This window comes from Barbus barbus (assembly GCF_936440315.1).
Source record: "Barbus barbus genome assembly, chromosome: 9".
NCBI classification, from domain to species: Eukaryota; Metazoa; Chordata; class Actinopteri; order Cypriniformes; family Cyprinidae; genus Barbus; species Barbus barbus.
The window spans coordinates 21,632,646-21,891,347 of record NC_136737.1 but is presented as its reverse complement, the minus strand read 5'-3'; the positions used below and the strand labels follow the sequence as shown (position 1 = coordinate 21,891,347).

The window sequence follows — 258,702 nt, the reverse complement described above, 5'->3', positions numbered from 1 at the left end:
AGCTGCTGATGAAGGTGACAGTGGGGTTAAAGATCTGTAAAGATGAGTAGTTTTGATCTAGTTTTGAGTACATATACTAGATCAAAACTATACACACACACATATATATATACACATATATATATATATATATATGTGTGTGTGTGTGTATACTGTACACATTATTGTCTGGCTGCATGGATCAGTACATCCAGTACATAACTTTAAATATACATTATTGATGTTGACCGAGGAAATATGTATATATATTTTTATTTATTTATTTATTTATTTTTATTTTTTCTCGGTCAACATCAATAATGTATATATAAAGTTATGTACTGGATGTACTGATCCATGCATTTCCTCGGTCAAAATCCTGGAACAACATCCCTATTGACCAATCAGATTTCAAGTTTGGGGTTAATAATGTTAGGTTAGGCTTGGGTTAGATTTACAGGTTTGCATTTTTAGAATGGAAGTTTACAATTTGTGCAAAAAATAAAGTAAGACATTTGAAGTCTTTTTGACACTATCATGTATTGTCCTACAGTAAGTTACAATTTTGATGTGAATTGTTAAGGTAAGTTAAGGATATGGATAAAGACACCAACTACTCATTTTTGTGGCGTGGTTAGGCCCAAATAGGCATAATCTATCAAGGGCACCGGTGGCCACCAGGGGGACCTCAAGAGTACATGAAATTACAGCTTAATTTACAGTGACCTCCAAAAATATTGGAACAGTAAAGACACAATTTCTCTGTTGGCTGTGGAGTCAAGACATATACAAATATGAATAAAAGATGAATATGAGACAAAACTACAGAATGTCATATTTTATTATTGAGTGATTCAACAGATAGATGTTTTACCAGCTAAGAACTTCAGCACTTTTAGAGTTTCATCCGTCTATCTGATGTGAGCATAAGTATTGGAACAGTTGCCTCACAGGTCTTTCTAAGTGATCAGCTGTGTCCTGTTGCATTAATTCTTCAGATATTAAAATCAGGGAATGTGCCGTATCAGTTATATCCATTACTTCTGTATTCTGAATCCTGCAATCGATGATGACACACACAAACCAGGATGAAGATGAGAGAGCTGACTTTGAGAGAAAAGCAAGCAATTTGGATGCTAAAAGAAAGGAGGAAGTCAATTATAGCTATAGCAAAAATAAAGGGCATGGAGAAATCAAGAGTTTGGAAACCAACAACGACCTGATCGGCTGAGAAAACAACAGTAGTTGATGACAGACATATCATAAAAGCTGTGAAAACGAATCCTAAAAGACGAGTCTGTAAAATCACCAACAACTTCCGGAAAGCTGGGGTGATGCTCTGACAATCTACTGTCCTCAGGAGACTTTGACACAGAATTACAGATGTTACACAGCAAGATACAAACCTCTGACCAGCACCAAAAATAGAAAGGCAAGATTAGAGTTTGCAAAAAAGCACAAAGGTGAGCCAGAAGAGTTTTGGAACTGTGTTTATGGACCGATGAGACAAAGATGAACACCTTTATCTAAGTGATGGGAAAGCAAAAATATGGAGAAAAAAAGGGAACTGCAATGATCCCAAGCATACAGCCTCATCTGTAAAGCATGGTGGAGGTGGTGTCATGGCATGGGCATGCATGGCTGTCTCTGGAAACTTTACCGATGACTTTATGTATGATGACAGTAGCAGAATGAATTTGGAAGGGTACAAAACCATCTTGCCTACCAATATTGAAGAAAATGCCACCAGATTCATTGGGAAGTGCTTCATATTGCATCAGGACAATGACCCAAAACACCCTGCCAGTTCAGTCAAGGAATTTATAAGGGCAAAGAAATTGAAAGTCTTAGACTGCCCGAGTCAATCTCCAGATTTAAATCGGATTGAACATGAATTTCACCAGCTGGAGAGGAGAGTAAAGGCAGAAACTCCCCAAAACAAGCAACAATTGGAATTGGCTGCATTAAAGGCTGGGAAAAGTATTTCAAAGGATGAGACCAAGAGTCTGGTGATGTCTATGGGTCACAGACTCACTGCTGTGATTGTGTGCAAGGGATCTGCAACTAAATAATAGCTTTTAATCTTTTATATCTGCCTTATGTTCAACTGTCCCAATACTTATGCTCACATCAATGAGTGGGATAAACTCTAAAAGTGCTGTTCGTTTTATTTGGTAAAACATGTATGTGTTGAAACGGCTAATAATAAAATGTTGCATTCTGTAGTTTTGTCTCATATTCATCTTTTAATCATATTTGTAAATGTCTTGACTCCACAGCCAACACTGCAATTTTGTCTTTACTGTTCCAATACTTATGGAGGGCACTGTATATAAATATATATATATATATATGTGTGTGTGTGTGTGTGTGTGTGTATATATAGTGGGGGAAAAAAGACAAAGAAATAATCAGTCTATAATTTTAATGGTAGGTTTATTTGAACAGTGAGAGATAGAATAACAACAACAACAAAAAAAATCTGAAAAACACATTTAAAAAAAGTTATAAATTGATTTGCATTTTAATGAGTGAAATAAGTATTTGATGCCCTACCAATCAGCAAGATTTCTGGCTCCCATGTGTCTTTTCTACATGTAAGGAGCCTTTAAGAGAGTGCTCCTAATCTCAGTTTTGTTACCTGTATTAAAGTATAAGATTCCAAACTCTCCACCATGGCCAAGACCAAAGAGCTGTCCAAGGATGTCAGGGATAAGATTGTAGACCTACACACGGCTGGAATGGGCTACAAGACCATCGCCAAGCATCTTGGTGAGAAGGTGACAACAGTTGGTGCGATTATTCGCAAATGGAAGAAACACAAAATAACTGTCAATCTCCCTCGGACTGGGGCTCCATGCAAGATCTCACCTCGTGGCGTTTCAATGATCATGAGAACGGTGAGGAATAGGCCCAGAACTACACGGGAGGATCTTGTCAATGATCTCAATGCAGCTAGGACCATAGTCACCAAGAAAACAACTGGTAACACACTACGCCGTGAAGGACTGAAATCCTGCAGCACCCTCAAGGTCCAAGAAAGCACATGTACAGGCCCGTCTGAAGTTTGCTAATGATTAAGAGGAGAACTGGGAAAAAGTGTTGTGGTCAGATGACACCAAAATCCAGCTCTTTGGCATCAACTCAACTCGCCGTGTTTGGAGGAGGAGGAATGCTGCCTATGACCCCAAGAACACCATCCCCACCGTCAAACATGGAGGTGGAAACATCATGCTTTGGGGTGTTTTTCTGCTAAGGGGACAGGACAACTGCTCCACATCAAAGGGACGATGGACGGAGCTGTGTACTGTCAGGGCCAGGGCATTGAAAATGGTTCATGGATGGGTATTGCAGCATGACAATGACCCAAAACACATGGCCAAGGCAACAAAGGAGTGGCTCAAGAATAAGCACATTAAGGTCCTGGAGTGGCCTAGCCAATCTCCAGACCTTAATCCCATAGAAAATCTGTGGAGGGAGCTGAAGGTTCGAGTTGCCAAACGTCAGCCTCAAAACCTTAATTACTTGGAGGATCTGCAAAGAGGAGTGGGACAAAATCCCTTCTGAGATGTGTGCAAACCTGGTGGCCAACTACAAGAAACCTCTGATCTCTGTGATTGCCAACAAGGGTTTTGCCACCAAGTACTAAGTCATGTTTTACGAAGGGGTCAAATACTTATTTGACTCATTAAAATGCAAATCAATTTATAACTTTAAAATAATTTTTATTCTGGATTTTTTGTTGTTATTCTGTCTCTCACTGTTAAAATAAACCTAGCATTAAAATTATAGACTGATCATTTCTTTGTCAGTGGGTAAACGTACAACATCACCAGGGGATCATTTTTTAATTTTTTTTCCTCACTGTGTATATATATATATATTCAATATGTTAACTGCAGGATGTGACAGGATGTCACAAAAAGGACATATCCTTCTGGTGCAGAGAAAATAAAAAAAGAAGAAAAAAAACATAGGAAGAGCAAACTATGTAAACTAAATTCATGTAAACTAAACTAGGCTATGTTGTGAGCTAGTGTTAGCTGGCTAGTTAATTAACATAGGTAGTGTATAGGAACCATGTTTGATTAAACATCTGTAAATAACCTTGACTTAATATATTATAATTTAAAATATTACTTAGCTAGTTTTAGATTATTTTATATGTGTTTTTTTTTATAAAAATATGCTTCTGTTTCATAAACCTGGTACTCATAACAATACTGAGAGGTTGGGCTCAACCAACACCACCTGCAGTGCCAGTGCTACAGCCGATGATGAAACAGCAGGTGAATTTTTAACAATCCCAGATATATTTATATGGATAATCCATTTGATAATGGGTGTGTTAGATTTGTAGTGTGCAAATAATCACGCATTGATAGCAGTCAATCGTATTGGCGGTACCGAAATAAAATTCTGCTTAGGGCCCCATAAAGACTTGGGCCGGCCTTGGATTAGTGTGTAACTAACAGTTTGTGCTCTTCCAACATTAGTATTCAGAGCTGTATAGCAGATCTGAACCCTGACCACATTGATTTATACACATTTTTATCTGTTTTATGTTTTTGCGCACTCTGCACACAGACATTGTTTTAATTTATGTTATTATAAATGTGATGTTACATTGAATACACAATACTGGCAAACATAACGTGAGAAAAAACACTTGTGGTAGAGACAGCAACATGTTGGCAAACTCATTTCCTTCAGAAACAGCAAAACATGATCCTTATTCTGTGTTTCGAGAGCTGGTTACACAATGCACTTCTGTGGCAAGAGGAGATCAGCACAAAATGGTGTCCTTTTCACCAGAGAACCAATGAAAGATGTAACAATTCAAATGACAAAAAAAGTTATAGAAAGTAAAAATAAAAATAAAAAAGTGAATGACATCATTTATGTCACTGTCGTTTGTTATTCAGTCGATACAGAGACTAATGAATCAGATTGAGTTCTTATTCTCTGGGAAAATATAAAGAAACAATGTCTATTGTAAATAAATGTAAACTTGCATTTAAAAACAAACAAACTAAAATCACGTTTGCATCCATATCTTCTGGTTGGTTTATTGATTGATTGATTGATTTTATTTTAATATATGTATCAGAAAATGTACTGGTAACCATTTAACAGGTTTTTGCTATAGAATTTTTACAGTATTTTACAATTAAAATGACAATGAATTTTAACTGCATGGTTTGGTAAGTTTGTACACTTTTAATTAGTGAGTTCTGACTCACAAGTGTTCACTCACAAGGTTTCACTATATTAGTAAGGCCATTTTTAAATAGTGAGGACATTTTGGACCTCACAAGAATGTGCATGCACACTATTAAGCATCTATTTTGTAAACAAATATATAAACACAAAAATAAAGTTATATAGTGTCATGCACTTGGACAAATTTTAGTTATTCATCAATATTCAACTAAATTGTTTTCAAGTAAATTATTACATATATCTATTTATTTCCAATAATGATATATTGCAGGGATACTCAAATCTGGCTCGCGAGATCCACCCTTCTGCAGAGTTTAGCTCTAACCCTAATCAAACACACCTGAGCATGTCTGCAGGATCATTAGAAAATCACAGGTAGGTGAGTTTGATCAGGGTTGGAGCTAAACTCCGCAGGAATGTGGATCTCGCCAGCCAGATTTGAGTATCACTGATATATTGGATGATATGTCCAAGCTGAACAAGCAAATCAATATCTTCAAGATCACTAGAAAGCTACAGGCAGGTCTTATTCTTGAAGACATTGATTAGCTTGTTCAGGTGTATTTGATTAGGATTGGAGCTAAACTCTGCAGGACAGTGGCACTCCAGGACCAAAGTTGCCCAGCCCCGCTGTATATGCTTAATTGTAGGCAGATAACTAGGGGGTGCTGTTGGGGGTATGTGTAGAAGGGGCGATTTTTCTACTTCTCTCCTGGATTGTATAATCTAGAGAAAGCAATAAGTTGTACCTGTCCAATGCAATTGATCACCTTACCTGTGTGTATATATATATATATATATGTGTGTGTGTGTGTGTGTGTGTATGTAAATAAAGGTGTGTGCAGCAGATAAACTTATAATCACTAATTAACCAATTAATGTTTAATGTTCCAATGGTTTCCCATTTAATTCTTGTTAAATAAAGCATAAGCAGACCAAAACACAGCAGAATGCCAGCAACACATTACATTAGGCTTTTATAGTCCAACATGTTTGTCCAAATAAAATTTAATTCAGAATTCATCAAACCTACCTGATCATCATGGTCACATGTAACTGGGGCTTATTCAGATGGCCAACATGAAACCCATGAACAAACCCATACGGGACTCATAAATCAAGCCCATATTATGTCTACACTGACCTCACCATGCAATGTTGACTGTGGGAGCACCATGTTGTCAATATATGCTTCATCTGACTATATTTGGACTATATTAACCATCAGATATTCATTGATCGTTCTCAGATATACTTCAGTATATTCAAGACTCTTGCTGAATTTTCACCCTTATTAATACAATAAAAAATAGTTTGATATGTAATAATACAAATAAGATGGTCTTTTCAGCAGACATATGATACCCTTATGTATGATGTGGCGTTTGATCAAATAATGAAATGAACAGCAGTAAATTAAATAAATGAGTAAAGCCTCTATATAAACCTCTCCAAGAAAACACTGTATTTTGGATCCTGTTCCTCAAGTGAAACATCTACAGAACATCATCTGCATAACATCAAATACAGTTTAGAAATAAAGGAAATACAGTCTGGCTTTTTAACTAATTTGCCTTTCAAATGGTTTAAAAAAATTAATGATTACCTGATTTCTTTTTTATGGCTGGCCTCAATCCATAAAGATCTGCCTCATAGTTCTTCTCTCGTGTTTTGATCCTAACAGATTATTTAGTTGCTGTGAGACTCAAAGGTAATATTTACAGATGGTCTGATGGGAGGAGGAACTCGTCTGAATTCAGGATAGCTGTCAGACTAGATGAGCAGACAAGTGGGCAAGTATAGTGTGACTTGTGGTTTTGTTTCAAATTCAGAACATCCTCATTCGGACCTACAGAGAAACTAAAAGTCAGAGACAGCAAAAGTCTCAAACTCACATACTTGTCATGAAATTGCCTTTCAAATTTTGCTTCTTTTTAGACATACTAAAATATCAGCATGTAGGTTTGGTTGCTAGTTTTAATTATTTTTTATTTTTTTTGTCTTTAAGGGAACATTTCATATCACCCTTCTTCAAACATAATGGGAATTTTACTTCTGAAACAAGTAGTAAAATTTGAACATCCAACATGACCATCCAACTAAATGTTTCAGGTATATATTTTAACATTTGATAATGGGTGTGTTAGATTTGTAGTATGCAAATAATCACGCATTGATAGCAGTCAATCGTATTGGTGGTACCGAAATAAAATTCTGCTTAGGGCCCCATAAAGACTTGGGCCGGCCTTGGATTAGTGTGTAACTAACAGTTTGTGCTCTTCCAACATTAGTATTCAGAGCTGTATAGCAGATCTGAACCCTGACCACATTGATTTATACACATTTTCAGTTTTATGTTTTTGCACACAGACATTGTTTTAATTTATGTTATTATAAATGTGATGTTACATTGAATACACAATACTGGCAAACATAACGTGAGAAAAAACACTTGTGGTAGAGACAGCATCATGTTGGCAAACTCATTTCCTTCAGCAACAGCAAATCAGCAAAACATGTTCCTTATTCTGTGTTTCAAGAGCTGGTTACACAATGCACTTCATGTGGCAAGAGGAGACTTTGTGCATTTTTAGATTAAAAAAAAAAACACAATTTAGTATGTTTTTTAAGCCTTTTGAATTACGGGGACATAGGCAGTGTCCTCATAAACCACCTTCATATTGTAATACCTCTATCATACCCATGTCATTATACAAATTTGTGTCCTCATAAACCACATAAACATGCACACACACACACACAAACGTTTGTTTTTGTGAATTGTGGGGACATTCCATAGGCATAATGCTTTTTATACTGTACAAACTGTATTTTCTATCGCCCTACACCTAAACCTACCCCTTACAGGAAACTTTGTGCATTTTTGCTTTCTCAAAAAAACATTCTGTATGATTTATAAACCTTTTAAAATATGGGGACATGGGGTAATGTCCTCATAAGTCACCTTCTCCTTGTAATACCTGTGTCATACCCATGTCATTATACAAATTTGTGTCCTCATATGTCACAAACACACACACACACACAGTGCTGCTAGAATATTCATAGATTCTCATCCTGTTTGTGCCAAACATTTGTTTTTATTCAGTATATCAGTCGATTTGAATCAATCTGACACTTTGGATTTACACTCACTTCAATGCTCTTTATTAACAGAGCTGAAAGTATATAATATAAAATATAATCAAGTGAAAACTCTGATCGAACAAAAGCTAAAAACATGAACTCACTGAATCATGAATACAAACTGCTTTTGTTTTTTTTATGCTTAAAGGGATAGTTCACCCAAAAATTTAAATTATGTCATTAATTACTCACCCTCATGCCATTCCAAACCCGTAATACCTTCATTCATCTTTGGAACATAATTTAAGATACTTTTGATGAAATCTGAGAGCTTTCTGACCCTGCATAGGCAGCAATGCAAATGAAATGTTCCCAGACCCAGAAACGTAGCAAGGCCATCGATAAAATATCCATGTATCCATGTGACATCAGTGGTTCAACCATAACCATTATCGAGAGTACCTCTGAACATAAACAATGCATGCATGTGATGATGTTATGTGCAGAGGAAAGCAATGTGCATGCGTTGTGGTATTCTCCATAATGGTGCAATATCTTAATTTGTGTTGCGAAGATGAACGAATGTCTTACAGGTTTGGAACAGCATGAGTGAGAGTAACTAATGACATAAGTAATTAATTAATTTTCATTGTTGGGTGTACTATCCCTTTAACATCTCACTGTTCTTGCAGCTTCAGAATGAGCTGATCAGATGAAATGCAGGTCATGTTGGGGCTAAATAATTGCATTTGTTTCACGTCGTTGTGTTTCTGAAATCCTCATGACATTTACTGTAACTGCAGGAATGGTGTTATCTTAAGGATCCCTCCCATTCCTCTAGATGGCAAAGTCGACATCTAGCAGTGATATGGAATGTGAGCCATGTGGAACTGCTCAACTGTAATTTTCTGCTTTCCTGTAGCTCAAATAGTAGAGGATGGCGCTAGCAACGCCAAGGTCATGGGTTCGATTCCCAGGGAAAGCAAGAGCTGATAAAATGTCAAAACTGTAACTTGAATGTAATGTAAGTCGCTTTGGATAAAAGCGTCTGCTAAATATAAATGTAAATGTCTCATGACGTCTTGGAACTCTGTAAGGTATCAGTCTCCCAACTAAGAAAAATATGTTCTATCTAAAAAGTTCCCATTAAGTTATGAAAACATTTCTTAATGTTCTCTTAATTTTGAAAATTGCTGATCGCTGCAACACTGCTGTATTTCATGCTGCAATATCACAGGGTTTGTAGTGCAAAATTTAAATGTCTTAATTGAACAACACACTTGTGGTTAGGCTTCAGATGAGATCAGTGAATTAGACCTCTTCATGATCCTATTACCGTCAATAATTAGTCATCATCATCTGATGACATTTTGTCTTGGCTTTCTTTGATACTGCAAATGAGAAGGTGAATGCTGAACATTAAACATTAATCACCATAATAGTGACTATTCAAATGAAACTATTGTCTTCAATAAAGCATTCTCATTAACAACTTTTAGACATATGGTGTGTAATGAGTGGGTCTTTTCTCTTTTATCTGCTCTTGTTGTTCCTGTTTCCATCAGTCATTCTGCTTGTTAAGGCTGAGATGACTCTATATACCAGGGATGGGCAAACTCGGTCTTCCTGTAATCCTGAAGTAATACTGACATTAATTATCCCGTTCAGGTGTGTTTGTTTAGGGTTGGATCTAAATTCCTCAGGAGAGTGGCCCTCTCCATAGGGTGGCTATATATGCCGTTCATACGGGACACGTTCTGGGGTGCGTTTCCCAAATAACAACGTAACTCGCCGATTAACCACCATAGTACGATGCATTATTTTGGAAATTAACTAGCTAGTCATGACTGTTTCCCAAAGACGGTTGCATCTCCGTCGTTTGAACCACGTTGGTTCAACAACATAGGGCCATTGTTAATGACGTCGCACGCGTGTTGTGGAGAAATAACTTATGCTATTTAACTGATTAGAGGTCTCTAAAATGCTACTGTATTGAACATGGCACCTACTGACTAATTTACTATTGTTGTTCCCTGTCGTTGTGCTTTATTTGATGTTTGATTCATCGCGGGTTCCCTCTTACGTCATACTCCAGGGTTCCCGTTGGCATTTATGCACATGCGCACTCTTCAAAAACAGCGCTTACAATGGAAGCAAAAATACATAGTTAAAATGCATTTTATATTTAGATAGAATGGAAGATATAGATAGTACTGCATGTTAGCTTCCTTGTTGTGGCCAAGAGCATATTTATTTAAGCCAATATGTCTTATTAAAAATAAACTATGCTTCTAACCACAGGTCGAGAGCTGTAGTTCAAACCACGTAAGTTTGTGACGCTGATTGCGAACGTTAGTTTGAACTATGGTTTCGGGAAACACCGAATCGTTGAACTATGCTGGCATCGACGGAACTTGCGACCATTGTTGGCTAACGATGCTTTTGGGAAATGCACCCCTGGCCAGGATTTTAATATTGCCTAAATCATCCAAAGTAGTTTGACCAATAACTTGCAGGTATCGTTTATAATCGACCAATTGTTGCGCTGCACGTGAGAAGGTGACACTACAGAGAACGATCAAAGCAACGTAAATACGATGTGGATGTGCAAATGTTTGTTCGTTCGTATGACTTGAAGCGTCGCTGCGCACCGATCAAAAAAGAAACCAAGGTAGGCGTGAGAGCGATTCGAAAGCATAATCTGCTCTGCTCTCTATAGCTCTCATGAATGTCAAACAATGATCTACCTGCTGCTGCTCAGTGCAAACAGCCAAAACCTGGATATTTTAGGCAATATAGAAATATAGTATGTTCATCCTACCTCTCCAGGACCATGTTCGCCCATCCCTGCTATATATTACTTTGGCCTGCTTGTGGTTCAGATCTGGCAAACGGTAGCAGAGGGCACAAGTGCCATCATTACATGCGGTATGTGTGCCAGATCTGAGAACAAACAATGTTGCTATCTGGGATTATTTCTATTCTTTCCGCCAAGAAAGCATGTGAACATGACAAGTTGGTTAGCATGGCTTCAGACGAGGGAAGTAGGACATTTCTGATAGCATACACACACTTGTTAGTCTGGAAATCTAACATAGCCACCATATGCAACTACCACATTTTAAATATGTGTTTACTGAAAAAAATGAATAAATAAATAAACAAATAAATAAATAATTGTTGTAATTGTTATTAAGACATACTGGCTCCCTTAAGAGTAGGTGACGTGAACCTTTCATATTACTTTCTATAAAAATATTTAATCTTTAGCAAAAAATCAGTCCATTCTTGGAAATGTGTTGAGTTTAAGATGATTTATGGCATCAGTAATGTTCTCCAAACATGGACAGATCATATATGCGTGTCTGATCCACTAACTGCACAACTAGGTACCAAATTAAAAGAGGAACTATGACTTGTGGAAAGTAACTTCGTATAAAGAGATAATAGTAGATTAAAAACTTTAGTTTAAAGCATTAAAAGTGAGGGTGGGACAACCTTTTCACTCACATGAGATTTACCAATAGCAATTCATTCATTCATATACACATTTGCATTTTATTGTTTCTTACGAGAGAATTCGCCAGAAAGAGGTGTTCAGTCAGCGAGCGAGTGAAGAAAACACAGGCATTTTAGCGATGACTCATCTGAACACCTATGATTGGTCATTGCATTAATGAGCTCAACAGAATCATGTGTGATTGGTTGTAATGTGCAGTGCTGTAAAAACTTAGCAGCTGATGATATGATGCACCAAACGATTGAATCACGCTGGTATGATTGTATCAAATATATATATATATAAAAAAAATAATCGTCTATTTTTGTCTTTTGGAAGCTGGATTCAAAATTCACTTGGCTCAAAAATCTGAGGGTGCACATGCCCTCTCACTTTGAATGGGCATGACGCCTCTGATCCAGTCAATTCCAGATGGACAAAATTTGATAGATCACATATGGATAGTACCGCTCTAAAGAAATTTCTTGTTTGAGAAACCTCAACAATAAGGATGTATGTCACAATAGGGAAGAAAAGTCTATCACAACCTCTGTTTTATGCCAGGTTTAAACTTTGATATATGCTTAATGGAACTCTATTATTTCTCTGTGTAAAGCTTGTTTGTGGGGATTACCTATCTGAGTATCCTTACAGATAACCTGATTTGGGTTGTAAGACTCACTTCTTGGTCTCTTGGCTTTCAGTGTTGTAATTCTGTGCCACCATATTGAGAAGGGAGATCGCCATTTGAGACTGGTGAACAAGTAAAGGTAATGTTTCTGTGGGTAGAAGACTCTATATTCAGACTATTTAGACCTTTAGATTGGAGCAAAGATTACCATGTAGATTAGGGAAAGTTTTTGAAGCCCTGATTCAACTGAATCAGTCAATTGAAGAGCTTGAAACACCACAGGCTAGTGGTACCTACTGGTCAAAATAAAGCAAATTCACAGCTGATTCCATCACACGCCTTGCATAAGCATGGACTTCCTCGTTCCTCGTTCAGATCAGTATTGTTCTATTGTTCTATTGTTCAGTTAACACTCTCCTAGTGTTAACTGCCTTACCGGGCCATTCTGGGTTTCTGTCTAGTCTCTAGTATTGTTCTGCGTTTATCACTCTCCTAGTGTTAACTGGCTTACTGTGCCAGCTGCTTGTGTATCTTGGATTAACCCTTGTCTTGCCGTCCGGACTCTGTTTGTACCTCGTTTGGACTATTGCTCATGTTATTGGACTACCCCTCTTCTCAAGCCCTCTGGATATTGTTCGCTGATCAAAGACCCACGCTTGCCCTAGGATTACTCTGTCTTGCCTGTGTTATACCTGTTTACTGATGTTTTAACCCTGCCTGTGTTTTTGACCACGTCTTGGAATAAAGCTTGCAAATGGATCTGCACGTCTTATATCTTGACTCTCTATGTCTAATGAATTTGTATTCATTTTGACAGACTTTGTTAATGGACCAATGCACACACTGATATATTGTGCCTATATTGTGCTGTTTTTTTATTATTATTTATTTATTATAATTTGAAACCTGCTACTGAGCTGGTTTCAGAATTAGTTTACTGCCTTGTTAATGAGGCTCCAGTGTACACACACACACACACACACATCCCACTCCCATTGCATTCCCCCAAGTCTTTATGCCTGTGTGCTTTCTGTAAAGCATAACAAAGATGCCTCACGGAATTCATTACAGTAACTTGTGGAGATCTTACTTTGTTGTGGTTACTGAAGATAAGGGATGGCAGGGGCGGCTGATTAAATCTTCTTCTGCTTCTTCTTTTCTTGCATTTTAATCATGTCATCTCTTTTGGTATGTTAGACCACTATCAAGCTCATCTTCTCTTTCAGTAAAAAAAATTAAAAAGCATCACAGGAATTCCATTTTGAAGATTCATTTTGGGAACAAATTGTTTCTCAAGTATCTCATAGTGACCTACAAAGATTTTAAATTATAGAAAAATTGGAGAGAGAGAAAAAAAGAGGAAAAAATAAAGAAGTTAATACACAGGGGTTTTATTACCAGCATAAACACAGATGATACCAGCAGAAATACAAAAATACCAAATGAATTGCTGTTCCCTGCCAAGAAAAATAAAATAAAAACAGCTAAATGTGACTTACTTTAAGGTAATTCATTTTTTGCTTTTTCCACAATCCAAAAAGATTAGCCTCAAACAGACCTGTCTCTTTCTTTCTCATTTTCTCTGTTAAAGAGATGTTTACTCCTGCCAGAAGTTTGAAAGACTGAACAGCTGATGAGGAAACACATAGCTTTGTTGAGATGGGAGGAGCAGAATCCACCTGTGACCTAATTCATCGATGCAAGACTTCAAAGATGATGCTGCAACAAACATGGCACCTGATGACTACTTTATTAATATTTTTTCCTTGTCAAACCTTTCTAAGTGTACTGTGTTAGGCTAACCAAGACTTGTTACAGCACTTGCATGTTGCTGCTCTTTTGTTGGTTTTGATTGCCTCTAATGTCCTCATTTGTAAGGTGCTTTGGATAAAAGCATCTGCTATATGACTAAATGTAAATGTGTTGAAAAATGAAATTACATTGAGGACGGAGATCAGGTGGAGTGTTATAAAACAATAAAGCACATTTGATAAGCGAGAACAGCCACTCATCCTCACGGTGTTATTTGTTTTTTGTGTTATTTTGGGACTTTTGCTGTACTTCTTGTTTCTTGTGGCATGTTTATAGTTCATTGTAGCTCCCCAGCTAACTAGTCTTTATTGTTCACAGGTTCTAGTTAACCTGTTACAACCTTGTATTTATATAGCCCTTATGTTTCCCTTGTTCTTTTTCAGTCATTATTTGCTGTCTTTGCATTTTTACAAAATAAGAAAAGACTATGACAAAACCTGTTTTTTTTGTTGTTGTTTTTTTAAAGGGTGATCAGTATTGACTTAATTTAGTTAATAGGTTAATAAAAGAAAATAAAAAAAAGTTGTGGCATTGTTTTTCACTTTACCGCATTTTTCACAAATGTCTAAAACTTTTCAAAGTATACTGTAGATTTGCAGGTAGGTCTTGCCACAGTCTTTATAGATGCACATATTTAAACAGTGTCATGATGAACTCTCAGACATTCCTGCTGTCACTGCGTCAATACATTGTATAGTTCATCATCACTGCGTCAAGCACTGTCAAGAATGCAGATCTTCCAGTGACGTCTTCATTCTGTCCTGAAAGAGAGAATCAAAGGTCAAACTTGCAGCCTTCATAGATTTGTCAAGTTTCATTCATGTTTGTAGGCATATGGGCATATAGGTTTATTTTTGTGTTTCCTTTATAGCTATTTTAAATTAATTTAACTCTTTGGCTCACATTTGTTTTATCTATTTATTTTCTTTGTTGTCATGTTAATAATCATCTTCAGTTTGACATATTCATCCAACAAATTCCTGGCATGCAAAAACAGAGCATTTTGCATTGTGCGTATTATATCATTGTGGTATTGTGTTTCTGTATTATATGTACATAACGACACTAAAGTTTGTTCTGATAGTGATCAGACTGGTTCTCAAATACATAGATACGTGTCATTTAGTTTTCATGTCAGCTGATGTTTTATATTCACAGGCGTGGAGTTACTGTGGTGACACTCAGCTCCAGGATGTTGGTGATATAAACACTGCTATAAGTCAATATATCCCAGACTCATTTGCAGAGATGGGCAGTAGAGTCGCTACAAGTAGTTGACCAAAATGCTGTACAGGAAATTGAAAACACAACAGCAATCAAAATATAACATAAACAATATTACACAAGAAATATTTTTTAACCCATCATACATTTTTCAAATAAATAAGATTTAAGCATAGGTCTAAAAGTATGTAAAGAATGTGCTGTTCGGATAGCTACAGGGAGACTGTTCCAGAGAGTTAACCCCAACAGGGCATTCCTAGCCATGAGAGCTGAGTGACAAATCTATCACATCTGTAATCCAATGGGACAGTCTTTGCTTAGAGACAGACAGTCCTTTTGAGCAGCCAATGAAGGACAAAAAGCTGATCACATGTAACGCCTCTGGTTGTACTCCCCTCACTCACTCCGAGCGGGATTCAAATCAGTGATTCCGAGCAAGAGTGCTTTGTAATTCAGCTGTCATTAGTGGCTCAAATGGAGGCTCTGCCAGAGCTTCAAGTCCCAAGTGAGCAATGTGGAGGGGAGAGGGGTTTAACTGGCTCACTCCCCTCAGAAAGCTTATAAACAGCTCATTGATGTGGGAATGAAAATAATAATAGCAGCCACATACACTACAAGTGTAGAGGGCACACGACTACCATTTAATCGCTTCTGTAAAAATGATAGTATGACACAGGACAATTCAATGGGTCTTCACCCTGCGTTTTACACCAGTCCACAAACAATTTCCACTAATGGGTGTAGAGGCACCCACACGCTTAAGCACCTAGACGGCCATCGGGAACCAGATAAGACCTCTGCACAATCTGTCTTTGTTTCAGCCTAGAATTAAACTGCTAGTTTTGTCTGGCCAGAGGAGAATGGCACACTATTTTGACACACTATTTCCCAGTTTAATACCGTAAAGCTTCTTTGACATAATCTGCATTGTAAAAAGTGCTATATAAATAATGGTGACTTGAGCCTCAGTGATTGTGTTTAACTCTCGCTGTGGCACAATCTCTGGTGGTTACTGGCTCAACTGACCAGCCAGATGTACAGTTTTCACCAGTTCTGGGATGGGATGCCAGACTGTGTCCCTTGGGTCAGGAAGTCCCTTCTCAGTAGTACGGTCCAAGAGCTTATTTAGCAATATGCCTTTTTGCATATTTAATGAAAGTCCCGAGCACAGCAAGTGATCAATCAAACTTGCAAAGCTGTGTGCGACCCTTTTGTTTTTTGCTTTAAACGACATGTTTCTCTAGCCAAAGTTACCTAAGGAGGAAAAATTTATGTAAGATGGGTCTTTGTAAATAATAATAATAAAATGTTTTTCACAATTAAAATAAAAGTTTGCCAAACTCAGTTTGCTATATATTATAACATTATAGTTTGCATTACAATACATTGACATGAAATCACAATAAATAAATAAATAACACTCCTGCAAGAGTGTTTCTAACAAGGAGCTCTAAAAGACATTTTTATTTCATCAGAAATCATGTCTACTTTACTTTTGCCACGATATGTGGAAATAAAAATGGCGTTTGTGTGCTTGCATTTATGTTTGTCAAGGGACCTGGCTTGTTTTGGTCCTCACTTAAACAAGTATTGACAATCAAACAAACTATTTCACCGATGCATCAATTATGGTTTGATTAATTAGTGAGTCACAGCTTATTACATATTTAGTATTAGCATGTTATATTGGCTTTTTGTGTCCCTGTGCATGTGCAGTTATTATTATTATTATTTTTTTGATAGTTACATAGAAACCACTTTAAAGGGTGGAACTTGGTTTCTAAACCTGAGAGACTTTCATCTGTTTTATTCTACTTCTTCTTATGGCGATGCTCAGACTTTCATATCTATTGAAGAGAATGCTGGCTTCTGTGTCAGCAGCATCACACACATGCTTTGTTGTACTCTCGTGAATGTGCATCGAAGACTGAAACAGAAGAGAGGAAATTGTTGAATGAAGTTGTTATTTTTGTTTTCTTTGCACACAAAAAGTATTCTCGTAGCTTCATAAAATTAAGGTTGAACCACTGATGTCACATGAACTATTGTGCCCACCACACACCAGCTTATTTGAGAGGAGACAGAGTGATGAAACCAATTAATAGATACGGGGAAGTTTAGGAGGCCATTACATTTACATTTATTCATTTAGCTGACGCTTTTATCCAAAGCGACTTACGATTGCTATATATGTCAGAGGTTGCACGCCTCTGGAGCAACTAGGGGTTAAGTGTCTTGCTCAGGGACACATTGGTGTCTCACAGTGGATTCGAACCCGGGTCTCTCACACCAAAGGCATGTGTCTTATCCACTGCGCCATCAACACCCCCTTAGGCCATGATGGACAGTGGCTGAATTTGGCCTGCTGTAACTGATTGTCGTAAAACTTTACATATACATACAAAATGTGCAGAGAGGTACAGAGAATAGAACGACAGCATTTAATGAATTTACTTTAAAAAAGTAACATATTAATACATATATGTTTGGTTCAAATATTTGTATTGTGTGGTAACCTTTTCATAAAAGAAATAAGGTATGTTGAGTGCTGTATTGTGAATACTCCACTTCGCATCGTGCCAAACAATGCACTTCAGCCACAACTTATTCACAATACATCGCAGCCTCTCGCGCCTTATTGCTTACATATATTCTTGCAGTCATTATGCCTTTAAAACATTACTTGACTTCAGTTTGTCATGTGAGCGTCACAAGACTGCAGATCTTCCTACATCCTCATTTATGAGCTGCAGAGAAACTGAAATGGAGATATAAAGAACTGAAAACAACAGGGATACAGTCAAGATTCAAGATTTTTATTTGTCACATACACAATTATAACCAGCAGTGAAATGTAGGTGGATTTCAGTCTGGATTTCAGTCTGGATTTCCACTGACCTTTCAAAATTAGTTTATTAACTTTAGTTTATTAACAGAAAAACAGTGGAACAGGAAAATCTGTACTGAAAAATACTACAAAATATACAATAAAATATTTATTTGATGAGTATCTGCAGCTGTATATATATATAAAAAAAAACAGGCTTAAAAACAGAACTATAATGCATTTATTTGTATATACACAAACACATGCACATACACACATTTATAGTCTATGCAATGTATATAAGAAAGAGAGTTGGTTACTATTCTTCTTTTAAATTACTTGTTTTGTCATTTAAAAGAAGAAATGCTGGAAACTCATTTATTAGGTATTAAACATATACTAGACAAGCTGTCAGTCTTTTTCCATGAATTCAGTGCAGGTTACATTGTTACACCAGAAGGTGGCGGCAAGGGATTTTATTTTATGAGTGAGTCAGTCAGTGGCTGACAGTTTAAAGGGGTCATATGACGTTTCTAAAAAGAACATTATTTTGTGTATTTGGTGTAATGCAATGTGTTCATGCGGTTTAAGGTTTAAAAAACTAATTATTTTCCACATGCTGTGCATTATTGTTGCTCCTCTATGCCTTCAGACAGGAGAGTCAGGATCTAAATACAACCCTTCAAACACACACAACACATACATGAGTGTCTGGAAAATATAAGAATTTGAGAATTTCAGTCATGATCTGAGATCTATACCAAAGTGACTAGAAAATCTATAACATGATCAAATATCAAATGTGTTAAACTTAATGAAGTGATGATGGTGAGGTGAATTAGGTGTTGAGATCAGAGCAGATTTGACTTTGACTTCCTCTGCTTGATGTGGGAAGGTTTCTTTTTGTCTTCCTGTCTTTGTTTCAGAGCTGCAGTAGATTCATCTTCAGTGTTTTTTGGAGGGAAACCGATTTTATTCTGAAGTGTCTTAATCCATGACAACAAGATGAAGATCATTGAGCTTCAGCTCTGTGAGTTTTTACATTTTATATATATATATATATATATATATATATATATATATATTTATAAAAATGCATATGCTTTGTACCTTAATTTAAATATTGTTATGCTATGCATGACACAGGGGGTTATTTATTTATTTATTTATTTATTTTTTAGATGTATTAATCTGTTGTCAAGCTGCAGCAGCAGATCTTCTAACTGATTTGGGATCAAATGTGATCATAAACTGTGATCTTGATGAAAATGATGTTTATTGGATTTTACTGAAAACAGCAGATCCTGCAACAGTGATTCTACAATCATGCTCAACTTCATCTTTTTACCATAATAAATCATTCAGAAAGAAATATTCAGTGCAGTTTAAACATCGTCTGGTTATTAATAATGTGACTGATGATGAATTAGGAGTTTATTACTGTATGAACACACGCACACCTCCAAAACTCAGCAACACCACCAGAATATACTTCACTGGTGAGTTAATTTGTTCCTTCAGTGATCAACACATATTGATGATCACTGCTTACGTACACACTAGTCAGTAACTACTTACATTTTTTAAATAATCATGAAAAACAATTATATTTATAAATTCTATGATAAATGATAATTGTCTTAAGTGCTACAAATCTGTACTCAATAACATTTTTTTTACAGTAACAGACTGTGGACACTTTTATTACAGAACCAACTCAACCAACTGTGTTAACTGAGTGTCACAATCATACAGTGACTGAATATACTGATCAGACACATTGGCAGATTATTAGCATCATATCTGCTCTGATGAACGGACTTCTGATCATTCTGCTGATCGGTGAGTTAATTTTCAGCCATCTGTAAAAATATTTGTATCATGAATTTCTTTTTTGGCTTTTGACTACATTATTATTGTAGAACTGTTTGTAAATTCTGAATCAAAGAAACTGTTCAATTTCTAGGACTATTAAATGTTTTTGTTGGAAACAGAAGGTCAGCAGAACAATCAGAACTCAACACTGATCTACAGCAGACGCAAGTTACAGAACAACATCAGGACCATTTACACTTAAACTGTGAATCCATCCTTATTACTAAAATTCATTTCTGTCTTGATAATTATTCAGGATTCTTGCTGACCTGTAGAATAACTTTCTATATCATTTCATTTTGGTTCGTTTTGTTTGATTGCACCTAAAAATTATAATATTGATTTTCAGTATGCCACAGTGGACGTTTCCAAACTGCATTAAAATATTGAGTCCAACCAATCCAGCAGCACTTATACTGCTCTAAACCTGCTGAAGATATTAACACATGACTGTTTTTATATTTATTTTGCTTACTTTTTCTAGATGTTTAACTCAGATCAGGGGTTTTACAAAACTGGTATTTATGGGAAAGTTCCAAAATAAATAAATAAACTAACTTAAAAATAAAAATAAATACATATACAAATAAGTTAAAAATGTACTTGATATTGTTCATATTTCATTTTCCTTTCTAAAGACGTGATCATAATTATTTTATTGAACCAATGGCTTTTATATTTCTCTTTAGGATGAACATATAACAGTACTCTGATAATGTGTAAAAAAATATTGCATTGAAAATATTTAAGTGGAAACTTGTTGTTTATTGTATAAATATTGTATTAATGTTTTACACATGGAAATATGTACCTGTCTTTGTATTTTAGTGGGTCCTGAAGAGAATTATCATATTTTGATGTTGGTGGCGTTTGAAAACTCCTGCTTCAGATCAGATGTTTGTTTAGGAGCTTTATCAGTATCTGCTGAAATCTGTTTATCTGTGAGTGGTTGATCGACGTGGATATTACCTTTTCTACTTTGACCTTAGAATGGAGTGTGTGCACATTATTCATTATTTGTGTGACGCCTGATCGGTTGTGTTTTCAATGCTGTTGGACCAAGAAGAGGTTACATTTGATACAATACAGATGACTGTTTATTTTGGCAAGAGGGTTTAATTGATGCCTATAAATGAAATCTGTATTAAAAAAAAAAAAAAAGAATGTAAAAAAAAAAAAAGTTGTGGCTTGTATTTTTCTCAGCCCTTAGTTTTTTTTTTGTTTCTTTTTTCAAGCTGTTTAAAATGTGTATAGTTTGTCTGCTGAGGTTTTTAAAATATGTTTTATTTTGAGAAAACATCTCTGTGTATACTTAATCATCATTCAAAAAGGAATCAGGAATAATGATTAAAAAAAACTCTCATACTTGTCCTGACTAGACATTTATGAAAAACACCTTTATTCTAAGAACACATTTCAGTTGTTACAACCTGGAATTCATAATTAAGAGTGTTTGCTAAATATGTTTATTATAAAGTTGCTTCATTATTTTCATGTGTGTGTTTTTGTGTGTGTTTGAATATGTTACTCTTGATAATCTACTGGAAAGATATTTAGCTGATTATGACTATAGTCCCTCTATAATGGCTATAAACAGCATTTTACTTCAAATAAAATAATTTCAACACCATATTAAATAATGTCAGTATTGAAGAATTTGGAATTTATGACTGTATGAACACAGACAAACCTTGAGCACTATTTATAGATTTGTTGTAAATAAATAATATTATATATATATATATATATATATATATATATATATATATATATATATATATATATATATATATATATAATAATATAAAATAATAATAACATTACACAGTAACTAAACTGCTGAAGTGCTAAACCAGAAACATGTTCCACTGGCTTTGACACTTGACAACCAACGACTCTCACCTTTGTCTAGAGTGGAGGTTTAACTGAGAAACGAGAGCAGAGTTAATACCTTTATTTTAATAAAGTTCTCACAGTCTTAACCACCAATGGAAAAAGAGCAGCACTGCAGTACATCTGCTAAAAATCTCCTTTACTGTTCTACTGAAGAAAAAAAGCCACCTATATCTTGGATGGTCCGAGGGTGAATAAATTAACAGCAAACTTTAATTTGTGGGTGAACTAGGCCTTTAACATTTTCTTTAATTGACTTATAATTATAGTCAATTTTAAAACTTGTTTAAAACACAAAGAACAATTCAGCATGTGATTGTTTCCAGCTGTTTAGTTTTATTTTATTTATTTATTTAACATAATATGTGTTAAAATACGCCATGTTTATTGTTAGTCCTTATAGGGATAGTTCACCCAAAAATAAAAATGCTGTCATTAATTATACTCACCAAAATGGAGCTATACAGTGACACGGATGAGACAAATTATTGAATAAAGTTGTTATTTTTGTGTTATTGTTTTATTTTTGTTTTATACTGCACACAAAACATATTCTCATAGCTTCGTAAAATTACGGTTGAACCACTGATGTCACATGGACCATTTTAATGATCTCTTTGCTACGTTTCTGAGCCTTGATCGTGTTCGGATCCTTGCTGTCTATGAGAGGGTCAGAGAGCTCTCTTTATTCATCAAAAATATCTTAATTTGTGTTCCGAAGATGAACGAAGGTCTTACGGGTTTAGAACGACATGAGGGTGAGTAATTAATTACAGGGTTTTCATTTTTGGGTGAACTATCCGTTTAATGTCACCATGATTAGTTCAAAATCATTGAACTAGTCATAAATTAAATTATTTTAATTATTAACACAAAGAAAAGAAGTTGGTAGTCTGTAGTTTACCCTACACTATTTCTTCACTGTCTGATTGTCTCACAACAAAGATGTTCACCTCAGAGAAGACGGTATGCATATATACTGCTAAGGTTTGTGTTTTGTATCATTATTCATCTTGATTTCTCAAAATAATTAGTTTTGTGTGATTTTCCTGTGCATGCAGACACAAACTGATAGTTAGTGAAGATCATTTAGAACAACCTCAGGTTGACTAATTATTTACTGAATTCACACTCTCCCATAAACAGGTTGTGAAGGGGTAAAACAACAATACTGTAGAGAGAGTAAAAGTAAAAGTACAAAAGTAAAAGAGCACATAGTTGGTGTGTTGGGGCCCCGTAACTGGAATTTGTACACATTTAATGAAATGATGAGGCTCTTTGTTTTTGAGGTCATGGATCGTTGTGTGTTGAAAAATGTGTACAATGTGGTGAAACTTGACTTCCTCTTCTTCATGTGTATTTGTTTCTTGTCTTCTCCTGCAGTGACTTCATCACACATTGTGAAGGGAAACAGATTTTATATTGAAGTGATCAAGAAACATGAAGATCATTCAGCTTCAGCTCTGTGAGTTTACATATTATGAATATTTAACATTCTTTGCCGACTTTAAACTTTTATCATATTTGTTTCATTCTCCTCACAGTGGTATTAATCTGTTGTCAAGCTGCAGTGTCAGTTATACTGACTGATTTGGGATCAAATGTGACGATAAACTGTGATCTCGATGAAAAGGAAGTTCATTGGATTTGACTGAAAACAGCAGATCCTCCAACAGTGATTCTACGATCATTCTCAACACCAAAATCACCTTTTTACTATAATAAAACATTCAGAAAGAAATATTCAGTGCAGTTTAAACATCGTCTGGTTATTAATAATGTGACTGCTGATGAATTAGGAGTTTATTACTGTATGAACACACGCACACCTCCAAAACTCAGCAACAGCACCAGACTATACTTCACTGGTGAGTTCATATAATGCTGTAGTAATTAAAACAGTCTGATAATCAGGTTGATTTATTTTTTCCATGTTATTTTTAGAGAAACATAAGGCCTCTCATTGGTCACTCCACATAGAGATTATCAATAGATATTAAGTTATCAATATTTAATTCAGTTCTACAAAACTGCGTTGTCATAATGCTCCAGTAAAAGTCTGACAGTAACAGACCGTGAACTCTTTCTTTACAGAATCTCAACTAACTGAGTGTGACAATCATACAGTGGTGCAGTTTATTGATCAGAATAAAGCACAATGGCAGCTTATTATCATCATATCTGCTCTGATGAATGGTCTTCTGCTGCTTCTGCTGATTGGTGAGTTATTCTTCTTAAATTTAAATGAGCAAATTAAATAAACACTAGCGGTGCTGTCTGTGAAAATATTAATATGATGCTCTTCTGCAGTAAGCAGGTGAAGGGGTTTTTCATTTATTATTCTTCCGTCTATAGTTTGGCATGTTTGTGTCTCCATATATTACTACAGTTTAAAAAATACTGAATCTGAATTCTCTGTTTCTTAGTTTCTGCTTTTGGAAAAACAGAACGGATGGAAAAACGCGTTCATACTGATCTGCAGACAAAAGTTACATATCAGCTTCAAGACGCAAAACTATTACAAGTACAATAAAGTAAATGTGTGAAACCGTTTCAAATCTTCAAATCATTACTAAACATCTTTACTGTTATTTTATAAAGGTTTTTATTTCTATAAGTATACAACAAACTATAGTAGTTTTTGTTTGTTTGTTTTTTTAGATTAATTGTGGCTTAAGTGCAGCTGAAATGCTAATTGTTTTCCTCATTACTCTTTCAGTTCGCCGAGGGGACTTTTCTATTAAAAAATAGTCATAAAGTCAACAGCATTTGATTATATAACATGTTCTTGGATATGATGTGGCTTTTCCTGAAGAATAAATAGTTTTGCAAAATCAAGAGTATTGGGGGAAACTGGGGCTAGTTGTCACACTTTTCCAGTAAAATATATTATTTAGAACATTCTGTTTAGACCTAAAACTTTATGACTTTCATATAAAAACTATTAAACTAAATATTGAATATGTGAATAAAACTGAATATTTCCACCATTAGCAGCCGGAGAAAAGATACTGTTTAGGGGTTTACACAGATACGCATTAAGCATCATTGTTGGACTAACTGGTTCATATTACTTTAGTTGACAAGCCTGATGTATGTTTTATTTATTTATTTATTTTTTTGGATCAAGTTCATTTGCATTTAGCCTTTCAAATGTTTTTGTATGTAACAACAAATTAACAATAAATGAAAGCGGTCAAAGGCTGCTAGATGTTGTAATAGTAATGGACAATTCTTACTATTATGTGTTGGATGTTGCTATTTGTTAAAGGGGAAACATTTTCTTTTGTGGGAAACATTTTTATTTATTTATTTATTTTTGTAGCAAAGAATGCTCTCATGCATGAAATTGTATCTCATAAACATATACTTCTCCTTCATATTACTTTGCTTTCCTAACTGTTTTGGATATTAAAACATATTTTTGTTGTTTATAATTTTGTGTTCAGAAGAAGAAGAAAAATATTGTTACAGATTTAACAAATATTCAGGGCTCAGTGCTAAGGAGTTCTTCCCAGTCGGGCCAATGTCTAAAATTTAGATTTGCCCTGCCAACATTTCCACTGGCCCTTGCACTAAATAAACTAATACATAGTTGTTTTCATTGTTTTTATTACAGGGATATGACACCAACATTTTAGAGACCATTTAAATTTGACAAACATTATTAAAGACAAGTGAACAGTCAGTTAAAAATAAGAACAAATGTACAAATTACAAGCAATATTACAAATAATGAACTAGAACAAAGACACAAATTAAACAATGCTTTATGTTTTTCAGTTTTGTTCAGATGAAGAAATTGAATAAGATTACAGATAAACTGAACTGAAGTGCTAAACCAAAACCATAAATGTGTTGCACTGCTTTGATCACTTGATCGTTTAACAGCGTCTGTCACCTTTGTCTCGAGTGGAGGTTTTCTAAAACATTCATACTTGTATTTCGGTTTATGAAGCTCAAATAGAAACTGCAGCATTGCTGTATAAACACTGCTGTACTTCATGATATGATGCTTATTGTTTGTATATAGATACATCTTTAACAATATATAAATCAACTTCTTACTTGATACTGAAGTTGATATTTCTGTGAATGTGCAACAGTTAAAATACTGTTTAAATAACCATTACATGTTGTGTATCACATTTTCTTTCATTTATAATTAATTTATAATAAAAAAAGTTCAAACGTATTACATATTTTTAATCTAAAGGTAAGAAACAAGGAAATATCTAAATGTTCAGTGCAAAACATCCAATTAAACAGCCTTTGAATATTAATGCCCACTGTTTCCTTTTATTGATCTTTGAGTTAAGTTTTTGAATAAAGCTCTGTCTGTCAGTCTTGGGTCTGGTCTCTTGTCTCAGAAAGTGATTTTACAGGAATTATTTAATCATATGGTTTATTTAGATCTAAAGTGCTGCACAAAAATTATTCAGATTCTTTGACTGAATATTATTAATGTGGTGACCAAACAGAGAAACATGCAAGGTTTTTTTTTAAATACTGCCGTCTCAAAATGTATTTGATTTCTCTGTATTTTAACAAGTTTGGATAACAATTATAAGTTAGATAATAAACCATGTCAGCGAGTTCCCTATTTCAGTTGAGAATGGTGAAATTAGACAACATTTATTCATTTTCAATTCCATCCATGATTATTTCTGTCATTTCAAATTTATATCGTAAAGCAGCTGTCAAAAAAATATGTTTAGTTTAGTTTATCTCACACTACAGCGTTATGCAATATTCTTCTAGCACCAAAGAAGCATTAATATTATGCAGTTATTTTCATCATTTATTACCTGGGACCTGGTGGATACACTGCCCTCCAAAAGTTTGGAAACGCCCAAGAAAAGTGGGGTTTTGGACAATCTAGGCATGAATCCTTTTTAATTTGTGATAATTTAGCACTGATAAGGGACAACACAAACACAAAAACATATTTTATTACATAAACAGTTTATACATAGAAAAAACTTAAATTTCCGATTCATCAGAATATCCACCATTAGCAGCTATTACAGCTCTGTATAATCTGGGCATCCGAGCTGTCAGTTTATTCAAACATTGACTTGATACTGTATATTACTCCAAGCCTCCTGAAGGATTGCCCAAAGATGATTCAAACTGCTTAGACACATCTTACAGACATCACGGTCCAGTTCCTCCCATAGTTCAATTGGGTTGAGGTCGGGTGATTGGGGAGGCCCTTCCATGACAGACATGATGCCAGCTGACTGTTTCCTCTCCAAATAGGATTTGCACAGCTTGGAAGTGTGCTTGGGGTCATTGTCTTGTTGGAAGGTTTAGGAAGGTTGGGGTGTTTCCAAACTTTTGGAGGGCAGTGTATATATTATTTAAAAAAACAAATACAGTATAACCAATACAATTATGACAAAGCTAGAATCCCCTTTCACTTTTGTTAATATCAGCGTTTTTTATTGATGCTTTGTATAAATGTAAATACTACTGACACAAGGCGGCAATATTCAGCACATCAGCTGCTTCTGCTCATTTGCGATTAATAAACTCTGTATATGGATGCTGCTTATTTTCATTACACTGACAGATCAAATGACTTCTGTAAAGACAGTTAATGTGATATTTTTGGACTCTTGAAAATCTATTCTGTTTGTATCAGTTCTCCTTTGCTGCCCTCTGCAGGTCATTCATGATAAACTAATGGGTTAACTGGATAACTTGGTTGACCAACATTTCCTTGATCATCCAGAATGTCGAGAAAGATAATAGTCAGTGACTAAGTCAAGTCCACCAGCTAAACAAAGACTATACCAGTATAAAATAACTAAAAAGGCTTGGCCAACTTGTTTGTCTAGTCTTTTTCAGCAGGATCCTACTATAGTATTATATCTAATATTATTATATCTAATATTATCTAATATTCTTTCATATTAAAATAAGGTTAATCACATTATTTCACATTTGTTTGTACAATAAATGCCTTTTGAGCACGAGCTGAGCCTTTTGTATTGTATGTGTGTTTGTTGTGTGCTATTATGAGGCTGGTTCTTAACCACAGATTCAGTTTTCAGAGGTGGAACCTGATGGCATTATATGATGTTTTATATTTACTATAAGGAGTGGTATTGCTGTGGTGACACCCAGCACCAGGACACCACTGGATTTATATAAACAACATGATATTCTGCTGCTGAGATTCAGCTGAGGCCCTTAGAGGCCATGACCCTCATTGTGTCCCTGGGCCCATTGGGCCCTTAAAATATACCAAGACAAAAGACCCACACCCAGGTTTTGCTTTCATGTATTTTGCATAATTTGTCTTGTTTTTTTGTTTGTTTTTTTTCAAATTAAAAATAAAATTTAAATCTATTTTAAATTTCGCGGCAAATGCTTATGCTTCATTTGCATAGCCTTCCTTATATGGTATTAGCCCATATATGGTCTCATTTGAAAGCTTAGACTCTCTCCTTTACAAGGAATAAAATGTTTTATGATACATAAAGCAGTAAAACTAAGTTTAGAAATGTATTTGTCCCACACACGAATTTTCACCTAACGATTGCGAACTGTTTTTCCTAAGAATGTGTATTTTTTGTATATTTTCACAATACAGTCAAGTCATATATCACAAGAAAGCTCTCATTCTCAGGAATCTGACTATATCAATTATTTATAATTTAAATTTAATAATTTAAATTAAAATTATTTAATTGTGTGATAATCACAGCTCGAATGATCTTCAATAGAATTGTGAGTGTTTTTGTTCGCTTTGAGCGAGAATAACTTACACTTTGAAACGCAAAAACTAACGCTCTCAGAGATAACGCTCTGTGGCACTCTATATGCATGAATATACAGTAAATATACATAGATTATTACAGTGCAGTGTGGATGAACATGTATTTGTTTGTTTGGCGCTCTGAAGAGAAGAGAGCCATGACAGACCGCAGAGTTAAAGCGGAGGAGCTACAAGCGTGTGGCCGGGACAGCAAACAGACAGCTATATTGTGTCCCGGATGCTGCAGATGATGGAGGCAGGTGATGCAGTGATACAGATGAAGAGGTGAGCTGATGCTCCAATCAGTATACCAATGCAGAATGCACATAAATGGAATGATATAAAGCTGGAGGATGTGGATTCTATTTAAGGTTGTGATAGACTAGAGATATTTTACCATTTATACAGTCTTGTGTCTCCTGAAAGAATAAAACTGATAATATAAAACACAAAATGAGAAATTTGCTCCAATCTGCTTATGCAATTTTGTATTTTACTACTTAGAAAAACATAAAAATGACACATAATTCAACCAATAAACAATATAAGTGATTATGGCACATATTAAAATAGGATTCTGGGTGTGATTTGTTTTATATAGCCTGTTTTTGCAAAGGAAACTCAAAATGACACTTGTGTGTGCAAAATATGACCATTTCACTTGCTTCATTTATGATGCAGTGACTCCTGTTTGGAAGCTGTTATTTGAAAGATATTTTTTTTTCTGGTACATTTTGACATCTAGTGCCATCAAACTAAGTAAGTTGATAAGAGCAAGCCCTAATAGAACCTGAATTACAGATTTTCAACAAAAAAAAAGCGCCTATGTTTTTTTTAGTGTTTATTACAATATTTGAAACACATATAATGTTATTTATAAAACAAAAATACACCCATATGTTATAATTCAAAGGGTTTTCTTTACAATGAAACCATTTGTTTTAATTTCCTCCTTTGTATGTGTGTAGGGTAAACATTTGAATTTGAGTGTGAAAATTTAGACGAAAATCCCCAAAATCCCCCCAGAGCTTAAGTGGTTAAACCAGAAACCATGTAAAAGTAAATATACCTATACACGATTTGCTTGGCTAAGAAAACCACCGATACCATTATTTAACATAAAGCATTATTCTTCCAAGAAATACCTTGCATGCAGAATCAGAACATTTGTATTGCATGCATTATCTCATTGTTGTATTGTGTTTCTGTGTTATATGTACATAATGACACTGAATCCTGTTCTGATAGTGATCAGACTGGTTGTTAAATACATAGATACGTGTCATTTAGTTTGCGTGTCAGTTGATGTTTGATGTTTTACATTCACTGAGGCGTGGAGTTACTGTGGTGACACTTGGCACCAGGATGCTGGAGATATAAACTATACTGTACTGCAGGGGTCGCAAACTCTGATCCTGGAGAGCTGCAGCTCTGCAGGGTTCAGCTCCAACCCTAATTAAAACTCACCTGCCTGTAGCTTCCTAGTAACCATTCAGACCTTGATTAGTTTGTCCAGGTGTGTTTGATTAGGGTTGAAGCCGTATCCATTCAGTCCATATCCAGATCAGATGGTGGATCAGCACCTACATGACCTCTACAGCCCTGAACGTCAGCGGAGACCTGGACAACTAGATGAGCCCCAGAGACTTTCTGAAGATGACAATGTCTTGCAAAAGACATGAAAACAACTAATGTTTCACAAAAAAACTTAATAGATATCATTGGTTTATGATGACTCGCAACACAGAATAACTTGGTCAGACATATTACGAAAACTTTCTGTCAGACAAATCAATGGTGTTGAAAGGGTAGATACATAAAAGCCACAGTTGAGCAGCAAACCGGTATTTGCTGCAGGTGTCTGGAGTCTCAAGAGCCTCCTGATGTAAGATCCACCAGAAGCTGATAGTTGTGCATAAAACTGAATTTAAGACCCCTCAACCAAACAACAGAAACGTTGTCAGAGGGCTCAGAAATACTGCTTTTCAAACAGTTTTATTCACAGATGAATGCTGTGCTCTGATGGTCCAGATGGATGTAGTTCTGGATGGTTGGTGAATCAGCAGGCAGCGGGTGATGATTTGGGCTGGACATTGCAATTTGATTGTTGAGAATTAACAATAAACAATCCTATGTTTCAGTGTTTGTTTGTTTTTGCCAGAAACCATGTGACAGTCATATGGAAAAGAAATAAACACAATGGAATTGTTTGCTTGAGACATTTGAGAAATGTTGCTTTGCATACAAATGTCTACTAAATTAATAAATAAATGTAATATATGATTTTAGTAAAAAGTGTAACAGAACAAAAAAATAACACTGAAAGATGCTGAAAGATGCAATTTCATTTAAATAGTTTACAGTGTCTTAAAGTTTACATCAGTATACAATAAAAAAACAATGCTCTGTAAATACCTGAGAATGTTGAAATACGTTTTAACAAAATAAAACACTTTTAGTATGAATATGTTGACTAACATATGGTCCAATGCAAAATATGTCTCATTGAAATGCACAAACACTTGTAGTGCAGAACTGTTAAGGCAGCAAGATATTGACCGGCTCAGTTTACTTTAACCTCAGGCAAACATTTCCTCGTTTCCATATTTCACGATCTCATCAGTTATTCAATAAGAATGAAGTGCACAAGACAAGAATATAACAGCACAAGTACATTTTGCATCAGAAAGTTGTAAAAAATCAGTTAAAAGCAACTTTCCAAAGTGAAGAGGCAAGGCAACATTTATTAATATAGCACATTTCATATACACTGGTGTTTAAAAGCACTTTACAAAAACGTGATGAAAAGCAATCAAACAGCACAAAATATGAAAATAGTTATTAAAACTGCAATATGTAACTTGATAAGAATTTGCAGCACTTGCAGAGGAAGATTAAGTTTTGGTAATTATGTGTGTTGTAATTTGGTTCCGTTATTATGTGCAGATGAATGGTTTGAGCTGCATCACTGAGCTACAGAAGCCCATTTACACCATGCATTAAAAAAATAAAAATATATCATATCACAATTATGACAAAGTCAAAATTATGACATAAAAGGGTAAAAAAGTATGGCATATTAAGTCAAAATTGTTATTAAACTATTAAGTTTTTTTTCAGTATTTGGACTTGGTCAGTTCTTCTTACATCTTAATTTCTATTCTCTCTAATTTCTTCATTTTGACTATAACGATCTTAATTTAGGGGTTCTCTGTCATTATTGCACTAATTTTACGTTTTTATGGGTTGAACAAGAAACAGTCAGCCTAGGTTTGTTAGGGCAGAACCAGGACGATAGATAGAGTGATAGAGTGGCTTTTAACACCTGACTGATTTAAATTGCATAAAATATATTAATTCTGTATTCTTCATGACCATAATCTGCATCCCATAATCCTAAATTTAACAACTACAATGACTACTTTACAATATATTAATAAGCATAGACCACTAGTTCACTAGTTAATATCACTCTAGCTGTATCATGTTTAGTCTCTATCAATTCGTCTTCAGATGATCTAATTGAGAGTGAATATTACATGTTGATTCCTATGCAACATATTAGTGTCTTAAGAATCTTTAGAAGTTTGTGCATTAACCCAGTTGAATTACCTAAGCAAATTACCATGTTCCGAGACAAAGAATCGTAAAACGTTCCCTCCAAAAATCCAGGACTCCATTGGCTCTTTGACACCCCAGAGATGTGACCTCTATAGCAGATAAGCTCTCACTTCAGAGATGCCCAGGCAGTCTCTGAAGTGAGCATATTAAGCATATTAAGCAAAAAGGTATGATTAATAATAAAACCTGTCAATTAGACAAGGGTTAACTGAAAAAAAAAAACAACAACGGGTATAACACTAGACATTCCGTCCCCCCCACTTTTGAAATGATGGCTACGCCCCTGCTGTTTGGTCTGGTTTCTTCTTGGTTTTCTGTTGTTGGTTCTGCAACAAAAAAGGTTTGAGAGAAAACAACATTACTGCACTGTGATGAAGACAACAGATCTGTATATTTTATATACAGCAGCTTTTAGACTGAAAAATCACTTGTGAGCTTATATTATCTTATATATCAATCATTTAGTTTATTTACATTTTAAAGCATGCCACTTTAGATTAAAAACATCATGCACTACAGCCATTTTCACACACCGATTATCAGCAGTACAGTCTCCTGTTCATCTGAGGGCGTGATGTAGCAGATGTATTTTCCTGCATCAGCGTGAATGAGACTGTTGAGTTTGATGGAGAAATTTCCTCTCAAATACTCCTCAGGGAAAGTTTCAGCTCTGTTCTTGTATTGTGGCTCCTGCAATGTTACTGATTCTTCACCCTTAACTATATCATACACAATATTTCTGCCATTGTGTCTCCAGTGCACATTAGTGTCTAGAAGTTTAAGATCATGATCAGCTGAAGAACACGGCAGGACAACAGAACTACCGATAACAGCCTCTACTGTGACCTGCAGACACACTGAAATTACAGAAAGTATAACTGTAAACACACAATCTGGTATGTATACATGTGGCATGAGTTTAACTGTCAGATGTAGTTTTTGTTCTCACCTTTGTTTAACAGCACTGCAAACACACAGATGAAGCAGCAACTGCAGAAAGAGAGAGAAAAAAATAAATTAATTAAAAACAAAACAGTAATCATGACACGGTAGGAAATTTATAAAACAACTTCATGGAATATGATCTTTACTTAATATCCTAATGATTTTGATAATTTTGACCCAAACAATGTATTATTGGCTATTGCTACAAATATACTGTAATTTATGACTGGTTTTGTGGTCCAGGGTCACATTTATCAGAATTTATAGACAGATTAAGTTGAATCATTTAATCTGAATACTGTTTATAGCTATATTGATAAGGTTGTCGAATAAACAAATAAAATATATAATCCTTATAGTGTAATAATAATACAATGTAACAATATAATTATATAATATAATTCATATGTATCACTTTGACAATATTCTGTAATTTAGTAGTTGTCATAGTTTAACTAAATTGTGACAATACACCCAGTCACAACTAAATTAAAAACATATCTATTAATTTTCCTTAATAATAAAGTGAATTTTGTATCATCATCCTGTACATGCTGCAGTTAAATGTCTATAAGGGGGTGTCTTCAGAAAACATTACCTTGAACAGACCATATAACTACAAAGCAAATTACTCTCAAATAAAACTGCACAAACAATGAAATTCAAGCTATATAAATATCTTGATTGTTTATTAATTATAAATTAATAATTAATTAATTGTGCTTAAAAGGTTTCCCTCTTCATTCTAGTTAAACAATGCGTTGGAAAACAAAACATGACTAGCCTAGCCAGACAAAAACAGAAGCATGCTTCTCAAGCCCTCATGTAAACGTGTTTGTACAAATAGCATTTCACTCAGAATTTATCAAACGTACCTGATCATCGTGGTTCTCATCATGTTTTTTTTATTTTTTTATTATTATTATATTGATATAAATATGTATAAAATCAAGATCGATAGTTCTTTTTCAAACGACGGTACCATTTCCGCATTCGTATGCCATGCGTGCCATGAAGTCAATGGTAAACATGTGAAAGATCAGAAATGCGCAGCAGTTATTTGTTAATCGTACTCAAATTTACTTTATTATATTCAAGACAGCTGAGACAGAAGTTGACTTTCACAAGCATTTCACTTGTACTCTTGATCTTCTACTCAATCTTCACCATTATAAATACTGGTACTTCATTTTATAAATACTGAACATGTCTCTGCAGTCAGTCACTGTCTCCAATCATCTGTCTGTAGTTTCTGGACTTCAGTTCATCAAAAAGTTGTTTTTATTTTAAATTAATTTACATATAGTATAGTAATGTACATATATAACACTATAGTATACTATACTTTCCCTATTCTTTTTTTATTATTAATTACTTTGGAATTACATTTCAGAAAAATATAGTTAACACTGCTGTGTGGGAGTTCCTAATACAACAGCTGGGGAAATTTGACATTTTTCTCTCTTCTGACCAGCATAATCAGTCTCTGGCTCCATTAGTTACAGGTGGATCTTTTCAGCAGCTACAGTAGCTCTAGGCATCCTTACATGTTTTTTATACTGGTGAAATAAAAAGGATTAAAAAATGTTACTTACACGAGTGTGCGAGTTGAGCTGGATCCTCAAGGGAATCATTCTTCTTCTTTTTCAACTGGTTAGCTGTCAGATGGGCGGTTGAGAGAGATCATGTGTTTAGTGAGTAAGCAGGTTATTTTGAGTGCATCGAGCTCCCTTTGAGAATTAACAAAATATAAATAATACTATTACACATTCTGGTTCTTTAGAATGTGAAGTTTTCTGAGTTGTGTCTCCCTCACATTCTGGCTGTCATTGTGTTTATAATATAATGTCATGAGCTGACTTCAGTTTTATAAGAATGCAGAACTTCCCATTATACATATCCTCAATTATGACTCAGAGAAACTGAAATTAGGAACTCATGAGAAACTTAAACTAAAAACAATAGGGACATACACTCTGAAAACAAACGGTTGACAACAAGAGTTTTATATATATATATATATATATATATATATATCTTTGATAAATTCAACAAGATCAGCCTCATAAACACTTTCTCTCTCTCAATTTTATTCTGACTGTCAGACAGACAAACAGACAAAGCAATTGTAATATTCTCAATCTGATGAGAGGAGAGACTCAGGATGATTGTTATCAGTTTGTTATGATTGTTATTATGGACAGTACATGCTTATATACTGATATTATGTGTGTGTGCTGGTTTAGGTGGTTTATGAGAACACAAATTTATATGATGACAAATTACATGGTAATGTGAATATGGTTTATGAGGACACTTCCCGTGTCCCTGTAATTCAAAAGGTTCAAAAAACATTCTAAATGTTTTTTTGTTTTTTTTGAAAATGTAAAAATGCTGAATGTTTCCTGTAAGGGTTAGTGATGCAAATTAGATCCAAGTCATACGTGATGGTACAGAAAAGTTATCAATTTATTTTAAAGTTTCAAATATGTGAATGAGTAATACAATAACCATAACTGAAGCTGAAAAAAAAATGTTTTTATGAATATACATAGTCAATCTTTCCTAAGAATAGAGAAATAAACAGCTAACAACAAACAGGTGCCTGACTGAAGCCAGAAGTAGAAGTGAGGGGAAGTAGAATCGCAGAGAAGTGAGAATATATAAAAAGCCTCTGAGTGAGCAAGTCCACATACTTATGCAACCCCAAATCCAGAAAAATTGGGATGGTTTATAAAATTAAATAAAATCAAGAATCTGTGATTTTACCTTGTCTTTAACCTTCATTTCAGTCACAAATGTTTAATTAATCAATGTTTTGACTGACAAACTTAAATGTATTTTGTAAATATAAATAAATTTAAATTTTGATGGCTGCAACACACTCCACAAATTTGGGACATAGCTAATAAAAGTGAAACGGTTACAGAATATCCAAGTTAAACTGTTTTGAAACAGTTCACAATAAGCAGGTGAATTGGTAATAGGTGAGGGGATCATGTTTGGGTTTATACGGAGCAGCCTGTCTTTGCCAGCTAACCTGGATCATGGCTTGTTGACATTTTAGGCCCTATGAAAAAAAAAAAAAAACAGTAAAAAGACAGTAAAAATGTGTGCTGTGGTCAGATGAGTCCATGTTTCAGCTTGTTTTTGGGGAAAACGGACATCCAATTGTCAGTCCCAAAGACCAAAGGGACCATTCAGATTTCAAAACAGATGCAAAAGCAAATGTCTGTCATGGTATGGGGGTGCATCAGCGCAAACGGTATGGGTGACTGCCCTATACCACTGACATGGAGGCATATATTGGGATTGTACAGAGACATATACTGCCATAAAGATGGGAAGTCCATGGTTATTAGATTAATACAATGCCAGCTCTCATTCTGCATGTGCTACAACAGCTTGGTTTCGTAGACACAGAGTGAATGTGATAGACTGGCCAGCAGATCCTTCTCTGATTGAAAATGTATGGCCCATCATGAAGAGAAGAAATCATACAACAGCGACTACCAGTGTTGGGGGTAACGCATTACAAGTAACGCGAGTTACGTAATAATATTACTTTTTTCAAGTAACTAGTAAAGTAACGCATTACTTTTTAATTTACAAGAACATATCTGAGTTACTTTTTCAAAAAAGTAACGCCAGTTACTTTTTTCCCATTTATTGACTGACAGTGTGCTGTGAACATGTTACTGTAGTTCTAGACTAAATGTGAATGTGCATTAATTCATCCCACTAGCAAAAAACAGATTTAGTATTCATCCAAATGAATTAAAACAGTGAAATGCAAACTCAGAATATGACGCAAACTGCAATAATTAAATATGTTAAACAACACAAATGTATCTAATCCAATTTTATTAACCAATGTCTTTGCTGCTGACCTTTGATGATCCAGTTCAACCATACTAATAAGCAAAAATTACTTTAGATAAACTAACAATTGTGCTTCATTGTTTTTTTTATTGCTGAAGAGTGTTAAACCTTCTTATCCTGAGTTTTACTTTACAGACGTGAATTTACTTTTCCTTCACAAGATACAGGGCTTTTACATTTGTATTAATGTAATTTCTTGTATTAAAAACAATCAAGCCCTGCTCATATTTAAAAAGTAACGCAAAAGTAACGCAAAAGTAACGTAACGCATTACTTTCCATAAAAAGTAGCTAAGTAACGTAATTAGTTACTTTTTTAGGAAGTAACGCAATATTGTAATGCATTACTTTTAAAAGTAACTTTCCCCAACACTGGCGACTACAGACTGATGAGCAGCTGAAGTCTTGTTAAGCAAGACTGGACAAAACTTTTGCTTGCAAAACTTTAATAATTAGCATCCTTAATTCCCAGATGAATGTGTAGTTAATAGGATGTGACACAGCAGTAAACATGCCTCTGTCCCAAACTTTTTGGAGTGTGCTGTACACGCTTAAAAATGCTGGGTTGTTTCTGTAAACAGATTGTTGGGTTATATGTGCTGGGTCATAATTCGGGGTTGTTTGAGGTACTGTAAACACAGTTGGGTTGCTCATGCTGGGTCAAATGGCCTGCACGGGGTTCTTTCACCACTGAACACCTGGGTTGGGTTATTTTGACCCAACCGGTTTCTTTATTTTTCCTCTTCATCGAATTTTCTGGATTCTTCACTCGTCTCGTCGTCAGATGGTCAAGCAACTCGCAGCAAGCAGGATTATAAGGTAAATTAATATGATGATATGATTATTTGCTTCTATTTTTAATCAGCTGTGGTAAGAGCAGATTTGTGATATTTGATCTGTCGTTGTGCGGGTTAATGTTAGCGTTATTCTGTGAATGAAGTAGCCAGCCTACATTTTTTTGTTGACAATATATATATATATATATATATATATGTATATAGAAAATGTATTTCACGGTGTCCATGCCACTCTTGATCACAACCCTGTTAAAATGTAGTGGCAGTGTGTGCTCAGTGGCGCCCCTCCAGCTGGTGGCGCTCTAGGCGACCGCCTAGCTTGCCTATGCCTGGAAATGGTACTTTCTTGTTACGTCCCTATGTGACCTTGAGTTGTCGTCTGAGTATTTTCTGTTCTTTGCTTGAGTGTTTTTTTTTTTTGTTTTGTTTTTGTTTTCTCCTTCCGCTCTCTCGTGTTCTCTCGCTTTCTCCCTCTTACTTTCACTTTCACATGGATCATGCGGATTGGTCGCCTCACTTGTCAATCATTCGGGACGAGCTGGTTGGGTGTGATGACGGAAGGGAAGTTCTTCCGTCGCGCTCGATGATGACGTCCAACATTGCCAGGGAAACGCCAGTGTATTAAAACAGCCGGCTTTGTGAACTTGAGTTGTGATTTTATTTTTTTCTCTACACATTTACATTTAGTCATTTAGCAGACGCTTTTATCCAAAGCGACTTACAAATGTGCACAATAGAAGCAATCAAAACCATCAAAAGAGCAAAGACAAGCAAGTGTTTTTTTTTTTTTTTAAGAAAACAAGTAGATAGAATATATATAAAAAAGAAACCTAGTGTTTTTTTTAAGAAACAAGTAAATAGAAAAGAGAAAAGAAAGAAAGCCAGTGTTAGTTTTTCAAGAAAAACTGGCAGTTAGAGAATGCAATTGATAGAGGGTCAAGTGTGTGTGTGTGTTTATTTTATTTTTTTAAATAAAAACAAGACAGATAGATAAAATAAAATTAGAATAGAGAGTGCTAGAGTTAGTGGGTCAAATAAAGATGGAAGAGATGTGTTTTTAGCCGTTTCTTGAAGATGGGTAAGGATTCGGCTACTCGGATTGAGTTGGGCAGGTCATTCCACCAGATGGGAACAGTTAATGAAAAAGTCTGTGAAAGTGATTTTGTGCTTTGGTATGGCACAATAAAGTAATGTTCACTTGCAGAACGCAAGCTTCTAGAGGGCACATAAGTCTGAAGTAATGAATTTAGGTAGAGGTGTGCAGAGCCAGTAGTGGTTTAAATATTAATCTTGCAGCTGCATTTTGGATTGTGTTTTGTTTGTTTGGTTTAGTTTGTGATGTGCTTTGATTGCTATATAAAATATCTTGTGTCTGGTGTAATCAAGTGTCACAGTCTTTAATAATAAAGTTCACTTGATTTTGTCTCTGGTCTTAGTTACTTTCATTCACACACAGAGTGTTAAGCTGGTAATGGCTTGACCTGGTCCAGTGTTCCCCTTCTTAATCGCTAGATGCTTAACAAAAGAAGGGTCGTAACAGTATGCATGAAAATTTACTATAGACCCCTTAAAATGCCATCATCATATCTTGATAATAACTACAGTTTGCTGGGACTTTTCACACGAGTACACACAAAAGATCCAGCAGAATCAGAAAAATCAGGATCAAGAGATGAAAGAAGAGGTCGACCATCTAAGAAACAGAGTCTGATTTCACCACTACTGCTAATGCAGGTTTGGACATTAGAGAAATAGGAAGTTAGGATTGTTAGGATTGTTTTTGGGTCTTGGCATTTTTCTTAATACATTTTATATAGGTTAGACCAGGGGTCCTCAAATCTGGACCATTCCTGCAAAGTTTAGCTATAACCCTAATCAAACACACCTGAACATGCTAATCAGTCTTCAGGATCATTAGAAAATCACAGGAAGGTGAGTTTGATCAGGGTTGGAGCTAAACTGTGCAGCAGATTGGACCTCCAGGCTAACCCTGGGTTAGACTGAATGATACTGTTACTGTTAAGGCTAATCTACAGTACAACTTACATTGTGCACATGCTGTATCTCTTTAATATAAATGCCATTTGATTTGAAATTTTAAGTTTGTCTCATGTGTCACTGTTAATCTCAGGTTTTTATCCAGTAGATGGCGCCACACAACAGAGAGTCAAAGGCCTATTCAAACAACTCAGAAAGAGACTGTTACTATATTAGAGCAGTTATTACATAAATGTTTTAAGTTGTCAGCATACACATCACTATATTTAGTTATTTATGCTTAAGAACAATATGCTTGGCTAATGACTTAATTCAAATATGCTCTCTGAAAACAAGCCTTAACATCTTAATTTATTTTTAAATTGAATTTATCTTGTTTTAGGAATGTTTTGGCACTTTGACTTTAAACAAATTGCCAAACTGTATGGCATCTTTGACATGCAAGGGCAAAGAGCTCATTTGGGACTTTCTCAAAAGAATATTTCCTTAGAAAGTAAATGTGATTTTGCCAAGTAGGATGTTGTCGGGTCTCGGGTCTGATCACCTGTCTTTGCTGTCTCTGTGTTCATGTGTTGTGCACGTGGCGTTGTTTTGACAGCTCGCCATGTGCGCATTGTCAGCGTGATTGTTTCCCCGCCCTCCTTGTTTCTCTGCTCGTTAGCTCATCTTGCATTCACACCAGGTTCTAGTCATCTCATTAGCTTCCCCTTTATAGCTCCCCTTGTTACTCTGTCTTTTGTCAGACTGTTATGGTATTTCCCATTGCTCTGACTGTCTTTAGTGTGTATCGCTTACCTGTCTTGTCTTGTCCCGCTCAGGCTCCAGTGCTCGTATGTTATCCTGCTTCTGTCTGTGTGCATTCAAGTTATCCGTGGACTCTCTCCGGCTGCCGCCGTACCTGGGTCTCTGCCAGCTCAGTTGAGGCACGCTCCAGCCGCCGCTATCCAACCTTCTGTGCGGTAGGAATTCCTGATCCACGCAAGCTGTCTCCGGAAGCGCTCCACGCTCGTTATTTTCTGTTCAATAAAGCCTCTGTTGTACCCGCATCTGAATCCAGCCTATTCCCTGACAGAACAGTCTGACCAACGATGGATTCAGCGGGATCGGATCCGCTTCGTTCCGCCCTCGTGCAGCAAGGGGTTTTACTGGGGCAACATGATACACAGCTCAACGCCACAGCGCAGGAGGTTGACGCGCTGTTACTCTTCTGGAGCCTGAACCCCATGCCAATAATCCACCGGTTTACGATGGCGTTCCCAACGCCTGTCAAGCCTTTCTCTCCCAGTGTTCACTGGTATTTTCACTGCAGCCTCGCCGTTACGCCACTGAAGAGGCGAAGGTCGCTTACGTCCTCACTCTCCTCTCGGGTCGCGCCCGCGAATGGGGAATTGCTGTGTGGAGATCGCATGCTTCCTGCTGTGCTTCGTTTGTGGAGTTTCGTCAGGAGATGGCGAAGCTATTCGACCGATCAGCCCAGGGAGATGAGGCGGCGGCTCAGCTATCTTCATTGTCCCAGAGGAAATGCTCTGTCACCGACTATGCCATACAGTTTCAGACTCTAGCGGCAGCGTGCGGCTGGAATGAGGGCGCGCTGCGCGCGCGTTTTCTCGAGGGTCTGAATTTTGCCATCGCCGACGAACTAGCTGCTGTGGATCTCCCTCGAGGGCTGGATAACGTGATTAATCTCGCGCTCCGGGTGGAGTCCCGTCTCGACCGTCGCCGCCAACGTCGTCAACCCACCACACCGTGGCGCCACCTGGAGTCCTCTTCGTTCGATGCAGCGAGTCCTCAGTCAGCTGAGGTTGAGCCCATGCAACTAGGTCGCCTCCGGCTTACGCCGCAGCAGAGACAGGAGCGTCTTGCTCAAGGATTATGCCTGTACTGCGGCAAGGGTGGCCACTTCGTACTTCAATGCCCGTTAAAAGCCAAGGCCCACCAGTGAAGCGGAGAGTCCTGGTGGGCGCCTTTCCCTGTTCAAAATCTCCCCTTCTCTCCAATTACACACTCAGCACGTTAGACGGGTCCTCCAGCGTCTGTTAGAAAACCAGTTGTTCGTCAAGGCGGAGAAGTGCGAATTCCACGCCGAGTCCGTTACGTTCCTTGGCCATATCATTTCTACCAGGGGGATCAAACCTGATCCTGCTAAGATAGAGGCTGTCGCCAAGTGGCCAGTCCCCGACTCCCGTAAGGCTCTGCAGCGTTTCTTGGGTTTTGCGAACTTCTATCGGCGCTACATCAGGAACTTTGGGCAGATTGCTTCACCTCTCACAGCCTTGACCTCCACCAAGGCTTCCTTCAGGTGGAACCAGGATGCGCAGGTAGCCTTTGACACATTAAAGTCCCGCTTTATCTCTGCACCTGTTCTGTTGGTTCCAGATCCTGAATCCCAGTTCATTGTCGAGGTTGACGCGTCGGATGTCGGGGTTGGCGCAGTTCTATCTCAGCGCTCCCTCCGTGACGGGAAGGTGCACCCGTGTGCATTTTTCTCTCGCCGCCTCAGCCCTGCAGAACGTAACTACGACATCGGCAATAGAGAACTGCTGGCGGTGCGATTGGCCTTGGGTGAGTGGCGTCACTGGTTGGAGGGGTCGGCGCAGCCCTTCTTGGTCTGGACGGATCATAAGAATCTTGAATACATCCGTTCGGCCAAGAGGCTGAGCTCGCGTCAGGCCCGCTGGGCGCTCTTCTTTGGCCGATTTAACTTCACCCTCTCATACCGGCCGGGGTCCAAGAATGTCAAGCCCGACGCTCTCTCGCGCCTGTTCGGGCCCCCAGAGGGGGAGCTTACGGCCGAGGCCATCCTTCCGGATAGGGTGGTGGTCGGGGCTCTTTCTTGGGGTATCGAGCGGCGAGTAGAGGAGGCCGGTCGAGGGGTGCAAGTGCCAGGAGGGTGCCCGGCGGGTAGGTTGCCGGTGCCGGCTGCGCTACGCCCTGAGGTCCTTCAGTGGGGTCATACGTCCAGGCTGGTCTGCCATCCAGGGATTCGGAGAACGTTGTTTGCCATCCGTCAACGCTTCTGGTGGCCCACACTGGCCGCAGATGTCAGACAGTTTGTGTTGGCCTGCCCCACATGCGCCCAATGTAAGCCGGTGAATCGCCCTCCTGATGGTCTGCTCCATCCCCTTCCCGTCCCTTCCCGCCCATGGTCACACATAGCCCTTGATTTTGTCTCTGGGCTTCCCCCATCGAAGGGTAACACTGTGATTCTCACTGTGGTGGATCGCTTTTCCAAGGCGGTTCATTTCATTCCCCTGCCCAAATTGCCCTCCGCCCGGGAGACCGCCCAACTGATCGTGGACCACGTCTTCCGTCTCCACGGATTGCCGGTTGACGTGGTCTCAGATAGGGGTCCTCAGTTCGCCTCCCGGTTTTGGAGAGAGTTTTGTAGACAGATCGGGGCCTCTGCGAGTCTGTCTTCTGGTTTCCATCCTCAGACCAATGGGCAATGCGAGCGGGCCAACCAGGATCTCGAAAGAATGCTCCGCTGTCTGACATCCAACAATCCGAGTTCCTGGTGCCAACAGCTCTCCTGGATAGAATATGCTCGTAACTCCCTTCCAGTGGCGGCTTCAGGTATGTCCCCTTTTGAGTGCTCTGTGGGTTATAAACCGCCTCTGTTCCCATCACAGGAACCCGATGCTGCGGTTCCGTCCGCTCTGGCTTTCGTTCAGTGCTGCCGCCGCACCTGGGAGAAAGTCAGAAGGGTTTTGGTCCGAACCTCTGGACGAACCAAGGCAGCAGCCGATCGCCGCCGGTCCTCTCCTCCTACCTATGTGTGCGGTCAACGGGTATGGCTTTCTACCAAGGATCTGCCTCTCTGGGCGCCTTCTCGCAAGCTGGCACCCAGATTCATTGGGCCGTACCGAATCACCAAGGTGGTTAATCCGGTGGCTATCAGGCTCAAGCTCCCTCCCTCTTGGTCGGGTTCACCCTGTGTTTCATGTCTCTAGGGTTAAACCTGTGTTTTCTTCCCCCCTTAACCCTGATGGCGATCGCCCCACCCCCCCCGCCCCCTCGTCTTGTGGATGGCTCCCCTACCTATACGGTTAGGAGATTACTAGACGAGCGGCGCCACGGAAGAGGGTTTCAGTATCTCGTGGACTGGGAGGGTTATGGTCCAGAGGAGAGATGCTGGGTGCCGTCCCGGGATGTTTTGGACCGTTCGTTGATCGAGGACTTCCGTCGGCGACGAGGTAGGCCTCCTCCTGGGGCGCCTGGTGGCGCTCCTGGGAGGGGGGGGTACTGTCGGGTCTCGGGTCTGATCACCTGTCTTTGCTGTCTCTGTGTTCATGTGTTGTGCACGTGGCGTTGTTTTGACAGCTCGCCATGTGCGCATTGTCAGCGTGATTGTTTCCCCGCCCTCCTTGTTTCTCTGCTCGTTAGCTCATCTTGCATTCACACCAGGTTCTAGTCATCTCATTAGCTTCCCCTTTATAGCTCCCCTTGTTTCTCTGTCTTTTGTCAGACTGTAATGGTATTTCCCATTGCTCTGACTGTCTTTAGTGTGTATCGCTTACCTGACTTGTCTTGTCCCGCTCAGGCTCCAGTGCTCGTAGCTGCTCGTGTGTTATCCTGCTTCTGTCTGTGTGCATTCAAGTTATCCGTGGACTCTCTCCGGCTGCCGCCGTACCTGGGTCTCTGCCAGCTCAGTTGAGGCACGCTCCAGCCGCCGCTATCCAACCTTCTGTGCGGTAGGAATTCCTGATCCACGCAAGCTGTCTCCGGAAGCGCTCCACGCTCGTTATTTTCTGTTCAATAAAGCCTCTGTTGTACCCGCATCTGAATCCAGCCTATTCCCTGACAGGATGTGAATTCTGGATAAACATCCTCATTGGATAAACACTGGGTTTAATCATTTTTCTCTCTCTCAGGTTTATTCTGACACACTGTAATATTATCAGTCTGCAGTGAATCAGGAGGATTGTTATCAGACCAGATGAGTGAGTGAGTGGGCTGCATGATGTGTACACATTGTCATAATGTTGGTTTTGTTTACCATGAAAGCACATGACAAGAACACGGAAATTCCACTCAGATCCTGTCATCCTCATTCATGCAGAGAAACTTGGAAGAGCAATCTTTTTAAAGAGATAAAAAAAAGTCCCAAATATACAGCCTTGTCATGAATTTGCCTTTCAAACTTTACTTGTTTATAAGTAAATAGGTTTGTTGCATGTTGCTTGTCTAATTCAGTTTAATACTCTGGTCCTTTTTTATTTTTTTTGCTTGTATCAGTTCTTTTTTTTTAATTCTCATTATTGTGTTAATATTTGTCTTCAGTTTGACATTTCATTCATGCTAGAATTATCTTAAATTCAAAAGCACAGCCTTTTGTATTGTATGCATTATTGCTGTAGTTTGTAGTATTGTGTTGTTGGACTGATGTTAATTAATACTTCTGATGTCTATTCTCATCACATTGGTTCTTAAATAAAGAATGACCTGACATCTTTATCTTATGTTTTTCATTTACTATTAAGAAGTGGTGCTTGATGTGGCAACATTCAGAACCAGGATGTTTGTCATCCTGGTGCCACAAATGGGAAGGGCCTCATGTGTTTTTACAGTATGTGCTAGAACTAAAGTTATTAAACATTATTTGTGAAACCCAAGTGAAGCCCTCACTACTCAGGTGTTACCTCTTAATCTGGACCATTATTTAAAGTAGAAATACAAATTTCAGAGGTCAGATCACTAGTAGTTCAAACATGGTTCATAGGAATATCAGCACATGTTTGGTGTATTGCTTGTTTTAATAAATACTTGTAAATGCAAAACATTTGGTTTTAATAATAAGCAGTGTTGGGGGTAACGCATTACAAGTAACGCGAGTTACGTAATAATATTACTTTTTTCAAGTAACTAGTAAAGTAACGCATTACTTTTTAATTTACAAGAAAATATCTGAGTTACTTTTTCAAAAAAGTAACGCCAGTTACTTTTTGGCAGCGGCTATTTACACTAAGTGCAAATAGCTATAGATTCTATTTACACTGTTAAAATAGCAAGATTGTCTGCTATTTATAATACTTATTGCAAATAGTGGCAATTATCTGCACCTCAGTATTGTAGTACATTATAAAACAGTACGCAATAATAACGTACTGAGTGTAAATTATCATTTTAATTCAAATTTATTAATTGGATGTCACCTTATTGGGACAATAAAGCCCTCCCTACACCTACCCTAACCCTACCCGATACTTTATTTTCAACTTTTTGATTATTTCCTTAATTTTTATTGAAAATAAATGCCTTTCTGATGCGATATGAGATTTGAAAAGGGAGAAAAAATTTTTTGGCAAAAGGTGGGATCGAACTCGGGTCGATCGCGTCAAAAAGCATGTGCCTTACTATCTACGCCACTGAAACTTATGTTGAACTAACTTCTTTTTTTATTGTTTACTAACCCAATCACACGTTAGTGGGCGGAGTTAGTGTAAATAGCCTTTGCCAACAAGATGGGCTATTTGCACTTAGTATAAATAGACACTCCGTTACTTTTTCCCCATTTATTGACTGACAGTGCGCTGTGTGAGCATGCTGTTACTATAGATCTAAATGTGAATGTGCATGAATTCATCCCACTCGCAAAAAACAGATTTAGTATTCATCAAAATGAATTAAAACAGTGAAATGCAAACTCAGAATATGACGCAAACTGCAATAATTAAATATGTTAAACAACACAAATGTATCTAATCCCATTTTATTAAGCAATGTCTTTGCTGCTGACCTTTGATGATCCAGTTCAAACATACTAATAAGCAAAAATGACTTTAGATAAACTAACAATTGTACTTCATTGTTTTTTTATTGCCGAAGAGTGTTGAACCTTCTTATCCTGAGTTTTACTTTGCAGACGTGAATTTACTTTTCCTTCACAAGATACAGGGCTTTTACATTTGTTTTCATGTAATTTCTTGTATTAAAAACAATCAAGCCCTGCTCATATTTAAAAAGTAACGCAAAAGTAACGTAACGCATTACTTTCCATAAAAAGTAACTAAGTAACGCAATTAGTTACTTTTTTAGGGAGTAACGCAATATTGTAATGCATTACTTTTAAAAGTAACTTTCCCCAACACTGATAATAAGTATGTGACTTCAGGTTGATTGGGACACATTTCCCAGTCATCTCAATGGCTAAAAAGTGTCCAAATAAACCTCAATTCACATTTGATTAGAAATATCAAAACAACTTTGACACATTCAGTTTTATTAAATTAGTTTACTGTCTTGAACATAAAGAGCTTATTTACATATGAAACACAGTGATCCTTGTTTTCATTATATATACCTGAGCACACTGAAGTGCATTTAAATAAATATACAAATGTTTCCTAATATAGAATTATTAAGGCAGCAACATATTGATAGCTTATCCGTTTATAATTTCAGCCAAAAATGTACCTGTTTCAAGATCACAGTAAAAATTCAGTGCATAAGGCAATGATGTAACAGTATAAAACATCAGGAAGCTGTAAAAATTCATCTAAAAAAACGTTTTAACTTACAAAGTCAAGAGACAAGGCAGGTATTTAATAATTATAATAATTCATTACATTTATATAGCGCTTTTCTGCTTCTCTAAGCACTCAAAGCGCTCTACATTGTGAGGGGTGGTGTCTCCTCGTCCACCACCAGTGTGCAGCATCCACCTAGATGATGCGACGGCAGCCATAGTGCGCCAGAACGCCCACCACACACCAGCTTACTGGTGGAGAGGAGACAGAGTGATGAAGCCAATCAGTGTAAGGGGATGATTAGGAGGCCATGATGGTCAGAGACCAATGGGAAATTTGGCCAGGATGCCGAGGTCACACCTCTACTCTTTTCGAAGGACATCCTGGGATTTTTAATGACCACAGAGAGTCAGGACCTCGGTTTAACGTCTCATCCAAAAGAAGTGTGCTATTTAAATAGCACACTTTGTATACACTAGTAATTAAAAGCACTTGACAAAAAAAAAAAAAAAAAAGAAATGACAAAGGATACTATATAAAAGTAAAATAGTTTAAATTTTTAACATTGTACCTTCTTTCTTATAAGGCAGAAACCGAACCCGTGGTTACAGGTGATGTTGCAAACAACATCAAAACATACAACACGTCTAAAAAATAATTTATAAATAACAAAATAAAGATGGATATTCACAAAATGTCTTGTGACCAGATGAGTAGTTTATAAGGCACTGTTGTTTTAAAGATATTTCGGAAATGTTACTCACACAAACATTGTTTTGTGAACCTCAATGTTCAGCAAATGTGATGCTATGCAAACCTACCACTGACCTTCTCTCTTCTATTTACAGATATGACATGCATGGAAGAATGACAGAAGTGTGCCTCTCCCGCAAAAATAACTGTACAATATAATTATTATAACCAATATAAGTAACACAGGTAATATAATGTATAGGATAGGCAAAGGCAGCGATGGCTCCATTCCCTCATGGTCTGTTTCTCCTTGGTTTCCTTGTTCAGTGGACACTGAGTTTGAAATAAAAGTTTTACAGAAAACATCACCTCACTTTGGTAAAGGCAACACAGATTGATCTACAATTCATAGCATTCAGACTGGAATATCACTAGTGAACCTCAAATATTGGATCAATCACTTGCAGTAATTATATATATATATATATATTACACTTTAAATTAAAAACTTCATGCACTAATTAACTATTTTTACATACTGTTGATGATCAGCTGTACAGTCTGATATTGAGATGAATGTACGATGTAACAGTTGTATTCTCCTGCATCAGAGTGTTGAAGATTTTTGAGTTTGATGGAGAAATTTCCTCTCAGATACTCTTCAGGGAAAGTTTCAGTTCTGTTCTCATATTCTGGATCCTGTGTCACTGGTGAAGTACTGTGTGGAATTATATCAACTACAAGTATGCTACCATTATGTGTCCAGCTCACATCAATGTCCTGACGTTTATAATCATCTTTGGTGAAAGAACACAGCAGGTCAACAGAACCACCAATAACAGCCTCTACTGTGACCTGCAGACACACTGAAATCACAAAATCTTTATGTAAACACAAAGTCTGGCATTTTATGTGGTATGAATTTAACTCTCAATTGTAGTTTTTGTTCTTACCTTTTTTCATCAGCACTGCAAAATACACAGATGAAGCAGCAACTGCAGAAACAGAAAAAGTTTCTTAAGCTTCCTCAACTTAAATAGCATGGTTAAAGCAACAATATGGATAAAACAAAATACTATTTTTTTTTTATCAACTGGTTTATAATAATTTATGTTTGATGTATTAATGATGCTTAAAAGTTTTCCCTTTTGAAAAGGAATCATTTGAAAAGTTGTAATTAGGCTACTTTGCACTCACAGTTTGTGTATATGTTATACAGTCAGAAAATGTAAATAATATTTACAATAATAAACCCTTTATAGGACTCACAGAATTCACAGTTTGGAAAAATAATTGACTTTATATTTTACATATATTTAGGAGTAAAATCATTTTCCAAAATTAGTTTTCTATGTATGAACTTTGACCTTTTTTTAGGGTTCCAACATTTACAACTGACTTTGTCCCATTAGGGTAAATAACTTTTGGCAAATTATCTGAAACTTCACACGCATATTTTCTTTATTTACTTTTCATAGTGTGTTTTTTGGTGACTTGTAGGCATAATAATAAACTAGGGTAAGTTTGATCCTCAAAGATTATTGTAATTATTAATTATGATATTAATATCCTATCCTTCAAGATGGCCCTGAACACGGCTGCAATGGTGCTTTGCTCTCGTGTTGTTTTATTGTTTTTGATCGTTTTTCCTGTCTATTATTTATAAAATACAATCAGTTTAACCAGGGATGAATGCTGCTCCATCTCAAAGCATGTGATGGAGATTTACTACTGATTACAGAACTGGCTTTACTGACAAGATGCACATGACAATCTCATTCAATTAATCAAGCAGCCCTACTGTATCTGTCAATGGCTCACCAGCTTTCTGTCAGATAGGCCACAGCTAGTGAGATTGGGCAAATTCATATCTAACAACCGCACCATCAGCACTGGCAACCCTCAGGGTTGCTTCCTCTCCCCACTGCTCTTCTCCCTGTACACAAATGACTGCACCTCTGTTGTCTGCAAACTTCAGGCGCTTGACATAGGGGTCGTCAAGCTCCTGAAGTTTGCAGACAACACCACACTTATCGGCCTCATCCAGGATGGTGACGAGTCTGCTTAAAGACAAGAGGTTGAGCGGCTAGCTGTCTGGTGTAGTCTTAACACCCTGGAGCTGAACATGCTCAAAACTGTGGAGATGATTGTGGACTTCAGGAGAAATCCCCCTGCACTGCCCCCACTCACCATCATGAACAGCACTGTGGCTGTGGTGGAATCATTCAGGTTCCTGGGCACCACCATCTCTCAGGACCTGAAGTGGGACAATCACAATGACTCGACTGTCAAAAAGGCCCAGCAGAGGCAGTTCCACCTCCCACAGTAGCTGCTGAAACAGTTCTACTCGTCCATCGCTGAATCGTTCTCTGCACTTAAATAACTGTCTGGTTCAGCTCGGCTACCAAAATTGACCTTAGAATATCGCAGCTGATTGTCCGGACTGCTAAGCGAATCACTGGTACAACCCTCCCCACCCTCCAAGAACTGTAAACATCAAGAGTGTGCAAAAGGGCTTACAAAATCATTCTGAACCCCTCATACCCAACACACTTCCTCTTTGAACTGCTGCCATCTGGTCGGCACTACAGAGCACTGAGCACCAGAACAGCCATACATAGGAAAAGTGGTGAATTGTGTTTCTATTAGGGGTGGCTCGATACCACTTTTTCAGAACCAATCCTGATTCGATACCAAAAAATTCTGAGTATCTGCCGATACCGATATCGATCCGATATCTGGGCATTTTTTTTTAAAGGGGTCATCGGATGCCCATTTTCCACAAGCTGATATTCTTTATGATCTTAATGAAAAGTTTATAACATACAGGTGCGTCTCAATAAATTAGTTGTTGTGAAATGTTGTGAAAAAAAAATTTCTTGCAAGTTATTTCAAAAAGTTAAACTTTTATATATTTTAGATTCATTGCATGTAAAGTAAAACATTTCAAAAGTTATTTTGTTTTAATTTTGATGATTAGAGCTTACAGCTCATAAAAGTCAAAAATCAGTATCTCAAAATATTATAATATTTACATTTGAGTTTCAATTAATGACCATCCCTACAGAATAAATTCCGGGTATCTCTTGTTCTTTGAAACCACAATAATGAAGAATAATGCTGACTTGGCAATGATCCAGAAGACGAACATTGATGCCCTCCACAAAGAGGGTAAGTCACAGAGGGTCATTACTGAAAGGTGTGGCTGTTTACAGACTTTATGCTTCCTTCTGCTGACAAGCTTTATGGAGATGCTGATTTCATTTTCCAGCAGAACTTGGCACCTGCCCACACTGCCAAAGGTACCAAAAGCTGGTTAAATGACCATGGTGTTACTGTGCTTGATTGGCCAGCAAACTCGCCTGACCTGAACCCCATAGAGAATCTATGGGGTATTGTCAAGAGGAAGATGACAGACATGCAGAGAGAGATGCAGATGACCTGAAGACCGCTATCAAAGCAACCTGGGCTTCCATTACACCTCAGCAGTGCCACAAACTGGCTCTCAGTTTAACGCATTAATTTAATTAATTAGCAATAAAAAATAATGCAATTAAAATATTTTACCTCAGTTAAGGCTCTGGCCCCACCCCCAGACCTGTACATCCTCTTACATTTCATACAGTTGACTGTTGGCAAATATGATGCAGGGCAACAACTCCATAAATGCAGTTATGCCCTAACATTCAAAATATTGGTAATATTGGTAAAATGCCCCTGTATGTTTTTTTGTCTCATATTTACAGTATATCATACGATATCACACGAGCAGGGACAGCAGTAGACTACACGAGTGCTGATTTTGTCCCGAATATCACAAGTTTAAATGCCGTGATGTTAGTGGCCAGAAGCGCTTTGCAGCGCGTGAGCAGGACGAGAGACGAGCGAGGTGAGCTTAAGCTCTGTTTTTCAGTTTTCAACTTCAGCACACTTTTCAGTTGTGCATCTGGTTTTAACAGGCCGATTTGGGATCCGCCCATGGGCGCCTGATCCAATCGGATTCTTCATGTGGGGCGTTTGATCCAATCACAAGTGTTTCTGTGGGGCGGAGCTCCGCCCTGCACGGCTGCGTGTTTTTCTATGCATACATTGTCCATTTATTTATGTTATCACATTAAGAACTTATCGACAGCAGATTCCTATTCATATTATGATTATACCTTGCAGAGAAAGGATCATTCTCATTCACCATAATATTATTCATGAAATCAGCTTTCATCCGAAACCAAACACTTATATTTTTGATATGCACAAAAATACATATATCCTTTGTATTCATTACGTGGTTAAAGCCATAGATGAAACAATCCTTAATTCTCAATAACCACATCAATCATGTGAAAATGAACAACTAGTGATCAGTTACAGTTATACATTCTGGAAAAAGATTACCATAATACCATAAGTGTTACATTCCAGAGGGTTATTGGATGGTTGTTTGTCTGCTGCTCTTTTTTTCAGGTCCTTAGTGGTTCCATCCATTGCTTGCCGCTCTTGATTGGTTGGCTCATGTTCCATTGTGTCAACCTATCCCGTCACTCCATTCTCCTGATTGGCTGCTGCACATCTCAGTACTTCAACCAATCCTGTTACTCCATTCTTCTTATTGGACAATAATCTGTTTCAGTGCACCGTCCTCAACCAATCCCCATTCTCCAGCTGGCTTTTAAGAAGCTGTTTCAGGAATTAGAGTCAGTCTTGAGACTCACTTTGCTCTGGCTACACTTTGCTTTTGTCAGTCAACATGTTGGTGATATTCATGACTGGTGTAGGGAAGTAAGCCACGTGGTATACATATCAACATGTAGGTAACTTGCTGTCTAGAGATACACTAGGTAAGATGATGCGTGCCAACCTATGTATCCCTTTCGATTTAGATAGTGTAGCCAGTTAGGGTGTTGTGCTCAGATTTATTTCTCCCCCTTTTATTTTTTTAGATCAGACTAGATTGGGGGGGGGGTTAGTATTGTGATTAGTTAGACTGGGTTGTTTTTTTTTTGGTTTATTTTCAGCCGCACCCATAGTCAGTCTTTCTATTAGTGCCTGACTTTAAACAATTATTTTCACTTGTAAATATTCCATTTGATACCACTTCTTTTTGTAAATAAACACATCTTGCTGAAAGTATTTAGTAGTCATCACTTTGGTTGCAATCAGTGCTGAGAAGTCAACTTGCCAATATCTTACAAATTCAAGTGTGCGACCCGTATACCCCTAGACCATCAAGGGTCGTAACATTTTTGGGGGCTCGTCCGGGATCTTAAAGGTCCCGATATTTTTTTTTTTTGGACATTGGTATCGTTGTGCTCAGCACGATTGGCAAAGTGATTTCATTGGTAGTGGACGTTGTCTATTGCTTAAGGCAAATTAGTTCTGTATGTTGGTTTTGGATCAGGTATGGCATTATTCAATTTGGACTCATTTATCCAGAACCCAACTCCTGGGGAATTTGATAAATATCGCAAAGATGATTTAATTCAAATTACTGAACATTTTCAGATTCTAGTGAATAAGCAAAATGTTAAGAGAGAAATCCGGCAAGTTATTTATGATCGGTTGGTCGAATTGGGGATTTTTGCTGTGGATAGTTTAGCTCCAGAAGTATTGAATCCTCTCGGTGTGACTGAAAGGCCGTGCGGTCCTGGATGGGCAGGGCTGAATGGTGATGTAGCTGAGGGGGAGACGGAGGTTGAACCCAAGGTTGTGTTACCTCGACTGTTTCAATGGGAGATGGCAGACTTAAGTTACGTCTAGCCAAATTACAGTATGAGGCTCAGGAAAAAGCACGTGCCCACCAAGCTGAGTTGGAGTTGCGATTTAAGATTCGACAACTGGAGATAGAGGCGGATAAGCAGGTCAAGCTGCGACAGCTAGACATAGAGGCTGCTAAAGCTGCACGCCTGGCTTCTACTATCCCTGATACAGGTACATCCACAGCTGCACCAGTGAGTGCACCAGTTGCGTCGCCCAATTCGCACCATACTAACATAAGTAAGTACATTTCACTTGTTCCAAATTTTCGTGAAGACGAAGTTGACTCCTACTTTCAAGTATTCGAACGTATTGCGTCGACCCTCCATTGGCCATCCGAAATATGGACATTGCTATTGCAGTGTAAGCTGTCTGGCAAGACCCAGGAGATCTGTTCTGCACTTTCAGTTGAGGAAAGCTTAGATTATGATACTGTGAAGTCAGCAATAAAAGGGGGAGAAATAAATCTGAGCACAACACCCTAACTGGCTACACTATCTAAATCGAAAGGGATACATAGGTTGGCACGCACCATCTTACCTAGTGTATCTCTAGACAGCAAGTTACCTACATGTTGATATGTATACCACGTGGCTTACTTCCCTACACCAGTCTCTCAGTCATGAATATCACCAACATGTTGACTGACAAAAGCAAAGTGTAGCCAGAGCAAAGTGAGTCTCAAGACTGACTCTAATTCCTGAAACAGCTTCTTAAAAGCCAGCTGGAGAATGGGGATTGGTTGAGGACGGTGCACTGAAACAGATTATTGTCCAATAAGAAGAATGGAGTAACAGGATTGGTTGAAGTACTGAGATGTGCAGCAGCCAATCAGGAGAATGGAGTGACGGGATAGGTTGACACAATGGAACATGAGCCAACCAATCAAGAGCGGCAAGCAATGGATGGAACCACTAAGGACCTGAAAGAAATAGATAAAGTGGCATAAGGCGCAATGCAGATAGTGCAAACCAGTTAAATAAAAACAAAACTGTGCAGATATATTTGTAGTGCAAAAAGAGCTTGTCAATCTGAGGACATTGTAGAAAAATAAAAATAAAAAAAGATAGATAAAGTGACATAAGGCACATGGCAGCATAGATGGAGTGCAAACCAGTTAAATAAAACAAAAACTGTGCAGATATATTTGTAGTGCAAAAAGAGCTTGTCAGTCTGTTAAATTGACAGGAGAACAGTCTTTTTTATGAGACTATCCGAGGAGGTAATTTGCAGTCAATGCTGGATGAGGTAGTGATCAGTCCAATGCTGCACAAGTGAGGAATGCAACCCTCTGGAATGTAACAATAAGTTCAAAATAACACAACAAGATTATAAATGTCACAAACAAAAACATCCTTTAATATATATGTTGTAAATATATGGTATATAGTGTTTTTGTTTTCGAGTATAATTTCAATCGCAGAAACCAGTATAACTTTGTCCTCTTTAAAAATCCTTGAGCAAAGCATTTTGCTCTGTGTCTATTAGATAGCAACAAGGACAAGGCACATTCCTTTCTTGGGCGAAGCGCGAAGTCGTAAACGTCTTCTTCAGCGATTACTTTTCCTAAGTGATTGCAATCTTTAACGGGAAGAGACTAGGGAGTGTTTCTGTTTTTGTTTTCAAAGTCAACCAAGGGAGTTTATATCCCGGGGTTTTATGGTCCCAGGAGATAAAGATGTTCATTCCAGATGACGCGAGGCTGTCTGTTGAGTTAGGTGTGTGCGTTTAGAAATAAGACCAGTTCTTCTTACAATATATATTTTTTTATTTTATTTTATTTTTCTTAAAACTTGTATCTCAATGGTAAATCAATTGCTGTTTTGTGGTCTACAACATGAAAGAATAAAAGTGTCTGCTAAATTAATAAATGTAACTGTAAATGAAAGAATTCCTTTATAACATGTACATGAAAAATGTAGAAACATTGGACACGACTATGGGGCACTATTGGGCAGCAGCAAGCATCAAAACAAAAAAGAAACCTCAAGGTTGATCTAGGTAAATGTGTGCAAATGTATAGACCCTTTTTGAGTCGACGTCACGATTACGTCACAGCACAAGCTGGAGGCAAAACAGAAAGAGAACTGGAGGCGGCCCATTCAAACCAGCGCAGATTCAGCAACATAAGGAGCTTTAAATATAGTCTTGTTGTGATGTTGGGTGCCAGAATCGACATAGTACAGGCTCTGATTTGAAATTTTATCGCTTACCTGCTGCCACTGCCAGACAAAAACGGACGACTGTGATTAAAACGCGATAAAACCAGAGGACTGGACAGAAACGACCGTCAAAATGCTCGCGTTTGCAACGCACACTTCTTGTCAGAAAAGGTTCAATAAAGTAGTGTCTTCTGTTGTTATGAGTGCGTCTATAGATTTCTTATGCATCTCACGATTATGTTGTGTATGAAATAATGTCTGTGCGCATGTGTGTAAAACAACAAACTTATAAGCTTAATCATTTGTAATTGTATTGTTATGAGTAATTGTGGCTTTGAATAATAATGTTTCTGTAAAAATAGTTGCCTGCTGAAATTGAAAATACATCTTCATGACTAGATAGACACTGTGAGTCTGTCTTAACTACACAGGTTAGATGTGAGTCAGTCAACCGGAGGGAATCCTGTCAGATCGTCCATGCTTCGAGGAAAAGCGTGCGCGGGTCGGCCGATCTGGTTTCGTCCATTAAAGTTAACCTTTTCAAATAACAATCGCGTTCCTGGACAGTGCGTAACCTTACATATGTGGGTGAAATCGGATTTTCTCCAGTTATTGTTAAAAAACAAGCTAACAAACTTCATAGCTAGCGTTAGTGAAGCGGTCAGTGGAATCTTTCTGCCTCCAGCTAAGCTCCGCCCACAGAAAAACGTCACAATGTTTACTAACAGAAAAAGGGTCTATAGGGCCCCATTCCTATATGTATCTGGGGCCCCCAATTCACTAAATCCGCCGCTGTCCATTACCATCATTAATATTTTGTGTGACTTGTGCTACAGTAGACCTTCTGTTGGCTCAGACTAGATAGCTTTAGTTGCCCTCATGCACCGATGAGTCTTAAGAGCCCAATACTCTGTTGTTGGTTTGTCTCACCTCGGACCACCATTCTCACCACTGCTGACCTGGAGCAACCCACAAGACTTACTGTTTCAGAGATATTAAGACCCAGATGCCTCGCCATAACAGTTTGGCTTCTGTCAATACATTTTATATAGATTAGACTGAATGATACCATTACTGTTAAGGTGAATCTACAGTACAACTTACATTGTGCTAATGCTATATTTCTTTAATATAAATATCATTTGGTTTGAAATTTTAAGTTTGTCTCATGTGTCACTGAAAATCTCAGAGAGATGGTTTAGATTTTATCCAGTAGAGGGTGCCACACAACAGAGTCAAATATACAAACAACTCAGAAAGAGAGACTGTTACTATATTAAAGCAGGTATTATAAATGTTTTCAGTTTTCAGCATAAACATCAGCATAAACATCATATTTTGTTGTTTATGCTTAAGAACAATTTGATTTGCTAATGACTTAATTCAAGTAGTATGCTCTCTGAAAACAAGGCTTAACATCTTAAACAATTTTGTTTTTCAAGTGAATTTATCTTGTTTTAGGGATATTTAGACACTTTTATAAAAAAACACATGGCATGAATGTTTGACACAAGGGCAAAGAGTACATTTGGGACTTTCTCAGAATAATATTTCCTTAGAAGTAAATGTGATTTTGCCAAGTAGGATGTGATTCCTTGAAAAACATCCTTGTTGGATAAATATTGGTTGTCCCTGTCAACCAATCGGATTTCAAGATTGGGTTTCAGACTAATGTTAGTGTTTGGTTAAGGCAAGCTCACACTTCTTCTTTTTTTTCCAGCTTATACTGCACATGAGTGTTTCTAACACATTGTGAGGAAGTGACAGCAAATTTGACATCTTGCTCTTTTCTGACCACCATAACCAATCAATATTTATTTTCCCTGTTTTGTAAAGTATATCGAAAATGCTATCAGTTTTATTTTCTTTTGCTATTGGAGCAATAAAATTGCTGTTGCTATAAAATTAGAAGCACACAATTCTGTAGAATATAATTATATGCTTTAACATTAAGATTTGTACTCATAGAGATTACTAAAGTAGTCAAACATGTTCATTAGAAAGGGGTGACCCAATACTTTTGGCAATATAGTGTATATTAAAAACAGCCTTTTTTTTTTTTATTCAGTGTTGAGTGGACCATTTTCTTTGTCTCAAAGCCAGACTGTATGGAATATTAAAATAATAATAGATTTGTAATTGGTAATACATTTTGTAATGTTAATACGTTTTTTTATTATTCCCTAGCCCTCTGCCACAGCTGCTGATATCCAGAAAGAGATCCTACCCAGCACACCTTGCTTAATTGTGCAAGGTGTGTTCTTCCCTAATTTAATTAAGGTTTATTACAGGGCTTAAGGTTTTTCGGCACTGTGCCGGAATTCTGGTACATGGCCGTTGTAGATTAAAAAAAATATAATTATGAGATGAAATCAAAGTATTGAGACTGTGACTTGTAAAAGCTTAAATATACCTGATTTAATTTTGGCCACTATCCCCTTTTAAGTAGTCTCCTTGTCCAGTGATACACAGCTCCCAGTGCTTCTGCTTCGGTTGAAACTTTCTCTGGAACATGTGCTATTTAAGAGGATCTAGGCATATCCAGCGTGCTCCAATTTGACAATGCTCACAGCGTTTTCATAAATTAAAACTGGGTCAACAAAACGTAAGGGGCAACTTAAAACACCTGATAGAATTGCAACAAATGAGAATGTATGCGAATACATCCGTTCAACAAAATATCTAGTCAATCCACATAAAAGTTTTTTATGTTAATTTTAACCATTTTCAGTCAGGATTTTTACTTTTTTTTTTTTAAATGGTTAATATGTGCATTAAAAAGCTGTTAAGTGTCTGTTCTACCTAGAGTTGGTATTCCCCTGCAGGACATTTATGTAAAGACAGATGAGCCTGACAGACAGCAGTTTAACATTACGACTTTCATTAATTAATTAATGAAGTCAATTTTTTTTTTAAGTATGGTTAAAGTATTTTGCAGAAGCTTTTGTCCAAAGTGACATACAATATCGCACATACATACCATGATGTTATATATTTAAGAAAAACAATGTAATTCTAAATGTTGTTAATGTTAAATAAATACATCAAGGTCATTTTCTTCTACGAGCAAGTAGGAAGGTAGGTTCATTCTTCCAAGTAGGGCTAGTAAGAGGTGGTGTTGCACATTGTGATAATAAAAAAAGAAAAAGAAAAGTTGCTATTGTTTTGGTTTTAATTGTGGAAAATTACAGTATTTCATTGTAACATTTACAAATAACAGGATACACAGTATATTTAATATTACAATATTGTAATTCTCTCCTGTAAAATTACAGGAAATTCCTGGTAACTGAGTTGCAGTAAATAATACTAAATTACAGCATTTTACTGTAATAATTCTACTATAAATCACAGTAGCACGGCTGTATAAATACAATACTTAATTGTATTAAAATACAGGACATTACCTGTATATTACTTGCTGTAAATTCATGGCAATTAGTTGCCAGGAATTTCCTGTAAAATTACAATAAACTTTTAAAAGTGTAATGTTCAAAGGCTCACAAACTCATGAGTGGCCAAACCTATGCCATTTCAAACTGCCCCATGGCTGCTTGAGCACTTTTGTCTCCAGAAAACTACACTGAAAAATATAAGCAATATAAATAACACAGGTAATATAATGTAAACCAAGAGCAAAGGCAGTGATGCCCCCATTCCCTCATGGTTGGTTTCTCCTTGGTTTCCTTGGAGAAAAAGAAAAAGTTAGACAGAAAACATTACCTCACTGTGATAAAGGCAACAGATGGATCTATAATTTACATACAGCAGTATTAAGACTATAACATCACTGGTGAACTTCAGATATTGGATAAATCACTTCAGTATTTAGATTTTAAAGAAAACAACTTTAAATTAAAAACTTCATGCACTAATCAACTAATTTCACATACCATTAATGAGCAGCTGTACAGTCTGATATTCATCTGAGTTTTTGATGTAGCAAATGTATTTTCCTGCATCAGAGTGTTGAAGATTGTTGAGTTTGATGGAGAAATTTCCTTTCAGATACTCCTGAGGGAAAGTGTTAGTTCTGTTCTCATATTCTGGGTCCTGTGTCAATGGTGAAGTACTGTGTGGAATTATATCAAACACAATCTTGCTGCCATTGTGTCTCCAGCTCACATTAATGTCTTGAAGTTTAAGATCATGTTCAGGTAAAGAACACAGCAGGATAACAGAACCACCAATAACAGCCTCTACTGTGACCTGCAGAGAGACTGAAATCACACAAACTTTAACTGTAAATACACAGTCTGGTATTTATAGGGGAAGATAGGGGAAGAAGCCTCTTTTAAGAATAATGTCCTTATAAATGTCGAACGGTAACACATTTACATGAGTTTAGCATGTAGACTAGAGGATGGTTATGCATCACCCAACATACTATTATGGGAATAACATGGAAAAAAAATTACATTTTAGTTGTAATGGCATAAAATGTCCCCCTACCTGGGGCAAGAAGCACCTGGGGGCATCTGACCTTTATTTTTATCTAAAGGCCAAATTAATACTAATAATTTTATTTTTGTAGAAAAAGCCATTACTTAAACTAAACTGGTACAATTTTGCATCTTGGCAATGTAGCTTACTTTACTGAAATGTAATATTTTAAAATATTATAAAATAAAATAAAATAAAATAAAAAAACAAAATGTAGGTTTTGTTCTCACCTTTGTTTATCAGCAGAGCAAACACACAGATGAAGCAGCAACTGCAGAAACAGAAAACATTCCTTAAACTTCCTCAACTAATAGCAGGATTCAAGCAACGTTATTTACAATACAAAACACTAACTGTTTTAAAAAAGGCTTGTAAAAGGTTTATAATCATGCATGTTTAAAGACCCTCAATAGTTTTCCCTTTTAATTCTAGTTTAAATAATAATAATTTATGTTTAATGTATTCACAATGTTTTAAGGTTTTCCCTTTTCAATTTTAGATAAAATTAAGCATTTAACAACCCAACCACAGCAGGCCGAACACAAATACAAGCGACAAACTACATCAGACCTTCACGCACGTGTACAAGTACGTGTTTGTTCAACATTTCATTAAGAACTCATTAAACGTACCTGTTCATGGTGGTGGACCAGTATCAATATATATTATGACTATATTGCTTATAAATAGTTCTGAAATTAGAGTGAAATGCTACTTTTTCAATTCTTCCGGTTCAAAGGCACATGCGTCGTCCTACAGACGTCAAACGTCAAGACGTAAGTACGTAAGACAGTCAACAGTTACCAGGTGAAATTGTCAGAAATACACTCCAGATCTTTCTCATATTTACTTCATATTCAAAACTCCTGAGACATGCATTCTGACTCTTGATCTTCTACTCTATATTCAACATTATCAATATCGAACACGTTTTTGATCTCAGTTGTTTTGTCTCCAATCATCTGTCTGCCATATGTGGACTTTAGTTAATCAATAAAAGAAATGACAAAAGCTCAGTTTTATTTCTTCATTGATTAAACTACAAAATATTGTGCTAAGTTCACTGAACAATAAGTCTCCCCCACCCCCCCACCCAGAACATGGTTTCTATCGAGGCCACTCTAGAAACTCAAATGCCCCTCCAGTTTGTGTGGGTGGTGCAGACTGAAGAAGTAAATTAAATGAGCTTCCTTTGTAAAATCTTCTGGTAGAATGTTGTATTCTGAATCAAGTAAAGCATTTATCTGAATAATGTCTAATATTCCTACTGTCATTGTGTATCAATACACTGTCATTTCTTGACTTTACTGTAAAAGCAGGACAAAAACACAGAATTTCCAGACACATCCTCATTCTGACCGACAGAGAAAAAAGGGAAAGAGAACTGAAAATAGCTGAATACAGTCTGGATTTCCATGAATTGCTGATTAGATTTTTCTTGATATTAACACCAACGGATAGAAAAACAGTTACTCTCAACTCTTTGGCTTGTCAGACCCGATGAACGAATGAGTGTTTCGTAAGTGGGCAGATCATGTGTTTAGTAAGAAATAAATCACAGTGGTTCCTGTTCCCAGAGTCTCTAAAATGAACAAAATAATAATAATACATACACAGACAGACAAATATATATTGATCTCTGTATACATGGTTATTTAAACATTTAAGTTTTCTGAATTATGTCTGACACATATCTGCTGTCATTTTCACTTTATTATCCAGTTCTACCAGATTTTCCAGTTCTACCATCATTCATGAACCGCAGATAAACTGAAACACAAAGAAGAAAAACATAGGGTAGAGTGGGGGAAAATAACCCCCCCAAAAAAGGATTGTGTCATTTTCTTTCAGTGAAACAAAAGATAAATGTGTTCAGAAAAGTTATCATAGTTTTAGTGACAATGACATAAAATATAAACCAAGTATGAAAACCAAGCATGATGTCCAGAGTTTTCATGTTATTAGATTTTTTACAAAAAATATAAATTTGTACCTATGGGTGGAGTAAAATGCCCCACCCAGTCAAACAAAGCAATTTGCTTTAAACATTTACTGCAAAATCAGAGTACAAGCAGTTTTATCTTAAAATTCAAAAAAGAATATAATCTATAATTATGGATTACAAAATTATAATAGTCTATTTGAAAAAAAAAAAAAAAAATCAATGAGAAACCAAAGAATATATATCTGATGTGTAGCAAAAGATAATGCACATCAGAAATTAAGAAAAGAGCTAGAGCAGTGAAAATTCCCATTTCCACCATCAGGGCAATAATTAAGTATTTCCAATCAACAGAAAATGTTATGAAACTGGAAGAGGACGTGTGTCTATATCGTCCTAATGCACGGTGAGAAGAAGAGTTTGAGTGGCTAAAGACTCTCCAAGGACCACAGCTGGAGAAGAGCAGAAAATAGGGTCAGAAAACCTTAAACAAAATGGTCAAACAGCATCTACATCAACACATGTTGTTCGGGAGGGTTTCAAGAAAAATTCTCCTAGCTCATCCAAAAACAAACTCCAGCATATTCAGTTATCAGACAGGACTGGCACTTCAAATGGGACTGGCTTCAATGGTCAGATGAAACTAAAAAATGAGCTTTTTAGCAGCAAACACTCAAGATGGGTTTGGTGAACACAGGGATAAAAAGTACCCCATGTGTACAATGAAATATACTGCTGTATTTGTGATGTTGTGGGCCTATATTTATGCTGGAGGTCCTCAACATCTTGTTTAGACACATGGCATCATGGATTCTATCAAATACCAACAGATAAAAAAATCTATAAGTGACTGACTCTGTTAGAAACCTTATAATGGGCCATTTTCCAACTGTACAACAATCCAAACACAAACCTCAAAAACAACACAAAAATGTGTCACTGAGCACAAAACCAAGCTTCTGCTGGCCATTCCAGTCCTCTGACCTGAACCTTGTAGAAAATGAGTGAGGTGAACTGAAGAGAAGAAGCACCACCAAAATGGAGCTGTGAATCTAAAGGGTCTGGAGTGATTCTGGATGAAGGAATGGTCTCTGATCTCATGTCAGGTGTTCTCTAACCTCATCAGGCATTATAGGAGAACATTTAGAGCTGTTAAACTGGCAAATGGAGGTTTCAAAAAGTATTGAATAAAAGGGTACTGTTAATTGTGGCCAATGTGTATCAGAGAAAAACATTTATTTCATGATATGATATTTCCCCCCTTTTTAAATTTTTATTATCCAATGAAAGATTAGATTTTTGTGACTTTTTTAATAAAAGATCAAAGGGATTAACAAAGCAGGTTAATTTTCACAGTCTTCTTTGATCATATTTACCAAGAGTGCCGATATTTTTGGCCATGACTGTATATATTAGCTGATGATAACTGGCTAGCTAATTAGCTACTTGATGCTAACTTGAGGTAATTTTTAAATATAAAGTCCACATATTTTTATTCAACCAACTAGTTAGAATACATTTGATGGAAAAACAAAGGATTTGATGTTCAGAACAGAATAACTACAGTAATTGCCCATTACCTCCTGGAGGCATTTTACCCCACACTATGTTTGAGAAAAACTAAATTATGAAATTATGAAAATAAAATAGATTTTTATAAAATAACATGTACTCTCTATCTACAGGCCCTACTGTTCTCATATCACATGTAACTGTGATGTTCTGCAAAACAACAAGATTTAAAACATTTTTTTTCTTACTGCTGAAAATGAGATCATTTACTGTGAAATCCGTTCTCTCTCCGGTACATCTCCAGTGTAAGCTTCATGGTGAAAACTTCTGCATCACTCTGGTCAACGTAGACCATAGTTACAATAAAAATGTATCTTGACTTTATCTTATGATGTTTTTGGGAAAAACAGTAAGGGGGGGGGGATGTACTACCCTACTGTACATTGTCTCTCATAAGCATATCAACATATTTGAATAACTTGAATGCAAGTGCAGAGTGTTTACAGGATTGTTGTATTGCATTAAATGTACCAAATGCCTTAGGCATCTTTTCTGATAGTGGACAGATATACAGAGACAGTCACTTTGTTGTTTTTTTCTCCGATGATATAGTTTTGAGGATATTTCTTTGTTAAAATGACTAATGATGGGTGCATTCCAAACACTCCTTTGTGAAGCTTCAAAACCTATGCAATTCATTTTTGGAACCAGTGATTTAATTATTCTAAATGTCGACAATGTTGCTTGTGGTCTGGGCCATTATTTTTTACTAAAGAAAAGGAAGCAGTTTTGTTGTTTAATTTAAAACAATTTTCCAGATAGTTAGTAGTTCCTAAAGAGTGACTAGGTAACACTTATAACATTAAGTAACACTTATATTTTATCTCTTGACACACTAAATGTGTTAGAGAAGCTGCCGGACACAAGGGTAAGTGTAACACACAGTGACTTTATTTGTAGAGATCGTGCAGTGGATGAGTGCGGCTGATGATGAGAGGTGAGTGTCCGCCTCGAAGAGGTTTGGGATGCCAATGGGGAAGGAACTGAGTGTTGTCTTTGTGCTTTCCAGGAGCAAGGAGCAGAGCATCCGATGAGGATCCATGAGCAGGACTTCAGTCTCATACACAAGCATCCTTGAAGTTGGACATCATACTATGTTCTTTAATCACAAAACTCACAACATTGTCTGTTATCTTATAAATCACGAGGTTTTACAGTATGTTAGTCCTAAATTTATTAAATAATAATAATTTGTGAAACCCATATGAAGCACTCAATACTACTATGCCTCAGATACTACCAGGAATCTGGACTATTATTTTAAAGTAGAACATTTTCAGTGGTCTAGATCAATAGCAGTTCCTGCAGGGTAACTAGGTTTCAAACATTGTTCATAGGAAATGTCTGTATGGTGTATTGCTTGTTTTAATAAATGAATATATTCATAAATGAAAATGAATAAATAAAACGTAAATGAAAAACATATGGTTTTAATGATAAGTAGGTGAATTCAGGTTGATTGGGACACTTTTCCCAGTCATCTCAATGGCTAAAATGTATCCCAATCAACCTGAATTCAGAAATGATTAGAAATATCCAAACAACTTTGACAGATTCACTTTTATTTACTCAGTTTACTGAGTCTTGAACTTAAAAAGCTTATTTACATATGAAACACAGTGGTCCTCGTTTTCAGTGTATATACCTGAGTCAAAGTACATTTAAACAAATATACAAATGTTTACTAATATAGAATTGTTAAGACAGCAACATATTGACAGGCTTATCTGTCTATAAATTCAGCCCAAAATCTTCACAGTAGAATCACAGTAAAAATTCAGTGCATAAGGCAAGGATGTAACAGTATAAAACATGAGAAAGCTGTAAATATTCAGCTAAAAAAAGTAATTTAACTTAGTCAAGAGACAAGGCAAAGTTATTTAAACAGCACACTTCATACACACTAGTAATTAAAAGCGCTTGACATAAAAGTAATAATGCCAAATGGTACAATGTAAAAGGAAAATATAAAAATATTTTCTTATAAGGCAGAAACGGAGCTCATGGTTACAGGTGATCGTCCAAGTGTAATGTTGCTAACAACATCAAAACATCTCTTAAAAATAAATTGAATAATAAATAACGAAATAAAGATGGATATTCATGAAATGTCTTATGACCAGGTAAATAGTTTATGTCGCAATTGTTTTGATGCCATTTAGGAAATGTTACCAACAATAACATTGTTTTGTGAACCTCAATGCACAGCAAATGTGATGCTATGAGAACTAAACATATTTTTTAAATGAATAAGGATTCGTGATTTACAATAGTTACAGTTGTTTTCCCTTTGTGCTAGGAAATTATCATCCGTTCAAGGTCATTTGTGGCAGCTTCAAGCTACAAGAACTTCTACTGACCTTCTCTCCTTTATTTATTTATATCAGATATTACATTAAGACATAATGGAAGTGTTTGCCGATTTCTTCAAAAACAGCTGTACAATACAATTATTATAGGCTTACAATGGTGATTTATGAATGAGTAGAGCACTTTGCGAGCTCTTGATAATTTTTGGGGAATTGACTTGAATTCCGAAACCATGAACCCACCACGTCACATGCCATTTTAAACTGCTAGGTAGCGTTATAGTGTGCTCATAAGGAAGATATAGAAACACACTAATTGTAGCTGTTTTCTGTACTGCTTTTAAAATGCTTTGTTTACTTGTCTTTTTATTTATTTTTTCTTATTCGAAGCTGCTGCAGCAATAATGAAAGCACTAACCTCCTGCTCTGACTCCATGTTTAATGCAAAAGCTCATGCAGTTTCTGCAGGAAAGCAAAGCTGTACATTTAAAGTCATTTACCAACTGTTTCGTCACAATTACCAGTCTCTACTGGATCATATTGTGTATTAGGGCTCACAACCTCATGAGTGGCAGAACCCAAGCGGTTTCCAGCTGCCCTGTGGCTGATTGAGCACTTTTTTGTCCCGAAAACTAAAATGAAAACAATAACTACTATAAATAATGTAAGCTATTGTTAATAATCCTACATATATTTATTTTATTTATTTTAGCTTTAGGGAACCACTTTTACGAGTGACGTCATATGAGTAATGGATATTAATCAAAACGTCCAACTTATACCTTATTAACGACTTGTCCAGCAAGCATTAATATCAGCAAGTTATCTCTTAACACTTTGTTTATTTAATTCGTGGCCAACGATTAAAATAACCAAATAGTTAACTTAGTTCTCAGACTCATGAGCGTAGGTAAACGCGATCTTTTGGCAAATAATTACGAGATGCGAAATCCATAGCACAGACAAGAGATTTCTTAATAAAGTCAAAGTTTATTCACTACTCTAACACAATATTAACTAGACAACACAAAACAGACGATATAACATACACACAGATGGGAGCGAGTTGTTTTATATCAGAAGAGAGAGACTTAGGTTTTAATGCTCGTTTCAACCTGAGGGAAAATTCACACGCAAGAACCCTTATCGTTACTCTTAAACAACAGATAGATATATCACCAGTTTCCAGTAGATTCAAGAGAAGTTCATTTTGCCTTACTGTACGTGTTTCTTTCGGTTCAAAGAGTCTTTTCCTCGGGTGAATTCCGTCCTTTGTTTTGGTCGAGACGGACCGCGTGCAGATTGGCTGCTCGGTAGGTCGTGTGACCAGAACCCTCTTCAGTGGTTGGTCGTCGTCGTTCTGACGTGATGAAGCTTTCAGGAAGTCTTTGTCAGCTCTTAGAAGTTTAACTTTGATCGCTGTGCAATGCCCCCGCCGTGATGTTAGAGGCCAGAAGCGCTTTGCAGCGTGAGCAGAACGAGAGACGAGCGAGGCGTGCGTGGGCCTCCTGTAGTTTTAAACTCCAACACTTTTCGGTTGTGCATCTGGTTTTAACGGGCCAATTTGAGACCCGCCTTTGGGCACGTGGTCCAATCGCAAGTGTTTCTGTGGGCGGAGCCCCGCCCCCTGCACAGTTGCGTGTTGCATACATTATCTGCGCAAGTATTTCATCACATAAAAACTTATAACAGCAAACTTCTATTCGTCTCATTAATGAAAAACAGATAAGATTTCATTCATACCAAAATATTATTTTTCATGAAATCAGCTTTCATCCGAAACCAAACAGTACATAATTTTGCATAACCAAAACACATATATCGATTCTATATCCCATTTCGTAGTTAAGGCATTGATTAAATGCTCCTGAGTTCTACATAATCACATCGGGTATGTAAAAGAACTCACAACTAGTGATCAGGAATATTATACATTGTGGAAAAAGATTACATAAGTTCAAAAAAATTACACAACAGCTTATAAATGTCACAAACAAAAACATCCTTTAATATTGTAAGAATTACAGAACCTCAGACACTTTGAACTCCTGAGATGGACAACACACACACAGTGCATTAACATACAGACATCTGTCCCCACATCCCACTGAGAGAAAATGCGGGAAAATGCCTCTCTAAAATATGCATCAGTTCCCTTTCATCCCCTTTCTTCCCCCTCACCCAGCTCACTCAGAATGGTCAATAGAAGAATGTAATATTATACATTAATGCAAGTGTTATTTACAGTCATGTTTGGTATCATTTGAATTGTCTCAGGGCGACTGGTACAATGGTCTCATTCTTATAAGAAGTAAACTAAAAGGTAATGCAGATCCTAAGAGTTCAGAGATATTTTGCATACTGTAGAGGGTGGGTCAGTTCCCAGTGGTTTTCACGCAAATTACCTTCTGTCCCAAAAGGTGCCAACTTGGCTTGATCAAAGCAAATTCAAATTGTTAGTTCCTGTCTCCAGTTTGGGGGATGTTTATTCTGGTCTGAAGTACTTAAGGAAATTTGGCAAAAGGATCAGGGCGATTCTGTAGCCAGAAGCCCGTAGTGTGGTATGTCTCAATATACTTTACACTATGTATTTCTATAAAGTCAGGTATGCATTCTTTACTCGTAGATTTATCTTTGAGAATTCGATGTTTTGTATTGATATGATTTGATCTCTTTGAATTGCTGTGGAATTGACATATACATACAGTATTTACCTGACTGAGAATAAATTGTTACATTTGACCTTATTCTGTTCTACTCTGTAATTATTGACTCTAGTAGATTACGTTGCATCCTTGTTAAAGACATGAGCAACCGAATGAACGAGTAAATATAAAGTCAAGAGTTAACTAGAATAATCAAATATCAGAAGAATACCAATTAGAAATAGACAAGCAATCAATTCGTATTTCAAGCTAAATACGAGGTCATAATAACATGGAGTCAGATTAAATAATAAAATGGAGTCAGATTAGAGTTTAATTTAAATTGAAGAACTTTGCACACCGGAAAGACCGAACACGCAGGAAACCTTCCTCCACCATCGGAGACCTTCTTTGGGCCAAATGGGTGGAGCCTTACAATATATATGTTTAAACTATATCGTCTATAGTGTTTTTGTTTCAGAGTATATTTTGTTTCAAATATCAGAAACCAGTATAACTTTTATTCTTTAAAACAAAATCCTTCAGGGTGTGACTCGTTTTCTCTTTGTTAGATAGATGCACAGAAAAGGCACGTTTTCAGGAATGTGCGTTATAGCAGGGTCATAAAGTCAGTTCTCTGGAGGTCTGGGCTGGTCCGTGCCTGGCCGTGCTGGTAAAAGTCTTTTGCACTATATTTTGTTGAATTACTGCGACTTAATGGAGTTAGCAGTTAGGGGGGGTTCTGTGGAGTTTCTCCAAATGACAAGGGCTCTCAAAAACCCAAAATATATGTTTTTCTGGTCCCCGGAGATTTAAGGGAGGGCCTTCCATATGGCGTCAGGATGTCTGTTGTTAGATGTGTGCGTTCAGACCACGTCTTACAATAATATAACAGGTAATAGAATACAAACTAAGAGCAAAGGCCCCATTCCATCCTGTTCTGTTTCTCCTTGGTTTCCTTGTTCAGTGGATATTGATCCTGAAAGGCAAAAAAGGTTTAAGAAAACATTACCTCACTGTAAAAAAAAGGCAACAAATCCATCTATAATTCACATACAGCAGCATTCAGACTGGAACATTACTGGTGAACTTAAATAAGTGGATAAATCACTTCAGTATTTACACTTTCATGCAAAATACTTTGATTCAATTAAAAAGTTCTTGCACTAATCAACTAATTTCACATACCGTTGATGATCAGCTTTACAGTCTGAAGATCATCTGAGTTTTTGATGTAGCAAATGTATTTTCCTGCATCAGAGTGTTGAAGATTGTTGAGTTTGATGGAGAAGTTTCCTTTCAGATACTCCTGAGGGAAAGTGTTAATTCTGTTCTTGTACTCTGGGTCCTGTGTCAATGGTGAAGTACTGTGTGGAATTATATCATACACAATCTTGCTACCATTGTGTCTCCAGCTCACATCAATGTCTTGAAGTTTAAGATCATGTTCAGGTAAAGAACACAGCAGGATAACAGAACCACCAATAACAGCCTCTACTGTGACCTGCAGAGAGACTGAAATCACACAAACTTTAACTGTAAATACACAGTCTGGTATTTATACATGTGGTATGAATTTAAATGTAGAAATGTATGTACGATGTAGAAATTAATGTACAAATGTAGTTTTTGTTCTTACCTATTCTCATCAGCACTGCAAATACACAGATGAAACAGCAACTGCAGAAACAGAAAAAAAAGTTTCTTAAACTTCCTGAACTTGAATAACATGGTTCAAGCAACAATACTAATAATACAAAATGCTATTTTTTTTTTAATCAAGAGGTTTATAATCTTATCATATTTGATGAATTAATGATGCTTACAAGTTTCCCCTTCTTTGTTCTAGTTTAAATAAAGCATTTGACAACCCAAGCACAGCAGCCCATGTGCTCATATAAGCAAGAAAACAACATCAAACCTTCATGAAGTTCCTTCAACTAAGTTACTTTCAGTTCAACTTCAAGCAACACCAGCATAATGTGTTTGATTCCCTCATAACACACATACTAAAGGTAAGATAGGGTTAAGTGTCTCTCCCATGTCAATAAACGATATATTGTTATAATTTTGGCAGTAAATGTTCTTGAAGGAGAAAGTCTTCACCCATCTTACCCTACTGATAAAACCTTGCTTTCACTGTAAAACTGGGCAAATCAAACTAACTTACTACTAAAACTAACCACACATGAGAACAAAAGATAATATAAAATGCTAATTGCTAACAGCTACACCAAAATAATAGTTACGGTAGATAAACCTGATAATCAGGTTCATAATAATTTATGTTTAATGCATTCACAATGTTTTAAGGTTTTTCCTTTTCAATTTTAGATTAAATTAAGCATTTAACAACCCAACCACAGCAGGCCGAACACAAATACAAGCGACAAACTACATCAGACCTTCACGCACGTGCAAGTACGTGTTTGTTCAACATTTCATTATGAACTCATTAAACGTACCTGTTCATGGTGGTGGACCAGTATCAATATATATTATGACTATATTGCTTATAAATATTTCTGAAATTCGAGTGAAATGCTACTTTTTCAATTCTTCCGGTTCAAAGGCACATGCGTCGTCCTACACATGACGTGAGACGCACGCGACGGAAATTCATGAACATTGACAACAACAACACCTTTTGTACTGTAGGAATAATTTTGGTCTGATGTTCTTTTTTTTAGCCTATTTGCCCCCCAAAAAATGTTAATTAGCTATCTCCGAAAGATGTCATGTTGTTACACACAGAGAAGAAAATGTTTGAGTATGTCGTGAACTCCCAATATTTAAATATCACATCCACAAACAAACATTTGCAAAACGCATAATTGTAAATTATTCTTAACATAAATTGAATCATTCAGAAATTCCAATAACAAAAAGAGTGATACCTTGGTCAACTTTATGGAGAAATTCTTTGCATGGTAAAGTCCTCACTATACACCAAATACTGTGGATCTTGAATCAGTCTCTAGAAAAAAAAAGAAAAAAAAATTAATTGTTGTTAATTGTCTTGTAATTGTTGCTTCTTTTCTTTTCTTTTATGTATTTGTTTATTTTCCTGCTATCTGATATATTAATGTGTCTCTTTTAAGGTAATACATCCCTGTATGTCTGTAGAAAGGTTATACTTATTTGTACCATAAATAAATTCATGAAAAAACATTTGTTCATATTTCATCCAGTATATTCAAGACTCTTGAGACACAAATTGACTATCACATGCTTGTACGCTGACTCTTAAGCTACTGAATTTGCTCACCATTTGCTTGCTTGCTAATGAACATGTTTCTGATCTCAGTTGTTGTTACTTCAATCTTCTGTCTGGTTTTCAGTTCATCAATAAAAGACATGACAAAAGCTTAATATTGTGCTAAGTCCACTGAATAATAATTAATTTGGATATATAATAATAAAAAAAAACAATTAGCTGGTCTTTTCGTTGTGTCTGATTTGCCATGAAGTGAAACACAGTAAATTAAATGAGTATGTACTCACGTGGATATGAGACTGAAGCTTCCTTTTGGAAACTCTTCTGGGAAAATTGTGTATCCGGGATCAAGGAAAACATTTCTTATATATAATGTATTATATATTCCCACTGTCATTGTGTCTCAATACACTGCCATGTCTTGACTTCACTGTAAGAGCAGGACACAAAGACACATCTTCATTCTGACCTACAGAGAAAAAAGGGAAAGAGAGAGAACTGAAAACAGCTGAATACAGTCTGGATTTTCCATGATTGCTGTGCAGATTTAGCTGCACTGTAAAATAAAAGTGTTTCAAAAAGTTTCAACTTAAAATAATTTGTTACCCCGCTGACTTAAAATATTTAGTCAACTTAATTTTATTTTATTTTTTTCAACTGGAATAGTTTAGTTGACTAAACTAAAGATTTTAAGTCAGCAGGGTAACAAATTATTTTAAGATGAAACAATTTTTTTTTTTTGTTACAGTGATTACAGCAGTTCGGGGCAGCCTCCAAATCCGACATTCAAGGAGTGCAGATATTTGCCCCAAACACAATGAAATGTTTTAATTTTGTTCAAGTTCAAGTTTATTTGTGTAGCGCTTTTTATGATACAAATTGCAAAGCAGCTCTACAGGAAATTAAGTTTCCGCAATATATTTATATATTGCAGAACCATAATATATTTAACTTCTGGCAAAATTTGGTAATTCTGTATATAATTTTGTGAAACTTTGCTTGTTTTACTCTGGTTGAGTCTGCGTGCTGCTTGATGACACACAATAAATAGGCTTCTTATCACTGTAAAAAGTGATAAGTTGACTTAACTTTTAAAACAATTGAGGAAACCCGTTGCCTTAAAATAAGTAATTAATAAAAAAGTAATTAATAATAAGAAAGTATAAGTTAAGTGAATTGTCAGTTGTCACTTAACTTTATTTTTCAATTATTATTTACTTTAAGTTATGTCAGCATCACTCTTGATATTAACACCAACAGATAGAAAAACAGTTACCCTCGACTGAAGAGACTATGGATATATATACCTGCATTAAGGTTTTTGGTTGTCATTTCTGGGCTCAATCCAGAAAGATCTGTCTCATAGTTCCTCTCTCTCGTCTTCATCCTGACAGACTGAACAAGAGACTGTGAAGAGACTGTAATGTTTCCTGACAACCTGATGGGTGGAGAGACGTTGTTACTTGTCAGACCCGATGAGCAAGTGAGTGTTTCGTAAGTGGGCAGATCATTGTGTTTAGTAAGAAATAACAGTGGTTCCTGTTCCCAGAGTCTCTAAAATGAACAAAATAATAATAATACATACACAGACAGACAAATATATATTAATCTCTGTATACATGGTTATTTAAACACTTAAGTTTTCTGAATTATGTCTGACACATATCTGCTGTCATTTTCACTTTATTATCATCAAGAGAACAACATGATGCAGATTTTCCAGTTCTACCATCATTCATGAACCGCAGATATACTGAAACACACAGAAGAATATAGCCTGACATGAAACTGCCTTTCACATATTTGCTTGATTATATCACATATTATTGGCTTGGTTGTGTATGTTGCACATTTGTTTTAATTTGCATTATACAGCACAAATAACAGTTGTTTTGCTTAGACATGCACTCCTTCTCATTATTACAATGTTAATTATTGTCTTTGGTTTTCTATATTGTTATTATTTCCAAGAAATATATTGCATGCAAAACCAGAGCATTGTTACAACATTGTTGTATGGGCTATGTTACTGTAAATGCCTTGCACATCTATTCAGATAGTGGACAGATATATACAGACAAATTTAGGTTTTTTTTTTATTTATTTTTTTATTAGACTGCAGATATGTGTAATCTGATGCATTGTCACGTTCTTTGAATTATAGTTGTCCTCTGCTGCCCTCAAGAGGCATTAATGAGCTTTACATTTTTAAGTACAATAACCCCAGCTCTAACTGTGCCTAGCATGGGGAAAGATGTAACCAAAGTGCTGTTGACAAACCCTTGGTAGTACACAGATAAAGGCATTGAACGAGAGATAAAGAGAGAGAGAGAGAGAGAGAGAGAGAGAGAGAGAGAGAGAGAGAGAGAGACTTTCTAAAATGGGGAAGTGTGCGTGATACCAAGTATTTAAGACCAAGCTGCAACCTCAGCATGCTTCTTAAACGTTCAGTTTTCAATGTTTTCAAATAATCTCACATATCATTATAACCCTACATTTTTTCAAACTGTTGTTCTTGTTTAGATTTACAGGCAGCCATTAAGTTTCCTATCATTGTTTGATGTACTGGGTCATATTGGTGAGTTTACACCTCACCTCTTGCAGTACCAAAATGGTGGCACTACGACATCTACCAACAAATGCTTGGCAGAAACTGTTAACAATCATAATAATTTGTACAAGATCATGAGGCGAAGTCTTACAAATTCGAACCTAAAACAGACCATAATTGTAACAGGAAAAAACTATGAGTGTTTGTACAGTCATATAATATAATATGATTTAGCATCCTGTACAAATTTATTATAGTTGTCATGAGAGGGTGTTTTATATGATAGATGGGTTTGTTGTTACTGCAAATATCTGGGAATTTACTGTTGTGTTTAACCTAATTAATAAAATGATTATAATGGTGGGCGTTAGATTTTGAAAAAAAAAAAACTGTCTACAGTGTGGTCAGAGAAAACTTGACTTCCTCTGGTTTCTGCTTGAGAGCTGCAGCAGACTTTATTTTAAATCTTGTGTGGAGGTTTCATTGACACTGAACCAGGTTTCATTAGATTCAACAGTTTTAATCAAGCAAGAAAATGAAGATCATTCAGCTTCAGCTCTGTAAGTTCATTATGTTATGAATGTATTTACATGCGCTTTGTCATAAATTGTTTTATGTTAAAGGTTTGCAGTGATTTTAAGAGGCTAGTCTTATGTTTGCTTATGTATTTATTTTTATCTTATAGATGTACTAGTTTGTTGTCAGTATGCAGTGTCAGATCTACTGACTGATTTGGGATCAGATGTGATCATAAACTGTGATCTTAATGAAAAGGAAGTTCATTGGATTTTACTGAAAACAGCAGATCCTCCAACATTGATTCTACGATCATTCTCAACATCATCTTTTTACCATAATAAAACATTCAGAAAGAAATATTCAGTGCAGTTTAAACATCGTCTGGTTATTAATAATGTGACTGCTGATGAATTAGGAGTTTATTACTGTATGAACACAGAAACACCTCCAAAATTCAGCAACAGCACCAGAATATACTTCAATGGTGAGTTCATTTGCTTAAATATTTTCATGGTCACTATGAATATTTCCTCTTATTTATTCATAAGTATTTGTAATTCACTTCTTCAGCTTTTTGAACCCCATAAAACATCTCTAAACAGAGTTGAATAAAATATATATTTACTTCTACAAAATTGCAGTCATTTTGCTCCAGATGTCAGCAGTTGTTACAGTAACAGACTGTGGACACTTTTTTTCAGAACCAGTTCAACTAAATGAGTGTCTGAATCATACAGTGGTGAATAATATTGAGCAGCAGAAGACACAATGGCAGATTATTATCATCATCATATCTGGTCTGATGAATGGGCTTTTGATCATTGTGGTGATCGGTAAGTTCTGGTATTTTAGTTGACTTATCTAAATAATTTAAGATATAAATATACAACCTTTAGTATACACTGAATCTAAATTTGCTATTCTATTTTTAGGACTAGTAAAGGTTTTTGTTGTTGGAAACAGAAAGTCTCCAAAGCGATCGCTTAACACTGATCTACAACAGACTCAAGATACAGAACAACATCAGGACCAATTACAGGTAAAAAATCAATAATGTGGGTCTTGATAATAATTTAGGATTCCTGCTGACCATTTAATCAAACAGTATTCTATTGCTTGATTAATTAAAACATTCATTTTGATCCATGGACAGCTAGAGTTTATATTGTTTTATTCATTGTTCTTTCAGTACGCTGAGGTGGATTTTTCCAAGCTGCGTAGAAATATTCGGTCGAGCCAAATCAACAGCACCTATGCTGCTCTAAAGCCACCAAGACATAACACATGAGTATACCTACTTGTTTTGTTGCTTGCCGTTTATGCAACTCTCAAACCACTGACCACAAACTGTTTGCCAGCTCTGCTGATAGATTTAACTCACATTAACCACCCAAACATTCTTTAGATCAGCTTTTTTTAAACGGCATAAGGCATGCCGAGGGATCCGCGGGAAAGGGGAAAAAAAGTAAAAATAAAATAAAAGTTACATTTGATATACTTTAATCAATCGCTGTATAAATTAATCTGTAAAAATGGTAAACAGCATCAGCTAAACGACCAAAGGTTTATACGCTTGGGTTTTTAAAGTGCTTTTTGTATTGAGAAAAAAAAAAACAATTAATAGCAAATGAATGGCATAAATATTTTCTGGGTGGAAAAAAAACAATGTCTTTGTATTTTAAATGCACATTCTTTTAAACTCATGTTTAAGAAAACAATATTTATATGATTGCTTTAGTACATTCTCAGGTCTACAATAGTTTTTAATATACTGCAAATAGTATAGGAATTGTGTAAAATGGCATTTGAAACTGACTTTTATGAAACACCCTTATGCTGAGAACTCCAGTTAAAATCTGTATTATTAAGTTTACACTTCATATTAAATATATATGTATGTTTTGTGCAGTTTTGGGAATGGCATTCATGTAAACAACATTTTATTCAATAAAAAATGTAATTACATTAAACATCATTGTCAGATTAATTTGTAAATGAATAAATAAATAATAAACTATAATAAATAAATTATAAACTTAAAAACAAAGAGAAGAAAGCAAATTCTAAGTTTCTTAAGAAATGGCATGGCATCGGTCACACCTCAATATTTATCACTTCCATTGTAATGTTATGTCATATTTATATATTATAATAATATATTAAACAGCTGACTTTATATTCAACTGAACTCAACTGATGTACACAACGAAAACCATAAATATGTTCTGCTGTATTTGGAACTTAACAGCCAATGACAAACAGGGTCGCTCACCTTTGTCTAGAGTGGAGGTTTAACCATCAACCGAGTGCAGTATTTTTTTTCAATACCTTTATACATTTATGTATCTCAGTTCTCACAGTTGTCTTAACCTCAAATGGAAACAGCAGTATTGCATTATGTCTGCTTTGTTTGTATGCTACATCTACACATTTATTCCACATTTAGTGCTTGCCAGGTGTGTTTATGCATGTAAAGCACCTCCACACATGATACTGAAGTCTATTTTGCCATGAATGTCCAACAGTTTATTGTCTGCAAGTGTCATGCTTCATGTGAATCTAGGGACATTCTGAGAGGCTGCGAACAAAGAAATAAAGGTTTTTACATAAAAGTCATACTAGAAGTGCGTAAACTAGGCCTTATGAAAAAAGTGAACAGAGTAATCATGCACACTAAAGTGTGTAAATAGACAGTGAAATGTTCCAGTGCCAACATCAGTAGCCCTATATATATATATATATATATATATATATATATATATATATATATATATATATATTTTTTTTTTTTTATAACCAGCATTCTCTTTAATTTAATGAATAAATCTCCATCGTATCCTGCTTTATGTGTGTAACATCAACTCTGGAGGATTAGGTGAGTTCAGTTTGCATTAATCAATCTCATTTGCTCCTAATGTTAACTGTATGTTTGTTAGAATCTCTGTGGCTTGATATCTCCTGAAATAATACTTAAAACATGTTTATTAAGACTTGAAATTAGAAGAAAATCAAACCAATGAGTGAACCAATCAAACCTTTTCAGTTCTGTTGTGAGAAACTCCTGCCACTCTGTATGATTCTTCATTCTGTAACCCAGATTTATTTCCTCTATGCAGTTACCCAGCAAACATCTCTTTCTGACTGGAAACACTACAGAGCTTTAGATGACACCTTAACCACACAGAAAAGAGTTGAACTTACACTCACGGCACTCTGATTATTCATTCTATTTTTGAACTAGATGTACATTGTAGGTATTTAAGTAAATATAGAGTAGGAAAAAAAAAATGTGTTTTTTTTTTTCATTAAATGAGAGATTGTAACGCATCTGTTGACAATTAACATTTGTATTTTGGACAATGCCGGTAGTCTTTATTTGAATTATTTGTATCAGAGCTCCTCTGCTGCCCTCTGCAGGTTATTTTATGATATGTCAGAGTGGTGTATCATATAAACAGTGGAAAATATCTGTTTTATTTGATGTGCGTTAACACATTTGTAAAGGTAAATGTAAGGTTTCAATTGAAGGAACGTTTTTTGTGACTGAAAATTTTTCATTATTAAAACATTAACATTAAACATTATTAGTGGTAAAAGTTTTATGAAAGAGCATAAAATAAGTAACTCAAGAAAATGCAGATGAAATACTGTACATGCTCTTTTTTATTTTGTACATGTGTTTGATTTTATCACCTAGATGGTGCCATAATCCAATAAAACTCAAAATTTGATTAGGGAAAATAACAACATGATCTCCTTTTGTTAGAATTATTTTTATGCTCAAAGAAAACAAAAAAAATATGAAAGATGAACCAATGAAAGACAATAGTCAGAAAAGTTGCAGAAAGTGAAACATTACATGTTCAAGAAGATCATGTTGAGTTGAAGAACAAGGCAGGACAAGAGAACCACCAATAACTGTGACCTGTAGTCACTGAAATGACCGAAACTGTAGACATTTATACATGTGGTATGGATTTAAGTCTCAAATGTAAGTTGTTTAGATGGTCACCTTTGTTTATCAGAATTGCAAACACAAAGAAGCAGCAACTGCAAAAATAGAAAAAAAAAAAAAAAAAATACTGGGACTAAAGAAGATCATGAGCAATGCCAAAATCAAATCTGTTGGTAACCAAACAGTTGCTGGAAGCCATTGGCATCAAAATATATTATTGTGTGTTAAAAAAAAAAACTCATGACACAACATATTCATTTTCAGGAGAACTATCCCTTTAAATATTCTCATGAATGCATAAATTCTTAGTACATATGAAAGAATCTGTAATAATAGAGAAAGCAATAGTGACCATGTAATAAAAACGCTTGTCACTCACGCTTGTGTTGCGACATTGTCGGATCACAACATTGTCCTTCAGTATTAAATTGTGCCTTGTTTGAAAACGAATCCGCGGTAAAATGAAGTAAACAAAGGACCAAGTTCTTACAGAAGCAGTCTGGAACTTCATTAAAAATAAAGTTCATCAAATAAAGTTTATCGTTGGATTTCTGCTTAGACCTGCGTTTTCCTCTCTCGTCATTTATCTACTGTGTGCGCGAATCAGCGAGTGGGGCTAAACAGGCAGTTATGTAGAAGCAGGCGTTGATCTTCTTCTGCAGAGGCGGTGTTTAGCCACACTATTTCGTCAGAAAGTGGCACATTCCACAAGCTGTCGTTTTGGCAGACTGGCTTCAATATAAGTTGTTTTTAGACTAACAATAAAGTTTTAAATCTGAAACTTACAGGATATTTTTATAGCACAATGACCTCTTATATGTCAAAAGATCAAGGGAATTTTTATTTCTCAGTTCATGACCCCTTTAACTTAAAATGAAAGACATTCAAATAATATAGTACAATGTGTATGAATGTTACGTGTCCGTGCTGAAAAAAAAAAAGAACAATAGAAACCATCACAGAAATTTGAATGGTTTCCACTTCAAATACCATTACAAACCATCAAATATTAATCATTAAAATAGTTTCCTGTAATGTGTTTTGGGACATATTCCATTAGGATTTAGTGGTTTTAACAAGCCAACAATAAAAGGGGACAAATTACCAGTAGAGACCAACAGGGACCATTACAGTTTCCATTAAAACCAGTACAATTCCCATTATAACCAGTTACAAGTTACAACCATTGCAAATTCTGTAATGGTTTATATTGTTTTTTTTATTATTTATTTATTTATTTTTTTCAGCAGGGGTGGCAGCAAAAATAATGCTAATTCAAACGTGTCAAAAGTTTACCTGAATTTGATGACATGAATCCCACAAGCTGCGTGGCGAAAATTGCATGTAAACAATTTTTAGACAATATACATTTTGGCTATACTCATTGCTGGTCTGATATAGGGCTATAGCCAAGCTGTTAAAATTAGACCACTGATTGCCTCAATTTCACTGGGTAGGCTAAAAGCAGACTACACGCAGTCCGTCCAATTCAGAGCTAAATCGTGGCTACAGATAGACAATGTCATAAAATGACACTTACATTTTGTGCATATTATTGATATATTGAAATATCAACCATCTCATGTGCTGCCTGTCCAAAATCCATTTTGACTATAAGTGGGCTACAAATAGCTGATCTGACTTGGAGCTAAATCGTGGCTACACATAGAGCATGTCAAAGAAATGAAACCAAACAATTTGCAATCATTGTTGACTTGACTTACATGATGGAATATCATACATCTTGTAAGTTATTTTGGCAAAAATGACATATAACCAAATTCAAGGTTATTTTGGCTAGAAGTGGGTTACTCATAGCCGGGGTGTGGAAATGTTCCTGCAATAACAGACCAGTGTGTAAAATTAATGGATGTATTTTAAAGAGTGTATGCTGCAAACATTATATATTTCACATACTTTTGAAAATCCAGTGTTCAGTTGATCCTCATAAGCACTCATCGTCACAGTTGTAAACACGACAACTTTCTTTTGTGAGGGGGTTTGGCGTCATGACATTTTTGTTTCCAGGCGGAACGTTAAGTAACGCGAGACACACATCTCCTGGATATGCTGTATAATTCAATCAATCCGATGACGACTTTGAAACTCCTTGTTACGGATGCTGTGGGGAACAAGGAGCGCACGACGAGAATAGACAATAACACTTTCTTTTAATCAAGAATCCAGGAGCAGAATACATTCAAGGGAGTGCACACACATCAATAATAGAGACAATAACCGACAGTGAGACTAACTAACACAGGAACTTATAAAGGGGCAGATAATTGGGCAGGACAGGTGAACACAATGACTAATCAAACTGAACTAGGTCAAAGGGGAAAAACAGAAAACCCGACATGGAACAGTCACAGGGGAAAACAGAAAACCTGACATGTAACACTCCTGAAGTGTTTCCAATTTTGTGTGCGATATGCAACAGACATTCAGCCAATGGTCCGTGGGCGTGACGTCTGAGGCTGAGACAAGTTAGGACCTGACTTTATTGTTATTTTTGCTGTTTGTTATTTTAACTATGTTTAATGTGCTGAACAGCCATGTTGGATTCTGAAGTAGGGGTTGTTGGAACTCAGCCTTGAGGGCAGGGCCAGTTCTAGGATATCATAGGCTAGTTGATAGATAGATTATTTCATATTGAAATTACATAATAATGGAAGCTCCACACAAGAGATGCCGGCCCTCTGTGGTGTGGGAGCATTTCCATTTGGAAACACAAAATAAAGTGAGATGTATGTATTGTGATAGGCAGCTAGCCTACTGTAATAATACGTCATCCATGATGCGCCATTTGAGGAGCACTCATCCTGCCCTTTTGGGGGGTGCAGAGGATGGTAACATTGCTCCTGCACCTAGGGCGCCTATTGGCACTGCTGGGCCATCTAAGCAAGGTATGCATTGTATGAAATCTAAGTCAGATCACAAAGTATTGAGACACTGTTTAGAAAATCCATATTTTTAAAAAGACTTAGGCCTATGTCAACCTAAGCCCTACAACTTAACATCCCAATCACAATTAACAATCGTGTTAAAAATAGTTTCACTGAGAATATTTAAAAATAGCACCTCGCAAACTTAGCCAATGTATTCAATATAGTCAATATAGTTCTATATTCATACATATATGTATATGTATGGATCTATGTATGTATGTGTGTGTGTGTATATACACACTTCTTTGTTCAGGAAGGTTTCAAACTAATGAACCAACAGATTAGTCTTTATAGCTGTGGACTATTTCAATCTAAATAATTTAAATGTATTTGACTGAAAATAAGTTTTACTCTTCTCTTTTATAAGGCAGACAAAAGGAATTGGATGAGGCTCTTGTAGATATGGTGGTGAAGGATTTGCAGCCCTTCACTATCGCGGAGGATATGGGTTTCAGGGCCTTTGTGAACAAGCTTGATCCAAGCTATGTCCTCCCATCCCGGAAGGCACTTAAAACGAAAGTCACTGAAAGGTATAACAGCACCAAGGAGAAGACAATGAGAGACCTACAAAAGGCAGAATTTGTTAGTCTTACAGCTGATATGTGGTCATCCATCAATATGGACGGATATTCTCGTTTGGCTCTGTTCGAAGGCGGTCGCATTTTTCTTCCCTCCCTCCCTCCTGAACTTCCCTGCTTGCTCTCTTGTATTGTCCTGTCCTCTTAAGAGACTCTCGCTGCACTATTTGCAAAACCGAAATTATGGATCTGATCAACTGGTCTCTAAATGCAATTGACACCATCTTCTCGACTAGGAAAGCGGGATCTGGAGAACCGGAATGTCCCGCTGGGACGTTTGCTGCTGGCTACACGATGGACGCATGGGAGAGATGGCGGGTCGTGTGTCTGGCGGCTCTCTCCGTGGAGGACATTGAAGACATCTTCTTATTCGGAACAATGATAACTGGGTTTCTGCTATTTGGATTAGGCGTTGCCCTAAATTATCAGAAAATTAAGGAGACGGGACTGGCTGTCCAAAACCTCTCACGGCTGCCCGTCATGATTGAGGCTGTAGGCAGAGCGGTCGCCTCGGAGACTGAGGCGATTAACCGCAATATGGATTCAATCACGGCTAAGCTCTCGGCTTTGGAAAGAAAAATCGACGGACATGGAGATCAGAATGGACAATGAGAATAGCTGTGAAACTGGAAGACAGCTGTTCGCACTAAGACAAAACAATCTTATCTCTTTCCGGCTTCCCACAACAGAACGGCTTGGCAAGGCCGCTCTGGTATCAACTCTCCGGTGAATACTGCAGGGAGACGCTCTTTCTTCCATTCCCTCCTCCCAAAAACACCTTGTTATTGTCGGGCGCTTGTGCTCTGTCCAAGGTCGTTTCCATGGCAATTGCTATGTCGCATCACAACCTGCGAACTGTGTCGACTGGTTTGGAGTGCTGGCGAGACAGATTTCAAGGCATACGAACTCACACGAACTTACACATACACACACTCATACACCTCCCTACCCCCATCCCACGCCTTCGTCGCTTCATCCTGTCAGGTGTTAACGGGTCCGTGGGTTGGCGCTGCAATGGCTGCTGGCCGGATGGCTGTTTCGTCTGAACTAGGATTACTATGCAAGTTATGTTTCTGTGTTGACTGTTTTTTATGCTGAGGTTTTTTGTCTGTTCTCTCACTGCACCCTCTTCCAAGGACGTAGTGGGAAGACACTTTTTTTCTCCTCTCTTTCCTCATGTTATGCTGTATCTCTTCTTCTCTATTGCATTTCTTTGCCTTGTACCTACATGTGCAATGACAATAAATTGAATCCAATCCAATCCAATCCAATCCATTATCTTGGTGTAACTTGTCACTACATTACACCAGAAGCAAAGATGGTAACTGTTGTATTGGGTGTAAGGAGTGTGACGAGTCGGCTGCCTCCCCCCTGTCCATCATCACCACCCCGTCCCTTATTCGCCGCCCTTCACCAGGCTCCCGACGGGAGTGGGTGTGTGAGAGAGAGGAGGGGCGCTGAAACAGCCAGGGCTGGCGGCGTGTGATGAGGCGCACCTGACGTGAATGGAGCCTCATCACCGCCGCCGTTTAAACTCCGAGCGCGCCTCTCCTCGGGAGACCGGTCTCTTCCCCGTGCATGCACGCTGGTGTCCTCGTGGGTCCAGGAAAGGGAGCGTAGAGGGAACTACCTGCCGCCGCCAGAGACGCGAGCGGCCGGACCCGCAGTCCGGCCGACACTGCACCCGCGATACGGCCGTCGGGCAAGGGCGCCGGGCCGTGGAATCCCGTCGAGCACCCGGAGATGAAGGAGTTGGACGAAGCCGCCACAGAAGCCGCCGTCACCCGCGCCCCGGGACCTCCAGACGGGAGCGCGTGCGGCCGCCGGACTCCGCCCCTTACCTGGACCCTTCCCCCCTGAACACTGCCCTCCTTCACGAGCCCCGCAGCACAACGAGGACACCAGATCCCTGTTTATTTTGGACACTGTTCCCCCTTTGGACACTTTAGTTTAATATTTTGTTTAATAAAAACCTCTCCGAGGCTTGACGCCACGCCCACTGTGTCTGTCGTTGGCTCCTCCCGCCACAGTGGTGGAGAATGCGGGCAGGCGGAGCCTAGACAGCACAGTTGGGCAACATCTGATGACGTCATCCCCTCTCGCTCGCAAGAAGCCGTAGAGCCCGTACGGGGACGGAGGAAGGACGGGGACAGCCTCCCAGCCACCAGTGGGGTAAGTGACATTCTGTCTATTTGTCATCATTACCCCGTGGTTGGTTGAGGCTGTCAACTAAAACCCGCTTTCTCTGTCCCGGCTCCGGCGCGGTGCGAGAGGGAGCGTTGCCCGGAGAGGAATCCCTGCCCCGCCCACTCCGACCGCTGGAGCCTGGTTGAGGAAGGTAGCACTCCTGCGTGGGCGGCGACCCTCGGACGGGGATGTCGCTTGGGGGGGGGAATGTGACGAGTCGGCTGCCTCCCCCCTGTCCATCATCACCACCCCGTCCCTTATTCGCCGCCCTTCACCAGGCTCCCGACGGGAGTGGGTGTGTGAGAGAGAGGAGGGGCGCTGAAACAGCCAGGGCTGGCGGCGTGTGATGAGGCGCACCTGACGTGAATGGAGCCTCATCACCGCCGCCGTTTAAACTCCGAGCGCGCCTCTCCTCGGGAGACCGGTCTCTTCCCCGTGCATGCACGCTGGTGTCCTCGTGGGTCCAGGAAAGGGAGCGTAGAGGGAACTACCTGCCGCCGCCAGAGACGCGAGCGGCCGGACCCGCAGTCCGGCCGACACTGCACCTGCGATACGGCCGTCGGGCAAGGGCGCCGGGCCGTGGAATCCCGTCGAGCACCCGGGGATGAAGGAGTTGGACGAAGCCGCCACAGAAGCCGCCGTCACCCGCGCCCCGGGACCTCCAGACGGGAGCGCGTGCGGCCGCCGGACTCCGCCCCTTACCTGGACCCTTCCCCCCTGAACACTGCCCTCCTTCACGAGCCCCGCAGCACAACGAGGACACCAGATCCCTGTTTATTTTGGACACTTTTCCCCCTTTGGACACTTTAGTTTAATATTTTGTTTAATAAAAACCTCTCCGAGGCTTGACGCCACGCCCACTGTGTCTGTCGTTGGCTCCTCCCGCCACAGGAGGTTTTACCAAACCCACACAGCCCAGCATCTCATGGAGGCTAAAACCTTGCTCATGTCTGAGTGGGGAATTACCTCCAAAGTTCAGTGTATGGTGACTGACAATGCATCCACCATGATCTTAAGTGCCCAGCTACTGAAGCTTCGACATATCCCATGATACAGAGAGTACAGAGAACAGAGAGTATCCGCCTCAAAACTCATACCACTTTACAGGATGTTGCAGCACAAGCTTGTAGAGCTTGGCCTTGGCTACACTGCTGGACCCAAGATTCAAAATTGTGGCTTTTGGAAATCCTGCCAAAGGTCAGGAGGCTGAAAAACACCTCACACTGGAGTGCGCTTCGCTGATGCGTTCAAACTCACCAACTCATGGTGAGCACTTTAAATCTTCATCTAATTTTATGGAGTTATATCATCTGTATAATTATGTAACTTCATATATGAAATGAGTTTAGACTTTGTAACTAATTGCTATTTTCACTTGTTCAATCAGAGTCACAATGGTCAGCATCAGGTCCATCATCATCATCAACAACACCAGCTGAAAGCCAGGACTGTTTATGGTAACTTTTTGATAATCCTGTACGTGAATCCCACACGACATGCAGTGCTACAGCTGATGCCACAGTGGAAGTAAAAAAGTACCTCACAGATGCATTTCTGCCCAGAATGGAAGATCCCCTAAAGTACTGGAAGGAGAGAGCAGTTATTTTTCCTACTCTGTACGTTCTAGCTAAAAAGTATCTGTGCATACCAGCGACAAGTGTCCCTTGTGAGAGGATTTTTTCAAAGGCTGGAGAAATTCTATGTAAAAAAAGAAGTAGGCTAAGTTCATCAACAGCAGAACAATTAATATTTTTAAATAAAAATTTCCATATTTTAAAAAAGGAAGACATTGTGGCTTGATGTATTTTATTGTCTATTTGTCATTACCAAAGTAACACTTATTCACAAAGTGTTCATTCAGATGTCAGACCGATGTTTCAAAACTTTACAAGAACAGAACAATAAAAACACACATTTTAATTGTTTATTATAAGTAAATGTGACTGCTTCACCCAGGATTCGAACCCACGGAGACATCATAGCAATCGAGCACACTAACCACTCCTCCATACTACCTGGTGCCTTCACTAAAACAACATATGTTATAATTCGTCAATTCGCTCAATTGTTTCTTTGTCGATGCTGTTTCAGAGCAATATTTGAAAATGCCCACTAGCTGTCCCTGTAGAGACAGGTTTCGAAACGTTTCGAAGCCTCGACACATTTGCTTCAACTGCTTCAGTGTTTCACGAAGGCTGTGTCCAAATTCAGGGTCTGCATCCTTCGGAGTACTCATTTGAAGGATGTTACGTCACAGCGCCGCGACGAAGGCTGTCCAAATTCACAAACACCGACTTCCGGGTTTTGCGGACGTCGGAGGATCCCTCCTCCTTCAACCGGGTAGGAAGGATCCTAAGGAGGATGCAGACCCTGAATTTGGACACAGCCGAAGCCTCGCTCTGCCCACCACTAGCGAAAACTGACTCGAGGAGCTAGAAGATCTGACAGAGAGCAAGACAGGACATGAGCAACAACGATCTGACAACAACACACACCCGGAACGCTAGATAACCCAGATAAAGGCAGTGCAGACGAGCTACACCTGTGACCGCTCTGATTACCTCGTCAGGTGCGCAGTAATTAGACAGCGCTGACAAGCAAACGAGCGGACCACACACACACACACACACACACACACATAGAAATGAGCACACGGATCCATGAACCGTGACAATACTGGCCTCAAGTTCACATGAACAGAGAGTTGTTAACTCAAACTAAATAGTTTTTGTGGTTGTTTTATTATTTTTTATAGTCTGTTTATACAATTTATGACAGATTTCTGTTTTGAGTTCATTATAAACTATTAAACGTTTTGAAACCGCATTCTGCATATTTTGCACAACATATTTTGTTGTTTTCAAAATGTCAATAAAGGTGTTGTCATTATCAATTATTTTTAACATCCACATAGTAATATGATTGTTGAGAATAAACAATAGTTTGTTTCAGTTGTTTTTTTGTTTTTTTTTCAGAAACCATGTGACAGTCATGTGAACAAGAAGTAAACACAATGGAATTGTTTGACAGAGATAGCCTATTTATGAGAAATGTTGCTTTGCAAAGAAATGTTCAATTCAATTCAAGTTTATTTGTATTTGTATTCACAATACAAATCGTTGCAAAGCAGCTTTACAAAAAAAAAAAGTTTCTACATACAAACCCGATTCCAAAAAAGTTGGGACACTGTACAAATTGTGAATAAAAACAGAATGCAATGATGTGGAAGTTTCAAATTTCAATATTTTATTCAGAATACAACATAGATGACATATAAAATGTTTAAACTGAGAAAATTTATAATTTTAAGGGAAAAATAAGTTTATTTTAAATTTCATGGCATCAACGCATCTCAAAAAAGTTGGGACAAGGCCATGTTTACCACTGTGTGGCATCCCCTCTTCTTTTTATAACAGTCTGCAAACGTCTGGGGACTGAGGAGACAAGTTGCTCAAGTTTAGGAATAGGAATGTTGTCCCATTCTTGTCTAATACAGGCTTCTAGTTGCTCAACTGTCTTAGGTCTTCTTTGTCGCATCTTCCTCTTTATGATGCGCCAAATGTTTTCTATGGGTGAAAGATCTGGACTGCAGGCTGGCCATTTCAGTACCCGGATACTCCTTCTACGCAGCCATGATGTTGTAATTGATGCAGTATGTGGTCTGGCATTGTCTTGTTGGAAAATGCAAGGTCTTCCCTGAAAGAGACGACGTCTGGATAGGAGCATATGTTGTTCTAGAACTTGGATATACCTTTCAGCATTGATGGTGACTTTCCAGATGTGTAAGCTGCCCATGCCACACGCACTCCTGCAGCCCCATACCATCAGAGATGCAGGCTTCTGAACTGAGCGCTGATAACAACTTGGGTTGTCCTTGTCCTCTTTAGTCCGGATGACATGGCGTCCAAATTTTCCAAAAAGAACTTCAAATTTTGATTCGTCTGACCACAGAACAGTTTTCCACTTTGCCACAGTCCATTTTAAATAAGCCTTGGCCCAGAGAAAACGCCTGCGCTTCTGGATCATGTTTAGATATGGCTTCTTTTTTGACCTATAGAGTTTTAGCCGGCAACGGCGAATGGCACGGTGGATTGTGTTCACCGACACTGTTTTCTGGAAGTATTCCTGAGCCCATGTTGTGATTTCCATTACAGTAGCATTCCTGTATGTGATGCAGTGTCGTCTAAGGGCCCGAAGATCACGGGCATCCAGTATGGTTTTCCGGCCTTGACCCTCAGCACAGAGATTGTTCCAGATTCTCTGAATCTTTGGATGATATTATGCACTGTAGATGATGATAACTTCAAACTCTTTGCAATTTTTCTCTGAGAAACTCCTTTCTGATATTGCTCCACTATTTTTCGCCGCAGCATTGGGGGAATTGGTGATCCTCTTGCCATCTTGATTCCTTTTTTATTCGTAATTTGTACAGTGTCCCAACTTTTTTGGAATCGGGTTAGTATATTTAAATGTAGGTTATTAGTGGTACAGTGAATATCATGCATTTAGTTATATTACATGTAATCAAACAGAGGGAGAACTATTAACTGCAAGGATTATAGGTTGCGATTAAACTTATAGCAAAAGTTTGTAGTTTTGAGGGTTGGCATCATCTGAGGTCCTCTGGGGGATGGCATCATCTCTTCTCAGATCTTCGTAAGGGTCAGATCAGGATTGAAGCTTGGGTGATTCCTAGTTGCCTCGGGATGCGAGTCCCATTGCAGAAACAGAAAATGTCTAATAAATTAATAAATAAATGTAATACGATTTTAGTAAAAAGTGTAACAAAAAAGCACTGACAGATGCCATTTCATTTAAACATTTTATTGGGTTTTAAAGTTTACGTATACAATGAAACACAATGCTCTGTAAATACTTGAGAATACTGAAGTAGATTTTAACTAAATAAAACATTTTCAGTCTGAACATGTTCACTACATATTAACATGTATACATATATAACATTTTCAGTACAGAACTGTTAAGGCAGCAACATAGAGTTCCAGCTAAAAATGTTCCCGTTTCCTTTTTTCTCCTTGTTTAGTGCTAAGCTGCACATCTGTGTCATTTACCTGCTACTTCATCACGATCATTAACAGTTACTAATTTATAACATGGGACAGGGCTCACAACCTCATGAGCATCTGAACTCAGGCCATGTTCACCTGACATAAGGCAGCTTGGGATCTTCTTTCTGAAGATAATTAGAATTAAAAGTATAACCAGTATTATGATTAACAGACTGCCAACCAGGATCCAAATCCATGATTTCTCGACACTGTCTGGTCTGGTTTCTTCTTGGTTTTCTTGATCAGTGGTTTTGTTTCCTTTTTCTGTTGTTGTTTCTGCAACAAAAAAGTCTGAGAGAAAGCAACATTACTGCACTGTGATGAAGACAACAGATCCCTATCATTTATATACAGCAGCTTTTAGACTGAAACATCACTTGCGAGTTAATATTGGATCAATCATTTAGTCTATTTAGATTTTAAAGCATAACACTTTAGATTAAAAACATCATACAGCTATTTTCACACACCGTTGATGATCAGCTCTACAGTCTTCTGTTCATTTGAGGGTGTTATGTGGCAGATGTATTTTCCTGCATCAGCGTGAGTGAGACCAGAGAGTCTGATGGAGAAGTTTCCTCTCACATACTCTTCAGGGAAAGCTTCAGATCTGTTGAACGACTGGTCCTGTTTCTCTAGTGAATCTTCACCCTTGATTTTATCAAACACAATCTTGCTGCCATTGTGTCTCCAAAACACTTCAGTGTCTAGAAGTTTAAGATCATGTTGAGTTGAAAAACACGGCAGAACAACAGAACCCCCGATAACAGCCTCTACTGTGACCCGCAGACACACTGAAATCACACAAACTCTCATCATTAACACATAATCTCACATTGATACATGCTGCATGAATTTTCCTGTCAAATGTAGTTTGTTTTGTGCTCACCTTTGTTTATCAGCGCTGCAAATATACAGACGAAGAAGCAACTGCAGGAAGATAAAATAAAAAAGCGGTAGATCATAACACTTGTAATTAGATTCACATCTCAAACATTTTCATTATTTATCATAACCTATAGACAGATTAAGTTAAATCATTCAATCTGGATACAGTTTATTGCTATTTTGACAAGGTTGTCAATTAAAAAACATAAACATAAAAATATATAATCTTAAAATATAATATAACAATAATACAATGTAATAATATGGTATATAACAGTGTAATTCATATGTATCACTTTCACAAGATTCTGTCATTTTATGCCTCTATCTTTAACTAAATTGTGACAATACACCAGTTTACAACTAAATGTGGTAAAACACCCATCTTACCCTACAGACAAAACACTAAATACCTTGACCAGACCATAAGACTAGACAAATCAAATCACGATCAAATAAACCTGCACAAGCAATGAGATTCAAGATGATAAATTGCTGTTGCTAATTGCTAATTGCTAAAGACAAAATAATAATTGTACGATAATTGTGCCTGGACATAAACTTCTTGATTGTTGATTAATGATAAATTAATAATGTATTAATGATGCTTAAAAGATTTCCCTCTTATTTCTAGTTTAAATGAAGCGTTTGAAAAGAAAGAGAAAATAAACAGGACAGGTCGGACAAGCATGCTAACTAGGCCTCGGTAACTCGTTGAGGTGTGTTTATCTAAATAGCATTTCATTCAGAATTCATCAAACATACCTGATCATCATGGTTCCCCAATAATATTAATATGTTTTGTTTAAATATTTTGATATAAATATGTCTGAAATTAGTATTAAGTACTTATTTTTCAAATAATGGAGAGTATCGTAAACTCTTCCGCATCAGTATGCTATGCGTGCTCCGAATGACATCAGACGGAAGTGACGTCAACATTAACATGTGAACAATAAGAAATGCGCACCAGAAATTTGTTAAACGTATTCAGATTTTCTTCAGTATATTCAAGACTCCTGAGACAGAAGGTGACTTTCACAAGCTTTTCATCGCATATAGCCAACTCTTGATCTTCTACTCAATCTTCAGCTTTAGTAATACTGAACAAGTCTCTGCCGTCAGTCACCGTGTCTCCAATCATATCTCTGTCATGACTTCAGTTCATCAAAAACCTTAGTTTGGTTTCTTATCTTCATTTGTTAAACTACAAAATATTGCACCAGTTTCACTGTAAAATTATAGACCCTTCTCACACACTGTCATGTTTCCACAGTTATTCTACATCTAGCATAGTTTTTTATATATATTTTCATTTTTTATGTAGGCTACAGAACACTTTGTGATATAGCCTAGCCTATTACTTTGGATTTAAGTTTCAGGAAAAAAAGAAAAAAACTGAAATAGAAAAAAAACAAAAACAGGTTAACAGCTGCTGATTCTAATAAGGGCTGAGGAAACGGCTGTTTGCAGAATAGCATCCTTGAATGTTTTCATTTTAGTGAAATGAAAAGGATTAAACAAAATAATTACTAAATTTTATCTGTAACTTACATGAGTGTGAAATTGAAGCTTCCTTTCGTAAACTCCTCTGGAAAATGTTGTATTTTTGATCCTCAAGTGAATCATTTATCTTAATAATGTTTTATATATTCCTGCCATCATTGAGTCTTAACACATGATTGTTTTTTGTAACTGAAAGAGCAGGACAAGATCGCAGAGCTTCCAGTAACATCCTCATTCATGAGCTGTAGAGAAACCAAAAGAGAGAGAACTGAAAACCTGGATTTTCCATTAAATGCCTTTCAAATGTTGCTGTTTATCAACTCACACAGATATAAGATATGGAAAACCTACCTGCACTGAAGGTATTTTTTACATTTTTTGGTTTCTGTATCTGAGCTCAGTTGAGAGATCTTCCTCATAGTTCCTCTCTCTCGTCTTCATCCTGATAGACTGAACAAGTGCTGTGTAAACACTGTAATCTTCTCTGTCTGATGGGTGGAAAGACTTCAGTGGTTAGTTGTCAGATGGGCGGTGAGAGAGATCATGTGTTTAGTGAGAAACAAATGACAGCAGCTTCCTTTGAGGTTCAGTGCATCTGAGCTCCCTCTAACAATTAACAAAATATTAATAATAATAATAGTATCACACACAGATAAAAGTAGGTACTCTGTAGCTACATTATGGCTCTTTATGATGTTAAGTTTTCTAAATTGTGTCTCTCACACATTCCTGTCATTCACTGTTTCCATCACCTTGTTTTTATGACTGCTAAGAATCGCATTGAAACAACTGGGAACGTGGTGGTTTTTGACTTGTGCAAAAAGGGTTAATGCAAATAATGGGAGATGGAAATAAACAGTTGACAACAAGAAATTAGCTGCATTTATTTATTTATTTTTCATATAATTCAGCATTATCTGCCTCATAGATGCTCTCTCTTCCACTGTTATTCTGACAAACAGTTCAGTTGCTGTGAAAAGACTGTAATATCCACAATCTGATGATCTGCTGAGAAGAGAGACTCAGGAGGATTGTTATCAGACCAGATGACTGTCATGTCTTTGGCTTTGTTTATCGTCAAAGTAAGAACATGAATAGAATGCAGAGATTCCAGTAAAATACTCATACATACAGAGGAATTCATACATGATAGTTTTCCCTCATCTAAATTGGGTGTATACTTACTAGATATACTGTTCAAAATAAACTAATAAAATAATAAATAAACTGTATACTCAGAGTCTACAAGGATTTATTTATTTATACTTTTATTTATGTAATTATTTTATCCACAAACCATGAGAGAAAGTACACCGCATGGGATTTGTTTGACTAAGTTTGGAGACAACATTTAGTTTCAGTAAAACATATACCATTAGAAAGATCCAAACAATTCTGGCAGTCTTCACAATTCTTTTAAAGTCTTGAATATATACAAAGAGATATATTTACATCCTCTGCACATACCTTAAAATACTGAGAAATTGATTTTAAACATATTCAAATGACAGTGCTTGCAAATAAAACATTATTTTCAATATGAATATGTTTATTGATATTTACTCCACACACTGTGTAAATGTACAGAGGTGTTAAGGCAGCAGCATATTGATCTGCTCAGTCCGTTGAGCTATGGGAAAAGGTTCATTCTCATTATGTTATGAAACAAAACACGCAGCTCACATTTCTCTCTGTAAAACATCAAGAGCATAACAACACAAAACAGTGTCTCCTGCACCAGAAAGAGTCAATGAGTACTGAACTAATTCAGCTCAATTAACTTTTTAACTTAAGGAAAGGAAAGTATATTTATACATGGTATGAGATGGTAATTAATTATAATGGTAATTAGAAAGAAATGTGAGAATGATTGTTGGGAATTTTATCACACAATCTTGCTTTCATAACATGTTTCTTTCATCTCCAGCTCATATCAGTGATGTGTTGAAGTTTAAGATCACATGGACAAACATGGCAGGAAAATAAAACCCCCACTAACATTATTTAACATAAAACATTCATCCTAGAAATATATAACATGCAAAATAAGAGCATTTGTATTGTATGTATTATTGCCTTGTTGTATTGTGTTTTTGTATTATACAGTCATAAAGCCTGTTCTCAGAGTGATCAGACTGGTTGTTAAATACATAGATGTCTTTCATTTAGTTTGCAGTGGAATGTCAGCTGATGCCATTGTTTGATGTTATTTCACATTCACCAAGAAGTTACTGTGGTGATCAATGTTCCCTCCAAGCTTCACACGCGAGCGGCCGCGCACTTCCTCCACCGTGGCCACGCAGAGAAATAGGCTAATGTGCCGCCCACATGCACAAATTAGTTGGGAAATTTGACTGAAAGCTATGGAAGCATATATGTAGCTATATTCAAATTGCAATGTCATATGCAAAATGGAAATGCAATATGTAAAATGCAGTGGCGGCTGGTGAAAAATATTTTAGGTGGGGCTGTTTGTGCGGGGGGTCTGGGGGCTCCTCCCCCATAAAAAATAATAATTTCATAGATGTGATTTCCTGCATTCTGGTGCATTTTAGGCCACCCATGTCCCTTGCTTATACCAATAAAATAACTCAAACCAGTCAATACCAATGGTCTAAAAAGACAATATTATTTGAACTGCCATGTAGAAATCAACAGTTTCACGTAATGATAATGAACAAGTTGCATGTTTATTATGCTCCGTGTCCAGATAGAAAAAGTGCAAACGCATAACGATAAATTATTATAGGAAATACAACAATCTAGTTCTTTAATCAATCCCCAACTGTAGACTACATATCTTTAAAGTTCACTGTAGACAAATTGGATAATGGATAACAGTCTGTGTTGATACTAGAGAAAGAGAGAAGGCTCTCAAAGAAAGCATGGGACAACATTCTTGAAGAACACCAAGTATGAGAAGAAAAATTATTTTAACATTTTAACTAGTATGAAACACAGTAATCCAGCTCAGAACTTCGAAACAAAAAAAGCAAAGCAAACATACAGTTACATTCCTATTGAGATCACTAATTTTAATGGCAAATGTGTGTGAAACGTGGTGTGTGACTGTGAGTGAGAGAGAGGGACTGAGTGAGTAAGAGAATGACAGCATAAAAATGAATACGCTATATTCACTCAAAATTGTGGCAACAGATTACAAGCAATATTATTAAATACATTTAACAAATTAGAATTGAGTAATAATTCATCTAATTAATTCCTTAAAAGTTAACCATTTAAAATCAGTAAAATTTACAAATAATTCTTTCTTTTTTTTTTATTTACATTAAAGCTACTCGACGTCACCGGCGCTGCCGTACTGCACTCGCACTCCTCTGAGGTAAATGTCCCGCGCAGCAGGTTCACTGCTCTAATCTTGGTACTAGGGGCGATATTTTCAGCGCCCCCAAACCATAAAATTCGACGACGATGATTGGCAAAATATAAACTTTTTTGCGTAGCAACAGGGGAACCATTGGCTTAAATTCCAGCACTGTGGGGCTGAGCGAACTGGCGCCCAGGGAAGACAGCCTATTGGCTATTACTACACCAACATGAAGTGAATGCAAATATCTGGAGAGTTCTAAACACATTCTAAAGTAAAACCATTAATAGCATGTCATTAACACAGATCATCTTTCAAAATGAGAGATTATTAAAAACTTCTTATTATTAAATAAAAAAATAAATAAAAATAAAAAACTGGCAGGGAGGTCGGCGCCCCAGCGCCCTCTATGGGTGAGCCGCTGCTGGTAAAATGGCAATGTGTTTCCTATTTAAATTTACATTTTCTCATTCATATGTGCAACATTTTGTGCAAAATGAAAATGAAAATTCAATTGTAGGCAATTGTTTCAATCAAATTTGCTATTTTCTACACCAGTTTTAATATGCAAAATAAAAACATATTTTAAAGCTTCATAAGTTGCAAAATTAAAATTTATAATAATTAAAATGTATTACCCAAATTGATTAGATAGGTTTAACATGTCCAAGCAAATGCTGTTTTTCCTAAATACATTTAGACTTAGGGGTAGGGGTACACTTTGGATTGCATTTTCATCGTGAGACCGCGTGATAATTGTAGCAAAATGCAATGAGTTTCAAAATGCATTCTGAGCCAAAGGTGCAGCAAAAGGGTAGCACAATGGTGATTTAAATGTCTCTTATTTTTCTTAAATGCATTTCCACTTACATATATGACGTTTCAATTGCATTTTCATTAAATACCCCGCGATGAATAGAGTTTTGTGGGCTACCCTTTTGCTGCACCTTTGGCTCAGCAACCCGGTCTCATCAATCTGCGTATAAAACACGGCTTTACACTTTCCAATTGCGTATAATGCATACGCCAAAAGCCAATTTTGCGTGCATATGATACGCCAATCCTTCCCATTAACTTCAGTGAAGAGCAGATGCGTCCAAACAACACGCTCATCTTCAGCGGCAGCGGTTCACCTGATGCGTGTGCACCTTCAAACAGGTAAGGGTATCAATATTTTCCTTTTTAATGAGATCATTATTTTAATTATTTCAGTGTTTCTGCGTTGCACGGCTTGTGCTAAAATGGAAATGGAATAGTTAGTGGAACAGTGCCTAACAGCTGCTAACGTTAGCCTACCATTGACATTAGCCGAAGCTAACTTCTATTACATATAGACCTGCTGCCGGTGTTCTGAAATATTCGGTGTCTGAAATTTTCGGTGACGTTGGGCGGAGCAAACATGAATATTCATGAGTTTCCTGTTTCGCGTCAAAGCGCCACTGAAAATATCAGCGCACTCTAGAATCATCACAGCACAGAAAGTTTGACGTAATGTAATTATGTTTCAGTGTCAGTGGCGATCTACAGTGATCTTTTTTCTTTTCTTCGTTTTGTTCATATGAGCACAATAGTTTGTAGATTGTATATGTCATGTTTGATTTCATGATTACAGTAATTGATTTGCCTGCCTGTCATTAGGATATGCCATTAACATGTGTTATAATGACAAATCATCCCGGACAAGTAAAATGTATATACAAATACAGTGCCTTGATCTGTTAGGAGTCTTTTAGGGGCACCAAACTGCAGGGCCTACTATGCAGGCTGTTACCTCCTGCGCTTTTGGTTTTCAGTGAGAAAGCCTCACACCACTTTGTGAAGTAATCTACCATCACACTGATATTCTGGTAGGTAGCCTTCTTTCGTTGGTGTAAGCTTTCCCACTAAATCCATCCCCACAATATCCCAATGCCGTGTCACCTAATAAACATTCATGTTTACCATATAAAACAGCTGTAATAAAAATATTCCTTGTGTTTTTCATAAAAACATGAATTACCACGATAGGGGTATATTCTGTTGGGTTCTTCAGAGAAGCACTTGTCTTTTTTAACAAGCAGCACAGTGTTTGACCTAAAATATTTTTGATGGCAATAATAGATGTATGAAACTTACATTTCACTGCTGGTTATACTCTGTATAATTGTGTATGTGACGAATAAAAATCTTGAATCTTGAATAAAAACATGACGAAGGATTCACATATTAAACTCACCCATTTTTTTATGTCCACAGACATACCAGGCCAATAAAAGCGCTTGTTTATGGCATCCAGGGTTTTTTAATGCCAGTGAGCACCTATTGGGCTGCTGTGGAGCTCTTCAAAAATTTCTTGGGCATTTTTTTTCATGCTGACCACTTTTGCCAAAGTCCCTTCTTTTTTTATTCAAAGCTTCATCTAAAAAGTATAAAAATCATTATAAACAACCAGTGAAGCCACTAGGTGTACATTTTACATTACTTTAAAAAATTAAGCTTTTAGCCCTTCTTAGAAATATAAATTTGTCTTGTCTGGAAAGACCCTGAGGTATCTTTCCAAATCTTTTAAAGTCTGTCAGTGCTTTGAATTCAGCCTCATCCATCTTCAACACAACAGTGCAAAATCTAATAAATGAGTCTTATATATAATTGGTCATTACATGTAATTGTGCATCACTGGTCTCTGTCATAGCCATTCAGTCAATAGAATAGAATAGAATAGAATAGAATAGAATAGAATAGAATAGAAATGAGGGGGGGGGGGGTAGAAAAGGCTTAGGTTAAATCGTCTTCTCTATACACACATTTGCGATTAAAACTAGCACCAAAATAACCTGCTGTCTTTATTGTATTCACAAATGCTAAATAGCCACATAAAGACTTTAACTTTTATCATCACACCATGTATCTAACCATTTGAAACACTGTGTTAAGAATGTGTATATTATAATTTAAATATATTACAAAAACATGACTTTATTACTAAAGCTGTGTTGATGTTATATAAGCTACCAACAGAACAAACAAAAAGAATCACCCCAGAATGATCACAACTGAAACTTTGTCAACACAGCAAAGATACATTTATATCAGTTATTAACAGTTTTAAAGATTGTCAAAATAAATTAGGTACATAAACAAAAATGTATGTTGGCTCAGTAAGTTGGAGTGTATCCTCAGGCACATCAACAAATTAATAGCTGTAATAATTAAACATACGACACAATCTACAAACTATTGTGCCAAAATTAACAGTAGCCTAAATACCTGCTGAACTTCACACTTTGAAGCATTTCTTATTCTGAAAACAGTCAATATTTTCAGTGGCGCTTTAACGTGAAACAGGAAACTCATGAATATTCATGTTTGCTCCGCCCAGCGTCACCGAAAATCTCAGACACCGAATATTTCAGAACACCGTTCGAAATAAATAAATAAAACCGTTTTAAATCATGTTGTGACATGAGTCTTCAGCTTTTAGACGTGGCTGATGACTGCACTACAAATCAGCCAACCCAGTATCGCTTAAGCAAAAAGTCCACACATGTACCATATTTTTACCATAGTAACTGTTTCTCTACCGTGCCATGTGTAGTCACAGTAACTACAACATATTTACCATGCTTCTCCCACCATAACTGCAGTTTTACTATGGTATTTGTAGGTATGGTAACCACAACAATTTTGGTGATTTTACCATAGTAACTGTGTTTACTGTCTACTCATTGTATTTAAAGAACAGTAACACAGCTTCTACCAATGTTTTTACTGCATATGTGTTGTTAAAGCACAATAACACAACTCTTAAAATTGTTTTACCACAGTAACTGTAGTTTTACTGTGGTATTTGTAGTTAAAGCAGTAATTGTACTGAAGAAATTATAAATCAGTATTTTTTTCTGTCTTGCAGTTACATCAGATCACATTCTCCAGCAGCTCTTTTAAGAAATCATCTCTTGTAAAAGCCATCACTTATTTTTCCGAACTGTAATCCATAATTCATTTACACATAGTTTTGCTCTCTCGCTCTCTTTGTGCTTTGTGCCATTTTTAAATCTCATAAACTCATAATTTTGACCAATTCTGACAGAAAGCTGCAGGGAACTTGAACTCGAAGCTCCCAGTGCTGATCTTGAAGAAGCTGCAAAGGAGGCTGAATAAATCCTTCAAAGATTCAACCCTTCACAGGTTTTGTTAGTTATAATATCCTTATTTTATGTGTTAATAATAACATAAATATTTTGGTAACAGATCATTTTTAGCACACTGTCTCAACATGTATTTCTCTTTGTTTTAGCTGAAAGGGAAGACCAAAGTAGGGCCTGTCCTGGGATTTGATTTTGGATGTATTGTGTGTGTAGCAAAGTCAATAATCAGGAAGGAAGAGGACGAGGTCGGTTAGGCTGAGACTGGTGTTCTTTTATTCCAAGGTTCGTACAAAACAAAAAGACGCGCTACCAGCGCTCACTATAACACACTGCCCACGCAGTATCAAACGGGCTCTTCAAAGTTATCACGGGGTTTCCACCGCACAGTCTCCAGCCACCAGTCCGCCGTCGGTCTCTCCCCCTCTCTGTCCTTTTCCAGGTCCTCTTATGCGGTCTCCCCACGCCACTTTACTGGAACAAGACACAGGTGTTTGTCATTTGCACTTGACCCACTTACTCACCGCTCGTCTCTCAGCTCTCTCTCCAGCTGCAGACCTTGCTGAATCACGCCCCCCTCGCCACATACCCCCACCGCCCGACTCAGGCCGGGGAGCCGTCCGGCCTGCAGCCCCCCCCCCCCCATTTCTGGAGAGGAAGTCAGCCACAGCCATCTGTACACCCGGCCTGTGGACCACCTGAAACTTAAAAGGCTGTAAAGCCAGATACCAACGAGTGATCCGCGCGTTGGTATCCTTCATGCGGTGGAGCCACTGCAGAGGAGCGTGGTCCGAACAGAGAGTGAATTCTCGTCCCAGGAGATAGTATCGGAGGGTGAGGACGGCCCACCTGATGGCCAAACACTCCTTCTCTATGGTGCTGTACTTAGTCTCTCTCTTCGAGAGCTTGCGACTAATGTACAGCACCGGCCGTTCCTCCCCCTCCACCTCCTGGGACAGGACTGCACCCAGCCCTCTGTCCGATGCGTCAATCTGCAACAAGAAGGGGAGAGAAAAGTCAGGAGAATGTAACAGCGGCCCGCCACACAGAGCAGCCTTCACCTGAGTAAAAGCCTGCTGACACAGCTCCGTCCACTGAACCGGATCTGGCGCTTCCTTTTTAGTGAGATCAGTCAGCGGGCTGGTGAGGTCCGAATAATTAGGCACAAACCTTCTATAGTATCCCGCCAGCCCCAGGAACTGTCTCACCTCCTTTTTGGTCTTAGGTCTCGGACAAGTTGCAACAGCTGCGGTCTTATCAATTTGGGGACGCACTTGTCCGTGACCCAAGTGGAAACCCAGATACCTGACCTCCACCCGCCCAACTGCACACTTCCTTGGGTTGGCCGTGAGCCCGGCCGCCCTCAGCGCTCTCAGGACAACCCTCACGTGCTCCATATGCCGCTGCCAGTCGTTGCTATAGATGATGATATCATCTAGGTACGCAGCAGCATATGCAGCATGGGGCCGGAGAATACGGTCCATGAGTCGCTGAAAAGTAGCCGGTGCCCCGAACAAGCCGAACGGAAGCGTAACAAATTGGTGTAATCCAAACGGCGTTGTGAAAGCGGTTTTTTCTTTAGATACCGGCGATAAGGGGATCTGCCAATATCCTTTTGTCAAATCCAGTGTCGAATAAAAACGAGCTGTGCCCAGCCGATCAAGCAATTCGTCGACTCGGGGCATGGGATACGCGTCGAATTTCGACACAGCATTTATTTTGCGGTAATCCACACAGAATCGGACCGAGCCGTCCGTCTTAGGAACTAAGACTATCGGGCTCGCCCAATCACTGTTGGACTCTTCTATTACTCCCATTTCAAGCATCGCCTCTAATTCCGTCTGAACCACCTTTTTTTTGTGTTCCGGTAGACGATATGGCCGACTGCGTACTACTACACCTGGCTCGGTCTCAATATGATGCTGAATGAGATTCGTTCGACCGGGTAGGGGTGAGAACACATCTGCAAACTCTGCTTGCAACTTGGCCACATCAGTGAGCTGGGAGGGCGAGAGATGATCTCCGCCTGGGGCCAGAGCGAGAGATTGAGTTTTGCGGCTCACTTCTGGCCCGAGATCATCTTCTCCACTCACCACCGTCACCAGCATCACCGACTCCGCCTCGCTCCATTTTTTTAGGAGGTTGAGGTGATAAATCTGATGAGCCCCACCCCTATCTGTTCGCACCACCTCATAATCGAGATCTCCAACTTGCCGTGTGACCTCGAACGGTCCTTGCCACTTCGCAAGTAATTTGGAACTTGAAGTTGGGAGCAAAACAAGCACTTTATCTCCCCGTGAAAATTTCCGCAAATTGGTCCCCCTGCTGTATGACCGGCTTTGTCTGCCCTGAGCCTGTAACAAATTCTCCCTAGATAGCCGCCCCAAAGTGTGGAGTTTCGTTCTCAGGTCCAGTACATACTGAATTTCATTTTTGCTCTGAGAAGGTCCGTCCTCCCAAGTTTCTCTCAGGACATCAAGAACCCCTCGGGGCTGACGACCATAAAGAAGCTCGAAGGGGGAAAACCCCGTGGAGGCTTGTGGGACCTCCCGCACAGCGAACAAGAGGGGTTCCAACCACTTATCCCAATTTTTGGCGTCTTCGTGAACGAACTTACGAATCATGGTTTTTAATGTGCGATTAAATCGTTCCACCAGCCCGTCCGTTTGTGGGTGATAGACGCTGGTGCGAATCGATTTAATGCCCAATAATTCGTACAGTTCGCGTAACGTACGTGACATAAACGCCGTGCCTTGATCAGTGAGGATCTCTTTCGGGATCCCCACTCGGGAGATTAAACGAAACAGTGCGTCCGCGACACTCTTGGCAGAAATGCTGCGGAGCGCCACTGCCTCCGGATATCGGGTTGCATAGTCCACCAGAACTAATGCAAAACGATGTCCTCTCGCTGATCGCTCTAATGGCCCGATGAGGTCCATCCCAATTCTTTCGAAGGGGACCTGCATCAGCGGTAGCGGGCGCAAAGGCGCTTTTGGGGAGGCCGGTGGATTTACCAGCTGACATTCACGACAAGACGCGCACCATCTGCGTACATTCTCGTGAATGCCCGGCCAAAAAAACCGGGCCATGAGGCGATTTAGGGTTGTTGTCTGCCCTAAATGTCCAGCCATGGGATTACAATGAGCCGCCTGGAAAAGCATTTCCCGACGGCTCGTTGGCACTAATAACTGCGTTGTATCCTCCTTTGTCTGAGCGTCTTGGGTCACTCGATACAAGCGATCTTTTATAATTGCAAAATATGGATAGGAGACCGGACGAGCCGGTTGGAGAGGTTGGCCGTCGATATACCGGACCTGTTCAAACGCGTGTTTTAATGACTCATCCTGAGTCTGCTCCAGGGGAAAATCATCGCGCTCCGAGAGGCTCGGCCTCTCGATTTCCCTCTGTTCCCCTGGGCCAGAACTCAGCGGTCCCCGTTCAACCTCTCCCACCTGCACGAGCGGCCCCTTTCCCTGCTTTCCCTTACCCCAAGAGACATCCGCACATAAGCATCCCAGTAATTCACTAAAAGCCGGCCAATTGGTTCCCAGAATTAGCGGATGTCGGAGGTGCGGGCTAACTGCGAACTCCACACTATGGTTTTGTCCCCTAAATTGGATGACTGCGGACATTAACGGATATTTCACCACATCCCCGTGCACGCACCGTACCTGAACCATGCGGCTTGTACCCCATGCCTCGGGCCGAATCAGGCTCTGATGGATAGAGGTTTGGTTACATCCTGAATCCACCAGAGCCTGGTAGGTACCCCCCTCAATACTCACAGGTATTTGGTACCCGCCAGCCTGATCGGGGTCAGCCTGCGGTGTGTCCGGGACCCGGATCATTGTCCCCACCTCCATCATGGGACACCTGTCAATAAAATGCTCCGGGTCCCCGCAACGCCAACAGGCCGGCCCAGACCTCCCCGCCGCCCTAGTGGCGGGCAGTGGGTTAAGCGAGTGGCGCGGAGAGAGCGGGGAAACGGGAGCAGTGTCGGCCCCAGCGGTGGTCAGCCCCGCCCCCCTGGGCGGAGCTCTCGGACTCGGCGGGTACTCCTGTCCAGTCCCGCCCCGCCCTCGGGGTGGGGCTCGCGGAAAACCAGGAGGACGGGACCTAGGAAGAGGGACAGGACGAGTGATAGAAGGAGAGGGAGAAATCAAAGGTGAGGAGAGAGAGACAGCTGGAAGGGGTTCGCCGACCCCGGGGCACGCCACCATCTGATCCTCTGCCAGCTGGATGGCTGAGGCCAGCGACGTCGGTCGGTGGCACTGGACCCACTCGGCCGTTTTCCTTGGCAGACGGGTGATGAACTGCTCCAGTACCACCCGGTCGAGGATGTGATCGACGTCGTCTCCCTCAGCCAGTAGCCATTTGCGGCAGGAGTCCCGGAGCTGTTGGGCCAACACAAAGGGCCGACCGCTCTCGCCCAGGACCAGCGATCGAAACCGCTGGCGATGTTCCTCCGGGCTTCGGCCAACCCGCTGGAGGATGGCTCGTTTCAAATCGTCAAAGACCAGGAGGTTCGGCACGGGCAGTTGCTGAGCCGCCGCCTGCGCTTCCCCTGACAGCAGCGGTATCAGACCCACTGGCCATTGCGCTCGTGGTCACCCCCCGGTTTCCGCCGTCTTCTCAAAAAGATCTAAGAAGGCCTCGGGGTCATCCTGCGCCCCCCCATCTTGTTTAACGGCAGGTGGGGGGGGGGTGGTCAGCCGGGCGGCTGTTTCTGCCCGGACCTCCCGGTCCATCCAGCTCCGGAACGTCTCGCGGTCCTCCTGCTGCGCTCGGATGATGGCCTGGAAGCGGTGTTCCTGGTCAGTCCGCATATCCAGCAGAGCCTGATGTTGTTCTTGGTGGAGGACCGCGAGGGACGAGATGACATCCGCAAATGGCGTACTTATCGGAGTCTGCATGATGGCAGCGTCCCTCCTGCTTCCTTCCCGGGTTTCGGCACCAGTGTAGCAAAGTCAATAATCAGGAAGGAAGAGGACGAGGTCGGTTAGGCTGAGACTGGTGTTCTTTTATTCCAAGGTTCGTACAAAACAAAAAGACGCGCTACCAGCGCTCACTATAACACACTGCCCACGCAGTATCAAACGGCTCTTCAAAGTTATCACGGGGTTTCCACCGCACAGTCTCCAGCCACCAGTCCGCCGTCGGTCTCTCCCCCTCTCTGTCCTTTTCCAGGTCCTCTTATGCGGTCTCCCCGCGCCACTTTACTGGAACAAGACACAGGTGTTTGTCATTTGCACTTGACCCACTTACTCACCGCTCGTCTCTCAGCTCTCTCTCCAGCTGCAGACCTTGCTGAATCACGCCCCCCTCGCCACAGTGTGTTTACGGAGAAGACCAAAAGCTGCAAAGGCAAACATTTCAATGGTATGTCTGTGTTGGTCTCAGCACCTTGACTGAACTGTACTGCAGATACATTTTGCACAGCATTTGATGTTTCTTAAACTTTGCTTATCACACTTATCCCACGGCCCCATCAGCAAGAACCCCCAACAAAGTGTCATGTTGAAGTAGTAATAATTCATACAATTTAACAAGTCAGCAAATTCATACAATATTGTAGTAGCGTACTCCAACAAAATTCTATGACTTTTACTCCTGCTGCTGTCACTGGCCATTGCCTCAACTCTCATGCAAATTGTGCCCATTGTAAGTAGTCAGAGTGTTTATGTCAAAGTGTATATTAAGTCATTTTTTTATTATTATTATTAACCTTTAACAGTATTAACCTTTAACAGATTAACAGTCTCTTCCCGTTCTAACAGTACATGATATCTGTCCACACCTCAGAGTCTGCTTTTCTTTCCATGTTGATTTTTATTGAACGCATCTGTCTAAAAAGCAAGAGTCTGGAAATGCTAGTTTAACTTGTCACGTGACAAATCAGATCTTCAATTAATTTGGCCAAATCAGACCACTTAAAGCTGTTCACAGCAAGAACAAGATATATAATTGTAAATATTTTAGCATCCACACCAAGAGACAATACTGTTCTGTTTACTGTTATACACTCTGCAGTTACAGCATGTTGTTGTCTGCTATTTGTTGTTCTCAATGTTGTCTCATGTCCTGTCTTGCAGAATTTCTCTTATATTACTTGGTCCTTCTCCATCACCTCTCCACACATCAGCTCTTCCAAAAGCTTCCACTTCTCTGTCATGTAGCACATCTCTGCTCTCAGCCCTTTACTGCCAACTTCCAGTCTTAACATGTCTACGTGTATTGATGCAATGCATAACGCAATATCCTATTTCAAAACGGTTTTCACAGGATGAGATTTGAGATTTTAAGCTTTCAAATGATATATAATATATGATGATTACTAAAACATGTGATAGGAAAAAAAGGAAACAAATAATTTTTGTGTCAAAGGTCAGAGCTCCTGTTGTGGTGTATATGTTTTGAGGTGCGCTCTTGTCATAAATTAATCTATTACTGCTCCTACATAATTTTTAACAACAAACAGTGGTCAAATATCTATTTGTAGGGTTTGAGTCTATTTGAGTCTTGGACCTTTCCAATGATATATAGTTTGTCATGATTAGATTAGGATTTAATGATAATGTATTGAAGTAAAGTTAGGCGTCCCGTATACGGGACGATGACAGTTAATAACATAAAACAACAGTATGTTAAATCCACTATCATTATTTATGGTGTTTGCAGTTATTTTGCTTCTCAGTTTTTTATAACAATGAGGCAGGAGAGGTTTCTGTGAGAGTCTCTACTAATATATAGCTCATATAAAATGAGCTTCACGGAAGATTACGAGCTGGCTTATCTTTATCCGGAAGTTCTAAATTGCGCTCCGTGCATATGGTCAATTGAATTTTCATTTTCATTTTGCACTAAATGTTGCACATATGAATGGGAAAATATAAATTTAAATACAGAAATACATTGCCATTTTACATATTGCACTCCCATTTTGCATATTACATTGCAATTTGAATTTAGCTACACATATCCTTCCATATAGTAAAAAAGAAAAAAATCGCAATGCTCGGGTAAACCGCTATAGAGCTGTAACTCTATGTAGAGTTAGAACCGGTGAAAGCGGTTTACAGGTTTCATAGAAAGAGAATGAAGTGCGCCAATAAGTCGCTGTAGAAACCGAATACGTCAATGGTTGCAGACGAAATAGCTCAAATCGAGAGTCAACGCAAATGCAATGACATGTGAAATAAAACGTCCTCATGTATCAAAGAAGAGTGGTTTGATTAAGTGTTGGAAATAGCGATGGGCATAGAACGGTAACAAAACTCTTGAGACATTTACACATGTGTATTGTGCAAACTGTACTTCATAGGGATGTTTGCATTTAAAAACAAACAAACTAAAATCACGTTTGCATCCATATCTTCTGGTTGGTTTATTGATTGATTTTATTTTAATATATGTATCAGAAAATGTAATGGCAACCATTTAACAGGTTTTTGCTATAGAATTTTTACAGTATTTTACAATTAATATGACAATGAATTTTAACTGCATGGTTTGGTAAGTTTGTACACTTTTTTAATTAGTGAGTTCTGATTCACAAGTGTTCACTCACAAGGTTTCTATATTAGTAAGGCCATTTTTAAATAGTGAGGACATTTTGGACCTCATAAGAATGTGCATGCACACTATTAAGCATCTATTTTGTAAACAAATATATAAACACAAAAATAAAGTTATATAGTGTCATGCACTTGGACTAATTTGAGTTTTTCATCAATATTCAACTAAATTGTTTTCAAGTAAAATATTACATATATGTATTTATTTCCAATAATGATATATTGCAGGGATACTCAAATCTGGCTCGCGAGATCCACATTCCTGCAGAGTTTAGCTCTAACCCTAATCAAACACACCTGAGCATGTCTTCAGGATCATTAGAAAATCAGGGTTTTATCAGGGTTGGAGCTAAACACTGCAGGAACGTTACGAACAAGCTAATCAATATCTTCAAGATCACTAGAAAGCTACAGGCAGGTCTTATTCTTGAAGACATTGATTAGCTTGTTCAGGTGTATTTGATTAGGATTGGAGCTAAACTCTGCAGGACAGTGGCACTCCAGGACCAAAGCTGCCCAGCCCCGCTGTATATGCTTAATTGTAGGCAGATAACTAGGGGGTGCTGTTGGGGGTATGTGTAGAAGGGGCGATTTTTCTACTTCTCTCCTGGATTGTATAATCTAGAGAAAGCAATAAATTGTACCTGTCCAATGCAATTGATCACCTTACCTGTGTGTATATATATATATATATATATATATACACTCACCTAAAGGATTATTAGGAACACCTGTTCAGTTTCTCATTAATGCAATTATCTAATCAACCAATCACATGGCAGTTGCTTCAGTGCATTTAGGGGTGTGGTCCTGGTTAAGACAATCTCCTGAACTCCAAACTGAATGTCAGAATGGGAAAGAAAGGTGATTTAAGCAATTTTGAGCGTGGCATGGTTGTTGGTGCCAGACGGGCCGGTCTGAGTATTTCACAATCTGCTCAGTTACTGGGATTTTCACGCACAACCATTTCTAGGGTTTACAAAGAATGGTGTGAAAAGGGAAAAACATCCAGTATGCGGCAGTCCTGTGGGCGAAAATGCCTTGTTGATGCTAGAGGTCAGAGGAGAATGGGCCGACTGATTCAAGCTGATAGAAGAGCAACTTTGACTGAAATAACCACTCATTACAACCGAGGTATGCAGCAAAGCATTTGTGAAGCCACAACACGCACAACCTTGAGGCGGATGGGCTACAACAGCAGAAGACCCCACCGGGTACCACTCATCTCCACTACAAATAGGAAAAAGAGGCTACAATTTGCACGAGCTCACCAAAATTGGACGGTTGAAGACTGGAAAAATGTTGCCTGGTCTGATGAGTCTCGATTTCTGTTGAGACATTCAGATGGTAGAGTCAGAATTTGGCGTAAACAGAATGAGAACATGGATCCATCATGCCTTGTTACCACTGTGCAGGCTGGTGGTGGTGGTGTAATGGTGTGGGGGATGTTTTCTTGGCACACTTTAGGCCCCTTAGTGCCAATTGGGCATCGTTTAAATGCCACGGCCTACCTGAGCATTGTTTCTGACCATGTCCATCCCTTTATGACCACCATGTACCCATCCTCTGATGGCTACTTCCAGCAGGATAATGCACCATGTCACAAAGCTCGAATCATTTCAAATTGGTTTCTTGAACATGACAATGAGTTCACTGTACTAAAATGGCCCCCACAGTCACCAGATCTCAACCCAATAGAGCATCTTTGGGATGTGGTGGAACGGGAGCTTCGTGCCCTGGATGTGCATCCCACAAATCTCCATCAACTGCAAGATGCTATCCTATCAATATGGGCCAACATTTCTAAAGAATGCTTTCAGCACCTTGTTGAATCAATGCCACATAGAATTAAGGCAGTTCTGAAGGCGAAAGGGGGTCAAACATAGTATTAGTATGGTGTTCCTAATAATCCTTTAGGTGAGTGTATATATATATATATATATATGTGTGTGTGTATGTAAATAATAAAGGTGTGTGCAGCAGATAAACTTATAATCACTAATTAACCAATTAATGTTTAATGTTCCAATGGTTTCTCATTTAATTCTTGTTAAATAAAGCATAAGCAGACCAAAACACAGCAGAATGCCAGCAACACGTTACATTAGGCTTTTATAGTCCAAAATGTTTGTCCAAATAAAATTTAATTCAGAATTCATCAAATCTACCTGATCATCATGGTCACAAGTAACTGGGGCTTATTCAGATGGCCAACATGAAACCCATGACAAACCCATACGGGACTCATAAATCAAGGCCATATTATGTCTACACTGACCTCACCATGCAATGTTGACTGTGGGAGCACCATGTTGTCGATATATGCTTCATCTGACTATATTTGGACTATATTAACCATCAGATATTCATTGATCGTGATTGGTTGTAATGTGCAGTGCTGTAAAAACTTAGCAGCTGATGATATGATGCACCGAACGATTGAATCATGGTGGTATGATTGTATCAAATATTTAAAAAAATATATATATATATTAATAGGCTATTTTTTTGTCTTTTGTAAGCTGGATTCAAAATTCACTTGGCTCAAAAATCTGAGGGAGCACATGCCCTCTCACTTTGAATGGGCATGACGCCTCTGATCCAATCAATTCCAGATGGACAAAATTTGATAGATCACATATGGATAGTACCGCTCTAAAAAAAAAATGTCTTGTTTGAGAAACCTCAACAATAGGGATGTATGTCACAATAGGGAAGAAAAGTCTATCACAACCTCTGTTTTATGCCAGGTTTAAACTTTGATATATGCTTAATGGAACTCTATTATTTATCTGTGTAAAGCTTGTTTGTGGGGATTACCTATCTGAGTATCCTTACAGATAACCTGATTTTGGGTTGTAAGACTCACTTCTTGGTCTCTTGGCTTTCAGTGTTGTAATTCTGTGCCATCATATTGAGAAGGGAGTTCGCCATTTGAGACTGGCGAACAAGTAAAGGTAATGTTTCTGTGGGTTGAAGACTCTATATTCAGACTATTTAGACCTTTAGATTGGAGCAAAGATTACCATGTAGATTAGTGATGGGAAAGTTTTTGAAGCCCTGATTCAACTGAATCAGTCAATTGAAGAGCTTGAAAGACCACAGGCTAGTGGTACCTACTGGTCAAAATAAAGCAAATTCACAGCTGATTCCATCACACGCCTTGCATAAGCCATGGACTTCCTCGTTCCTCGTTCAGATCAGTATTGTTCTATTGTTCAGTTAACACTCTCCTAGTGTTAACTGCCTTACCGGGCCATTCTGGGTTTCTGTCTAGTCTCTAGTATTGTTCTGCGTTCATCACTCACCTAGTGATAGCTGCCTTACTGTACCAGCTGCTTGTGTATCTTGGATTAACCCTTGTCTCGCTGTCCGGACTCTGTTTGTACCTCGTTTGGACTATTGCTCATGTTATTGGACTACCCCTCTTCTCAAGCCCTCTGGATATTGTTCGCTGGTCAAAGACCCACGCTTGCCCTAGGATTACTCTGTCTTGCCTGTGTTATACCTGTTTACTGATGTTTTAACCCTGCCTGTGTTTTTGACCACGTCTTGGAATAAAGCTTGCAAATGGATCTGCATGTCTCACATCTCGTTCTCCCCGTTACACCAGTATTAAAATTCATTAGATTAATTAAAAATGAACCTACATCATAAAACTGACCCAAGATCAGTAAAAAAAAAAAAAAAAACATTAGATATTCGTTTATGAGTTCACCACATCAACTTCATCTAGCGTTAAACCAAAGTTTGAACATGTTTTTTGACCCTTCGAGTGCTGGGTTATTTAAAAGATTATTTACTTGTATCTTGACTCTCTATGTCTAATGAATTTGTATTCATTTGGACAGACTTTGTTAATGGACCAATGCACTGATATATTGTGCCTATATTGTGCTGTTTTTTTATTATTATTTAATTTGAAACCTACTACTGAGCTGGTTTCAGAATTAGTTTACTGCCTTGTTAATGAGGCTCCAGTGTACACACACACACACACACACACACACATCCCACTCCCATTGCATTCCCCCAAGTCTTTATGCCTGTGTGCTTTCTGTAAAGCATAACAAAGATGCCTCACGGAATTCATTACAGTAGCTTGTGGAGATCTTACTTTGTTGTGGTTACTGAAGATAAGGGATGGCAGGGGCGGCTGATTAAATCTTCTTCTGCTTCTTCGTTTCTTGCATTTTAATCATGTCATCTCTTTTGGTATGTTAGACCACTATCAAGCTCATCTTCTCTTTCAATAAAAAAATTAAAAAGCATCACAGGAATTCCATTTTGAAGATTTATTTTGGGAACAAATTGTTTCTCAAGCATCTCATAGTGACCTACAAAGATTTAAAATTATAGAAGAATTGGAGAGAGAAAAAAGTTAATACACTGGGGTTTTATTACCAGCATAAACACAGATGATACCAGCAGAAATACAAAAATGCCAAATGAATTGCTGCTCCCTGCCAAAAAAAAAAAAAAAAAAAAAAAACTAAATGTGACTTACTTTAAGGTAATTAATTTTTTTACTTTTTCCACAATCCAAAAAGATTAGCCTCAAACAGACCTGTCTCTTTCTTTCTCATTTTCTCTGTTAAAGAGATGTTTACTCCTGACAGAAGTTTGAAAGACTGAACAGCTGATGAGGAAACACATAGCTTTGTTGAGATGGGAGGAGCAGAATCCACCTGTGACCTAATTCATCGATGCAAGACTTCAAAGATGATGCTGCAACACACATGGCACCTGATGACTACTTTATTAATATTTTTTCCTTGTCATTTTGCTTTATTTGATATTTGCTTCATCATTGGTTCCCTCTTTCCTCATACTCAGGGGTTCCTTTATGCATTTATGCACATGCAAACTCTTCAAAACTGGCACTTAAAAAGATGAAGAAAAATGGCACTTACTGGGGACACACTAAAATATGCGAATTGAAATGGAAATATATTTAAATGGAATGGAAGATATAGATTGTACTGAATTGTAGCTTGCTTACTGTGTATTAACATACTGTAGATATTAACCTGATGTGTCTCAAATAATTGTAGACATGCCATCATACTTTCTTTTCAGTGAATGGTTTTAAAATTACCCTGAATTTGACTGTTATTATTATGATTGCCAGTAAAAGTTTTCTGAAGAAGCACAGAAGAAAGGCTAAATTAAAAACTTGATTACTGTTGTATTTCTGTTTGATTTTATCGCTGATATGGTGTAACTGAGTTTTTTTTTTTTTTTTTTTTGCAGGTGTTTACTCTCTATTCTAATTCTATTTTATCAATCTGTCTTCTTTTTATTTAAACACACACACACACGTTTGACCCCCATTTCTATTCTAACTACTTGTTTCTTTATATATATATATATATATATATATATATATATATATATATAAACCTTTCTAAGTGTACTGTGTTAGGCTAACCAAGACTTGTTACAGCACTTGCATGTTGCTGCTCTTTTGTTGGTTTTGATTGCTTCTAATGTCCTCATTTGTAAGGTGCTTTGGATAAAAGCATCTGCTATATGACTAAATGTAAATGTGTTGAAAAATGAAATTACATTGAGGACGGAGATCAGGTGGAGTGTTATAAAACAATAAAGCACATTTGATAAGCGAGAACAGCCACTCATCCTCACGGTGTTATTTGTTTTTTGTGTTATTTTGGGACTTTTGCTGTACTTCTTGTTTCCTGTGGCATGTTTATAGTTCATTGTAGCTCCCCAGCTAACTAGTCTTTATTGTTCACAGGTTCTAGTTAACCTGTTACCAGAGGTGGGTAGAGTACCCAAAATTTGTACTCAAGTAAAAGTACTTCTAGAAATATTTACTCAAGTAAAAGTAAAAGTAATCGTCTGAATAGTTACTTGAGTAAGAGTAAAAAAGTATTGGATAAAAAAACTACTCAAGTAGTTAGTTACTAGTTACTTTGGATCATATAGGTACTGAATATAGTCTATTTTTATTTAGATATATAGATTACATTTATGTAATGTGTATGTGTACACACACACACACACACACACACTGCCGTTCAATATATATATATATATATATATATATATATATATATATATTAATGTAATTTATTTCAGTGATGCAAATCAGAATTTTCATCAGCCTTTACCCCAGTCTTCAGAGTCACATAATCCTTCAGATATCATGTTGATTTATTATCAGTGCTGCTCTTTTTAGCTTTCTATTCATCAAAAGAATACTGAACAAAATCTCACAGGTTCCAAAAAAATCTTAAGCAGCAAAACTGTTTCCAACACTGGTAATAAATCGATATATTATAATGATTTCTGAAGGATCATATGACTCCGAAAACTGGAGTAACAGCTGATGAAAATTCTGATTTGCATCACTGAATTAAATTCTATTTTAAAGTAAATTAATTATGTATTATTCTATAACCTCTGACACTGAAACCTCTGAAAACGCCTCACATGACTGCTCTGAACATAACGAAACAAATGCATATTGACGGATCTTCTGTTCTGCAAAATGTAAACAAATGTAGCCTATATTTTTGCAAGCGTAAATATTGTAAAAATATGAATATTAATTGAACAGGCTGCGCGCCGCTGCGCAGAGCTAACGCGGGTGTTCATTTCATACTCTGTGACAGCTTATTTAATGTATAAATTATACATTGTATTTAATGTACTCAGGATCTAAATACAACCCTTCAAACACACACAACACATACATGAGTGTCTGAAAAATTTCAGAATTTCAGAATTACAGTCATGATCATGATCTATACCAAAGTGACTAGAAAATCTATAACATGATCAAATATCAAATGTGTTAAACTTATTGAAGTGATGATGGTGAGGTGAATTAGGTGTTGAGATCAGAGCAGATTTGACTTTGACTTCCTCTGCTTGATGAGGGAAGGTTTCTTTTTGTCTTCCTGTCTTTGTTTCAGAGCTGCAGTAGATTCATCTTCAGTGTTTTTTGGAGGGAAGCAGATCTTATTCTGAAGTGTCTTAATCCATGACAACAAGATGAAGATCATTCAGCTTCAGCTCTGTGAGTTTTTACATTATATATATATTTATAAAAATGTATATGCTTTGTACCTTAATTTAAATATTGTTATGCTATGCATGACACAGGGGGTTATTTATTTATTTATTTTAATCTGTTGTCAGTATGCAGTGTCAGATCTACAAACTGATTTGGGATCAAATGTGATCATAAACTGTGATCTTGATGAAAATGAAGTTTATTGGATTTTACTGAAAACAGCAGATCCTCCAACAGTGATTCTACAATCATTCTCAACACAAACGAAATCACCTTTTTACCATAATAAAGCATTCAGAAAGAAATATTCAGTGCAGTTTAAACATCGTCTGGTTATTAATAATGTGACTGCTGATGAATTAGGAGTTTATTACTGTATGAACACACGCACACCTCCAAAACTCAGCAACACCACCAGAATATACTTCAATGGTGAGTTCATTTATTCCTTCAGTGATCAACACATATTGATGATCACTGCTTACGTACACACTAGTCAGTAACTACTTACATTTTTTAAATAATCATGAAAAACTATTATATTTATAAATTCCATGATAAATGATAATTGTCTTAAATGCTACAAATCTGTACTCAATAACAGTTTTTTTTTTCCAGTAACAGACTGTGGACACTTTTATTACAGAAATAACTCAACTAACTGTGTTAACTGAGTGTCACAATCATACAGTGACTGAATATACTGATCAGACACTTTGGCAGATTATTAGCATCGTATTGGGTCTGATAAATGGACTTCTGATCATTCTGCTGATCGGTGAGTTAATTTTCAGCCATCTGTAAAAATATTTGTATCATGAATTTATTTTTTGGCTTTTGACTACATTATTATTGTAGAACTGTTTGTAAATTCTGAATCAAAGAAACTGTTCAATTTCTAGGACTATTAAATGTTTTTGTTGGAATCAGAAGGTCAGCAGAACAATCAGAACTCAACACTGATCTACAGCAGACGCAAGTTACAGAACAACATCAGGACCATTTACACTTAAACTGTGAATCCATCCTTATTACTAAAATTCATTTCTGTCTTGATAATTATTCAGGATTCTTGCTGACCTGTAGAATAACTTTCTATATCATTTAATTTTGGTTCGTTTTGTTTGATTGCACCAAAAAATTATAATATTGATTTCCAGTATGCCACAGTGGACTTTTCCAAACTGCATTAAAATATTGAGTCCAACCAATCCAGCAGCACTTATACTGCTCTAAACCTGCTGAAGATATTAACACATGACTGTTTTTATATTTATTTTGCTTACTTTTTCTAGATGTTTAACTCAGATCAGGGGTTTTAAAAAACTGGTATTTATGGGAAAGTTCCAAAAAAAAAAAACCTAAAAAAAAAAACCTTAAAAATAAAAATAAATACATATACAAATAAGTTAAAAATGTACTTGATATTGTTCATATTTCATTTTCCTTTCTAAAGATGTGATCATAATTATTTTATTGAACCAATGGCTTTTATATTTCTCTTTAGGATGAACATACAGGTCCTTCTCAAAAAATTAGCATATTGTGATAAAGTTCATTATTTTCTGTAATGTACTGATAAACATTAGACTTTCATATATTTTAGATTCATTACAACACAACTGAAGTAGTTCAAGCCTTTTATTGTTTTAATATTGATGATTTTGGCATACAGCTCATGAAAACCCAAAATTCCTATCTCAAAAAATTAGCATATCATGAAAAGGTTCTCTAAACGAGCTATTAACCTAATCATCTGAATCAACTAATTAACTCTAAACACCTGCAAAAGATTCCTGAGGCTTTTAAAAACTCCCAGCCTGGTTCATTACTCAAAACCGCAATCATGGGTAAGACTGCCGACCTGACTGCTGTCCAGAAGGCCATCATTGACACCCTCAAGCAAGAGGGTAAGACACAGAAAGAAATTTCTGAACGAATAGGCTGTTCCCAGAGTGCTGTATCAAGGCACCTCAGTGGGAAGTCTGTGGGAAGGAAAAAGTGTGGCAGAAAACGCAGCACAACGAGAAGAGGTGACCGGACCCTGAGGAAGATTGTGGAGAAGGACCGATTCCAGACCTTGGGGGACCTGCGGAAGCAGTGGACTGAGTCTGGAGTAGAAACATCCAGAGCCACCGTGTACAGGCGTGTGCAGGAAATGGGCTACAGGTGCCGCATTCCCCAGGTCAAGCCACTTTTGAACCAGAAACAGCGGCAGAAGCGCCTGACCTGGGCTACAGAGAAGCAGCACTGGAAATTTTGCATGTCATTCGGAAATCAAGGTGCCAGAGTCTGGAGGAAGACTGGGGAGAGGGAAATGCCAAAATGCCTGAAGTCCAGTGTCAAGTACCCACAGTCAGTGATGCTGGTGTTGGTCCACTGTGTTTTATCAAGGGCAGGGTCAATGCAGCTAGCTATCAGGAGATTTTGGAGCACTTCATGCTTCCATCTGCTGAAAAGCTTTATGGAGATGAAGATTACATTTTTCAGCACGACCTGGCACCTGCTCACAGTGCCAAAACCACTGGTAAATGGTTTACTGACCATGGTATTACTGTGCTCAATTGGCCTGCCAACTCTCCTGACCTGAACCCCATAGAGAATCTGTGGGATATTGTGAAGAGAAAGTTGAGAGACGCAAGACCCAACACTCTGGATGAGCTTAAGGCCGCTATCGAAGCATCCTGGGCCTCCATAACACCTCAGCAGTGCCACAGGCTGATTGCCTCCATGCCACGCCGCATTGAAGCAGTCATTTCTGCAAAAGGATTCCCGACCAAGTATTGAGTGCGTAACTGAACATAATTATTTGAAGGTTGACTTTTTTTGTATTAAAAACACTTTTCTTTTATTGGTCGGATGAAATATGCAAATTTTTTGAGATAGGAATTTTGGGTTTTCATGAGCTGTATGCCAAAATCATCAATATTAAAACAATAAAAGGCTTGAACTACTTCAGTTGTGTTGTAATGAATCTAAAACATATGAAAGTCTAATGTTTATCAGTACATTACAGAAAATAATGAACTTTATCACAATATGCTAATTTTTTGAAAAGGACCTGTATAACAGTACTCTGATAATGTGTAAAATAAATATTGCATTGAAAATATTTAAGTGGAAACTTGTTGTTTATTGTATAAATATTGTATTAATGTTTTACACATGGAAATATGTACCTGTCTTTGCATTTTAGTGGGTCCTGAAGAGAATTATCATATTTTGATGTTGGTGGCGTTTGAAAACTCCTGCTTCAGATCAGATGTTTGTTTAGGGACTTAATCAGTATCTGCTGAAATCTCTTTATCTGTGAGTGGTTGATCGATGTGGATATTACTTTTTCTACTTTGACCTTAGAATGGAGTGTGTGCACATTATTCATTATTTGTGTGACGCCTGATCGGTTGTGTTTTCAATGCTGTTGGATCAAGAAGAGGTTACATTTGATTCGATACAGAGGACTGTTTATTTTGGCAAGAGGGTTTAATTGATGCCTATAAATGAAATCTGTATAAAAAAAAAAAAAGTAAAAACAAACAAAAAAAGTTGTGGCTTGTATTTTTCTGTGACTCAGCCCTTAGTTTTTTTTATTAGTTTGTTTTTTCAAGCTGTTTAAAATGTGTATAGTTTGTCTGCTGATGTTTTTAAAATATGTTTTATTTTGAGAAAACATCTCTGTGTATACTTAATCATTCAAAAAAGGAATCAGGAATAATGACAAAATACTCTCATACTTGTCCTGACTAGACATTTATGAAAAACACCTTTATTCTAAGAACACATTTCAGTTGTTACAACCTGGAATTCGTAATTAAGAGTGTTTGCTAAATATGTTTATTATAAAGTTGCTTCATTATTTTCATGTGTGTGTTTTTGTGTGTGTTTGAATATGTTACTCTTGATAATCTACTGGAAAGATATTTAGCTGATTATCAATATAGTCCCTCTATAATGGCTATAAACAGCATTTTACTTCAAATAAAATTATTTCAACACCATATTAAATAATGTCAGTATTGAAGGAATGGAATTTATGACTATGAACACAGACAGACAAACTTTGAGCACTATTATAGATTCGTTGTAAATAAATAATATTTTATATATATATATATATATATATATATATATATATATAAATATATATATATATATATATATAATAATATAAAATAATAATAACACTACACAGTAACTAAACTCAGCTGCTGAAGTGCTAAACCAGAAACATGTTCCACTGGCTTTGACACTTGACAACCAACGACTCTCACCTTTGTCTAGAGTGGAGGTTTAACTGAGAAACGAGAGCAGAGTTAATACCTTTATTTTAATAAAGTTCTCACAGTCTTAACCACCAATGGAAAAAGAGCAGCACTGCAGTACATCTGCTAAAAATCTCCTTTACTGTTCTACCGAAGAAAAAAAGCCACCTATATCTTGGATGGTCCGAGGGTGAATAAATTAACAGCAAACTTTAATTTGTGGGTGAACTAGGCCTTTAACATTTTCTTTAATTGACTTATAATTATAGTCAATTTTAAAACTTGTTTAAAACACAAAGAACAATTCAGCATGTGATTGTTTCCAGCTGTTTAGTTTTATTTTATTTATTTATTTAACATAATATGTGTTAAAATACGCCATGTTTATTGTTAGTCCTTATAGGGATAGTTCACCCAAAAATAAAAATGCTGTCATTAATTATACTCACCAAAATGGAGCTATACAGTGACACGGATGAGACAAATTATTGAATAAAGTTGTTATTTTTGTGTTATTGTTTTATTTTTGTTTTATACTGCACACAAAACATATTCTCATAGCTTCGTAAAATTACGGTTGAACCTCTGATGTCACATGGACCATTTTAATGATCTCTTTGCTACGTTTCTGAGCCTTGATCGTGTTCGGATCCTTGCTGTCTATGAGAGGGTCAGAGAGCTCTCTTTATTCATCAAAAATATCTTAATTTGTGTTCCGAAGATGAACGAAGGTCTTACGGGTTTAGAACGACATGAGGGTGAGTAATTAATTACAGAGTTTTCATTTTTGGGTGAACTATCCGTTTAATGTCACCATGATTAGTTCAAAATCATTGAACTAGTCATAAATTAAATTATTTTAATTATTAACACAAAGAAAAGTTGGTAGCCTGCAGCTTAGTATACACTAGAGGACTTTAACAATGTTCCTGGGGACCCACTATCCTGAAGAGTTTAGCTACAACCCTAATCAAACACACCTGAAGAGGCCCATCAAGCTCTGATTGAAAATTCCAGGCAGGTGAACTGAAGCTCGTGATTGGGTCCCCAGGAGCAGAGTTGAAGACCTCTGCTATACACCATACAATATATATTTCTTCACTTTCTGATTGTCTCACAACAAAGATGTTCACCTCAGAGAAGACGGTCTACATATGCTGCTAAGGTTTGTGTCATTATTTATCTTGGTTTTTCCAAATAATTAGTTTGTGTGATTTTCCTGTGCATGCAGACACAAACTGCTGCTGATTACATTTGCAGTTTGCATAAGATCATACAGCTTTAGAACAACATCAGGTTTACTAATTATTTACTGAATTCACACTATCCCATAAACCGGTTGTGAAGAGTAAATAAACTACAAAATATGAGAGAGAGCGACAGCATGATAAGGGTTACAAAAGAGCACATAGTTGGTTTATTAGGGCCCCATAACTGGAATTTGTACACGTTTAATAAAGTGATGAGGCTCTTCGTTATTGAGGTCGTGGATCATTTAGTGTACAATGTGGTCAAACTTGACTTCCTCTTCTTCATGTGTATTTCTTTCTTGTCTTCTCCTGCAGTGACTTCATCACACATTGTGAAGGGAAACAGATTTTATATTGAAGTGATCAAGAAACAACATGAAGATCATTCAGCTTCAGCTCTGTGAGTTTACATATTATGAATATTTAACATTCTTTGCAGACTTTAAACTTATAATATTTGTTTCATTCTTCACACAGTGGTATTAATCTGTTGTCAAGCTGCAGTGTCAGTTATACTGACTGATTTGGGATCAGATGTGATCATAAACTGTGATCTTGATGAAAATGATGTTTATTGGATTTTACTGAAAACAGCAGCTCCTCCAGCAGTGGTTCTACGATCATTCTCATCTTCATCTTTTTACCGATTCAGAAAGAAATATTCAGTGCAGTTTAAAAATCGTCTGGTTATTAATAATGTGACTGATGATGAATTAGGAGTTTATTACTGTATGAACACAGAAAAACCTCTAAAATTCAGCAACAGCACCAGACTATACTTCACTGGTGAGTTCATTTACTGCTGTAGGAATTAAAACAGTCTGATAATCAGTGTGATGTATTTTTTTACATGTTATTTTTAGAGAAACATAAGGCCTCTCATTGGTCACTCCACATAGAGATTATCAATAGATATTAAGTTATCAATATTTAATTCAGTTCTACAAAACTGCATTGTCATAATGCTCCAGTAAAAGTCTGACAGTAACAGACCGTGAACTCTTTCTTTACAGAATCTCAACTAACTGAGTGTTACGATCATACAGTGGTGGAGTTTATTGAGCGAAATCCAACACCATGGCAGATTATTATCATCAGCATATCTGCTCTGATCAATGGTCTTCTGCTCATTCTGCTGATTGGTGAGTTATTCTTCTTAAATTTAAATGACCAAATTAAATAAACACTAGCGGTGCTGTCTGTGAAAATATTAATATGATGCTCTTCTGCAGTAAGCAGGAGAAGATGTTTTTCATTATTAGTCTTTTGACTATTTTGGCACATTTGTGTTTCCATATTGTTACTGTTAAAAAAAATACTGAATCTGAATTCTCTTTCTTAGTTTCTGCTTTTGGAAAACCAGAACGGAAGGAAAAAACACGTTCATACTGATCTGCAGACAAAAGTTACATATCAGCTTCAAGACGCAAAACTATTACAAGTACAATAAAGTAAATGTGTGAAACCATTTAAAATCTTCAAATCATTAATATTATTTTATGAAGGTTTTTATTTCTAGAAGTACAACAAACTATAGTAGACTTGTTCAGATAAATTTGTGAAGTTTAGCTGAAATGCTAATTGTTTTCCTCCATTGCTCTTTCAGTTCACCGAGGGGACTTTTCTATAAAAATAAAGTTAATAACAGCATCTGCGTATGATTATAAAACATGTTCTTGGATATGATGTGGCTTTTCCTGAAGAATAATTAGTTTACAAAATCAAGAGTATTGGGGGAAACTGGGGCTAGTTTCACTTCTTCAGTAAAATATTATTTAAAACATTGTTTAGACCTAAAACTTGACGACTTGCATACGAAAACTATTAAACTAAATATTGAATATGTGAATAACATTTGAATATTTCCACCATTAGCCGCCGGAGAAAAGATACTGTTTGGGGGTTTAAACGGATACGCATTAAGCATCATTGTCAGACTAATTGATACCTATTCCTTTAGTTAAGTCTGATGCATGTTTCATTTTATTTATTTTGTAGCCATAAATGAAAGTGGTCAAAGGCTGCTAGCTGTTGTAGTAGTAATGGCTAATTCTTACTATATGTTGAATGCTGCTGTTTGTTGAAAAGGAAAATGTTCTTTTGTGGGAATTTTTTACATGCATGAGATTTTCTCACAAAAATAGATATTCTAAACGTCCAATACACTTCACCATATTACTTCGCTTTGCTAACCGTTTTGGCTATTATAACATTTTTGCAGTTTATAATTTTGTATTCAGAAGAAGAAAAACATTGTTACAGATTAAAAAAATATTCAGAGCTCAATGCTAAGGAGTTCTTCTACCAGCCCAGTCGGGCCAATGATTTTTTTTTTTGTCATGCCACCGTTTTCACTGGCCCTTGCACTAAATAACTAAACGGTTGTTTTCAATATAGGGATATGACATCACAATTGTTGATACCATTTTAATTTGACAATTCTTAAATCCAATTCTGGTACCACAGCAAAAACTACTAGCCTAGCAAATATAAAGTTAAAACATTTATTAAAGACAAGTGAACAGTCAGTTAAAAATAAGAACCGATAAAGTGTTGGCCCCTTCCTTTTTTTTTTTTTTTTTTTTTTTTTTTTTTTTTTTGTCACACTTTTAATGTTTCAGATCATCAAACAAATGTAAATATTAATCAAAGATAACACAAGTAAACACAACATGCAGTTTTTGAAGTCAAAATCCAAACCCACATGGTCCTGTGTGGAAAAAGTGCTTGCCCCCTAAACCTAATAACTGGTTGGGCCACCCTTAGCAGCAACAACTGCAAACAAGCGTTTGCGATAACTTGCAATGAGTCTGTTACAGCGCTGTGGAGGAATTTTGGCCCATTCTTCTTGGCAGAATTGTTGTATTTCAGCCACATTGGAGAGTTTTCGAGCATGAACTGCCTTTTTAAGGTCATGCCACAGCATCTCAATAGGATTCAGGTCAGGACTTTGACTAGGCCACTCCAAAGTCTTCATTTTGTTTTCCTTCAGCCATTCAGAGGTGGATTTGCTGGTGTGTTTTGGATCATTGTCCTGCTGCAGAACCCAAGTTCGCTTCAGCTTGAGGTCACGAACAGATGGCCGGACATTGTCCTTCAGGATTTTTTGGTAGACCGCTGAATACATGGTTCCATTTATCACAGCAAGTCTTCCAGGTCCTGCAGCAGCAAAACAGCCCCAGACCATCACACTACCACCACCATATTTTACTGTTGGTATGATGTTCTTTTTCTGAAATGCTGTTACTTTTACGCTAGATGTAATGGGACACACACCTTCCAAAAAGTTCAACTTTTGTCTCGTCAGTCCACAGAGTATTTTTCCAAATGTCTTGGGGATCATCAAGATGTTTTCTGGCAAAACTGAGATGAGCCTTTCTTTTTGCTCCGCAGCGGTTTTCGTCTTGGATCTCTGCCATGCAGGCCATTTTTGCCCAGTCTCTTTCTTATGGTGGAGTCATGAACACTGACCTTAACTGAGGCAAGTGAGGCCTGCAGTTCTTTAGATGTTGTTGTTGTTGTGGGGTCTTTTGTGACCTCTTGGATGAGTCGTCGCTGTGCTCTTGGGGTAATTTTGGTCGGCCACTCCTGGGAAGGTTCACCACTGTTCCATGTTTTCTCCTTTTGTGGATAATGGCTCTCACTGGAGTTCGCTGGAGTCCTAAAGCTTTAGAAATGGCTTTATAACCTTTTCCAGACTGATAGATCTCAACACTTTCTCACAGGGCCATGTGGGTTTGGATTTAGTTTTCCCTTCATAAAAAAAAAAAAAAAAAACCATTTAAAAACTGCATGTTTACTTGTTATCTTTTGATATTTAAATTAGTTTGATCTGAAACATTAAAGTGTGACAAACATGCAATAAAATAAATCACTTTCACACCACTATATACAAATTACAAGCAATATTACAAATAATTAAATAGAACAAATACACAAATTAAACAATGCTTTACGTTCCTCGGTTTTGTTTAGATGCAGAAATTGAATAAGGTTACAGATAAACTGAAGTGCTAAACCAAAACCATAAATGTGTTGCACTGGTTTGATCACTTGATCGTTTAACAGCGTCTGTCACCTTTGTCTCGAGTGGAGGTTTTCTAAAACATTCATACTTGTATTTCAGTTTATGAAGCTCAAATAGAAACCGCAGCATTGCTGTATAAACACTGCTGTACTTCATGGTATGATGGTTATTGTTTGTATATAGATATACATTTTTAACAATATATAAAGCAACTTCTTACTTGATACTGAAGTTTATATTTCTTTGAATGTGCAACAGTTAAAGTGCTGTTTAAATAACCATTGTTTTGTATCCCAGTTTCTTTCATTTATAATGCTAAATAAAGTTCAAACATATTACATATTTAATCTAAAGGTAAGAAACAAGGAAAGATCCAAATGATGTTCAGTGCAAAACAGCCTTTGAATATTAATGCCCACTGTTTCCTGTTATTCATCTTTGAGTTAAGTTTTTGAATAAAGCTGTGTCTGTCAGTCTTGGGTCTGGTCTCTAAGTGTTGCTGTTCAGTGAAAACTCAAAAAGGGATTTTACAGGAATTATTTAATCATATGGTTTATTTAGATCTGAAGTGCTGCTCAAATTATTCACATTATTTGACTGAATATTATTTATGTGGTGAGTGCAAACAGGGAAGCATATGCAGGGTTTCTTAAAATATTGCAGTCCTTAAAATGTATTTGATTTTCTCTGCATTTTAACATGTTTGGATAACAATTAGGCTACCTTATAAACCATGTCAGGAAGCTGTGAATTTTGTCAAGCAAGGCCTATCTCAGTTTTGTGGAATTAGACATTTTATTAGGCTAATTTGTAATTGTATCCATAATAAATTCTGTCAGTTCAAATTTCTATCGTAAAGCAGCTGTCAAATGATTATTAGTATGGTTTATCTTGCACTATGGTGTTATGCAATATTCTTCTAGCACCAAATCAGCTTTAATATTATGCAGTTATTTTCACCTTTTATTACCGGGGACCTCACTGGTGGATACATGCAAGCAAACATATCTTACTGTGACTGAAAACGCGTTTAAAAGAAACCTCAATCTTTTTTTGTGTCAGGACTATTATTTTAAAATACAGTAGTCTATAATCAAAACAATTATGACAAAGCTAGAATCCTCTTTCACTTTTGTTAATATCAGTGTTTGTTTTATTGATGCTTTGTATAAATGTAAATACTACTGACACAAGATGGCAATATTCAGCACAGCAGCTGCTTCTGCTCGTTTGATAATACACTCTGTATATGGATGCTGCTTATTTTCATTACACTGACAGATCAAATGACTTCTGTAAAGACAGTTAACATGATATTTTTGGACACTTGAAAATCTATACTGTTTGTATCAGTTCTCTGCTGCGCTCTGCAGGACATTCATGATAAACTAATAGGTTAACTAGGATATAACCAAGTTAACCAACATTTCCTTGATCATCCAGAATGACGAGAAAAATAAGTCAGTGATTAAGTCAAGTCCACCAGCTAAACGAAGACTATACCAGTATAAAAACAGCTAAAAAGTCTTGGCCAACTGGTTGGTCTAGTGTTTTTCAGCAGGTTCCTCCTATAGACATCTATTTTTTTCAGATTATGATCATGTTAATCACATTATTTCACATTTGTTTGTACACGAAATTCCTTTTGAGCACGAGCTGGGCCTTTTGTTTGTGTTTGTTGTGTGCTATTATGTGTTCAGATTGCTTTTGGAGTCTGTTCTCATCAGGCTGATATGATGTTTTATATTTATTATTAGGACTGGTGTTGACAAGAATAAATGAATACGGTGTCTTCTATTTTGTCTTTTCCTTATAGAATGGTCAGGTTTGTCTGTGAGCATATTGTAAACTAAGTCTCACCCAACACAAAGTTGTTGTTTTTTTTTTTTTAAATATACAATTTTAACTTGTGATAAAATCTTTGTGGAGTTTATCCTTGTTGTTTATAGATTTCAGCCTATATGCAGCCATTGAGTTCTACAGCCAATTTTTAATAATTTGATATTTCTATACCATCATCTGTCACCAAAAGTTTAGGTTTTGGCTATTTGGAAATTACTATACTGAAGTAGTCTGGTATGATGTGAACACTGTCTTGTCATTGGTGTTGTTTGTCGTCAATGTAAGAACATGAAAGGAATGCAGAGATTCCAGTTACATCCTCGTTCATGCAGAGAAAAACAGAAGTCCCAAACATGCAGCCTTGTCATGAATTCTCCTTTTTAAACCTTACCGTTAAGCAAACAAGGGTTTGTGTGTTGCTTGTTTCTTTTCATTCAGTTGGATTCTTCTGAAATATTTTTTTAATCTGTTCTTGTTCATTGTTATGCTAATGCTAATATTTGCCTTCAGTTTAACATATTATTCATCAAAGAAATAACATGAATGCAAACCTTTTGTATTGTATTTCAGCATTGTATTGTGATTTTGTATTATATAGACTGATATGGACAGCGAGTGTGTGTGTGTGTGTGTGTGGTGTGGGGTTCAGGTATACCCTACATTATGGGGACAAAATGTCCCAACAAAGATGACAATATCCAAAATCTGCTGATCGTCCTCATGAGGAAACAAGCTTCCTGCCTCCAATAGGCTGTGTGTGATATACTTCCACATCTAAATTAGGTAAATACCTACTAGAGATACTGTTCAAAATAAACTTTTAAATAAACTGTATATTCTGAGTCTACAATGAAGTTTTGTTTTCTTTTCTTTTTTAAACCAGAAGCATGTAAGAGGGAATATACCTAATACGATTTGCTTGGCTAAGAAAACCAATAACATTATTTACCATAAAACACTATTCTTCCAAGAAATACCTTGAAGGCTAAATCAAAACATTTGTATTGCATGCATTATCTCATTGTTGTATTGTGTTTCTGTGTTATATGTACATAATGACACTGAATCCTGTTCTGATAGTGATCAAACTGGTTGTTAAATACATAGATGCGTGTCATTTAGTTTGCGTGTCAGCTGATGCCAGTGTTTTATATTCACTGAGGCGTGGAGTTACTGTGGTGACACTTGGCACCAGGATGTTGGAGATATAAACATTGACACAATTCAAACGATGGTGGAAGAGCATAGCTATTGAGTGACTATATTATATTACAATAGGTAGCACTTTAATGTTAATGTTGAATTAAGAGAGAGAGAGAGAGAGAGAGCCTCAAGAAGAGGGCCCCAGCAAAGAAAAAACAGAGCAACAGTTACAATCTTCTTTTATCCTTTCCTTGACCATGTGACTAAAAACCAAATGTGAGATATTCAAACTGACCAATAAGCAGATTATAGCTTCCTCCACCATGACAATTAGCAGACCCCCAACACACACATCTTGGCCTATAAGCCTTGATCACAATCAGCCCTTCTGTGCCTTGAGGAAATGGCTCTTTTGTTTCTGAAGACAGGTTTGGGAAAGCAGAAGTCAACCCTCCAGCACCAATAGAGTTCTTGCCCAAAGGGTGCCAAGGTCAGATGTGGTTAAAGCCTTAAAGCTGCCTTCCTCTCCCTTCCTGCTATACCCAGAGCTGTGAGTGACTTCCACACAGACTGTGCCGGGAAACCCCTACACCCAACCTCAACCGTGAATAGCCAGGTCTGCCACCCTTTGGCCCTGCACTGCTCAACGAGGTCCTGATACTTGGTGGCTTTCCGCTCATAGACCTCCTCGCACCCGTCTTCCCACGGGACCGTCAGTTCAATCAAGATTATCTTCCTTGCCTCCTCGGACCATAAGACCACGTCCGGCCTCAGCGATGTTTGCACAACCTGGGGGAAGAATAGCTTCCTTCCCAGGTCCACCCTCATCTCCCAGGATTGTGCTGCTTGCAAGAGGCTCTTTTTTATCTTCTTGGGGGCTGGTGGTTTCCCCCCTTCTCTAATGAATAGAATGGATGTCGCCGGCCTTGTACTGGTCTGGCGCTTTTTCTGCCTCTCCCGCTCCAAGATGTCAGCCAGTGCACTGAGAACCTTGTCGTGGCACCACCTGTATCTTCCTTGGCTAAGAGGAGCTGTTTTGCACCCTGCCAGTATGTGCGCCATTGTTCCCCTCCCTCCGCATAGCCTACACAATGGGTCCTCCCTCATTCCCCATTTGTGGAGGTTATTTGGTGATGGAAGGGTGTCGTACACTGAACGAAGCAGGAAAGAAATGCAAAAGGGCTCCAGTCTCCAGATCTCAGTCCACGTGATCTTCCGCTTCGGCAGGTCCCACTTTGTCCAGGCACCTTGTGCTCCAAGTTCGATGGCCCTAGATCTGCGCCTTTCTTCCTCCAGGTGATGGACCTCGGCTTGAATCATGTCCCTCCTCTGCCTTGGGTCTGCTTTTCCCCACTGCTGGAAGTGAGTGGAACCGAGTCCTTGCCTCCCTATGCATGGGTTCCCGATGATGTCCTTCAGCTTCAATGCGCTTTCAGCTTGCGCCACTGATGTGTCAGCCACCCATTTGCGTCCTGATCTCGTAGTGACGCCTGCTCTTCTGACTTTTTCATCACTGGAGTCTTGGTAAATCATCACAACCCAGCACTTTGCCACCTTAAACTCTTCCACCACTGATGATAGGTGTAGTTGTACCTGACCAGACCTGGTGTATAACCCTACTGACGTGAAGCTTGGTGGGATTCCGAGCCACTTGCGGAGATGTTTGTTCACTCGCCTCTCGACTCCTTCCACTGCTGTCATAGGTACTTCATAGATTGTCAGTAGCCACATGAGTCGTGGTAGCAGACCGTGTTGGAAAAGCCAGGCCTTGAACTTTCCTGGCAGTCCTGACTCCTCAATCTTACTCAGCCATGCATCTGCCTGTTTCTCTGTCCTGGAAACGTTGCATCTGTCGGTCAGGGATGCGTCGTACCATTTCCCTAGGCACTTAATTGGGTTTTCCTCAATTGATGGTATCCTCAATTGATGGTTTTCCTCAATTGATGGTATCATCTCCCCCTGTACTCGCAACTGGAACTTGCTGGTCACTTTCCCACTTCTGATCACCATACTTCTTGATTTCCTTGGTTTGAACTTCATCCGAGCCCATGTTGCCACGTCCTCAAGATCCTTCAGGATCCATCTTGCTTGCACATGGGTTGAAGTTGTTATGGTAAGGTCATCCATAAAGCCTCTTATTGGAGGTTGGCGAGTGCCAGACTCCATTGATGGCCCTCTGGATTCCTTTCCTGCAGCTGTTATGAGCAGGTTCATTCCCATGACAAACAGGATGGGGGAGGTGGTGCAGCCTGTCACGATTCCCTTTTCAAGGTCCTGCCACTGGGTTGTAACGTGGGCAGTTTTGAACCGTAGTTTGAATCCTCCGAAGTAGCTGGTAATTATACCCCTGGTGTGGCAGGGGATATGGTAGTGTTCCATAGCAGTGTTGATGAGGCCATGCGGGATTGAACCGTATGCGTTAGCCAAGTCGAGTCAGACAACCGTTAGGTTTCCTTTGCTCTCCTTGGCCTCCCGGATCAGCTGGTTGAGGATGCCCGTATGTTCCAAGCACCCGGAGAAACCTGGAATGCCGCCCTTCTCGACTGATGTGTCGACATATTTATTCTTCACCATGTAGGTAGTCATCCTTTTTGCCAGGACAGAAAAGAACATTATTAAGCAGGTCACAGTTATCATGCAATATGCAGATGAAGAAAGATCTTTCTGAAGATGACTATGTCTAGACAAACTAGTGTAATGTCTTGTAAAAGGCATGAAAACAACTAATGTTTCAAAAAAATAAATGGATATCGATTTGTGATGACTAAAAACACAGAAGAACTTGGTCAGACATATTACGGAAACTTTCTGTCAGACAAATCAATGGTGTTGAAAGGGCAGCTACATAAAAGCCACAGTTGAGCAGCACACAGGTATTTGAAGCTGCAGGTGTCTGGAGTCTCAAGAGCCCCCTGATGTAAGATCCACCAGAAGCTGATAGTTGTACATAAAACTGCGTTTAAGACCCCTCAACCAAACAAGAGAAATAGAGAAACATTTTCATTGGGCTCAGAAATAATTTTCGAACAGTTTTATTCACAGAGGAATGCTGTGCTACACTGACGGTCCAGATGGATGTAGTTCTGGGTGGTTGTTGAATGGTCATCTGTTCAAACAAGACTGCAACGTCAGCAAAGAGGCAGTGGGTGATGATTTGGGCTGGAATATTGGGAAGTGAGATTAAATGTTCCTTTAGAGTCTCTGAGGGTGTCAAAATGATCTCTGCTAGATATGTACAGTTCATAACTGACCCATTTCTGTTATGGTGTAATAAGAGGAATTGTGCCTTCTGAAAGACAATGATTTTCATGCAGGACAATGTAGCATCCAATGCTGCAATCCTATTGAGAACCTGTGACATCCTTAAAAGGAAGATCTATGAGGGGGTGGACGGCAGTATACCTTTGAACAGTAGGAGGCAATACTGGCCTCAAGTTCATATGAACAGAGAGTTGTTAACTCAACCTAAATAGTTTTGTGGTTGTTTTATTATTTTTATAATATGATTATACAACATGACAGATTTCTGTTTTGAGTTCATTATAAACTTTTAAACGTTTTGAAACTGCATTCTGCATATTTTGCAAAACATATTTTGTTGTTTTCAAAATGTCAAAGTTGTCATTATCAATTCTTTGTAACATCCACATTGTAATATGATTATTGAGAATAAACAATAGTTTGTTTCAGTTGTTTTGGGGTTTTTTTTTTTTTGGTTGTTTTTTTGTTTACCAGAAACCGTGTGACCTTGTGAGAAATGTTGCTTTGCAAAGAGATGTTCAATTCAATTCAAGTTTATCTGTATAGCACTTTTCACAATACAAATCCACAAATCCACACAGTCCACTGCTTCCAGTGGGCACAGGAGCATCAGAACTGAACCATGTGCTCACAACAAAAGACAAAACAAAACATAGAGCATTAACAAACAGATCCTGACATTAAACTGAAACCTAACCAGACATGAGTGTCAGGATCCAGATAGCAGTCTTCAAACACACACAACACACAACATATGATTGTCCTGAATAGATGAGAATTTCAGACATACTCTGAGAAATATAACAAAGTGACTATAATCTATAACATGATCAAATATCAAATGTGTTAAACTTAATGAAGTGATGATGGTGAGGTGGAATTAGGTGTTGAGAACAGAGCAGATTTGACTTTGACTTCCTCTTGATGTGGGAGTTTTTTGTTTTTCTTCCTGTCTTTGCTTTAGAGCTGCAGTAAATTCATCTTCAGTGTTGTGTGGAGGGAAGCAGATTTCATATTTAAGTGTCTTAACTGCATTAACAGCATGACGATCATTCAGCTATGTGAGTTTTTACATGATATCAATATATTTACATGATTTATAACTATTAAAATTATAGTTTTATGCTATGCATGACACAGGGGGTTATTTATTTTTTATCTTATAGATGTATTAATCTGTTGTCAAGCTGCAGTGGCAGATCTACTGACTGATCTGGGGTCAAATGTGATCATAAACTGTGATCTTGATGAAAATGAGGTTTATTGGATTTTACTGAAAACAGCAGATCCTCCAACAGTGATTCTACAATCATTCTCAACTTCATCTTTTTACTAAAATATTCAGTGCAGTCTTAATAATCGTCTGGTTATTAATAATGTGACTGCAGATGAATTAGGAGTTTATTACTGTATGAACACATGCACACCTCCAAAACTCAGCAACAGCACCAGGATATACTTCAATGGTGAGTTTGTTTATTCCTTCAGTGATCAAGACATATTGATCATCACTGCTTAGTGCTTACATACTGTCAGTCCTGTATCTTATTTTCCCCTCCTCTCATGTCTCTATTTGACCTTCCTCGTTCCTGTGATCATTAGTTAATTAGTCCTGAGCCCTGTTTGATTAGTCCTCACCTGTTTCTGTTCTTCCTTGTTGATTTCTCTGTGTTCATAAGCCCTGTGTTTTCCTGCCTCTGTGTCCAGTCTGAACGTCATTTATGTTCGTCTCTCCCCAAGCGCCTCGATTCTGTGATATTGATTCCAATAAAGGATTGTATTTGGAATGTCCTTGTCTCCTCGTTCCTTGCGTCCCCAGAGGGTCCTGACAGAAGACTGGACCCAAAAAACTGAAGTAAACGGCACTTCTCCACCCCCGTTTTGTTTTCCATGTTTTGAAAAGTTTTTGTTTGTTCCTGTTTTGTTTGTTCCTGTTTGTTCGCCGCCCGCCTCCGCTCCCTTATCCTGCGCAATCTCCCTTTCGTGGAGTATGCCGGGGAGTTCTGCGGGCTCGCCGCTGTGACGGGGCTGCATGACGCGGCCATCCTCCACCTGTTCCGGCTCGGGTCCTGTCACAAATACCCCGTGGACCTCCCGAGACTTCCGGGCCAGAGCCAGAGCCAGAACCAGCCCGTCATCGTCCGCGACTCCCCCGAGCCCGCCGCCGCTCGGGCTTCAAGAGCGTCCCCGCAAATCCGCTCATCAAGAGCGCCCCCGAGAATCCGCGCTTCAAGAGCGCCCCCGCGAATCTGCGCTTCAAGAGCGCCCTCCTGCGCCTGCTCCTCGCAGGTGCTCTCCTGCATCACCGCTGGTCCCGTCCAGCTCAGCTCCTCAAGAGCGCCCCCAGGTGTCCGCGCTTCCAGAGCGCCCCCAAGTGTCCGCACTTCCAGAGCGCCCCCCCCCCCCCCCCCCCCCACCACCACCCCCCAGTGCCGGCTCCTCGCAAGTCTCCCCTGCGTCCCCGCTGGTCCCGTCCAGCTCTCCTGCATCCCTGCTGGTTCATAGTTGGTCCCCAGCAGCACCTATACTGCTCTAAACCCGCTGAAGTCATGAACAAATGACTGTTTTTATATGCATTTTGTTTACTTTTTGTTTAACTCAGATCAGGGGTTTTCAAACTGACATTTATGGGAAAGTTCATAACTTAAAAATAAATAAGTAAAAAATTTACTATATTTGATATTGTTCATATTTCATTCTGCGTTCTAAAGACAAATTGGTCATAATTATTTTATTTAACTGGCTTTTAGATTTATTTTTAGGATTAACATAACAGTACTCTAATAATGTGTAGAAAATATTGCATTGAATATATTTACTTTCTATTAAGTGGACACTTGTTGTTCATTGTATAAATATTGTATTAATGTTTTACACATTAAAATATGTACCTGCTTTAGTGGGTCCTGGAGAGATTCATCATATTTTGGTGTCGGTGGAACTAAAACATTTGCAATCTCCTGCTTCAGATGAAATGTGAGTTTAAGAACTTTTTTTTTACAAGTTGGTTTCATTGTCATTTAGAACAGTTTTGTTTTGGCATCAGGATCTTTATCAGTATCTGCTGAAATCTGTTTATCTGTGAGTGGTTGTCGATGTGGATATTAATTTTTCAACCACTTTGACCTTAGAATGGAGTGTGTGCACATTATTCATTATTTGTGTGACGCCTGATCGGTTGTGTTTTCAATGCTGTTGGATCAAGAAGAGGTTACATTTGATTCGATACAGAGGACTGTTTATTTTGGCAAGAGGGTTTTATTGTTTTGTGTCCTGTTTAAAATGTGTAGAGTCTGTCTGCTGGGGTTTTCAAAATAGGTTTTATTTTGAGAAAACATCTGTTTGTATATACGTAGGTGTCAGACTTGTGTTCCTGTTTTGTTGTGTTTTTCTCCCCATGTGCTCCCCGTGACCCAGTTTCGTCCTCATTTGATTAGTCATTTGGTTCAGGTGTGTCCCATTAATTTACCCTCGTTTAGTTCTCTATTTAAAGTCTTGTCCGTTACTTTGTTCCTTTGTCCGGTGTTGTGCTTGAAAAGATATTAGTATGACTGACTTTAATACCTTCCTGTAACAGTTAGCTTCTCAATATGTAAATAGTACATAATAAAAATACATTTCCTTGTGTGTGTTTGAGTATGCCACTCTTGATAATCTATGAGAAAGATATATAGCTGGTTTTCACTACAGTCCCTCTATAATAGCTACAGCATTTTGCTTCAGTAACAAAATATTTTCAACATATTAAATAATGTCAATATTGAAGAATTTGGAGTTTGACTGTGTAAAACCTTAAAACCAATATAATTAACAATAATATAAAATAATAACACTACACCGTAACTAAACTCAGCTGCTGAAGTGCTAAACCAGAAACATGTTCCACTGGCTTTGACACTTGACAACCAACGACTCTCACCTTTGTCTAGAGTGGAGGTTTAACTGAGAAACGAGAGCAGAGTTAATACCTTTATTTTAATAAAGTTCTCACAGTCTTAACCACCAATGGAAAAAGAGCAGCACTGCAGTACATCTGCTAAAAATCTCCTTTACTGTTCTACCGAAGAAAAAAAGCCACTTATATCTTGGATAGTCCGAGGGTGAATAAATTAACAGCAAACTTTCATTTGTGGGTGAACTAGGCCTTTAACATTGTTTTAATTGACTTATAATTATAGTCAATTTTAAAACTTGTGCACATATACAGTTTAATCAAAAATGTAAAACAAAGAACAACTCAGCATTTTTTTTTACGTTTTTTTTTTTTACATAATATGTGTTAAAATACGCCATGTTTATTGTTAGTCCTTATAGGGATAGTTCACCCAAAAATGAAAATTCTGTCATTAATTACTCACTTTCGTGCATACTCTCCAAAATTTGAGCACAAAACGTATTCTCATAGCTTTGTAAAATTACGGTTGAACCCCTGATGACACATGGACCATTTTAACGATGGTCCTTACTGCGTTTCTGGACCTTGATCGTGTTCGGATCCTTGCGGTCTATGAGAGGGTCAGAGAGCTCTCTTTATTGATCAAAAATATCTTAATTTGTGTTCCGAAGATGAACGAAGGTCTTACGGGTTTAGAACGACATGAGGGTGAGTAATTAATTACAGGGTTTTCATTTTTGGGTGAACTGTAAGGTCCACGCATTTGGCCCAAAGAAGGTATCCGATGGTGGAGAAGGCTTCCTGCGTGTTCGGTCTTTCCAGTGTGCAAAGTTCTTCAATTTAAGTTAAACTCTATAATCTGACTCCATTTTATTATTTAATCTGACTCTATTTTATTATGACCTCGTATTTAGCTTGAAATACAAATTGATTGCTTGTCTATTTCTAACTGGTATTCTTCTGATATTTGATTATTCTAGTTAACTCTTGACTTTATATTTACTCGTTCATTCGGTTGCTCATGTCTTTAACAAGGATGCAACGTAATCTACTAGAGTCAATAATTACAGAGTAAAACAGAATAAGGTCAAATGTAACAATTTATTATCAGTCAGGTAAATACTGTATGTATATGTCAATTCCACAGCAATTCAAAGAGATCAAATCATATCAATACAAAACATCGAATTCTCAAAGATAAATCTACGAGTAAAGAATGATATACCTGACTTTATAGAAATACATAGTGTGGAGCATTGAGACACCACACTACGGTCTTCTGGCTACAGAATTCGCCCTGATCCTTTTGCAACATTTCTTTAAGTACTTCAGACCAGGATAAACATCCCCCAAACTGGAGACAGGAACTAACAATTGTAATTTGTAATTTAATCAAGTCGAGTTAGCACCTTTTGGGACAGAAGGTAATTTGCATGAAAACCACTGAGAACTGACACACACTCTACAGTGTGCAATAAATCTCTAAACTCTTAGGATCTTTATTACCTTTTACTTTACTTCTTATAAGAATGAGACCATTGTACCAGTCGCCATGAGACAATTCAAATGATACCAAACATGACTGTAAATAACACTTGCATTAATGTAGAACATTACATTCTACTATCAACCATTCTGAGTGAGCTGAGTTAAGGGAAGGATGGGTGAGGGGAAGGAAGGGGATGAAAAGGAACTGATGCATATGTGAGAGAGGCATTTTCTCGCATTTTCTCTCAGTGGGATGTGGGGACAGATGTCTGTATGTTAATGCACTGTGTGTGTGCTGTCCATCTCAGGAGTTCAAAGTGTCTGAGGTTCTGTAATTCTTACAGTGAACTATCCGTTTAATGTCACCGTGATTAGTTCAAAATCATTGAAATGTTCGTAAATTTAACTTTAATTATGAGCACAAAGAAAAGTTGGTAGCCTGCAGCTTAGTATACACTAGAGCAGGGATGGGCAACTTCGGTCCTGGAGGGCCACTGTCCTGCAGAGTTTAGCTCCAACCCTAATCAAACACACCTGAACCAGCTAATCAAGCCCACTAGAAAGCTACAAGCAGGTGTGTATGATTAGGGTTGGAGCTAAACTCTGCAGGACAGTGGCCCTCCAGGACCGAAGTTGCCCATCCCTGCACTAGAGGACTTTAACACTGTTCCTGGGGACCCACTATCCTGAAGAGTTTAGCTACAACCCTAATCAAACACACCTGAAGAGGCCCATCAAGCGCTGATTGAAAATTCCAGGCAGGTGAACTGAAGCTGGTGATTGGGTCCCCAGGAGCAGAGTTGAAGACCTCTGCTATACACTATTTCTTCACTTTCTGATTGTCTCACAGCAAAGATGTTCACCTCAGAGAAGACGGTCTACATATACTGCTAAGGTTTGTGTCATTATTTATCTGGGTTTCTCTAAATAATTAGTTTGTGTGATTTTCCTGTGCATGCAGACACAAACTGCTGCTGATTACATTTGTAGTTCGCATAAGATCATACAGCTTTAGAACAACATCAGGTTTACTAATTATTTACTGAATTCACACTATCCCATAAACCGGTTGTGAAGAGTAAATAAACTACAAAATATGAGAGAGAGCGACAGCATGAGAAGGGTTACAAAAGAGCACATAGTTGGTTTATTAGGGCCCCATAACTGGAATTTGTACACGTTTAATAAAGTGATGAGGCTCTTCATTTGAGGTTGTGGATCATTTAGTGTGTACAATGTGGTCAAACTTGACTTCCTCTTCTTCATGTGTATTTGTTTCTTGTCTTCTCCTGCAGTGACTTCATCACACATTGTGAAGGGAATCAGATTTTATATTGAAGTGATCAAGAAACAATATGAAGATCATTCAGCTTCATCTCTGTGAGTTTACATATTATGAATATTTAACATTCTTTGCAGACTTTAAACTTATAATATTTGTTTCATTCTTCACACAGTGGTATTAATCTGTTGTCAAGCTGCAGTGGCAGATCTACAAACTGATTTGGGATCAAATGTGATCATAAACTGTGATCTTGTTGAAAATGAAGTTCATTGGATTTTATTGAAAACACCAGCTCCTCCAGCAGTGGTTCTACGATCATTCTCAACTTCATCTTTTTACCCTAATAAATCATTCATGAAGAAATATTCAGTGCAGTTTAAACATCGTCTGGTTATTAATAATGTGACTGATGATGAATTAGGAGTTTATTACTGTATGAACGCAGGAAAACCTCTGAAATTCAGCAACAGCACCAGACTATACTTCACTGGTGAGTTCATTTACTGCTGTAGGAATTAAAACAGTCTGATAATCAGTGTGATTTATTTTTTTTACATGTTATTTTTAGAAAAACATAAGGCCTCTCATTGGTCACTCCACATATAGATATTAAGTTATCAATATGTAATTCAGTTGTACAAAACTACAACTCTTTCTTTACAGAATCTCAACTAACTGAGTGTGAAAATTATACAGTGGTGGAGTTTATTGATCAGAATAAAGCACAATGGCAGTTTATTATCATCATATCTGCTCTGATGAATGGTCTTCTGCTCCTTCTGCTGATTGGTGAGTTATTCTTCTTAAATGTAAATTAGCAAATTAAATAAACACTAGCGGTGCTGTCTGTGAAAAATTAATATGATGCTCTTCTGCAGTAAGCAGGTGAAGATGTTTTTCATTTAGTCTTTTGACTATTTTGGCACATTTGTGTTTCCATATTGTTACAGTTAAAAAAAATACTGAATCTGAATTCTGTTTCTTAGTTTCTGCCGGTAGAAAAACAGAACGGATGGCAAAAACACGTTCATACTGATCTGCAGAGGAAAGTTACATATCAGCTTCAAGACGCAAAACTATTACAAGTACAATAAAGTAAATGTGTGAAACCATTTAAAATCTTCAAATCATTAATATTTTATGAAGGTTTTTATTTCTAGAAGTACAACAAACTATAGTAGACTTGTTCAGATAAATTTGTGAAGTGCAGCTGAAATGCTAATTGTTTTCCTCCATTGCTCTTTCAGTTCACCGAGGGGACTTTTCTATAAAAAGTCAAGTTAACAGCATCTGCGTATGATTATAAAACATGTTCTTGGATATGATGTGGCTTTTCCTGAAGAATAAATAGTTTACAAAATCAAGAGTATTGGGGGAAACTGGGGCTAGTTTCACTTTTTCAGTAAAATAAAATATTATTTAAAACATTGTTTAGACCTAAAACTTGACGACTTGCATACAAAAACTATTAAACTAAATATTGAATGTGAATAAAATTTGAAAATTTCCACCATTAGCAGCCGGAGAAAAGATACTGTTTGGGGGTTTACACAGATACGCATTAAGCATCATTGTCAGACTAATCGGTACCTATTCCTTTAGTTAACAAGCCTGATGTATGTTTTATTTTCTTTGATCAAGTTCATCTGCATCTTTCAAGGTTTTTTTTTTTTTTTTTTTTTTTTTTTTTGTAACCATAAATGAAAGTGGTCAAAGGCTGCTAGTGTTGTAGTAGTAATGGCTAATTCTTACTGTTATGTTGAATGCTGCTGTTTGTTGAAAAGGAAAATGTTATTTTGTGGGAATTATTTTTTACGTGCATGAGATTTTATCTCATAAAAATAGATATTCTAAACATCCAATACACTTCTCCATATTACTTCGCTTTGCTAACAGTTTCGGATATTAAATTTTTTTTGCAGTTTATAATTTTGTATTCAGAAGAAAAATATTGTTACAGATTTAAAAAATATTCAGAGCTCAATGCTAATGAGTTCTTCTACCAGCCCAGTCAGGCCAATGGTTATTTTTATTTGTCATGCCACCGTTTTCACTGGCCCTTGCACTAAATAACTAAACAGTTGTTTTCAATATAGGGACACCACACTTTCTGATACCATTTTAATTTGACAATTCTTAAATCCAATTCTGGTACCACAGCAAAAACTACTAGCCTAGCAAATATAAAGTTAAAACATTTATTAAAGACAAGTGAGCAGTCAGTTAAAAATAAGAACCGATAAAGTGTTGGCCCCCTTCCTGATTTTTTTTTTATTATTATTTTTATGAAGGGGAAAACAAAATCCAAACCCACATGGCCCTGTGTGAAAAAGTGCTTGCCCCCTAAACCTAATAACTGGTTGGGCCACCCTTAGCAGCAACAACTGCAATCAAGCGTTTGCCATAACTTGCAATGAGTCTGTTACAGCGCTGTGGAGGAATCTTGGCAGAATTGTTGTAATTCAGCCACATTGGAGGGTTTTCGAGCATGAACAGCCTTTTTAAGGTCATGCCACAGCATCTCAATAGGATTCAGGTCAGGACTTTGACTAGGCCACTCCAAAGTCTTCATTTTGTTTTTCTTCAGCCATTCAGAGGTGGATTTGCTGGTGTGGTTTGGATCATTGTCCTGCTGTAGAACCCAAGTTCGCTTCAGCTTGAGGTCACGAACAGATGGCCGGACATTGTCCTTCAGGATTTTTTGGTAGACCGCTGAATACATGGTTCCATTTATCACAGCAAGTCTTCCAGGTCCTGAAGCAGCAAAACAGCCCCAGACCATCACACTACCACCACCATATCTTACTGTTGGTATGATGTTCTTTTTCTGAAATGCTGTTACTTTTACGCTAGATGTAATGGGACACACACCTTTCAAAAAGTTCAACTTTTGTCTCGTCAGTCCACAGAGTATTTTTCCAAATGTATTGGGGATCATCAAGATGTTTTATGGCAAAACTGAGATGAGCCTTTGTTCTTTTTGCTCCGCAGCGGTTTTTGTCTTAGATCTCTGCCATGCAGGCCATTTTTGCCCAGTCTCTTTCTTATGGTGGAGTCATGAACACTGACCTTAACTGAGGCAAGTGAGTTATTTAGCTGTTGTGGGGTCTTTTGTGACCTCTTGGATGAGTCATTGCTGCACTCTTGGGGTAATTTTGGTTGGCCGGCCATTCCTGGGAAGGTTCACCACTGTTCCATGTTTTCTCCATTTGTGGATAATGGCTCTCACTGTGGTTCGCTGGAGTCCCAAAGCTTTAGAAATGGCTTTATAACCTTTTCCAGACTGATAGATCTCAACACTTTCACACAGGGCCATGTGGGTTTGGATTTAGTTTTCCCTTCTTAAAAAAAAAAAAAAAAAAAGCAGTTTTTAAATGGGATTTTTTTTTTTCATCACACTTTTTCACCACTATATACAAGTTGCAAGCAATATTACAAATAATTAAATGGAACAAAGACACAAATTAAACGATGCTTTACGTTCCTTGGTTTTGTTTAGATGCAGAAATTGAATAAGGTTACAGAAACTGAACTGAAGTGCTAAACCAAAACCATAAATGTGTTGCACTGGTTTGATCACTTGATCGTTTAACAGCGTCTGTCACCTTTGTCTCGAGTGGAGGCTTTCTAAAACATTCATACTTGTATTTCAGTTTATGAAGCTCAAATGGAAACGGCAGCATTGCTGTATAAACACTGCTGTACTTCATGATATGATGCTTATTGTTTGTATATACATCTATAACAATATATAAAGCAACTTCTTACTTGATACTGAAATTAATTTTTCTGTGTGCAACAGTTAAAATACTGTTTAAATAACCATTGTCTTGTATCCCAGTTTCTTTCATTTATAATGCTAAAAGAAAGTTTGCATTACATATTTTTAATCTAATGGTAAAACAAGGAAAGATCTAAATGTTCAGTGCAAAACATCCAATTAAACAGCCTTTGAATATTAATGCCCACTGTTTCCTTTTATTGATCTTTGAGTTAAGTTTTTGAATAAAGCTCTGTGTCTGTCAGTCTTGGGTCTGGTCTCTAGTCTCTAAGTGGTGTTGTTCAGTGAAAAATCAAAGGGATTTTACAGGAATTATTGTAACGCTTCTTTACGGTTACATCTAAGTTGCTTATTAGCATGCAAATTCACTACTGTATTAATATTCCAGCCGAATCCTTTACCTTTTTGTTCTTGTGAATACTCCCAGCAGTCACATGAGACCTCTGCAGCAGGCTGTTCTTTCCCAAATCCTTTTAACTTAACCCGATATGTTAGTGACAGCTTTACTCGTCTTAGGTAGTTCTTTAGTTTCTACAAGTACCGCATTAGTAGGAGTTGTTTTATTAGCACCAACAATAAGACTAAGAGCTCTGAACTATATTGTCTTGTTTTTCCAGGACACTCTTAGCTGCTGCTCCATAAAACATGATCGTATTAAGGGCCTGTATATATCAAGTACTGACTGTTTATCTCCACCTCAATCATACCCTGTAACTGACCTCATAAGATTTAGTACTTCATTACATTTATTTTCAATCTGTTTAACGTGTTCTCCATACACATTTCTCATCAACCCATAATCCTACATATGTTACCCTTTCCATAATTTGATCTCATAATTTAAACTGTATATTTTCTAATTTACTTTTTCTAGTAAAAAGCATGTAACATGATTTAATAACTGACATCTTAAATCCCCAGTCATATGTCCACCTCTCAATTTTTACTAATAGCTGAATATTCATTTTATGTCTAATATTTTTCCCTCTTTTCCATATAGCCCCATCATCTGCACATAATGAATACCCAATACCTGTACCAACATTCTCAAAGATATCATTTATCACGTTAAACAGAATTTGACTAATAGCACTACCTTGCAGAATACGATTTACTATATTAAAATCGTTGGAAACATCAACTCCAACTCCAATTGTCCGAATTGATAAGTCTAAAATCCAGTTGTTCATCCTTCCGACAATTTTTTCCCATATTATGTGATTTAATCAGTAGTCCTTCTCTCCACATTGAGTCATATGCTTTCTCTATATCAAAGTACAATATAACCATAACCTCTTTCATACTAATTGCTATTTCAGCTTCATTTTTCAGATCCAAGATAACGCCGATGATGGCAGCTATTGTGCGTTGCTCTTCAGTGTTCGTGTTTTTGTTTGTTTTTCCTGTTTTTTGTTTTTCAAATAAGATCAGTTTTACCAGGGATGATCTGCTGAACATTCGGCAGAACACCGCACAAAATCTTCTACCGGTTTTTGATTTTTCGGACGTTTTGCTGGACATTGTAGTTGGTGGAGCTGTAGCTCTGGTCAATCGCTTCAGGAGGACGTGCAGACGGGGGAAGAGAGCCGGAGCGCCCGTGAAACTTCGTCAGCGCGGATTTCAAACGGCGTTGCCTAGCATCCATCTGGCGAATCTCCACTCTCTACCCAACAAAACGGATGAACTTCTTCTGCTCTCCCGGACAAACAAGGACTTTTCTAACTCTGCTGCCCTGTGTTTCACGGGAACCTGGCTGAATGGCGACATACCGGACAGCGCGATTCATCTGCCTAATTACCAGCTGATCAGAGCAGATCAGGACACGGAATCAACGGGGAAATCGCGTGGCGGCAGGACATGTTTTACATCAATGAGAGGTGGTGTACAGATGTAACTGTGTTAAAGAAGATGTGCTGCTCAGATCTAGAAACGCTCTTCATTAACTGCAAGCCATTCTATTCGCCGTGGGAGTTCTGCTCGTTCATTCTCGTGAGTGTTTAAATTCCACTGCAAGCGCACGTGAGCTCAGCTTTACAGAAACTCGCTGAACTGATCACAGAGAGTGAGCAACAACACCCGGACTCTGTTTTAATCATTCACGGGGACTTTAATAAAGCAAATCTGTCCCGCGAACTGCCAAAATACAGACAGCACATCACATGTCCCACCAGAGACAGTAATATATTGGATCACTGTTACACAACAATAAAGGACGCATGTCACTCGGTTCCACGAGCAGCTTTAGGACTCTCTGATCACTGTTTGGTTCATCTTATCCCGTTCTACAGACAGAAACTTAAGTCTGCAAAGCCTGTATTAAGATCCGTTAAAAGATGGACTAACGAAACAGAGCGGGATCTACAAGCCTGTTTCGATCTGACTGATTGGACTGTTTTTGAAGCTGCTGCAAATTATCTGGACGAGCTCACAGAGACTGTAACATCTTATATAAATTTCTGTGAGGATATGTGCATTCCTTCCAGGACTCATTTAATCTACAACAATGACAAACCATGGTTCACTGCCAAACTCAGACAGCTCTGTCAGGCCAAAGAAGATGCACACAGAAAGGGGGATAAAGTCTTGTACAAACAGGCCAAATACACACTGGAAAAGTAGATCAGAGTGGCAAAGAGGAATTATTCTGACAAGCTCAGGAACAAATTATCTTCCAGTGATCCTGCTTCAGAGTGGATAGGAATGAAGGACATCACCAGCTACAAGACACCGTCCCCCAGCACTCTGGAGAATCAACACCTAGCAGACGACTTAAACAAGTTCTTTTGTCATTTTGAACGATCACCCCACACCCGTCCAGATCACCTCTTCACACAACCTTTCACACCTCCAGCAACCCCTCTCTCCCCCACACCTACAATTCAAATCAGCGAAGATGATGTGTGCCAGGTCTTCAGGAAGAACAAAAGAAGGAAAGCACCTGGTCCAGACGGTGTGTCACCAGCCTGCCTAAAAATCTGTGATGATCAGCTGGCCCCCATCTTCACACAGATCTTCAATAGATCACTGGAGCTGTGCAAAGTCCCCTCATGCTTCAAACGCTCCACCATCATCCCCGTCCCAAAGAAACACAAAATTACTGGACTTAATGACTACAGATCTGTGGCCCTAACGTCTGTAGCCATGAAATTATTTGAAAGACTGGTTTTGGCTTCTCTGAAGGACATCACTGGACCATTACTGGACCCCCTGCAGTTTGCCTACAGAGCAAACAGGTCTGTGGATGATGCAGTCAACATGGGACTGCACTTCATCCTGCAGCATCTGGACAGACCAGAGACTTATGTGAGGATCCTGTTTGTGGACTTCAGCTCCGCTTTTAACACCATTATCACGGAAACCCTTCAAAATAAACTAACTCAGCTCTCCGTCCCCACCTCCGTCTGCCAGTGGATCAACAGCTTCCTGACAGACAGACAGCAGTTAGTAAAGCTTGGTAAATTCAGATCCAGCATTCGAACCATCAGCACTGGAGCTCCTCAGGGCTGCATACTCTCCCCACTGCTCTTCTCCCTCTACACCAACGACTTCACATCTAAAGACCTCTCTGTCAAGCTCCTGAAGTTTGCAGATGACACCACACTGATCGAACTCATCCAGGACGGTGATGAGTCTGCTTACAGACAGGAGGTTAAGGAGCTGGCTGTCTGGTGCAGTCTTAACAACCTGGAGCTTACCACGCTCAAAACTGTGGAGATTATTGTGGACTTCAGGAGAAACCCCCTGCACTTCCCCCGCTCACCATCATGAACAGCAATGTGACTGCAGTGGAGTCATTCAGATTCCTGGGCACCACCATCTCCCAGGACCTGAAGTGGGACATTCACATTGACTCCATTGTCAGGAAGGCCCAGCAGAGGTTGTACTTTCTTCGCCAGCTGAGGAAGTTCAACCTGCCACAGGACTTATTGAAACAGTTCTACTCCGCCATCATCGAATCTATCCTCTGCACCTCAATAACTGTCTTGTTCAGCTCAGCTACCAAATCTGACCTCAGAAGACTACGGAGGGTAGTCCGGACTGCTGAGCGAATCATTGATACAACCCTCCCCACTCTCCAAGAACTGTACTTATCCAGAGTGAGCAAAAGGGCTGGTAAAATCACTCTGGACCCCTCACATCCAGCACACAACCTCTTTGAACTGTTCCGACGCTACAGAGCTCTGAGCACCAGAACGACCAGACACAGGAACAGTTTCTTCCCTCAGTCAATACATCTCATGAACACTCAATAATAAACGTGGAACACACAACTAATACATTATCCATTCACCACACTCACTTATTTTATTTTTATTTTTCTCATTTCTAATTTGCACATACTTGACCTGTATATACATAGTTGTCTATATTATATATATATTTTTTTTGTTTGTTTTTGTTTTTTTGCCGCTTTGTACATTGGTTATTGGCTATTTCTTGTTATTTTGTTTTTATTACCTGTGTCCTGTCCTGTTACTGTCTTTCTGTTGCACTGTGGAGCTTCTGTCACTACAACAAATTCCTTGTGTGTAAACATACTTGGCCAATAAAGCTCATTCTGATTCTGATTACTGACTTTCACTAGGGCATCTATTGTAGACTAACCATTACGAAAACCAAATTATAGTTTTCATGTGTTGGATCCAGACAAAATGGGCATGCAAAAAGATCTGAATGACTTGGAGACAAATAGTGATGACTAGATAAATGGGTCAGAACATCACCAAAATGACATGTCTTGGCTAGCAAGTCAAATCCCATCTAGCCTGTCTGGTCTGATCACACAGATTAGCTAGCTACTGAAAAACATATTACTGGCAATGGTAGAAAGGTGTCACAACACAGTGAATCACAGTTTGCTGCATAGCCACAAACAGGTCAGAGTGTCCATGAGACCCCAGTCCACTGCTTCCAGTGGGCACAGGAGCATCAGAACTGAACCATGTGCTCACAACAAAAGACAAAACAAGACATAGAGCATTAACAAACAGATCCTGACATTAAACTGAAACCTAACCAAACATGAGTGTCAGGATCCAGATACCAGCCTTCAAACACACACAACACACAACATGATTGTCCTGAATAGATGAGAATTTGAGAATTTCAGACATAATCTGAGAAATATAACAAAGTGACTATAATATATAACATGATCAAATATCAAATGTGTTAAACTTAATGAAGTGATGATGGTGAGGTGGAATTAGGTGTTGAGAACAGAGCAGATTTGACTTTGACTTCCTCTTGATGTGGGAGTTTTTTTGTTTTTCTTCCTGTCTTTGCTTTAGAGCTGCAGTAAATTCATCTTCAGTGTTGTGTGGAGGGAAGCAGATTTCATATTTAACCCTATAAAACCGGCGGGAGCGCCCGTGCTCCGGTTTGCGTGTCTCTGTTTAAAAGCCAATAGAAACCGAAACCAAAATGGTAGTGCAATAATTATTTTTGCATAAAAGATCAGAGAAGTTACACATTCAAATCAAGCCTACAACATGCTCCTGTTGCATTGGTTTCACCCTCTAACGAGTCTGCACAAATTGCATAAAATGCATTTTCAACAAAAACACTAACAAAAACATTGCACGTCTTAGCACACGTTATATAGATCTGAGGTTGCTAGTTACCTTTTCCTATGATTACTATGACGTAATCATGTTCTGTGCACTATGACCCCAAGGTTTGTCACATGTGGTGACATCACAAGCCGCGACATTTGACTTTCATTTGTTGTACATACTATTCAATGCGTTCTATTCATCACTCTCTCTTTATCATTGCAATCTGTTGCTTCATCTTTTCTTTTTCATGCATACACACATATGCACCTTTACAAATGCAAGCACAATCACACACTCGTGTGCATAATGTCACGACTGCATGAAAAAATAAGTACATGGATGCAGAGGTTTTGGCGCTACTAACGTTATTTGCGTCCGACGACGAGTAACTCTCCGACTGCTCATCTGCTCCAGACTCTGTTTCTAGTGGGGTTTATTTTTGTTTATATATGTTTTATGTTTTTATTTATTTTTACACAAGAATAACTGAGATGGTCTTTATATATTTATTTATTTTTCAATCAACATCGTTCTCAAAAGCAAAATGTTGTTTTTTTGACCCCACAAATTCAAATGCACTCCATTCATCTGTGAGGCATGCCATATTCTGCATTATTCTGGTCAGGAACTGTCACAAGTGTTATCACAGCCTTTCTGCATTTTTAGTTCTGATAAATTACAGATTTTAGAGTAGTGTAACATTATTTTACATAGTCTTTTTTAGTTGTTCAATCAACATTTTCTCAAAAGCAATGTGTTATCAGTGTAGGATTCTATTAATTAATTTCCCACATTATTATTTTATTTTAGCTTTTAGGGAACCACTCTTACGAGTCGATGGTCATCTGATTAATGGATATTAATCAGAACATCCAACTTATACCTTATTAACGACTTGTCCAGCAAGCATTAATATCAGCAAGTTATCTCTTAACAATTTTGTTTATTTTACTCGCGGCCAACGATCAAAATAAACAACTAGTTAACTTAGTTCTCAGGTTTATGAGCTTAGGTAAAACGCAATCTTTTTGGCAAATAATTACGATATGCAAAATCACATAGCACAGACAAGAGATTTCTTAATAAAATCAAAGTTTATTCACTACTCTAATACACTACTGACTAGACAACACAAAACAGACGATTTAAACATACACACAGATAGGAGCGAGTTGTTTTGTATCTGAAGAGAGAGTCTTAGGTTTTAATGCTCGTTTCAACCTGAGGGAAAATCACAGGCAAGAACCCTTATCTTCACTTCTTAAAAGATAAACACCAGTTCAACAGATTCAAGAGAAATTTGTTTGCCTTACTGTTCCCTTTTCTTTAGGTTGAGTTCGGCTTTCCTTCGGTTCAAAGAGCCTCTCTGCTCTTAGTTGAATTCAGTCCTTTGTTCAGTTCGAGACGGACCGCATGCGGATTGGCTGCTCGTCGTTCGTCGTCACTGGATTACTCTTCAGTGGTTGGATGGCTTCTTGATGACCGAACAACACTCTCAGGAAGTCTTTCTTAGCTCTTAGCGTCTGGTGTTGGTTTCTTTGAAGTTTAACTTTGATCGCTGTTGCAATGCCACCGCCGTGATGTTAGAGGCCAGAAGCGCTTTGCAGCGTGAGCAGAACGAGAGACGAGCAAGGCGTACGTGAGCCTCCTTTTCAGTTTTCAACTCCAACCCGTTTTTTCACGATTGTGCATCTGTTTTAACGGGCCAATTTGGGATCCGCCTCCGGGTGCTTGATCCAATCGGATTCTTTCCTGCGGGGCGTTTGATCCAATCGCAAGTGTAGCTGTGCGCCCCGCACATCTGCGTGTTGTACATACATTATCTTGTTCAGTCGTTCATCACATCAAATTATTGAAAGCAAGTTTCTATCCGTTATTGTAATCATGCATTAATGAAAAACAAATCATTCTCATTCATCATAATATTTTTCATGAGATTAGCTTTCTGACAAAACCAAACAGTAGCCGTTTAACATGCACAAAAATACAAATATTCTTTATATTCAATTTCGTAGTTAATGCATTGATTAAACGATCCTAAATTCTAAATAAACATATCGCGCCTGTGAAAATTCACAACTAGTGATCAGGAATACATTCTGGAAAAAGATTACATAAGTTCAAAATAGCACAACCAGCTTATAAATGTCACAAACAAAAACATCCTTTAATATATATGTTGTAACTCTATGGTATATAGTGTTTTTGTTTCAGAGTATAATTTCAGTCGCAGAACCCAGTATAACTTTGTCCCTTTTAAACATTTTTGCACAAAGCATTGTGCTCTGTGTCTAGTAGCAGAGCAGACGGCGCATTCCTGGGAGGTGCTGATAGTTGCGAGGTCGTAAGGTCACTTCTCTTGGAAAGTTGGGAGTTGTCTTTAGTTATTACTTTTCTTGAATTACTGCGCTTAATGGGATTATATTTTAGGGAGAGTCTCTGGCGTCACATAAATTAGAATCCGGGAACATGAGTTCTGTTTTCTTTCAAAATGACCAAACGGGAATTTTCTTCGTTAGATCCTGGTTTTATGGCCCAGGAGATACGGGGGGGTTTCAGAGCGATGGGCGCTGGAATGGTAAGCTTTGATCCTTGCTTCAGGAATGTGTTGAAAATAAGTGTGTGTGGTATCCTGATCCCGACCAGGCATTACATCAGTTTGACTTCACAACGCACTGTTTATAAAAATGAGTGTATCTCACAAACAAATTTATGTAATCAGTCCAAATCAATTGTATGTAATTTCAAAGTGTTTTATGCAAGTTTTTTACATTGACAAGTTTGAGGTTGACATTTGTGATATTTTTGTATTTAGTAAAATATGTAAAAAAAAAATCAATTTTCATTTTTGGTTCATTGTTGGTTTATTGAACTTTTACGCTATTCATCTAGTAACTATGGATTTATTGCATACTTATCCTTCAAATTGGGGGTCTAAGGATTGTATTGATATATGACATTTGAAAATACTCAAAAGAATGACAGCACAGCATGTAAAAATACTAAGATATACTCTGGCAGAATTGTTCTATGGCAGGTCTTAAAGGGTTAAGTGTCTTAACTGCATCAATAGCATGAAGATCATTCAGCTATGTGAGTTTTTACATGATATCAATATATTTACATGCTTTATAACTATTAAAATTATAGTTTTATGCTATGCATGACACAGGGGGTTATTTATTTTTTTATCTTATAGATGTATTAATCTGTTGTCAATATGCAGCAGCAGATCTACTGACTGATTTGGGATCAAATGTGATCATAAACTGTGATCTTGATGAAAATGAAGTTCATTGGATTTTACTGAAAACACCAGCTCCTCCAACACTGATTCTACAATCATTCTCAACTTCATCTTTTTACTAAAATATTCAGTGCAGTTTAAACATCGTCTGGTTATTAATAATGTGACTGATGAATTAGGAGTTTATTACTGTATGAACACAGAAACACCTCTAAAACTCAGCAACAGCACCAGAATATACTTCACTGGTGAGTTAATTTACTGCTTCAGTGATCAAGACATATTGATGATCACTGCTTAGTGCTTACATACGTACTAGTCATTACTTACATTTTTAAATACTCATGAAAAACAATTATATTTATACATTCCATAATATATTATAATTATCTTAAGTGCTACAAATCTGTAGCCAGTAACATTTTTTACAGTAACAGACTGGAAACTTTTATTACAGAACCAACTCAACCAACTGTGTTAACTGAGTGTCACAATCATACAGTGACTGAATATACCGAGCAAAATCAGACACTTTGGCAGATTATTAGCATCGTATCTGCTCTGATGAACGGACTTCTGATCATTCTGCTGATCGGTGAGTTAATTTTTAGCCATCTGTAAAAATATTTGTATCATGAATTTATTTTTTGGCTTTTGACTACATTATTATTGTAGAACTGTTTTGTAAATTCTGAATCAAAGAAACTGTTCCATTTCTAGGACTATTAAATGTTTTTGTTGGAAACAGAAGGTCAGCAGAACAATCAGAACTCAACACTGATCTACAGCAGACGCAAGTGTAGTGCTTGGGCCCTAACAGAACACACACACCTAACTCCCAGACAGCCTGGGGTCTTCTGGAATGCCCTCCCTTATCTCCTGAGACCATAAAACCAGGATCTAGCGAAGAAAATTCCCGTTTGGTCATTTTGAAAGAAAACAGAACTCATACTCCCCTGAATCTGACTCCGTTGAGCGCCGTAATTCAAGAAAGTAATCGCTGAAGAAGACTTTTTACGAGTAACTCTGACAACTGACAAATCCCAGATCTCCAAAAGAAGTGATATTATGACCTCGCGTTTCGCCCAAGAAAGGAATGCGCCTTTTCTGTTGCGTTCTCTAAAACAGACAAAGAGAGAGCCACAGCTTTGCTTAATAAATCTCCCTGGCGAAAACATTAACTTAGCTACTTAATGCATTTTTCTGCCACTTGTGATTCACCACAGAGTGAAATCAGCGCACGGCCCTCAGAAGGAGTGGCCAGAACGCATCTGTGAGGGAGTGCTGATTTTGTGATAGTGTGATAAAAAAATCCACTGTGTTTTTCTGTGAAGTCACGTGAAGTGACACTGAGAACTACGGCCCGCCGCGGTCAGACTGTTAGATTGATAATTAATCTGTGGGTTAATTTGATTCGGTCTAAACGGGTTGAGATTGTTAGCGCTATAAGAAAGAAACGAATCTAAATAGTGCTTTGTGGCTGTGAAACCTGAGATACCCTGAAACTTAATGTTGGACCGTAATTTCATCGCTGTGATAGAAAGATAATTAATTTAATTATAATTGCGCTCATGATTTTAAGGATATCAGCGGGTGAATCACTATGAAATATTTGAAACTGATCATTTAATTTCATAATTATTTCATCCCAGATGTGAAATTAAACTCATTTCATTAAAATAATTTCAGCTCCAGATTCAACATAGACTGATTGAGACAATTATGTGTGCTCTGATAATTTAACAATAATATGAAGATCTGAAGATCTTAATTATCAGCTATCAATGTGTTTGATTTTCAGACCTGGAAAAATTTTAAATTTCCTTTATAAATTGAGATGGTAAAGATTCATTTGTTCTGAAGGTTCTAATGACACAAGGAAATTAGTAGCCTGTTAGATTTAGGGATGTGGAAGTTGTAAATTAATTTCATAATTAATTACGAATTTGAAAATTCTAATTTAATTTAATAATTAATTACAGTTCCTGTTTCATACTGGGTCCAGTTGCAATTGTGCTTGTAATTTTAATGACAAACCTCATTAAGATCTTGATACTTAACTGCCAACTAGGAAGACCATTATAATATTATAACAAAATATATATCCCTCTGAAAAGTTCATCTGAATCGATCCTATCAATTTTAATGATGACATCATGAAAAATTTAATTAGGAATCTCTATTTATAATTTGAAATTCTAAATTCAAATTGCAATTAAGTTTGTTCTGTCTAACTTATTCTCAATCCTTTAGTTACTTAATTAACACGGGAGTTAATTTAAGTATACTTTTGCTTAGGTCTAATAGTCAATAGGGCATAAGAACTTAAACTTCTAATTAGTCACACTCCAAAAGAAAATTAGGTTTTTCTCAATACTTAGACCAGTATATTTTAGCCTACTGAAATTAGCAAAGCTAAACCCTTAGGTGTATCGACTCAACAGCACCACCGTGCTGCCATACTTGTTATTAATCCTGATATTGGGAGGAAATCCTCACTCTTCTTCTTCTCTTTTCTCCCTGCCACTATCTGCTAAATTGACTATTGCTACTGGTTGCTGGGATTTTGCCTGAGGGAAAGCATAAGCAGAGAATTTTAGATATTGAACAGGTATTTGTGAAACAAAATTGTTTTCCATTTACCTTCCTCTGTGTGAAATCCTACCCAACGAAAAGGTAGGCGTCGGCGAGATTTCCAACACACACGAGGAACACGCTAACAGGCGTTGCGGTGTCAATCTTGCCATTACGGGACCAGTGCTGTCATTGTTATTATTTTCCTTCACCCCGGAGAAAAATATTAGCAATCACAGACCTACAAAAAAAATTTTCCTTTCACAATCTTCTGACTAAGAAGCGACCTTCTGATATCAGACTTAACAAAAAAAAAAAGGAAATCTAATATCAGAAAGATATATTTTGTTTGTGTCCCTCTCCCTCATTTTGGCTTAGCTTCACCTTCGCCCTTGAAAAAAAAAAGAAGGGCTTTCTTTTACAAGAAAACGGTGAAGCATCCGATTATCACCCTGTTCCTCGCTCTGTGGTGTTTTTCTTTTCTTTATCTGTTCTCTAGCTGTTCTACCTGTGTGTGTGTGTTCAATTTCTCCCCACAGAGGCCACGAGTTAGAAGCACCCCCCCCCCCCCCCCCCCCCCCCAGAGGATCACAGTCACAGAGAACCGCACTCACCTGTTCTAATACACACTCAACACTATTACACAATCAACAGTGCATATCTACACCCCTTTGTTTGTTGATTTGTTTTGTTTGGTTTCTTTTGTTTTGGTTTGTTTGTTTTTCTCTTCAAGGCCTGTGTCAGTTGCGGTTGGAAACTTCCCTCACCCGTCAGAACATGTCTCGCACAACAGAACATGTCGGTCACTGGGAGGATCTGGAAACATGGCTAAGTGTTGCAACCGACAGCCTCCTTCCTAAAGCCGCTGAAGCACTGAAACACCAGAGACAGGACCAGCTGGATGAAAACATCACAAGTCTCATGGCACAAGACCCAAGTCAAAGCTACAGTCACAAAGAATTAGCCAAGATTACCGGCTCCTTAAGCCACACACTCATCGCGACCCTCAAGTTGAGCGACAAGAACGCTGCACAGCTCCAGCAGGAGTTGACACGCACACAACGGCGCATCGAGCAGCTGGAACTGGAAGCTCAGGAACGATGGGAAAAACCAGATGAGGTGAGCCAAGGCGCTGAAGAGGAGATCAAAAGGCTAAAAGAAACCCTAGCAGCTACTAACAAAGAAATGCAACAAGTCAAGGCAGACTACGCTGATCGGTCTGAAAAGCTACAGTATGCGGAACAGCTGCTGGAGAAAGCAAAGGCCGACTTCAGGGACAAGAACGGCAGAATCAAAGCCCTTGAAGCTCACTTGCATGAGTCAAGAAACGAGATTAGCCGTCTAACATTTCAGCTAGACTATGTCAAAGAAGAAGCTGATAGTTTCCAAGAGGAACTCAAGCACGCTTATGAACTGCGCCGTGAGCCATCGAGGACACGAGATGCACCAACCTCACCCCTGCCAAGCAGGACTGGGACTGTCAAAAGGTGGAGGGCGTGGGACTGAAACATTCACCACCTCCCTCTGGAGAACTTTACCTCACTCTACCTCAGCCAAAAGAATCTGTGGCAGCCAGCCACAGATCATCGCACGGCTTGGACCTGAAAGACCTTGACAAGCTCGCCAGGAACACTGGCAAATTCAACCCGAGCGTCCCAAATAGCCAAACTGTCCAAGCGTATCTCCAAGACATCGATTTCCATCTGGAAATGCGACCCAACGTTACGGACAAAGATAGACTCTATTTGCTCCGAACAACATACAGTTCTGAAGTTCGCAGCTTCCTGGACAGGCAGCCTGCTTACACAAAGACTGATTACCAACTGCTCCGAGAAGCCCTCATTAAAGAGTTCTCGACCCTGAGTCCGAACAAGATTCAAGATTCAAGATTCAAGAGTTTTATTTGTCACATACACAATTATACAGAGTATAACCAGCAGTGAAATGTAGGTCAGGTCCGCTCCAAGGACAATGCAATTATAAAGTATACAAATATTAAGAGAAGAAAAGTAGAAAAAAATAAAATAAAATAAAAGAATAAAATAAAAAGATAGATAAAAAATATAAATATAAATGTGCAGGTCAGTATGTTGTTGACTTAAATAGTACTAAGAGGAATGTGCAAAATAATGTGCAAAAAAGTTGTACAGGGTATATAATAGCAGCAATATGAGGTAGAGAAAAATTATGAATAGCTTATTGATATGGTGATATTTACATGGAGTCAAGTGATGTTATGACACAGAGTTAGAGTTTAGGAGCCTGATGGCCTGGGGGAAGAAGCTCCTCCTAAGTCTCTCAGTTTTTGCCATCAGGCTACGGAAGCGCTTACCAGATGGAAGCAAAGTGAATAGCTGGTTACCAGGGTGATTTGAGTCCTTGATGATTTTGACAGCTCTATTTTTGCAGCGTTTGAGGTAGATGTCCTGCAGAGAGGGGAGAGCAGACCCTGAGATGCGCTCAGCTAAGCGCACAACTCTCTGTAGTGCTTTGCAGTCCTGATTGGAGCTGTTTCCATACCACACTGAGATGCACTGAGTCAATACACTTTCTATGGTCCCTGAATAGAAAGTTTTCAGGATTGCTGGTGAGACCCTGAATTTCCTCAGCTGTCGCAGATGGTACAGTCTTTGCCTGGCTTTCTTTACCTGTGTTTGGATGTGTGTAGTCCAAGTCAGGTTCTCGGAGATGTTTACACCGAGGTACTTGAAGCTGCTCACCCTCTCCACAGGGGTCCCACTGATCATAAGAGGAGTGTAGGGCTGCTGCTGTCTCTTCCTAAAGTCCATGATCAGCTCTTTAGTTTTGCTCACATTCAGAGAGAGACAGTTGTCCTGGCACCATGATGTGAGTCTCTCTACCTCGTCCAAGTATGCGGTCTCATCGTTGTTGGAGATGAGGCCCAGAACCACAGTATCATCAGTGAATTTGACAATAGATGTGGAGCTGTGAGAGGACACGCAGTCATGCGTGTAGAGAGAGTAGAGCAGGGGACTCAGGACACAGCCCTGTGGGGCTCCTATGTTCAGAGTGATGGAGTTTGAGGTGAACTGGCCAACTTTCACCACTTGAGGTCTGCCGGTGAGGAAGTCTTGAATCCAGTCACAGAGTGAGGAGTTTAGGCCGAGGTCTGTGAGTTTAGATGCCAGCTTGATGGGGACTATAGTGTTGAAAGCTGAGCTATAGTCAATGAATAGCAGCCTTACATAATTTCCATTGTTGCTATCCAAGTGTGTGAGGGAAGAGTGGAGAACGTGAGAAATGGCATCGTCCGTGGATCTGTTTGGGCGATAGGCAAACTGAAGAGGGTCCAGAGTATCAGGGATGGAGGAGCAAATGTGGCTCTTTACAAGTCTCTCAAAAACCTTCATGACTATAGATGTGAGGGCAACTGGGCGATAGTCATTCAGGCAAGAGGGTTTATTGTTCTTTGGCACAGGGATAATGATGGATTTTTTGAATGAGGTGGGAACCATGGCGGTAGCAAGGGACTCATTAAAGATAGAAGTGAGCAAACCAGCAAGCTGATCGGCGCAGGACCTCAGAACACGGCCGGTTATCCCATCAGGTCCGGCTGCTTTCCTGACGTTCACTTTCTTTAGCGCCCTCCGAACCTCATCCTCCGACACGGTGATTACAGGATCATCGCTGCTCTGCCTGTTGCTTCCAGACGCGCTGGTCGGCAGAAACGCGCCGCCGCCGTTGCCATCGAAGCGGCCGTAGAAGATGTTTAACTCGTCGGCCAGCAACGGATCTGCTCTCACCTCCGCGGAGGATTTGTTTCCGAAGTCACAGATGGTCCTCAGTCCCTGCCACATCCGTCGAGAGTCGTTGAGCTGGAAATGAGACTCAATTCTCTCTCTGTATCTGTGTTTGGCGGCTCTTACTGCGCGTCGGAGAGCATAGCACGATGCTTTGTACTCGCTCGTATTCCCAGACAGAAGAGCCTCATTGTAAGCGGCGGTGCGTGTGTTAACCGCGGCACGGATTGTTCTGTCCACCCACGGAACAAGGCCTAGTGGCTGCCCTGGAGACAAGACAAGGACGTCACGAACCTCCTCAAGCCTACTACAGCCGACTCAGACGAGCATACTTTGGAACTCATAACGAACCTGACATGGAAGATGAACTAAACTTCAAAACTCTCTTCCTAAGGAACCTTTACCCCGGCGTAAGCCACCATCTTGGCGTTCTCGCATGTCCACGAGCAATGACTGCTCAGCAGTTGCGAGATTTGGCGCAGAAGGCCTACGGCAAACAAAAGATGGCCTCAGAAAAGAGCAGCAAAAGCCCAGCAGTTCTTGACTTCAACACTCACAGTCACGGTCTGGCTCTAGAGGGCGCCCAACGCCAAGACAGTGCCAAGCCGCCACCCAGAGAGTGGAATGCACCCTCGTCCAACAAAGAACGAGACTCCCACGCCGATACCAGATCTAAACAAAGGTATGAACGCTGGGATGGATTGCGTGGACGTCAACGCTCACCTGGACGACATTGGGAAAAGACATGGGACCAGTCAAGGCCTCATGAGAGTCAATGAGAAAAATCGTGGAACAAGCCCAGCTCATTTGGAAACTCAAGAGGGAAAAACTCATGGGAATCCAACGGAAACGCCAAGGGAAAACGACAAAGTCACCCTGGAGCGACTAGCCCAAGGAATCGACGAAAGAATTCACAAAGATTCCAAGCTGACCGAGCTCAAACTGAATCCACGCAAGAACAAAGGACACCACCGTGTTTCGACTCACAAAAACTGATGGAAATGATGATGAAAGAATTCTTCCAACGGAAAGAGGAAGATCGGAGATGGGAAAAGAAAGAGAAACCAGATTCAGCCTGACTAGCGGGCGGACGAGAAGGCAGCGACCAGCTGGCCCAACCAGCCACGGAGAACAGCACTCCTTCATCTCACTCTCAGAGAACCGCAGTCACAATAACTTCAGATGGACAAGAAACCCCACCTGAAAACCCAGCAACAGAGTTAGACACTAACTCAACACTCAAACCTCTAGATCACAGCAGCGTCCAACAAACACCTGCTGATGAAACCACTCAAGTTCCTGAAAGTGCTGTCTCGGTCGTCTGCCACTCCTCCGAAGAAAACCACATCAGCCCTGATATCCTAACCGTTTCCTCCCAAAATCCAGTCCCTCAACTCCTAGGCGATCTCATTGAGGAAGGTATAGCAAAAAAGTTTTACCTCTCCATCATCATTGAACGACACATCAGAGTCGAAGCCCTTCTTGACACAGGAGCCGACATCACTCTAATGGCCACCGAGCTCCTCGAAAGGTCCAAGAAAGAACAAAGGGGACTAACAGAACCCTCAGACTCCAGAGGTGTGAGCTGGACCTTCAAGCATATTCCCACACGGGCCTCCAACTGAAACACGTGGCCCCAATCCACCTAACGGTTGGATCAATGGATCTCGTCCATCCAGTATACGTCTCACCACTCAAGACGTATCCACTTCTCATTGGGAAAGATCTGCTTAATCGTTTTGAACCGCTGATAGACTTCAAGCACCTAAAGATGTGGACACAAGTCCGCGAGCCTCTGCCCTGCCAGTCATTAGACTCCAACGAGTCGCAGTGTCAAGTCACAGACACCGCCCCCAATCCACTGACTGATGATGCAGTAGCAAAACTTGTACCTGGATCAAGCACAAGCAGCAAAGACCAGGACCCTCTCCTCTGCTCACTGCAGGAGCCTGAATCAAACACAGGCCCCCTTCAAATCAGTCTGTCGATCGGAACTAACAGATGACACTCATCTCGCTGTCTACGCTGTCTCAACACAGCCTGCGACGGAATCACCTCCACAGGTGAACACCGGGGTCCAAAGCCCCTCAAATGACTTAACTGCCGAAGAACCCTACGCCGGGTTCAACGCACAAATTCAGCAGATCCTGAGTGAGGCGGATGCCCTACACAAAGAAGTGGATCGCCAAGGACTCAAAGACGTTCTGCACAAATACAAAGACTCCTTCGCAAAGCATTCCCTGGATTGTGGACTGACCAACAGCCACACGGTGCGCATCCTGACAAACCCAAATGCGCCACCCACATTTGTGCGACAGTACAAGATTCCAATAGCATCATTTGAGCCAGTGCAAGAAATTGTTGACTCCATGCTGGAAAAGGGGTTCATCCGGCCCTGTAACAGCACATACTCTGCCCGATGTGGCCAGTCCTAAAACCTAACGGCAAATGGCGGCCCACCATCGACTATCGCAAGTTGAATCAACAAGTACCACTGTCACGATGGCCTATGACCCAATTGGATCAAGAAATTCCAAAAATCAAAGGCTCGACGATCCTGTCAACACTGGATGTTGCCTCCGGGTTCTGGACGATCCCTGTCCACCCCGATGACCAACACAAGCTAGCATTCACGTTTGGCAATCGACAGTACACCTTCACACGGTGTCCCTTCGGCTATGCCAACTCACCAGCTGAATTCAACATCTTTCTAAACAAAGCATGCCCTGACGCCAGAGCTAGAGGCAACCTTGTTTACGTAGATGATATTTTGATGAAAAGCTCAAGTGTGGAAGACCACATCAAGGAAATTGACCACGTCCTAAAAACCAGCTGACAACGGCAGGAGCCAAAATTGCCCTTCACAAAGGACAGTGGTGCAAAACCAAGGTGAACTGTCGGACTGCTTGTCGGAAGAAACGGCATCGAGCCACAGTCTAACCGCACTCAAGCAATCCAAAGCATAAAAGTGCCGACTAACATCTCTGAGCTGCGAAGCTTTCTGGGAGTGTGCAATTACTCGCGACAGTTCATCGAAAACTACGCTGACATTGCCCGACCACTAACCTCCCTCCTGAAAAGGATGAACCCTTCGTCTGGACGAAAGCCCAGGACATAGCGATGAGCCAGCTCAAACAGCACCTGTGCTCTGCCTCGTGTCTAGCTTACCCAGACCCTGGAAAAGAATTCTACATGGATGCTGGATTCTCCAATCATTGCCTCAGCGCAGGCCTATACCAGCTCCATGACAAAGACAAGCGAGTGGTCGCTTATTCCAGCAAAACGCTGCTTCCCCCAGAATGCAAGTACTCAGACTGCGAAAAAGCTTTGCTTTGCACTGTGTGGGCTATCCAGCGTTTCTCGAATTACATCGGTGCACAGAAAGTCATCATCGAGACTTGTCACCAGCCGGTCACCTTCCTCAACAGTCAACGGATCAGAGATGGCGTGGTGACCAACGCACGCATAGCTACCTGGCTAATGATGCTCCAAGGACGGGACGTTGAGGCACGATACGCCCAAAATTACAAATCTTCATTGGGCAACGGGCTAGCAGCCTGCCAAAACTGTTCAACGGACACGCTGCACACACCAGCGGAACCTAAAGAACCACCACAACCTCAAATGACGAATCACAGGTACTTCGAGGAGAATGTGTGTGAAGGAATGCCCACAGCATATGTCGATGGCTGCTCCTACAACCACAAGGGCAATTTACAAGCTGGAGCGGGAGTGGTCTGGCTCAACAGCGACCCTTGCCCACCGCAACAATTCAACTTAGGCCCTCGCTCATCACAATATGCTGAAATAGCAGGCATTCTCATTACACTGCAAATGGCCGCATCCCAACATAATCAAAGAACTCCTCATCTGTACCGATTCAAACTACGCCCGTCTCAGCTTCACCTGCCATTTAGCTGGATGGAAACAGAATGGATTCAAGACAGCTAACAACAAGCCTGTCAAGCACCAGGAACTCTTCCAAGCAGGCGATGCCATTGTCACTGAACATGACATTATCGTTTATTGGAAAAAGGTTTGAGGTCATTCACGTCAACCAGGACAAGACAAAGACTTCAATGACCAAACCGATGCCCTCGCCAAAGCAGGAGCATTACACGGAGAGTCCTGGACATTTCAATCCCTCCCACCCAATCCATCAGTGGCAGCCTTAACCTGCCGCCAGCACGCCACTGGCGTTCATACCCCCACCTCCTCCCACGTTACCCTATCACCTCAGTTCGCTGCTGACGATCTACTCACACTCCAAACAGCGGATCACACCCTGCGAACTATGGCAGCTCACATAGCGATCCATTATCTCATCCTGTTTCCACCTCCAACCTAACCGCTTCCTCCGAGCTCCGCACGCTCCACTCAATCAAGCACATGCTGCATCTGAGAGACGGTGGTCTCACACATGTCCCTGAGCCTCTCACTGCGCCAAAGCTTGTAGTGCCTCACGGCCAAAGGGGGATTTTGCTGACACACGCACACGATGCACCATGCGCTGGACACCATGGGGCCAAGGCCACATACGAAACACTCAAGCAAGTAGCATACTGGCCTGGTATGCAGCAGGACGTAGCGGAATACGTAAAAGGATGCCTGGTGTGTTGACAGTTCCAACCGGCAAACCCAAACCACCGAGCCCCACTGCAAAGAAAGGGAATGACTTTCCCATTGTCGTACCTCCAAATAGACTGGGTAGGACCCCTGCCACGGTCAACACGGGGTAACAAATACTTCCTCACCATGGTCTGCGAATTCACAAAGTGGATAGAATGTCTCCCAGCTCCCAACGATACAGCAGAAAAAACAGCCTGCCTGTTAATGAACCACATCTTCTCAAGATTTGGACTGCCTTTAAGGGTCAACTCTAACCGCGGAACCCACTTCACCGCTGCAATCATGCAAGAAGTGTGGAAACTCCTGGGCATACAGGCCAAGCTCCACATAAGTTTCCAACCAATGTCCTCGGGTCAAGTGGAACGGGCCAATCGGACAGTGGTCAGCATGTTAAAGTATGTGTATGTGTTAAAGTATGTGTCCGCTAATCAAAAGGATTGGGATATCAAACTTCCGCTGGTATTGATGGCCGCTCGAGCCTCCCCTCACCGGTCCACCGGAATACCCCCGTTCACATTGATGACAGGGAGGAACATGACGCTACCACTGCATCTGCTGTACCAACCCGGTGACCTGAACCTCGTCACCTCCTACACCACTCACCAGTACCTGGAAGAGTTGCATCAACACCTGAGAGCGACTTTCGCCTTCGCGCAACAGCAACTGCAACAAAGCGCGGAAGGTCATAAAGCCTACTACGACCAAAAGGCCTCTCACCATGAGCTCAGTGTCGGAGACAAAGTGTGGTACTACAGCTTTGCCCAACCAAAGCAGAACACTTCCCATCGCCTGTCAAAGAAGTTCTTACCTCACTGGACAGGACCCCATGAGATAGTAGACAAGCTCTCACCTGTCGCCTACCGAATCAAAATCAGCCAAGGGCACAGCGAGCCAGTACTTCGATGGGTCCATCGAAACCAGATAAAGAGGCACCAGAGCTCCAGCCGACTGGCAAAGGGGGAAGATCAAACCCACTGACACAGACCGACACCCATACGCTCTTCACCACACTAACATAACTTCTGTTGTTTAGGAAACATATAGCGACCTCGCTCAAACACAACACATACACTCTCTCCTCAGCTGCACTACTAGGGCCAACCTCTAGTAGAGAGGAGTTACTCCACACATGTGACACTCGTTTGCGGCCTCACCTCATTCGGTGTCCTTGTGTCTCTTTGTGTATCTATTTGTTTTTCGTTGTGTCTCTTTTGTGTTTCTCCTTTTTCCCTCTCTCACTATAATTTCTCTTCCCCTCTAGTCCCCTCATCAGGGAACTCCCTTTACAAATTCCTTAAATCCAGGTCCCGAAATTGAGATTGACTCCCTTCAATAAAGTCGTTGTAACTCGTTGTGAGAACCGTGGTCAACCGATCCAGGCGACCGGGCCATTCTCCTCAGTTTAACCATTATCGACGCTAATAACATTTACCGGCTCAAAGATGTTGGGAAGGTGGGATTTTGCCAGGGAAACACCTGTGTCAAAATCCACGCTCCTGAAGTCGTTGCGTATCACGATAACAACGAACAGTTGTATCTGGCCCCAAACCTAAAGATGTGTACGCTCATGAAAGACTAATTTCCTTTGCAGAGTAAAACCTTTTGTCCGCGATAATACTGAGGGCATCTGCGGCCTGGAACCCATAAGGCCCGACACTAGCTGCCCCGCCGAAGCGACACCACGTTCTCAAGTTGAGGTAACGCAAGCCGAAATTATCGGAAACCGATGGCTGGTCAAAACCCCAGCGCGAACGGCTACCCTCACATACGATCAACACGACACCGCCACACGCATTATCCTACCTAACCAAATGGATCTATGGATCACGGTCCCTAAGGGCTCGATCCTCCATATTGACGATTTGGCATTGTATCACCTTACCGACAACAAGTATCAGGCTGAAATCGAAATCTCACCCTTCTTCAAACAGCACTCCTTCGCCCTTGATCCAGAATTGGAAGAAAGGATTAGGGAGGAAGGAACACAGCTGATTGATTTAACTCCTGTCGATACAGCTTTAGAAGCTATCGCTCGCCTTCCGCCCGCTGGCGCGCCAATCATTCGGTCTTGGTCTGGCGCTGACACAGCGCTTTGCATCTCTACTATTGTAGGATATGTTGTGACTTTGACCCTGGCCTTCCTCCTACACAAGCGAGTGAACGCCGTTCAAGAGTCTTTCAACAAATGCACGTCAGGCGTCGAACCCCAGACAACTAAACCAGTCAAAATAACCCCACTTCCAATAACCCAGTTGTCTTCTCAAGTTTCTAACCTGTTCATTCCCAAATTACCCTGCACCAGGATTCAGTCAGTGATGGAGATGTTGTTTGTGCCTTGTGTGTGTCCGTTCTCCCTGCTTCTTGTTGCAGTGCCCGCTGACATTCACAACGGGAACCTCACCGAGCAAAGGGGGAATGTGTAGTTCTTGGGTCCTAACAGAACACACACACCTAACTCCCAGACAGCCTGGGGTCTTCTGGAATGCCCTCCCTTATCTCCTGAGACCATAAAACCAGGATCTAGCGAAGAAAATTCTCGTTTGGTAATTTTCAAAGAAAACAGAACTCATACTCCCCTGAATCTGACTCCGTTGAGCGCCGTAATTCAAGAAAGTAATCGCTGAAGAAGACTTTTTACGAGTAACTCTGACAACTGACAAATCCCAGATCTCCAAAAGAAGTGACATTATGACCTCGCGTTTCGCCCAAGAAAGGAATGCGCCTTTTCTGTTGCGTTCTCTAAAACAGACAAAGAGAGAGCCACAGCTTTGCTTAAAGACATGTTTAAAAGGGAACAAAGTTATACTAGTTTCTGCTACTGAAACAAATTATACTCGAAAACAAACCACTATAGACAATATAGGTATAACCTCTAGGAAGAATGTTTTGTTTGTGACATTTATAAGCTTGTTGCATTATTTTGAACTTATGGTAATATTTTTCCAAGTCTTGTATAACTTTACCTGATGACGAGATGTTAGTTCACATGATCGATGTGATTATTTAGAATTCAAGATCGTTTAATCAATGCATTTAACCGAGTAATATAATTTGTATTCATATGTATTTTTGGCTATGCAAAGTTACATGGTGTTCGGTTTCGTCAGTAAGCTAATCTCAGGAAAAATATTACAGTGAATGAAAATGATGTTTTCATCAATGCATGATTACAATAACGGATAGAAATTTGCTTTCAATAATTTCTTCATGTGATGAATGACTGAACAAGATAATGTATGCAAAACACACGGCTGTGCGGGGCGGGGCTCCGCCCCACAGAAACACTTGCGATTGGATCAAACGCCCCACAGGAAGAATCCGATTGGATCAGGCGCCCGTGGGCGGATCCCAAATCGGCCCGTTAAAACAGATGCGCAACTGAAAAGTTCGTGTTAGAGTTAAAAAAAACTGAAAAGGAAGAGCTCACGCTCGCCTCGCTCGTCTCTCGTTCTGCTCACGCGCTGCAGAGCGCTTCTGGCCATTAACATCACGGCTGAGCATTGCAACTGAGACCAAGACTCAGTTAAACTTTGAGAGAAACTAACATCTGAAGCTAAGAACTAGAAAGACTTCCTGAGAGCGTCATCGAGTCAGCGCGAAGCCAACCAACCACTGAAGAGTACCCCCGTGACGGCGATCTACCCAGCAGCCAATCAGCGCACGGTCCGCCTCGAACCCGGAAAGAACCGATCTCAACTGAGAGCAAAGTTTTCAGCAGAGACGTCTTCAACTGAAAAAGACTGAGTTCGATCGAAACAACTGAAGAAACAGTAAGGCAAGCAGAATCTCTTAAATTGGCTGAAACAGGTGATATCTATCTGTTAAGAGTAAGGATAAAGAGTTCCTGCGTGTGATTTCCCTCAGGTTGAAACGAGCATTAGAACCGAAGACTCTCTTCAGACCAAAACAACTCATTACCTGTATGTATGTCTGTTTAAATCGTCTGTTTTGTGTTGTCTAGTTAGTATTGTGTTAGAGTAGTAAATAAACTTTGATTTTATTAAGAAATCTCTTGTCTGTGCTATGTGATTTTGCAGATCATAATTATTTGCCAAAAAGATCGCGTTTTACCTACGCTCATGAGCTTGATAACTAAAGTTAACTATTTGGTTTATTTTATCGTTGGCCACGAATGAGATAAATACAATGGTTAAAAGATAAACGTGCTGATTGTAATACTTGCTGGACAAGTCGTTAATAAGGTATCGTTAACCTGGTATAAGCTGGACATTCTGATTAATAGCAATTAATCATATGACCATCGACTCGTAAGAGTGATTCCCTAAAAGCTAAAATAAAATTAATATGTGGTTAGAATACTACACAAGTTACAGAACAGCATCAGGACGATTTACACTTAAAAAACTGTGAGTCCATCCTTATTACTAAAATTAATTTCTGTCTTGATAATTATTGAGGATACTTGGTGATCTGTGGAATGGCTTTCTTCAGTTCGGTTCACTTTTGTTCAACTGCAGCTGAAAGTGCTAGTATTGTTCTTCAATATACAACAGTGTATGCAATATGTGTAAAAATATTGAGTCCAACCAATCCAGCAGCACCTATACTGCTCTAAACTCAATTCAATTCAAGTTTATTTGTATAGCGCTTTTTACGATACAAATCGTTGCAAAGCAGCTCTACAGGAATTTAAGTTTCCACAATATATTTATATATTGCAGAACCTTAATATGTTTAACTTATGGCAAAAACCTGCTGAAGTCATGAACAAATGACTGTTTTTATATTTATTTTGATTACTTTTTCTTGATGTTTAACTCAGATCAGGGGTTTTCAAACTGGCATTTAAATAAAAATAAATAAATATAAAAATAAGTAAACAATTGACTATTCAATATTGTTCATATTTCATTCAGTGTTTTAAAGACAAATTGGTCATAATTATTTTATTTAACTGGCTTTTATATTTATTTTTAGGATTAACATAACAGTACTCTAATAATGTGTAGAAAATATTGCATTGAATATATTTACTTTCTATTAAGTGGACACTTGTTGTTCATTGTATAAATATTGTATTCATGTTTTACACATGAAAATATGTACCTGCTTTAGTGGGTCCTGGAGAGATTCATCATATTTTGGTGTCGGTGGCACTAAAACATTTGCAATCTCCTGCTTCAGAAGAAATGTGAGTTTAGGAACTTTTTTTTACAAGTTGGTTTCATTGTCATTTAGAACAGTTTTGTTTTGGCATCACTATCTTTACCAGTATCTGCTGAAATCTGTTTATCTGTGAGTGGTTGTCGATGTGGATATTAATTTTTCAACCACTTTGACCTTAGAATGGAGTGTGTGCACATTATTCATTATTTGTGTGAAGCCTGATCGGTTGTGTTTTCAATGCTGTTGGATCAAGAAGAGGTTACATTTGATTCGATACAGAGAACTGTTTATTTTGGCAAGAGGGTTTTATTGTTTTGTTTTGTGTCCTGTTTAAAATGTGTAGAGTCTGTGTGCTGGGGGTTTCAAAATAGGTTTTATTTTGAAAAAAACATCTGTTTGTATATACGTAGGTGTCAGACTTGTATTCCTGTTTTGTTGTTTTTCTCCACATGTGCTCCCCGTGACCCAGTTTCGTCCTCATTTGATTAGTCATTTGGTTCAGGTGTGTCCCATTAATTTACCCTCGTTTAGTTCTCTATTTAAAGTCTTGTCCGTTACTTTATTCCTTTGTCCGGTGTTGTGCTTGAAAAGATATTAGTATGACTGCTTTTAATACCTTCCTGTAACAATTAGCTTCTCAATATGTAAATAGTACATAATAAAAATACATTTCCTTGTGTGTGTTTGAGTATGCCACTCTTGATAATCTATGAGAAAGATATATAGCTGGTTTTCACTACAGTTCCTCTATAATAGCTACAGCATTTTGCTTCAGTAACAAAATATTTTCAACATATTAAATAATGTCAATATTGAAGAATTTGGAGTTTATGACTGTGTAAAACCTTAAAACCAATATAATTAACAACAATAATAATAATATAAAATAATAATAACACTACACCGTAACTAAACTCAGCTGCTGACGTGCTAAACCAAAACCAGAAACATGTTCCACTGGCTTCGACACTTGACAACCAACGACTCTCACCTTTGTCTAGAGTGGAGGTTTAACTGAGAAACGAGAGCAGAGTTAATACCTTTATTTTAATAAAGTTCTCACAGTCTTAACCACCAATGGAAAAAGAGCAGCACTGCAGTACATCTGCTAAAAATCTCCTTTACTGTTCTACTGAAGAAAAAAAGCCACCTATATCTTGGATAGTCCGAGGGTGAATAAATTAACAGCAAACTTTAATTTGTGGGTGAACTAGGCCTTTAACATTTTCTTTAATTGACTTATAATTATAGTCAATTTTAAAACTTGTGCACATATACAGTTTAATCAAAAATGTAAAACACAAACAATTCAGTATGTGATTTTTTTTCTATCGTTTTTTTTTTTTTTTTTACATAATATGTGTTAAAATACGCCATGTTTATTGTTAGTCCTTGTAGGGATAGTTCACCCAAAAATGAAAATTCTGTCATTAATTACTCACTTTCGTGCATACTCTCCAAAATTTGAGCACAAAACATATTCTCATAGCTTTGTAAAATTACGGTTGAACCACTGATGTCACATGGACCATTTTAACAATCTCCTTACTGCGTTTCTGGACCTTGATCGTTTTCGGATCCTTGCGGTCTATGAGAGGGTCAGAGAGCTCTCTTTATTCATCAAAAATATCTTAATTTGTGTTCCGAAGATGAACGAAGGTCTTACGGGTTTAGAACGACATGAGGGTGAGTAATTAATTACAGAGTTTTCATTTTTGGGTGAACTATCCGTTTAATGTCACCATGATTAGTTCAAAATCATTGAAATGTTCGTAAATTTAACTTTAATTATGAGCACAAAGAAAAGTTGGTAGCCTGCAGCTTACTGTACACTAGAGCAGTGCTTCCCAAACCTGTCCTGGAGGACCCCTAGCCCTACACATTTTGTATGTCTCCCTTATCTAACACACCTGATTCATGTCTTGCAGTCTCTACTAACGAGCTGATGAGTTGAATCAGGTGTGTTAGATAAGGGAGACATACAAAATGTGCAGGGCTAGGGGTCCTCCAGGACAGGTTTGGGAAGCACTGCACTAGAGGACTTTAACGCTGTTCCTGGGGACCCACTATCCTGAAGAGTTTAGCTACAACCCTAATCAAACACACCTGAAGAGGCCAATCAAGCGCTGATTGAAAATTCCAGGCAGGTGAACTGAAGCTGGTTGGAATTAAACTTTCCAGGTGATTGGGTCCCCAGGAGCAGAGTTGAAGACCTCTTCTATACACTATTTCTTCACTTTCTGATTGTCTCACAACAAAGATGTTCACCTCAGAGAAGACGGTCTACGTATACTGCTAAGGTTTGTGTCATTATTTATCTTGGTTTCTCCAAATAATATGTTTGTGTGCTTTTTTCTGTGCATGCAGACACAAACTGCTGCTGATTACATTTGCAGTTTGCATAAGATCATACAGCTTTAGAACAACATCAGGTTTACTAATTATTTACTGAATTCACACTATCCCATAAACAGGTTGTGAAGAGTAAATAAACTACAAAATATGAGAGAGAGCGACAGCATGATAAGGGTTACAAAAGAGCACATAGTTGGTTTATTAGGGCCCCATAACTGGAATTTGTACACGTTTAATAAAGTGATGAGGCTCTTTGTTATTGAGGTCGTGGATCATTTAGTGTGTACAATGTGGTCAAACTTGACTTCCTCTTCTTCATGTGTATTTCTTTCTTGTCTTCTCCTGCAGTGACTTCATCACACATTGTGAAGGGAAACAGATTTTATATTGAAGTGATCAAGAAACAACATGAAGATCATTCAGCTTCATCTCTGTGAGTTTACATATTATGAATATTTAACATTCTTTGTAGACTTTAAACTTTCAATATTTGTTTCATTCTTCACACAGTGGTATTAATATGTTGTCAAGCTGCAGTGGCAGATCTACAAACTGATTTGGGATCAAATGTGATCATAAACTGTGATCTTGATGAAATTGAAGTTCATTGGATTTTACTGAAAACAGCAAATTCTCCAACAGTGATTCTACGATCATTCTCAACACCAGCACCAACTTTTTACACAAATCATATATTCAGAAAGAAATATTCAGTGCAGTTTAAACATCGTCTGGTTATTAATAATGTGACTGATGATGAATTAGGAGTTTATTACTGTATGAACGCAGGAAAACCTCTAAAATTCAGCAACACCACCAGACTATACTTCACTGGTGAGTTCATTTACTGCTGTAGTAATTAAAACCGTCTGATAATCAGGTTGATTTATTTTTTAATTTTTTTTTTAGAGAAACATAAGGCCTCTCATTGGTCACTCCACATAGAGATTATCAATGGATTTTAAGTTATCAATATTTAATTCAGTTCTACAAAACTGCATTGTCATAATGCTCCAGTAAAAGTCTGACAGTAACAGACCGTGAACTTTCTTTACAGAATCTCAACTAACTGAGTGTGAAAATCATACAGTGGTGCAGTTTATTGATCAGAATAAAGCACAATGGCAGCTTATTATCATCATATCTGCTCTGATGAACGGTCTTCTGCTCCTTCTGCTGATTGGTGAGTTATTCTTCTTAAATGTAAATGAGCAAATTAAATAAACACTAGCGGTGCTGTCTGTGAAAATATTATGATGCTCTTCTGCAGTAAGCAGGTGAAGATGTTTTTCATTATTAGTCTTTTGACTATTATTTTGGCACATTTGTGTTTACATATTGTTACAGTTAAAAAAAATACTGAATCTGAATTCTCTGTTTCTTAGTTTCTGCCGGTAGAAAAACCGAACGGATGGAAAAAACACGTTCATCCTGATCTGCAGACAAAAGTTACATATCAGCTTCAAGACACAAAACTATTACAAGTACAATAAAGTAAATGTGTGAAACAGTTTAAAATCTTAATCCTTAATACAAATCATTAATATTATTTCATGAAGGTTTTTATTTCTAGAAGTACAACAAACTATAGTAGACTTGTTCAGATAAATTTGTGAAGTGCAGCTGAAATGCTAATTTTCCTCCATTGCTCTTTCAGTTCACCGAGGGGACTTTTCTATAAAAAGTCAAGTTAACCGCATCTGCGTATGATTATAAAACATGTTCTTGCATATGATGTGGCTTTTCCTGAAGAATAAATAGTTTACAAAATCAAGAGTATTGGGGGAAACTGGGGCTAGTTGTCACACTTTTAGTAAAAAAAAAATATTATTTAAAACATTGTTTAGACCTAAAACTTGACGACTTGCATACAAAAACTATTAAACTAAATATTGAATATTTGAATATTTCCACCATTAGCAGCCGGAGAAATTATACTGTTTGGGGGTTTACACAGATATGCATTAAGCATCATTGTCAGACTAATCGGTACCTATTCCTTTAGTTAAGTCTGATGCATGTTTTATTTTTATTTTCTTTGATCAAGTTCATTTACATTTTTAGCCTTTCAAGGGTTTTTTTTTTTAAATTATTTTTTTTTGTAGCCATAAATGAAAGTGGTCAAAGGCTGCTAGATGTTGTAGTAGTAATGGCTAATTCGTACTATTATGTTGAATGCTGCTGTTTGTTGAAAAGGAAAATGTTCTTTTGTGGGAATTATTTTTTTACGTGCATGAGATTTTATCTCATAAAAATAGATATTCTAAACATCCAATACACTTCTCCATATTGCTTTGCTAACCGTTTTGGATATGAAAACATTTTTGCAGTTTATAATTTTGCATTCAGAAGAAAAATATTGTTACAGATAAAAAAAAGTATTCAGAGCTCAATGCTAAGTAGTTCTTCTACCAGAACCGTCGGGCAAATGGTTATTTTTATTTTTTATTTGTCATGCCACCGTTTTCACTGGCTCTTGCACTAAATAACTAAACGGTTGTTTTCAATATAGGGATATGACATCACAATTGTTGATACCATTTTAATTTGACAATTCTTAAATCCAATTCTGGTACCACAGCAAAAACTACTACCCTAGCAAATATAAAGTTAAAACATTTATTAAAGACAAGTGAACAGTCAGTTAAAAATAAGAACCGATAAAGTGGTGTGAAAGTGTTGGCCCCCTAAACCTAATAACTGGTTGGGCCACCCTTAGCAGCAACAACTGCAATCAAGCGTTTGCCATAACTTTCAATGAGTCTGTTACAGCGCTGTGGAGGAATTTTGGCAGAATTGTTGTAATTCAGCCGCAATGGAGGGTTTTCGAGCATGAACCGCCTTTTTAAGGTCATGCCACAGCATCTCAATAGGATTCAGGTCAGGACTTTGACTAGGCCACTCCAAAGTCTACATTTTGCTTTTCTTCAGCCATTCAGAGGTGGATTTGCTGGTGTGTTTTGGATCATTGTCCTGCTGCAGAACCCAAGTTCGCTTCAGCTTGAGGTCACGAACAGATGGCCGGACATTGTCCTTCAGGATTTTTTGGTAGACAGCTGAATACATGGTTCCATTTATCACAGCAAGTCTTCCAGGTCCTGAAGCAGCAAAACAGCCCCAGACCATCACACCACCACCACCATATTTTACTGCTGGTATGATGTTCTTTTTCTGAAAGGCTGTGTTACTTTTACACCAGATGTAATGGGACACACACCTTCCAAAAAGTTCAACTTTTGTCTCGTCAGTCCACAGAGTATTTTTCCAAATGTCTTGGGGATCATCAAGATGTTTTCTGGCAAAACTGAGATGAGCCTTTGTTCTTTTTTGCTTCGCAGCGGTTTTCGTCTTGGATCTCTGCCATGCAGGCCATTTTTGCCCAGTCTCTTTCTAATGGTGGTGTCATGAACACTGACCTTAACTGATGCAAGTGAGGCCTGCAGTTCTTTAGATGTTGTTGTTGTTGTTGTTGGGTCTTTTGTGACCTCTTGGATGAGTTGTCGCTGCACTCTTGGGGTAATTTTGGTCGGCCGGCCACTCCTGGGAAGGTTCACCACTGTTCCATGTTTTCTCCATTTGTGGATAATGGCTCTCACTGTGGTTCGCTGGAGTCCTAAAGCTTTAGAAATGGCTTCATAACCTTTTCCAGACTGATAGATCTCAACACTTTCACACAGGGCCATGTGGGTTTGGATTTAGTTTTAATATTTAAATTTGTTTGATCTGAAACAAAAAATCACTTTAATGTTTCAGATCAAACTAATTTAAATAAAGATAAGTAAATACAACATGCAGTTGGTTTTTTTTTTTTTTTTTTTTTTTTTTTTTTTTTTTTTTTTTTTAAATGCATGTTTGTCACTTTTTCACACCACTATATACAAATTGCAAGCAATATTACAAATAATTAAATAGAACAAAGACACAAATTAAACAATGCTTTACGTTCCTCGGTTTTGTTTAGATGCAGAAATTGAATAAGGTTACAGATGAACTGAAGTGCTAAACCAAAACCATAAATGTGTTGCACTGGTTTGATCACTTGATCGTTTAACAGCGTCTGTCACCTTTGTCTCGAGTGGAGGTTTTCTAAAACATTCATACTTGTATTTCGGTTTATGAAGCTCAAATAGAAACGGCAGCATTGCTGTATAAACACTACTGTACTTCATGATATGATGCTTATTGTTTGTGTATAGATGTAAATCTATAACAATATATAAAGCAACTTCTTACTTGATACTGAAGTTTATATTTCTTTGAATGTGCAACAGTTAAAATACTGTTTAAATAACCATTGTCTTGTATCCCAGTTTCTTTCTTTTATAATGCTAAAAGAGTTTGCATTACATATTTTTAATCTAATGGTAAAACAAGGAAAGCTCTAAATGTTCAGTGCAAAACATCCAATTAAACAGCCTTTGAACATTAATGCCCACTGTTTCCTTTTATTGATCTTTGAGTTAAGTTTTTGAATAAAGCTCTGTCTTGGGTCTGGTCTCTTTTCTCTAAGTGGTGTTGTTCAGTGAAAAATCAAAATGATTTTACAGGAATTATTGGTTACATCTAAGTTGCTTATTAACATGCAAATTCGCTACTGTATTAATATTCCAGCCGAGTCCTTTACCTTTTTGTGCTTGTGAATACTCCCAGCAGTCACATAAGACCTCTGCAGCAGGCTGTTCTTTCCCAAATCCTTTTAACTTAACCCAGTATGTTAGTGACAGCTTTACTCGTCTTAAGAGGTAGTACCGTCTACAAGTAACGCATTAGTAGGAGTTGTTTTATTAGCACCAACAATAAGACTAAGAGCTCTGAACTATATTGTCTTGTTTTTTTTCCAGGAGACTCTTAGCTGCTACTCCATATAGAGATATATAAAACACGATCGTATTAAGGCCCTGTATACATCAAGTAATGACTGTTTATCTCCACCTCAATCATACCCTGTAACTGACCTCATAAGGTTTAGTACTTCATTACATTTATTTACAATCTGTTTAACGTGTTCTCCATACACATTTCTCAAACCATAATCCTACACATTTGTTACCCTTTCCATAATTTGATCATATAATTTAAACTGTGTATTTTCTAGTAAAAAGCATGTAACACGATTTAATAACTGACATTTTAAATCCCCAGTCATATGTCCACCTCTCAATTTTTACTAATAGCTGAATATTCATTTTGTCTAATATTTTTCCCTCGTTTCCATATAGCCCCATCATCTGCACATAATGAATACCTGTACCAACATTCTCAAAGATATCATTTATCACGTTAAACAGAATTTGACTAATAGCACTACCTTGCAGAATATTATTTACTATATTAAAATCATTTGAAACATCATCTCCAACTTTAACACAAATTGTCCGAATTGATAAGTCTAAAATCCAGTTGTTCATCCTTCCGCCAATTGTGTTACCCATATTATGTGATTTAATCAGTAGTCCTTCTCTCCACATCGAGTCATATGCTTTCTCTATATCAAAGTACACTATACCTCTTTCTCACTAATTGCTTTTTCAGCTTCATTACTGACTTTCACTAGGGCATCTATTGTAGACTAACCATTACGAAAACCATATTATAGTTTTCATCTGTTGGATCCAGACAAAATGGGCATGCAAAAAGATCTGAATGACTTGGAGCCAAATAGTGATGACTAGATAAATGGGTCAGAACATCACCAAAATTACATGTCTTGGCTAGCAAGTCAAATCCCATCTAGCCTGTCTGGTCTGATCACACAGATTAGCTAGCTACTGAAAAACATATTACTGGCAATGGTAGAAAGGTGTCACAACACAGTGAATCACAGTTTGCTGCATAGCCACAAACAGGTCAGAGTGTCCATGACACCCCAGTCCACTGCTTCCAGTGGGCACAGGAGCATCAGAACTGAACCATATGCTCACAACAAAAGACAAAACAAAACATAGAGCATTAACAAACAGATCCTGACATTAAACTGAAACCTAACCAAACATGAGTGTCAGGATCCAGATACCAGCCTTCAAACACACACAACACACAACATGATTGTCCTGAATAGATGAGAATTTGAGAATTTCAGACATAATCTGAGAAATAACAAAGTGACTATAATCTATAACATGATCAAATATCAAATGTGTTAAACTTAAAGTGATGATGGTGAGGTGGAATTAGGTGTTGAGAACAGAGCAGATTTGACTTTGACTTCCTCTTGATGTGGGAGTTTGTTTGTTTGTTTTTCTTTCTGTCTTTCTTTGCTTTAGAGCTGCAGTAAATTCATCTTCAGTGTGGTGTGGAGGGAAGCAGATTTCATATTTAAGTGTCTTAACTGCATTAACAGCATGAAGATCATTCAGCTATGTGAGTTTTTACATGATATCAATATATTTACATGTTTTATAACTATTAAAATTATAGTTTTATGCTATGCATGACACAGGGGGTTATTTATTTTCAGGGGTCAAATGTGATCATAAACTGTGATCTTGATGAAAATGAGGTTTATTGGATTTTACTGAAAACAGCAGATCCACCAACAGTGATTCTACAATCATTCTCAACTTCATCTTTTTACTAAAATATTCAGTGCAGTCTTAATAATCGTCTAGTTATTAATAATGTGACTGCTGATGAATTAGGAGTTTATTACTGTATGAACACATGCACACCTCCAAAACTCAGCAACATATACTTCAATGGTGAGTTTGTTTATTCCTTCAGTGATCAAGACATATTGATGATCACTGCTTAGTGCTTACATACTGTCAGTCCTGTATCTTGTTTTCCGCTCCTCTCGTGTCTCTATTTGACCTTCCTCGTTCCTGTGATCATGAGTTAATTAGTCCTGAGCCCCGTTTGATTAGTCCTCACCTGTTTCTGTTCTTCCTTGTTGATTTCTCTGTGTTCATAAGCCCTGTGTTTCCTTGCCTCTGTGTCCAGTCTGAACGTCATTTATGTTCGTCTCTCCCCAAGCGCCTCGATTCTGTGATATTGATTCCAATAAAGGATTGAATTTGGAATCTCCTTGTCTCCTCGTTCCTTGCGTCCCGAGAGGGTCCTGATAGAAGACTGGACCCAAAAAACCGAAGTAAGTGGCACTTCTCCACCCCCGTTTTGTTTTCCATGTATTGAAAAGTTTTTGTTTGTTCCTATTTGTTTGCCGCCCGTCTCTGCGCCCTTATACTGTGCAATCTCCCTTTCGTGGAGTACGCTGGGGAGTTCTGCGGGCTCGCTGCTGTGACGGGGCTGCATGACGCGGCCATCCTCCACCTGTTCCGGCTCCGGTCCTGTCACAACGGCTGCGTCCGAAATCGCATACTACTTGTGTAGGTACTACATTTGAATTCAAACGTACTTCTCGACCGTTAAAAAAGTACGTTCTATATAGTATGAATGAGGGTAGTATGAATGGAATTCGGACGTACTACATCTTTCATGTTCATGAAGTCATCTCATCGATTTACAACGTTTAAACTTTAATAAGTCAGCCGTTTACTTTGATTATTTTAAACAAGTGCAGTTTAACCACAATGAACAACGTTTTTCCCTGAGGTACTTGCACTTGAAAACAGCCGCGTCGCCGCTTTCCGCCATTTTTCGAATATGACGCCTCTTCTCCTGTGACCTAATGGGATAGTAAAGTGTCCATCGTATGCCTACTACAGAATTCGGGCGGAAGTAGTAGGCCATCCGGGTAATTCTCGCCTACTGTTTTTCGAATACTATGAATTCGGACATACTACTCGCCTCGCATACTGTTTTTCGCATACTATATAGTAGGGAAGTATGCGATTCCGGACACAGCCAACTACCCCGTGGACCTCCCGAGACTTCTGGGCCAGAGTCAGAACCAGCCCGTCATCATCCGCGACTCCCCCGAGCCCGCCGCCGCTCGGGCTTCAAGAGCGTCCCCGAGAATCCGCGCTTTCAGAGCGCACCTCCCATACCACCCCCGCCCCCCCCCCCCCCCCCCCCCCCCCCAGTGCCGGCTCCTCGCAAGTGCCCTCCTGCGTCCCCGCTGGTCCCGTCCAGCTCTCCTGCATCCCTGCTGGTTCATAGTTGGTCCCCAGCAGCACCTATACTGCTCTAAACCCGCTGAAGTCATGAACAAATGACTGTTTTTATATGTATTTTGTTTACTTTTTGTTTAGCTCAGATCAGGGGTTTTCGAACTGACATTTATGGGAAAGTTCTTAACTTAAAAATAAGTAAAAAACTTACTATTTGATATTGTTCATATTTCATTCTGTGTTCTAAAGACAAATTGGTCATAATTTTATTTAACTGGCTTTTATATTTATTTTTAGGATTAACATAACAGTACTCTAATAATGTGTAGAAAATATTGCATTGAATATGTTTACTTTCTATTAAGTGGACACTTGTTGTTCATTGTATAAATATTGTATTAATGTTTTACACATGAAAATATGTACCTGCTTTAGTGGGTCCTGGAGAGATTCATCATATTTTGGTGTCGGTGGAACTAAAACATTTGCAATCTCCTGCTTCAGAAGAAATGTGAGTTTAGGAACTTTTTTACAAGTTGGTTTCATTGTCATTTAGAACAGTTTTGTTTTGGCATCAGGATCTTTATCAGTATCTGCTGAAATCTGTTTATCTGTGAGTGGTTGTCGATGTGGATATTAATTTTTCAACCACTTTGACCTTAGAATGGAGTGTGTGCACATTATTCATTATTTGTGTGAAGCCTGATCGGTTGTGTTTTCAATGCTGTTGGACAAGAAGAGGTTCCATTTGATTCGATACAGAGGACTGTTTATTTTGGCAAGAGGGTTTTATTGTTTTGTGTCCTGTTTAAAATATGTAGAGTCTGTCTGCTGGGGTTTTCAAAATAGGTTTTATTTTGAGAAAACATATTTGTATATAGGTGTCAGACTTGTGTTCCTGTTTTGTTGTGTTTTTCTCCCCATGTGCTCCCCGTGACCCAGTTTCGCCCTCATTTGATTAGTCATTTGGTTCAGGTGTGTCCCATTAATTTACCCTCGTTTAGTTCTCTATTTAAAGTCTTGTCCGTTACTTTGTTCCTTTGTCTGGTGTTGTGCTTGAAAAGATATTAGTATGACTGCTTTTAATACCTTCCTGTAACCAATTAGCTTCTCAATATGTAAATAGTACATAATAAAAATAAATTTCCTTGTGTGTGTTTGAGTATGCCACTCTTGATAATCTATGAAAAAGATATATATATATATATATATATATATATATATATATATATATATATATATATATATATATATATTGTAGGATATCAGAGACGGAATCAGAACACTGAAACATGAGAAGCTGAGATTCCAGAAAGAGAGGCTCCAAGAAACAGGATATCATAAATCTGTCCGGAGTCCTAGCTCCAACTAGCTGAAGCAAATCCCAACTAGCAAGCTCTCTTTCACCAAACAACTTGCAACACTGAGGAAAAAAGAAACACTTATTGATAATTCCAATTCAAGAAGGAGACTGTCAAATTTGTTGCAAGTAATCAAGACTGATGTTCACACGTAAACCTGTGATAGAAAATCATTAGCTACAGACTCTTTCGGGCGTGTCTCCACACATAAAAGACCGTCCAAACCAACATTCCTTCGTTCTCCTTAGAACTATACAAATACTTTATTTTTCATATGCATATAAAATCATCCTAAAAGGACATTTTTATGCAGAACCCCACATATGATTTTAATATCCTTGTTTTAATCACTCATTGTGTATGTCTTTTAATCATTATTGAATAGCTCGAGCCTTAAAGATAAATATTGCATATTTAGTATGTATGAGCTCGAAAATGCATGCTGTGAATGTTTCTTCCACTCAATTCTTTGTCAAAGGCATCATAGTCTTATTATGAAATCATGTTCAGAAAGGTATGCTTTGCCAAGGCCTGTAGAGTTTGGACCATGTGACTGATAACAAGCTGATTTATGATGTGAAGAACACACCCTAGCTAAGCAAGGACCGTATCTGGTTGGTCAAGGCGTCCAGATAGGACGGTCCAGAAGCTGAGTTTAAAACCTCAGGACATCCTCCATTCTCTCTCTTTTATCTCTTCTTCTTCGCTCTCTCTCGGACTCTCGTACCCTTGTCCCTCTCACCGCGTGCGTGCTGCTCTTTGAGCATGCTCTGGCCTCATGTGCCATAATGAGAAGGAAAACAACTTAGTCTCGTTACATCATTTTATTTTATTATTTTACGTTGGTTTTCTTTTCTTTCGTGGAGTTTCGTGTTCTAATGTAAGTTTGCTACAAAGTCCAGTTCCGACCCGTTTCAAACTTCAACCAGAAAGAACTCCGCATCCTCAGCCAACGCCCAAGAGACATCACTTCAAAGACTACTGAACTTCCAGCGAATCAGACACTTCGGGGAACCCCCCCTGTCTGCAACGAGGACACAACCCCGTTACACAGGCAAAACCAGCAACACACCTCCAGATTCTAACAGGTTCTAATTGGTGTATTTAATATAAATTTTAGCCTCATTGAGAAACTCAAAGCGAGGGTTAAATAAGTGATTGATGGTTGTTCAGGTCTATGCAATAGAACATATTGCTGTAAACTTGGGATTTCATGTTTCCATTCTCTTAAACTCATCCTTTCCTCACTCTCTCTCTTTCTGCAACGTGTGAATGTGTGAATGCTTGTGTTCATGTGTTAGATTAGTTTATGTCTTAGGTTTATATAAATAAAATCTGATTTATATTTTAAAAGAGAAGTATCTTGTGTTTTCTGCTCACAAGTTAATGCCTTAATCTGTCGATTTCGTTACTGTGCTATTTAATAGTGTTTTCACTATATTTGGGATTTTAATATCCAGTACAGAGTTTGTCATACGGCTCGTTCAGTGAATCGCCGTAACACTGATTCTGTTCAAATCCCTATAAAATCATAAATGATTCCCTTTGAGCTAAATTAAACTATTTGTTTAAATTACGTATTAATATTATATGTAATAACCTTACATTATTGGTGGAGAATGCGGGCAGATTAATCTAAATTGTGAGCATAAACCAAGTTATTTAATCTTTTTCTGTTGCCGCGGATGAGAGACGAGACTATAGTGTGTGTGTGTGTGTGCGCGTGCGCGTGAGTGACGTCAGCTGCGCGCGCCCCGCTTGAATGAATGAAGTCAGCAAAAGAGCTTCTCAAACTGCAGTAAGTGAACTTAAAGTTAACATCTGAGATCGTACAATAAGGTCGAAATTGAGCGTGTTCCTCTCTTTCTGTAATGCCTTTTATTTATAGTTGAAGTGATGTCCTGCGGGTTCCAGGTCAGTCAGTAGCTATTCTCCTGAATCTCAGTCTGTTAGCAGAACGAAGCTAAACTGCAGTGATTTAAACGGGAAATAAATCAGTGTATAAAGAATAGTTTTGAGCGTGTCCCTCAATCCTATTTATCAGAGCCATTATTATTCATAGTTTGATTAGCAGTGCGTGTTCCATTGTTAAATCATCTATGACTCCCTCAGTTAAACATTAGACAATAACGCTTGTCTGTTTGTGTAACTGTTCACTAAGTGAAGTTAATCTCGCTCAACACTGCGTGTGTCCGGGAGATTTTAATGGGAGTTTTTAAAAGCTTTATCAAGTAAAGTTTAACTTTGAACCAACAGCGAAGAAACCCTGTTGTGTTTATGTGTCCAGAGAAACTGGCACGGGCTTCTAATACTGTTTCCCTGCAGCACCAAGCTGCTATTTTAATAAGTTTAACTCTGAACGAACTGAGAGTTTAAGCGCCACATCGCAGAACAGCTAAAAGCGGTGTTGTTTATTTGTACAGTGTTGAAATGCGCTGACATTTCATGTAACATGCTTAACTGTACTGGCAATGCAACGTTTGTTTTGGTTTCCACAGTTACAATCATGACACGGAAGTCTTAACCTACTTCCGGAGCAACTTTGTACTGCGCACGCGCAGCACATCGATGCTGATGTAAACAAACGATGCTGTTGCTAAGCTAACGAAACGGTTGTTTACCTGGTACAAGTCTATGCTAAAGATTAGCCTCAAAGGTTAGCAGTTAGCATTAACCTCCGGTGGTTTAATACAGTGTGTGTGTTTGGAAAGCTAAAGTGATTTAACCCTTTAAACACCTCTCAACTAATAGACTTGTTGGTCTTTCTATTTCTTATTTCTCTAAATTCTCACTTCTTACCACTTATTTGCATTTTACTAGAAAGGGAAATACTAGGTCACAATTATTAATTGTGCCAAATTCAAAAATTTAATTAAAACATTAAATTTATTTGGAATCATTCAAATTTCCCTCAGATCATTTCATATGATCAATACTTCTAGTATTCTCTTCTGGGCCTAATCATTTTAGATACAAATAAGTCTTGAACTTGGAACGTTTAAGTAAACTTATTCTATCTAATTGATTTATTACCCATATTAATAGATTCTATTCAGACTTATACTCACTCATTACTTTATTGCGTTTTATTCCCTCATTCTTCCTGTTTTGGTTATACACTTAGCCACTATTTTTATTTACTGATTTTCTCCTTTATTTAATTTAAATTTTTGTTTATTTTTGACATTTATTAATTTTCATTTTTACTTTGTCTAACCTGAGCCTTAATAGGAGACAGGGTTATCCGTCACTACGAGTCCAAATAAATTTAAGAGACAAATCTCTTTCACCAAAATTTTATTTTTGTTGATTAGTTGTGGAGCAACTGACAACAACTCGTAGTCGGCATAACTGCTTGCTAGTGGACCCAATCCACTCGATTTACTGTCTCTTTCTCTTCTCTCCTGTTCTCTCCTGCTTTCTTTCATCTTCACTTTTCACATTTGTGGGGACCTGTAAGAACCATCAATCAATTCTAGGTGAATGAGATACACAATCTTGTCAAAAAGGACTAATCATCTTTAGGAATTTGATTGTAATCGTTCTTCCTAACCTCCCTACATTAAAAACGCAATCAAAATTTTAACATCTCATGCAACGCTGAGATCAATTTTAATAGAGACGTTTTGAGCAACCGTTGCCTTTGCAGCCTCCCTGGTGAGCGGTCCAACTGTAAGGTGTACGTTGTCAATCCTGTCAGACTAAAAAGAGATATCAGAATTATTATTATATTCATCTGTCGAGAACAGAGATTTAATAATATTGTTTGCCTCTTGATAACATTTAATTGAAAGAGAAAATTTTTTATAAATAATTTCTCATTTGAAAAAAAAAAAGGGAATTGTTTATTTTAATTGAATTAGCTTTTCACCTGTTTCTCTCTTTCCCCTCTTCCTCATTAGAGTGACGAAGTCTTCACATCTTTAGTCTACCACCTAGACACTGCGACCAACACAGTCATCACCACCACACTACATTAGTGGTTCAAAATCACTGACACAACACTTAGTGGCCTCACCTACACATAGGCATTTACTCCACACAGATCTGTGTCAGTCTCTCTTCTCCCTAGCGTGCCAACATGCCGCAGACTGCAAACCCCTTTGCACAAGGGGAAGATGGGAACACTTGGCTGAGAGGCACGACAGACAGCCTCACCCCCAAGACCCTTGAACTGTTATTATTTTTAATAATAATCTTAAGCCTGAGAAGATTCCTGACACAAGATTCAAGCCAGAACAACAACCACGAGGAGCTAGTCAAAATCTCCAGCTCTCTAAGCTATGCCTTCACAACCCAGCTGAAACTGAGCGACAAGCACGTCACCCACCTTCAAGAGGAGCTGACATGTGTTCAACGCCGCATATACAAGCTGGAAGTGAAAGTTCAAGATCATCTCAAAGCGCCCAACGAGAGGGAGCAGGAAACAACGGAACAAGTTAAGGAGCTCCAAGCAGCCCTGACAGCAACTCAGCTCGACCAACAACATGCAAAGGCTGCCCAGAAAGACCTGGTAAACAGACTCCAGTATGCTGAACAGCTCCTAGAGAAAGCCAAGCATGACATCAGCGACAAGAATGCTGAAATCAGTGCCTTGAAAGACCACCTTGAAAGGTACAGCTCTAAAATAGACAATCTGACCCAACAAATAGACGATACCAACGATCAGCTCTACATGGTCAGAAAAGAACTTAAACATGCTAATGAGCAGAAACAAGAGCCAAGGCGAGAGAAACAGCTCTCAGCCTCACCTCTGCTGAGCAGAGCAGAGTCCCACATCCAAGAACTGGTATACAGCGAAAGAAGCGAAGAGCCACAACCCAAAACCTCACCTGCCTTCGCCACAGAACCCTTTCCTGTCAACGAAAGTAAACCTCCCATCCAAGCAGACCTCGGAGCTGCACATGGGATGACCATCAACGACCTCGACAAGCTGTCTAAAAACCTCAGCAAGTTCAACCCGAACTCCACAGAGGGCCACACCATCCAGGCCCATCTTCAAGATATCGACTTCTATCTGGAAATGAGACCTCATGTGACTGACAGAGACAGGTTGTACCTCCTTAGAGCCACGTCCAGTACCGAGGTACGAAACTTTCTAGATCGACAGCCCAGTCGAACGAAGTCAGACTACCAGCTACTTCATGAAGTCCTGATTAAAGAGTTTACAGACTCCAAATCTGAACATGGACTGTTAACTGCCTTAGAAACCAAACAAGGTCGACAAGAGGCTCCACAAGCTTACTACAACCGACTCCGACAAGACTACTTCGGTGCACACAACGAACCTGACCTTGAAGAGGATGTGAACTTCAAAAGCCTCTTCCTAAGAAATCTGCACCCTGGAGTCAGCCACCATCTAGGCGTCATGGCCTGTCCAGGCTCCATGACCATCCAACAGTTGCGTGACCTAACACAGAAGGCCTACAACAAGCAGAAGATGGCCTCAAAGAAAGGTAACACAACCTCCACACTCTTGAACTCTGGCAACAAAGACTCAAGCTTTGCACTGGACGACACCCAGTTGCATCACGACACCAGAGTCCTCCATCAAGAGCACAGAGAACGCGACCCCCATGTCCACGACAGCTATCAGTCCAACCGCTGGAGAAATCCATGGGACCAGCCACGCTTCTCAAGAAACCACAACAACTGGAAACCTAACCAGACATTCAAAGGTAATCACCTGACTCATCCAAGGGCGACTCGTGTGGGTAAGCGACAACGAAACCCACCTCAGCACCACTCAGACATGCACAGTGCTGAGTATGCACAAGAACAAGACGGCTTACCATCAGAAGACATGGAACAAGTCATGAAACAACTGAAAGAGTTCCTTCAAGATAAGCTGAACACGGATGACTACAAAATTTAGTCATGCTCGCTGTGACCAGCGACAGAACGGAAGGCCGGTGATCACATGGTACAACACCATATCAGAGATGACAAGCACCTGTTCAACAACCACCCAGAATGAACAAGTCTCTCACGGCCAACCACTGACGAAAACTGAGGTACCAGAGAACATCACCTCAGTCACCCATCACTCACTAGCCAACTGCTAAATGAACTAAAACTTCAAGAACCACATTCACGTCTGTGCAACAGCAACCACCAAAGCACAGAAGGTCAGAACGTCTGCCACATCCAGAAGGCAGCACAAGAGGAATGCAACATAGGAGACGAAGTTTGCATCCCAGCTTCACACAGCCATGCCAAACTACCTCCGACTGTTTGCTAAAGAACTTCCTGCCTTGCTGGACTGACTCCCATTAGATCATGGACACGCCCTCATCCACGCCAAGGATGCAGAGAGCCAGTCTTCACTGATATACCAGAAAAGGGGGGAGACAACACAGACTGAAACAGATCTGACCACACCTACACTACACCACTAACACACATAACATTACCTATACCCAGAGGTAACCACATCTACTGATAACACATTCTACAAACATATTCTTCTCACAAGTAGAATATACAAATTGGAGCATAACAGTTACATACACCACCGTGAAGAAACATGCAGCTATCCTCACAATAGGTAGAGCACCTGACACTAAGTTAAGGTACATGACTCCCTAGCTGCACATGACATCCTAGCTCAACATAAGTTGCAAACCACGCTAGGAAACCCACAGCAGCTTTGTTTTGTTTTGTTCTTCTTTCACCTATACTTTTCCTTCCCCTCTTTCTTTAGTAGGTGAAACACCTAGACACCCTACAAGGGTCAAAGGTCTGATATTAGGATTGACTCGTCACACCTAATATCCGCAAGCCACTCTAAACTGAATGGAAGCCAGAGAGCTCCATGCACGATAGGTCAATTCATTTTACCACAAATGATGCCACCAGAAACTAAAGGTGAACATTAAGTTAAGACAACTTAGAAGGAACAAACAAATTTAATCACAAAACTTGATCGAAGAATCTAAGTATTCAACCGAATTAGAACAACAATTTCCAAATTGAATTGTTCATTTACTAAACTATATTGACTAATTGAATATAACCGTCTGTACCTCAAATAACCTGAGGACCTGCACCAATACAGTAACTGTTATGGAGGTGTTGTCTTGTTGTTTGCTGTGTTCTTGTCTGCTTCTTCTGCCTTTGTGTTTCCAGCGCTCGACGACGTCTTCAACTAAACACCTCGCCGATCGAAAGGGGGAGATGTAGGATATCAGAGACTGAATCAGAACACTGAAACATGAGAAGCTGAGATTCCAGAAAGAAAGGCTCCAAGAAACAGGATATCATAAATCTGTCCGGAGTCCTAGCTCCAACTAGCTGAAGCAAATCCCAACTAGCAAGCTCTCTTTCACCAAACAACTTGCAACACTGGGGAAAAAAGAAACACTTATTGATAATTCCAATTCAAGAAAGAGACTGTCAAATTTGTTGCAAGTAATCAAGACTGATGTTCACACGTAAACCTGTGATAGAAAATCATTAGCTACAGACTCTTTCGGGCGTGTCTCCACACATAAAAGACCGTCCAAACCAACATTCCTTCGTTCTCCTTAGAACTATACAAATACTTTATTTTTCATATGCACATAAAATCATCCTAAAAGGACATTTTTATGCAGAACCCCACATATGATTTTAATATCCTTGTTTTAATCACTCATTGTGTATGTCTTGCTTTTAATCATTATTGAATAGCTCGAGCCTTAAAGATAAATATTGCATATTTAGTATGTATGAGCTCGAAAATCCATGATGTGAATGTTTCTTCCAATCAATTCTTTGTCAAAGGCATCATAGTCTTATTATGAAATCATGTTCAAAAAGGTATACTTGGCCAAAGCTTGTAAAATTCGGACCATGTGACTGATAACAAGCTGATTTATGATGTGAAGAACACACCCTAGCTAAGCAAGGACCGTATCTGGTTGGTCAAGGCGTCCAGATAGGACGGTCCAGAAGCTGAGTTTAAAACCTCAGGACATCCTCCATTCTCTCTCTTTTATCTCTTACCCCTTTTACGCTCTCTATCTCTCGTCCCTCTCACCGCGTGCGTGCTGCTCTTTGAGCATGCTAAGGCCTCATGTGCCATAATGAGAAGGAAAACAACTTAGTCTCGTTACATCATTTTATTTTATTATTTTACGTTAGTTTCTTTTCTTTCCGTGGAGTTTCGTGTGTTAATGTAAGCTTGACATAAAGCCCAGCTTCGACTGCACTTCTTCAAACGTCCAGCAAGCCAACGCCAAGAGACATCACTTCAAAGACTACTGAACTTCCAGCGAATCAGACACTTCGGGGAACCCCCTGTCTGCAACGAGGACACAACCCCGTTACACAGGCAAAACCAGCAAACACACCTCCAGATTCTAACAGGTTCTAATTGGTGTATTTAATATAAATTTTAGCCTCATTGAGAAACTCAAAGCGAGGGTTAAATAAGTGATTGATGGTTGTTCAGGTCTATGCAATAGAACATATTGCTGTAAACTTGGGATTTCATGTTTCCATTCTCTTAAACTCATCCTTTCCTCACTCTCTCTCTTTCTGCAACGTGTGAATGTGTGAATGCTTGTGTTCATGTGTTAGATTAGTTTATGTCTTAGGTTTATATAAATAAAATCTGATTTATATTTTAAAAGAGAAGTATCTTGTGTTTTCTGCTCACAAGTTAATTCCTTAATCTGTCGATTTCGTTACTGTGCTATTTAATAGTGTTTTCACTATATTTGGGATTTTAATATCCAGTGCAGAGTTTGTCATACGGCTCGTTCAGTGAATCGCCGTAACGCTGATTCTGTTCAAATCCCTATAAAATCATAAATGATTCCCTTTGAGCTAAATTAAACTATTTGTTTAAATTACGTATTAATATTATAATGTAATAACCTTACAATATATATATATATATATACACACTCACCTAAAGGATTATTAGGAACACCTGTTCAATTTCTCATTAATGCAATTATCTAATCAACCAATCACATGGCAGTTGCTTCAATGCATTTAGGGGTGTGGTCCTGGTCAAGACAATCTCCTGAACTCTAAACTGAATGTCAGAATGGGAAAGAAAGGTGATTTAAGCAATTTTGAGCGTGGCATGGTTGTTGGTGCCAGACGGGCCAGTCTGAGTATTTCACAATCTGCTCAGTTACTGGGATTTTCACACACAACCATTTCTAGGGTTTACAAAGAATGGTGTGAAAAGGGAAAAACATCCAGTATGCAGCAGTCCTGTGGGCGAAAATGCCTTGTTGATGCTAGAGGTCAGAGGAGAATGGGCCGACTGATTCAAGCTGATAGAAGAGCAACTTTGACTGAAATAACCACTCGTTACAACCGAGGTATGCAGCAAAGCATTTGTGAAGCCACAACACGCACAACCTTGAGGCGGATGGGCTACAACAGCAGAAGACCCCACCGGGTACCACTCATCTCCACTACAAATAGGAAAAAGAGGCTACAATTTGCACGAGCTCACCAAAGTTGGACGGTTGAAGACTGGAAAAATGTTGCCTGGTCTGATGAGTCTCGATTTCTGTTGAGACATTCAGATGGTAGAGTCAGAATTTGGCGTAAACAGAATGAGAACATGGATCCATCATGCCTTGTTACCACTGTGCAGGCTGGTGGTGGTGGTGTAATGGTGTGGGGGATGTTTTCTTGGCATACTTTAGGCCCCTTAGTGCCAATTGGGCATCGTTTAAATGCCACGGCCTACCTGAGCATTGTTTCTGACCATGTCCATCCCTTTATGACCACCATGTACCCATCCTCTGATGGCTACTTCCAGCAGGATAATGCACCATGTCACAAAGCTCGAATAATTTCAAATTGGTTTCTTGAACATGACAATGAGTTCACTGTACTAAAATGGCCCCCACAGTCACCAGATCTCAACCCAATAGAGCATCTTTGGGATGTGGTGGAACGGGAGCTTCGTGCCCTGGATGTGCATCCCACAAATCTCCATCAACTGCAAGATGCTGTCCTATCAATATGGGCCAACATTTCTAAAGAATGCTTTCAGCACCTTGTTGAATCAATGCCACGTAGAATTAAGGCAGTTCTGAAGGCGAAAGGGGGTCAAACACAGTATTAGTATGGTGTTCCTAATAATCCTTTAGGTGAGTGTGTGTGTGTATATATATATATATATATATATATAGCTGGTTTTCACTACAGTCCCTCTATAATAGCTACAGCATTTTGCTTCAGTAACAAAATATTTTCAACATATTAAATAATGTCAATATTGAAGAATTTGGAGTTTGACTGTGTAAAACCTTAAAACCAATATAATTAACAATAATATAAAATAATAATAACTCTACACCGTAACTAAACTCAGCTGCTGACGTGCTAAACCAAAACCAGAAACATGTTCCACTGGCTTTGACACTTGACAACCAACGACTCTCACCTTTGTCTAGAGTGGAGGTTTAACTGAGAAACGAGAGCAGAGTTAATACCTTTATTTTAATAAAGTTCTCACAGTCTTAACCACCAATGGAAAAAGAGCAGCACTGCAGTACATCTGCTAAAAATCTCCTTTACTGTTCTACTGAAGAAAAAAAGCCACCTATATCTTGGATAGTCCGAGGGTGAATAAATTAACAGCAAACTTTCATTTGTGGGTGAACCTTGATCGTGTTCGGATCCTTGCTGTCTATGGGAGGGTCAGAGAGCTCTCTTTATTGATCAAAAATATCTTAATTTGTGTTCCGAAGATGAACGAAGGTCTCACGGGTTTAGAACGACATGAGGGTGAGTAATTTATTACAGAGTTTTCATTTTTGGGTGAACTATCCGTTTAATGTCACCATGATTAGTTCAAAATCATTGAACTCTTCGTAAATTTTTACTTTAATTATGAGCACAAAGAAAAGTTGGTAGCCTGCAGCTTACTATACACTAGAGGACTTTAACACTGTTCCTGGGGACCCACTATCCTGGAGAGTTTAGCTACAACCCTAATCAAACACACCTGAAGAGGCCAATCAAGCGCTGATTGAAAATTCCAGGCAGGTGAACTGAAGCTCGTGATTGGGTCCCCAGGAGCAGAGTTGAAGACCTCTGCTATACACTATTTCTTCACTTTCTGATTGTCTCACAACAAAGATGTTCACCTCAGAGAAGACGGCCTACATATACTGCTAAGGTTTGTGTCCTTATTTCTCGTGGTTTCTCCAAATAATTAGTTTGTGTGATTTTCCTGTGCATGCAGACACAAACTGCTGCTGATTACATTTGCAGTTTGCATGAGATCATACATCTTTAGAACAACATCAGGTTTACTAGTTATTTACTGAATTCACACTATCCCATAAACAGGTTGTGAAGAGTAAATAAACTACAAAATATGAGAGAGAGCGACAGCATGAGAAGGGTTACAAAAGAGCACATAGTTGGTTTATTAGGGCCCCATAACTGGAATTTGTACACGTTTAATAAAGTGATGAGGCTCTTCGTTATTGAGCTCGTGGATCACTTAGTGTGTACAATGTGGTCTAACTTGACTTCTTCTTCATGTGTATTTCTTTCTTGTCTTCTCCTGCAGTGACTTTATCACACATTGTGAAGGGAAACAGATTTTATATTGAAGTGATCAAGAAACATGAAGATCATTCAGCTTCAGCTCTGTGAGTTTACATATTATGAATATTTAACATTCTTGCAGACTTTAAACTTATAATATTTGTTTCATTCTTCACACAGTGGTATTAATCTGTTGTCAAGCTGCAGTGGCAGATCTACAAACTGATTTGGGATCAAATGTGATCATAAACTGTGATCTTGATGAAAATGAAGTTTTTTGGATTTTACTGAAAACAGCAGCTCCTCCAACAGTGATTCTACGATCATTCTCAACACCAGCACCACCTTTTTACCATAGAAAATCATTCAGAAAGAAATATTCGGTGCAGGTTAAACATCGTCTGGTTATTAATAATGTGACTGATGATGAATTAGGAGTTTATTACTGTATGAATACAGAAAAACCTCTAAAATTCAGCAACAGCACCAGACTATACTTCACTGGTGAGTTCATTTACTGCTGTAGTAATTAAAACGGTCTGATAATCAGGTTTATTTATTTTTTTTTCATGTTATTTTTAGAGAAACACAAGGCCTCTCATTGGTCACTCCACACTCCACTAGATTATCAATAGATATTAAGTTATCAATATTTAATTCCGTTCTACAAAACTGCATTATTGTCATAATTCTCCAGTAAAAGTCTGACAGTAACAGACCGTGAACTCTTTCTTTACAGAAGCAGCTCAACTAACTGAGTGTGACAATCATACAGTGGAGTTTATTGAGCAGAATCAAACACAATGGCAGTTTATTATCATCATATCTGCTCTGATGAACGGTCTTCTGCTCCTTCTGCTGATTGGTGAGTTAATCTTCTTAAATTTAAATGAGCAAATTAAATAAACACTAGCGGTGCTGTCTGTGAAAATATTAATATGATGCTCTTCTGCAGTAAGCAGGAGAAGATGTTTTTCATTTATTAGTCTTCTGACTATAGTTTGGCATGTTTGTGTCTCCATATATTACTACAGTTTAAAAAATACTGAATCTGAATTCTCTGTTTCTTAGTTTCTGCCGGTAGAAAAACAGAACGGATGGCAAAAACACATTCATACTGATCTGCAGACAAAAGTTACATATCAGCTTCAAGACGCAAAACTATTACAAGTACAATAAAGTAAATGTGTGAAACCATTTAAAATCTTCAAATCATTAATATTTTATGAAGGTTTTTATTTCTAGAAGTACAACAAACTATAGTAGACTTGTTCAGATAAATTTGTGAAGTGCAGCTGAAATGCTAATTATTTTCCTCCATTGCTCTTTCAGTTCACCGAGGGGACTTTTCTATAAAAATAGTCAAGTTAACCGCATCTGCGTATGATTATAAAACATGTTCTTGCATATGATGTGGCTTTTCCTGAAGAATAAATAGTTTACAAAATCAAGAGTATTGGGGGAAACTGGGGCTAGTTTCTCTTCTCCAGTAAAAAAAAAAATATTATTTAAAACATTGTTTAGACCTAAAACTTGACGACTTGCATGCAAAAACTATTAAACTAAATATTGAATATGTGAATAAAATTTGAATATTTCCACCATTAGCAGCCGGAGAAAAGATACTGTTTGGGGGTTTACACAGATACGCATTAAGCATAATTGTCAGACTAATTGATACATATTCCTTTAGTTAACAAGTCTGATGTTAACAAGTTTTATTTTTTTGATCAAGTTAATTTGAGTTTAGCCTTTCAAGTTTTTTTTTTTTTTAACCATAAATGAAAGTGGTCAAAGGCTGCTAGATGTAGTAGTAATGGCTAATTCTTACTATATGTTGGATGCTGCTGTTTGTTGAAAAGGAAAATGTTCTTTTGTGGGAATATTTTTTTTTTACATTAAATTTTATCTCAATCGTTATTCTAAACATCCAATACATTTCTCCTTCATATTACTTCGCTTTGCTAACCGTTTCGGATATTAAAACATTTTTGCAGTTTATAATTTTGAATTCAGAAGAAAAATATTGTTACAGATTTAAAAAATATTCAATGCTCAATGCTAAGGAGTTCTTCTACCAGCCCAGTCGGGCAAATGTTGTTGTGTGGTTTTTTTTTTGTTTTTGTTTTTTTTTTTTTGGGTCATGCCACAGTTTTCACTGGCCCTTGCACTAAATAACTAAATGGTTGTTTTCAATATAGGGATATGACACCACAATTGTTGATACCATTTTAATTTTACAATTCTTAAATCCAATTCTAGTACCACAGCAAAAACTACACTGTCAGAAAATGTGCTAAATGTGTACCTTCAGGGGTCCAATGGCTTGTCACTGGGGCAGTACCCTCAAGGGTGCACCCGTTGTACCTTTTAAGGGTACTGGCCCAGTGACAACCATTTTGTACCATTTCATGGCAAATTTGTACTTAAACAGCATTCTGGACTTTTTAATATGCTGTATGATCACATTTATTAAACATTCAATTCTGACTTTTTTTTTTTTTCACAGGATGAATGTTTTTAGCTTTATGACAATGTCATAACAGGATACATTGTGCAATTTTACAATGAAAAAGCAACAGTACACATTGCATTGTAACTTTTATACCCTTAACATTTGATCATAAACACACATTTATTAAAGATTCAAAACTATTACATTCTTTTTTTCACAGGAGGAATGCTTTAAGCTCCATCACAATGTGTCATAACAGGATGCATACATTGAACAAATACATTGAACAAAAACTTTTTGAAAAGTTTAGACTAACTTTTTAAATTTCATAAAACTGTAAACAGCAAGAACATTAAGCTTACTATTAAACTTTTTTTTCTTTTTTTTTTCTCAAAATCAGTACAAATCACATTAAGTACATTTTTCTACTGCATTCTACACTTTTTAACAACTGGTTTGAACATCAAGAATCTCAAAGCAATCATTTTCCAACAGTACACATTTCATTGAGTGTAACTTTAAAATATGGAAAATATTAAAGTGTGGAAAGCTAACAATTTTGGAAGCTTAAAAAAAATCCATTGACTGTACCATTTCTCGTATTTCAGGACATTCTAAAATGTTGAACCCATTTTTTTTTTTTTTTTTTTTTTTTTTTTTTTTGGAAGAGTCGTAGTTCTCTTTTCAAAATAAAAAGTCATTCACTATTTCCTGCTGGACGGTCTGTGGAATATTATTATTTTTTTTTTTTTTCCTCTCTACATTTAAGAATGAAACTGAAGAGATTTTGTTTGAAGTTTGTCAAAAGCTCATTCCTACTAGGTGGAGGCATTTCATCTGTCCTAGGCTGTTGCTCAATTATCCCTTCTTCAACTCCTAGTCCCCTGCACACCTCCACACCATCCACTTTAACAAGGACTTGAACCTTCTTGGAGAAAGCCATTTTCCAGTCAGTTTCTACCAACTGCATGGTTGGGTATGGAGTATCAGCATCACACTGCTGCTCTTGTGTCTGTTTTTATGATTAACATCTCACTGTTCATGCAGCTAGAGAATGAAGTTATCAGATGAGATGTGGGCCATGTTCGTGCTAAAAAAATAGTTTCACATCTGTGTGTTTCTGAAACCCCTCAGAACAGTTACTGTAACAGGAATGCCGTTATCATAAAGATTCCTCAAATTCTACTAGATAGCAAAATCAGAGATGGGGGATCTGAGATGTCTGGATCTGTATGTCTCATGAAGTCAGGAAACACTAAGGTATCAGTATCCCACCTATATGTTTTAAAAATAATTTGCTAAAAGTTCCCATTAAGTTTTTTTTTTTTTTTTTTTGGTTACATTAAAACATTAAAATGTTTTTTTTTGTTTTTTTTACATTTTGCAAACATAACAGGAACATTACATTTGAATGTTCTCTGAAAAAAAAAGTAACAATTGAAGAAAATTTCCAACTAAATGTTCAGTTAGCCATGCATAAATTACTTTGTGCTTTAAAAAGCAAACAAAATCATGTTAACAAATCATCTCTCAGTGATTCTACAGCATTATTGTGTAAGATTTTTCAACTGGACATTTAGTTCCTCTCTACCTGGTCTCATGGCATTTATGTACCTGGGTGAACCTTTTAGCGAGACGCGAAATACATACCAATAAGTACATAATAATAAAAATTAAACAAACAAAAACTACCCCGTAGGGGAAAGCAGACTAACAAGGCAAGGCAGGCCAGGGGTGCTTCTCAATATCCCTCCTCGCTTCCTCACTCCTCCGTCCTCCATCCTATGACCCGGAAACTGATCGAGCTTAGCCATCTTGAAGGACATCTCAATTCTCTAATTGCACCGTGAGGAGGCGAGGAACGAGGAGTGAGGAGCCTTCCAAAGGAGCTATGAGCGAGGATACACAGGTGTATCCTATGCGGAAGTCTTTTTCATCGAAAAACCTGACGCACGTGTAAATTCTCCTCCCCCTTCTCATCTGTTGTAATAATTTTTAATTTATATTTTACCTTTGCAATTTAAATAAACCATACATGTCATATATTTCAACAGGGCATCTTTCTTTATTAATGTTTATTTTGAAAGTCTTAAAAAACAAACTTTAACAACATAAGGGCAGATCCATTTTGCGCAGCTGATGACGCTCTAAAGTGATGCTAAAGGGAGCGAGGATATATCATTTCACTTGATTCAATTCCTCCATCCTCGCGTCTTTTATGTGCATCCTTCCCTCGTATCCTGAAGGGGTGGAGCTAAGATGCGAGGAAAGGACGCAAGGAAAGGAAACGAGGATGCACAAATAAGAATTGAGAAGCACCCCAGGACTTCACACAGGGTAACATCGACGACAAACCAGCGCAAGACTTCTTCTTCTTCCCTTTTTTGGCGGATCGCACCAATTTCGCGCATTACCGCCACCTACTGTGAACTCGATCCAGAGACTCTAATTACTACCCCCCCCTCCTCTCAACAAAAATCTATGCTATAGCCAGCGCTGCGTGTTCAGCTCCTCTGGCTTTAAAAAAAAAAAAAAATATATATATATATATATATATATATATATATATATATATATTGCTAACTACTAAATATTATTCATTTCAATACCCATTTCACGAGTTCACACTTACATATATTTAGCACGAGTTACGTAATGCGTATTTGGCGAGCTGTCCTGGGGAAAGGCTCTGAGCTCGGGAATGGCCCGAACCAGAGTATCCCCCCGTGGTATGGTGAGAACTTAGTGATATTGGTGGAGAAGGGGTGGTGGAGGGATGCTGATAGACCGTCAAATGAGTAGAGGTATGTCAGCTGTATTTATGTCCGTGAGTTGATTGACTTGATTGCGTACCACTTGTGTTTAATTAGGCTAAGCATCTGACGTGCTCCTCCCGAACTTTGTTAATAAAACATCATATATACATATACATACATACATATATATATATATATATATATATATACATATATATACACGCACGCATGCATGCATGCCCACATACCTTTTCATTCAAATCCTATTCATTAAACCTGTGTTCTCCACAGCACAAGACTGCAAACACAATGAGATTATAAAGGGAGCAAATGAGGAGGGTAACAAGTAAACACAGGTGGGGCAAATTAACCAATAATCAGGAAACAAGGTGGGTGGGGTCAATACAGTTGACATGAGAGCACATGGCACATAGAACCAAACAAGACAAGCCATGTGGTCACACAAAACAAAAACACAAGCACATGGACAGCAAAACAAAATCACTAGCCATGTGCAAAACAGGACACGAACACACAGCTAATGCAGAGACTCATAAGCCACGTGCTCACAAAAAACAAACAAACGTGAAAGCACGCAGCCAGTGAAAAAACACAAGCTACGTGCAACACAGAGTAAAACAAAACGAGAAAAATCACGCGGCCGAAACCGAACCGTGTGCCGAACAAAACACACACACACACACAGAGGATAGAGGAGCGCACGGCCTGAGCAAACTCGAAATAGCACGCTCCCACAGCAAGAACAAACCTGGAGCGTGAGTGTCCAAACCCCGACACAAAACCAGAACTGAGTCTGAACAAGACAGGAGTGTCTTTTTTTATTACTTGAGGCAATATTTTTAACTTCAGTATCCTTGTGCCACAGTAACACCACTCTGTCAGTGAAAAATAAAGCAATGGCATCAAGTGAAACACCTCTGCACAGAAAAGTGAGAAACTGAACGTATCTATTTATTTAAGAACCAGACTGAGCAGTATGAGATAATGCTTCAGTATCATTATGTGGCAGAAAATCTAACCTTTTTAAATGCATCACAAAATGATTCCAAAGCGCTTGAAACACCACACACTGGCGACACCTGCTGGTCAAAATTGTGTAAATGCAAAACAAAAATCAGCCCAAACATGCATTAAAACAGCTTTTACAAACAAAAGAATAATATATGCTATTAAATGCAATTAGCAAATCATATATCTACATTAAATATGAAGTTATATGTTTTTTTATTATTTTGCAGGATTTTGATTATCTTTAGAAGCTTGTCTAAACATGCCAGTAAGAAACTATTAACACTGTTCTTCCTTTTACACAAGTATCTCATTAAAAATGTCTACAGATTTTTAAAACAGATTCAAAATCAGGTAAAACTATAGACAACAGTTAAAATTTACTGCCTGTGACAGTGGTATGTGTTGAGAATAGCCACACATCAGTAAATTAGGTCACAGCCAGAAGTTGCAAACTTCTGTCCCACAAACACAACACAACACAAAGTAACACTTTCTCTAATCCTTCAATGCAGGTGCACAAATCCTATTGTAATCACAAATTAAGAAACTCAAACTCTTACGTATTTTGCTACAGGCCTTTTCACACTGACCGCGGAAATTCGGCGTGAATGTTATTCTTTTAATTGTCAGAGGTGTTTGTCTCTCTACAAAAAGGACAACCTACCCCTACCTCTGGATCAAGGTGTGCTCTGTGTCTGTTTGTAGCTATAATCCCGTGCACTATTCTCCATTGAAGGTCTCCAGACCTTTTCTCAATGGGTGGTTTATACAGGGACCTCCAGCATCCTTTAGGGGAGGCACCTGTCCCCAGAACCTCTAGCCATTTTGACTCGCTGACACTCTCCAGTATGTTAAGATGCCACACTTTCACACACGTAATGTAAATGGCTTTCTTATCAGCATCACCAAAGAAGGCCAACTGAGGTATCTTAAAAGACAATAAGAAGCCCTCTTTTTCTTGCCATGTGCCAGTCTTTGCTGAGAAAAACAACTCTGGAAAGTCACAATTATCTGCCTCTTTATCAGAGGTCTACATTGCCATTCTATAGTCCTGGGGCAGAGACTCTAAAATCCCAGTCAACATGTTTTGTGCCATCCTTACTGATTTGATTCCCAGTTTTGAAGCTAAATTTTCAGGGCTAATCCAACTTGTTTGTCTTTTAAGTGTCCAATCTTCGTCATATTTGCAGCCCACATGGCTTTTCTGAAAATGTCTGATTTAAAAACATCTGAGTCCAATGCAGAATTTAAAAAAAGTGGTTCCTCCTTCAGCCATAATTTCTGTGCTATCTGCACAAAAAAAATTAAAAAAGTAAAAAGTGTCCATGACTTTAGAATTGATCTGTAAAAGAGACTAAGACCAATTCAGTTTGTTAATTGTCCATCAAGAACAAGCCCCATATTTCCAGCTCTTCTTAGGAGGGCACAGGCTACTTCAGCCCAGCTCACATTCACTCCATAAAGCAGTCTTTATGCCGTCTGCATTCTGAAAGTCCTGAGTCTCGCTCTGATATCATTCAACCCCTGGCCTCCTTCTTTTCTGGGTAGATACAGCACCGCCACCTGTCCCGACCAGAAAAAAATCCACTAGTTGCTGTTGTATTCCTTGCACTAGATCCTCAGGAGGTTCAAGTATTGTCATTCTGTGCCAAAGTGAAGAAGCAACCAGATTTTTACATATCAGAACCCTCCCCCTATAAGACAACTGGGGTAGCAACCAAGTCCATCGAGACAACTTAGCACACACTTTCTCCAAGAGGCCCTCCCAATTTTTCTTCTTAAACTCTTCTGTCCCTAAAAACACTCCTAAATATTTAAAACCTGCACTTCCCCACTGTAACCCACCAGGAAGATTTGAACCTTTAAAAAACCTACCACACCAAAAATCATCACTTTTTCCCCAGTTAATTACAGCAGATGAGGCTTTTCCATAAAACTCTAAAGCCTGTTTAAGCACCTGAATGTCACTTTGTCTCTGATTATAACTGTGACATCATCAGCTTAGACAGAGAGTTTAATAGAACAGTTTAGGGTGTTGACCTGTAGGCCCATTAACTCTTCTCAATTTACACAACAAAGGTTCAATTACAATGTTGTGCAGTTGACCTGAAAGTGGACAACCTTGTTGTAGAAACCATTATCCAGTTATCGAAACAGATTCCCATAATAAAGCAACAGATACCAAACTATTGTAGTTTGTCACCATATGTTTGTCTTTTTACTCTCCTCTTTTGCTATTGTCTCTCACATTTATATACATTCAGATACCGCCACCTAGTGACTATACACATTCAATTCATATTACAACATCCCCCTTTTTTTCTTGTAAACCATTTCTCTATAACAATTCATAAAGCATTAAACAAACATACAATATAAATTCTTACAGCGTTCACTTCACTTTTTTTTTTTTCTTTTTTTTTTTTCAAAATTCTAGGTTCTCAATTTTTCCAGTCCAACATTCAAGGTCATTGTCTTTCAAGCAATGTTTTCCTCACAAATTCAACTTTATAGGAGGATGAGAGACTCTTCCACAATGAGTAACAGTCTCTCCTCCTTGACCTTGAGCAAATAGACTTTGAGCAAATACGCGTTTCCCTTGAGAAGTTACAGCTTTAGGACTTGATTAACGTAATGCAATTAAATGAGATCAGTTACGACGATAATTTCCTTGATCAGTCTTCACAACATAAGATCCTGGTGTTTGTGATGGACCTTGAACTACGCCAGTTGCTTGAGCTGTTCTTATCAACACCTTTTGTCCAGAATTCAACACAGGTACAATTTTTGCTCTGTGTCTTATGTCAAACCTGAATTGTTGTTGTTTTTTCAAGTGAGCATTTTTTTTCCTGAAGATTCTTAAATCAGGCCATTTAGGAGCAAGCTTTTCAGTAGTAGATGGAAGAGTAGTTCTAATCTGTCTACCCATTAACAGTTGAGCTGGCCTTAACCCTTGAGCCAAAGGAGTAGCTCTGTATTCCAGTAAGGCTTTCTGAGGACTTTTTTTTTTTTCTTCATTAGTTGTTTAACTGTACGAACAGCACGCTCAGCTTCACCATTACTTTGTGGATATTTGGGACTACTTGTCAGATGTTGAAATCCATAATCCTGAGCAAAGTTTGCAAATTCGGTGGAAAGCAAATTGAGGTCCATTGTCCGTAACAAGTACTTCTGGTATACTCCAAATCTGGCAAAAACAGTTTTAAGTTTATCAATTGTGGTAGCTGTTGTCAAAGAGGGCAAGTTGGCAATCTCAATATATCTGGAAAAATAATCCACCAGAACAATATGCTGGGAATTTCTCCACTGAAAAATATCAGCTGCAACTTTTTGCCATGGCCTCTGTGGCAATGGCTACCACAATTGATAGACTTAAAATTGTTTTTAGAGTTGATTTATTGGTAAATATTTGCTCTATAGCCACAGCATCTTTTTTTTATTCTCATGAAGCTTTAACGCTGTTTTAAGCCTTCTACACACTGCATGATTTTAGCAAACCTACAAGATCATTGCTGGCCACACTGTGTGACATGGATCTAATAAACTTTGGTACGACATGTATGCAGACTGTACGATGATGACACCTATCAACTCATTTGCTACGACGCTCGTTTCTAACGAAGACTAAAATGTCACCAGCAAGCGCTAGTGGTAAACAAAAAGAGCATGAATCACACTTGGAGTTTTTATGTGTGCTGAGAAAAAGTTTTTGAGATAAGCATTTTTAGGTTTCAGCACCATGTATTGTTGATTTCATGTAGCATTTTTATTGGCTGGTCAGTAAACATGGGTCATAGCAGCAAACACACTGTGCGATGATCATGCTGAATTTCTGACACTGTCAGAAAATTATCGTAAGCTATCTTTTGTCGCAAGCCCGTGACAATGGGCGTCTTTGATCCTCTCTCATTGTACGACACAAGATAACCGATTAGGAGCTATGACTACAGAAAACGCCACGTTTGTTTCACGATGCCAATTCACCTGGGACAGCCAAAAATCGTGCAGTGTGTTTCGGGCTTTAGACTGGAATAGAGATTAAACAATTTTGTGCTCATGTACTCTGGATTCTTCTTCTCTAGAAAATTACTGCTGGGAATTTCATCACCAACATTCTCACTGTCGTTGTCTTTTCCGTTTGGTTTGGAGACAGAATTAAATCAGAGCTGCTGTTTTTAAAGTAATCAAAACAATTATTTACGTTTTTTAAAGTAACTGAAATTTGTTACAGTGTAGTGATTTTGTCTGAAATGGTTTAATTATCTGAAATGGTTTCTAATTTCCACTTCAGATAATTCTTATGGTTCCCAAAATAAACAACGTGAACAATATTAAAAAGGAAATGAAAGATTTTGTGATCTTAGAAGTGGAAATTAGAAACCATCTTGTGGCTTTTGCATCCATAAATGCTTACTGGAAATGTTTATCTGTGACATTTCAAATGCAACTCAACAAAACCTCACGTTTAAGTCAGCATTATTAAAAGCACAGAGTAATTCCTACATGTGAGAAGCTGTCACATGTATGGTCTTGTGTTTTTGGTTTTGTCTGCAGTGCCTTGTTGTTTGACCCAGTTTCCTAGTGTGCATGTGTGATTATTGTGTTCAGTTCACCTGTTGTGTATTATTAAGCCTATTAGTCCTCATTTGGTTTAGCACTTTCTCATGTTTTCTGAGTACAGTGTCCTGTCTTAATGTTGTGTTTGGAAGTGTTGCTAAACTGTTTCTCTGTATTTCCCTATACGTTATTTGGATTAAAGATATTCTCCGTGCTATCCCATCTTCGTGAGTACTCTGTGTAGTACGTTCTGTTACAGAAGCCACTGAAAACAAGAGACGACTTTCTGGTCAAGGGTGTCGGAAAGATTAATATATAATGTTTAATTAAAAAAAAAAAAAAGTTCACTACTAATACTCAAGTCTGAATGAGGCTGTTTATAAATTATAGATGGATATAGAAATAGATGATAAATTATTATATGAATAGGGAATGTTAATTGTTTTTTTTTTTTTTTTTTTTTTTTAGATTAGTGTCATCTTGCTTAAAGAAAATGCAGGAAAGTCATTGTTATTGCTATGTATGCTTAAATCATCACTTTAAACAGAAATAATAAAACCTAATAAAAACAAGACTTTACTTTTAGAGACAGATTGTGATATTCTCAATCTGTTGGGGGCAGAAGAGTGATTGAGTGGATTGGTATGATGTGAACACACTGTCTTGTCATCGGTGTTGTTTGTCGTCAATGTAAGAACATGAAAAGAATGCAGAGATTCCAGTTACATCCTCATTCATGCAGAGAAAAACAGAAGTCCCAAACATGCAGCCTTGTCATGAATTATCTTTTTAAACCTAACATTTAAGCAAACAAGTGGTTTTGTGATGTTTGTTTGTTTTCATTCAGTTGTATTCTTCTGAACTCTTTTATTGTTATTATTATTATTATCTATTCTTGTTCATTGTTATCATGTTATGCTAATGCTAATATTTGCCTTCAGTTTAACATATTATTAATCCAAGAAATAACATGAATGCAAGCCTTTTGTATTGTATTTCAGCATTGTATTGTGTTTTTGTATTATATAGACTGATATGGACAGGTATACCCTATATTATGGGGACAAAATGTCCCAACAAAGATGACAATATCCAAAATCTGCTGATCGTCCTCATGACGATCATTTTTTTTTAAACCAGAAGCATGTAAGAGGGAATATACCTAATACGATTTGCTTGGCTAAGAAAACCAATAACATTATTTAACATAAAACACTATTCTTCCAAGAAATACCTTGAAGGCTAAATCAAAACATTTGTATTGCATGCATTATCTCATTGTTGTATTGTGTTTCTGTGTTATATGTACATAATGACACTGAATCCTGTTCTGATAGTGATCAGACTGGTTGTTAAATATAGATACGTGTCATTTAGTTTGCGTGTCAGCTGATGCCAGTGTTTTATATTCACTGAGGCGTGGAGTTACTGTGGTGACACTTGGCACCAGGATGCTGGAGATATAAACACTGTCACAAGTCAAAAGATGGTGGAAGAGCATAGCTAGTGAGTGACTATATTATATTACAATAGGTAGCACTTTAATGTTAATGTTGAATTAAGAGAGAGAGAGAGAGCCTCAAGAAGAGGGCCCCAGCAAAGAAAAAACAGAGCAACAGTTACAATCTTCTTTTATCCTTTCCTTGACCATGTGACTAAAAACCAAATGTGATATATTCAAAAACTGACCAATAAGCAGATTACAGCTTCCTTGTGACAATTAGCAGACCACCAACATACACGCATCTTGGCCTATAGTCCTTGATCACAATCAGCCCTTCTGTGCCTTGAGGAAATGGCTCTTTTGTTTCTGAAGACAGGTTTGGGAAAGCAGAAGTCAACCCTCCAGCACCAATAGAGTTCTTGCCCAAAGGGTGCCAAGGTCAGATGTGGTTAAAGAGAAACCTTAAAGAAGTTTCTCTACATTATTAAGCAGGTCACAGTAATCATGCAATATGCAGATGAAGAAAGATCTTTCTGAAGATGACTATGTCTAGACAAACTAGTGTAATGTCTTGTAAAATGCATGCAAACAACTAATGTTTCACAAAAACTAAATGGATATCGATTTGTGATGACTAAAAACAGAAGAACTTGGTCAGACATATTACGGAAACTTTCTGTCAGACAAATCAATGGTGTTGAAAGGGCAGCTACATAAAAGCCACAGTTGAGCAGCACACAGGTATTTGAAGCTGCAGGTCTCAAGAGCCTCCTGATGTAAGATCCACCAGAAGCTGATAGTTGTACATAAAACTGCGTTTAAGACCCCTCAACCAAACAAGAGAAATAGAGAAACATTTTCATTGGGCTCAGAAATAATTTTCGAACAGTTTTATTCACAGACGAATGCTGTGCTACACTGACGGTCCAGATGGATGTAGTTCTGGGTGGTTGTTGAATGGTCATCTGTTCAAACAAGACTGCAACGTCAGCAAAGAGGCAGCAGGTGATGATTTCGGCTGGAATATTGGGAAGTGAGATTAAATGTTCCTTTAGAGTCTCTGAGGGTGTCAAAATGATCTCTGCTAGATATGTACAGTTCATAACTGACCCATTTCTGTTATGGTGTAATAAGAGGAATTGTGCCTTCTGAAAGACAATGATTTTCATGCAGGACAATGTAGCATCCAATGCTGCAATCCTATTGAGAACCTGTGACATCCTTAAAAGGAAGATCTATGAGGGGGTGGACGGCAGTATACCTTTGAACAGTAGGAGGCAATACTGGCCTCAAGTTCATATGAACAGAGAGTTGTTAACTCAACCTAAATAGTTTTGTTGTTTTATTTATTTTTTATAATATGTTTATATTACAGATTTCTGTTTTGAGTTCATTATAAACTATTAAACGTTTTGAAACTGCATTCTGCATTTTTTGCAAAACATATTTTGTTGTTTTCAGAATATCAATAAAGCTGTTGTCATTATCAGTTCTTTTTACATGTAATAATATCCACATTTTAATATGATGTTTGAATGTTTCATTTTTTTTTTTTCTTGGTTTACCAGAAACCATGTGACAGTCATGAACAAGAAGTAAACACAATGTAATTGTTTGGCTGAGACATTTATGAGAAACGCTGCTTTGCATACAAATGTCTACTAAATGAATAAATAAACTTAATATATGAGTTTAGTAAAGAGTGTAAAAAAGAAAAAGAAAAAAACACTGAAAGATGCCATTTCATTTAAACATTTTATTGGGTTAAAGTTTACATCAGTATACAAAGAAACACAATGCTCTGTAAATACCTGAGAATATTGAAGTAGATTTTAACAAAATAAAATGTTTTCAGTATTAATATGTTCACTAACTTATTAATACTGAAAACATTTTATTTTGTTATATGTTCACTAACATATGGTCCAATACAAAATATGTCTAATTGAAATGCACAAACACTTGCAGTACAGAACTGTTAAGGCAGAAAGGCATTGACCGGCTCATTTTACTTTAACCTCAGGCAAAAATGTTCTTGTTTCCATATTTCAAGATCTCATCTGTTATTCAATAAGACTGAAGCGCATAAGGCAAGAATATAACAGCACAAGTGTATTTTGAATCAGAAAGCTGTAAAAATTCAGCTAAATGCAACTTTCCAAAGTGTAGAGGCAAGGCAAATGTATTAGATTAGATTAGATTAGATTAGATTAGATTAGATTCAACTTTATTGTCATTTATGCAGAGTACAAGTACAGAGCTAATGAAATGCAGTTAGCATCTAACCAGAAGTGCAAGAATATAGTGTTTTATATACATATAAGTGCAGAGTAAGTGAAGATGATTTACAGAATATACAGTGGAATTGCTATATACAGTATTGAGCAGAGTATATACAGAATATAAAATAGGAATGCAATGTAGGGATTGTATGTACATTATGAACAGAGCAATGTAGATTATATAGATTACAGATTATATATACACATTATGAACAGCAGAAACGTGAGAACAGTGGTAATAAATAATACAGCTGGATGAGTGTGCAAAATATTGATAGAACAATGTATTCTATGCAAAATAGCAGTAGTGCAATATTTTGTAGAAATAGTTTACTGTGCTTAATATAGCACATTTCATATTCACTGGTGTTTAAAAGCACTTTACATAAAGCGATAAAAAGTAATCAAACAGTACGAAATATAAAAATAGTTATTAAAGCTGCAATATGTAACTTTTGATAAGAATTTACAGCCTAGCACTTGCAGAGAAACATTAAGGTTTGGTAATTATGAGTGTTTGTGCTTTAGCTCTGTTATTATACGTGGATGAATCTTGAGCTGCATCACTGAGCTACAGAAGAATTTACAACATACATAAAAAAAACTAAATAAAAAGCCATCATATCACAATTATGACAAAGTCGAAATTATTACAAAAAAAGGTCAAAAGTATGACATACTAAGTCAAAATTGACAAAAAATAGACTTTGTTCAGTTTTTTTCCGTATTAAGACTAAGTCAGCTCTTACTTCTCATAATTTAATTTCTTCCCAACAAAAGTCATCCCAACAGCTGTAAAACAATTATTGTAGGCTCTCTATAGCAACTTAATGAGTAAAGTACCTTGCGAGCTTACAATAATCTTTAAAAATGCAGAAAAATGTTGGGAACCTGCTTGAATTTGCCCAAAATCATATATGACCAAGTCAGTCTAGACTGCTAGATAGCTGTAAAGTGTGGACAAAAGGAAAATACAGTAACACACTCACTGCGGCAGCAACAATAAAGGCACCAACCTTCATGCAATTCATCCTGATGATCCGACGATAGCTGCTCGCATCTCAGCGTGTCTAACAGACATTTCTTGCTGGATGATGGACCATCACCTTCAACTCAACCTAGCTAAGACAGAACTGCTTGTAGTTTCAGCTAACCCATCGCTTCATCACAATCTCGCCTTCCAGTTAGACTCATCTACCATAACTCCTTCAAAAACAGCCAGAAATCTTGGAGTTGTGATTGATGATAAGCTGAATTTCTCAGACCACATTGCTAAAACTGCCCGGTCCTGCAGATTTGCATTATACTCTCGGAACATGCAACACAACTCCTTGTTCAGGCTCTTGTTCTGTCCAGACTTGACTATTGCAATGCTCTCTTGGCAGGTCTTCCAGCCAATTCTATTAAACCTCTACAATTAATCCAAAATGCCGCTGCAAGATTAATCTTTAATGAGCCGAAAAGAACGCACATCACGCCTCTGTTCATCAATTTGCACTGGCTACCAATAGCTGCTCGCATTAAATTCAAGGTATTAATGTTTGCCTACAGAACCACCACTGGATCTGCACCCCTTTACCTAAATTCCTTACTTCAGACTTATGTGCCCTCTAGAAGCTTGCGTTCTTCAAGTGAACGACGCATTATTGTACCATCCCAAAGACACACAAAAACACTTTCACAGACTTTTTCATTAACTGTTCCCATCTGGTGGAATGACCTGCCCAACTCAATCTGAGCAGCCGAATCCTTACCCATCTTCAAGAAACGGCTAAAAACTCATCTGTTCCATCTTTACTTGACCCTCTAACTCTAGCACTCTCTATTCTAATTTTATTTTATCTATGTCTTTTTATAAAAAAATAAATAAAAATAATAATAATAATTATCTGTACTGCGTTAGGCTAACCAAGACTTGTAATAGCACTTGCACGTTGTTGCTCTTTTGTTGGTTTTGATTGCTTCTTATGTCCTCATTTGTAAGTCGCTTTGGATAAAAGCGTCTGCTAAATGACTAAATAAAAAAATAAATAAATAAATTGCTGCAGGAGCGCCAAGCTGAACATCTGTGTCATTCACCTGCTTTAGATGTTTCATCACGATCATCAGCAGTTACTGATTTATAACGTGAGCCAGTGCTCACAGCCTCATGAGCATCTGAACTCACGTTTTGTTTGGGTGACATAAAGCAGCTGAGGATCTCTTTTCTGAAGATAAATGCAATGAAAAGAATCAGTATTATGGTTAATAGACTGCCAACCAGGATCCAAATCCATGATTTCTCGACACTGTCTGGTCTGGTTTCTTCTTGTTTTTCTTGATCAGTGGTTTTGTTTCCTTTTTCTGAGAGAAAACAACATTACTGCACTGTGATGAAGACAACAGATCCCTATCATTTATATACAGCAGCTTTTAGACTGAAACATCAATCATACATCTACCACTATAGATTTTAATACAGCTTTATTTAGATTAAAAACATCATGCAGCTATTTTCACACACCGTTGATGATCAGCTCTACAATCTCTTGTTCATTTGAGGGTGTGATGAGGCACATGTATTTTCCTGCATCAGCGTGAGTGAGACCAGAGAGTCTGATGGAGAAGTTTCCCCTCACATACTCTTCAGGGAAAGCTTCAGCTCTGTTCTTGTACCATTGTTTCTGTTTCTCTAGTGAATCTTCACCCTTGATTATATCAAACACAATCTTGCTGCCATTGTGTCTCCAAAACACTTCAGTGTCTAGAAGTTTAAGATCATGTTGAGTTGAAAAACACGGCAGAACAACAGAACCACCAATAACACCCTCTACTGTGACCCGCAGACACACTGAAATCACACAAACTCTCATCGTTAACACATAATCTCACATTTATACATGCTGCATGAATTTACCTGTCAAATGTAGTTTGTTTTGTGCTCACCTTTGTTTATCAGCGCTGCAAATATACAGACGAAGAAGCAACTGCAGGAAAAGAAAAAAAAAAATCAAACAAAAAAACAAGCGTTAGATCATATCTCGATCATATTCACATCTCAAACATTTTCATTATTTATCATAACCTATAGACAGATTAAGTTATTTTGACAAGGTTGTCAATTAAAAAACATAAACATAAAAATATATAATCTTAAAATATAATATAAAAATAATACAATGTAATAATATGGTATATAACAGTGTAATTCATATGTATCACTTTCACAAGATTCTGCCATTTTATGCCTCTATCTTTAACTAAATTGAGACAATACACCAGTTTACAACTAAATGTGGTAAAACACCCATCTTACCCTACAGACAAAACATTAAATAACTTGACCAGACCATAAGACTAGACAAATCAAATCACTATCAAATAAACCTGCACAAGCAATGAGATTCAAGATGATAAATTGCTGTTGCTAATTGCTAAAGACAAAATAATAATTGTAGCTATTGCCTGGACATCAACCTCTTGATTGTTGATTAATGATAAATTAATAATGTATTAATGATGCTTAAAAGATTTCCCTCTTATTTCTAGTTTAAATGAAGCGTTTGAAAAGAAAAAGAAAAAAACAGGACCGGTCGGACAAGCATGCTAACTAACTAACTTAGGTCTCGATAACTCGTTGAGGTGTGTTTGTCTAAATAGCATTTCATTCAGAATTCATCAAACATACCTGATCATCATGGTTCCCCAATAATATTAATATGTTTTGTTTAAATATTTTGATATAAATATGTCTGAAATTAGGATTAAAACTTCTTTTTCAAACAACGGAGAGTATCGTAAACTCTTCCGCATCAGTATGCCATGCGTGCTCCGGATGACATCAGACGTAAGTGACGTCAACAGTAGCATGTGAACGATAAGAAACGCGCACCGGAAAAAGTAAAAATAAAAAATTATAAAAACGCGCACCAGAAATGTGTTAAACATATTCAGATTTACTTCGGTATATTCAAGACTCCTGAGACAGAAGGTGACTTTTACAAGCTTTCATCGCTATAGCCAACTCTTAAAAATAAAGGTGCTTCATGATGCCATAGAATAAATTTTTGTCTAAATGGTTCCATAAAGAATCTTTAACATCTGAAGAACCTTTCTGTTTCACAAAAGGTTCTTTGTGGTGAAAGAAGGTTCTTCAGATTATAAAAAGGTAAGGAAGAGATGGTTCTTTAAAGAAGCTTTGACTGAATGATTCTTTGTGGAACCAAAAATGGTTCTTCTATGGCATTGCTGTGAAGAACCTTTATTTTTAAGAGTGTAGCCAACTCTTGATCTTCTACTCAATCTTCAGCTTTAGTAATACTGAGCAAGTCTCTGCCGTCAGTCACCGTGTCTCCAATCATATCTCTGTCATGACTTCAGTTCATCAAAAACCTTAGTTTGGTTTCTTATCTTCATTTGTTAAACTACAAAATATTGCGCCAGTTTCACTGTAAAATTGTGGACCCTTTTCACAGACTGTCATGACATGTTTCCACAGTTATTAATATTGTAAATCTAGCAATTTATTTTATATTTTCTTTTCTTTTTTTGACTGTACGTTTATAACGCTATATTTTCGGTTAGTTTACTTTGAAAGTAAATTTCAGAAAGTATAGTTAAGGCTGCTGTGTGGGGGTTTCTAATACAACAGCTGAGGAAATTATGGCAAATTTGACATTTTTCTCTCTTCTGACCAACATAATCAATCACGGGCTCTATATCTTTTCAGCAGGTAGCTAATCATCCTTACATGTTTTCATATTAGAGAAATAAAAAGGATTAAACAAAATAATAAGTACATTTAATCAGTTACATGAATGTGAGAGTCCAGCTTCCTTTCATAAACTGTTGTATTTTTGATCATTGAGTGAATCATTTCTCTGAATGATGTTTTATATGTTCCCGCTGTCACTGAGTCTTGATACATTATCATGTTTTGACTTCAGTTTTCTTTGTAACTGAAAGAGCAGCACAAGATTTGCAAGATGGCTTGACAGGAGCTTCCAGTAAAATCCTCATGCAGAGAAAGCAGGGAAATCATAATAGAGAGAGAACTGAAAACAAGTGAATACACTCTGGATTTTCCAGAAAAATACCTTTCAAATTTTGTTGCTTGATATTTACAACACCAACAGATGCAGTTTCTCAAACAAAAACATATGTAAAGATACCTGCATTTAGATTTTTTTTAATTATTTTTTTTATCTGCCTCAGAGTTCCTCTCTCATCTTCATCTTCATCCTGACAGACTAAAGAAGTGCTGTGAAAAGACTGTAATATTCTCTGTCTGATGGGTGGAGTGACTTCAGTGGTTAGTTGTCAGATGGGCGGGTGAGTGAGCAGATCATGTGTTTAGTGAGAAACAAATGACAGCAGCTTCCTTTGAGGTTCGGTGAATCTGAACTCTCTAAGAATTAAAATAATAATAGAATTACACACTCAGACAGATAAACATAGATCTCTCTGTACATTATGGCTCTTTACAATGTGAGGTTTTCCAAATTGTGTCTCCCACATATTCTGGCTGTTATTGTGTTTACAATATAATGTTATGAGTTGACTTTAGTTTGTCACTGTAAGAGCGACAAGAATGCAGAGCGTCCAGATTTACATACCCTCTTTTGTGACATATACATGAACTTGCCTTTCAAATGTTTTTCATCAATGAAAACAAACAGCTGACAACAAGTTCTTGTTTGTTTGTTTTCATCTTTGCTCAATTCAGCGAGATCTGTCTCATAGATACTCTCTCTCTATTTTATTCTGACAAACTGTTTAAGTGCTGTGAAGAGACTGTAATATCCTCAATCTGTTGAGAGGAGAGACTCAGGAGGATTGTTATCAAACCAGAAGAGCAAGTGTTTGTTTCGTCAAAGTATGAACACAAAAAGAATGCAGACATTCCAGTTACATCCTCAATCATGCAGATGAATAAGAACAATATTCTTAAAGAGACAGACACAACAAAAGTCCCCAACATAGCCTTGTCATGAATTTGCCTTTTAAACCATAATCTTAAGCAAACAAGTGGTTGTATTGCATGTTTGTCTCCATTGCATTCTTCTGAACTTCTGTTTTGTTTTTGCTTTGATCTATTCTTGTTCATTGTTATTATATTATGAAAAAATTATATTTGCCTTTATATATTATTTGTACAAGAAATATAGAGAATACAAATCCATGTTTCTGTATTATATATACTGATATTAAGACAGTATATGCTTGTATACTGATATTGTGTGTGTGTGTGTGTGTGTGTGTGAGAGAGAGAGAGAGAGAGAGAGAGAGAGAGAGAGAGAGAGTGTGTGTGTGTCGTCACCAGGATGTTTGTCATGTACACTGACACAAGTAAAAGGAGCCCAGCCCTGTGTGTCAATGCTGTCCTCAAGATATGATTGGGGCTCTCAGAGGACCATAAAGAGTTTCAATGCACTGCCCAAGAACCCACCTCCACCTCCAGCTTTTGCTTTTGTTTTAGTTTGCTGTGGCATGTCAGCTGATGCCAGTGTTTGATGTTTCACATTCACTGAGACGTGGCGTTACTGTGGTGACACTCAATACCAGGATGTTGGAGATATAAACACTGCCACAAGACAAAATATCCCACACACATTTTTCTATATATTTCTGCTACTGTGATATGGCTGGGTCTCCCAGGAGCCGTCAAGGCCTCAAGTGGCCCAGTGCATGTAAAGAGCCCAACACCATGTCTATAGTACATTCTGGGCATTTTTTTTCACTCACCATGTTACAAGTGTAACTACAACCAAATGTTATTTTGCACCATCATGCTGATAAGGTTTATTTAGTCATTCTGCAATTCTGTGCCTGAACTACTGTAGTGAAAGCACTCTTACCTTGCATTACCTCGGATTTACACAACATCCTTTAGTTTGTTTGTAACATGAAAACTCAGTTATGTGTTATCACTTCTGTTCAGTAATCATAGGATTCAATCCTGCTTTTTTGACGTCAGGTTAGGGTAACACTTTTTTCAAGGTCTATGGATCCAACTCTAGTATAGTCATTGTGTTAGTGAATAGTTTCAATGCTTATTAAGAGATTAGTCCTTAGACATGTTGCTGTTTAAGTTTTGAGTGTTTAAGTTGTGAGGCCGGGAAGAGGGCACCAATATGGATCTCACGTATGTACCAAAATGATCAGGGATGGTAAAAGGGAATCCTTAAAGAGATTCCACTATATACATTACTAAGCAGACCATAGTTCTCACGCAATATGAGAACCAGAATCTGACAGTTCAACAGTTGTGCATCAGTAAAGACGCAGCGGGTGATGATGTGGGCAAGAATATTGGGAAGTGAAATCAAATGTCCCTTTAGAGTCTCAGAGGGTGTCAAAATGACCTCTGCTAGATACGGAGAGTTCATATCTGACCATTTTCTGCTATGGTGTTATAAGAGTTGCCATGCCTTCTGAAAGACAATTATTTTTATGCAGGACAATGTATGCTGCAAAAAACATTATTGACACCCTGGTTGCAATAGGCATAAAAAGATTTATATCTCATGGTGAGGCCACCATCATCCCGTGACCTCAATCCTATTGAGAACATGTGACATCTTTATAAGGAAGATCTATGAGGGGGTGGATGACAGAATACCTTGAAAGAGTAGCATCCTCAAATGAAATATAGAAACATGGACTCACAAGTTCAGATGAAGAGACAGTCGTTAACTAACTTAAACTGTAAATAGGTTTTTGTTGTTTTATTCATTTTTTATGATCTGTTAGTACAACACATATGACATATTTCTGTTTTGAGTTCATTACAACCAATTAAAAGTTTTGAAACTGCATTCTGCATATTTTGCACAACATATTTTGTTGTTTTCAGAATATCAATAAAGCGGTTGTCATTATCAGTTATTTTTACATCTAATAATATCCACATTTTAATATGATTGTTGAAAATAAACAATCATTTGTTTCAGTTTTTTTTTGGTTTACCAGAAACCATGTGACAGTCATGAACAAGAAGTAAACACAATGTAATTGTTTGGCTGAGACATTTATGAGAAACGCTGCTTTGCATACAAATGTCTACTAAATGAATAAATAATGTAATATATGAGTTTAGTAAAGAGTGTAAAAAAGAAAAAAACACTGAAAGATGCCATTTCAGTTAAACATTTTATTGGGTTAAAGTTTACATCAGTATACAAAGAAACACAATGCTCTGTAAATACCTGAGAATATTGAAGTAGATTTTAACAAAATAAAATGTTTTCAGTATTAATATGTTCACTAACATATGGTCCAATACAAAATATGTCTAATTGAAATGCACAAACACTTGCAGTACAGAACTGTTAAGGCATTGACCGGCTCAGTTTACTTTAATCTCAGGCAACACGTTTCCATATTTCAAGATCTCATCTGTTATTCAATAAGACTGAAGCGCATAAGGCAAGAATATAACAGCACAAGTGTATTTTGAATCAGAAAGCTGTAAAAATTCAGCTAAATGCAACTTTCCAAAGTGGAGAGGCAAGGCAAATGTATTAATATAGCACATTTCATATTCACTGGTGTTTAAAAGCACTTTACATAAAGCGATAAAAAGTAATCAAACAGTACGAAATATAAAAATAGTTATTAAAGCTGCAATATGTAACTTTTGATAAGAATTTACAGCCTAGCACTTGCAGAGAAACATTAAGGTTTGGTAATTATGAGTGTTTGTGCTTTAGCTCTGTTATTATACGTGGATGAATCTTGAGCTGCATCACTGAGCTACAGAAGAATTTACAACATACATAAAAAAAACTAAATAAAAAGCCATCATATCACAATTATGACAAAGTCGAAATTATTACAAAAAAAGGTCAAAAGTATGACATACTAAATCAAAATTGACAAAAAATAGACTTTGACAGTTCAGTTTTTTCCGTATTAAGACTAAGTCAGCTCTTCTCATATAACTTAATTTCTTATATATATATATATATATATATAATATCAATTTGAACTATAAGTTACTTTTTACCTCATGGTTTCAACTTTTTAATCATAATTATGATTTACCAAAGCATGATTTTTTTTTTTTTATGTGGGGAAAAGGGCCAACATATTGAGCCTTTGGTAACAGGTGATCCTTTATCAGTGCGAATGACACCAATGACATTAAAACGTCAAAAAACAAAAAAAATAAAGAAATAAATTAATCTATAAATAACAAATGAAAGACAAATATTGAAAAAAAAATGTTATGAACAGGTAAGTACCAGTGTCACTGTTGTTTTGACTTAACAGTAGGCTATTTAAAGGCAAGAAGATCAGCGTAGTGCTGGCAATATTACCAACATAAACATTGATTTGTGAACCTTGTCAAATGTGATGTTATGCAAATGAAGCATATTTCTAGAAAGTCAAATAATATAGATTCATGTTTTACTATGGGGTACTGTAATTTTGTTTGAAAACTCTTTTCAGTTCAAGGTTCATTTGTTGTGGCTTCAAGCTACTATGACACTGTCAGCTGCATATTGTGATCGCCTGACCTTCTTGCCATAATTTACAGATATGACACACACAGAAAAAAAGTATGGTTTAGTATTCAGTTTCCCAACAAAATTCATCCCAACAGCTGTAAAACAATTATTGTAGGCTCTCTATAGCAACTTAATGAGTAAAGTACCTTGCAAGCTTACAATAAGCTTTAAAAATGCAGAAATATTTTGGGAACCTGCTTGAATTTGCCCAAAATCATATATGACCAAGTCAGTCTAGACTGCTAGATAGCTGTAAAGTGTGGACAAAAGGTAAATACAGTAACACACTCACTGCGGCAGCAACAATAAAGGCACCAACCTTCATGCAATTGCTGCAGGAGCGCCAAGCTGAACATCTGTGTCATTCACCTGCTTTAGATGTTTCATCACGATCATCAGCAGTTACTGATTTATAACGTGAGCCAGTGCTCACAGCCTCATGAGCATCTGAACTCACGTTTTGTTTGGGTGACATAAAGCAGCTGAGGATCTCTTTTCTGAAGATAAATGCAATGAAAAGAATCAGTATTATGGTTAATAGACTGCCAACCAGGATCCAAATCCATGATTTCTCGACACTGTCTGGTCTGGTTTCTTCTTGGTTTTCTTGATCAGTGGTTTTGTTTCCTTTTTCTGTTGTTGTTTCTGCAACACAAAAGTCTGAGAGAAAACAACATTACTGCACTGTGATGAAGACAACAGATCCCTATCATTTATATACAGCAGCTTTTAGACTGAAACATCAATCATACATCTACCACTATAGATTTTAATACAGCTTTATTTAGATTAAAAACATCATGCAGCTATATTCACACACCGTTGATGATCAGCTCTACAATCTCCTGTTCATCTGAGGGTGTGATGAGGCAGATGTATTTTCCTGAGAGTGAGACCAGAGAGTCTGATGGAGAAGTTTCTTTGTTCATACTCCTCAGGGAAAGCTTCAGCTCTGTTCTTGTATCGTAGGTCATGTGTCTCTATCGAATTACTGTGTGGAATTAAATCACACACATTTTTGCTGCCATTGTGTCTCCAGCTCACATCAACGTCTTGAAGGTTAAGATCATGTTCAGTTGAAGAACACGGCAGGACAACAGAACCGCCAATAACACCCTCTACTGTGACCCGCAGACACACTGAAATGAGAAAAGCTTTAGAAAAGAAAGTATGTGGCATAAATTTATAGTAAGTGCAGCCAGTGATTTCTGAGAAACACTACTGATAAATGCAATTGACACCAAAACAAACAATTTTGAGAATATTTGCTATCTGTCTGCTGTGTCTGAAAAAAAAATATTGTTTGTACATAGTATATATGACCGATCAGACCAAGCACCACCACACTCTTGCAGCCAATCAGCAATAATGGGTGTTTACATTCATGATGGGGAGGAGAGAGAACTTGAATAAGCGTGATATTTGTAGAACGAGAGTTGGCTGAGACATTACCAAAGAGAACACGGTCAGATAATTATCACTGGAAAAAGAGAGGTTACAATCAGGCAAAAGCTGAACGCATGTTAATATTGGAAAAGCTTTTCAGCGTTGAAGAGGCATTGATTGGGAAGGTGGTGCAGAGGTTGCTTTGTTTCTGCTTGACACATGAGTAACACTGGTTTTGCTTTGTTTCACAGAATCATGATATGCTGTTGTTGTAATATTAGGTATAGAGAATGAGCATGTGTCAACATAGTGCAATGCATTCTAGGAATATCATCATGTTATCATCAACTGCCATAGTCCTTCTCACAGCCGGCTCACGCTATAGACAGCTGAAAGAGCAGAAGTATTTCTTGCAGAGACTGATAAAAGCTATGGCAATTGATGATACAGTAAGCCTTAACCATTCCAACGCGACCTTAAGTAGAATAATATAAACATAAAATATTATAAAATGTCTACATTCACTACAGAATTCGGATGAGAATGAAACTGAAACTCAGAAAGGTAAACAACTTAAAATGTGACTTTACAATTGATCTCTGTAGATTTATTATATTATTTATATACAAATAATTTCCCCATAGTTGTAATACCTTTAAAATATCGTTTCTTAAGATGAAGAGAAGAGAAAATGGATAACCTTGTCTTATTCCTCTGCCAATTTCAAATCTATTAGATGTTCCTTGGGCCAATTTTACAGAACTAGTGCATCCTTTGTATACCGTTTTAACAGCTTTTTAAAAAATACTTGCCAAATCCAAAAAAATCAATCAGTTTAAACAAAAAATCATGTTCTATAGTGTCGAAAGCTTTATGGAAATCAACAAATAAAATAAGACTATTATGTAATATGTATTCATTATAATCCACCATGTCTAAAATCAATCTAATATTGTTACTAATGTGTCGTCCTTGAATAAATCCAGTCTGTTCTTAATCAATAATGTCATCTAATCCATGTTTCAGTCTTTTAGAAGTGTGCAGCTCCAGGGCCATCTAGCAGGCTTACGATAACGTCAGCATTTTCTCGTCCTTTGATTGGATGCTCAGAGCGCACTAGTCGAAGCTAGCAAACAGCATCACTTTAAATATTTTTGTTTTCACAGTATTATCACTGTTTCTCACCTTATATGCTGTGTACATACAAGCACCTGAAAGACTCGGGAAGATGAAAACCAACTAGAGTATGGCAGGTTAAGTTTAATTTTTGACTATTTTATTGCTTTATGCATTGTATTCTGGTGCTATTTGCAAGATATAAAGCCAGGTTTAAGTTTCTGTAAGAATATCTCAGTTTCCCGAGTCGAGCTGTATTAACTGGTCTTTTTTTCCTTTTCACAGCGCTGGCAGGGGCAGACTGGCGGGGAGACTCGCCCTGAAAAGAGTCATAGGTGTACGTTAAAACACATCTAGGGCTGTATACCTTGGAGAACCTGGCGATACGATACATACCTCGATACACAGGTCACGATTCGATACGTACCTCGATACAGAGCTGTCTCGATACGATTTGATACAATGTGACACGATTCGATACGATTCAATAAAAATACATGGGCCAGAGCCAATTAGTTAATGCTGAACACATTTACTCAACAAACAGAACTCTGCATTTTTCTTCAATTTATTGAAGACAAAAATGCATTATAACAAAGTGCATTTTGCTTAAATATTTGCAACTTTAAGTGCTCTGATTAATTGTACACAAATTGTATTAATCTGGAAATTACCACAAGTCAACATTTAACTTCCCAAGGGTACAGTCTGAGCTCACACAAGCACAAAATCTTCTTCTTATTATTCTTAACTTCTTATTAAATCTTCTTATAGTTATTTTTTGTGACACCATGTACTGCCATAACATATTTCACTATGAAATCACTTAAATTCTACATCTTGCTTTAACATTTTCCATGAGTTTTTTGAGCCGCTGCGCCCCCTAATGGCTGGGCGAGTATCGATACTAAGGGCTAGAATATCGATACTGTATCTTTTTTTATTATATCGGTATGTATCTAAGAATCGATATTTTGAGCACACCCCTATCGTCTTGTATGAATTATTTTAATGTTACTTGCTCGCTTTCCCAGTAAAGCTGCGCTAACAAGTACTTTCCTCCCGCAGTGCGCGGACAGACCGGCAGCGAGACTCGTAAAGACGAAAAGCAGTAAGAGTTTGTTAAATTGTTAGGTCAACTTTAAAACACATGTAATCGTGTTGAGAACATCGGGTTAATTATATTTGTGTCAATTTGTCAGGTTAATGGCTCGGCTAGAGATGATGCGTTGCGCAGGTGTGGAAACTTTGAATTTTGAAAAATTAATTGTGTTAATTGGGTTTCTAGCTTTAGTAATAGCAATCATTCTCGCTACATAAGATACCTGTCTGTGATGCAATGCCCTGTTGCACTGCATTTCTGTGTAATATTTATGGTTTCTATATCCGTGGCATCATTATGATGGTATTAAGAAGTGGATTAATTCATGTAGGATGCCACTGAATGCCTAGGTGTGAAATGCACGGCCCGCCACTGACTGTTACTATAAGTTAAACTATGGTAACCTCAACTGTTGTTTTGCTACATTAAACACAGTTTAACCATGGTATTTCGATTAAAACTTTGGTTATACAAATGGTAATCATTACACCAAAAACATGGTTACTGAATGTTTACTATAATTAAACGATGGTTAATTTTCATAGGGGCTTTAGCAGCTATATCAGTACCACTTTTGTGAAGGAGACGGAATACTATGTGATGAATATTTGCAGTGTCTCAGACACACAAGTGAGTATTTCTTTATTTATTTAAAGATACAGTGCCCTCCATAAGTATTGAGACAGTAATGACAAAATTGCTTTGTTTACTGTGTAGTCAAGACATTTGCAAATGTGATTAAAAGATGAATATAAGACAAAACTACAGAATTAGCAAATAAAAAGGACAGCACTTTTAGAGTTCATCCCACTATCTGATGTTAGCATAAGTATTATTAAGTCATTATATTAAGACATTATATCTGTCGATTAAAAGCTATTATTTAGTTGCAGATCTCTTGAACACAATCACAGCAGTGAGTCTGTGACCCGTAGACATCACCAGACTCTGGGTCTCATCCTTTGAAATGCTTTTCCCAGCCTTTAATGCAGCCAATTCTAATTGTTGCTTGTTTTGGGGAGTTTCTGCCTTTACTCTCCTCTCCAGCTGGTGAAATTCATGTTCAATCAGATTTAAATCTGGAGACTGACTTGGGAAATCTAAGACTTTAAATTGTTTGCCCTTATAAATTCCTTGACTGAACTGGCAGGGTGTTTTGGGTCATTGTCCTGATGCAATATGAAGCACTTTCATTCATCCAAATTCATTCCAAGTCATCAGTAAAGTTGAGAGGGCCTGTTCCAGAGACAGCCATGCATGCCCATGCCACGACACCACCTCCACCATGCTTTACAGATGAGGCTGTATGCTTATCTGTAGTTCCCTTTTTTGCCACATTTTTGCTTTCCCATCACTTAGATAAAGGTTCATCTTTATCTCATCGGTCCATAAACTCAGTTCCAAAACTCTTCTGGCTCACTTTTTTGCAAACTCTAATCTTGCCTTTCTATTTTTGGTGCTGGTCAGAGGTTTGCATCTTGCTGTGTAGCATCTGTAATTCTGTGTCAAAGTCTCCTGAGGACAGTAGATTGTCAGAGCATCACCCCAGCTTTCCGGAAGTTGTTGGTGATTTTAGACACATATATTAGGGTTCATTTTCACAGCTTTTTTGATTTGTCTGTCATCAACTACTGTTGTTTTCTCAGCCGATCAGGTAGTTGCTGGTGGTTTCCAAACTCTTGATTTCTCCATGCCCTTTCTTTTTGCAATAGATATAACTGACTTCCTCTTTTCTTTTAGCATCCAAATTACTTGCTTTTCTCTCAAAGTCAGCTCCCTCGTCTTCATCCTGGTTTGTGTGTCATCATCGAATGCAAGATTCAGAATACAGAAGTAATGGATATAACTGATACGACACATTCCCTGATTTTAATATCTGAAGAATTAATGCAACAGGACACAGCTGATCACTTAGAAAGACCTGTGAGGCAACTGCTCCAATACTTATGCTCACATCAGGTAGAGGGATGAAACTCTAAAAGTGCTGAAGTTCTTAGCTGGTAAAACATCTATGTGTTGAATCACTCAATAATAAAATGTGACATTCTGTAGTTTTGTCTCATATTCATCTTTTAATAATATTTACAGATTTATGGACAGTAAATAGAGCAATTTTATCTTTACTGTCCCAGTACTTATGGAGGTCACTGTATTTACATATTAGTCTGTTTTATTGTAAGCGTACATAAGCTATTTTCCAAAAATTATCCATATTAAAATGTAGGATTTTTCTGGGGTTATTTGTGTTTGTTTACACTGTACAGGTGTGCTCCTGAGCGTGTCTTAAAAATGTTGATCTTCTCTTTATTTTTAGCTCCTCTTTTTGTGATTGATGTAATTATGAAAACAATGTTTGTGCTGCATGTTTATTAATTTAGGGGCAGTACAGTGAAGGGAGGGGTGTGTTTGTTTAGGTGATTACAAGTATCAGCAGAGTTTCTTAGAAATCACTTACTGCACCTTTAAGTGTGTTGTTCAGACCCTTACCTTTATTTATCAGCACTGCAAATACACAGATGAAGCTGCAACTATAAGAACAGAAAGAAACAAGATCCTGTTAAATACTGTGACTCAACTGGGTTTTATTTCCACAAAACGCAAACGGTATAACATAATACAAAGATAGCACACCAGGTGGCAATGCTAATTGCTAATGCTAATGGCAATTACATAAATATAAATAAGTTACCACCCCCCCAGATAAACCTGATAATCATAAATCAGCCACTTTATGTTTAATGTATTAATGATGTTAATGTTTTATTAACTAAAAGGTTTCCCTTTTAAGTCTAGTTTCAATGAAGCGTGTGTGTTGGAGAGACTTTTGAACTGTTAGGTTCTGATTGGCTAGTTGATGAGTAAACCGCCCTGGGTGCCGGTCAGAGCACCAATAATGAGGAGACAGGTGATCAGCTTTAGATGGTGTATTGGCAGAGAAAAGTCGGGCCACAGATGTACAATAAAAGGTGAAGATAGTCTGCAAAAAATTAGTACAATAAAGAAAATGAATAAACAATTATATAAACAACAATAAACATTCACTGTTACATAATGAAGCCAAAATATTCCTAATTCACATCAGTAATATTTCTCTATGAAACATACGGTTAAATGAAGGGAAAGAAGGTCTTTCACAGAGTACTACAAGCCATGAGTGATAATTTGTCACTATGAACATACAGCTCCCATGTATGGATAGAATCGGGCGCATCTGAGCAGCATTTACATAAACATAACGCTCATCACTCATTCTGTAATTTAACAGCTCAACATCGCGTCATTCAAACATCTTTAAGAAACACTGTAACACATAACACTGGTTTACAACCAGATAATGAATGAATAAATCACAAGTTAAGTAACATTCCCAGACTGAATAATACAGAACGATCGTTACAGGACATGTCTGGGCATGTTTGTCGGATACAGACGCATATAACACTGTTCTGATCACAAATATAAATAAAAATCTGCTTACTGTGCGGTCAGTGACTAACACCTTGATATTAAATCTGCAGCAATCACCACGAACAAACTCAAATAATCATCCTGGTGCCATAGGCTCGAACAGATCACCCGAACACAGCAAACAACGGCAGCTCAAAATGAACTACACTGCCCTCTTCTGTCATACTACGACTACAGTTTCAAATTAAAAGTCCCTCTTGCAGGAGCCTTTAATACAGCCGCCCCCAAAGATGCCATGCATCTTTGCTTCCAGAAAGGCGACTTAACTAGTCAGTATTGGGGCTTTAAGTCTATCCTTTGGTAAGGCCGGCAGGATTACCAGGCGGGCTACCGGTCTGGTATAGACGTGATCCTTTATCTGTACATCAGCAGACCTGATATGACCATCTGGACTTGGGTAGGTCTTGATCACTTGCCCTACAGGCCATAAACTCCGAGGTAGTTGGGGGTCTACAATCATAACAAATGTCTGCTCCTTCAGGTCGGGAGGAGAGGCTTGCCATTTCTGCCTGGTTTGGAGGCTAGGGAGGTAGTCCCGTATGAACCTGGACCAGAATTGGTCTGCTAGGATCTGGGAGTGTCTCCAGTGCCGGCGACTCAACATCTCTGATTCGGGGTAAACGACTTGAGGCAGAGATCCATCAGGCCGCCCCATGAGGAGACTGTTTGGCGTCACCGGGTCAGCATCTGCCACATCTGACGATACATACCCCAAGGGTTTTGAGTTCAGGATGGCCTCTACTTCCAGCAAGACTGTCATTAAGACTTCCTCAGGAACTGATTGTGAACCCAAAACTGTGTACAAGGCCGATTTAACTGACCTTACTTCCCTCTCCCAAACTCCACCAAAATGAGGGGCTGATGGAGGATTAAAGTGGAAGTGGATCCTTTGGCGTGCAAGCTGACGCTGTATATCAGGAAGCAATGCGGCATATGCTTCCTGTAACTCCCTCTGACCCCCGCGGAAGTTTGTGCCTTGATCCGACCATAATTCTGCTGGTGTTCCTCTTCTCGCGATAAACCTTCTAAGGGCCATGAGAAATGAGTCGGTACTCATGCTAGGGAGTAGGTCTAAATGGACGGCTCTTGTGGTCAGACATTTGAAGAGAATGCCCCAACGCTTCTCAGTGCGTCTCCCGATTTTGACAAGTAGGGGTCCAAAGCAGTCCACTCCACAAGAATGGAAGGCAGGTTGGTAGAGCTGAAGGCGCGCAGCAGGTAGATCCGACATTTTGGGGATTGTCGGTTGGGCCCTCCAACGCTGACATTCTGGGCAGTCGCGTTGAAATCGGCGGACTGCTTCGCGGCCTCTGAGAATCCAATAGTATCTCCGTATTTCACCAAACAACCGTTCCGCTCCAGGATGATGTAACTGGTCATCATAATGGTGTATGATCAAACGAGTGACGGGGTGGCTAGGATCCAGAACCAGAGGATGTAACATGGAGTCTTCAATGCCTGCAGTTCTCCGCAAACGACCTCCCACCCTTATCAGACCACTGGACGGATCCATTTCAGGAGCTAGGGTAACTAATCGACTGCCGGACCTAACTGGCTTTCCTGTCCCTAACAGTTTATAATCCTCAGTGAAGGATTCCTGCTGCACCTGTTGGAGGATATGGACCTCAGCCTGGCGGTAATCCTCAGCCTCCGGAGAAGTCCCTGGAACCAAGTTGCTCCGAAGTTCTTGGGCGGTAACATCCAACAGTTCTTGCCAGGTGTTGTAGTTCCATTCATCAATCTTATCAGATGAGGGAGGAAAGGCACTGATCCCACAGAAAGTAGATTTCCGGAGTTCAACCTGGTCTATTCTGGTCTCAGTCTTAGGGATTACCGGCCATTCGTTGGGATCCTGAAGGAGAAAAGCGGGTCCTTGTGACCATCGGTTCGGTGCGGCCATGTATTGGAGAGGTCTGCCTTTCGTAAGGTCGTCAGCGGGGTTGTCCGCAGAGCCTACATAACGCCAAGAGCACTTGTCCGTCAGCTCCTGGATCTCAGCGATTCGGTTTCCCACGAAGACTCTGAAGCGACAGGACTCAGAATTCAACCACTGGAGGACCGTGGTAGAGTCTGTCCACAGGAAAATAGACTGGACATGTAGTGTTAACTCGTTTTCAAGTAACTTAGCCAACTGTGCTGCGACAAGACTTCCACAGAGTTCCAGTCTTGGAATCGAGTGAGCTCGTTTAGGAGTGACACGGGAGCGTGCTATAATGAAGGACAGGTAAGTCTGACCGCCCTGGTCGGTAGTCCGGAGGTAAGCCACCGCACCATATGCCTGCTCAGAGGCATCCGAGAAGATATGGACCTCATGGATAACATCATCCATCCCAACCTCAGGAGGGACATAAGGCCGAGGAAAGGAGATACAAGGAAGGGATTGGAGTTCCTCCTCCCATGCACTCCAAGACTGGAGGAGCTCAGGTGGCAAGTTGGGGTCATCCCACCCTCTCTCCTTGTTCCATAATTGCTTAATGATGACCTTCGCCCGAGTTGTATAAGGTAGAAGCCATCCCAGCGGGTCGTACTGGGTAGCTAGGACCTTATAGATGTTTCTCAAAGTTGGAGTCTTGTAGATCACAGGTCGGTGTTTGTAGGACAAAGTGTCTGTCTGCCAGTTCCAGCTCAGACCTAGTGTCGATTCAGGGACGTCTGATTTCTCCTGTGTCAACCACAGCTCCACACTCGCAGCGCGGGCATCGGATGGTAGATGACTTGGCACAGTAGGATCATTGCAGGCCCACTGGCGAATTTCGAATCCAGCTCCGAAAAGGATATGCCGTAGTCGATCAATCAAGTTCCGAGCCTCATCTGCAGTAGGCAGACTCTGCAGGCAATTATCGACATAGAAACACCTCTCCACTGAAAACCGAATTGCCTCATCAGTCAGGGGGTGTTGCCGGACGTGGCGTTGCAGTGCATAGGTGGCACAGCACGGACTGGAAGTTGTGCCGAAAGGCAGGACCTGCCATTCAAGAATCTTGGGTGCCTCATCCATTTTCAGGTTCCGCCAAAGGAAACGGAGTAAGGGACGGTCCTCAGGTATAAGGCGAACCTGATGAAACATCGCCTTAATATCCCCACTCACAGCCACAGGATGTTCTCTGAAACGGATAAGGACGCCCAACAGTGAGGCTCCGAGCGTGGGTCCTGGCAACAGGTACTGATTAAGGCTTTGTCCTTGGTACTGATAGGAACAGTTAAAGACAAGGCGGAACTTCCCATTGTGACTAACGATGTGGTGAGGGATGTACCAACATTCAGGTGAGGCAGGTATAAGATCGGTCACCTCCCGAACAGCTCCTGTCTCAATGAGTTTCCTCATCTCCCCTTCATAGACCTCAGCTTTTACAGGGTCCTTCAGCAGATGCCTCTCAACACTACGAAGGGTAGGTAGGACTGATTCTTTAGGTGCATTCAACAAAGGCATGTCCTTTCGCCGCAGAAGGGGTGTAGCTAACCGATGGATTCCCTCCACTTCCAATATAAGAGTCTTACGGTCAAGCAGCTGAAGCGCCTCCTGATCCTGCTTGGACCGGGTTACCTCTTTGCCCTCCCACTGTGGAACTGTATCCAACTGCCACAGTCGTTGAACGTTCTGCAGTAACTCGTCATGAATTGGAGCCATGGAGGTTAGCAGGCATTGCTGTGGGGTAGGAGGACACCCCATGGAAGGTATAGGACCCTGGAGCGTCCATCCTAGGCGTGTGTGAACTGCAGCTGGCGCACCCCTGCCGCCCCATCGAACAGGCTCAGTTGGGGTTATGAGATGGGGCTGATCAGAGCCAATGAGAAGTAAGGGTTGGACATCCGTAAGGGTACGGATCGGGAGACCACGCAGATGTCTGTACTTCTGTTGTAGCTGTTCTACAGGGTAAGATTGGCGAGACAGGTTAAGACGATCGGCAGTAAAGGCATGATTGATCTGATAACTGGTCTGAGGTTTACACGGTGGAGAGATATGAAAGGAAATAGAGCAACCCTGAATGACCTGGACATCATCTCTCACTGTCCGCAACGGAAGGTCTTCTGGGACACCCTGAATGCCCAAGGCCTTAACTGCAGTGGAGAGTAGAATGGTCCTCTCCGACCCATCGTCAAGAAGAGCGAAGGTGTCCAAGGTTCGATCTTCATAATGCAGATTCACTGGAACCACTTTGAGCATAACCCGCCCTTTGACAGAGGGTTTATCCAGGAGTAACTTATCTGGGGAGGAATTCGTCAGGCAGCTCTTCTCCATGTTAGTTGAATCCTCCTTCTGGGAAGGACTGACATTCACTTCATGAAGAGGGCGGAGATGGATGCCTTGGCAGATGTTGCAGGGCTTTTTAAGGTCACATTGAGCAGCATGGTGGGCCCTAGCACAGCGCCAACAACGGTTGTTACTGCGAATCCATGTCCTTACCTGGTCGTTGGTAAGCTTAGCAAAGGATGCACACTGGCTCAGGTAATGCTCAGTCTTATCACAGAAAGGACAATAACGTTTCACTTTGGCAGGTTTGATTTGTGAAACAGGACCTTTCCGAGGAGCAGAAGTCTCAACCGGGAATTCTCCAATCCCATGCAGGATGGTCACAGTCCTCTTCCCAGAATCTGACTTGACATGTGAGCCTTTAGACATCAGCTCGGTATCGTAACTGTGGCACCAAGTTTCGTAATGGAGCCAGTTTGAAAGGTCATCCAGATTAGGGGTTGTGCCAGGTTGGCGGAACATATGGCGACGAAACTCAGCTCGCTGCTCAGGGGGGAGCTTACCCAGGAGACGCGCAACGTGAGACCCACAACTCAGCTCCAGCTCACCGTCATGTCCCAGGGTTTTCAATAGGCCCACTAGTGACTGCACCTGGAGAGCAAACCTCTGGAAGGCTGAGATATCACCTCGTTTTATGTCAGGGCTCTCAAGGACACTAGCAATCTTCCTTAAAGCTAGCTGATGCGGTTGGCCAAATTTATCATAAAGAGCTGCCATCGTATCAGTGAATGGGGTAGGTGAGTGCAGGTAAGCATCCGCTATCATTCTAGCCTCCTCAAACTTAAGGTGATCCATTAAGATCTGATACTTGAAAAGTTCAGTCCCGTCGGGAGGAAGCAGGTTCATCAGAGCTATCCGGAGACGAGCAAACTCACCAGGATCTGGCCGGCTGAACTTAGGAATCGAAGGAGAAGGTCCCCTGTATACATATTCAGACCCAGAATAAGGTGCTACAGGACGTAGGCCGGGCTCTGCCTTCGGTGCAAAGACTTTAGGATTCGAATGAGCCGGTACCGAAATGAATCGCGGAGAAACAGGCACGGTTGTGCGGTTAGCAGGCAAGGGCATGGCCGCAGATGTGAGTAACTCTCGAAGCTCTTTAGGGGTAGGAGGTGGGGGGAATCCACAAGTGTCAGGAGCATAAGGCTGAGGAGGGCGTGTTTCAGTAGCCGGGAACACAAATGAATACTTCCTAGTCTCTGGCACCACAGGTTGGTAGATAGTGGCACCCATATCCGACAGTGCAAGGTCACCCACCTGGTTCCTTAAGTCAACGTCAGGCTCAGGCCATGGCGGTGGAGGAAGATCAGCAAAGTTTCCATCCTCCATTAAAGGTGTGGATTCATATCGCCTCACAGGAGGACTGGATAACTGCCATGCCGGTGGCTGTGCTAGTGAGAGATTCTGGTCTCTAGCTTGACTAAGGTCAGCTCGAAGGGACTGAGCCACTTGAACTAATTCTCTCACTTCAGCACGGACTTCTCTCAGCTCCTTCAGGTCTGCCTGGAAAGCCTGATGAGTCTGCATTAGCTGTGCATGTTCATGACGTAGGTGCTGTAGCTCGCTGTCGTGTGCAGAGGTAATGAAACCAGCCGCTTGAGGTGAGAAGAATGATGGCTGATGGCATTCAGCATGCTGTGAAGGCTTATAACTTGAGGACTTGATCTGTGAGCCATCAGAACAGACCAGGTCACCACCAGGGGAAGTGGTGTATGGCTGGAAGGATGGTGGAGGAGTCCGATGGACAGGAGTCTCCCAGGGGTGAGGGACATCACACTCAGCAACAGGTCTGCCTTGAGTATACTGTACTTCATACTGCTGTAGGTAAGCAGGAGGACGTGTATGGCGTTTAGGGCGAGCACCTCCAAATATCTCTTCATCAGGATCCATTATATCAGAAGGGAATACTCATCCGGCTCGAAGGACCACTTTGTTGGAGAGACTTTTGAACTGTTAGGTTCTGATTGGCTAGTTGATGAGTAAACCGCCCTGGGTGCCGGTCAGAGCACCAATAATGAGGAGACAGGTGATCAGCTTTAGATGGTGTATTGGCAGAGAAAAGTCGGGCCACAGATGTACAATAAAAGGTGAAGATAGTCTGCAAAAAATTAGTACAATAAAGAAAATGAATAAACAATTATATAAACAACAATAAACATTCACTGTTACATAATGAAGCCAAAATATTCCTAATTCACATCAGTAATATTTCTCTATGAAACATACGGTTAAATGAAGGGAAAGAAGGTCTTTCACAGAGTACTACAAGCCATGAGTGATAATTTGTCACTATGAACATACAGCTCCCATGTATGGATAGAATCGGGCGCATCTGAGCAGCATTTACATAAACATAACGCTCATCACTCATTCTGTAATTTAACAGCTCAACATCGCGTCATTCAAACATCTTTAAGAAACACTGTAACACATAACACTGGTTTACAACCAGATAATGAATGAATAAATCACAAGTTAAGTAACATTCCCAGACTGAATAATACAGAACGATCGTTACAGGACATGTCTGGGCATGTTTGTCGGATACAGACGCATATAACACTGTTCTGATCACAAATATAAATAAAAATCTGCTTACTGTGCGGTCAGTGACTAACACCTTGATATTAAATCTGCAGCAATCACCACGAACAAACTCAAATAATCATCCTGGTGCCATAGGCTCGAACAGATCACCCGAACACAGCAAACAACGGCAGCTCAAAATGAACTACACTGCCCTCTTCTGTCATACTACGACTACAGTTTCAAATTAAAAGTCCCTCTTGCAGGAGCCTTTAATACAGTGTGCATACAACACAACAGAAACAAACCAAAATACAAAGACGTGTTTGTCCACAGAGCATTTCATTCTGAACTCGTCAATCGTACCTGATCTTCATGGTGCCCCAATATTATCAATATATGTTTTGTTTAAATATTTTGATATAAATATGTCTGAAATTAGGATTAAATACTTATTTTTCAAACAACGGAGAGTATCGTAAACTTCCGCATCAGACATGCGTGCTACGGATGACATCAGACGTAAGTGACGTCAACAGTAACATGTGAACGATAAGAAACGCGCACCAGAAATTTGTTAAACGTATTCATATTTACTTCAGTATATTCAAGACTCCTGAGACAGAAGATGAGCTTTTCATCACATATAGCCAACTCTTGATCTTCTACTCAATCTTCAGCTTTAGTAATACTGAACAAGTCCTTGCCGTCAGTCACCGTGTCTCCAATCATATCTCTGTCATGTCTCTCTCATGACTTCAGTTCATCAAAAACCTTAGTTTGGTTTCTCATCTTCATTTGTTAGACTACAAAATATTGTTCCAGTTTCACTCTAAAATTATTGATCTTTCTCACAGACTGTCATGTTATTATACATCTAGCGAAATTTTTTATATTTTATTTTAATGTACATTTATAACTCTTCACAAACACACAAAAAAATTGGTTCTTCAGTGGTTCTTTGTGGTAGTTTAGGTGCTATATAGCACCACTAAGTGCTTATTTGGCTCGTAATCATAGGGGAACCAATTAGAGTGTTTGTGTTATATTACTTTGAATTTAAGTTTCAGAAAATAAAAAAGGCTAACAGCTGCTGATTCTATTCTGCTAGATTGCAGACTAGCATCCTTAAATGTTTTCATTTTAGTGAAATTAAAAGGATTAAACAAAATAATTACTAAATGTAATCAGTAACTTACATGAGTGTGAAAGTGAAGCTTCCTTTCGTAAACTCCTCTGGAAAATGTTGTATTTTTGATCCTCAAGTGAATCATTTCTCTTAATAATGTTTTATATATTCCTGCCATCATTGAGTCTTAATACATTATTTTGTAACTGAAAGAGCAGGACAAGATCGCAGAGCTTCCAGTAACATCCTTGCTGTTTATCAACTCACGCAGATATAAGCTATAGATTTTATATAACTCTATAGATATCCTACCTGCACTGAAGGTATTTTGTTTTTTTGTTTTTTTGGTTTCTGTAGCTGAGCTCAGTTGATAAAGATCTTCCTCATAGTTCCTCTCTCTCGTCTTCATCCTGACAGACTGAACAAGTGCTATGAAAAGACTGTAATCTTCTCTGTCTGATGGGTGGAGAGACTTCAGTGGTTAGTTGTCAGATGGGCGGGTGAGTGAGCAGATCATGTGTTTAGTGAGAAACAAATGACAGCAGCTTCCTTTGAGGTTCAGTGAATCTGAGCTCCCTCTAAGAATTAACAAAATATTAATAATAATAGTATTACACACAGATAAAAGTTATCTCTGTTGCTACATTATGGCTCTTTATGATGTGAAGGTTTCTAAATTGTGTCTCCCACACATTCCTGTCATTCACTGTTTCCATCACCTTGTTTTTATGACTGCGAAGAATCGCATTGAAACAACTGGGAACGTGGTGGTTTTTGACTTGTGGAAAAAAAGTGTTAATGCAAAAAATTAATATATATGACTTTGCCCAATGCTCATCTGCTAGCTCTGAGGCTCAAGTAATTTATTGTAGGACTGTATGAAAATTAGTATATTCAGTGGCTTCTCCTACTTTACTTATTTTTATTTCATGCCAGTTTATCAGGAAGTTACGATTTTGTTATCTTTGACTAGTTGGATGGTAACGGTGCTTATTAGCAAATGTTTTATGCGATATTGCAGTTTTGTGCATGAGTTAAATAAAAAAAATAATAATAATAATATAAAAAAAATAATGTGTTAAAATCTTTGGATGGAGATCCAGTCATTATTGTGTCTATAATTCCATATGTCATGAGCTGACTTTAGTTTATCGTCACTGTAGAAGAATGATGAGAACGCAGAGCTTTCAATTATACTTCAGTCATGTGACTCTGAAATAAACAGAACTAAAAACAACAGGGACAATACAGTCTTGCTTTTTCATGAACTTGCCTTTCAAATGGTTTTCAGAAATGAAAATAAACAGTTGACAACAATAAATTTGCTGAATTTATTTATTTATTAATTTATTCATATCTGAGCTCAATTCAGCATGACCTGACTCATAGATACTCTCTCGTTCACTTTTATTCAGACAAACTGTTCAGTTGCTATGAAAAGACCGTAATGTCCACAATCTGATGATCTGCTGTGAGGAGAGACTCAGGAGGATTGTTATCAGACCAGATGACTGTCATGTCTTTGGTTTTGTTTAGGCCTATCATCAAAGTAAGAACATGCATAGAATGCAGAGATTCCAGTAACATCCTCATTCATACAGAGGAATTAGAGAAATCTTCTTAAAGTGAAAGAAAACAAAAGTCCCAAACATAAGCCTCATCAAGTATTTGCCTTATAAACCCTTACTTTTAAGCAAACAGGTGGTTGTGTGTTGACTTGTTTTCATTCAGTTGAATTATTCTGAACTTTTGTTCATTGTTATTATGTTATATGATGACATGTTAATATTTTCCTTTGGTTTGCCATAATATTAGTCAAAACACTGTCTTGAATGCAAAAGCAGAGCCTTTTGCATTTTATATTACAGCGTGGTATTTTGTTTTTGTTACAAACCCCATTCCAAAAAAGTTGGGACACTGTACAAATTGTGAATAAAAACAGAATGCAATGATGTGGAAGTTTCAAATTTCAATATTTTATTCAGAATACAACATAGATGACATATCAAATGTTTAAACTGAGAAAATGTATCATTTTAAGGGAAAAATAAGTTTATTTTAAATTTCATGGCATCAACACATCTCAAAAAAGTTGGGACAAGGCCATGTTTACCACTGTGTGGCATCCCCTCTTCTTTTTATAACAGTCTGCAAACGTCTGGGGACTGAGGAGACAAGTTGCTCAAGTTTAGGAATAGGAATGTTGTCCCATTCTTGTCTAATACAGGCTTCTAGTTGCTCAACTGTCTTAGGTCTTCTTTGTTGCATCTTCCTCTTTATGATGCGCCAAATGTTTTCTATGGGTGAAAGATCTGGACTGAAGGCTGGCCATTTCCGTACCCGGATCCTCCTTCTACGCAGCCATGATGTTGTAATTGATGCAGTATGTCGTCTGGCATTGTCATGTTGGAAAATGCAAGGTCTTCCCTGTAAGAGACAACGTCTGGATGGAAGCATATGTTGTTCTAGAACTTGGATATACCTTTCAGCATTGATGGTGCCTTTCCAGATGTGTAAGCTGCCCATGCCACACGCACTCATGCAACCCCATACCATCAGAGATGCAGGCTTCTGAACTGAGCGCTGATAACAACTTGGGTTGTCCTGGTCCTCTTTAGTCCGGATGACATGGCGTCCCAATTTTCCAAAAAGAACTTCAAATTTTGATTCGTCTGACCACAGAACAGTTTTCCACTTTGCCACAGTCCATTTTAAATAAGCCTTGGCCCAGAGAAAACACCTGCGCTTCTGGATCATGTTTAGATATGGCTTCTTTTTTGACCTATAGAGTTTTAGCCGGCAACGGCGAATGGCACGGTGGATTGTGTTCACCCACAATGTTTTCTGGAAGTATTCCTGAGCCCATGTTGTGATTTCCATTACAGTAGCATGTGATGCAGTGCCGTCTAAGGGCCCGAAGATCACGGGCATCCAGTATAGTTTTCCTGCCTTGACCCTTACGCACAGAGATTGTTCCAGATTCACTGAATCTTTGGATGATATTATGCACTGTAGATGATGATAACTTCAAACTCTTTGCAATTTTTCTCTGAGAAACTCCTTTCTGATATTGCTCCACTATTTTTCGCCGCAGCATTGGGGGAATTGGTGATCCTCTTGCCATCTTGACTTCTGAGAGACACTGCCACTCTGAGAGGCTCTTTTTATACCCAATCATGTTGCCAATTGACCTAATAAGTTGCAAATTGGTCCTCCAGCTGTTCCTTATATGTACATTTAACTTTTCCGGCCTCTTATTGCTACCTGTCCCAACGTTTTTGGAATGTATAGCTCTCATGAAATCCAAAATGAGCCAATATTTGGCATGACATTTCAAAATGTCTCACTTTCAACATATGATATGTTGTCTATATTCTATTGTGACTAAAATATAAGTTATGAGATTTGTAAATTATTGCATTCCTTTTTTATTCGTAATTTGTACAGTGTCTCAACTTTTTTGGTTTGTATGACTGATATTATGGACAGCTATACTGATATTACGTGTGTGTGTGTGTGTGTGTGTGTGTGCCTTCTTCACCAGGATGTTTGTCATATACACTGCCACAAGTAAAAGGAGCCCAGCCCTTTGTATCAATGATGTTCTCAAAACAAGATATGATTGGGGCCCTAGCGGCCCTTTAAGAGTTCTAATGCACTGCCTCAAGAACTTACCTTCAGCTTCTGCTTTTGTTTTTACAGAGTCTAAGATTCTTGCAAGCTTCAAATATAATTAATACTTCATATATAATTAATAAATACTCCAAAAGATGTCAATGTTGATGTGGCCAAAGCACAGCAAAACATCATTCTCTGTAGATGAGATACTGCAGTTTACTGTGCTGCCTCCAAGAGGCTAAGTGATAGTTTCAGTAAAACATATACGACCAAGTGACTGATGTGTCATACGACCAAGTATGGTGACCCATACTCAGAATTTGTGCTCTGCATATAACCCATCCAAAGTGCACACACACAGCAGTGAACACACACACACACACACACACACACCCGGAGCAGTGGGCAGCCATTTATGTTGCGGCACCCGGGGAGCAGTTGGGGGTTCTGTGTCTTGTTTAAGGGCACCTCAGTCGTGGTATTGAGGCTGGAGAGAGCGCTGTAAATTCACACCCCCCACCTACAATCCCTGCCGGATCTGAGACTCGAACTCCGAATCTCTAACCATTAGGCCACGACTTCCCAAATATATCGTTAGAAAGATCCAAACAATTCTGACAGTCTTCTCAATTTTTTTTAAAGTCTTGAACATATACAAAGAGATCTCTTTACAGCCTCTGCACATACATGAAAATACTGAGAAATAGATTTTAAGCATATTCAAATGACAGTTCTTGCAAAGGTTAATTCTCATTCTTTTATATGACAAAACAAGCAGCTCACATTTCTCTCTGTAAAACATCAAGAGCATAACAACACAAAACAGTGTCTCCTGCACCAGAAAGAGTCAATGAGTACTGACTAATTCAGCTCAATTAACTTTTTAACCTAAGGCAAGTATATTTATACATGTTATAAGATGGTAATTCATTATAATGGTAATTCGAAAGAATTGTGAGAAATGTTCTGTAGTAAACGATTGTTGGGAATTTTATCACACAATCTTGATTTCATTGTCTCCAGCTCATATCAGTGATGTCTTGAAGTTTAAGATCGCATGGACAAACGTGACAGGAAAAATAAAACCACCACTAATATTATTTAACATAAAACATTCATCCAAGAAATATTTTGCATGCAAAATCAGAGCATTTGTATTGTGTGTATTATTGCATTGTTGTATTGTGTTTTTGTATTATACAGTCATAAAGCCTGTTCTCAGAGTGATCAGACCAGTTGTTAAATACATAGATGTGTTTCATTTAGTTTGCAGTGGAATGTCAGCTGATGCCATTGTTTGATGTTGTTTCACATTCACCAAGAAGTTACTGTGGTGAAACTCGGCACCAGGATGCTGGAGATAAACACTGACACAAGTCAAAAGAGCACAAACCCTTTTCTGTATAATGTTTTGTTGCTGTGATATGGTATCCAGGAGCCGTAAAGTGCCCCAGCGCATGTCATTTTTGGTAATTTTTTCACTCAAGTTACAGGTTTGTATACATTTTTATTAGGAAATGTAGTGGAGTAAAAGTGAAAGTTGACAGAAATATAAAGACTCAAGTAAAGTACAGATACTCCCAAAAAATACTTAATTACTGTAACAAAGTATTATTACTTTGTTACATTACACCACTGTATGCTACTTACTGTAATAGCCACACCATAGCAATACTCTCCCATCTATTTTGCTAGATTTTTCTAACTACATGTACTTCCGTCATTAGTAGCAGCAAGTGGAAATAGACAAGACATGTACAGTTTCACACCATTACACTGATAAGGTTTGTTTAGTCATTCTGCAATCCTCCACCTGAACCACTGTAGTGAAAACAACCTTACCACACATTTGCACAACATGCTTTAGTTTTGTTGTAACTAATGTGAAAACTCATGGTTACATGTTATCACTTCTATTTCTATTCAGTAATCATAGGATTAAATTATTAAGTAAGTCAAAGTTCTCATGAAATATGAGGAAGAAATATCTTTCTGAAGATGAAAGTCATACAACTAGTGCAATGTCTTGCAAATAGTGGAATGACCTGCCCAACTCAATCTGAGTCCTCAGCCATCTTCAAGAAACAGCTAAAAACACATCTCTTCCATCTTTATTTGACCCTCTAACTCTAGCACTCTCTATTCTAATTCTGTTTTATCTATCTGTCTTCTTTGTATCTATCTGACCCTCTAAAACTAGCTGTCTTTTTTATTCTATCTACTTGTTTTCTTTAAAAAAACAAACAAAAAAAACAACAACAAAAAAAAAACACTTGCTACGTGTATTGCATTAGGCTAACCTTGACTTGTCATAGCGCTTGCATATTGTTGCTCTTTTGTTGGTTTTGATTGCTTCTATTGTCCTCATTTGTAAGCCGCTTTGGATAAAAGCATCTGCTAAATAACTAAATGTAAATGTAACTAAATGCAAAAGACATGAAATAACTGTTATTTCAGAAAAACTAAATAGAGATAATCAATTTGTGAGTGATTCAGAACAGAGAAGAACTCAGTCAGACAAATTAATGGTATTCAAAGAACAACTACATAAAAACCACAGCACACAGGTATTTGAAGCTGCAGGTGTCTGGAGTCTCAAGGGCCTCCTGATGTAAGATCCACCAGAAGCTGACAGTTGTGCATAAAACTGCATTTCAGGCCCCTCAACCGAATGAGAGAAAAAGGAGACATTTTCAGTGCATTCAGAAATACTGATTTTGAAACCGTCTTAGGCTGTGTCCAAATTCAGGGTCTGCATCCTTCGGAGTACTCATTTGAAGGATGTTACGTCACAGCGCCGCGACGAAGGCTGTCCAAATTCGTAGGATCCTTCAAATGCGGCCCACAAATACGTCCTCCTTTTCCCCGAATTGGAAGGATGGGTGTGGTGGATCCTTTCCCGTCCTACCTATCCCATAATTCTTTTCGGCAGAGCATAATGGCGGACGAAGCGAGCGGTAGCGGAGTGGGAGAGGAGTTTCTCTGACAAAACAAGCTAAAGTTTATGCTTCGGCTCAATGAATTTGTAGGAGAAATTAGTAGAATACTTAAAAACAAATAAAAATAGGCTATAATGGCTTACCTGGATGTGACTGTCTTGTAGTCTGATATAAAAAACTCTCCGACAACGAGCAAAGAAAGTATTTAATTTATTTAATTGCTTTATTTCTTCCAAAAGAATTAAAATGAGGAGAATAACTCTCTGTTTGTCCATTTTCCCGCTTCTTGCTTGGCGCTGTCACGGTTGCTAGGCGACAGGATATGAGCAACGGGTAAGGGAGGGAACTGAAAGAAGGGTAGGCTGTCCAAATTCACAAACACCGACTTCCGGGTTTTGCGGACGTCGGAGGATCCCTCCTCCTTCAACCGGGTAGGAAGGATCCTAAGGAGGATGCAGACCCTGAATTTGGACACAGCCTGTGTTTGATTACTCGTCACCTGTTTTAGTTCTTCCTCGTTTGATTTCCCAGTGTTCTTAAGACTTGGTTCTCCCCGTGTCTGAGGTCTGGTATTGTTCGTCTTACCCTGTGTGTTCCTTTGGATTTGGATGAATAAAGACTGTTATTATTGTGACACTCCTAAATCTCATCGCTCCAGAAGGCACTATAGCACCTATAGGCACTAGTGACAGGGGCACTTTTTAGCTAGATGTGAAATATGAACCAATGTTGTGTTTTTATATCTGTTTTACATTTGTCAACACTATTGGGGTAGGTTTAGGGTTGGGTTTGGAGTAATACATATATCAACGTAATAAAAACGTGCCAAGGTTTACATATTGAACCCATGTTTTAGTGCCACTCAGTGAACATTTCTCTTTAAAACTGTGGCGAAAGGTGCAGTAAGGTACGTAAAAACAGTCTCACTAAAAAGTGCCCCCAAGTACGTTTATGCCATGAGACCAGGTTGGAATATGCTGATGTGTATTCATACTCCTTTAAGAACGTGTTAATGATGCTAAAACTTGTCTTGACAAGAGCAGAAGCAAATTGCTTACTGAGCAAATTTAAGTTCCACAGGAGGAAAGAAGGGTGGGCCACACCTAGGGAAGCGCGGTATACCGATACTGGACAAATACCGGTATATATTATATTTCAAACGGTACGATATCATAATTTTGCTCAATTCGGTATTTCATACGCTGCTGTTGCAAAATGCCCCTGTAGGTGGCAGTGCTTCCCAAATTGCTGCGCAACTAGTAAATGTTACAACAGAACAACACCATGGATCAAACAGATGAAACTCAGCACACCCAAAATTAATAAATAAAGAGAACAGTAGAAGTGAAATATGGCATTACTTTGGTTAAAAAACAGATGACATTTAGTTTGCATTGTGTTTGCACTGAAAAGATAAGATTTGTATTTTCATCTTATTACTTCAGTTAGCCTATTTTTTTTTTTCTCCAACATCAAAATGTAACCTATGTTCCCTTTAGGTTTTTTGTTACAGTTTGATACAAAGGTAGTAATATATTAATCTTTTATTATTATTATTATTAATAATATATTTTTTTTTATTCACTCATCTTTTGAAGCTGGTTATGGTATCGATTTAGTATCGATACCGAGGTACTACATTCTGGTATCGTACCGAAGCCAAAATTATGGAATCGAGCCATCCCTAGCCACACCATGTCCCCCACTCCGATGAAAACAGCCAATCACAGCACGGAAATGGAGAAGTGCTAAATCTGCAATCTCCTCCTCATTGGAAATGGATAAACGTACCCTTCCAACAAACACTCCTTGTTCTGAGTCGCTGGCCTGCGAGGGTGAGACAATAGCAGGTAAATCACTTTTCATTGTGTTGCGTCATATTTTGGGGGGTGGAAATGTCCATACAATAACAGACAGGTGTGGTAAAAAAAACTCAATTTAAAGATTCTGTGTCGCAAACTTTAAATATTTCCCATACTTTTGAAAATCCAGCATTTAGTTGATCCTGATAAGCACTCATCATCACACTTGTAAACACGACAGCTTTCTTTAGGGTTTGGCGTCACTGTATCTTTGTTTCCAATGTTAAAGAATGCAACACACGTGTCTCCCAGAAATCATGTATATTTCAAAACTGACTGCAGAGAGGTCAACAAATATGATAGACACCATTATTAGCCAAACCTTCTACTGTTACCTCCTGTGTACCATTTGATGCTACAATTATTTGGACATATCCAACAGATTGGTCAGTGCCCCTTCATGAATCCTATCAAGATTGGTTAGCTTTCACATGAGTGAAGTGACATACTGCCAAGTATGGTGACCCATACTCGGAATTCGTGCTCTGCATTTAACCCATCCAACGTGCACACACACAGCAGTGAACACACACACACACACACACCGTGAACACACACACACACACACACACACACACACAGCAGTGAACACACACACCGTGAACACACACCCGGAGCAGTGAGCAGCCATATTGCTGCGGCGCCCGGGGAGCAGTTGGGGGTTCGGTGCCTTGCTCAAGGGCACCTCAGTCGTGGTATTGAGGGTGGAGAGAGCGCTGGACATTCACTCCCCCCACCTACAATCCCTGCCGGACCTGAGACTCGAGCCCACAACCTTTGGATTACGAGTCCGACTCTCTAACCATTAGGCCACGACTTCCCAATGTTAAGGGCTTCATAATAGACCCACCCCTGCTGAAAAAACAAACAAAACAATAGACACCATCAGAAAATTAGTAATGGTTTTACTGTTTATAATGGGACTTGTATTGGTTTTAATGGAAACTTTAATGGTCTCTGTGGGTCTCTACTGGTAATTGGTCAGCTTCTATTGGCGGCTTTTTAAAACCAATAAATCCTAATGGAATATGTCCCAAAACACACTACAGAAAACCATTTTTTTAAATGGTTTTAATGGTTAGAAGTTGATGGTTTATAATGTTTATAATGGTATTTGTAGTGGAAACCATTAGAATTTCTGTGATGGTTTCTATTGTTTTGTTTTGTTTTCAGCTGGGAAAGTTCACCATCAGACTCTAAAAGCAAATTAAACAAATGAAACTATAGTTCAACTATAGTTCAGTATGTGGATGACATTTTGATCTGTATTATGGAGGAGAATAAACACATTACAGACATGGAAGTGATTGACTTGTTGCACGTTTATTTGAAACATGCAAACCTCATGTATGCCAACCTCAATCTCACGGTGTAAACTTTCATGATAGGACAAATGGTTTATGTTAAAATGCCAAATTGTGTTAATCACACCAAAAGCACAGGGTAAGACCCATTGGATACAAGCAGTAGGCAATAAGAACAGCGTAAATTAGCACCAAACTACTGATCAAAACTATTAAATGTACAGTTTTTACTGTTTTTACAAAATCTTAAATTAATAAATACATAATAATTTAAAATATAAATAGGTGACTGGGTGTGTTTATAATCTCCTTGTTTTTTATTTGGCTATATGAAAATTAGGGAATCATATATATATATATATATATATATATATATATATATATATATATATATATATATATATATCCATTTATTTTATTCTGGTATTAATGTTACTAGTATTCAGGAATGGAGTAACAGTGTTTATTCATTTAGCCCAGCTTCCAAAAAAATTGCACTTCCAAATATGCACTTGTTTTGTAATTTATTAAATTGATCACCATGCAATGAAATGAACCAAGAGTTCTAGAGTTTAATGCCTTGGTTTTATTCTTTACATTGCTGTTCGTTTGATAGCTGTATGAGATATGTAAAGGCAAATGTGCTCATGAAGGTCAATAACACATATCCACTAACACATATGAATACTTGGTATATGTAATTCTCTGTTTACTGCACCATACCGGGCACATGTTAAAATGTGACAATGAATCATTATAAGCTCAATCATGTCAGCTCAAGTTTGTTCTGTGTGGATGTATTGTTCTGTACCACTGATTAAACCTGGGATTAAACCTTGAACGGAAATGATGCAAGCTTATTTTCTTTGGTCTTTGGAAGTGTGGAGAACTGATAGTAAGCACTTCAATAAAATCTGTCAAATGACTGAACTTCAAATTGGACTTTTAGACGATTAGTGAGCATACTGGTCTCTTCATCAAGCTGTTCCCTCAACACAGGCTATAAGATTTTAATAATATTATTTATATTTTTATTATTTATTTTCATTTGTATTTATAATGGAATACTTTAAATTATCCCACAGATATTTGAGACAAAATCAAAGTGAAACGTTCTTTAAATGTTAAAGTTGTCCTCTGCTGCCCTCAAGAGGCTCAATATGTAAATGTTTAATTTATTTAAGATTTTTGAGAGTTTGAGACCAAACAGCAACGTCTGACTTCTGATTGTTAGAGCGAAAAAGGAGAAATAATCTGATTATTGTAAGAATTCTGTTCTTAGAGGTGAAAACATTTTTGTAAGTTTTTAATCTATGATCCCTTGTCTTTTCCACAAAACACTGAATGACCAAAAATGTATATATTTTGTTTATTCTCTTATGTTAATTATGAAAAATCCATACATTGCAAATTTTAGTTTCATTACTAATCTACCGTCATAAAAATTTTGATTAATGTTTCTAATATATGTACTGTATATATTGAAAAATCTCATTTTAAATTTTACATCATTCTACATTCTTAACTTTATTCAATTCAAGTTTATAGTGCTTTTTACGATACAAATCGTTGCAAAGCAGCTCTACAGGAATTTAAGTTTCCACAATATATTTATATATTGCAGAACCTTAATATGTTTAACTTATGGCAAAAGTTGGTAATTCTGTATGTTGTCTGAGCGTTGGCATCCTCTGAGGTCCTCTGAGGGGTTGGCATTATCTTTTCTCAGGTGTTCGGTCATCTCAGATCATTTAAGGGTTGGATCCAGACTGAAGCTTCTGTCATTCCTAGTTACCACGGGATGTTAATCAGAAACAGAGAAACAAATAGAGACATAATTAGCGTAGCTGCTGTTCCATCTAAGCAAAAATTATTTGTTCAACCCAAGCTAAAGAATAATAATAATGTACATTTGATCAGATATAACTGCAGTACAAGATTATAAGATGCATTATGTGAATGCTTGGCTAAAGAGATGTGTCTTCAATCTAGATTTAAACAGAGAGAGTGTGTCTGAACCCTGAACGTTATCAGGAAGGCTATTCCAGAGTTTGGGAGCCAAATGGGAAAAAGCTCTACCTCCTTTAGTGGTTTTACTTTGCTATCCTAGGTACTACCAAAAGTCTAGAGTTTTGCGACTTTAGGGAGCGGGTTGGATTGTAGCGTGGTAGAAGACAAGTTAGGTACGCAGGAGCTAAACCATTTAGGGCCTTATAGGCAAGTAATAATATTTTGTAAATGATACGGAACTGAATAGGTAGCCAGTGCAGAGACTGTAAAATTGGGGTAATATGATCATATTTTCTCAGTTAAACCATCTTAAAGCCTGCTCTTGAATACCAGTATAGTTTTGTAATCGATCTATGAGTATGTCATGGTCTATAGTGTTGAACGCAGCACTAAGATCAAGTAATACTAGCAATGAGATGCAGCCTTGGTCTGAAGCAAGAAGCAAGTCATTTGTAATTTTAACAAGTGCAGTTTCTGTAATATGGTGAGGCCTGAAACCTGACTGAAATTCTTCATAGAGATATTTTTTTTGCAAGAAGGAGCACAATTGAGCAGACACAACTTTTTCTAAAATTTTAGACATAAACGGAAGATTTGAAATGGGTCTGTAATTTGCCAGTTCATTTGAATCTAGTTGTGGTTTCTTAATAAGAGGCTTAATAACCGCCAGCTTGAACGGTTTTGGGACGTGACCTAAAGATAATGATGAGTTAATAATATTGAGAAGCGGTTCTTCTGCTACAGGTAACAACTCTTTCAGTAGTTTAGTGGGTACAGGATCTAATAAACACGTTGTTGGTTTAGATGCACTGATAAGTTTATTTAGCTCTTCCTGTCCTATAGTTGTAAAGCACTGCAGTTTTTCTTTGGGTGCGATGAATGAAGCTGAAATACTAGACGCAGTAGAATCTACACTGGATATTGTATTTCTGATGTTATCTATTTTATCAGTAAAGAAATTCATAAAGTCACTACTATTAAACTGTGAGGGAATATTAAATCGGGTGGCGTGTGTTTATTTGTTAATCTAGCCACTGTGCTAAATAAGAACCTTGGATTGTTTTGGTTATTATCTATGAGTTTGCAGATATGCTCTGCCCTGGCAGCTTTTAGAGCCTGTCTATAGCTGGACATACTGTTTTTCCACGCAATTCTAAAAACTTCTAATTTAGTTTTTCTCCATTTGCGCTCAAGATTACGAGTTTCTTTCTTGAGAGAATGGATATAACTGTTGTACCATGGCGCAGTACGTTTTTCTCTAACCTTTTTCAATTTGAGGGGGGCAACAGCTTCTAATGTATTAGAGAAGATAGTGCCCATGTTGCTAGTCATTTCGTTTAGTTCATGCGTATTTATGGGTACACAGAGCAAACTTTATTGCGTTTGTTTATATTTATAGTCATGTTTTCATTGTATATCATTGTTTGATGTAGTAGGTCATGTTGGTGAGTTTCCACCTCACCTCTTGAAGTAGCAAAATGGTGGCGCTATGACCTCTACCAACAGCAAAGTGAATCATGTTTACCAGCCAAACATTTGTCACTTGGCAGAACTTCTTAAGTCTTCTCTGTTTCACTGTTACTAGGCAGAGCAACTCTGCCTTATGTAAATACATACGAGTGGATGAGATGAAACCGGACAAATTCAAATGTAAACTTCACCATGATTATAAAAGAGAGAGAATAAATAAAATATTACAATAAAAATATGTATAAATCATAAATTCATAAACTTTTAGCACCTTGTTCAACCTATTATGAGTTGTCTTAAGAGTTTGTTTTATCTGACAAATGTGTTTGCTAATGTTGCAATTATCTTGCAATTTACTCTCATATTTAACTTGATTAACGAAGTGAAGATGATGGTGGGGTGTTAGGTTTGAAAAACGTGTGTACAATGTGGTCAGAGCAAACTTGACTTCCTCTGCTGTTTGCTTCAGAGTTGCAGTAGATTCATCTTAAATGTTGTGTGGAGGGAACCACGGTTTCATCAAGCAAGAACATGAAGATCATTCAGCTTCAGCTCTGTGAGTTCATTACTGTACATGGATATATTTGCTTGCACGTTGTTATAAATGTTGTTAAAGTTTCATAGTGGTTTTAAGTGGATAATTTTAATTATGATGCATTTTTCCCCTTATCTTATAGATGTATTAATTTGTTGTCAGTATGGCGTGGCAGATCTACAAACTGATTTGGGATCAAATGTGATCATAAACTGTGATCTTGATGAAAATGAGGTTTACTGGATTTTACTGAAAACAGCAGATCCTCCAACAGTGATTCTACGCTCATTCCCAACACAAACAAAATCACCTTTTTACCATAATAAAGCATTCAGAAAGAAATATTCAGTGCAGTTTAAACATCGTCTGGTTATTAATAACGTGACTGCAGATGAATTAGGAGTTTATTACTGTATGAACACAGAAACACCTCCAAAATTCAGCAACAGCACCAGAATATACTTCAATGGTGAGTTCATTTGCTAATCCACTTTGATGACAAGATATGAATATTTAATCTTATTTATTTATGAATTTGTAATTCACTACTTCAGTTTTTAGAACACCAATAAAAATAATAACTGACTCATTGTGTTTCACACAGAGTTAAATACATTATAAATATTTACATGTGTTCTGCAAAACTGCAGTCATTGTTCTCCAAAGGAATGACAGTAACAAACTGTGCACAATTGTTTTTTTTCTTCTTTTTTTTACAGAGACAGTTCAAGTAATTGGATGTCTGAAACAGACACATTGTCAGATTATCATCATATCTGGTCTGATAAATGGGCTTCTGATCATTGTAGTGATTGGTGAGTTATCAAAATTATGCTGTTCTCCATATAGGCTGAAGTTAGATTCTTTATTTAGCCTTTTGACTTTTATTTAGGCATTTTAGTTGACTTAAATTGTCTTAATTTAAGAAAGAATAATACAACCTTTAGTAAATATTGAATCTGAATATGCTATTCTATTTTTAGGACTAGTAAAGGTTTTTGTTGTTGGGAACAGAAGGTCTCCAGAACGATCACAACAACTTAACACTGATCTACAACAGACTCAAGTTATAGAACAACATCAGGATCAATTACAGGTAAAAAATAAATAATGTCAATAATAATTCCTGCTGACCTTTTACTCCAACTGTATCTAACTGTTTGGTTGATGAAACATTAATTTTAGTCCATGCAGAGCTACTGTATAGTTTATATGGGTTTCTCCATTGTTCTTTCAGTACGCTGAGGTGGATTTTTCCAAGCTGCGTAGAAATATTCGTTCCAGCCAAATCAACAGCACCTATGCTGCACTGCAGCTGCCAAAGTCATGAACACATGAATATAATGGATTACTTATTTGGTTAAATGTGTTTTGAAGTTCATAAACTCTGGAATAACCCTCCAACCACAAACTGTTCGGCAGCTCTGATGATACAGTACATTTAGTTCAACATTCTTTAGATCAGGGGTTTTTAAACTGCAAAGGCATGCATTGGGAAGTTCAGTGAAAAAAGTAAAATTAAAAATAAAATTGACTAAATTGACTAAATTTGATATATCTTTATAGTGGCTGTACAAATAATCTGTGTATAAAAACGTAAACAGCATCAGCTAAATGACAAAATGTTTATCTGCTTGGGTTTTTAAAGTGCATTTTGCGTTGAAAAATGAATGGCATAAGTATTTTACGGATGTAAAAACATTGTGTTTGTATTGTAAATGTACATCTTTCATGTAAACTGATGGTCAAGAAAACAAATTTGATATGACTGCTTTTAATACCTTCCATTCAATACAATAGTTTTTTTTTTAATATAGACAAAGTTATAAACATGACAACATTTGAAACTGTGTTTTATGAAAACACCCTTATGCTGAAAACAATTCAACTTTTCAATTAAAATCTGTCTTGTAAAGTTGCTGCTTTATGTTGAATAAATGATTTGTTTTTGTGCGTGTTTGTGTGTCAGAGATTAATGAATAATAAAAGAGCATTTTGTTCAATAAAAACAATTTCAACCTTATATTAAATAATATCAATACTGAAGGACTTTATGATTGTATGAACACAGACACGCATTAAGCATACACTCAGATTCATAAGTAAATGAATAATAAATACTATAATGAAAAACAGAAAAGAAAAAAGAGAAAAACGTTTATTTGAAAATGGCATGGTATCGTTCACACCTCAAATTATAATGTTATTGATGACACATTTGTATATTATATATACTGTGATACGTTAAACAGCTGGCTTCATTTACAACTGAAGTAAACCAAAACCATAATTATGTTCTGCTGCATTTGGCACTTGACAACCAATGATAAACAGGGTCGCTCACCTTTGTCTAGACTGGAGGTTTAACCATGAACCGAGTGCAGTGTTTTCTTTTTAATACCTTTACCGTTTATGTATCTCAGTTCTCACAGTTGTCTTAACCTCAAATGGAAACAACAGCATTGCATTATGTCTGCTTTGTTTGTTTACTAGACTTACACATTCAGTCTAAATTTAGTGCTTGTCAAATGTGTTAATGCATGTAAAGCTCCTCCACTTGATGCTGAAATGCAGATCTGAACTTACAACTGTTAACAACTGAAGGCTTCTAATTAGACAAATTTCCAAAGCTGGAACACTAATATTTAAATGACGGTCAATTAAAAACAGTCAATTCAGACTTAGAAATTCTACTTTCTGATGCAGTGGTTTCCTAATGGTAGATATTCACACCTGATTTGTAAACTGATTGTGATAGTGTTTGTATAATTACCTGTTTATTAGCCTTTTTTTTTTTTTTTTTTTTTTTTTTTGGTGTGTGAAAAAATATGACCCCACATGGCCACCAAAGTCCTGGTTCACTTCACAAAGTCAGTTTATTCATGGCATAATGTTTTCAAAGCAAAAATAAAATTATATATAACATTTAATATTATGTATAATTAATAGTCTGAAGTGTGTGAGGGTCCACTGACTTTTCTGTAACCTTCTTCATCTGTTATTGGCTGTAGAAGAAACAAGCTGCACACAAGACCTGCTTCGACTGAGATGACGAACAAAACAAAAGAGCAATGATGGGGCAGACATTAGACAAATTAACTTATATATGACTCACATTTCAGTGGGTATTTGTTTGAAGTTGCTGTTTGCATATTGAGCACATTTGTGTGCTGCTGTAACAGCAAGACTGGAGAAGCTGGTGATTTCACCACCTCCTCTGCTCCTAAAGTCAAGAGTATGTTTGTTAGACTCTCTGTGGCTTGAAATCACATGAAAAGGTAAATGAAAACACATTTATTAAGGCATAAAATAAATAAAAAATCCAACTGATGACTGTACCAATCAAATATTTTAAAATCTGGTGTGAGAAACTTATAGTTGTAAAGCTGTATGATCTTCATTCTGTAACCCAGATTTATTTCCTCTAAGCAGTCACCCAGCAAACATCTCTTTCTGACTGGAAACACCACAGAGCTGCAAATGACACCTTAACCACACAGAATCACTTAACTCACACTCAGAGCAGTTTTATTTATTCATCACTTTATTGGATTAGATGAACATTGCACGTTTATTTAGAAGTATAGTAGATGAACAATTAAATCTCTCGTTTTCATTAGACAAAAGATTATTAACAGTTAACATGATACTTTGGAAGTGTACTGGTATTTTTTAGACCTTAAAGTTCCTCTACTGCCCTCTGCAGGTCATTCATGATAGTTCAATGCCATATATCATATGCCAGAAACTATGGAAATTATATGTTTTATGTGCTTTAACATACCTTGTTGAAATTATCCTGATTTTGATTACATTTACATTGCAAATAATTACAACATTTTAACGAGACACCTGTCAGTGAGATATGAATATGAAGCATCTCTTAATGGCCGCACATGGGTACTTGGTTTTACATGCACACCCTAGGGACTGAATACTTTAGTTTAAATTAGAACTGGAGTGTTAAGCATTAGGGACCTCCAGGGGACCTTGTGAAGCTAGTAGTAGGCCGCCGTCTGCAAGGTGGGTTGAAAGCAAGGGGCGCCCTAGATTGTAACCACAAGCTTTTTTTTTTATTATTACTGTGCTTCCAAAGACAGAATCACTTAAGACCCCTACATACTTCAAGTGAAATACATTTATAAAGGTGTGATGTCATTTTGAACAAAGCAAACTTGCTGGAAAAGTTCAATCTGACTAGTGACTATAAACACCTTCAAACTACCACTGGTCCATGGCAATGATGTTATAGATAAGCTTGCTCTGTGGCTCCAGCTTCTTTGATGTGGTAGGTAAAGTTTTCTCTATTCTCCTCCCAGTTCACGACCACTAATGCTATGTTCCAAAAAAAATAGAAATTTGGATTTGTATCTAGTGAAATGTCAGCTCATTTCTAACATCATTTCTGACAGCTCTGATTCTCTAAATTGCAGCGTAAATTAACACAGTGGTGCCCATCGCCTCTGTAGATCAACTAACATAGTAATTATAAAGGTGTTTAAACAAAGAAAAGTAAAAAATAAAACATGGTCACATATTTGCATGTCATGTGACAAGCATGATGCATTGCCTTGGAAATTATAAGGTTATACCACATTTAAAAACTGGTCGCCCCTAAATACATTTTAAATTTTAGTGTATTGCTAACCTCAAACTTCATTATTGTTTTTTTATAGAAACACAACACCAAAAAATAAAAATAAAAATCTTGAGCACCAAAAGTAGACCAAATAGAATATTAAAGCTCACGTTAATTTGAAAAATATGTTGTTGTTTTTTTGGGGTTTTTTCTCATTTGTACATTGTTGCAACAGTATTTTAGCTCCAATAAAATGCTTCATTGGCTGATGTTTCATAGGCATTTAATATATATATAACTTTAAAACTGGTATTAAAGTGCACATGTACGTAGGTGGGACATTGGTAAATTCACAGGCCCTGTCCCATATGGCACACTTCATGTGGACTTGTGATCTTTGTGGACTTACAATGACCGCTGTGTGCACATATCCTTTAAGTCTTATCCTTGTGTCTAGACTCTAGAGTGGAGGTTTAACCGAGTACCAGTGTCTACTAGTTCTCACAGTTGTCTTAAACTCAAATTTAAAAAGCAGCATTGCAGTATGTCTGCTTTTACTGTAACCTGCTGTATAGCTACACAGTTAATTCACACGTTTTATATATTGCTTTGAATATAGTTAATAAGCTTTTAAATCTGTTGTTAAATATTTTTATAAAAAAAAAAAGGATGATTTATTCATGACATCAGGTTTTCAAAGTAAAAGTGAAATATATTTAATAACATTTTTTATTTATATTTGAACTACAATTCTCTGACTGTTCTGTAACCTCCTTTGACTGAAGACAAGAGCTGCTTCCACTGAGACGCTTCAACAGAACCATTTCAGAAAACCGAAAGAGAAATAATAAGAGACAGACTATGACTACTAAATATTATAACCGCATTTAAAATATAATTTCTGCATACTGCATTAAAAAACAAAACAAAACAAAAAAACGAAATAAGGTCATTCATGTTCAGAATTACTGTCTGTTTTAGCGCACTAAGGTTACAACTTGTTGTTAAAGTGAAGTAAAATGAAGTTATCTGTATGTGTTGATCTTGCCAGGTTTTGTAATGAGGAAATCAGATACTTAATACTGAAGTATTTAAGCCAAGACAACAACACCAGGCTCACACAGCTTCAGTTCTGTATGAGTTTACTACATGATATCTAATATGATTTAATTCACTTTGTAGTTAAGGCACTTTTTAAAAACAGCATTATGAAATAATTTTAAGAACATTTGCTCTTCATTACTTTATGTTTGAATTGTTATATTGCTACTGTATTGCTACTCATACAGTGAGGTTAACAGGGATGAACAACTAAAATTAAGTACAGGTCATTTGTTTAGAGCACAACCAACTCACCCTCCTTCAATCACTGTCCCACCCTAAACCTACACCAAACTACACCACTAGAGGCTCTCTAGACCCACAATGCCTCCTTACTACCTACAGATCAATCACCAAACTCAAGACACATTTAAGACTATAAACACTTCATCAACACATTTAACACTTTTTATTCCACTTAACACTGAAAATGAGTGCATTTATTCACGTTTTCACACACACACACACGCACTCATATAGAAACACATAAAGTTATTTCTGCACATTAAAACAGTGTAGTTTTCTGAACATTCCTGCTGTCATTTTGTCTTCACTTCTGGTTCACAACAAGAATGCAGATCTTCCAGTGGCGTCCTCAATTTGACTTGCAAAGAAACCGAAAGAGAGAAACAAAAGGGTCAAACAAACAGCCTGCTCATAAATTTGCCATTCAGTTTTCATTCAGGTTTGTTTATAGTCATATCGGCATATAGCTGTGCTTTGTGTGTTTCCTTGGTTGAATCAAATCTTTTTGGTACACATTTGTTGTATATCTATTACTTTTCATTGTTATCATGTTAATTTGTATTTAGTTTGATATATTATTCATCCAACAATTACCTGGCATGCAAAAGCAGGGCATTTTGTATTGTATGTATGATATCATTGTATTGTGTTTCTGTATTTTATGGTCATAATAACACTGCAGTTTGTTCTGATAGTGATCAAACTGGTTCTCAAATATATAGATACGTGTTTAGTTTGTGTGTCAGCTGATGTTTGAAGTTTTATCACTAAGGCGGGAGTTACTGTGGTGACACTCGGCTCCAGGATGCTGGAGATATAAACACTGCCACGAGTCAAAAGTTTCCACAGCCATTTCCCTACCAAATTCTGCTGCTGAGATACAGATGGGACTCCAGGATCCATCAAGAAACTCCAGAGACTCAAACTCAAATCAAAAGAGCATAGTGTAATTGAATGATGTGTTATAGGAAATTAAAGAATCAGATTTGGTAAATTATAAGCAGTTTTAATATTAACAAACAGAAAATGATATATAAGTACAACTAAATACATTTACACGGCAGCAACTCAATGTATTTATGCATGTGTCAAAACAAACTTCTATCCGCTATTGGCCCCGGTTAAGGTGATTGGCAGACCAATGAGTTGTAAGCGGCCATACTATTTAAGGACTCTTATTTTGATGGGTGTGGTGGTAAGGATATAGTAAATGAGATATATGAAAATCTCTACAGATTTAAGAATATGAACATCATGATAATATTTATGTGGATACCAGCTCATAGGGGGATAAAGGGTAATGAAAAGGTTGATAGTTTAGCAAAACAGGCTTTGGAAAATGAGGAGGTCATGAATATTTCACTTAGTAAATATGAAGCAAAAGCAGTAATTAAAGCATATATCACGAAGGAGTGGCAACATACATGGGACACAGGAAATACAGGACGTCATCTTTATGAAATACAACGAGAAGTAGGAGTAGTGAGGATAACTAAAAGAAGCACCAAAGAGGAAAATATTCTAACAAGATTAAGGGTTGGACATACTATGCTGAATAAAACCTTAAAAATAATAAATAAACATCCAACAGGATTATGTGAGCACTGTGGAACAGAGGAATCAGTAGAACATGTTATTTGTGTTTGTCAAAAGTATACTAATGAATGAGAAGTAATGGAAAATGAACTTAGAAAGATGGGAATAGATGAATTAAAGCTTAAAAATATAGTTACTTATGGTTTAGAAAGTTTATTTCTTTATCTCAAGAGAACAGAGTTGATTAAGAGAATTTAGTTTTTTTTTTTTTTTTATTATTACATAAAAAGGGTAAACGCTGGTTCACACTCCAATACAGTAGGTGGCGATAATGCACCTCAATGTTGGTGCTACCCGCCATAAAACCGAAGAAGAAGAATGGGTGTGGTGGTAGAGGAAGAGAATTGAATGGAGATAGGAAATGGCGGAAACTTCAGTGAGAAATCGGAAAGGATCGGTGGTGAGGCACGACTGCTCCGTGAATGGAACAGAGAGGATTGAGTGGGGGGATAGTGAAGGGAGTATGGAAGTAGGAAGCGAAGAGGAAAGTGATAAATCTTTAGGAAATGGATGGAAAGAAGTAAGGAGAAATCGGGGAGAAAAACGAAAGAAGAGGAGCGATGTAGAAGAGTCTGATGATAAGAGTAGAGAGAGCATAATATGCATTGTTAGGTTTGGAGATCAGATTGGGGTAAACAAAATTAATCCATTAAAACTGACCAAGATAATAAATAGAGATATAGGAAATATTGAGTTCGCTAAAGTTCTTTCTGATGGAAATTTGCTAGTTGGATGTAATAAAGAAGAACAAGCAAATAAGGCTCTCAAATTAAAAGAGGTAGGAGGGATTAAAGTTGTCGGCACAAACAGAGTTGGAGATAAAAGTAAAAGTAAGGGGAGAAAAGGGATCATTTTTGGTGTTCCTCTCAATATAGGATTGGAAGAGTTGAAAGATAACTTAAAGGGAGGGATGATTGCAAATGCGCGAAGAATAAAATCAGGTGCAGATGGAAACAGAAGAGACACTGAAACAGTAGTAATAGATTTTCAAGGGAATGAAATTCCTAAGAGAGTAATGTTGGGTGTGATGAGTTATATTGTAAGAGAGTATATACCAGGTCCAGTGAGATGTTTTAAGTGTCAAAGTTTTGGGCATGTTGCTAAAAGGTGTATGGAATAGTGTAGATGTGCTCGCTGTGGAGGAAATCATGAATACGGCAAGTGTGAGGAAGGAGTACAACCAAAGTGTTGTAACTGTGGGGAGGATGATAGTGCAGCATTCAGAGGATGTGAAGTAATGAAAATAGAGATGGACATTCAGAAAAGGAGCGGGGAGAAGAAGATAACTTATGCGGAGGCAGCAAAACAAGTTAAAGGACAAGCTAGAGATCAAAGAGGTCAGCCAGGAGTTTCAGATGAAGGAAATAAAGAAGTTCCAGGAGAAATAATGATGATTGAAAAGAAGAAATTAGTAACATTTATTGCAGGAGTTATAAATAGTACAGCTGGGATTGAATCAAAAACACAAAAGACACAGTTAGTTGTTATAGCAGCAATACGTCATCTTGGAATGAAAGGCTTGACTTGGGAAGAAGTTAGAGATGAACTTCAGATAAGATCAAGTCAAGAAACTAGATTGGACACATAGATGATAACAATATTTCAGTGGAATGCAAGATCTCTGATTGCAAATGGTAACGAGTTCAAGCATTTTATTGAAGAGTTAAGTATTAAACCGGATGTAGTATGTGTTCAAGAAACTTGGATGAAAAGTAGTTTAGATTTTGTTTTAAAAGGGTATAGTATAGTAAGGCGCGATAGAGAAGAAGGGAATGGTGGTGGGTGTGCAACATTTATTAGAAATATCATATAGAATACTGGGAAAAGGAAGGGATCGAGAATATATTGCTGTGGGGATATGGGGTAGAGGTCAGGAGATAATTATCATAAATTATTATAATCCATGTAAAAAATTGGAGCTAGAGAAGCTAAAGGAAGTACATGGTCAAGATAGTCAAAGAGTGATATGGTGTGGGGATTTTAATGCACATAATACCCTATGGGGAGGACATTACATGAATGCCAATGGTCAAGTAGTTGAGGAATTAATATAGGAAAGGGAGTTGGTATGTTTAAATGATGGGAGGGGTACAAGGATAGATGTTTGTAAGGGAAGGGAGTCAGTATTGGACATAACACTAGTTTTGAGTAATCTGGCCAGTAAGTGTAATTGGGAAGTTTGGGGGGAATCTAGCATTGGGAGTGATCACTACCCAATAGTTATAACATTGAATATTGAGACGGAGAGAGCAGTAACGCAAAGAGGAGGAAAATGGATATTTGAAAAAGCAAATTGGGATAAATTTGAGGAAATGTGTGAGGAAAAAATGGATGCAATTGATTCAAATCAAGATATTGACATCTTTAACAGAAAAGTGTGGGCAGCAATATTAGAGGCAGCATCAGAATCTATTCCAAAAAGCAAAGGAAATATAACAAGAAAAGCTGTTCCTTGGTGGACAGACCAGTGTAGTAAAGCTGTGAGAGATAGAAACAAGGCTTTTAAACTTCTTAAGAGGACACATAATTATAATCATCTAATTTTATTCAAAAAAGCTCAAGCAGTGAGGGAAACTATCAGGCAAGCTAAAAGAGGAAGTTGGCGAGATTTTTGTTGTGGAATTGGAAGAACAACTCCAGTAGGTGAAGTGTGGAATATGATTAAGAGAATGAAAGGTATTAAGAAAGAGTGGGATTATCCAGTGTTGGAGTCAGAAGGAGAAATAGGTATAACAGATAAATACAAAGCAGCAATGCTAGTAAAAACATTTGCATAAATACATGGGTCAGGGAACTTAAGTGAGGAAGGTAAGAGGAGCAGAGAAATAACAAAGAGAAGAAATATGGAAGAATTGGTAAGGAATAGGGGAATGGAAGACCAGCCAATTAACTTCCCATTCAACAGAGGTGAATTGATGAGAGCTATTTTTAATAAAAATAAAAAATGTTCATCTCCAGGTAAGGACCAGGTCGGATATATAATGATGAGACATCTGAAGGATAGGGCTCTGGGGAAACTTTTAGAGTTATATAATAGAGTATGGGAGGACGGAAGACTTCCTAAAGTTTGGAAAGAAGCAATAATAATACCAATAAGAAAGCCAGGAAAAGATCCGTCCAAAACCCTCTAATTACAGACCGATAGCTCTGACGTCGAATATTTGTAAAATTATGGAAAGGATTATTACGGAAAGGTTGACTTATTTACTGGAAAAAAGAGGATTACTGTCAAATTACCAAAGTGGTTTTAGAAAAGGAAGAGGAACAATGGATTCTATTGTATGTTTAGAAAATGAAATTAGAAAAGCACAGTTAAATAAAGAATCAGTAATAGCAGTATTTTGGGATGTTGAGAAGGCTTATGATATGATGTGGAGAGAGGGGCTATTGATAAAATGAAGAATGATGAATATTGGTGGAAAAATATACAATTGGATAAAAGATTTTTTGGAGAATAGAAGCATCCAGGTAAGAATAGGAAATGAAGTATCGAATGTATTCCAGATAGATAATGGTACTCCTCAAGGGAGTGTAATAAGTCCACTATTGTTTTCCATAATGATCAATGATGTGTTTAATCAAGTAGAACCAAAGGTAGGTAAGTCTCTGTTTGCAGATGATGGAGCTCTCTGGAAGAGAGGAAGGAATATTTTATATATTAATAGGAAGATACAAGAGACTATTAGGAAAGTGGAAGAATGGGCATATGATTGGGGGTTTAAATTCTCAGTGGAGAAAACTAAAACACAAATTTTCTCTAGGAAGAGGGTCGTTCCAGAAGTGAGTTTGAAGATGTATGGGGAAACTTTGGAAAGGGTGAATGTATTTAAGTTTCTAGGTATGTATTTTGATGCAAAACTTACTTGGGGTGAACATATAAATAAAATAGTAGATAAATGCCAGAAGGTGATAAACATCATGAGATGTGTAAGTGGAGTGGAATGGGGGGCAAGTTTTTCTTCATTAAAAATAATTTATATAGCACTGATCCGGTCAGTGTTTGACTATATGTTGTGGGGTTTATGGATCGGCGTCAAAAAAACAGTTAGATCAACTAAATAAAATTCAAGCTCAAGCGATGAGACAGTGTTGTGGAGCAGTAAAGACTACACCTATACCAGCGTTACAAGTCTTGGTAGGAGAGATGCCATTAGAAATTAGAAGGAAACAATTAACGGTCAGTTACTGGGCGAATCTCCAGGGGCATAAAGATGATCATCCTACAAAATTGGTGGTACAGAATTGTTGGGAGCAGAATGAAGGATGTAGAACAAGCTTTGGGTGGAGTAGTAAAATATATGCAGAACAAATACAAGTAAATAACATCAAGATGAGCCCAACAGTTGTTATTCAGGAAAACGAACCATGGATATATGTAACGCCTCAAGTAGATCTGCATCTGTTAGAGGTTAAAAAAACAGAAAGAGAAGCTGACCTGGCATCTGTGTTTTTAATATATACCAGAAAGCAATACCCTCAGCATATACAAGTGTATGCAGATGGATCAAAAGATCCAGAAAGTCAAATAACTGGGTCTGCTTTTTTTTAGTCCATAACAGTGGCCACCAGGGTATCAATGGAGTAAAGCGAACTTCTAATCATTTGTCAGTTTATACTGTAGAAATGATAGGAATGCTGTTGGCATTGCAGTGGATAGAGGAACACAAACCTGGGAATGTTTTAATTTGTTCTGACTCAGTTGCAGTCTTAAAGAGTTTGATATCTTTTAAATCAAGGCACCAAGATATTCTCTTTAGTATTCTACAAATTCACTCAAGAATTGTTCAAAATAATACATTAGTCATAAAGGGAAACGAAGGGAAACGAAGAAGTGGATAAATAAGCAAGCATTACGGAGAGAAACAATAGAGATACAAGTTCCATTAAGTAAATCAGAGATTAAGGTTTTAATCTGGAATGAAGTGAATAAAGAATGGCAAGTTAAGTGGAACAATGGGGAAAAGGGTAGATTCCTTTATAGTTTAATAAATAAAGTAAATCAAAATAAAGTGTATAGGAAAGTCAAGGAAAGAGGAGGTCATCTTTAACAGAATATTATTAGGGCATTCAAATTTAAATGGCAATCTTAAAATAATAGGGAAGCATCCAAATGGATTATGTGAATACTGTAATGTGGAAGAAACAATACCTCATGTATTTATTGATTGTAGGAAGTATGAGCAAGAAAGAGGAAGAATGATAGAACAATTAAGGAAAAATAGAATTCAGGATTTAAATTTTAAGGTATTAATAAAATGGGCAAGTAAAGTAAACAATAAAGCTTTCTATGATTTTATTAGAGAGACGAGATTGATTAACAGAATATAAAAATCTGTTCCACACTCCGGAGCAGAAGGTGGCGGTAATGCACATATTTTCGTAGGTTGCCAGCCGCCGTTAAAAACCAAGAAGAAGAAGAGAAGAAGTGACGTACACTTGACATCATCTTTCTCCTGATACTTTGATGCATTTTTCGATATTTTTACTTGTTTTGGAAAGTCGTGGAAATGCAACCGTGAGCAAAATAATAATAATAACAATAATAATATGTATAGCAATAAATAAATAATACAAAATGACACCAGGGCTGCTTCCGAAACCGCCTACTTCTCTACTATATAGTAGGGGAAATGCAGTAGGCGAGCGAATAAGTATGTCCGAATCCTCAGTATTCATAGAAGAGTAGGCAGGAATTACCTGGGTGACGTACTAATTCTCGCGATATTCGGACTTGCATCTACTTAAAGTGCGTCCGAATATGCCTACTTCTGTACTATATAGTAGGAGAAAAGCAGTAGGTGAACGAATAAATATGTCCGAAACCTCAGTATTCATAGACGAGTAGTCGAGAAGTTCCCGGATGTCCTACTGCTTCAGCCCAGATTCTTGAGTGTTCATCCGATGCACACTTTTCTATCCCAGAAGCCTCACGCGAGAGGATATGTCATCATTGAACATGACGGAGATCAGCGACACAGGTGTTTAGTTTACAAATGTGAGTATTATCGATCAAAAACACGGTTACATGTGTTAAAATCGCATTTCTTGAGCTACTGTATAGTAAATTGTTGATTTGCTGAAGGTGTAGATGCTAGACAGTAACGTTACAGTATATTTGTATAGTGAACAGCTCCAGTAAACACTCGCGTCTCCAAAGTGCATTTACATAAACCTTAAACATCTTAAAGACCACTAAATGCCTATTTAATAAGAGACAGGAAAATATTCTAAAAGAATATTCAAACGCTCTCAGTGAGCTGAAAATCTTTCAGTTACTGATATGAATAACAAATTATTTTAAATCTTAAGGTTTCGTTTATTTTAATGATTGTAATTTCAAACAAAGCTGTTACAGCGCTTTTCTGATTCTTGATTGCTGTGCATTTGATGCACAGCTTTTGTGCTGGAGCAGCTGACAGCGGTATTTGTGGGAAAAAAAGGAAAACAAAAATATAAAGTAAGAACTCATTTTGTTACTTCTAATACAGAAATCAAATGACATTGTGCTGTTAAAATGACTGCTTGTGTATTATGTTTGTGCATCTTTTTATGATCTGAAATGTCTGCAGACTGGTGTGAGCAGTGAGGATGGAGAAGTCCACAGCAGCATCCTGGAAATGGTCCAGTGCCATGAATGAGACGCTCCATCACTCCACCTGCCCTTACTGCCTCATCTGGACCGGATGCTGCTGTGGTCTCTTCATCCTCAGTGACCCCAGAGCCAGCGAGAGCATCTAGAGAAAGACCAAAAGAAATTGAGGATGTGATTTTATTCAAGTTTGTCCTGCTTCAGTCAATGGAGCACGAGTTTCAGAAGCTTCAAAAGCATCGTCAAATAATTTCATGAAGAATCTGAAAGTTAGGCTCCATTGACTGATATTGTATGAACAGAAACCAGCAGGACAAACACACACACACACACACAGAACAGTGTGGATGTGTGTAAATAACGACTGAATGTATATGTTTGGGTGAACTAGCCCTTTAAAGCCCCAAATAGAAATTGTATGAAATATATGTAAGCATTTATATTATAGAAGTACTTTGAAGAAATAAACTTTAAGAAACAAGCAGCTTTGTTGAGTGTTTGTGCCCAAGGCACAAAAATTTATTATTATTATTTTTTATTTTTTTTTACATTTAATGTTTTGTAAATTTACAATTATGCATTTGGCAGCTAGATTTTCCCACATGCGTTCTCCTGCTCTTGCTTCAAGATTGTGTGTGGTACAGGGGTGTCATCATGGTCTTCCTCGTCCTTTCTGTGCACTCAGGCAACGATAGCCTCGATGTCCCTTTCTCATCCATGATCAGATTCAGTCTGACTGCAGCAGTGAGGGACGTGATGGACGGCAGAGACAGGTGAACCTGGACACGGTGGTCTTCATCAGAATAAAGCTGCAGAACTGGCTCAGCTGTGTTGAGATGCAGTAGGATGTGGGGTCACTGCCTGTAAATACATGATTTTTTGAAAAAAAAATTTGAATAAAGCTTTTTCATGTGTTGTTGACTGGTTTATTTATTGTCATGGTTACTTTTATTTACATTTTACTCATTTGTTCATGTTTCCTGTTGTCAGTAAATAAAATATAATTGTTTCATTAACATATGCATTAATTCATTACTTGACTGAAAATTGAGATGTATTCGCCTTGGCTGCATTTGTCTAGTGTACAGTCATGCATAGCTATGGCATGTGAAAAAGAAAATTACATTTAGCTTGTTTTACTAAAAAATATAATTAATTATTGGTCAGCATTTATCATTATTATTGTTCATAAGTGTTGGGCAACCAATGCATTCTGAAGGAATCTTAATTTCTAAATAGTAATACTTACATTTTTGGAGTAAAATCAACAATCCTCTCCAAAAGGTAAGATCTTTGAGCGGCTGATTGACAGCTCCTTTGTGCAGAAATTACAAACATGGAGGAAAACATACTAGGTAGGGTTGTGGATTTATTGATGCTTTGAGATGTTTGTGCGCCTGTCGCTCTTATTTTATTTTTATTATTATTTATTATTACTGCAGAACATACAAGCTCAGGGAAAGATGGTAGCTTTAACAATGAACAATCATAATGACACAAAAAAAGAGAAAGAAAACAACTAAATTGGTTTGTGTACATCATAGTATGAGATTATATACACAGGGACAAAAAGAATAAATATCTGAATAATCATAAAATTTATATAATCATAATGCATTAAAATTGCATTTGTTTTTGTTATTTATAAGCCTCAGGGATGAAACCAGAGGGACATTCAACGAGAAAAAAAGGAAAACAAAGGAGATTTAAGCCAGTTTTGCATGTGGATGAACGATTTTGGTTTTTTGTAATAAAAATTAATATCTTGAAGGATTAAACTGTAGGGTTATATTAGTTGAGTTAAAAATATAAAAACTTAAATCAACCCTAAATGTGTTGGTTATACTACAATCATAAGGGCAGCTGTTTCTTCAACAAGACCAAAAATGAGCTAATTTCATCAGCATCAAAATATTTACAGATAGATTAATTAAACCTGTCGCTCATATTTTTTGTTTTTGCGCTTGTTATAAGGTCATAGATCACATGATAACGTCAACATGGCAGATCTCATTCATACTCAACGAGATTTGGCTGTAAAGTACGTACTCTATTAGCGCTCGTTAAGTAAGTACTACTTGAAAAAAAGTACCTACTCGTTGAGTATGCGGTTTCGGATGCAGCCCTAACTTTGCCGTAGAGTTTATCTATGACAACTTCCGCCGCCAAGAGATCCCGGAAACCTGCAAACAGACATACTTTCGGTTGCGTACAAAAGGCTATAAGTTATTGATTCATCATGATCGTCAGGTATGTTTATGATTTTTAACAACATTCCCACGAGCTTCGTGTGCTTGTCAACTCCTAATAAGAGCCAAAATATTTAGTCTGCATTTTAAAACAAAGAAAGGGAGAATGGTTATTAAGCAAAAACAGTGGGAAACTGTATATTCGTAGAGTGTATGCATATCAAAAGATCAAATCTGATTTGAAGCGTGTGACATAAACACACATCAACTATTTATCTATCATTTATTTAGCGTCCATGTAAACACTATGTTTGGATTCATCAGTCGGAATGCATTTCATTCCAATTAAAACAAAAAGTGTCCATTGCCTTGTGGTTCAGTGTGCATGAGGAGTCATTTTCACACGTGAATTGGCCACCACAGAGTCCTGAGTTTAACCCTATTGAAAGTCTTTGGGATGTGCTGGAGTCAACTTTACAGAGTGGCTTTTTTTTTACAGGATCAATTCAATTCTATACCCGCTTATAGTCATAGTTATAGTGTTTTTGTGTGCATGCTTTGATTTCGAATTGCAGAACCATTATTTACATTGTCCTTTTGCAGTGTTGAGTATTGAAGCCAATCACAGACATCTCTGTTGAAAGCAATGGCCAGTCAGAGGTGTTTTCTGTAGGCTAGTCAGAATCCGCTCTGAGCTCATTTTTGTTTTTGCAAGTAGAGCTTTACTCGCTCGCAGATCTACTTATTAGAACGAGAGAGAGAGAAAAGCGTA

General features: G+C 38.2%; 1 protein-coding gene and 1 long non-coding RNA gene across 2 annotated transcripts; both read right to left on the bottom strand.

Moving 5' to 3' along the window:
- Positions 1-31,542: 31,542 nt before the first annotated feature.
- On the bottom strand, positions 31,543-208,652 carry LOC306875415 (uncharacterized protein). The gene is made up of 7 exons (XM_079425950.1): positions 208,611-208,652; positions 208,215-208,359; positions 206,348-206,388; positions 205,926-206,252; positions 205,466-205,765; positions 203,787-204,454; positions 31,543-31,586 (listed from the first exon to the last, which is right to left on the bottom strand). Exons 2-5 carry the CDS (start codon positions 208,241-208,243, stop codon positions 205,494-205,496), a joined length of 669 nt encoding a protein of 222 aa, XP_079282076.1. The 5' UTR covers positions 208,244-208,359; positions 208,611-208,652; the 3' UTR covers positions 31,543-31,586; positions 203,787-204,454; positions 205,466-205,493.
- Positions 208,653-212,469: 3,817 nt separating this feature from the next.
- Positions 212,470-227,284, bottom strand: LOC306875416. Its single transcript, XR_013784740.1, has 4 exons — positions 227,130-227,284; positions 219,005-219,045; positions 213,734-214,052; positions 212,470-213,573 (listed from the first exon to the last, which is right to left on the bottom strand). It is a non-coding gene; the product is annotated as an uncharacterized lncRNA (long non-coding RNA).
- Positions 227,285-258,702: the final 31,418 nt, after the last annotated feature.

Bases quoted from the DNA above. Each gene is read 5' to 3' on its own strand.
- LOC306875415 (XM_079425950.1), bottom strand. From the start codon at position 208,243: ATGAAAGGAAGCTGGACTCTCACATTCAT. The intron at 206,253-206,347 runs GTGAGCACAAAA...GTGTGATTTCAG, and splicing joins TGCAGCGCTGATAAACAAAG to TGTGTCTGCGGGTCACAGTA. The intron at 205,766-205,925 runs GTGTGTGAAAAT...GTTTTCTCTCAG, and splicing joins TGTAGAGCTGATCATCAACG to AAAAAGGAAACAAAACCACT.